This window comes from Cavia porcellus, unplaced genomic scaffold (assembly GCF_034190915.1).
Source record: "Cavia porcellus strain 051 isolate PalLab524CR breed Dunkin Hartley unplaced genomic scaffold, mCavPor4.1 scaffold_5, whole genome shotgun sequence".
Classification (NCBI taxonomy): Eukaryota; Metazoa; Chordata; class Mammalia; order Rodentia; family Caviidae; genus Cavia; species Cavia porcellus.
Genome location: NW_026947488.1, coordinates 66,431,231 through 66,719,588, shown reverse-complemented (window position 1 = coordinate 66,719,588; position 288,358 = coordinate 66,431,231). Strand labels below are relative to the sequence as shown.

The following is a 288,358-nucleotide window of genomic DNA, read 5'->3' as shown; positions in this document are numbered from 1 at the left end:
TCTTTTCTGATTAATGGTACTGCTCTATTCAATATTCTGTTTTGGTAAGTTCTATAGTGTTCTATATTTCATCTCATTTTTATATATGGGATTGAAAGAACAACTATTATAAAGATAACAAAATATACTGTGATACCTATTACTGTTATCCTGGTAACCTGCTGTGAAGTTCTGTACCAATTTCACTGTGCGATCTTAGTTGGCTTTATTCTGACTTGTTCTGTTGTATACTTTCAAAATAAATTAAAAACAAATAAGCATTGAAAGAACTGATGAGTCTTCCTGAGAATTCAGGAATTCCAACCCTAAAGAGGGCTTAGAGGGTCCTTGTTGAGGCTTGATGGGCAAAGAAGCTGGACAATGGCCCCCTACCCCATGTAGGAACCCTGCCCGCTGGAACTCTGCATTCCAGCCTTACCTGCAGTAATCCAGGACAAGAGAATGTAATCCACTGAACTGCAGAGCCTTCCCAAGTCTCCCCAGCGACCATGTATCCATCTTGCAATTTATGATTTCCAGGGTGGTCAATGGGCAGGGAGTGCGTCCTGTCAATTCCAGAAGCCAAGACTACAAGACAAGGTTAAAACCCACTTACCTATCGCTGCCAAATACACTCTAAACTTTCATGTCCTGCTCACAAGGTCTGCCACATTAATTATGTTGACATTTTTGTCTTCAAGATACTTTTCTCATTACTCAACAAAGAGGTGAAAATAAAATCCCTTAAAAACAGAGATTTGCTGGATGTGGTGGTCCAGGCCTCTTATCCCAGTTCACAAGGAGTCTGAGGCAGAGGACTGCAAGCTTGAGGACAGCTTGGTCAATTTAGGGAGACCCTGTCTCAAAATAAAATTAGAAAAAGGCTGGGTGGCTCTTTTTGTAAGTGTTAAGATTACTGTGAGTGTAGGTCAGTAGAAGAGCACTTGCCCAGCCTGCAAAAGGCCTTGGGTTCGATCACCAGCACTGGAACAACAAACACACTTTTAAAAAAGCCCAGATTCTTTGAAGACTGATATGGGCAACCCCAGTCTCTGTGATGAAATAGGATATATTTCAAGATATCATTTTAGATGCTACTGAATGCCCCCCATCCATATGTAACTCTATACAGAGACAGGAGATTTAAAGAGACAAGTTAAAATAAGATCACGGGGGTAGAAGGGGATGGACACAACTCAGTATAACTAGTATCCTTATAAGAAGAGGAAAATGGACACAGATGTCCAGAGCACAGACTATGTGAAAATCCAGGGGGAAAACCAGCCAACAGTAAACCAGAAAAAGAGACCTCCGATGAAACCAACTCTGCCTGCACCTTAATTTCCAGCTCAGCCAACACAGTGTAAGAAAATAACTCTGCTGTTCACACTATCCAGCCTATGATTCTGTGCTGTGACAACCCCTAGCAAACTAAAACAGATGTATCGTCCCATGGTATGTTCTTAGAACAGAGGTGTGGCTAAGGCCAATCTTAACAATGAGAATGATGATAAACTATCTGTCCTCTCCGCCATAAATATCATCAGAGCTGGGAGATATGTACAGGATGGGATTGTGCCGTTTTAGCAATGCTGCATCCCAAGCAGCTGCACTGGGAATGACTTGGGAGTACTGGGGCTCAGGGTTCTGGAGAGAGGTGATTTCTGCAGTAACGAGGGACACTCAGACAGCTCTCCTTGAAAGAAGAGCATTTGGACTTCCGGGAGAACATGGCGGACAGATAACAGCAACTACCGGAGGCTCTCTGAAAGGCTTGGCTCAGAAGTCAGGAATGATGCGGACTAAGGAGACATGAGCCGGTAGAGATATGCTATGCTGACTCAGGAACGAACTGGGCTGAGAGAAACCAACTTGGAATGCAGTCCTGGCGCTAAAATAGGAACAGAAAAGACTCGGTGTGGAGGCTGGACCCCGCGCCATTGGAAACCGCAATTTGGGTCTCCCGCCGCTCGGCGGCTGGCTGCCTCCACAAGCGGCTCGGCAAGGAGAGACGCGCAGAAGCTCTGGGAACGGGAGTCTGCGAATGGAGTCGAAAACAGTACGGACAAGGAGGCGTACACTGACTTGTGGCGAGGTGAATGAGAGAAACTGACACTCTACCACAGTTTGACTCCAGCGGAGGACTTTCTGGGCTCGGGCAGTCCTGTAAGAGCAGGGTGCGGTGGCGACTCCAGCCACACATTCCCCTCTTGGATGGGATTGGTGAAAAGTGCCTGGCCTGCGTGACGCTGCGGGAGGACTTGGTAGGCTGGCCTAACCCAGATCCCAGAGCCTGACGGTGGCCCGGAGGGGCGACTGACTCCTGCGTAGGCTGCCTAGTCCGTAACTCCCTGGTGCGCAGTGGTGGGCGGGAACACCTAGCCAGCGCAATTTGATCAGACTGTGGCTGACAGGCAGGGAAGCCGGGCCTCCTATATAAGCTTGCATATATATAAGGAACAGAGAATATTGGGAAGGGAAGCAACAAGAAAGGCTCCTCGGCCCCCAATTCTGAGAAACAGGCAATAGCGGTCACCACACCAATAGACATTAAGCGCCATATAGAGAGCCTCATAGACCAATTCAGGAATGAAGTTATCAACAACCTGAAGCTAGAAGTATGCAGAATAGTTAGAGAAATGCTAAGCACCACCCAGGAAAAAACAGATGGTGGAATGGAAGAACAGAAAAAGAGGGGAGAATTGTTTGATGGAGAAAACAGAGAAAGCATAGAGTACGTGAAGCAGGTTCAAAGGGACTATCAAGAAATTAAGAAGTCTATCCAAGACTGGCATAACAGCTTGAAAGAAACTAAGGACAGACTATCTGAACTGGAGGGCAGACTTGTAATATGGGAGAATGAAATGAAAAACTTCTTAAAAATAACAAAGAAACAAACAGCAATAATACAAAGACAAGAAGATGATAAGAGGAGCCATAACTTAAGGATTAAGAACATAAAAGAAGAAGTAGGGACACAAACAAGTGAACTACAAAAGCTACTCACAGAAATAATCCAGGAGAATTTTCCTAATTTAGCAAAAAGTAAAGATACTCAGATGTATGAGGCATACAGGACCCCAGCTACCTACAACCCTAACAGAGAAACACCCAGGCATATAATAATAAAAATTCCAGAAATTCAATACAAGAACAGAATATTAAAAGCTGTAAGAGACAAGAAACAGACCACTTACAAGGGAACACCCATCAGAATTACAGCAGATTTCTCTGCACAAACCATCAAATCACGAAGAACATGGGGGGAAATAATTCAAGCTTTGAAAGATAATAATCTCCAGCCAAGATTGAGATATCCTGCACAACTGTCCCTGGAAATTGATGGAAAAACAAGGTGCTTCCAGGATAAAGAGGAACTGGGGGAATTTGCAACCACTAATTCAACCCTACAGAAAGTATTGCAGGATATTCTAAAAAAAGAAAAATACAAAGAACCCAGAAATAGTGGCGGGGAGGCCACAACGAATGGAGCAGAGAACAAAATGAAGAAGACAAACTGACAGCTACTGACAGAAAAAGAGCTCAACAGAAATGAGGCAGAGAAGATTGGATGATAGGAACAGCTATTTTGGAGAAAATGACATCTTAATAGGTAATACTGATTTAGTATCATCTTGTTTTGAAGTCTCATCTAGCTTTTGTTCTTCTGTCTCCAATGGTCTAAACAGGTTGTATCTTATTGGATTTTATTATGTATGATAGTATAAGCAAAAACCTTTTAAAGACAAGGAGATTATACAGAAACCATTGTTCATTTTCTGTTAGTCGATTCTAAATACTCTGTAATGCTGTCATTCTCTTAAATGGTTTTACATTGTTTTGATATACTTAATGCTACAGTATTCGAAGTTGTACTCAAGGATTTCAAGGAGTCAATATGGTAACTACTTTTGGGTCGGACTTATCTGGTGGTGAAACACTATTCTGCTTAAATGGTTATGTTTTGATCTGCGCTGTTTCGCTGTTATGCCCTCTTTTTTCTCAATCTCCACTCCATTATTTACTTTTTTATTTTTATCCGTTTAATTAAAGGGAAAAAATAGCAGGATATAATATAGTAACCCACTTTGACTTTCTATTATCTCGATTTGAAGCCCTGTATTACTCTCACCATCTTGTTTTTGACTGATGTTCCCCTATTCTGTTTTGCTGGATAGTATCAGGTTCGAAAGTTTAGGCATCAGCTGTGAAGATAATGAGATTCATTATAACGCCCATTCTTGTTGACTTTTATCTACTTTTGAAGACCTACAATGTCTCCAATGTTTTGGTTTTGTCGGTTTTGTTCTTTACTGTTTTGTTTAATTGTATTATAACTAATGATATAGGCAATTCTATTAGAGATAGCGGGAGGCATTATGGTAACCATTGTTGATCACCTTGTATTATGTTTTTATATTATCTATTATGTCCACCCTTTTGACTTGACCGATTCTGTTCTGTTATGTCACATTTGGTTTTACTCTCTTCCAAAAAAGTAATAAGAACCGTGGGAGCAATGAAACCCAAAATGTGTAATAGTCATTGTACAAAAGAGAGGAAAAGAAAGTGCTCTAAACTATATAACTGCATGTATATTTAAGTGTATAAGATAGAAAATGATATCACAGAGTTTTATTGGATCATTGAACAGAACTGTTTGCAGTATCATTGTTGGAATGTCCACTCTACAAGCTTTAATTTTGTGACTTGAACAATTATTTCTAAGATGGCAATATGTAATCCATTAACTAATGATTTCCTACTGTTCATTTTTTTCTTCTGTAAGTCTGTATAACTTGTACCCTTTCACTGTTTTTTTTTCTTTTCTCCTTAAATAAAAAAAAAAAAAAAAAGAAAGAAGAGCATTTGGCCCTCCCTCCATGTGTTGGTGTGTACAGAGCTGGCTAGGACATGTTCTTATCTCCTCAATGGGCTCTCAGCCATATAATTAGGTCTAGCTGAGGTGCTGCTGGGTCGTCTTTGATGCAGTGCAACCGGTCAGTGATGCCCTGACGACAGCTCGCAAGTAGTAAGCGTGAGGTACTCTGTCAGCTGAGCTTGAGCTTCAAGAAAGAAGCCATGACATCTCAGGGTGTGACAATTACGCATCAGAACTGAAGCACTGACCCCAGAACACTAGGTGTACCCCAATCTGTGACATGCGGATTATTCTTTCTGCATGCCTTTCTCTCTGCATATTGCAGAGGTGATTTCTGGCCTCCTACCTAACCTAGCTCACAGCACTCACGTACTTCCCGCCTTTCTCACGCAGTCACTCATGCCCGAATCACTCCTCTCTTCATGAATTAATAAAACTGGGATTTGGCCCTGGGTCATGGCCTTTGTTCTGGGTAGCCATCATTCTAGCTGGATTTAAGACCGGTTTGACTCCCCATAAATACAAATTTGCCTTCATGTCTTTATTCTTGCCATGCATTGCCCTGGAAGTGGTAGATTGGAATTAACTCAGTTGATCGCCAGCACCTTTTCCCTGAGATTACAAATGTGGACTCCTCCAGTCTGAGATGAGGTCGGAAGGGCTGTCTACAACCCAGGAGTTAAATCCCTACTGAACTGAAAGAAGAGGGGATTTAAAACTGCAAATTAAGAGCCTGTCATGAAGGCCCCCTGTTAGCTATTAGAACCATCCCTGTCTGAAGATTTTCTCCACTCAGCATTGAAGCCTGCAGGAGAGTTTGGTGGGATTCAGAAAGTTTTCTGGGTAATGGCATGTTGGTCAGATATAGGATTCCAAATAATATGTTGGCCAAGAATGAAAACGCACTTTTAACCAAGTGTACCAGTGCCTGGCCAGTGCCGAGGCCTGGGTGAGGAGAGATGCCCTATTTGCTGCTGGATTGGATTTCTCCAGCTGTGCATCTGCCAAAGAAGCCCAGGCTGCATTTGGGGCCTGAGGTAAGCAGGCCCCGGGGCGCCCAATCAGAGGTTTGTGGGGTTGCTCTCTGGTACCAGCACCGTGGGGCAGGGACAACAGCTCTCCAAGACAGATCCCTCAGTGCCACATCCAGCACAGCTCTTGAAACTGGAGGGAGGATGGTGGAAGGATGAATAACTGAAGACAAGAGTCAAGATGCAGCAAGCTGAGGTCAGGTGGAGCCCCCTCCTGATGGGAGAAAGGCTCGCCCAACAACTGCAGCACGTTTACTTACGCGGTCCGGTCGGCAGAAGAGGATGTTTATGGAGAACTCTAAGAGAGTAAGATCGGAACAGGAAGAACTTCTAATCTTCACCAAAACATCATGCCTTGCTGGGGACAAGAGAGGAGCTGACCATATCATCTCGGGGAAGGCCAAGTCACTTTGTGTGTCAGCTCCCCAAGCTGCGTATGCTTCTCATGGGGTCCTGTGAAATCACCGGAAGCAGTGGCCTTTTCCCCACGTACAGAGAGCTTTGTTCCCAACACTTCAGTAGCCCCGATTCACAAGAGGGCTACATGTTACGGAACAGGGAGAGACCACTTTAAAGGTGCATGAACACCATTCTATTTCTGACTTTGGGGGACTGGGCACCTTGACGATTCTCTGAATAAAAGCAACTAAAGATGCTTGTTGCGCATTTAAATTTTTTTAACTTTATTTTTTTATTTTTTGGTCTTTTTCTTTTTTATTGGTACCGGGGATCGAACTTATGACTGCCTACTTGCAAGGCAGGTGCTTATGCCATTGAGCTAAATCCCCAGCTCCTTAACTTTATTTTTTAACTTTAGCAAAATATACCTAAGTGGGGCTGGGGATTTAGCTCAGCGGCATAAGCGCCTGCCTTGCAAGCAGGCAGTCGTGAGTTCGATCCCCGGTACTGATAAAAACAAAAAAGACCAAAAAAAAAAGATTATATATATACACCTAAGTAACAGTCACAGTTGTAGCCATTTTCAAAGGGACAGTTGGGCTGTGTTAAATACATTCACATTGTTGTGCAGCTGTTATCACCACCACCACCCATCCCTAGGACTATTTTCCTCTGGCAAAACTGAAAGTCTGTGTGGATTAAACAATAACTTACCCTCCCTTTCACACCACTGCCTACCCTGCGGGGCCGCCACTCTACTTCCTATGCATTTGACCACCTGGGTACCTCCCAGAAATGGAATTACACAGTATTTGTACTTTTGTGACTGGCTCGTTTCACGTAGTGTAGTGTCCTTAAGGTTCCTTCCGGGCTGCAGCACCTCAGGACGTCTTTCCTCATTGTGTTTCATTTGTCCATTCACCTGCCAGTGGGCACTCAAAGGCTCCCACCTGCTGACTATTATGAATTATGTGCTATGAACATGGTGTACAAATATCTCTTTGAGACCCATGCTGTTTTCAGTTCTTTGGGGCATGAACTACAAGGTGGAATTTCTGGATCATATGGTATTTGTTTTTAATTTTTTGAGGAATCTCTATGCTGTTTTCCACAGCAGCTGTACTATTTTATATTGCCACTGACAGTACAAAAGACCTCCAATTTTCTCACATCCACAGCAATACTTGCTATTTTCTGCTTTCTGGTTACTAGTCCTTCTAGTGGGTGATATGTCATTGTGGGTTTTTTGCTTGTTTTTGCAGTATGGATGCTCAAAGTCATGGGTGCTCTACTGCTGAGCTGTACCCCCAGGCCTTCTATTCTTAAAAAAAATTTAGGTCCTTTTATCTTTTATTTTGAGGCAGATTTTTGCTACGTTGCCAAGGCAGGCTGTGAACTTGCACATGCACTACTGTACCTGGCTTCATTATAGATCTTCTTTACATTGCCTTAGTGATTAGTAACGTTGAACATCTTTTCATGTGCCATTGACTGATTGGGTATCTTTGAAGAATGTCTGTTCAAGTCCTTTTCTTTTTTGAGACAGGGTCTCTCTGAGTAGCTCATGTCAGCCTTGAACTCATTATAGTTTTGAATTCACAGCAACCCTCCTGGCTCAGCCTCTCAAGTACTGGGATTACAGGTATGAGCCAGGACTCCCAGCGTTGTTCCCATTGTGGCTGAGATGGAGGGATTCTGTACGTACTCTGGCTATTAACCCCTTATTGGATATAAGATTTCCAGTTATTTTCTCCCACTCCATGGATTGCTTTTCCACTCTGCTAGTTGTGTTCTTTGATGCACACAAGTTTTACATTTTAATGTTCCCCAACTTCTTTATTTTGTTTTGTTGCCTGTGCTTTTAGCATCCTATTCAAAAACTTACTGCCGAGATCTGGGGTGCCCTCATCGGCCTCTCTGCGTGTCTGGAGGACTCTGGATATCTCCGCCCAGTCTGTTGGAGTCCTCCCAGGCTTCCAGGTGCAGTGAAGGGGAGAGGTGGGTTTGAGGCTTCCACATCAGCCTCCCCATTCCAGTTACACTTGGAGAACTGCTGAGCTCCCGAAGGGTGGGCGGGCCCACACTATCAGCCTAGCCCAGCCTGTTTTGCTGCCGTGCCTGGCCATCAGTGTGCAGAGGAGGAGCTGGGCAGATCTGGGGTGCCTTCATCGGCCTCTCCATGTGTCTGGAGGACTGTGGATATCTCTGCAAGCAGGGAGGGACCACAGGTTCCTGAGGCACCGCGGCCTGTGGTGAGTACCCTAACCCGGCTGTGATTGAAGAACTGTGTAGCTTCCAAGGGGCAGGTGGGTGCACAGTGTCCCTGAGGCCCAGCTTGTCTGGAACTGCGGAGTTCTGAGCAGGCAGAGGAGGGCCACTGGTTCTGTAGGCCCAATGGCTTGGGGTAGCGCAGTGCCAGAGTCTCAGTAGCTCCAAACATAGAAGGGGATTTTCAACAGATCCTGAGGAAGCTTTCAAATAACACTTGAAACACAGAAATATAGGAAAATGACAAAATGAAAGACCAAATTACAACCTCAAACCTCCAGCCCATCTCAAGAAACCCTAGGAGCGATGTATATAGAAGAAAATATATCCCATCCACCTCATATATCGGACACAATAGCTACTGAAATTGACAAGCAACTCCAGGAAGCTTTAAAGAAATTCAAACTTGAAATAATCTCCCAGATAAAAGAAGAAATGATAAAAGAAATGAAAGAGATTCTAAATATATCTAAAGAAAACACAGATAAAAAATTGGAGGAACTAAACAAAAAGATAGAATCCCTAGATGAGCAATATAAGAAACAAACAGAATACATAATGCAGATGCACAGAGATATACAGGAAATAAAAAACTCCACTGAAAGTTGTAAAAACCGCCTTAATGAAAGTGAAGATAGAATTTCAGACCTTGAAGACAGGATTGCAGCTAGTGAACAGGAAAGGAAAGATCTTTTAAAAATAACAAGGAATCAGGAAACAACAATTCAACAACTGCAAGACGATGCAAAGAAGAATAACATAAGAATGATAGGGATTAATGAAAGAGAGGGAGACAACATGAAGGATGTCAGGAGGATATTTAGAGAAGTAATAGCTGAAAATTTCCCAAGCATGAGATCAGAAACTGACATCAGGATCAGTGAAGCATATAGAACTCCAAATAGTCATAACCAAAATAAAACTATACCCAGACATATAATAATCACCATCCCAGAAATCCAACACAAGAATAGATTATTAAAAGCTGTCAGAGAGAAAAGACAGATCACTTATAAAGGAAAACCTATCAGAATCACAGCAGACTTCTCAGCACAAACGATAAAGTCAAGAAGAGCATGGAGTGAAATATTCCAGATCCTAAAGCAAAATGACTTCCAACCAAGACTGATATATCCTGCAAAACTATCATTCAAAATAGATGGTGAAATACGATACTTCTGTGACAAAGAACAGCTGAAGAACTTCATGAACACCAAACCAACCCTGCAAAAAATATTGAAAGACAGTTTAGATACACAAAGGAAAAAACCACTAAGCAAAGCAAATAATTAAACAGAACAGAAAGATAAAGATGCAACAGCAGAGAGATAACATTCCTATAATTAACCAGCATTTAACAGTAATAACCATTAATGTAAATGGTCTCAATGCACCAATCAAAAGAAACAGACTAGCAGAATGGATCAAGAAACAAAATCCAACCATATGCTGTTTACAGGAAACCCATTTAACCCAGAAGGATACTCACAGACTGAAAGTCAAAGGATGGAAAACAATTCTTCATGCAGCAGGAATCCAAAAAAAGGCAGGAGTAGCCATTCTGTTTGCAGACAACGTGAACTTTAAACCAACAATGACCATAAAGGACAAAAAAAGGTCACTACATACTCGTAAGGGGAAAACTCCAAGAGGAAGAGATAACTATCTTAAATATATACGCACCAAACTCCAGAGCACCCAGTTATATAAAACAATTATTAACAGAAATGAAAACTCAAATTATCAGTAACACAATTGTAACAGGAGACCTTAATACACCACTGACACCAAGGGACAGATCAACCAGACAGAAAATGAGCAAAGAAATAACAGAACTGAATCACACCTGTAAACAAATGGGTTTGATAGACATATACAGAATGTTCCACCCAACAACATCAGAATACACATTCTTCTCAGCAGTACATGGATCATTTTCTAAAATAGACCATATATTAGCTCACAGAACATATTTAAGCAAATGCAAAAGAGTTGAAATCATCCCTTGCATATTATCGGATCATAGCGCTCTGAAATTAGAAATTAATGATAAAAGATACTGCAAAAATTCCGCAAACACATGGAAACTGAATAACACACTCTTGAGCAATCAGTGGGTCACAGAAGAAATTAAAGAAGAAATTAAACAATACCTAAAAGAAAATGAAAATGCAGATACAACTTACTGGAATCTGTGGGATGCAATGAAAGCCGTCCTGAGAGGAAAATTTATTGCACTGAGTTCCCACATCAGGAAAACAGAATGAATACAAATAAATAACTTGATGCTACACCTCAAACAGCTAGAAAAAGAAGAGCAAGTCAAGCCCAAAGCCAAAAGAAGAGAGGAAATTATAAAAATCAGAGCAGAAATCAATGCAATAGAGACTAAGAAAACAATCCAAAGAATCAACGAATCAAAGAGTTGGTTCTTTGAAAGAATAAATAAAATCGATAAGCCCCTAGACAACCTTATTTTAAAAAGGGAAGAAAAAGCTCAAATTCATGCAATAAGAAATGAAAAAGGAGAAATCACTACAGACCCAATAGAAATACAGAGGATCATCAACACCTATTTCGAAAACCTCTACTCTCAAAAGTTTGATAACACAGAAGAAATAGACAGATTCTTAGAAGCATATGAAGTACCAAAGCTAGATCAAGAGGATGTAAAACTGTTGAATAACCCAATCTCTGCTAATGAAATTGAAAATGTAATTAAGTCCTTACCCACCAAGAAGAGCCCAGGCCCAGATGGATTCACTGCAGAATTCTACAAGAAATACAAAGAAGACCTAATGCTGACACTCCTCAAACTATTCAATGAAATTGAAAGGGAAGCAATCCTTCCTAAGTCATTCCTGGAAGCAAATATTACTCTAGTACCAAAACCTGAGAAAGACCCAACTATAAAAGAGAACTATAGACTGATCTCCCTAATGAACACAGATGCAAAAATCCTCAATAAAATATTGGCAAATAGGATCCAGCAAATCATCAAGAAGGTTATACACCATGACCAAGTGGGATTCATCCCAGGAATGCAAGGATGGTTCAACATACGCAAATCAATAAATGTAATCCACCATATCAATAAAGCCAAAAATAAGAATCACATGATCATTTCTATAGATGCAGAAAAAGCCTTCGATAAGGTCCAACACTTATTCATGATAAGAACTTTACAGAAAATTGGAATAAATGGTCTTTACCTCAATATAATAAAGGCCATTTATGACAAACCAACAGCCAGCATCATACTAAATGGCCAAAAATTGAAAGCCTTTACTTTAAAATTGGGCACAAGACAAGGATGTCCTTTATCACCACTCCTATTTAATATAGTACTGGAAGTACTAGCCAGAGCAATTAGGCAAGAAAGAGAAATAAAAGGGGTAAAGATAGGAAAAGAAGAAGTTAAATTATCATTGTTTGCAGATGACATGATACTCTACATAGAAGACCCCCTAAACTCCATTGAAAGACTCTTAGATACAATAAATAAATTCAGTAATGTGGCTGGATACAAAATCAATACTCAGAAATCAATAGCATTCCTATACACGAACAACAAAATCACAGAGAGGGAAATAAGAGAAACTGGACTATTCACATTAGCAAGCAAAAAAATGAAATATTTAGGAATTACTCTTACGAAAGAAGTGAAAGACTTATACAGTGAAAATTATAATACACTGAAAAAGGAAATTGAAGATGATCTCAGAAAATGGAAAGACATCCCTTGCTCATGGATAGGAAGAACAAACATTGTGAAAATGGCCATTCTCCCAAAACTGTTATACAGATTCAATGCAATCCCAATAGAAATACCATCAACATATCTTATAGATCTAGAGAAATCACTCCTAAATTTCATCTGGAACCAGAAGAGACCTAGAATCGCAAAGGCAATCTAAGCAGCAAAGACAAAGCAGGAGGCATCACAATCCCTGACTTGAAGTTATACTACAAAGCAACAGTAGTAAAATCAACATGGTATTGGAATCAAAACAGAACCGAAGATCAATGGAATAGATTAGAAGATACAACCACAACTACAAACACACTCAACCACTTTATCTTTGATAAAGGAGCCAAGCAGGTTCACTGGAAGAACGACAGTCTCTTTAATAAATGGTGCTGGAAAAACTGGCTCTCCATTTGCCAAAAACTAAAGCTAGACCCATGTCTATCACCATGTACTAAATTAAAATCTAAGTGGGTCAAAGATCTGAATATTAAAACAGAAACACTAAATCTATTGGAAGACAAATTAGGTAGAAACCTTGGAGACATAGGAGTAGGTAAAGAATTCATGAACAGGACTCAAACCGCACGGGAAATACTCCCCAGAATCAATAACTGGGACCACTTCTTATTAAAAAGTTTCTGCAGGTCAAAAGAAATCTCCAGCATAGTGAAAAGAAAACCCACAAACTGGGAAAAGATTTTAGTGAACTCTCTCTCAGACAAGGGCCTCTTGTCTAAAACATATAAAGAATTAAAGAAACTCAGACCTCCAAAATTCAAAGATCCAATCCAAAAATGGGCATCTGAGATGAATACGCAATTCTCAGATGAAGAAATGCAAATGGCAAATAAATACATGAAAAAATGCTCATCATCATTGGTCATTAGAGAAATGCAAATTAAAACCACACTGAGATACCATCTCACTCCTGAAAGAATGGCCAGGATCAAGAAAACCAACAAAAAATGCTGGAGAGGCTGTGGGGAAAAAGGAACTCTCCTGCACTGCTGGTGGGAGTGTAGACTGGTACAGCTTTTGTGGAGATCTGTCTGGAGATTTCTCAAAAAGTTGGGATTGGAAATCCCATTTGTTCCAGCTATTCCACTTCTAGGCATATTCCCAGAAGAACTGAAAGCATCATACCACAGTGATATATGTGCACCTATGTTTATAGCAGCACAATTTGTAATCGCCAGATCTTGGAAACAACCCAAGTGTCCATCAACTGAGGAATGGATAAAAAAGTTGTGGTATTTATACAATGGAGTATTATTCAGCTATAAAGAAGGATCACATTGAGATATTTATCAATAAATGGGCGCAGCTTGAGACCATACTCATAAGTGAAATAAATCAATCTCGCATGTGTGAATACCGAATAGTTTCCCTAATGTAAGTAATGATTCAAATATATAAAAATATGTGGTAATCATGATTCCCCATTAGGTGGCCTTGAAGCCTTATAAAGTTTTCACTCATTAATTAGAAAGGCTTTATTCTGGGCTTCTTGATATGGAAATATTTGAAGCTAGAGTATATGAAGTTTTATCCAAATATTTCAAGGAAAAAGACAGACACTATGGTAACTACTATTAAGTCGGGTTATATGGTGGTGAAGTACTAGGTTGCTGAAACAGTCATGCTTTGACCTCTATTGTTATATTGTTATGTCCTGTTTTATCTCAATCTCCCCCTTATTCTTTTAAAAAAATTATTTAGTCATTTCTTATGTTTGTCTTAATTAAAGAAAAAATTTAAAAAATTAGGATATATAAATAGTAACTCTTTTTGATTTTCTATTAACTTGTTTTGAAGTCCTGTAATACTCCCACGATCTTGTTTTGACTGATTAGACTCTGTTCCATTCTGTATGATAGTATCAAGTTTGAGGATCTAGGCAACTACTTTGAAGGCAATAAGATTCACTAAGATGCCCATTCTGGTTTGACTATTGTCTTCTTTGGAAGTCCTGTAATGTTTACAATGCCTAAGTTTTATTGGTCTTGTTCTCTACTGTTTTGTCCAACTTTATAATATCTAATGAGATAGACAATTCTTTTTAAGGAAACAAGAGACAACGTTGATAACCATTGTTGATAACCTTGTACTCTGTTCTACACCATGTGCTATGTCTATCCTTGGTTTTGACTGACAGCTCTGTTTTGCCATATTTGACTGTATTCTCTCCCCCCCCAAAAAGTAATAAGCACTAAGGAGTAATAAAATCCAAAATGTGTAAATTTTGTTGTAAAAAAGAGAGGGAAAAAAAAAAAAGAAAAAGAGCTCTAACGGATATAACAGCAAGTGTGTTTAGGGGTGTTAAATAGCTGACTATATCAATGTTTTTGGATCATTGAACACAGCTGTTTGCAGTCTCCCTGTTTGAATGTCCACCTTGTATTCTTTGATACTGTGATTTGAGCAACTATTTTCAAGATGATAATATGTAATCTATTAACAGGTGATTCCTTACTGTTATGTTTTTTTTTTTGTAGTTCTGTATTATGTGTACCCTTACACCGCTTTGTTTTGTTTTGTGTTTTTCTCTTTTTCCTCTTAAAAAAAAAAAAAAAAAAAAAACTTACTGCCAAGCACTATGGTGCCAAGCACCATGAAACTTTTCCTCTGTTTTTTCCTAAGAATTGAATAAATAATACTTCTTTTTTGGTCTTTTTTTCAGTTTCATTTTTTATTGGTACCGGGGATCGAACTCACGACCGCCTGCTTGCAAAGTAGGTGCTTATGCCACTGAGCTAAATCCCTGGCTCCCATAAATAATACTTTTAAAATGTACCAGTGGCTGGCAGCATAGTGAGGAATCCCCAAAGGTCAGTGAGTGAGAGAAAGGGAAGCCTCCAGTGTATGTGGACGCTGAAGCCAGTTTTCCTCAAGAAAGCTTCCCTAAAGGAGGGATATAAATCACTGGTTTTCCTGGACCAGGATGTCCAGGCAATAGGAAATAAAGCCCCTGATCACTATCCGGGAGTCTGGTAGAAAATACCGTGTGAGGGTGTGGTCCAAAACGAAGTGGCCGCGGCACTCCCAGGCCAGCCCTAACACAGCTTTGCACCTTGATTCACATCACCTCAAAGGTTCAGAGAATCACAGATAAAGAATTTAATGTAGTGTGACCCTGGGAAGGCACCCAGAGTGCAGAGCGAAAAAACAGCAAATCTCTGGAGGAAGCAGTCTGCAAATCAGAGCTCAGGCATCTGCAACTAATTTTCCAGGAAATGAGTGTTTAGAATGAAAAAGAAATCTCCAAAACACACAGAGAAATGTCACCCTAAGTAAGAACCAGCTGAAGCAAAAGAAAGCAATATTAGGTTCCAAAATAATTCAGATTATTGAAATTACTAGACACAGACTATAAAATAATGTTAACATGTTTAAAGAAATGAGATGTTTGCTAGGTTCTTCCTCTAGGCAATATCTGCATTTAAGATTTTCTTTTGTAAAATGCAAGAAACTAGAAAAATAGCCATTAGTGGTTTTTAAAATTAATTAAGTTTGTTAGATATGCACAATGATCACATTCATTATAGGGAATTGTACCTGTACGTGATATGACTTGATTCTTTTTCCCCATTCTCCTATTCTCCCTTCAACCCCTCCTCCCTCCTTATTTACAAAAGCTTTGTTCCTACTTTTCCTTCTTTCCTCTTTTTTTCCTTACCCTTCCTGCCTTCCCCTCCCTCATTCCTTGTTCCCCTTCCCATTTGAATATTTTTTTCCTATTTCACAATATTTTCTTTTTTTGAGACAAGGTCCAGACTGACTTTGAAGTCATTGTCTATGAAACATTTTGGTCCTTAGTTATACTTTTGGTTTCTCACACTAGAAACAATACAGTATTTACATGTGTGTCCAGTTTATTGCACTTAAGAGTATGGTCTCAGTTGGGCAAGGTGGCATACACCTGTAATGCCCAGCCCTTGCGAGGCTGAGGCAAGAGGACTGCTGCAGATCGAGGCCAGACTGGGCTACACGGTGAGTTCCAGTCCAGCCTGAAATGCATAACAAGACCCTGTCTCAGAAAAACAAACAAACAAACAAACAAACAAACAAACAAACGTATGGTCTCAAGGAACATCCGTTTAGCTAGAAATGTCTCATGCTTGTCTCTTTAGTACTCCATTGTATATTTTAAAAAAACACATCTTTATCCATTCATCAGTTGGTGGGCATTTGGGCTGTTTTCAAGATTTAGCTGTTACAAACTGCCATTATAAATATGGGTGCACATATATTGCTGTGTTATAATGCTTATTTATTTATTTAGGTATCAAGGACTCGAACTTAGGACCTCACACTTGTCAGGCAGGTGCTGTACCACTGAGCTATATCAGTTCAGTGTGATGCTTTTAATTCTTTCCAAAAGACACTGAGAATGGGAATAGCTACATTATATAGAACTTCTAGTTTTAGTTTTTAAGGAAACTCCATACTGATTTCCATAGTGGTTGTAACAGTCTACACTCCTACCAACAGTGAAGAAGGACTTCTTTTTTCCCACAGCCTCTCCAGTATTTGTTATTGGTTGATTTTTGATTACAGCCATTCTTTCCGGAGTGAAGTGGAATCTCAGTATTGTTTTAATTTGCATTTCTTGAATGATGAATGATGCTGAACATTTTTTCATATACTTATTTGCTGTTTGTACTTTTTCAATTGAGAAGTGCGTATTCATTTCAGAAGTCCATTTTTGAAGTGGGTCTTTAAATTTGGGGGAGGGCTCTGATTTTTTTTTTGAGTGCTTTATATATTCTTGATAGTAGTCCTTTGAGGAGAAACTGGTAAAATTTTTTACCCATTGTGTGTGTTGTCTCTTCACTCTGTTGATGGTTTATTTTGTTGTATAAAATCTTTTTAATAAAATGAAGTCCCAGGGTACAAGGAGCAGGGGGCGTGCCAGGGAGAGAACAAGTCAGTGTCTCCTGTGAGCCAGCTTATACTGACCTGGGGCCAGAGGTCTGAGCACCTCTTGGGAGGATGACTATGCAATATAGCAAATATGGGGGATTTCCTTCTATCTTATCTTTGAAGGCAAATATTATTTTCACTGTTTTGCTTTGTTCTGATTAATTGTTTTGCTCTATTCAATATTCTGTTTTGACTGGTTTTATAATGTTCTGGTTTTGGTTTGATTTTGCTATACCTGATTGAATGGACAACTATTGTAAAGATTACAAGCTATACTATAGTACCTATAACTGTGCTCTGAAGTTCTGTACCAGTTTCACTGCATTGTCTTGATTGCCTTTGTTCTGTCTTGTTCTGTTGTATTTTACTATGTTCAAAAATAAATAAAGTAAAATGAGATCGCAGTTGCTGATCCTTTGTAATATTTCTTGTGCAACTGACGTTTTGTTTATAAAGTCTTTGCTAAATACCTGTGTCTGGGCTGGGGATTTAGCTCAGCATTGATTAAAGAGGTTATGTTTCTTTCAATGAAGGTGTTTGAGCCATAGATAAGATAGGTGGCTGTGTGTGCTTGAGTTGTTTCTGTGTCTTCTACTCTGTTTCACTTATCCTTGGGTCTTTTTTTTTTTTTAATCACAGTAGCTTTCTTGTATAATTTCAAGTCAGGGATTGTGATACCCTCTGACTTGCCCTCGTTTCCCAGAATTGCTTTTGCTATTCCAGGTATCTTCTGGTTTGATACGAACGTAAGAATTGTAATCTCTAGCTCTATGAGATATGCTATTGGTATTTTGATAGAAACTGCCTTAAATCTGTATATAGTTAAGTACCCAGTTTATACACATTTAGCTGCCGACTTTCACAGAAAAGAATGGACCTCGCATTATGCACATTTATAGATGTAAACAAATCACCGAGGTAGCTCACGTTTACCAGACACTTCACAGTGGTGCTGCTATGCGCTTACTGTACAGTGAGATAGTGCGCAGGAGTACGGTTCAGTCAGAGCTCAGGATGTCAGAAGCAAGAGGAAAAGCAGTGGTGACGTGGAGGGGACTGCTGGGCAGCACAAAGCAATAGCCATGAAGCAAAAGTGAAAAGAATGGAGAGACTGGATCAAGGCGAAAGACGGCAGATGTTGCTCATTCTTATAACACGAAGTGTTCAACCACTGGCACAACTCTAAGGAACAAGGACAAGAGCATGCAACCTGTAAAGTTTTTGTATGCTTTACACAGTATATTTGTGTCAAAGGTGTATGAGACTCGCTTTGTCAGGCCCTTGAATGAATCCAACTTACAAAGGTTCTCCTGGAATAGAACGTGTTAATAAGTCGGGGACTTACTGTAGCAGTTTTGGAAGGATGACGATTTTTAATATGTTGGTTCTGTCTATCTAAGATGGGCTTATGTCCCAGTGAACCCCTTTATGCTAAATCAAAATGCATTTAGTATTCCTCACCCGTAGAGCATCAGTTTAGCTCAGCCTACCTTACACATACTCAGGTCATTTATATTAGCTTGCAGTTGGACAGAATCATCTAACACAGCCTCGTTATAATAAAGTGTCAAATAGTTTTACCACCATGATGTCACAAAGTTGTAAGTTGAACCACCCTAAGCCAGGGGTTCTTTCTACTGTTTTTTTTTTCATTGACCAATGTAGAACTTTTCTGTATATCTTTGATTTTCAGTAGTTTTGCTATGATATTTTAAAATTTTCTTTGCATTTCACTTAATAGCCTTTCTTGAATCTGTTTATGTCTTTCCCTAAAAGTTCTGAAAGGCCTGAGCTGTCCTTTTGTCGAGTGTTGCTGTCATCCCACCCTCAATCCCCTCCCCCAGGATTAAGGTGGTGAGTGCAGCACCCATCGGAGGGCAGGCAGCCAGCACACAGTGTGAAGGATGGAGAGTCTGGTCCCCTCGGCTCATTGCTTTGCTACCTTCTGGCCCCATGAACTACTTCTCCCTTATGACCTTTGCTGTCTTTTGCCTCCATGAATTGCTGCCCCTGTGCAACACATTGGCTGCCTTGGAGTCAGCCAATCATGGACTGAAACCTCTATAGACTGTGAGCTAAATATCCTTTCCTCCTCTCACCTTGGGTGTCAGGTATTTTGTCTCAGCAATGAGAAAAATAACTCAGACACCCACCCTTTCTTTCTTTTCTTTTGCTCTTTTTCTTGAAAATTGAATTCCAGGTGTATATAGTTATGTCTCTAGCCCTTTTTAGAATTTTATTTTGAGACAGGGTCTTGCTAAGTTGCCCAGACTGAACTTGATTCTCTGCCTCAGCCTCCCAAGTAGCTGGGATTATAGGAGTGTGCCTGTAATCCAAATTTTTTGTTTTACTATTTCATGCTTTCCTCCAAACACTGTTTTCTTTTTTTTTTCCTTTTTTTTTAATTTAAAGAAAAGGAAACGAAAAAAAAAAAAAATACATGGAGATAAAAAAAGGGTAGAAATAATACAAAATTACAGACAAACAAAAGGTAAGAAATTGCTGGTTGATAAGTTACAAATTGTCATCTTCGAAATAGCTGTTCAGGTTATAGAATTAAAGTATTTAGAATGACATTCAAAAAAGTGACCCTACAAACCATTCTGCTCTATGATCGAACAAAAGCTCCGTAATATGATTATCAGTCCTACACATTTGTTTTACATCTCAAAGAGGGTAAGGTTAACCATATCAAAACAGAACAGAACATTTAAAAAAAAATAAAAAACAATTTAAAGAAATACAGATTTCAAAGCAAGTCCACTGGAGATCTTCATTATCTAACCGTCTCTAGCTTCTTACCCAAACACTGTTTTCTAGCTTCATCATTTTACTAATCATCTCTCTAAATTTGCCTAAAGTGCTGTTATTTCCCTTTTACTGAGATTTTTTTTATTCAATTACTATACTGACTTATTCAGCTGTAGAATGTCCATTTAGTTTTTTTTTTTTTTTTTTTTTTTTAGTTTCTAGGAGTTTTTCCTCAAAACACAAATTTTCCAGAGTCAGTGCCTTTTTTGGGCTTCGGAGATGAGAACAAGAAGCCAGCCACTATCTGCGAGGTCACAGCCGATAACAATAAGGAGCTACCCACAGAAGAACGGTGTTGGCTGGTCCTAGAAGGAGGAGATGGTTGAGAAGATGGTCCCGAAATTTGTGCCTAGAAGGTGGATGGAAGATGAAAGAGGGAGTCCAGGGTCTCTTCCATCCAACCCCCCACTTGTTTTTGTTTTTTTGAGACAGGGTCTTGCCATGCAGTGCAGGCTGGCCTTGAGCTCACTTTGTACCACAGGCTGGTCTCACACTTGCAATGATCCTCCTGCCTCAGCCTTCCAAGTGCTGGGATTACAGGTGTGAACCACTGGGCCCAGCTTGTAATATTTTCTTCCCTGGGTCTACATCCTCCCTGAGATCCCTTGTTTTTTTTGTTTGTTTGTTTTTTTGTTTTTTGTGTGTGTGTTTGTGTGTGTGTGTTTTGTATTATCTTTAGTGAGAGAATTTGTCTGAATTGTCTAATTTTTCCCTTTCAGAAGTAAAGTCCTTGTCATTAGAAATGATGGAAGTTAAAAAAAAAATGGTAACCCAAAACTGCATTTGTGATATGGGATATGATAAGTCTAATTTAACGAAATTTGAGGAATCCTAACAACACAACATGAATAAAAGTGTAAGTCACAAAGCACAGTACAACTCCATTTTATAGAAATACATGCATACATATGTAATAAAAGTATAAAATATACCTAAATTTGAGACACATCAACTTTTTTAATGCATCAGGAGAAATGATATTTTATTAGCACATGTTTGTAGTACATAACGTCTACATTTATTCTGGGGAGTTGGTACATGGACATAATATATCTCAGTTCTTTTCATTGTCCCTTTCCCTGTCCTCCTTGCCTTCTTCCTCTATCTCTAGATCCCATTCCCACTTACAAAAGACCTATCTTCTTATCTTCAATCATCTGTCTCTTATTTCACTCTTTAATTTATAGTAGGATTTTCATGTAAGAGAATCTATGTGATATTTAAGCTTGTGTGTCTGATTTATTTACCTGACATTATGGTCTCATGGTGCATCTATCTTTCTACAAATGATGCAGATTTGTTCTTCTTTATGGCAGAGTGGTACTTCAATGTATATAAATACCTCATTTTCTTTATTCATCTGCTGATGGGCTATTTCCAAGATTTTAGCTGTTATTAGTTGTGCTGTGATAAACATGGACGTGAGTGAAACACATCAACTTTGGGCTAGTGGTACCTCCAGGAAGTAGATTGGGAAAGAAATGAAAAGCTGTTATTCATGTAAATGTCCGAAATTTTTTCCTTAAAAGCATATATTACATCTGTGTGGTGAGTGCATGGATATCAATTCCACTAAGTTTTGCATTTTTATGTTTTAAATATTTCGTTAAAAATGCAGTATCTATTAGAAAAGAAAGCCTCGCAGCACATCAGTCAGTCACAATTGGACTACATGTTGTATTCAATTTTAAAGTTTGAAGAACTGTTTTAAACCGTCACTCACGAGTCTGGCGATCTCCGGGTTGCTCAGCGCAAGGCCCCAAATGCAGAGCTCCTTCCCCGCGGTGTAATGCTCCTCTCGGATAGTCACGAGCAGAGGTTCCAAGGAAACAGGCGTGTGGCCTGGTGGAGACTCATCAGGCCTTAGGAGTGTGAACTGGAGAGTGAAAAACGACAGATGGACATCATTAACGCCTCAGGCTGTACTGGAAGAACATTTAAAACAGTTACAGACTGTGGATCAGATGAGCCCTGGGGTGGGACCCCAGCCCCAACCTCTGAAGTTCCTGCTATGCACAAACTCATGGGACTTTGGGACTGAGGTTTGTTCAGAAAGTTACTACTTGTGGGCTGGGGATATAGCTCAGTGGCACAGCACCTGTCTGGCAAGTGAGAGGTTGTGAGTTTGATTCCCAGTACAAAGCCAAAAATTACTACTTGCTATTGGGTAAAAAACAAACAACAAAAAACCCCAAACAACTTAGAGTGAAACCAGCCTTTTCTTTTTTCTTCTTTAATGAAATAGAAAAGGGGAGATTCTCTAAGTACATCATATAGAACAAGGATAATAATGCTTTTCTCATGAGACTTTCATTCTAATGATATTCAAACTAAAAGTGGGGATCCCCTCAGATGACTCACCCAACATGAACAGGTCATGTGGTTGTATTGAGACACACTGGCCCTTACATAGTGGGCTGTGGTGTTAATTGCATTTCTGATGGCGATTGTAGTAAAAACAAGTTTGGACTAATTTGAACAAGATTTATGATTCAGCTTTAAGATTAATTAGTGGAGGCTAATTATAAAAACTGACAGAACAATTAATTGATGACTCCCCACTCCCAAGACACATTCAGGAAACATACGGTGGGATGAGAGTGACTCAAAATTCACTTCAGAGCAATGTTTTCCTTCTTTAAAGCACCATCTCTAGTAATTTTGTTTAATTTAGTGTTAGCACTCACATTCAGGAATTCAACTGATATCTGATTATGGGAACACAGACTGCTTTCCTGAGCTGGTGACAAAGAAGTTGTGAGGTTGGTCCATGGTCTTAGGGTTCTAGGCTCCCCCTTCTACTCCTTCATGTGCCCCCTTCCTAAGAGTTGTTTGCTTTGTTTCAGAGCTGGTTCCCCCTTTGTACCCAAACTCTAGATTTAATGTCAGAATAGAGATGACATCAGCAGTTTTTCTGAAAACCAGGGGTTTGGGAGCCAACCCAACTCTCAGGGGTTTGGGAGTGTTTGTTGATCTCTCCCCACATGATGTGGGCTTCATGGTGGGTATGGGGGCACATCAAAGATCAGGGGATAAAGACATTCACTTGGAGGGTGTTATGGTTTGTGTCTGGGTATCCCTCCAAAGTCTCATGCAGCTGAGTCTTGGAGGCAGCTGAGTCAGTGTTTGTGATTGGTTTGTTGTCTAGGACTGAGATTGGCAGTGTGAATGCTGCACCCACCCAAGCGTAAGTAGCTGGGTCACAATACAAGGGAGGAAAGGAGCTGTGTTTTTCCTCCTTTTATCCTGTTCACTCTTGTTGCTTACAGCTGCCATGAATGGTTGCCCCTGTGCCATGTGCCACCCTGCCTTGGAGCCCAGCTGAGTATGGACTGAAACCTCCAAAAACTGTAAGCTAAATAAACCTTTCCAGCCTTCAATGGGTGTCAGGGATTTTGTCTCAGCAGTGAGAAAAGTAACCAAAACAGAGGGTCAGAGCCCAGGTGGTTGGATGCAGTGATGACAGAACTGGTACCTCAGAGCTGGGCCTTCCAGATGTGGGACATAACAGGGCTGGGCCTTCCAGATGAGGACCGGTATGGGAAAGGACAGGCTGACAGAGTTGTGAGTGGGAGGCAGGAGACCTGCTCAGCAGGCCCTAGTGCTCAGTGAGCAGGGCTTTGAGCTTAACTTCACTGGGTCAAGAATGCAGAGGCAGTGACACAGCCAGCTTTGGGGGAGGGGACTGAGGACCTGTGCTCCTGGAAAGCCAGCCAGGTCAGCCGGTATTGAGAAAATTAAGGAAAGATGCCGTCCACTCACCCTCCTGAGACTCTGCTCGCTGGTGATGCTGCTTTTCAGGTCCCTCCAGATGGCTGGACACACGGATGTCCTGGAGTGTGCACAGTGCTTCTCATAGGTTTTCAGGAACTTTTGAAGACTCACAACGACGGGCGGAGGAGTCCCTTTAGCTTTTCCTTTTCCTTCCTTTACTCTTGGCATTGTTTTTGGATGTCAGGTTCTGAAAACAGTGTGACTGGCCCTGAAATCCAACACATGAACGTCTTTTTAAGGCACAGAATTTACTTCTCCCTTCTTTGAAGATTTTTTTTTTATTTAAAGAGAAAGAAACAAAAAAAAACCATGGAGATTAAAAAAGGGTAGAAATAATACAGAATTACAGAAAAATAAATGGTAAGAAATCACTAGTTGATAAGTTACATATTGTCATCTTAGAAATAGATGTTCAGGAAGATCTTAACGTGCTTTGTTTATGTTAAGTGGGACAGAAGTCAGGATGGAGATACGTAACCTGTGCACAGTGCCTGGACTCCCAGCACCTGGGCTGCTGTGGCAAAAAACCCCACACATTCCATCCCAGTCTGGGCAACTTAGCAACTTAGAAAGACCTGTCTCTCCTGTGTCTCAGAATAAAGAGGAAAACATTTATGAAGGGGTGGTGATATATCCCAATGAGAAAGCCCTGGGTTCAATTCCCAGTTTAAAAAAAAAAAAAAAAAACCCAAAAAACCAAAGGACTTGTTCAACTGAATTTCCATGAACCTGAGGGTCCATATGGATTTCGTTAGTCTTTAAAATGGGCTAGTCCCCAGGGACAGTTATAAGAGAATGCAGGGGTTGGGGATTTAGCTCAGCAGCATAAGCGCCTGCCTTGCAAGCAGGCAGTTGTGAGTTCGATCCCTGGTACTGATAAAAAGGAAAAAGACCAAAAAAAAAAAAAAAAAAAAAAAAAAAAGAGAATGCAACTGACATTAAAACTTGATACTGAACATGACCCCTGGGACACATTGATTTAAAATGGCATAAATTCTCTTCACTAATACAATTCTTGCTAGGCAGCATATATTTCATAGGATAGTCATTGTGGGCATCAGACCTGGATTTTAGTCTTGTCTGTATCATTGACTTAGTCGGTTGGTTTTAGGTTAGTTGCAAAGCTATCACTTTGTATAAACACTTTGCAAAAAACACTCTGCACTATTCTCAATAAACTTTACATTGACATTATTATTATTATTGTGTTAGTCATGGAAAGCCACCCAAATAGTACCAATTTTATCTCTCAAAAGAGCCAGTGTTAAAATGGGTGTTAGATAATGGTGTTCTGCCAAAACTGCCTTCACAGAGACCAAGGTTTATGGGAAATTAGTTTTCCCATATAGAAAATTTGCAGCTGGAGTATATTCAAAAATGTTTATTGCCTTCCATCAAAAAGGGCTCTTCTTTTCAAGTTGAGGCCTAATGGAGCACTAGAAGGAGACAGGCCTGTGGAGGAAAGGCTGGCTGGCTGTGGTGGTGTAATTCTAGCACTCAGGAGGCTGAAGCAGCAGAATTGCTGAGTTGAAGCTGGACTTCATAGTAAGATCCTATACAGATAGACAGATAGCAGCCTGGCTTTGTAAACTCACGTCCCCATGCTTCAGCATGCCCTCTTTCCACCCAGCAGAGAGCAATGTTTTTGAACTATGTTAGCTCCTGTGACTCTTCTGATTAAATCTCTTCAATGACTTCTTGTAACATTTACCTTTATTGAATTGTATATGCTCATTCTATCAGTTATCAAGGGATATAAATGAACGTGAACCTGTTACATTTGTTATTCATCCATTTTGCAAATTTTGCTTTATATATTTTGAAACTATGTCATTAGGTGCCTATCATTTACAATTGAAACTTCTCCTGGGAGATTCACCATTTTGTTATTATTTAATACAGTGGACCCTGATTTAGGAACTCAATTCATTTTTGAGGACTAGTTGTAACCCAAGTTGGTTCTAAGTCATGATGGCTTTTTCCCATAAGATATAATGAAAATAACCACAATGCATTCTGAATCTCCTAAAGCACCCCTTAACTAACCTTTCCACCATAAAAAGGACTGCATAATGTATGTGATTTACCAGAAACATCAATAATTTTCCTAGTGTATTCACCAAAAAGTTATAAAAACTGTTTAATTTACCAGAAACAATTTTGTACTATACTCACCATTCAAGTTGACATCTTTGCTTGCAGGAAGGGAAGGTGGATCGGAAGGTGGTTATTTGCAAGAAGAGCCCCCTTCCATAAGAACGTCAGTAGTCTGGGCTGGGATTGATGCTTATGTACACTTACATATGCTTTTCTGGCATTAAGAGTCTTTGTTTACAACCACACAAGCACCGGCACAAGATCTAACTCAAGACTTTGATCATAAGTTGAACCTAAAGTTCCAGTTGAAACCCAAGTTGTTTTTATGTGAGGCTGGTCATAACTCAGAGCCCACTGATCCCTTTTTATCTCTGGCTGTGCTTTGTGACTTACCACCACAGTTCCCCAACTGCCACAAACTTCCACACACTGTGAGAAAGCCGGCAACATCTGTTAGATGCCATGTGAAGTAGAGCCAAAGTGGTTCACAGTTCCAGAGTAGATCACATATGTATTAGCATCAAAATATCTTATCATGAGTGAAAAACACCCTGAAAGGGGAGTGGACCTAACAAAATGTAGAGACACTCAGGAACCAGGGTTAGGGGAAAATCACAGTATTACAGCTCTGGTTAATGAGTTGAAGCTGGACTTCATAGTAAGATCCTATACAGATAGATAGCAGCCTTTGTAAACTTACATCCCCATGCTTCAGCATGGCCTCTTTCCACCCAGCAGAGAGCAATGTTCTGGTTAATGACCGAAGAGTATTGGCCAAACCATGCGGGGAGGGGAGATTTATTCTGCCTCTCCTGCACTCCCACCATCACCCAAGCATAACCTCAGGCTTCTGCGTTTCAGACAGCAGCTACAGAGCCACTAGTCAGGATAGCTACCTGACACCAGTTTTCCATCTCAGGCCTGACAAACCTTTAAAAACAATTAATTAATTAATTAATTAATTAATATTCTTTGAGACATGGTCTTACCACGTCATTTGAGCTGGCCTTGAATTCACTATATAGCACAGGCTTGTCTCAAACTCACAGCAATCCTCTTGCTTCAACAGATGCATGCTATCACATCCAGTTTTAATTTCTATTTTTATTAGTAGATGTTTGCAGTACGTAATGATTACATTCATTGTGGGGAGCTGGTGTGGGTATAGAACATATTGTTTTTGGAGCCTTTCTAAATTTTGTTGACACTGAAATAAAAAATAGGTTGAGCATAAATCTCCCCAAAAGCCATTTTTTAAAAACTTAAGAATATATCAGAAAACATAGCTATAAAATCTAACCTTTCTTCCTAGCCTCCCTGGTGGAGGCTTACTGCCTTACTTAAAGCAATTTAAATTTCTCCACATTTCCAGGTTTTAATTTAGCCAATATTGGGCACAAACGAGTGTCAAGTAGTTCACAGCAATGAGCATAACACTCCCCAAGACTGGGGTGGGGGGCTATGCAGAGAGGCACTGGGCTGGAGCACTGCATTCCATTGGGTAATGAAGTTTGGGGAGAAGGCAAATAGGAACAATAAAACCAAATGCCAGTTACCTTAAGAATGGATTGTATGAGCTATACTGACAGGTAACATTAGTAATTACTGAAAGCTCCTTACATTAAATCTCTGGCAAAATATCCTATTATAACACAGTATATGATTCTCCGGTTATGAGGGTAGTAAGGGACATGAGGCCAGGATAATCCTGCCCCAAGACTGGTATCTTCTGTGTTAGCAAGAAAGGTAGAAATCAGCACTGAGTTAGATATCACTAGAATATTTAATAGTGGTAGAAAGAAAAAGAGCATATACCAGGTGGAAAGGAGAAGGAAGAGGTTACTCCTGGATTGAGGGCAAAGCAAGGGTTGCAAAGGGACCAGGCCAGAATCCCCAGCAGCTCTGTGCTATGTAGGTTGTGGAACCACATAGTTAGTGACAAGACCTAGGTTAGAGGTTTGTGAGACACAGGCCAGGCACCACTTTGGAGAAGAAGGAACTACTGGGCCCCTGAGAGGGTTAAGTAAACTGTAGGATCAGAGGCCTGGCTTCTTTACCATGTGTACTTTCTCCTGTCTACTCCCTAATTGAGCCTACTTGCATCAAGATCTAGGGCTCACCATACTGAGGTCAAGCAGCTGTGAAGCAGGAGCTGTGGCTCAACTAATTCTGAAGGGGTATGTGTCCCAGATTGGTAGGAAAAATACTGACATAAGGTATGAACACTCACTTTGGCAAGAGCTGTATAGGGCTGGCTGAGTTTTGGGTTTTCATTCCTACTGTTCTAGCTGGAGGGAATTTAGGGATTGGAGGGAAGGGGCAGGGGCAGGTCCAGAGAAGAACTAGGGACCTGGAATAATACCACTTCCCAAACAGTTGACTTGACTTAAACTTAGGCTTCCAAAAGACATTGGGGCAGGGTCTTTTACCCATTCTTGTCTGAACGAAAAGGCCAGTGGCCTTGTAGAATGTGAAGCGTCTTGAAGGCACTGTCTTTTGATCCTACTCCAAGGAGAAACGGAATTCCTGAGCTCAGAGAGACATATTAGAACTGAGTTTGTAACAGCCCAGATCTGGGAGGTAGAAACAATAATGACTCTATTTTCTTTATGCTCCAAGCATTAGAAAACTTTAAAAGGAATGGGCTCTGGGAGGCCAAATTCTGGGTCACTTGACCCTATCAGGGCCTGATCTCTGTTTTTAAACTCTGTAATCCAATTCCGAAAAAAAAAAAAAAATCACATGACGCAGAAGAGGAAGGCAATGGTGGACAGGAGAGCAGGGACAGTGTTGACGTACTCTACACTTAACTCTCACTGGGCAACGGTTAAGTGTGGAGGTTTTTGCCAATCACAAGGCAAGTGCATCTGAGCTGCGGAAGTGGTCTATTCTAGCAAACTCGATTAAATGGGTTGGAAAGGGGGAAAGGGGTCTCACTGGCACCACAGTGGGCCATTTTTCTGCCCAAAGAATTGAGCAGGGCTGACGGGCTAGTTTGGTCTCACCGCTGCACTGAATTTTGGCCTGACTGCAGAACTGCTTAGTTAGTGCTCCAGCACACTGTGAGTTAGACAAAGGTATGGGGAGAATGAGGAGGGGGAAGGGAGAGGTCCCTAGATCCCATGATTACGTGGACTCAAACTTGTCAGCGCAGCTTGGTGTTGCCCTGCCAGATCTGAGGCAGGGTGCTGTATTTCTCAGCCCAGTGGTGTATTTTCAGCGACGATCATGTCTCTGCAGTCTTCTTGGTCTCATCACCGGCATCGGTAGCTCCGAAGTGAGGGCCTCAGGTGCTCCTGCCCTCACTCATTCTCTGCCGCAGTGATACGTTCTTCCTCACTGTGGTCCTTGGCCAGAGCATCAGCCTGCAGGTCACTGCTGGCCTCTGCCCCATCCTCATCTTGTTCATCCTGCTCATTCTCTGCAGGCTGTGCCACATGAGGTGTACTCGTGGCCATCTTCAACACAGCACGGGTCTTCTCCAAGTCTTCCTGCACCATCTGTGCCTTCTGTTGTCACCCCACAGCCTCACTCTCCTGTCAGGTCATCTCTAGCTGGGAGAGCCAAGCTGTCAGCTGTGCCATTTCTGAAGCCAGTTGTTCTGGGGTCTTCTGCTGGTCCCGGGAGGCCTGCAGCGAAGCCTCCTTGGCCTTGTCAGCTTCTTGACGCTCCTTGGCCAGCTCTTCAGCCTCACTCTGGGCATGCTTTCATTCCTGCTCAAGTTCCAGGGCCCTGTGTGCCTGTTCTTTGGTTCTTGTTGGACTTTTTCAGTGTGTCCCTCAATTTGCTTCAGCTTCTCCATTTCTTTCTCTCAGCCTTCTTCTTTTCTGACACCTCACACTGCTTCTCATTTTGCAGCAGGGCATGCTCCATCTGCTTCCAGTGCTTCTCCTCCCGGGCCTGGGCCTTCATCTGCTGCACGTCAATGGTGTCAGGCTTACAGCAGCACATGTATAGCTCATGGATCCCCGTGTACAGAGCTAAGATCCGCTTGTTAATCCTCAGCCGAGGAGCATAAAAGACAAAGTCCAGGGCTTTTTGTCAATAGGTTTGATGACAAATTTCTTGTCATTGAAAGGGATGCTCTGATTTCATTCCAGGGGAAGCCAATCTTGGGAGTCAGTTTGTCATTCTCTCATAGATGTTGAGGTCTAGGCACCCACCCCTAGCCACAACTCCGAGTCTTTCTTGTTCTTGATGCTGAAGTAGTTCACACTACCCATCTCCAGGCCTTGAGCAATCTTCAGATATTGCAGGAGAGCATCTTCTCTGGGCATACCTTGGTGTTCTTCATGTCAGACTTGAGCCCACTCCTCCCACTGATACTTGGACTTCAGGACTCCTTGGGGCAGCCACTTGTCTCCAGCCAGATAGCCAGACTTAAGCACCTCCTTGCTGAAGTCACCATACTTGGACTGGACAGCATAAGAGGCCAACAGTGGAGCAGTTTCAAGTGGGCAGTAAATGTCATCATTGAGAATACATTCCTTCACTTGCAGAAAGAACAGGCACTGGGTGATAGCTTGGATTTAGATACATTTTCAGGGTAGAACTTGTCCCAGAATATAAAGAGCAGTGGGCCTTCCTTTCCCACATCCTGTGCAGTCATCTTCTTCCTGAGTTTCAGCCAAATGGAGAAACTCTTGGTGTCATGGTACTGCAGACCAAAGAACCAAACTTTCCTCGAGCCAGTAGTTTTCACCATCTGATCCAACAGCCCTTGCCGGTGGTGTTGGGCTGAGTAGCAGACTCTAGTTCTGCATCCATGGTGGTCACACGCGCAATGATTGTCTTGGGCTTGGTGGCAGCAAAGAAAATGGAACTGACAGAGTTTGGATGGAAGCTATGGAGCAGAGTTGAGAACACAGGATATAGGTTTGAGCTCTAGGGGTTGGGGGTCAGCGTCAGATTGAGTTTCTCTCCAGTATCTGAGCTACTGCTCTGATGCTGTCCACAGCTTCTATATAACATATGCTGACCCCTTTTTTCATCCCCTTCCCCTTCCTCATCCTCCATCTCTTGGTTCTCTTCCCTTGTTTTTTTCTTTGATACTGGGAATTGAACTGAAGACCTCACACTTGACAGGCAGGCGCTGGCTGCTGAGCTGTATCCCCAGCCCTTGGTTCTCTTCCCTTTTGCAAAAGACCTACCTCCCAGTTCCCTCTTGTGTATCTTTTATTTGCTATTTAATGTATTTGTATTTCAGGTTTCTCATGTAAGAGAAACTCATGTGATAAGCTTGTGTGAGGTCCAGAAAGAAAAAGGAGTAGGTCCCAGCTGAGAACAGAACTAGGTCTCCTGACTGCTAAGGCTTTTTTTTTTTTACTGTTGGAGATGGAACCCAGGCTTCACACGTGGCTCTATCACAAGGCTTTGGGTGATATTCCCAGTTGATTCTTAACATTTGACAATTGGCATGGCACTGCAGATGGCAGTACTGTTACAGGCAGCTGAGTCATAGAAATATAGGCAGTCAGTCAAAACTAGGCCCTGGAAGGAGCCGGTGCAGAAGCCCAGATATCTTGCAGCTGTGAGGGATACAGATACCTCAGCTGTGGCGGGACCACAAGACAAAACATAAAACAAATGCATGCATATCCTAAGGATAAACATCAGGAATTGATATGTTAGATAGATCTCTGTCACCCTGAGAAAGTCACTAACCCAATCCCCTACCAGAAGACCCATTGCTCTATAAGCACGCCCACTTGCTACATTTCTCGCTTCCCATTTGTCTACAATTTAATCAATTTGACCTGAGCAATTGATCTTATCAGTTGGCCATAGTTCTGTTCCATCTCATTGTGGTTTTGTTCTATAAAAGCCCCTAGAAAAGACAGTCTTCGGCAACTCCTTCTGTCTCTCTCTCTCTCAGATAGAAGCTTTCTTTCTCTCAATAAACACATCCTGCTCTTAACCTCCATTGTTTGTAAAAATCATTCTTTGATTTTAGAGAACATGAACTAGATTTTAGAAAGCATGAACCAGACTTCCAGTAGGCTGGGAATTTCTTTCCCCTGTATCAGTACATGGTGGAGAGACAGTTGCCTGGGCTTTGGTCAGAAAGGCATGCTTCAATCCTGTGTGCACTGATAGATGACTGGACGTGGACAACCAGCCTCACTTCTCCAATCCCACTTCCTTTATCTATAAAACCAGGAGAAGGGGGCTTCTCCGTGCCCCCTTCCCACCCTAATCCCTGAGAGGAAGTCGCAGAACAAAGCCTAGCTTGCTGGCATCTCAGACTTCCAGCCTCCAGAACTGTGAGAAATACACTTCTGTTTTTTACACTAGCCAGTCTATGACATTGTGTTATGCCAGCCCAACAAAATTAGACCGGATATATATTAGAACTCTATTGCTACCAGGAGTTATTGGAGTTTTCCAGCTGGAAAGTTTCGGTCAGACTGCCCAAAATGTTTATTACCTTACATTAAAACGGGCTTTTTTGGGATCTATCACAAAGAAACTGGGAAGAGACAGGATTGTTGAGAAAAGCAAATATCACAAGGAACCTGACTCTGACAAGTAGAAATAGACAGCCACTGCTTGCATGAAGGAGCATCTCCCACCAGCCTTCTCTATTTACAAATGCACGAACTACACACAGATTCAGTAATGGGGCTATCAAGACAAGGTAATATACTATCAAAGACTTTTATGTCATTTCTGCATAGAGGAAACGCTATGGCCAGGGTTACAAATGCAGGTGCTATAAGGTGGCACTGAAGGTGGGATCCTAAGTGAAAGTTACAGAAGGTAAAGTGGAGGCTGGGCCAGGCTGTACTCATGTCACCCGAAGGTGGTCCCCGGTCCTTCCCCAGAGTCCTAGAGACTGTAGGGGTGCAGGCTGGGGGGTGAGCATGGCCGGGCAGGCCCTGCCCTCTGTCCTAAGGAGAGGTTTAACCTGGCTCTGAGTTCCCTACCTGCCCATCTTGGACAGCTGCTGGCTCCGCCTCGGAGTTGTCAGGGGCTGGTGAAGGCGGCAGGGAAAGAGGCTCCCAAGGCATGCAGTGACTTTAATGCACTTCCCAGAAAATCCCAGCTACCCACCTGCGCTGCGGTGTCCCGTCCCCTGTCCCCTGGAAAGGAGGGAGGTGGTCTCAGGAGGGAGTGGGGACGCGCTGCCTCCAGTTTAGCTTTGCCCTGGACGCTCAGTCCCTAGCCCGGTGCTTCCCGCGTCGTCGGGCGCCATGGAGACGGCAGCCAGGGGCGGTCCGGGGAGGACTAGGACCCGGGTGGCGGGAGAGCGCGTGCAGGAGCCGGGACCGCGCGGAGCAAGTCCTGGTGTACTCCCTGCGGGGCAAGCGCTGCGAGGGGCGCGGCCTGGAGGGAGACCAAGGTCGGGGAAGGAGGCCTGGAGTCCTTGGCCGTGAGTGGGGGTCACGGAAGCCTCAGTCCAGTTCCGTACCGCGCAGCGGCCGCAGCACCGAGCACCAGCGCGCAGCACCGAGCACCAGCGCGCAGCACCGAGCACCAGCGCGCAGCACCCTGCACCAGCGCGCACGGGAACAGAGTTATGAAGGATGCGTGCCCTCAGGTCCCCCTCAGGCCTGGCTCGCCCCTAGCGGGGCTGCAAGGTTCGGCTGCTCTTTCCCTGCCTGCCGTCAGCGCCCTCCGTTACCTCGGCCTCTTCCCTGCTTGGAGGGACCTGCAGCTCTTTTCTCAGGGTTCGCGTATTGAACATCGCTAGTTCAGCCTTGGTGAGACAAGGCCAGAAAAGGCTTGTGAGCGAGGAAAACTGAGGGAAGGGTGACAGGAGCTAGCGGGTGATCCCCGCACCCGGATCACAGGTTCAAGAACAGCCTGGGCAACTTAGTGACTTAGCAAGCTATTTCTCAAAATAGAAAATACAAAGAGACGGAGATGGAGCTTAGTGTGAGGGCTCTGGGCTCAAACAAGGAAACAAAACAAAACAAAAACAAAACTGGGACTCCGAACAGATGTTTAGAGAACAAAGACAAATAGTCTAGAAGTTCAGAGTCCAAGGGACAAAAACAGAATGAAGGTCTTATTCATCAAGTAAGCCAGTTAATTAGAACATCCAAGTTCAGGTTATTTATTTATTTATTTATTTATTTATTTATGGTGATGGGGATCAAACCCAGGACCTCAAGCATAGTAGGCAAGCACTCTACCCCGACCCACACCCCCAGCCTCAAATTCAAATTATTATTTCAAATTAATTAATTTATTTTTGCTTCTCCAGCACCCTTCGTTTTGCTGTTTTCTGAGCCTCTCAATGCCTTTTAAAAAAATTCTCTAAATTAAATTCTCTCTGTTTGAAAAACCTGGAGGGTTCACCATCAGTGTTTCTGAAAGCACTGAGTTTCAATCTAAGGAAACTTAATGCTTACGTTTAATTTTGTCTCTGTTTACACTTGAGATGGGCATTGTGGGTGCACCTCTGATTCCAGCGCTCTGGTAGGCTGAGGCTGTCAGAGCACAAGTTCAAGCCCAGCGGGGGTAGTTTAGTGGCTTCATGAGACCCCTTCTCAACATTGTAGAAAGGTTGAGTTGCAGCTCAGTGTGAAAGCTCTAAGCTCAATCTCTAATACCTTGAACAAACAAACAAATAAATGAATTTGTTAAGATGACTTCCAGTAACAGATCATTTTAACGTCATCCATTTTTCTGTGTTTTGGGTTTTATTAAAAAAAAACAAAAAAACAAAAACAAACAAAAAAAAAAACAACTCCGGGGCCACGCCAAACCTCTAAGGTACCCTGTGGGTGGGAGCACACAGAGCAGAAGCCTAGAGTCTGGCTCAGGCCTTTGGGATCTGTGCTTGAAGGCGGCCCCTGGGTGGGCCTGCGGTGGTCTGAGTGCTCTGGTTACTCCCTCCAGGTTCAGGCCAGCTTCACGCCTTTGTCCTCACACTTCCGGCTTCACCTGAGTGAGTGCCTGACCTCTCCCCTGAAGTCACTGCTGGTTGCCATGTCCTCCGTCCTGGGTGGGATGCCACAGGCCAAGTCCAGCTGCACTCCACCCAAGGCAGAAAAACAAGCACTGAGTGTGAGGCAGTGGAATTTGCCTACAAAAGTAGTAGTGAGTTTTAAAGAATGCTGACACTCAGTGAGGCTGTGTTGTGGAGGCTGGGGTGAGAAGGGGCTCTCACCACGTGTAGGCTGCACTAAATAAACCTTTCCCCCTTCACTGTGGGTGTCAGGTATTTTGTCTCAGCAATGAGAGAAGTAATGAAGACAGTAACTGAAGTGTAATGTTATGGGATATTTCCATATGATAGAACAGACACATGTGTGTATACAGTAGAATATATGTAAAGCATACAAGGCATACAAAATAATAAATACTAATAGTAACGCTAATACAAATGTCTGGGTAACCAACATTTGCAGATATATGAACCTGGGAAGCCGTCTTTTGTGTCCTTCCTTTTGTGACCCCTATTGAGATGATCCTTCTCCCAAATTGGGTATTTGTCACTCCCTGATTCCTTCATATGTTTACAGCTTATGTACAGTCTTATGTATAAAACTTTACATTTTAGAAGAGTTTCTGTTGGGGGCCAAGGATTTAGCTCAGTGACAAATGCCTGCCTGGCAAGCACGAGGTTGTAAGTTTGATCCCTGGTACAAAAAAAAAGTTTCTGTTACTCCCAGTTCTTTAGGGTTTACAATTTTGCCATTGGTGCATGGAAAACAGCCTTTTGTTGTAATTTTAATTTGTACTGTGACACCTGTTTGACTTCTCAACTTCACGATGACAAAAGAGTCTAAGCATAGTTTAATGTGTCATTGTTTTTCAGCAAAAAATCCATTTCTGGGGGCTGGGGATTTAGCTCAGAAGCATAAGCACCTGCCTTGCAAGCACGCAGTCATGAGTTTGATCCCTCGTACAGATAAAAAAAAAAAATCCATTTCTGTCTCTATTCATTTTGTCATAGAGTTTTTGTCTCTCTCTTGATTTGTAACAATTATTTATATTTTTTGGATACAAGTTTTAGTGAGTTATAGGCATTGTGAATATTTGCTCCTAGGTTGTGGCTTATCTTTTTTCTCTTTTCTTCAGGTAAACTCAACTTCCTTTTTTATTTTTATTTTAAAGGGGGTAAAATTAGGGGCTGGGGATTTAGTTCAGTGGCATAAGCACCTGCCTTGCAAGCAGGCAGTCGTGAGTTTGATCCCTGATACCAATAAAAAGGAAAAAGACAAAAAAAAAAAAAAAAAAAAGAGGGGGGGGGTAAAATTAACCCCCTTTAACACAACATAAATAGGACATAAGAAAGCAATGTAAGAGATATAAATTTCAAAGCTACACAACATGAGATCTTCACTATCATATTGTCTCTTGTTTTCTTCCAAATAGTTGTCCATGTCTTCATACACAGAGAATTCATACAAAACAACATAGTATAAAACTGATCCAAACAGAATGAGGAAGGCATTTTAGGTCTTCAAAACCAGACAATAGGGAAGTCACTAATGGTTGTCTCGTTCTCTTCAAAATATCTGACCATACTTTCATGTATATTAAGTTCAACAAAACAAAACAGGCAGAAGGGAAGGGTTGCTTGGTCTCCTGATGCTCCTGATCCCAGTGTGATGAAGGTCCCAGTAAGTGTCAGTGGCTCCTATCCTGGGCTGCCAGAGCCTGCCACGCTCACAACTGCTCACATGGCGGGGGTGGGGGTGGAGGGGTGGGAGGTGCACTTCAAGTTGTTTCTTTCTAATGAACTGACCATTTCACTGCCCAAGTTTTGAAATGGCCAACAGATCATGGAAAGACATCTCTTTAGGCCCCTGCTTGAAACCAACAGCATCAGGAAGCTGCTGGCCTTGATTCAGGGTCAGAACTTCCTAATTTTACTGTGGTTTAATTTATCGGAAATTATCTTTTTATAGGACATTTTTGTGTCTCACTTAGGAAATCCTATTCCCCAAAACAAAGATGGCATGGACATGCAGGGATACTATTGTTAGACAAGAGAAGAAGAAGAAGGGGTATTAGAGAGGGTAATGGGGGAATGAATATTGCCAAGATACATTTTATGCATAGATGAGAGTTTAAGTAACAAAAAGAGTTTAAGAGACAGAAATACTAATTACCCTGAACTTACTACTGCACACTGCATGCGTGTACCACATTATCACACTGAACTACATATATTCACACAATTAAAATAATAATTTGGCAAAGAGATTGTTTTACCCACAGTCTTAAATATATTTCTGTATATATTAAAAGTGTTAACATGTTTCATTTTCACACTGACTGCTTCAGTCTCTCAAGAAAGCAATTGATCTGGGGGCATTGCTCAGTGGTTGAACACTTACCTACTCTGCATGATGCTTGGGTTCCATTTCTAGCATCTAGCATTACACACACACACACACACACACACACACACACACACACACACACACGAAAGCAATCAATAAAGAATGTGAGCACCAATAGTATGGACATGGAAACATCTAAAAGTTCTTGAACATTCACTGCAAAGTCTGTCCTTTCCTTGCTGATCTGATATTCACCTAGGGTTTACATATGGGTCACTTACGTACGTGTGACTCTTTGTCTATGGGCTTCTATTTCTGGTTGTTATGATTTGTATCTAAGTATCCCACCAAAGCCTCATGTGGTCATAGGTCTTTTTCAGAGGTGGCTCAGTCTAGAGTGTGTGATGATTCTAATGCAATGCTGGGATTAAGGGTGGGTGATTGCTGGATCAGTCCACTGGTTGGACTGGTACCACCCTCACCCTGGTAGATTGGTTACTATATAAGGAATAGAAAGAAACTTGTCTTATGCTATTGTTGTTTTTGGTGTCCTCAAGAACTGCTGCCCTTCTGCCACACGCCACCCTGCCTCAGAGCCAGCTGATCATGAACTGAAACCTCTACAAACTGTGAGCTAAATAAACCTCTCCCCCTTTAACTTTGGGCATCAGGTATTTTGTCTCAGCAATGAGAGAAAAGTAATTAAGACACTGGTCTCTTGGTATATTTTTCTTAGGCCCATAGTTCTCTGTTTAAATTATCATGACTTGATAGCAAATCGTATTTCCTGCCAGGACACACTCTTCCCACATTCAGGAGGATTTGACTATCTTGGCCTTTGTTTTTTCACATACATTTTCATATTAGTTGTGCAAATTTCATTGAAAGCTCAGTTAGGATTTTGACTGGCTCTGCACTGAATCTAAATTTCAGTTTGGGAATAATTAATGCTTTTTGACATTGAATCTTCCTGTCAATAAACATCCACTTAGGTCTTAACTCATGTCTGTCTCAGAAGACTGTCTAGTATTCTCCAAGCTTGCTTCCCTTTTCTTCAGCTCAGGGCTGAAGCACATTTCCCAGCTTCCCTAGAAGTGAGGTGCGGCCAAGACGTGAGTTCTGGACAATGGATCTAAACAGAGCCGGTGCTGTGCAGCACTGCTGGCCAGACCAGCATGTGACCCTGCTTGCTCTGTCTTCTCCCCCAAGGACAGACTAACGCAGAGCTTGAGAACAGTATTCTATGATCCTAAGAAATGATGAAGGCACAAAAGAATGACTAGGTCTCCCAGTCACCGTGTGGAAGTCTTCCCATGGGACGCCTGCACAGGAGTGTTGGGCTGGAAGAACAAAAGAAATCACCCGTTGTGCTACACCACGAGAGCCCAGAGTTTGTTAGAAAAGTTTTCTCTAACAAATACAATGCTTTGCATTTTTACTTGGCAATTTTTCCCATAAATAACTCATGCATCTTTTGTGGATTTCTTCCTAGAAACCTTAATAGCTTATCATATATGATTTTTAAGTTTGTTATACCTAGGATCAAATTCATGACCTCTCACTTGCCAGGCAGACACTTATCCCACTGAGCTAAAATCCCCAGCCCCATATATGACATTTTTCTTTCTTTCTTTCTTTTTTTTTTTTTTGCCTTTTTCCTTTTTATCGGTACCAGGGATCAAACTCACGACTGCCTGCTTACAAGGCAGGAGCTTATGCCGCTGAGTTAAATCCCCAGCCCCTATATATGATGACATTTTTAAAGGAAAAAAAATCATGTTTTTTCACTGTTGCTGATATAAAGTAATTTTTTTTATAACTTTATTCCAGCAAACTTAATCAAATCTCTTGTTAATTTTGTTAATTTAGCTGTAGATTCTGTGGAGTTTTTTTTTAAATGTAGATTGTCAGCTGATTTACTGTCAATGTGGTTTTTCCTTTCTAATCTTTATATTTTTCTTCTTATTTGTGCTAGCTAAGACCAAAGACAAGTAATGATGATAGTGATTCTTACATCATTCCATTTTTCAAGATTTCAGTGGTAAGCTTTCAGAACAGCCTTTCATCTACTCTGGGTACCAAGAACATACTAATTTTTAAAAAGGATTTGTACAGAAATGGCTTCTTGGGGACCCCTCTACTCTTCTACCCAGGACAAGGACATGACTGGCAAGTTTCTGCGATACCTCTCTTTATGGAGTGGATGTTTCCCCCAAATTATTCTTTCCTCAAGGATGTCATCTTTAATCCTGCATTATTTGGTTCTGGAATAATCCCCCAAAGGTCCGTATGTTAAAAGCTCGGTCAGCAGCCGATGTCATGGTCAGGAGGAGAAGAACCTTTTGGAAGTGGGGCAGGTGGAGGAAGTCAGGTGCTGGAGGGGAAATCTAGGGCTGACCCCTTCTGTCTCTGTGCTCCCCGCCAGCACGTGGTGAACAGGCTTCCTCTGCTGCATGGTTCTTGCCAGGATGTATGGTGCCATCACAGGCTTGATGGGCAAGCAAGTCTGAAATGAAAGTGTGAGCCAAAATGAGCCCTTCCTCCTTAAGGTGATTTTCTCAAGTATTTTGATACAGTTGCCTAAAGCCGACTATCATAATATCCGGCTTTATTTGGGGCAATGTGTGCCAATTCCCTTCTGATTCAGACTTTAGCTATTGCCTTAGTCACTTTCCCCATCACTGAGACACAATATCAGACACTCACATGTTAAAGGACAAGAGGTTTACTTTGGCTCAGTGTCAGAAGTTTCAGTCCGTGTATGTCAGCCTCCAACAAGATGGCATAGTGGAAGGGCGTGCTGTGCTGAAAGCTGCTCACCTCATGATGACCAGAAGCAGAGAGAAGGGGGAAGCCCAGAGGGAACCCTTCCAGGTCAGCCCCCCGCAAACGTCTCCTCTCACCAGCCCCACTTACAAACAGCACATCAGCTATGGACCATTGGTGGACCACGCCATGATCCAATCACCTTCCAAACACATAAAGTTTAGGGAGCCCTTTTAGATCAAAACCATAACAAAAATTGTTTTTGAATCCCTTTCCTTGGGTCTGGAAAACCAGTGCTCTTCATTTTTAAGATTTTTTGATGCCTTTGTGAGGCAAATTAGGGCATGACCAGCTGATTGGGTCGTTGGGCATGGCCTGTTGATCACAGCGATCCAGGATGCTTGTGCCCAAGCCCTGCACCTGGAATCAATCAGAGATGCTATCTTCAAGTTTTTTGGAGTGGGTTTTGATAGCAGGGCCTGGATTGAGCATTAAGATACAAAAGATTGTCACTATTAACCTTGTGGCTCCTGTAAGTTCTTTCATTGGCCCACTCTCCACTCTGTGGAGTGCACTTCTCTTCCCTTCAATAACTGTAAAACTTCACTCCTTCATTTATTTATTTGTCTTTTTGAGACAGGATCTCGCTGTACAGTTCAGGCTGGCCTTGGGCATACTCGGTAGCCCAGGCTGGTCTCAAACTTGCAGTGAACCTGCCTCACAGCCTCCCAAGTGCTGGAATTACAGGCGTGCACACCATGTCCAGCTACAAAAACCTCACTACCTTTTGTGTGTTTCTTATGTAATTTTTTGTTGAGGGCAACAAAAACCTGGAAAGGATCCCTGGTGAGAGCAGTGCACCCCAGACCCTGGTAACACATGGGCAGTCAATAGTTTTATTGATAATTGACTTGCCTAGATTTATACTTCAATTATTGCTTCTAAGGTTGTCTTTTAATCTATTGTCAGATTAACAGTGAATTTAAAAATGTTTTAGTTTTTGAATGGGGGTTTCAGAAAATCCAATATTGTCCTATGTGAGAGGCTTATGTTCTCTTTAATTTTTAAAAAACTCTTTCTTTTTTGAAGAATAAGTAATATGATTATATATTTTAAAATTCAAAGGTACAGATAAGAACACAGTAAAAATTCAGTTCATCCTTCATCTTTTGTTGCCTCCAACCAATGTTAATTTTTTACATATCTTTTGACAGGTTCTCTGTGCATAAAGGGCAAAATGATAACATACCGAATGCTCTTTTGAGACAGGGTTTTACTATGTAGTTCAGGCTCTACTTGAACTCATTTTGTAGGACAAACTGACCTTGAAATAGTCCTCCTGCTTCAGCCTTCTGAGTACTGGGGTTATAGACATGTGCCATAATGCCTGATTATTTTTAAAAATTTAGTTTTTTAAAACTAAATCTCAGGGTTATTTTCAAATTAGTACAGAAAAATTTTTCTTATTCTTCTATACTCCTATATGAATGTAAGCTCTGTTTTGCCAGTCCTATTATATACAACCTTTTGCCATTTCAAAGAAGATTGTAGAGAATAACTTTGAATATACTATTATTTATACTCACCTATCTTTATATTCATAGGATGAATGTCCACATAGAATTGCTTAATCAATAATATATATTTATAATCTGGTTGGTATTACTGAATTGCCCTCTACACACATTTTTCTAACATTTCTGAAATATTTCTTTATATCCTAGCTAAGTACATGCTCTGCAGTGGGTTACACTCCCAGCTGTCTGTCATAGCTTTTGGTTTTTTTTTTTTTTGTACCAGGGATTGAACTCATGACTCCGTGCTTGTCAGGTAGGCACTTAACGCCGCTGAGCTAAATCCCCAGCACTGCATGTCATAGTTTTAATTGAATTTTTAATTATGTGCAAAATTGAGCATTTCCCCTTGTGCAAAAATTCCTTATCTCGATAAAATTATTCAGCGTGTTCTTTGCTACTTTTTCTTAAGTTTTTATGTGATTTATAGATTTTGAAGTAATTGACAAAAGCCTTGACAGACTGACTCTGCCTCCCCACACAAGTGTGTCCTAAATGAATTTTTAAGAGCAATTTCTGCTGTATCAATTGTATCAAATACTAACGTGTGTGTTACTGTCGTTTGCTAACAAGTGAAGGATGTGATTCGTTTTAGGGACACAGCAGTCAGTCTAATATTTCTGGGTAGTTCATAAAATACATACTTCCTGTGTGCTGAGGAGTGCCTGTAAGGCTGCATGACAATAATGGTTTGTGACTCTTCAGGGAAATTACTGCATCAAACAAAGGACTTTCATGGCATCGCAGCCTAGGTTCTCAAGAAAGGAGCATCAGAACTAGTGAACCCAGAGCAGCGAGAGTGAGGGAAAAGGCTTTGAAGACTAAAAAACAGATTAAAAAATGCTTTTATGTTTGTACCTGCCTGCTCCTCCTGACTCCATCTCTCCCGCTGGTCTATTTAAACCCCTAATGTCAGCTTGTGCCACTTGGCTCTCAGGGCAGTGCCAGGGGAAGCAGAGCTCAGGTCCTGAAGCAGAGGCTGTGGGTGGTGAAAGTGTGGAGCCTCAGCACTGTTAGGACTGTTAGAAGGCCAGAGGCCACTCTGGACAGAGCTGGCCAGGGACAAAGTCTAAATCAAGATGCCAGGGTCTCCACTGAGGATGCAGCCGAGGGACTGGAAGCAGGGGAAAGGCCCGCATGTTGCACAGATTTCATGGCTATATGTGTTAGTGTTTGGCTGTCAGACCTGGGGAAGGATTTAGGCCCTATGGCACTGTTGGCAAAGTTTTGCTACAAGGACCAGATAGTGAATATTTACAGCTTGCAAGCCATATAATATGTGCTGAAACCACTCAACTCTGCCACTGTCGTAAGGACATTATGAAAATGAGCAAATAAAGACATGTTCCTAGAAAACCATTCAACAATTCAACATTGAAATTCAAATACTGTATATCATAAAACATTATTTTTGACTTTTTTTTTTCCATTGTTAAAAAATATATAGGATGGCTACTACAAAAAAAGGATAATGAGCTGATCGGAGTGTAGAAAAATCAGAATATTTATACACTGTTCATGAAATGTAAAATGGTCTAGCCACTATGAAAAACAGTATGATGGTTCACCAAAAAATTAAAAATAAAATTACCATGTGATTCAGCGATTCTATTTCTGGGTGTCTAGTCAAAAGAATTGAAATCAGGATCTTGAAGAGATATTTACACACCACATTCATGGTGACATAATTTTTGATAGGCAAAAGCTGTAAAGAAAATTTCAAGGGTCTGCTGGCAGATACATTGATAAACGTGGTAAACATATACAGTGAAATACTATTTAGCCTTAAAAGGGATGCTCTGACAATGCTACAATGTGGATAGACCTTGAATACATGATACTAAGTGAAAATTTCCAGTCACAAAAATAAAATATACCATTTGATTCCATTTAAATAACACGCCTTAGAGTAGTCAAATTCACACAGACAGAAACCAGGATGCAGATTCTCAGCTTGGGACCAGGAGGAGGGTGGAATGAGAAGTGAGCATGTGTATCTTTATAGTTTTGCAAGATTTGAAAATTGGCTACATGATAATGTGAATAGCAATATATACTTAACGCTGTTGAGCTGTACAGTTAAACTGGTTAAACTCGTAAATGTAACCTGTATTTATCATAATCTTTAAACATGTGAAATATCCATGAGATCCCAGACTATATGAAAGCCTATTTGATTTGACCTTTGAGCCACAGTCTGCTGACCCCCTAACCATTAGGATCCAAGACCCCATTGATATTTAAGCTTCCCTAAAGGCCAAAAAACTTGCCCCAGGGAAGACAGTTGGTGCATAATCTTTGTCATGGTTTATGTCAGGGGCCCCCAAGCCTCATGCAATTATAGAGTCAACCAAATTTAGCATTTGTGATTGGTGCATTATTTAGGGCTTGGATTGGTGGGGTGAGTGCTAACCCACTTAGGGGTGGAGCCAGAATGTGATGTAATGGCAGGAAAAGCGTGTCTCTGTCTTTCCGGTTCCTGCCTTGCTGTTTGCAGCCACCATGAAGGGCTGCCCCGCCATGCCACCCTGCCTTGGAGCTAACTGAGTATGGACTGAAACCTCCAAGAACTGTAAGAAATAAAACTTTCCTTTCCCAATTTTGGGCGTCAGGTGTTTTGTCTCAGCAATGAGTAAAAAGTAACTAAAACACATAGTAAGTGAAAGAAAAACGTGTTGGTTGTGGAAACTAGAAAGAAACTTTGAAAGGGCTCCACAGGTACCACCATTTTGCAAAAGGAGCAGCTCTTGTGAGGAAAGACTGCTCTGTGGGGCTTTTCCCTGCCAGGCTTTGGAGCATGAATAACCCGGGTCTAACCCTCGGGGCGTCTGCCCCCCTGGTAGTTCTCTGTGTTATTTCTGGAAAGGAGTGTAAGTTAGCTGGTGCTTTTCTGGCTCCTTGACAAATGGCTTTGTTTTCTATAAAAAGTCCCGTTTAGACCCACTGTAGGAAAATGGCCAAGCAAGTGACTGTTATACCTGATCTGCATGAAATACTGCATGGTCCTCAAAACAACCAAAGAGACACGGAAAATCCTCAAATGGAAACGTAGAAAATACTTCTCTAGTTGCCTGAAGAGGAGAAAAAACCCCACAGGGAGTCACGGATACAGGGGTTTTGTGGTGTGAAAAGGATGTGGTCGGTTCAAATCCCATTTCCCTCCCTCCTTGGCCATTGTGGGCACATAACGCCCCCCTCGCCCTGAGCCCAGTTTCCCATTCCTAATTTAAGATTAAAATAAGACGTGAAGCAACAGCACTTGGCAGTGTTTTGTTTTTCGTTGAGACAGGGTCTCGCTATGTCATTCAGGATGGCCTTGAACTCTTCCTGCCTGAGCCTCTGGAGTTCTGGGATTAAGGCTTGTGCCACCACATCCAGCCAGCATTTGACAGTCTTAATAAGTAGCATGATTATCTAGAGGGGAGAAAAAAATATAAATTATTGTTGCTAAATGGTTATAATAATTTTAAAAGCAGACAAGGACATTATCTGTCCGAGAATAGAATATGTTCATTGTAGGAATTTCTACACATAAAAATAAAATATAAAATATAAAATAAAATTTAGTGTAATCCCATTAACCAGACATAGTTTCAGTTTAACATCTTTGATGGTAGTGCATCCTGGCCATGTCAAATCCTGGTCTGCCTGCCACTATTTAGGAAGTTACCCAATCTCTTGACTCAGTTTCCCCTTCTGTAAAATGAACCAAATAATATCAACCTGAAGGTTGTGTGAACATGTGATGGTGTTTATAAAATGCTCAGCCTGATGGATACCAGATGCTCCAGCAATGGAGGGAGAAGCCCTTCACTCCTTGCCCCTCACCCTCACAAATGTATGAGCTCTCTGTCCTGAATTCCTTTTCTTTTTCTCTGGGTAGCAGAGTTCACCAAAAAAATCTACATGATTGGGGGCTGGGGATTTAGCTCAGTGGCATAAGTACCTGCCTTGCAAGCAGGCAGTCAGCGGTCATGAGTTCAATCCCTGTTTTTTACCAACAAAAAAAAAAAAACCTACATGATTCCCAATTTGCGGAATGGTGACCAGTTGCTAAACACAATTGGCTAGCTATGTTTTTAAAGTTTTATTGAGATGCTGTTACTGCATGATACCCAGTATACATTTCTGGGTACACTTAACATTTTGATATAGGAGCCACTGGTGAAACCAGAGGGGAGGAAAGTGTCCTTCCATCACCCATCCTAAGCTCCTGGTAGATGGCTATAAACAAAAGGTAGATTAACAAGACAAAGCATACGAATTAAGGCTTTCTATCACAGGGAGCCTTTGTAAGGAGAAGGAGATCCAAAGAAACATTGTGGTTTTAAAGCTAATTTGATGAAGGGTGCACAGTTGAGCAGAAATACCTTGGACTCTTCTCTGTGAGCAGCGTGCAAAGCTGCTCCCCTCTGGATATGGGAGGGCCCCCTCTTACAGGAGGACCTTGTGCTTTGCTTTAGGGGAAAAAGGCAAAGTTAGGGGAAAAGGTTGGTTTGAACTCCAGCTTCTGCTGCTTTCTCAAAGTCCCGTTGTTTAAAATATTCCTATGTCCTGGTCAGTGCCACGCACCCCCACGGTATGCAGGGTAGTGTCCTGAGCCCATCCAGATGTCACCGCCTCTGGACAGTGAGCACATCCATCACTCAGCAAATTTCCTTTGTTCCTTTCCATCACCCATCCCTCTCCCCTAATCCCTACTTTCTGTCACTGTAGGTTAGTTTGCACTTTCTAGAGTTTTGTAAATGCATACCGCCCAGCAGGTGCCCCACTCTGCCCGTTTATTGCCTTCCCCGTCAGGACTGTGAGATGCACCTGCACTGCTGTCATTTACTCCTGCAGGTGGCTGAGTAGCGCTCGCCTTGGAAGTCTTACAGCTTATGCATCTGTTCACCTGATCCTGGATGTTTAAGTTGTTTCCACTTCTCCCCGCCCCGAATAATGTCAACACCTTTTACTATCAGTCACATATTTTATAGAAAAAGGAATGCAGTAAATGGGTTAGGGTTGTATTAAAAAAAAACCCAGGATTGTACCTGGTGTGCTATGTGGGAGCTGCTTGGGAGTGGGGCTCTCATGGGCCAGGAGCTGTGTTTCTGCACAGAGCACATCTGCAGCACCCCAGGAGCAGCTGTGGTCCACTTCACACCAAAGGGAAGTTGGGCTCCATGCACAGCCGAGACAGGGATGAGCTGCTGCAGGCATGCGCTGTCCCTACTTTTGGCTGTTTACAAATAGAGCTGCTAGAAATCTTTGTTTACAAGTGTCTGTGCAGACGTAGGTTTTTTCTTCCATTCCCAACTCTACGAGCTAGAGCTAGAACCCTCTCCAAATGCCAGTCATTCCCAGTGTCTTTCTAAGGATGTAGATTAGGGGGCACAGCCTGCTTGGGGGCCAGCCTTTGCTGATTAGGCTTATGACAGGGCGGTTCTATCACCATTGCACAGGAGCACCCTTGTTTTCTCATGCATTAAGTGCATGAGTTACTCAATGGATATGAGATTTTAGGCATCATGGGCAGCTGGCTCCAGAAAAGCCTGGAGACCTTGGTCCACAGCCACACCTGGCTTCTCAGTTCCTCCGTGTAGGCAGAGACAGAAGGGAAAGTGAGGCACAGGAAAAGCTGTATAATTTGAGATTGTTAGGTCCGGCCCCCTCTTCTGGGGCTGCCTTTCTTCCCTAATGGCCTCTCCTTGCATTTTATTAAGGAGCATGAGGCCCAAAGCGATGCCACTTAAAGATAAGGATTATACAGTCAGGTCTTCTGAAGGGAACATCTACGCTGTTTACCAATTGACTCCTGCTTCTCCTCAGGGGCAGTGTGTTAGCCCTGGGTCTCTATAATCACGTAGGAAATATTTCCACCATCACAATGCTCATTCAAAAATAAATAAATAGCAGCACCCCTGCAGATGTTTCCTTGTTTGTTGAAGGAAAAAGAAGATAAACACAGTTATTGTGATTCATAATATTTGTGTGAAAGGCACCACACTAGAGCCCTCCTAAGTACTCCCAACAATAATATTTGGTAACTTTAATTTTTTAAAAAATTTTGGATGGCTCAAGCTAAATCGATATGGGGTCACATGTCACCCTCCCAATGTTAACACCTGCAGTGTCTCAGAAGAACCTTGGAGGTGGACCTGGTGCTTCCAGGAACAGCCTCCCTCCAGCAGGTGTCAGGTGGATCACTGGTGCAGGCTGCAGCAACTGGCAGCCTTTTCTGATCAGCTCTGAACACCTCCAACAGGGCCTCCATGCCAGTGACAGGGTGCATGCTGTGATCTCAGCACTTGGAAGGCCGAGGCAGGAGGATTCCTCAGAGTTGGAGGCCAGCCTGGAATATACAGAGAGTCTAAGGCCCACCTGATGTACTGACTGCATCCTGTTGGAGGCCATGGTGAACACAGGGCTCAGCACCCCATCCATCCTGACTTGGTGGATCTGGACTAGGGGCTGACTCTACATTTTCATCAGCTCCCAAGGGCTGCTGGGGCTCTTGCTACAGGGCCCTCACTCTGAGAAGTGCTTTCTTTCTTTCTTTCCAAAGTTTCCTAGAAATCTTAACTCACAGCTAGGAAACGTATTTGCAGAAAGCTGGGGAAAGAAACCTGCCCTCTTCCCAGATTTGCCCTTGAACATGGAGTTTAAGTAGGGAGGGGTAAGAAAGGCCACCCCTTTGAGGCCCAGTGGTACTCACTAGCTTGGGGTGGCTCTGGATCCTGCTGCAGCCTGAAGAATTGAACAGTCTGGGCCACGCCCTTCTCCTGGGGACGCCAAGTTACTTCCTCATTGAAACACAAAACTCAATACTCACAATTTAAAGCTGGAGACTTATTATTGTGACTTGCAGTTTATAGAGATTTAAGTCCAAGTTACACTACTCCAAGCCTGAAAGGTAATGGTAGGATTCTCAGAGGAAAGGTGCTCACATCACGGTGGCCACGAAGCAAAGAGTGAAGGGGAGGAGATAAACCCTTCCTGATAGCACCCCACTGGCCTACCTCTTCTGACCAGAACGCATCTCCTAACAGCAAGTCAGTCACCATCCAAACACATAAAGCTCTGGGGGACATTCTAGATCTCAGTCAAAAGAAGTTCACTGGGCGCAAAATCCCCCTGTGTCAGCACAGCTATGAGTAAGATGTAAGACAGCGCCCATTAATTACATGCTATTACTCCCCCTCCCTCGCCTTATCCCCTGTCCTTGCTTCTAGAATTGCGACCTCAGTTTTTAGCTCCAGGACATTGTCTGCGTGCAAAGATACAAAGGAAAAAACGCTTTGCTTTGTAAAGATGAGCACATACAGGAGTACAAGAGTATCCTTTGGACAGGTGGATGTCAATGTGACATGATGTCCTGGAATCACACGGGCCCACATAGAACCTGCCCCCACCCTGCTGGGACGGTCTTCTCACTGTGAACGTCCTTCCAGAGAGCTCTGCTCTTGGAATACGCAGCAAAGGCAGCAAGGTAGTTTTCAGCAGAGTGAGGTTAAGAGACACTGGGATTAAAATGTTCCTGAGGGGCGGAATGGGCAACTGAAGTTCAACCACCAGCAGACTGTAGCTGGTCACAGAGTAAGATACTCATCCTCACAGATGTGGGATTAATGTTTGATTTCTTTGGGGATTGGAGGCCCAGCCCAAAGAGAAAATCATCTCTCTTAGGGGAGGGATTGTGTACTTAGTGGGGGCCAGGAAGGGCTTGAGTCTGGGCTTTCTCCCTCCAGGTCACAAAAGTTTAGATAACATGAGAAAACTGAAAAAAGCTAAATAAAGTTCCCAAAGTGGCCAATCTTGGGATGTGAAAACATTCAAATAGTAGTGATGATTCCTGGAGTAGAAGGAACTGAAGAGGCCATTGTCCTATTCAGGGAAGGAGACTAATGCACCAGCTCTCGGTCCATTATATTTTCAAGTAGGACAAGGCAGATAGCAAGAGCAGGTAGTTTCTTGCATTGACTTAGATTTAGGGCCCAGATACAGGCACAACATTCACCCAACACATGTGCAATTTTTTTTTTTAAGAGCAGGAAAATTTATTGAGGGAAAGGAATGGGGAATAGGAATAGCTCCTGAGGGGCAGGGGGGGTCCCAAATGGGTTGCCCACATGTGTGATTCTTTACCACACATCTTTGACCACACACTTTTGATTGACCAGAACCCCCACAGGGAAATGAGAGGAGTTGAGTGGGGCAACAGGTCCAGGCTAATGTGCTCGCTGCTCCGTCACTGGGGTCAGAAGGTCCAGCAGATCCAGTGGTGCCTGAGCTATCAGTGAGAGGTAGAAATGCTCTTTGGAGCCCCTGGCAGGCCTGTACAGGTGAATTGCAACAGAAGCCTTTAGGATTTTTGAGCAAGATTCTGCCATAGTCTGCAGGCAGCTGTTCTTCCTTTGAAAAACAGCTCTTGGCCTGCTCCTGAGTCTTACTAGCAATAGAATGCTTGATCATAGGACACCAAGTTAGCATGCAAACTGAGCTGCCCATTGTGAGCTGGGTATTGTCCGATCTACCAACTCTAGAGTTGAACGTACACAGCAGCTGTCGATCATTAAATGGAAGTGGTACATACATGACTGAACTGGACTAGGTCAGGAAGACACAAGTAAGGTATATGAAGCTACCAGGTGCCCTCCTGCTGTAATGCCTCTGTCTCCCAGGATGCACCCATGGCTTCCTAGGGTGTACCATGTGATCAGCTGTCAGAGAAAGAGAAGGCTAGGCCCTGGTTTACAGGTGGTTCTCCACATTATGTACCCATGGCTGACAACTGCAACATTACAGGCCCTTTCCAGGACATCTCTGAGTGACAGCAGAACTTTGGGCAGTGATTGCATATTTTGTCCAGAAGGAAAAATGGCCAGATGTATGACTGTATTCAAGGAGTGTAGTCAGTGGTCTTGCTTGAATGGTCAGGGGTTTGGAAAGAACATAATTAGAAACTTGATGGGAAAAAAAATTGGTGACAAAGATATCTGGGGAAGAGGTATGTGGATATACCCATCCATATGAGCAAAGGATGTAAAGATACCTGTATATTATGTAAATTCGCACCAAAAAGTGACCTCAGCAGAAGGCAACTTTAATAATCAAGTGGATAGGATGACCCATCCTGTAGGTAGTGGTCAACTTTTTTCTTCAGTCACCTACCATTGCCCAGTTACACTTATGAACAAAGTGTTGGTGGTGGCAGTGGATGGACGCTATGGATGGGCTCTATAAATGCCCAAACCTCAAGGTTTGGGATTCATATATTGTAAACCCAGGGAAAAGTTATTGGAATTCTTGTGAGTCAATTTCAATGTACTACTTCCAATGCAACCTGTGCTGAGAAAAGAGACAGAGATGTATCTGCAATTGTGGGGAGCCAATGGGTCGTAAGTCCAATTAGAACCAAACCTAGGGCCTAATCCAGGTTTTAATCATTCATGAAGAGAGAAGTGGCTCAGGGTTGAGTGACCAGGAGAATGGTGGGAACCATGTGAATTCTGTGAGCTGGGCTAGGTAGGAGAGCAATGGTACCTCTGCAATACACAGAAAAAGGCATGCAGAAAGAGAGTACCGGGTTCTGGTAACATGTAGCCTCTAAGTCTGGAGGAATTTGCATAACCCAGTTTGAGGAAGTGTCTTGTGCTTTGGGTCAACTGCCTCAGCTCTGATGCTGGCCTTATCTGCCCTGGGATATCATTGTCTCTTTTGCAAAGCTCTATCCCAGCCTACAGCCTGGTGTGCCTTGGCCTATAGGGTTCATGTTTTTTTTTAGTTTATGCTTAGTAGGAGGGAGTGTGAGGCGGGCTGCACACAGACCTGTTGCTTTGCTTCAAAGACCACATCAGCACCTTGACTAGACCCAGTGGACTCCCACTCACCACAGCTGGTCTGGGTACAGCCACTGCTGAATTCCCAATAGGCCAGCAGCAGAAATCAATAGTCAATCTCTGATATGGCACCATTCCCTGGGGTAATCAACCTATGACCTGATGGCAGGTTGATTATATTGAGCTGATTCCATCATGGAAAGGACAGCATTTCGTCCATATTGATATAGACTCTTACTCTGGGTATGGATTGCCTTCCCTGCATATAATGCTTCTGCCAAAACTACCATCCATGGATTTATAGAATACCTTGTCATGGTTTCTACACAGCATTGCCTCTGACCAAGGAACAAAACTATGGCCAAAGAAGTGAGACAAGAAGGCCAAAGAAGGGGTTGTGCTTATGGAACTCATTGGTCTTATCACGTTCCTCACCATCCAGAAACACCTGGATTGATAGAAAGGTGGAATAGCCTTTTGAGGATAAAGTTACAGTGCAGTTACAGTGTCAGTAGGTGGCAATACCTTGCTCGACTGGAGCAAGTTCTTCGAAAGTTGACACATGCTTTGAAACAGCAGCCACTATATGTATTGTGTTACTCATAGCCAGAATTCATGAGTCCAATAATCAAGGGGTGGAAATAAGAATGGTACCACTTGCCATTGCTCCTAGTGACACACTAGCAAAACTTTTGCATCTGCTCTCCATGATCTTATGTTCTGCTGGCCTACAAGTCTCAGTTCCAGAGTAGAGAAAGCTTGTACCAGGAAGCACAACAATGATACCATTGAACTGGAAGCTAAGACTTCCCCCTGGTCATTTTGGTTTCCTCATGCCTCTGAGAAAACAAGCCAAGCAGAGAGTCACAGTATTGTTAGGGGTGGCTGACCCAGACTATCAAGGGGGGAAACTGCACTATTACTACACAATGGAGGAAAGGAAGAATATACAGTACTTGGAGCGTAGGAGATCCCTTCCTAATACCATGCCCTGCTATTAAGGTCAATGGGAAGCAACCCACTCTGGGATGACAAATGGCCCAGAACTTTCAGGAATGAAGGTATGAGTCACCCTACCAGGGAAAGAACCAAGACTAGCCGAGGTGCTTGCTAAAGGCCAGGGGAATACAGAATGGGAAGTAGAAGATAATTATAAATACCACCTCCAACCCCATGATCAGTTACAGAAATGAGGACTATAATTGTTCTCTCCTGCCATGCTTCCTTTGTAGCATAATGTTGATAGACTTAATATTAGTGCTTAGGTATTGTTAAACATATGTTATAATGTTTCAGTTATGAAATGTTTAGAGTAAGCATCAAAGAAAAACTTGCCTTCTGTTCTGGGGAGGAAACTTTTGCTTGGACACAGGATAGTTGTGCCATTTTAGGTATAATTATGAACTTACCTTTTTTCTTTTTTTATAAAGACAAGGTTTCACTATGTGGTCCAGGCTGGCTTTGAACTTGCAGTGATCCTCCTTCCTCAGTCTCTTGAGTACTGGGATTACAAGCATGTGCTACCATGAACAGACATGAACTTGTCTTTGTGTCACAGACTAAGAATGATTGTGTCTGGTTGTCAAGTTGACAATTGCTATAATTAATTGTTTTGTCAACCTGGATACATCTAAGTTCCTTAGCTGGTTAGTGGCACCAGGTCTGTCCCTGAGGCTCGTGCTCTTAACTTCTGTGTAACACAGCTGCCAGTGCTTTGACAGCTCAGGCAGAGAAACATGGGCAGTGTTCACTTCTGGCCTTTCTAAGACAGGGTTTCTAAACTTGGTACTGTTGACAATCTGGACCTACTACTTTTTTGTTGTGCGAGCTGTTCTGTACACTGTGGATGTTTTGGCAGCCTCTCTGATTTCTAGCCCAAGATGTTAGTGGTAATCCCCTACTTGTTACAATCAAAAATTTTTTCCCAAACATTGCCAACGTGCCTGGCAAGGGGCAGGTAAAAATCCCTCCAGTTGAGAACCACTGTTCTAAGGGTCTAGAACATCCTGGGTGTTGCTTTGTTTCAGGACAAGCCAGCCTTGTGCAAAGACTGAGCAGCTGATGACTCTCAAAGTTAAAAGCCCCACAAGCTAAGTTAGCATCAAGGGGCTGAAAGAGGGCCACCAGTATGTGGGGTTCCTCTCATGGTTGAGACGTAGTGTCAGGCCTCTAATAATAAAATTGTTTAGGATTCTTGTGTCTATTAGCTCAGCAGAAGGCACGATACCACTTACCTTATAAATTTTCTATGTGGCCCTTAAAAGGCTCGTGAAGGCCCAAAGGAGGGTGGTAGGGCCTTAAGCATGCTGCAGATCTGGCTTCCAAGAGTTCCTTAGCTACCTAAAGATCTTCCTCCCAATTTTCCAGCCCATTTTGTCATCTCAGGGCAAGTGAAGTATTCTAGGGAGAGGATGCCAAAGGACAAGCTCTTCCTCTCATGCACCACTTTTAAGGGGCTGGTTGAGGTGGAATTACAGAAAATTGTAGGAAAATTTGGTCTAGGTTTGAGAAAACATTCTGAAACTATTGTTAACTTCTTTTTGTGATGATAGCTGGAAAAATGAAGGTTATCTGAATTTTGGCACTTTTGCTGATTGTTGTATAGAACTTAAGAGTGTGCAAATTGTATAGGTTGCTTCTCTATAGCATTTTAGTGCTCTGTAAAAGTTTTCCACCTATTCCTCTGCACATGGGTTCTTCAAATGGAGTAATAACACATTTCAAAAGCATAACTGAACATGAACATTTCCTTAGGCATCTTACATAGAATAAAATGCATTGAAAAAACTGGATACAAGTTAAAAAGGCATTTATCATAAAAATTAGTTTGAGATAGTGATTTACTTCATTTTCATTTATTTGCTTCAATGGTGCAAATGTTTTTAAAATTCAACATTTTCAGTTTTCTTTTAAACTTCTTCCAAAAAGACTTCAATTGAGTCCCCGGATGGCTATTACTTTATTACTGGCCATAGGCTTTTATTTCATCCATACTGCCTGTAAGCAATGGAAATGAAGCCAGCCAGAGAAAGGGCCTCACACAGAGAAGGCTGGGTATCATTCAAAATGTCGTCTTCTGTGACATTAGAATGCAAGCATCAGTCCCATGAGCACCCATTCCAGGCCAGCTCTGAGGTGTCAGGGTGCCTTTTGTTCACATTGCCTTGTATAATAGGTGCTCGCTCTTTTCCTACCACAGGCTGTTTCACCTGTAAGTCAATTAATTCATGAATGACCAGGACTCTATTCTGTCAGTTCCTCAAAGGGGTGATAATGCATTAATCAGAGTCTAACCATGTTAAAGCTGTTAAGGCCCACAGTCATTGAGATTTGGGGGAAGGCCAAAAACATCTTTTTCTTTTTTGGATACTGGTAATTGAACACAGGACCTCATGCTTGCCTGATAGGTGCCATGCCACTAGGCTAAGTCCCCAGCTCCCCAGTATCTTTTTTTTTGTCTTTTTCCTTTTTATCGGTACCAGGGATCGAACTCACGACTGCCTGCTTGCAAGGCAGGCGCTTATGCCGCTGAGCTAAATCCCCAGCCCCAAGAAACCAACTGGAAATGCAATCCCGGTGCTATAACTGGAACAGATAAAATTTCAGCGCTGAAGCTGGAACCTGCGCCTCTGGAAACCACGATTTGAATTTTCTGCCACTGCTGCCGCGTATGAATCAGTACAGCAGGGACAGAGATGCGAAAGCTCTGAGAGTGGGAACTGGCGAACAGAGTTGAGAGCAGGACTGGCGGGGAGCCCTGCATCGACCTGCAATGAGTGAGAGGAACGGTGACCCCTCCATAGATAAGGAGGCTCTAACAGAGGACATTCTGGGACCAGGCAGACTAGCTGGAACAGGATGCTGCAGTGACTTTAGTTGCATGTTCCCCTCTCAAGCAGGATTGGTGGGGAGCACTTGGCCTGGGTGATGCTGTGGACTAAGACCCTGGTTTAGGCTAGCCTAAACCAGGTTCCAGCACCTGGCCATGCAACCTAGCAGAGAAGCCTTCAGTAGGTTGACCTGGAGGGGCGGGCCCAGCAGAGGCTGCCCAGGTCTATGTCTAGCTAGTACACTGCAGTGGGTGCGAACACCTAGCCTGCGGATTCAAACAAACTGTATCTAACAAAGAAAGAAACTGAGCCTCCTATATATGCCTGTATGGAAGGAACAAAAAATATGAGAAAAGGAGGCAACAAGAAAGGGTCCTCAGCCCCCAATCCTGAGAACAGTGATCTAGGAAAGGTAAATGCAAAGGAGAATGAGGACAGAAAATATGCAATATCAGACATGGCACCAATAGACATAAAGCGATTATCTCCAGAACCTCATAGATGAGTTCAAAAGTGAAGTATTTAATGAAGTAAAGCAAGATATAAGTAGAATAGTTAGAGAAATGCTAAGCACCACCCAAGAAAAAACAGATGGTGGAATGGAAGAACAGAAAAAAAGGGGAGAATTGTTTGATGGAGAAAATAGAGAAAACATAGAATATGTGAAGCAGGTTCAAAGAGATTATCAGGAAACTAAAAACTCTATTGAAAGCTGGCATAACAGCTTGAAAGAAACTAAGGATAGATTATCTGAACTGGAGGACAGATTTGTAATGTGGGAGCATGAAATGAAAAACTTCTTAAAAATAACAAGGAAACAAACAGCAATAATACAAAGGCTAGACGATGATAAGAGGATCTATAACTTAAGAATTAAGAACATAAAAGAAGAAGTAGGGACACACACACAAAAATGAACTACAAAGGCTATTCACAGAAATAATCCAGGAGAATTTCCCTAACTTAGCAAAAGGTAAAGATACTCAGATGTATGAGGCATACAGGACCCCAGCCACCTATAACCCAAACAGAACTACACCCAGGCATATAATAATTAAAATTCCAGAAATCCAATATAAGAACAGAATACTGAAAGCCATCAGAGACAAGAAACAGATCACTTACAAGGGAACACCCATCAGAATTACAGCAGACTTCTTGGCACAAACCATCAAATCACGAAGAGCGTGGAGGGAAATAATTCAAGCTTTGAAAGATAATAACCTCCAGCCAAGATTGATATATCCTGCACAACTGTCCCTAGAAATTGATGGAAAAAACAAGGTGTTTCCAGGATAAAGAGAAACTAGGGGAATTTGCAACCATCAATTCAACTCTACAGAGAATACTACAGGACATTCTAAAAAAGAAAAATACCAAGATTCCAGAAACAGTGGCAGAGAGGCCACAATGAATGTAGCAGAAAGTGAAATGAAGAAGACAAACTGACAACTAATGAGAGAAAAAGAGCTTAACGGAAATGAGGCAAAGAAGGTTGGATGGTAGGAATAGCTATTTTGGAGAAAACAAGACATCATAATAGCTAGTGCTGATTTAATATCCTCTTGTTTTGAAGTCCCATCAAGTTTTTGTTCTTCTGTCTCCATCGGTCTTAACTCTTAGTGGATTTTATTATATGTGATAATATAAACAAAAACTTTTATGGACAAGATTACACAGAAGCCATTGTTCATTTTCTGTTAGTTCAGTCTAAATACCCTGTAAAATACTGTCATTCTCTTGAATGGCTTTACATTGTCTTGATATGTTTGATGCTACAGTATATGAAGTTATACTCAAAGATTTCAAGGAAAGAGACACTATGGTAACTACTTTTATGTTGGGATATCTTGTGGTGAAACACTGTTTTGCTTAAATGGTTGTTTTGACCTGTGATGTTTTGTTATGTCCTCTTTTATCTCACTCTCCTTTTTTATTATCTTTTTAATTAAGGGAAAAATTAAAAAATAGCAGGATATATTATAGTAACCCACTTTGATTTCCTATTAACTTGATTTGAAACTCTGTATTGCTCTCACCACCTTGTTTTGACTGATTTTCCTCATTCTGTTCTGCTTGATAGTACCAAGTTCAAGAGTATAGGCAACAACTGTGAAGACAGTAAGATTCATTATGACGCCCATTCTGGTTTGACTATTATCTTCTTTTGAAGTCCAGTAATGTCTCCAATGTTTTGATTTTATTGGTTTTGTTCTTTACTGTTTTGCTCAGTTTTATTATAACTGATGATATAGGCAATTCTTTTTAAGATAGCAAGAGGCATTATGGTAACCATTGTTGATCACCTTGTATTTTGTTTTTACATTATGTATTATGTCCATCCTTTTGATTTGACTGACTCTATTTTGTCACATTTGGCTTTATTCTCTGCAAAAAAAGTAGTAAGAACTGTGGGAGTAATAAAACCCAAAATGTGTAATTGTCATTGTACAAAAGAGAGGAAAAGAAAGTGCTCTAAAGGATATAACTGCATATATATTTAAGTGTATAAGACAGATAACCATATTACTGAGTTTTGTTGGATCACTGAACAGAACTGTTTGCAGTCTCACTGTTTGAATGTCCACTTTATATGCTTTAATTTTGTAACTTGAGAAACTATTTCTAAGATGACAATATGTAATCTATTAACTAGTGCTTTCCTAGTGTTTATTTTTTCTGAAATTCTGTATAACTTGTACCCTTTTTTTCTTTTTCTCCTTAAATAAAATTTAAAAAAAGAGAAATGCACAAAAGGTAGAGAAGTTCGACTTTTATTGAAGGTAGTGAAAGAAATAGGCTCTGCAGTTTGAATGTGGGCCAACTAAAGTAGGAAAAGAAGTATGCTCCACAAAGAGGGCTAAATGAAGAGGGGTGAGCCCTGCAGCCATGAGCTCAGAGGTAGCTATCTTCCGTATTTCCCAGTTTTCAGGCTGATGTCAGATCTAGAGCAGCTTATCAAGAGTGTTTAATTTCTCGTGAGAAGAATCAAGGATACTCATTTTCTGGTTGGTCCTATGTATAGCACTTGGGTGCATGTGTCCTGGGTCTCCATGGCTGACACAGGTCATACATACTTACCCAGCTGCTTTGCTATGCGCTATTTTCCTACCTCAAAAAGGTTCACTATGACCGAGGATTTAGCTCAGCGGCATAAGTGCCTACCTGGCAAACGGGAGGTGGTGAGTGCAATCCCTGGTACCAAAAAAAAAAAAAAGATTCACTGAAGAAATCAAATAATCTACACAAATATTTAAGAAGGGTGGGAGGGAACCTGGGGGTTGTCTAGGTATTGAACTTGTGAAAAATCCTCAGCTCACTCTTCTCACCACAGTGTGACTGTGGCAAGAGTATTACAAGGCCCTAAGGGTTAGCAGGGAGCTTCAGGTTCAGTAAGAGCTTTTCTGTGGAAACATTGGTGTTAAAATATTATGCACATAGGAAACCCAAAACCCAAAGAGGTGATCTGATTAAGACCGTAACAGGGGTTTCCATCTGAGCTATGACTCAGCAAAGGCCCTTGTAGCTTCATCACTGGTTACAGGATGTCCCTCCTTCGTAGACTATTTACTGAGACCTCTTCATTGATGGGCAAAGGTTGTGAGGCATATGAAAGCCCCTTCTTGCCAGCTGTGGAGGTGCATGCCTGTAATCCCAGTAATCAGAAGGCTGAGGCAGGATTGCCAGGGATCTGAGGCCAACTTGGATTAAATAATGAGTTCAAAGCCAGCCTACAGCACACAATGAGACCTTGTCTCAAAACAGAACAAAACAAAACAAACCCCACATTATATTTGCAACATTTATAAACTAGCAAGGAAATCAGGTAATCTAAAAAACTATATAAAATATGTGATAGTACTTAGTGATTTAAAGTGGGGCTGTCTCCCATGAACCACTAAGATGAACATAGGTAAGACAAACCAAACTCACTCCTGAAGCTGTCTGTATCTCAGTAAACAACTCCCTTTACTGGGTTGCCTAGGTTCTTTTCTTTGTCTCACATTTCCTCTATCAAAAATTCTACTGGTTCTACCATCAAACATAACCAGAACCTGACCGCACCTCTTCGCTGTACTAGTCTAGCCCATCCTCACTGGTTTCTTCTTTGATCCTGAAACCTTACAAAGTAGTCAGAGTGATCCAAGAGAGGAAGATGGGCCATGTCACTCAGCAGCTTCTCAGTGTGGTCTCTATCAGTCTTCCACTCCACCGTGCTCTGGCCACACCATTCCCTATGCTCTTTTTAATCATAAAAGACCAAATTTTATCTGGAATCGGCATGAAGAAAGAGGCCTAAAGACCTCTAAACAATCAGTGTATCTTAAAGCATGCCAGGGCTACCAAACAGGGTGTCTTCTGAAAGGCTTGCAGAATTCCAGCGCTAACCACTGGTGTGCTATAGAAGAATGCACATCACCACTGCCAATTTATGTATCATTTCACCTTGTGCAATGCAGGTATTCTGCTCAGTCTCATGTGTTTCTCATTTTGGAGTTATATAATTTGGAATGAGAAACTTAAGCTCCTCTCCCTTCAAAAACTAGCTTGTTTACATCATAAAATAGAACTTTTAAACTAAAGTCAAAATGGATCAAAGATCAAATTTTAAAACAGGAACACTGAATCTACTGGAAGAGAAGTAGGTAGAAACCTTGAAGACATTGGGGTAGGCAGAGTTCACTGACAAAAAACCAAACTGCACAGGAAATAATTCAAAGAATCAATACCTGGGATCTTATTAAAAAGTTTTGGTACCTAAAAAGAAATCACCAACAGATTGAAAAGAAAATCCATGCACTGGGAAAAAGTTTTAGCAACTGTCCCTCAGACAAAAGACCTCTATCTAGAACACAAAGAATTAGAAAAAAAAATCAGCCCCCTCCTTTCTGTCCCCCCAATAGAACCTTAAATTTCATGCTTCTTATAAGTTCAAATCTGTATCTGGGAAAGTAGAGGAATTCTGGTGTTTCAATAAAAATAGTATCATTAGAGATTCAGAACCTTAATCCTTCTTCATTGTTAGCTTTATTAAATATCTCTGGAGTCAAAGGGCTGCTGTATGGGAAGCTAAAAGGGCTGCCAAGGCACTAATAGGAAGAATCCTGGCTTCTCATGTTGGGGGCATGGGTTCTCTAGTAACTTGGTCTCTGGTGCTGTTACTTTGTATCCTTTAGGCAGTCATCTAATGGCACAAGTCAGTCAAATTCTAACATCCAGAAGGCTGATGTATGAAAGGCCATGGAAGGGTGAGGTTATCTGTGCTCCTCAATGCAAGACCTGAAGAATCAGAGGCTTTGATGCTGATTTGAGAACAGAAAGTGGGCTTCTTCAAAAAGCCAAGTATGGGTTCAGGTCTAAATCATTTGCCCAAACTGGAGTGGAATATATTCATGTGTACACTGCTTGGGCTGAAAGGAGTCTGCATGCTACTGGATACTTCCATCCTCAAAGCAAGCATGGTGAATGAACAAGATAGAACGCAGTCCATCAAAACTTAACCTAGTTAGGTACAAGAAAAGATTACTGAGCCTTTCCAGATTGCTTTTTTTTTTTTTTTTGTTATTGGCGACTCTCATGTCCATTATTTTCTTTTAAAGGCAAGATACAGTGATTTTAAGTACGAAATTCTAAATCAGTAAAAGTCTCACAAAGAAAAAACAGGCTTCTTGTAATTTATTTGTTATTTTCAAGCGACAGTTACAAAAGATTTTAATTTTTATAATACTCTTGATAAGAAAATAAAATTTAAATAAAAATACATTCTCAACAATACAACATGGTTACACAAATTCACTATATTAAGTTTGATAACTTACACTTTCAAACTAGACACTTGTAAAAACCAATATTTACTAGCAACATATTAATTTCCAAGTTAAAAATGGAAGCAGATAATATCAATTAAGATTGGTAATTTAACTCTAGAATGAGTCTTGTATTTTTCACATAATGTAAAGGACACCTAAAAGCCTATGCACAACTGTCTTTACAGGAGGTACCGTTAGAGCAAATTAAAGGTGCTTTCGCTTTAAAAAAAAAAAAATGTTTTCAGAACCTGGCATGAAAGAGCTTTTCTAGTAAAGAATGAAACCAGGCTTCAGAAAATAAAACAAAAGCCACATTATTTGTCTTTTTTGGGGGGTTGAGGGATAAAACAAGCCTAGTTTTGACATTACCTGTGATATTAAAAATATACTTCTTTGGCAAATAGTTTGACTTGATAAAAGGTATATTCCTGGGAGTAAAAACCTTTGCTCATTATCTTATCAAGTGACTATTAAAAAAACAAAGCTAAATGAAAACAAAACAAGGTACAAAAATTTGTAATTTCAATTAATGGAAATGGTTAAAATAAGAGTCAGAACTGATGTTTATAGCAAGACTTCTCTCGTATCCTTTTCTGTCTTTCCTGTGGTTTCCAAGTTTTGGGGGGAGAAGTAAGCTGCCATGAACTTTTTAAAAAGCTTTTGGGAAAGGGAGAGAAAGCAGATCAGGTACAGTAATCTCAAAGTACCTGTGGGTAACAGGAGAGGAAAGAAGTAAGGTCTGAGGATGCCTAATGTTTCACTGATATGGTTTCTTACTGGAAAAATTTTCAAAGAAAATGTAATTTCTTATTTTTCTTTTTAGGCTGTGCCGAACTTGTTAATTTCACTCAAACTATTTATTCAAACATGCTCTGAGAAGAAAATGGCCAGATGACCAAAATTTTCCTTCAAATCCCTTGTTATGTATAGGGACAGCTGTGGTTCACTCTGACCATGCTGGGATCTTTAAAAATAACTGTAAGTAGGGATTTGATATTAGGAAGTTTAGAAGCATATTTCTATTATCTTACTCCCCAGGAAACTAAACTCCCCCCGCCAAAATCCAGCAGAAGATCAAGAAGCCACCAACCAGTAATGAGTGATACATGTCAATGTTCATATGTCCTTCTGCTGGCAGACATTTTAGGGAATTTTAAAAGGAGTTTTCATTTGAATGAAATTCATGAGAAGTTTATTAAACAGCTAAATTCTTTCACATATATAAATAAGCATAGTCTGTGGAACCCGTAAGTTCATAAAATTTAAAGGATTCTTCCAAACTTTAGTATGAGCCAGGAGTAATAGATAACGCAAAATAGGATTGATTCTTAAATATAACCAATTGATCTTTACAAGTCATATAGAGAAATACATTGTTCAGTTATGATCACTGTTATGAAAAACTGATTGTGTGCCAATGGTCTTTAAAAATAATGACCTAATAACAATACAATTTAAAAATATCCACCAGTAATATAATTGGCAAACGTACTGTGAAAGATAGCTTATGCTAAGGGATACAAAAAAAAGCACTACTAGCTAGACTTAGTAAGTCACAGTTTTAAACAGGAACATAGTAAATACTCCAAGGTTCAAGGTACCACATTTAGAAAATGTTTTGAATCAAAAAAGACAAAATAAGAGTACCACAATTTTTAATACTGATGAAGCAAAGTATACTCCTCCTCTTCAAGGTGGCAACTTGCTTCGACTGCTTATTTACAGTTACGTTTTTTAGAACAAAAGTAAATTATTAAGGAAAAATAAGATTCAAACCAAATTCCATTTGGCTAGCAGGCAATAAGGAAACAGCAAAGAAATATAAACATTTTCCAGGGAAGCATTATTTCTAAACACTGATCATTCAACTGATCATAAAGATAGATACCATGGAGTATCTAAAGTATAATCTGGTGTAGGCCAGATTATTAAAGTGCGCCGAGTGACTGTTCTTGCGTTAGATCTCAATCTAACACTATGAGGAGAGCATTCTTATGATGCTCTTATTCTAACATGAAGTAGCAGGTGAGATCAAGTGATTTCCCCACCACCTTCTTTCACTGTTTACTTTCTCTTCTTGTTCAGAAGAGAGCTCCTTAGAAGTCATGTTAATCTGAATTCTCAAATTAAAAAAAAATGAGTACCTGATTTTTAAAACAATGAAAAAATTTAGTGGTTTCATTTTATTTCACCTGCCATCACTTATCCCAAATGTAAACATGATGCACACAATAGCACATATTCCCTGATTCCTCCTGAGTTCTGTTTACATCTTTTGATAGGCAAAAGGATCTCCACTTTCAAGGATGCTCTGGCAGTTTTCTTAAGTTTCTGTTACTGTCTCTAATGTAACCTGTAATGATGAATGGACCAAAGGAAAAAAAGAATTTTCTTTTCTTTTATAAAAGAGGGTTGTAGGTGAACTAATGAAAAGCTCTGAATTGACATGGATTGGAATTTTCTAGTAAAATACAAGTTGGCAGTATAGAGCAGGCACTAATGGTAGTGAAAAAAAAGTCCACAGAACAGTGTTACAATAAGAGATGGTTTCTTGCAATGGAGAAGTGCTCCCTTTGTTAAAAAGCTTCTTTAGGAAACTTCTTTAGGAAGATTCTATTAAGAAGTTGCAGAAACACAAATTTGGATATACAAGATATGGAGGAAATCTTGGATTTCAAATTCTTAAGTAATACATTTAAACCAGGATTTCCAAACAGTTAATTTCAATCATTAAATATTAAATATAATGTGAATGCAGGTGACATTGAAGCCAATGTTCACTATTAAATACCATGAACAAAATATACGACGAATTGGGAAACTCCAAGAAAAAAAAAGAATATTTTCCAGTTCTTCTGAATCAATTGGTCAAATTCTTAAGAGGTTTTCCCAATAATTGGATTTTCCCTAGAAAACAGTAAAAGAAAAATTGTTTATAAGTTAAAAAATACAAAATTTAAAAAGTGATATAGATTCCATGTAGATAGAACTTGATAATTTTCCTTTGATGATTTGAGTCCCATGACTTTTTTATTAGTTAGTGCATATCAACTGTTACACTGAATCTTGTTTCATTAATTTAGTATTCACTGAATACTTCATTGAATTTAAGGTACTATTTTAGAAGAAAACAGAATAAATACAATAGTACATGAAAAAAGAAGAGGTCACTATTTTTTAATAAAGCTGGGCAGGGGAATAGTGTGTATGGGTATGATGGGGATACTATATCAGAAGGATGGTCAACTGTTGGCTAGGTCTTCATATGGACACTCTTTAGGGCTCCAAGAAAACTGGATTACTGATGTTGGAAGAGAATCAATTATACTAATATAAAAGAATTAGGATGTTTACAATTAATCCTTTCTAATGTACTAAGCTTTCTATACAGGAAAGCTTTCTATTTAAACCTACCAAACTGATTTTTAATGTTTACAAATAAAAATATTAATGCTCACAATTTTCAAAGAGTATTAAAATTCAGAGTCCTCCTACTAGTCAGCTGTGTGACTTAGGTCAAGGCATTTATTATCCTCGAGTGTCAGTTTCTCTAGCTGTAAAGTGGGAATAAAATCACAGGCTGATGTGAGGACCAATGAGAAGGTGATATACACTGTGGCAAATATTGTTATTTGCTGGTCTAAGAACCAAATCCTACCTACTTTGTTATAAATAAGGCCCTGATTCTGGTTTAATACTGGACAGCCCAATGTTTCAGGGAATGCTTGGGTTAACCTAGACAGGTTGTTCTTTTTTGTAAGAAGGAACACACTTTTCTGCCTCTGGATGCCACCACAGAAAAATGTGGAGCTCTGAACTACCATAGCTAATCTGTGACCATAAGGAAATAAGCTTGAGGAAGATGGAAACCACCTTGATGAGGATGGATGAACAGATTTTTCTTAATGACGGTGATGAATGGCTCACTCAATCATAAATATTAGGACTTAATATGAGACTAAAAAGTTTTTTGCTACTTCTCTTAGGATTTTGCTACTTGTTGCTAAAAGCAATCTAAGTGATATGTTATAAAATACTGTAGGTACAGTGCCCAGGTGAAATAAGCTCATCACAGTTACCTATTGCTGTTATTAGCTACTGTATTCTCTTCTATGAGACGAATTCTCATAATCAACTATAAAACACTTCTAGCACTCTGATAGCCAATTTTAAGTGGTTTAAATATTCAAGTAATAAATTAAAACAATATAACATGTGAAGTGGTGATAAAAGTGCAACTCGAACATAATGAATTGACATCTGAGGTGAAAAAGACCAGGAGTACGCTGAGTGTGAGCTGCAGAGAAGCTGCACGAGATAAAGACTCTGGCCTGGGTCTTGACTGACAGAGGTGGGCAACCAGGAGTCCTGTAGCAGGTGTGAAGGATAGGGAAGGATAGGCAATTTCTAATAGTTTAAAAAGTAAGTTTACAGTAGTTTAAAAAACTTACTTGCTCCCATATTTTGCACTACTTGATCTTTTCTTCTTATATGTTTCATGAGGTTCATCCAGCTTCTCTATGATGCTTTTTATTTGCTGAATTGTCTTAAAGGTCGTTACAGAATCCTCAATTACAAAGTTAGAATAATCATCAAGCTCTTTCTGTGGTCCTTGATAGACAGCTATAGTTCCACAAGCCTCTACAAGAAACAAAGTGAAATCTCTGATCAGAAAGTAAATTCCATAAATGTAACTTGTAGTATAAATAAAAAATGTCAAGCATCTCAAGTTGGGGAGATTTCCCTCAGCAGTGCACAGATGACTAAAATATATACATTACCTGGGATATCAAATTTCAAAAACAGTATTTCACTTCATAAATATCTATTAAAAATGTCCCTTTTGGAGTTTTATGAACTTCATGTAAGTAGTATTTTGGTAAATCTATGAGTCTTTTCAACTTTTTGTTTATAATGTTGAAGCAACAGTTCAGGACTTAGTAATAACAGATCATGTTATTATAAAAATAGATCAGCTGTGTAATTACCTTCCATCTTCTGCAGTTTAAGCGAACTGAGGCTAAAAAGAGAATAAATTCTTTCTGCTTCTCGATCTTCATCAATATCTATTTGGATGTCTGCAGGGACACCTCTGTAAAAACGAAATTAAAGACACTAAAATTAAGAGATGGAGAAAAGGGGAGAATTAAGGTGTATTACGTGGTATATACAACTCCTCATGAAGAATGTAATCAAGTGAATGTACTAAGAGGAAAATTTAAAAAAAAATAAAAACATTGGACAAAAGTAACTTTGTAAACGTCAAAAACTTGGTGGTTTGAGACTAAAACTTGAATAAGTTGGGTGTGGTGGCACACACCTGTACTCCCAACACTTGGGAGGCTAATGCAGAAAGATTGCTGTAAGTTTGAAGCCAGCCTGGGCTACCAAGTGAACTCAAGGCCAGCCTGAATTGCGAGTGAGACCCTGTCTCAAAAAGACAAGGAAAAAAAAAAAAAAAAAAGACAAAATAATGACAACAAAAACCTCAAACAAACACGCTCGAGTAAGAAAGATGTGTTATGTACATGTACCAACTCCTGGGGATTTAGTTCAGTGGCATAAGCGCTTGCCTGGTACCAAAGTCCTCAAAGTGAATGCAATCATCATGTATTGCAAACATGTACTACTAGTAGTAAACAATACTTGAACAAGAATTTTGCAAAAGAAACTTTAGAAATTTAATTTCACTGATAGTTAAAATGAAATGGAGCCAAGAGAGGTTTGGTCACTATGTGACTAATCCTAAGTAGGGGGATTATTATTTTTGGTGGTGCTAGGAATCAAACTTAGGACTTCATAGATGCTAAGGCAAATGTTTTCCCATTGTGCTACATTCTCAGCTGTAGGGAGGGGGATTTTAAAGTAGAATAATTTTTATAACCCATGCTTCATTGTAGAAGAAATACTTTATTACTTTAGTCTGCAGGGCTACACTGGGTGTTCCAAACAATTAGATACAGAATGCTAAGTGCCCTTCCTCCTTGACATTGTATTTTTTAAATTGGTGCTGCATGGGATTGAACCCAGGACCTTGGACATAGTGGACAAGTATTCCACCACTGAGTTCACATCCCTAGCCCCGTAGAGTTGTGTTTGTGATTTTTTTTTTTAAAAAAAGGGTAAACTAGGCATGGTGCTTGTAATCCTAGCATTCGAGAGGCTGAGGCAGGAGGATCACTCAAAGTGTAAGGCCAGCCTCAGCCAGTAAATTCAAGGCCAGCCTGAAACTCCTGTCTCAAAAAAATAAAAAACAATTATGTATCCATTATTCATTTTAGAAAATTTCACTATCCCAAAAGAAATCCTGTGTCCATTAACATACCATATTCTCCATTACTTTGAACTCTTGCCACCACCAATCTGCTTTGTCTCTATACAAATGTCTTTGGATATTTTGTAATATAAAGTTTTCCATGTAGTCTGTGGCCTTTAAGTCTTGCTTCTTTTACTTAGCATTATGTTTTCAAGGTTTAGCCATAGTGTAGCATGTCTATACTTCATTTCTTTTTACAACCAAGTAACACTACCACATCGTGAAACAATGCTTTTTTCATCAGTGAGAAACTTACGCAGTACATGGCTTGCAGCCCGGAGTGTTTTCACTTGTTTCCTGACAGCAGAGCCAGAGTCCATTGAGATACGCGGAAGGATGAAAAGAACTAAGTCTGTTCTGATTGCATCGGCTCACCCTGCAGAGTATGTCTATCCATTCATTAGCTTCCACACAATTATTGGCCTGGACGTAGAGTGGTTTCTCTGTATGTATTACTTGGAACATCTTCACAGACAGTTAAGATAAAAAGTTAGTGAGAGAACCAAAACACAATACACAAAACAGACAATCTAAGTAACAAAGATCTAGTGTGCTTGGCTAGATAATCTATGCTAAGTATTCTAGAATCATTACTTTTTGTTTTTTAGCAAGTTAGTTCTAAAGGTAACTAAAGTTATATGGTATAAAGCAGTCCAACAGAATATAATTTTTAAAAGTCACACATGACCAAAAGGAATGGCCTATCACACCAACAAGAATAAAAGGGAGGCAATTTCAGATGAGGAAAAGCAAAGCAATGGAGAAATCCTGAGGAGCAAGGAGGTGGCCTTGGTTGGTTTCAGTGTAACAAAGGCACTGAGTAGAAGCGGAAGACAAAGTTGAACAGACAGGTTGGGACTATGTTACTTAAGCTTCAATGTCACAGAGAGAAGTCTGAAGGGAAAGTATTTTTAACCTAAATTAAGAAAAGTATTCTTAATAAACTGGACTTTGAGGACTTAATGAACTAGATTTTAATAAATAGACTTTGAGGCATCAACAATAATGGACAATTTTAAAACAATTTCAGCTAGCAATTTGTAAGCTATTAATAATTATGGTAAACACTGGAACAACTTAAAAATATTCAACTAAGTTTTATATATATGTAGTTTAAAATGCTTTAACTATTTACATGACTTACATTTTTCTTGTTGAAAGAGCTCTCTTCTAATTTTTCCACAGCAAGAATGTTTTTTACTGGAATTGTATAAATTGCATCTTTGCCTAAATAGTAAGACAAAATTAAGACAATTTCGTCAGAATTACAAAGAGGTTACTTCTGTAAAGTTCTTTAAGCTCTTCCTTTTGATGACAGGAATATATATAACCTACAGTAATCTTCCAAGTGGAATGTACATAAATATTTTTGTATTGTGAAAACACATGAATTGATTTTTTATAGTGACTTCTTTTTTTCAATGTAAGTTATTTTTTAAAGTGTGAAACTTTATGGCTGTATAGAAAATAAAAATGCTATTAATTTTGCAACGTTAACTATACAAAAACTGAAACTAAAATACTTATCAATAAAGACCCATTCAAAGAGAAGCTGACACATAGAATTTTCTCTCAGGAGAGTTATTGTATTACATACATAGGGAATATGACCACTTAAGTAATTTCTCCAATCTGTTAATTAAGGAATTAAATCTTCAAATGATGTTTTAAATTAAAAAATTGTTTATGACTATCATATATTGGTTGGTCAGATAACTAAATCCAAAGTTATAGTAAGAGAGGCAGGGCATAAATGCAAAAAATGTATCTGGTAGAGTAAATCCTTAACCTAACTTAAGGGTTTGGGAATCAGCCAGGGAAATCTAGTTTGTTAAAGCAGCTCCAAAATAAAAAGGCAAAAGAAAAAACTATTTCTCACATAGTTATGGAAACCAGAGGCACAAATACACTTGTTATTTTTGGTCAATTTACAATGCTATTCTTAGAAATTGAAGCTTTGCTTTTGTTTCCCCTTTAAGCTTTGCTTCAATGACATACAAACACAAGCATTGGAGGTTAAGAACTTTATAATATTTAACAGATTGACGTACACCTCTTTTGGCAAAGAAAATTATTTGGTGAGTAAAGGGTTGTTTTGTCTTGAATAGACAGGTTAATATAGAATATATGCTAAGTCAGTTTCCTGGTATAAAATCTAAAATTTAAGTAATTCAAGCAGATTAAAAAAAAGACATATAATGAATACCTACAATATACCTGACACTGTTCTAACCACTTATGATAAAGCAGTAACTAGAACATATAAGATCCCTAATGGAGTCTTCATTTAGGCCTAAAAGATGATAGAAGACAAGTAAATGTTAACTAAGGGTAAATGCTACAGTAAAAACAAATTGAGGTGATACGATAGAAGTAACTGGTAAATTACTTTAAATTGAGTGGTTATAGAAAAATTTTCTGAGAAAATGATACATTTAATAAATACTTAAATATAAATCATAAGTGCACAGGAAAGAGAAAAGACTATCAGCAAGCTCCTGGAAGCAGGCAAGATAACATTTTAAGGACAAAGGGCGGGGCAGGGAGACAGTAACTGAAGGAAGCCATAGCCCAAGCCACATGTAGGACAAACTGTTTGCAATAATAGGAGAGCTTAGGGGAGACAGACAGCTGGAGTTGGAGGGACTCAGATAGACATCAGCATGATTAACAGGTAAGTTGTACCTGGAACAGTGGGGCCACTCATCCAAAGGCTAGGGTAACAATGATGCACAGTAGGCTGCAGAGCAGTGCAATGTTACAGGAGCTGCTGACCCTCAGCAGCCAAGCACCAGTACTCCTGCCCCTCAAGAACTTATCCTGTCCAACCCTTATTACTGCTGTCAGTAAAGCTACTAAATACTTAACTACGTGAATGTTTAAGTTTGCTCACAAAAATGAGCAAATTGCCAAGATGATCACCAAACAGAAAGGTAAGGCAGCACTCTGAAGGAGACACACACATCCGTGAAATCAGGAGTGTAACAAAGTGGGTCATAGGAGACATGCATCTTTTGGTACTGTCCTACATGGGACATCACAAATATCCTAGCAACGAACTTTAAAATTTTACAGGTACTGTCTATCTTTAAATTTGAATATACAAAGTATGCACATAATATAAGATTGCTGTTTTTATTCATTTCTGGACAAACTGTAACACAGAATCTGTACAAAAAGAACGTATGTCTCAGGAATACATACTGTCATGTTACCATTACGGTTACTTTCCCAGTTAATGATGTTAATAAAGCACAACGTGAATTCATAAAATGGAAGATTTTTACTTAGGATTATCCAAAAATAGTACAAAAGTGCACACATGTGCGTACGCACACATACCCTACAAAATGTAAGGGAAAAGTTCAGGGTCATAGTGAATACATTTAAAAGTTTCAACAGTTAATAAATAATACTTTAAGAAACAAAGTAAGTTGGGCATGGTAGTACATGCCTGTAATCTCAGCTCCAAGGAGGCTAAATGAGGAGGATCACCATGGCCATGACCAGCCTGATTACATAGTCCGAATTTGTCTCAAAAAAATACCAAAAAACAAAAAAAAACAAAACCTATAAAACCTACAGATGAAAATGTCCTCAAGGAAAATGTAAAACTTTTCAGATAGAAAAGATCCATCAAGTGCTGAGCAGGGTACAAGAAGACAAATACCTAAATTTGGGGTAGTAAAACAGCACAATTTACAGGCCAAAGAAAGAACCCCAAGAGTTTCCAGACAGGAACAAAAGGTTGATAATCAGATTAACATCAAATGTCTTATTAATAAAAATGGAAGCTAGCAAACAGTGATGTAGTACCCTCAAAATTCTGAAGGAAAATGATTTTAAACCCAGTTTAACTATCATTTGAAAATAATAGTAAAATAAAAACATTTTTATACATGCAGGACTCAGAAATTTATTAGCCATAAAATCTATCTTAGCAAATACCTTCAGGAAGTATTCCTACAAAATGGTATCAGATGCAGGAAAAAGATAGATGTGATATATAAGAAATAGTGCTGGGCAAAGATATCAGGAAAACTGACAGACAAAGGTAAAAAAATCACTCATGCATTATGCAAAAAGGTAACAGACAGACAGAATATTAACATTTTAAGATGATTTCATTAAGGTGACACTTCAAAAAGAATGACTAAAAGCATGTTAATACTCTTTCAGTTTGAATGGCAATTTGGATTAACTGTAGACATTAAGATAAATACATAAATTTAAATTTGTTATCAGTTCAAAAGAGTATATACAATGTCCTCATGGAGTGGAAGTAGAAGGGCACATAAGCATGTTTAAGTATTCCAATAAACTGAAAAGCCTAATAAGTAGAAAACATAAACACAGTAGTCACAACAATCACAATAAATACGAATGCATTAAACTCTATTAAATGACTCTAGTCCAGTTTCAGTTAAAAATGTCATTACTTTCTTAAGAAAGATGAATAGATTTATCATGTGACACACTGATCCCACTCCAGGTATATAGCAAAGAGAACTGAGGACTTTTGGCTACACAAAAACTTACAAATGAAAGTTTACAGTAGCATTAGTCATAATAGCCCCAAACTGGAAACAACTCAAGTGCCCACCTACTGGGTAAGTAGATATACAAAATGTGGTATCTGTCCATTCACTAGAATTTTTTTAAGGAAAATTTATTGAGGAAAGGAATAGGGAATAGGAATAGCTCCTGAGAGACAGCAGTGGTCCCAAATGCATTGCCCCATTCACTAGAATATTATTCAGCCATAAAAAGAATACTGAGTGATATGAATGAATGTCTGAAATATGCTAAGTGAAAGAAGCTAGTCATAAAAGGCTTTAAATGAGTGAATTTGATGGTATGTCCAAATTCCAGACCCACTGGAGTTTATTATCTATAATATCCAGTATTTACCTTAAAAAAAAAGACATTTAAAAAACCAAGAAAATGTGACTCGAGAAAGTGTGACTCGAGAAAGCAGCCAATTGAAACTGATTCTGAGTAGGCTTTTTAGGTTGAATACAGCAGGGAAAATATTTCTGTACATATGTTCAAGTAAGTCAAGGAAAATACAATAATGACTGAATCACTGTGGGTTCTTAAAAAAAACTATACTTAAGAGTTCTCAAGTTGAAAAGCACAAAAATAAACAAAATGAAAAATTCACAAGAACTGAAGAGCAGATTTGAGATTATAAAAGGACAAGTGAATTTAAGTAGATATAAGTAAAGCCTAAAGAGAAAAAAAGAACGAAGGAAACTGAACTGAGTTTCAGGAAAATTTGTGAGATAGTATCAAGCAAATCAGTATAAATATAATTGGAATAGTAAAAGAAAATGGAGGTACAAAATTACTGGAGTAAGTTAAGCATTTCCCAAATTTGGTATAAAACATTCGCTTACAGTTCAAAAGCAAAAAACCTCTCAACTATTTGAAAAATTATAATAGTCAGAAGAGAAACTATGCCTTCCTGTGAAGTAAGCATCACCATGCTGATTGGAAAAAGTCTCAGTCAAAGAGAAACCGCGCCTTCCTGTGAGCCAGCGCACTAAAAAACTAGTAGAGCACCACCCCTGCCCTGCCGATTTGGAAAACTGAGGATGAGCTGACAGCAACTGAGGGGAAGGGAAGAGCTCAATGCTTGTATTTTCTGGTTGACTCCACAGGCCTGGTGGTCAGGACATCTACCTTGAGGACTGCAGTGTGCATTATGCCTCCTATCTTGTTTTTGAAATCCAATGTTTTGTTCCATTTTTTCCCCCCAACGTCTGGTAACCTGAGCAACTATTTTTAGGATAACAATGTGCAGTACTGTGCTCACTGTTTTATTTGGATTTATTGTTTTATTTTTTCAATGTTATGTTTTCATTGGTTTTATTGTTTTGTTTGATTTTGCAATGTCTGATGCTATAGATATCTACTGCGAAGATAGTAAGATATACTATGATAGCCATTGTTGATTTCCTACTGTCCTGTTTGGAAGTTCTGTACCACCACTTTCACTGCTGTGTTCTGATTGGCTTTATTCAGTTTCATTTTGTTCTTTTTAAAAATTTTGTTCTTTTTAGCTTTCTGCCTACCATACCATGGACTATCTTCTCTGCCATGTTGCCTTGTCTTGGAGCCAACTTGCTATGGACTGAAACCGCTACAACTGTGAACTAAAACAAACCTTTCTTTCTTTAAGCTGTGGGTAGTGAGTATTTTGTCCCACCAATGAGAAAGTAACTAAGGTACAAGTCAATCTAAATGTACTGAGTGTTTACATTTACGGAATTTTCTTTACACTGTCTATAAGCTATAAGAGCTAGGACATTTGGTATCACATGAAGTTGTGTACATGTATCTATGTATAAAAGGTCTCCTTAAAGTAGGCATTATCTAATCAAATTTTACAGAATATAATTTGAAGGATGAATTTATTTTTTGTCTTTTTCATTTTTATCAGTACCAGGGATCGAACTCACGACTGCCTGCTTGCAAGGCAGGCGCTTATGCCGCTGAGCTAAATCCCCAACCCCAAGGATGAATTTCTTAATAATTGTCATTAATATACTTGAAAATTTCAGGAACCTAGAGAAGTAGTTCTTAAAGTAATTCAGATGTCAGCAGAGTTGGAAGGCCTGGTGTTCTTTGAAGAACATTTACTAAACTGTATCTTTATGTCACAAGTAGTAATACTGTTCTCATGACTAAGGCTATTCAAGGCAAGAGGAAGTGATAGACCAAAGTAATGGCTAGTGTGCCAGATTTTACTGCTAAGGTGGCTTAAAAAAATACATTAAGAAAATAGTTAAACTGAGGTAACTGGAGGCTAAAAACGATTTCCACAAAGAGCTGCCACTTGATCTAAGGCTCAATGGACATCAGATTACACAAAAGAAGAAAAGAGATGTCTAGATATAGCACATAAAGAAGTATGAATGTAAAGAAGCACAATTTAAAGGAACTACAAAAGCTACTTTGGTGAAGTAACACTGGAAAATGCTTTAAAAATGAGGTTGGATGAGATACAAAGAGGTTGGAATGTTAGTAACTCAGTTAATTCCAGCATACACCTAGGAGAATTTTTCCTTGAAAACGACACTTCAGAAAATATAAAACCATAATCATCATGCAGATCTATAAAAAGGTATCAAGGGTAACCATACCTGATAGTTGACTGAGTGACAATCATTTGCCACACATTAATTTAATTGTACTGAAGAATAGATGCTTGACAACAATTACTTATATAGATATTTAAAAACTTACAATTTGGAGAAAAACCCTTAAAACTAAAAAATTCTATTAATTTCTTTTCCAGCAAATTGAGAAGAGACTATATTACTGATCCTAAGAGGCAGAAATATTTGATTCAGAATACTACTGTGTAGCAAAAGGACTGAACCAAAGTCTGGTTTAGAGTTTATGTTAGGGGCTGGGGATTTAGCTCAGCGGCATAAGCACCTGCCTTGCAAGCAGGTGGTCATGAGTTCGATCCCTGGTACCGATGAAAAAGACAAAAGACAAAAAAAAAAAAAAAAAAAAAAAAAAGATAAGAGTTTATGTTACAGAAAAGCTGGGAGGCATTCTTTTAGACACCACCAAGATCACTTAGCAAACAGAGCAAAAATTACTTAACAGGCATTCTTGGCTATCTAGAAAACAGCAAGGAAACAGGAGCTAAAACATCTGTGGAGAAAAACCCTCTTTGTGGAGCACAATAAGCACAGCAGTCTAAGGCATTTATTCAGGGAGATAAAGGCAAAGATAATCAGTTGCATACACCTTTAAGCAACCCTAAAACCATCTCTAAATCATAGTTCTATATAATAGTATTATCAATGATAGTATAGTATTATCAATCATCTCAAATCAACTAGAAAAATGTTAACTTGTGTTCAATAAGTTCTTTTTTAGAAGATACGAAAGCATGTAATATATTTTATAAAAATTCATCAAAATAGTTAAAACAAAAGACATAGATGCTTAAAACTACAGGCTTTGAGGAAAAAAAAAAAAAACAAACAAACTGAAAAACCGAAACAAAACAAACTACAGGCTTTGGTAACAATCTCAAAATCTCAGGCTAAATCCTTTAACATGAAAACAACATAGTTTTAGGGGCTGGGGATTTAGCTCAGTGGCATAAGCGCCTGCCTTGCAAGCAGGCAGTCCTGAGTTCGATTGCCGGTACCGATAAAAAGGAAAAAGACAAAACAAAAAACAACATAGTTTTAGTGTGTCTATTTTATATTTACATAGCCTATTCTACAGGATTTTATCCTCTCAAAATCACTACACAGAGATTTAAACTAAAGAATTAGACGCATTTAGTATGAACGCCCTGAAATTATATGGAAAATTCCATGTTTATGTTTGTGTATATAGTTTTCTAGAAGAAAGGGCCCTTAGGTATCACCTAATTCTTAAAGGAGATTAAAATCTGCCCCCCCCCAAAACTTTAAAATACCAGTTTAGATTAGAAAATGTTTCCAGTTTGAAAAAACAACTTTTATTCATACAGAATGACTATTTCTCTAAGATTTTATTTAAATGGACACATAGTTATGCACCTATGCTATAGATGGGTGAGAACATTTATGTAGAATATAAACCACAGTTTCTAATGCGCTCAAATATGCTGAGCTCAACTACTTCTAAGATAACAATATGTAATACATTAACTAGAGATGATTGTTATTTTTTTTGAAATTTGGTATCATTTCTACCCTTTTTTGTTTTGCTTTTTTTTTTTTTAATGTCTGAAAGGGAAAGTACACTGCCTGCTGAACTTTAGTTATTTGAATATTTATATGCTATAACAAATCAGCTGGGTGCTTAAAAACACATCTTTTTGTTTCCTATTGGGCATATGCAGATATTATGGCTAAGATGTTCCTGAAGAATTATGAAACCAAACATCTTTCTTAGACAATGCAGCAATACACAACTGTAAATGGCTGCTACATGGAAGGCTGAGGCAAAAGGATCCCTGGGGCCTAGGTACTGGGACTAGCCTCAGCAACATAAGAAGAACCTCCTTCCTAAAATAAAAATTTCTTTATCATTGTACAATCTGAGAATAGCACTTAACTACTGTCTTGAAAGGACCTTAAGTCTTATGTTTACCACTTTAGTATTTATAACAGACACTGTCTTAACAGATTTTTACCTAAGAGATTTAGTGGGATAACACTCTCCATTTCCTCTGAAAACTGACTGACTCATGCTCATTGGATGCTGAATATTTGTGGATGCTAGGCTAGTCTCAGTTATGCTAGCACCTTTCTGTTTCTATTGGCTAGGCTGTTTTAGCTTAAAAGTCCCAGTTTGTTCTCAAAATTATTTATGCTGGTTTTCCATGATGAAATTATAATTTACCTAAATGTTATATAAAGGGACAAAATAAATAACATCTAGAAGTTTATTATTTATTTAAAAATCATGCAAAGGCTTTGAAAAACATCAGATATACAAGCTCAACTATTACATGGTTTCTTTTATATGAGAAACACAATAAGCATATATATATACATTTAAGGATATATATCCAAATAAAGAGCAAGATAGAAGAGAGATAAATAGGAAGTAGGGAGAAGTTAAAATACTTGTCCAAATTACAAATTCCACTGTTTTAAAAATATTTCAATATATGTGCTGTTTTTATTTATACGACTAGTTTATCTTAGTTCACTTAAAAGAAAGATTTGTGTCACTATTTCTTTTTTGTGAAAATCTTTTTGGTTTATGTCCTGTGCTCTATGTAACTACTACGAAGATAATGATATACAGTGCTATTATTATTTTCTATTTTATGAAATATTCTAATTCTATTTTATGAAATTTTTTCATAAAATAAAAAAGACCAATACCCTTACAAAGTTGACTTATGTATGGATAAGACCACTATAAAAATTCAGAGTGCCTATTCTAAAACTCTAAAAGGATTCTATAATTGGATTACTCTTCAAGAGTCTAAAGTTCTAGATTCACTTTGGAGAAATCACCTTGAAAACTGATGTATTATGATTATACTATACACAAAAAAAGAAAACTCAATATATATTCCTCTAAATTCCAAGAAAAGATCCTAGTTCTCTATTATAAGACTGGTAAACAACCTATACTACAGGGTCTGGATTTGATCACCACTACCACAAATAAAATAAAACAAAACCTCAAATTATAAGCATTTAGGGGTTTATACACATCCTTTGTTTAAATTTAAATTCTTGGTTTAGTTCACCGTTTTGGTTAAATGACTATCTCTGGATTCTGAGCATGTGATAAATGGGATTTGACCATCTGTGATATTAAATTCTACCTGCTAAAAATATAAGAAGCTAAGGGCCTTCTACAGGTCATGATTTAACCCAAAGAAATAAACTTTAAAAAAGATTTCATGCACTATTTTAGTCCACTGAAGGACAAACTGCTTTGCTACAAGCTCTCAAATTGAATACCTTACTCAGCCCGTTTGTGACATGATTTTTTTTTCCAGCGACAAACTTCCACATCTTCTAACTTGGAATTAGCTAGGTTAAATAGTCTAAAACGAATCTTACAACTGTATAGTGATCACAATCTACGGTATGGTTGTGATACATTTTAGCGGCAATTGTCTAATAAAGCACAAAATATTTTCATTTATTGATATTGAGTCTTACTAAATTGGCTCTGAGAATTAAAGAACTTCTAACTTTGAAGGGACTTGGAAGTTGCTCATCATATACTATTACTGCAGAGATTTACCAGAGATTTTAAGGAAGCAGAACATGCTGAATTAATGTCATTTTTAGAAATACAAGAAATTCAATGTATAAGGAAAAGATAATTTACATGGTGTCACTTGTCAAATATCTATTCATTCTTAACATGTATATATCACTGTGAGAAACTATAAACTATTAATATTGTGAAGGATTCACTAGAGTCACATTAAGACACAAAACAAAAATTTTTATTGCGAACCCAGGAAAAAAACAAAACAGAACAACAAAAAACCCTCAGTAAAGCATAAGCACAACTACCTGGCTGTTTGTGGTAGGTGAGCTCTCTGCTTGTTAAGCAGAACCACCGTTTCTTGAAATTCTTCTTTCCAATTCGAGTTCTTCCTTGAGCTCTTTTAAACATTTCACTGCCAAAACAATGAAGGTAAATATTTAGTTACAAAGATTAAAAACAGTTCATTCAAAACAAAGAACTGTCATTTATTTTTAAAAGACATACATAATTGTATAAGACTATTAAACTTAGAAACGTGTTTTTGCCATGTATAACTCTTGTATCTATTTGGGCTAGACTAAGGAAATAAAATTTTCAATTAATATTTTAAATTGTGTTACACAGAATAAGAAAGAGCCATTAAGTGGTTTCCCTTATTCATTTCCAATAATAACCACTCTAAAACTGAACAGTGCTTTAACTTTTTCAAAGTATCCTAATACTTAATTTACTACAATTGCAAACTCTGAGATGGTAAGGACAGGGAGTTATGGCCATCAGACAGTTTGCAAGGTTGTGAGGTGACTTACTTGACTGATATGACTTAGGCAGTTTTAGCACAGAGCAACTACTCAGATTTTTTATTCTGAGATCTATGCTCTTGTACCTAATTAATGTTTATACTAAAACATGATTTTCATGTCTCATTTCATTAAATTACCCTTCTTTCAGGTGCACAGGTTCACTTGTTGCACTGGATTCTTTAGTTTCAGTAGATGAAATCTCATCCAAGAACTAAACAGGAAAATGAGCAAATATTACACTGTGCAATTAAACACATCATAAAAAACTCAATTTATCTTACATGTCACTGATTATATTGGAAGTTCTTTCTTACTAAACAGCACGTAGACCAAAGGTTGAGTACCTTTATCTAAAATAACTAGGACCGGAAATATTTTTGATTTCAGATTTTTTAAGGGGGATTTTTGAATATTTGTTTACATATAAGGAGATTATCATAGGGACAGGATCAAGTTGAAACATGAAATTTGCTTAGGTTTCATATTAGGATACACTAAGGTATAATATAGCCCAAAGACAACCTTATGCAACACTTTTAGTGCCCTGCATTTTTGACTCTAACCTATCATCTGTGGAATTTTCTACTTGTGGCATCATGTCAGCATTCAGAAAGTTTCAGATACTGGAGCATTTCGAATCAGGGATGTTAATTCTGTAGTAATTTAGGAAAAAAACCCAACTATATACAAAGTCCATAATTTACAAATGCCAAGTATTCTAAGAAATTCATTCTTAGATTACTGTACTTAAACCCCGAGTACATTTCCCATAGAAATAATTTAATCTGAAATCCTGATCTATAGAGTTATGAATATAGAAATTTGTCTTTGATTTAATGGTAATTTCATCTGAGGGCATAAGTTTAAGCTGGCATAAAGCTATTTATGGTCTATACTTACCTTCTTAGAGTGAGTATTTGTGTTTACATAAACATTAACATTTGTGATTTATGGGAAGCTTGGTAAGTGAAGAACCAAAAACAGAGTTCTTTTTGTATCGTATGTGAATGTGCAGGTGTAAGTAACCATAGAGAATTAAAAGAAACATCCCATCACATTTTTAGTCCTCACCGATGGGCTATCAATTAATAGAGTATAACAATTATTTACATATTGTGTTTTTTAGTGTTTACTTGAAATGAATGATTTATTTATCAAGTCAGGAAGGTGACTACAGGTAACCAGTCTGCTCAGAACTATACCTACCAGGCCAATACTTATTGCTCCAGAATAATATTTTATTCTAATGACTTTATTGTCAATAATACTTTTTATTGTTAAAAGTATTCTGGTATAGACACCAAATTATATGATCACCCTATATAAAGAACTCTCCAAATTACTTTCCTAAACTCTGTGGGGAATAGTACAGTGAAACCTTGGATTGGGGCTGGGGATTTAGCTCAGCGGCATAAGTGCCTGCCTTGCAAGCAGGCAGTCGTGAGTTCGATCCCTGGTACTGATAAAAAGGAAAAAGACAAAACAAAACAAATAAACAAACAAAAACAACCTTGGATTGCAAGTAACTTGTTTTTCAAGTATTCCACAAGATAAGCAAACATTTCTTATAAATTTTAACTTGATAAACGAATGATGCCTTGCAATAGTAGTAGTACATGATGCCAAATGTCATATGATCACAATTGAGCCAATGGTCCCCCCCCCTCGCCTGTCACTGCAGGACTGTGAGTGATCCTTTCCCAACAGCAATCGGAGAGATCTCAACCACAAAGGAAGATGAGAAAAAGGCAGAGGAATCCTTTACTTCAAATGAAATTAGGGATATGTGTAAAATATGGAAAATGGTGTAGCATTTTGTAGAAAAGCACCACCTGAATAAGACTGTAGCAGTGGGAGCAATGAATCTGTTAAACAACAATGCAATGTCACATTTCCACAAAATCTTCAAAAGCAGGCAAAAGCAATTGTCATTGGATACATAGTGATTTCCTTTGAAAGTTACCTTTTACAATAACCCTTTTCTCACATAGCAGCCACAAAGAATTTTTAAAATGCAAGTTAATTTTTCTTTATATTTTGTATTTTCTTTTTTACTTTTGTATTGTATTACAGTATAAAGGTCATTTTATATGTATGTTTTTGGGTTCAGGAAAGAATCATCTGAGTGTCAATTATTTCTTATAGGTAACTTCGCTTTGATATACCTCAAATATGATATACCTCATATATTGTGATATGCTTCAGATTATAATCATGTTTTTGGAACAAATTATGTACACAATGTAAGGTTTTACTGTCTATTCAGAGAATAACCTATTTTCTTTCTGACAAGTCAATTTAGATTCAGAGTTAAAATCTATTTTCTTTTTGACAAGTGTCAACAGTGAGAGTACCAATATGAAAGGAGAATCTAGGATTCACAGATGTTTGCAATTTCTAGAAATGCAGACTTAATGAGTAAACAATCCAGAAAACTGAAGTATTAGGGTAAATATCCTATGCCAGATTAGGCATATAAAACCAAATCTAAGATAGAAGCATACTATAGTGAGAGTTCATGAGCATGTGAGTGGATGATTTAGGGCAGATGAGAAACAGACCTAACTCCTGGCACTCTTAAATTTTTACTCCACTGACATTAACTCCACATTCTGATTATACGAGGGGAAAAAAAATCAGATGCTATCACAGCCTAAGTCCTAAAACATGGGAAAATAAGACACCACATCATAACCTTGCCAGCAGAAGTCTGTTTACATTATTCCATAAATGTTTCAATAATAAAAGGTAGATTTTTGTGTGTGTGTGTATTCTCTTGAACAACTCTCTCCACAAGAAGACACTGATGATTGTTTTAAAATTTTTTCTGGTTGAAAGCCAGGCATGGTGGTACATGCCTGTAATCTCAGCACTTGGGAAGCTGAGGCAGGAGAATGACCGCAAGTTTGAGACCAGCTTGAGCTACAAAGTGAGCTCAAGGCCAGCCTAAAACTGTATAGAGACACCCTGTCTCAAACACACACACACACACACACACACACACACACACGAGAAAAGAAAAAAATAATGATATACTTTTGGCCATCAACTGCTAATCATGCTATAGAAACAATGTAATATTTAAAATTTGGCCTTGGTACTTACTATTTAGAGTTAAGATTGAGATTAAAAGATACAGCACCTTCTTCACACTTCATTTAAATGTACTTCAAAATAACTTTTCTTCAGAAGTTTTCCAGATTCACAAAAATATTATATTTTGTACTGATGAGTTAATGTTCAGTGATTTTTATACAAGTCTCATGTTAGGGTATTACAAAGTGTAGGCTTCTGGGTTTAGTTTTTGAGACAGGGTCTTGCTCTGTAGTTCAGGTCAGCCTTAAACTCACTAGGTAGCCCAGCTGGCCTCAAACTTACAGCAATCCTCCTGTCTCTGCCTCTGAGTGCTACGATTATAGGCATGTACCACTGCTTCCAGCTCAATGCTCTGGTCTTTTGTACATTTTATTTTACATTGTGTTAGGTACTAAGTAGCTACTGCTAAGACTTGTCTAGAGATATTTTTATAGAGGAAAAACTTAGCTTTGTATGAGAGGAGAAAGAAAAAGAAAGAGCCCTTTTGATGCACAGCTGAGCTATTATTTTTTTAACTGAAAACTAATTCCTAGAATATGAAATATTATTTCCTCCATGCAGTATGACAAGAAATGGTAACACTTTCAGAAACAAAACAAAAAACATACCTTCTTAACTGCTATAATATATCCTTCTTCTTGAAACATTTTGAAAAATTCACACATGAATGTCTCTTTGAAACTTGACTAAGAAAAAACACATAGGATTTATATACATTAAGTAAAGCACTGAGAAAATAATGAAGAGTATTTTTAAACTGAGGATTAAAAGCTGGAAGGATTTAATTATACCAGAGAGCTACATGGTATGAAGATTTCTTTCAAAGCTGTTAGGTGATTATGTCACAGACAAACCAGATGGCTCCTGTTTCTTTTTACTAGATTCCCTTTCACTGTCAAGTGAATTAGGGTACCAGTAAAACTGTCTTCTTTAAAAGGTAACTAAGATAATTCTTTAATAGATAATCACCTAAAAGACAAATTTTGCATAGATAGATGGGGGCACTATAGTTCAACCTCAGTGGTGTTTTTTTTAAAAATTAACATTCCATCACTTTGATTTGTATTACTAGGTTGTCATAATTTTGTTTTTGCTTTGTTTTCTGACCCAGACTCTCAGTCTTAGGAATCCCAAAATCACAGGCTTGCACCACTGTGCCTAGTGGTAGTATTCCTGCTTATCTCTATGAAAATTTACACTGAATAATAAGTTCTGGGTTGCAAAAGAGGCTTTACTTTTTGTACCTGTCCAAAAGTCTTGGCCCACAATTTAGACAAAAACATACATGAGTGCTACTGTTCTTTTTTTTTTTTTAATTAGGAAAGGCATAAGTAAAGAACTAATTATAGGTTATATAATACTATTTAGAAATGTGAAAAGTACACATATCAGTTGTCTGTGATGAATGTAATCATTATATACTGTGAAAATAAAATGAAAAGTAAAAAGAAAGAAAAAAAAAGATGTAAAGACTTACTTTGCTTTTGGACAGGCTACCCCAACTTCCCAAAGTTTGAATGGTTTTTGAGATGAGAGTTAATGTCCTAATTGTCTGTGCATCCTATAAAATGTAAAAAAGGTCAAAATTCTTAAGTTTTCGAGATTCAGAAATTTATAAAAAATAGAGATGGCCCTATACAGTGACTCAAAAATGTTCATTCAAACCACCTTAAATGTAAGCAAAACCTAGGTAAGCCCAGGCACAACTCATTTGTTTAAGGAATTAAGAGACTAAAGAAGCTATGTATAACTGAAAATTCCATATGAGACAGACATACACAAAGGATGCTAGAGGAACAATTAACAGAGGCTATAGGGAAAACTGAAGCCCAAGATAGCTATACTATGGGTCAAACTGGGAGGCAGGAAGGCACGGTTCCAGGAGATATTAAGTCCAAGTCAGCAGAATTCCAACACAGGCCCACCTTGCAGTATCTACACAAATAACTTACATAACACTAAGGTCAACACTGGTGCATAGCCACTATTGTATATTTTGCTATAAATGTCATCTGCTACCAAGACTGGCTGGAGGCCCCAAGAGCAGGTGGGACTATGGCTAAGTAGCTAAGCAGATCAAATGAGCTGAACTGAAAAGCTGAAAAGATATATCAGACATTCCACAGCTCTGTGGCTGTTCTTCATGATGCCTATATGTCAAGTGAATCTTCCCGGTCTAAACTGGGGACCACACAAAGGCATGTAACCAAACTAAGGGGCTAAGATGTCAGCCTCAGCTGGGTCTTAAAAGCATGTATCAATGAAACAAAAGATGTTCCAATCATTTTTTTTCTTTCTCCCTATTATGAGACTTCCGAAGAGTCTGCCACGTCAACGTTAATAAAACCCATGAGTCTTTAAAAAAAAAAAAAAATATATATATATATACATGCATGCATATGTATATGCTTGAATTTGTAAGCTTTTAGCAACAGGGAAAGCTCACTTTTGATATATTCTTATGATACACTAAATTTACCCACCTATTCTGTGATATTCTGCAAAGTGATTTTTTCTCTTTTATTCTATCTTTTCAAAATTTAAATAACTTCTAAAGGTAAACTATAAAAGATTTTTATCAGTTCTCCTCCATAACTACTATATAACCTTCAGTACTGGCCTTGATAATATCATCATTCCCAAGTCACTAAGATCATTTCCAGCTCTCAGTTTCTATGTAAGAGTCTTACTTGGTACTAATAAAGTAGTAATTTTAAATTTACATGCAATTTTGAATTACATATCTTTTACATTTGCCCTATTTACCTAGCTAGCCCAAAAGGTTTTTAAGAAATAAGAATGTGGTTTGAGCCCTGCTGGGGAATGCAAAAAACAAAAACCAACCAACCAACCAACCAAAGAATATATTAGAATAAAATTAGAGATAAAAGGACAGAGTAAAATTATATGACAGTTTTGTAGCAGTCCTTCTGGCATATTGACTGGAAAATACTGCCCTAAATACTGCCCTAAAACCCACGGTTTGTAGAAAGAAATATTGCAATGTCTGTTACAGGAATATGGAATTCTAACTCTAATAAAAGGCACAGTCATAAGTTCAGAGGTAGGAGTTCTGTTTATGTATAAAATGTTGCTAATAAGCTTTCAATTAGCCGGTGCAGTCCACTGTACAGCTTTAGTAACAAAGTGACAGAAAGGATAGCCTAACAAACAAAAGGACACTAGCCAACTCTCCATTATATATACACAAAACATTTGTCCTTTAGCAAAAAGAGTATATTGCTGCCACTGTAACGTGGTTTTACTGAGTTCTCACAAAGTTGAATGAGTGTCCAGTGTTGAGAGTGCCTAGAGAAAACGTGGGCATTTCAAACTCCTTTAACTCAAAAACCTGCACCTCTTCCCTATGTTGTATTATTCAATGGGTCACTCCTCTGGTCTGTGAGTTTCCAAAGGAAGGGAATATATTACTCATCACTGCAATTTCAGTGGTAAAATATAGTGCTTGAGGGGCTGGGGATTTAGCTCAGCAGCATAAGTGCCTGCCTTGCAAGTAGGCAGTCGTGAGTTCGATCCCTGGTACCGATAAAAAAGGAAAAAGACAATAAATAAATAAATAAATAAATAAATAAATAAATAAAAAATATAGTGCTTGATACATCATAGACACTTCAACATCTAACTTGTCTGCTTAAAGAGTTTGGAAGGAAACTCCGAGACTGTGAAGACTGATTTAGAATCTCACTTTAATCCAGTTCAAACTGAGTAAAATCCAACCATAATTTATTAGTTATGTGAGACTGGAGAAGTTAATATATTGTTATTTCCTTATTTTTTGTGTTTTTTTTTTATTTTAAAGAGACTAAAACCAAACAAAGCACAACAGAATAATGCCAATCAAAACAAGACAATGAAAGCAATACAGGATGTCAAAACAATGTAACAGGAAATCAACAATGGTTACTATAATGCTTCTTGTTATCTTCACAACAGTTGCCCATACCACAGGACATAATAAAATCAAACAAAACAAATCAGAGTAAAACCAATCAAAACAAAACAATGAAAGCGATACAGGACTTCAAAATGTGATTTATTTGTACATGAGTGTGATGATAGAATTTATTCTTAGGGTTAGTACAAGGACTAAAGTGCTCAGAAGAACGCCTAACATAAAGTAAGCACTAAATAAATGTTGCCTGTTATTATTTGTTATACAAGTCAGCAACTAAAAGCAGTTAAGTTTATAAAATATTTAGAACATAAAAGACTAAAGAATCAGCAAAAATACACTGACTAAGGAAACATATATAACAAAAATAACAGAATTTTTAAAATATTAAGAAATAAACATGTAAATTTGTGGAGTAGTAAATGAATACCAGTACAGAACACATGCTTTAAAAAAATTTAGCTCAGTGGTACAACACCTGCCTAGCAGGTGTGAGGTTCTGAGTTCAATTCCCAGTAAAAAAAAAAAAAAAAGCAAAGGCATATCACCTTAGGCAAATGAAAAGTAAAAAAATACAGATAAGGAATAAAATATATTCTAATAAAAATTCCTACAATTTTCAGAAATGAACTTCTTCAAATTTTTGTGAGACCATACAATATTCTTAAGGTTAAACTACTGGAAAGCTGGTCTGCTGACAACCATCCCAACCACCTCTACTACTCAAAACTAAATCTAACGCAGTGAGGGGAACCTATATTATGGAAATTTACAAACATATATGACAGTCTAGGTAAAAAAATGAATCCCCTTTGTGCTCATCACCAAATTTCAGTTATTATCAACATTTCCCACTGTTGTGAAATACATCAATAGAATTTTTAGTTTTATCTAAAAGACTAAAAGGGCCAAGAAAAATGCCAAATAATCTTAAGTGTCAGTAATAAAAAAAAAACAGCCAAATGAAATTTGCTTATTCTTTAATTTTACTAAAAATAAATAAAATGGAATAAAGCTTTGAGAAGAACAAACACTTACTGGATGATGAGGTCGCAAATGAAAAGTATGAGGTGATACTACGGCTACAGCAAAGAAACGAAGGAATACAAAGCTGCTCACTGCAGAATACTGAACATGAGGGTCATCTGCAGGAAAAAAATGGTGATATGTCATGCACAAAAACACTGAATTGAAAAACAAAGATGATAAAGTAAAAAATATCAAAAAATGTAAACTAAGCGAGAGACCAATATAACTTGTCTTGTAAGCACTGAATTGATGAAATGATGATTATGACTAAATCAAAAGAAATACTATGATTAAAAAATCTGAAAGAAGTAAGAAATAAAGAAAGTGAAAGGCAAAGTTAACACTTCTTTCCTCATCTACCAGAGGAAACTTGAAATTTCAACAAAGATTAGTATCTAGCTCTACCTAGTGGTAACACTGAATCCTTAGGCTACAAGACAGTTTTCATTTTAGATTATTATTTAATTTCCTCTAAAAATCTTGATGATATCAAATGCTATGCAATAAAAACAATCAGGGAGACTTTTTGTTTTGAGACAGAGTCTCACTATGTATGCTTGAGGTCTTGAACTTTCAAAACTCCGCCTGCCTCAGCTTCCTAAGTCTTGGTATTACAGGATGTGTCACCATGCCTGGCTAGGAGACATCTTTACATTAAAAAACTAATAAAAAATCCATGTAAAAATGCAGATGATCTGAAGATTATTTATGACACTAACCACTCATCTACCAATATTTCTTTCAGACTGGATTCAACACTTGATCCAACAATCAGATGGTAGAGAAGCAGGTGGTGAAGGGGAGGCTCTCTGGGTATTGTTTTTAATATTTGCTTTCCCCTGCTGTTGCCACCCCCATATTCCCAAAGTCCTGAGAACAAGTGGGAGCATGAAAATATTTTATAGTAGTAAAACTATCAATACTGAAGTCTACTTATGGTACATATGAAGACATAACAGTAGTTAAGCCAACAAAAGTCAGCTGAGATGGTTCACATTTTTTTTTTTTGTCTTTTTCCTTTTTATCGGTACGGGGGATCAAACTCACGACTGTCTGCTTGCAAGGCAGGCGCTTATGCCGCTGAGCTAAATCCCCAGTCCTTTTTTTTTTTTTTTGGCGGTACTGGGGTTTGAACTCATGACCTCACGCTTGCCAGGCAGGTGCTTATGCCGCTAAGCTAAATCCCTAGCCCTGGTTCACATTTATTAAAAAAATTATAAGGTATGTTCTGGATGATTTATAGAAATAAGAATAGCACAGCTAAAGCAGATCTGAGGCTAAGATCACCGGGTAGTAAAGCATAGTGATTAGTAGCTGTGCTTTGGAGAAAGCAAGGCCCAGGTTGAGGTACTGCTTGCCTGCTTTGCCTCAGGCCTATTGTGAGCCTTTGTAAAGTTTTTCAACCTTAGTTTTGTTATCTAACTAACTAATGGGAAGCAGTGATTAATTCAAGCAGATGTTGAGAAGAGGAAAGCAGATGATGTAGGCTAGCACTGTGCCCATAGTCAGTGTAGATATCACAGTGTAACTACTCAAAAATATAATTTAACAGGCATGTCTTATTTCCATATATTAATATTTCTACTCCTTTTTTGTTATAAAGCCTAGATTTAGTATACCTACTAGAACTTAAATGTTTATCTTTATTATAATTAGCCAAGATAACTAGATCTGAATTTATTTACAAGTTAGACAACCACATCTCACCACTTTAGTATCAGGTAAATTAAACAGAGGGTAAATGCACACATTAAAAAAAACACAAAATAGCAAAATTTCTTCAAATGGCTACATAGTTTCACATAGTTGCATAGGACTATTTAAATAGCTTTCTTATCCCTCTCTGCCATTATAGATAGATATGAAAAGACAGCTATAGCAAGTTTATTTACATGTTAGATGTATTAGAATAATTCCAGGTACTGACAGAGATAGCAACTCATCAGTCTGAAATGTTTGCAAGTAAAACCTTAATATAGCTACTTCTGCAAAATTAAAGCATTCCCGTTACTGATACATGTACATCAAAATTCTATACTGTAACCAAGATGTTTCTCCTCCCCCACCTTCCCCCTTTTATTGCTATTTTGAGACAATCTTGCTAAGTTGCCCAAGGTGGCCTCAAATTTAGGATTGTCTTACCTCAGCCTCTAGGTATGCAACAGTATCCCCAGCTCAAATGAGTTGTTTCTAAAGTCACTAAGATATTTCTAATGTTGAAAATCACTTCTATAAAAACATCTGATTACCAAAGTGTTAGTATTCTCAATGTGTCAAATCTATTGTATGAAACTAAAGATTATCATTGTTTGAATGTATAAAACTTGAAAGGCCACTTGTTATAAATAACAAAGGTTTTTTGTTTACTATATTGAAAAATCTCCTAAGTATATGTTTACTTATAGTTCTAAATTTTTGTCTTTGTTGAAACTAATAGTGATTTTGATTTTCTTTGGGTAAAATTACCATTATATTGAAATAAAATAGACTATGTTTTAAGATTACAGAAAATAAACCAGATGTCTTATGAAAAATTTATAATCATTTTGAAAAACTAAAGATCATACCATCCAACATTTCACACAAAACAAACACAAAATACCTACAAAAAATACAGAAAAAGAAATAGCACTGGGTTAGTAAACCAAGGCACTTACTCGGAAATCTCTGAGTAGCCATTTGCCTTAAAGAATAAAAGATATCACACATTACAGTGGGACAGCTCATACTTGACTTCACAATCGTACTGAATAACTTGTCCACATAGTAGTGCAGATTTTCCTGTAGGGTTCAAACAGGTAAACATTAAGATTTTTTTTCACATAGCCTTTATTTAAAAAAAAAAAAAAAGCAACAACAATGAAATTAGGTGGTCCCTCTCTAGTATTTCTTGCTTCCCTTCTCCAAACTTGAAGAGCAATTAATAGTCTGACCTAACTTAGTAAGTTAAATTTAGACATAAGGAGAAAATATCTGAATATACATCATAAGAAGCAAAAGAGATTAAAAGGATGAAAAAGGGAAATGAAAAAAGTAATTTAGATAAGCAGGCATCAAGATACTGTAACACCATTATGCAGTGCAATGAAAATTTGTGGCTCTAAAGTAATTATAAATTTCCTGGAAATAATGATGAGTTTGACCTGAAAAACAGAATAGAGGCCTCAACTAGATACAGTCTAAATTTTGTATTGTTACTACAGCCAAAAGACTAGTCAAGAGCCAAAACAAGATGAAACTATGAGGGAATAATATTCTAAAAGTACTAGGAAATACTGTGAATAGTGAAGGCTAGTACAAACAATAAACAGTACCACTTCTCTCCAAATAGCATTATTACAAAGTAAATGGAGATTATAACACTATTAAGACCAATGTTAATGCAGTTATCAATATGAGAACTCTTACCTTATTATTTTCTACATTATCTCCTTCTTTCAATTTAATAGGATCAATTTCACAAGATTTTGAAGATTCACAAATCTGGAAAATAAATGAATTTTCAGTTAATGCTCTTTTCTACATAATTAAACAAAATGAAAATAACACATTTCTGAAAAGTTAACTGTTAATGGCTTGTTTAGATGTATCTTCAAAGCCTAATGCAGTCATAGTTGGGGTTCTTTCAGGAGTAGCTGGATCTAGAGTATGTGACTGACTCATTGAGCAATGCTAGGATTAAGGGTGTAAGGATACTATGTAAGGAACAGAAAGAGGCTTGCTACTAGTCACTTGTAATTGGTCATCTGCTTGCTTTGTGAGCTTCTGCCTGCCATGAACCTTTTCTCCTCTCTGATGCTTGTCTGCCCTGCTCCCTTGTCTTGAAGCCAGTCAATATGGCCTGAAATCTCTAAATTGTGAGCTAAATAAACCTCTCCTTCTTTAACTTTGGGTATCAAGTATTTTGTCTCAGCAATGAGAAAAGTCAGACATTAATTATGAAAGTTAAAACACCAATGAAGTTTAAAATTTTCATTCAAGGATAACATACATAATTTTTCTGAAGAAGTATAATAAAAGTATTTCTCACATGCTTTAAAATTCTAGCTACAGAAATATATGCAGATTACATAATAATGTGCTTTTGGGTAAAAATCCATTGTCAGAAGGGTATGTACTACTGTAGTACTTCTTAATACTACTAGCCTTACTCTTTTCCTAACCCATGAATGGACAGATCTTCCTATCATCGATTACTTGTTGAAAGAGGTGTTATAACAAGGCCATAAACTCTCAGGATTGGGAGCATATTCTGTACCTCATCTAGAATAGATTTTAATGTTACTTTCAGGTAGTGCCCTCCCACTATTTTCATCATCTCATCCAGACATCGGGTAGCCAGGGAATTTCCTCTAAAAATTGTGTTTGCATCTCTGTAACAGAAATATAAACAGATGAAAACAAGTATAGTAAAAACAAGGCTGTGAACACTATAATATGATACACTGACTTGGGTCACATAATTTTTATAATCTATTTTAAAAAACTTTGTTGCCATTAGGTATTTCAACCTTAAAATTATTTTCCAATAATAAAATATGTGAAAAGATCAGTTAACCAAAAAAAAAAAAAAAAAAAGAAAAGAAATAATGTTTATGAACAAAAACTTTTTTCAAGAACATTTATAATTTATACAGGGCCAGGGATTTAGCTCAGCAGCATAAGAGCCCGCCTTGCAAGTGCAAAGTTGTGAGTTTGAACCCCAGTACCCCCCCAAAAGAGAACATTTATACCTTTTTACTTAGATTAATTAGATTAGCTTTTTAATTAGATGAGCTCTACAAGCAACTTGAAAGCTTATCCATAAGGAAACACAGCTTTTCAAATTCTAGGACTGTATAGTCTCTTGAAATTCTTCATCTGCTATTGATCTACATGTTTTTAAATAAAAACAGTATTATGAAGCTTCATCTTTAACCAGGATTAGCATAAACAGGTCATAAATAGTTTTAAATTTTAAGTCTTGCTTTGAACCAAAAAATCTTTCTGCATGTCCTTCTGCATGTATGTATGTACATGCAGAAAATAACAATGTTATCAGACTATAATTGGAACGGAATGTCACTTGATTGCTTTTTATAATGATATACATCAGTGTCACACAGTAAGAAATTTCATCAAGTTAAAAAAAATCTGTCACTAACTGTTATCCTCACTATAAATGAATACTGTTTGATGACTGCCTTTTATTACTTGGTAGGCAGTTCTTTTCAGTTAGGCTAGTCAACACAAAAGAACTCAGGCTACAGAACAATTTGACAAATGAAGGCCTTTTTCAAAAACACATAGTTAACATTTAGTGAAATATAATTCTTACTGGGTATCCTTCAAGTCTAATTCAGCCACTGCAGTGACAAAAGGAACAAGTTTATCATGGTGCAGCAACAGTCGTACAAGGGGCAAAACAGCATCATTTTTATCTCGACATATTTCACCCAAAATGTAAGCAGCTGAGGCAGATATTGGCTAGAATATAGAAAAGTTAAAAAAAAAAAAAAGCACAAAATCAAGGAAACATGATTAAATGTTGAACAGTTAACCTATAAAAAATTCAAATATGTTCATTAAACATAATTGTTATATACAGTGTTATGGCTTATATCTACGTGCCCCCGCTCCATGTAGTCACAGGGCTTTTCAGAAGTGGCTGGATCTACAGTGTGTGATGCTGGGATCAGGGGTGTGTGATCACTAAATTAATCCACTGATTGGTTTGGCATAGTTTTGGGTGTGCATAATGGGAAGGCCTACACTGGGTGGGAGTGCTGCCTCCATAAGGGCATGTAGCTTGGCTAGCATAAAAGGGACAGAAAGAGGGCTGCTGCCCTTGCTGGTTGCTGCTTATTTCCTACTTCAATGCCTTGCTGCCTTCTGCCTGCTACAAACTGTTTCTCCTCTGGAATGTCTATTTGCTATGCCACCTTGCATTGGAGCCAGCCAACTATGGACTGAAACCCCTACAAACTGTAAGCAAAATAAATCTTTCCTTTTTAAACTTTGGTTGTTGGGTATTTTGTCTCAACAAGAGAAGTTTCTAGGACATATAGCAATATTTCATTTTTAAAATTCTTATCAGAGATGAAATTTACGATTCACTACAATCAGTACTCCAGATCATACATTAAATACACATACACATTCTCTTAATTAGAATTAAGTCTTAAATTGTTTCAATTAGTTTATCCTTCATATTAAATTAATTTAATTTAATCAATACTATGTATTGATATTCATATCAAATAAATTAAGATTCATAAAAGTACCTGAACCTCTGGTGATTTTAGCAGCAAAGTTTTCAAAGGACCATAGTACTCTGAAGGAAGCACATAATCTTCTGTATAACATATATTTAATCGAAGAGATCCCAGATCATCAGTTTTAGATGATTTGTTCCCATTGTCTCTTGGTTGTAATAAGTACCTGAAGTAAATATACAATATATTCCGATGATGGTAATAGGTATTTAAGACTGTGTAAGTAAACAAAACAAAACAAAACCCTAAGCTATTAAAACATAAACTGGTGGCCGACGATGTAGCTCAGAGGTAGAGTGTACACTTAGCACACATGAAGTCCTGGGTTCACTCTGTAACATACTGGACAAATGAGTGAATGAATGAACCAACCAACCAACCAACTAAACAATCAATTAAAAAAAAAACTCAACAAGTCACTCAAGTATTTAAAGTTAGGACATTTCATAAGCAGCCGGCTCACTACTGGTTATATACTGGACTAAAAACTTATTAATAGACTTTAGGAAATAAAAACATGTAATACAAAAATTAGTATTTCAAGGATTTAAATAATGGTTTTATTAGCCTGTAGAATTAGAGACAAAATGGTAAAACTTACCAAATTTTTACCAGTGAAATTTACAAAGCATTTGATTGAAACCAGATCAGACAACCTAGAAGATGTTGTGACTTTGCTTTTTGTTGCTGGGCATTGAACCTATGGCTCTGTGCATGCTAAGCATACACCCTACCACTGATTTCACTTCCAACCCTACAACCTCTCAAGTAAATTCTGCATGTAAAAATTTCAACTTACTTCGTAAAAAATTAATGATGCAGTCACAAAGGGAACCCCCGTATATCCATTATGTTTAAGTTGAATAATTATCAAGACTAATATTTCAACAAACTCCCATTTCACTCTTACATTATTTTAAAATGATTTCTAGATAATTAATTTAAAATGATTCAGTTAGTAATTCTTCTAAATTTATTATAAATGGTTATCTATGATTTGTTGAAATCCAAAGAAGTCCATGGGTTATAATTTGATTGATAGTGATCTTGTGTCTTAATCATAGATTTTCCCTAAGAAATCAGGTAATTTGTTCTATAGTATTGTCCACATTTGGGAAAGCATTTACAGAATTTCCCTGATATGATGTATTACAGTCTTTTGTCAGCTCTCCATTTGCTGCATATTGTATTTACTGTATGTTGATAGCTCAAGAAGCTTGGCCGACTCAGATTTGCTGTTCTGGCAAGAAAACTTCATTAATAGTGCTGTGTAGTTCTATTTAGAGGCTCTAATAATATATGATTGCTCTTCTTTTGGTGTACTTAGCAGTCATTGATGATCACTATGTACAGTATTAAGCATCATAATCATAACTTTATATTTCTATCATTCTTTCAGTTATTAGCTAGAATGCTTTTTGTAAAGGAATGTCAGTTGTTTTGATATTTAATTTTTATATTTATTAGCTATGATCTCCTCTAAGAGGCTAACTTGTTTAAAAATAGAAAGACGTTTAATCCAACATTTACTAGATTTGAGAGGAGTATGATAAAAATAGAAAAGAGAACTAGAGAATAAAGCAAAACTAAATTGTGTCACTTCCCTTTAATAGAGGAATTCTTATCTTGGAAGATAAATTGTATTTTCTGATTTGAGAAATACAATTTAAAGATATGGCCAAAGAAATAACTGGAAGCAATCTTGTTAGTAAACATGATTCAGAAGTACCTCTAAACTCTAATGGCTGATGACCAAACATCCTAACAAGAACACTACTTTGGTCAGTCTTCTACAATCCATGACATGTTCTGCAGCCTTGTAAATTCAGATCCCTAATTTTATCAGTACATCTAAAAGTCAACCGGAATTAGAATGACTAAGGAGCTCACTATACTTAAACTAAGCCAATAACTAAATTTATAAAAAGAAATACAATAGCTAAGTGGCATAGGTGTTTGCATTATTTGGCAACTATATAATTTATTATGGAAAAATTCACTTACAAAAGTAAACAGAAGAATGATAAACTGGTGGGTGGTGACCACCTCTAATCCCAAAGCTCTGGGAAGATGAGCACAAAGATCAAAAAGTTCAAGTCTAGCCTGAGCAACTTAGTGAGACCTTGTCTCAAAATAAAAAAATGTTTTAATTAAAACTGTTGTAATTAATTTGTTTGTTTTTTGAGGCAAAGTCTCACAATGCAGTTCAGACTGGTCTTGAATTCACCTGTATACATCAAATTCAGTGATGCTCCTGCATCAGTCACCCAAGTGCTAGGATTATAGATATGCACCAACATGCCTGGCTCTCAAAATAAAAATTTTAAAAGCACTAGGGGTTAGCCCAGCATGAAGGCCCTGGTTTTAACCCACAATCTCAAAAAAAAAAAAAAAAAAAAAAAGATAATTGTCAGTCGCTTGGCAGCATGGCCAGGGCCAGCAGGAAGAGCATGGATGCGTGGCAATGGTGGATCCCACGGCGGCAAGCGAGCCCCTCAGGAAAAGAATATTTGAGGTCCATTTGTAAAGAAATGAAGGGAAGCAAGGATAGCCCACCTAGAGTTGGAGCCAGTTAAATCAAAAATTGGGAAGATCAAGAGAAGATGGTGGATAGATAACAGCAGCTACAGAGGCTCTCTGAGATAGCCAGCTTAGATTCCAGGAATGGTGCAGTGTGGGGAGTCCTAAGCAGAGGGAGATATACCCTGCCGACCCAAAAATGAACTAAGCTGAGAGAAACCAACTGGAAATGCAATCCCGGTGCTATGACTGGAACAGCTAAAGTCTCAGTGCCGCTGCTGGAACCCACGGCTTGAATAACCTGCTGCTGCCGCTCCTGAATTGGCACAACTAGGATAGCCTGCTAGTTTCAACTCACCGGAGACGTGAATGCTTTGAGAGTGGGAATTGGTGAACCGAATTGAGAGCAGAGCTGGCGGGGAACCCTGCATCGACCTGCAGTGATTGAGAGGAACAGGGACCCTTCCATAGAGAGAGGCTCCAACAGAGGACATTCTGGGACTGGTCAGACTGGCCTGAACAGGGTGCTACAGTGACTTCAGTCACATATTCCTCTCTCAAGCAGAGTTGGTGGGGAGCACTGGACCTGGGTGATGCCACAGACTGAGACCCAATAGGCTAGCCCAAACCAGGTCCCTGTGCCTAGTGCACCCTAACTCAGTGAAGCCTTCAGTAGGTTGACCTGGAGGGGCGGCCCAACATAGGCTGCCTGGGTCTGTACCTCTTAGTACACTGCAGTGGGCGGGAACACTAGTCAGTGTGCTTCAGACAAACTGAAACTGACAAAGAAAGAAACTGGGCCTCCTATATACGCCAATATGGAAGGAAAAAAAAAATATGAGAAGAGGAGGCAGCAAGAAAGAGTCCTCAGTCCCCATTCCTGAGAACATTGATCCAGGAAAGGTAAATGCAAAGGAGAATGAGACAGAAAACATGCAATATCAGGCACAGCACCAACGGACATTAAGCGTTATCTTCGGGACCGCATAGACGAATTCAAAAGTGAAGTATTTAACCAAGTAAAGCAAGATATAAGTAGAATAGTTAGAGAAATGCTAAGCACCTCCCAAGAAAAAACAGATGGTAGAATGGAAGAACAAAAAAAAAAGGGGGGGGACTGTTTAATGGAGAAAATAGAGAAAACATAGAATACATGAAGCAGGTTCAAAGAGATTACCAGGAAACTAAAAACTCTATTGAAAGCTGGCATAACAGCTTGAAAGAAACTAAGGATAGATATTTGAACTGGAGGATTTGTAATGTGGGAACATGAAAGGAAAAACTTCTTAAAAATAACAAGGAAACAAGCAGTAACAATACAAAGGCTAGAAGATGACAAGAGGATCTGTAACTTAAGAATAAAGAATGTGAAAGAAGAAGAGGTACAAACAAAGGAACTGCAAAAGCTATTCACAGAAATAATCAAGCAAAACTTCCCAAACATAGGAAAAGGAAAAGATGCTCAGATGTATGATGCATATAGAACTCCAGCCACCTACAATCAAAACAGAACTACTCCCAGGCATATAATAATCAAGATTCCAGAAATCCAATATAAGAACAGAATATTAAAAGCTGTCAGAGACAAGAAACAGATCACTTACAAGGGAATACCCATCAGAATTACAGCAGACTTCTTGGCACAAACTATCAAATTACGAAAAACATGGGGCGAAATAATTCAAGCTTTGAAAGATAATAACTTCCAGCCAAGATTGGTATATCCTGCACAACTGTCCCTACAAATTAATGGAGAAACAAGGTACTTCTAAGATAAAGAGGAACTGGGGGAATTCACAACCACCAATCCAACTCTACAGAGCATACTGCAGGACATTGTGAAGAGAGAGAAAAGTACCAGGATTCCAGAAACAATGGCAGAGAGGCCACAATGAACGGAGCACAAAGCAAAATGAAAAAGACAACTAGTGACAAAAAAAAAAAAAAAAAAAGCACAACAGAAATGAGGCAAAGAAGGTTGGATATAATTTCTAATATAGATGGCCTAAATACACTAACTTACGGGAAAAAAGAGAGAATCGCAGGCAGAATGGATCAAGAGGTAGGGTCCACCGAGAGGCTCTTATTGGAAATATAATTAGCCTCAAGAAGGTTATATAGACCAAAATCAAATATGAGAAAACGGAACTCAATGTGATAGAGAACCAGAGAGTAATAGGGGTAACTGGGCCAGTAATTATGGATAGGTTGAACAGACAGGCTTTCATAAATGAAGAAATGTAACTAGAAATCCAGTCCAGGAATGAGAAAGTTTGGAAACACTTAGGTAAATAGCAGGTTGCCCTGCCAATATAAAACCACGAGTGATGGGGAGACCCAAAAATACAATTCATTCTGGAGGAATAAAGGGGAGGAATAGTCTTCAAAAAAAAAAAGAAAAAGAAAAAGAAAAAACCAGCAGAAGATATAGCTAATAGTGTATAGTATATCAGGAATTAAAAACCTTATTACTCACACCACTCTGCTTGGTTGGAACTTGTTCCATCCTAGTTTGTATACAAGCACTGGATCTGAGGGCACAGACAGCTGTCCCGAAGATATCAGGACATAGCACAGTGGTCATCTTTAATTTCCTGTTAACTCAATCAGGATCCCTGTATGATTTATACTGTTGTATCATGACTGATCTTAGTTAAATCTGACTTGTTTGAATACTGCTTATTATTGACAGATTTTATTCAAAACTGTTAGGTTGCTGGTATCAAGCTGAGGAGTATAGACAACTATACTGAAAATGACAATGACTCACCACGATACCCATTCTGATTTGATTACTACCTGTTTTTGTAGCCCTACACTATCTACAAAGTTGTACTTCTGTGATGTACTGATATGTTCAATTATACTTTATCTGATGATATAGCTAATTCAGTTGATGGTAACAAAAAGCAGCTCAGTGACCATGGTAGAACTCCTTATACAGCAGTTTTATATGTCTTTTTAGTTTTATGTGTCTATAGGAATGTGTTTAGGTCTGTCCTGCTTTGTTCTGTTTCTCCCTCTAATATAGAAAAGATAGAAATACATGTTAAGACTTATACTTGCGTAAAACCTATAAACAGTTTATGAGAACTGATCTCATGACACATGATGAAATGAACAAATACTTTGAAGGAAAGAAAGGGGCACTGCAATACCCAGTGCTGATTCTGGAGTGTTATGATATGAAGTCCAGCAATATTATTGATCTTTGTTCAGAAGCATTTTAATCTAGTAAGTTTTGTTAGGTCTCAACATAAATGAAGATATGGATAAATGCGTACACATCTAAGTGTATAGGATTGATAGCCATATTACTTAGTTTTTGTTGGATAGTAGAACAGAACTGTTTGCAGTCTCCCTGGTTGAATTCCCATTTATATGTTCCACTTGTATTTATTGAACAACTATTTGTGGGGGGACAATATGTATACATCAACTAGTGATTTATTACTGTTTATTTCTTTTCTTTGAAAGTATGTATTATTTCTGCCTGTTTTCTATTTTGTTTTATTTTTCTTTAAATAAAAAAAGATAATAATAACAAACATTCTCATTACCACTCCTAGATACTTACCACTTGGCTTCAACAACCATCACCCTCCCACTGTACTGTGTTTTATATATATCCCTTACTCTGACTAATGTATGTATTTTTGTATCTGTTGGTAAGCTATGTGGAAAAGTACAGAGACAAAAGGAGATCCGAAAAGATTCACTCACCTGGACAACATCTTGCCAAAGAAACTAATCTTCTGGGCCAGAAACTTTCTTTCTAGACTGTGCTTGAATGAGCTTTGCCTCTCTTTGAGATTCTTTTTATTACTCTTGATTAATGTTGACCTTCTATTTTTTAACTAGTGTTTTCCTTACACAGTAGGGTAATGTTACTTGTATTACTGTCTATTTGGTTACAATTGGTTCTACCTCTCTGTCTGGCACTTTACCCATCTTACACAATTTCTCCACATTCGATAGTCAAAACAAACTGTTTTGGTTTACTCTGAGAGCAACTTTATTTTGCTTTCTCCAAATTAATAGGGGAACGTATGACTTACCCCTTTATTACTCTCATAAAACGACCAGGACTATACTCCTAACATAGCACTATTCTATAAAGAGGAATTATGGTGGTGTCAAGTCAATTACTCATCTGACTGCATCTGTTGTTTCAGCATTCTTAGGACATCTAGAAGTGTTCATTCCTCCCACACTCTTAACACTTGTCCTCTTGAGTTTTCTGTGGCAGGTAAGAAATTCCTACAAAGTATCTTACCTGTATCTGCTTGAAAAACAAACATAAAATCTCAAAATGTAATTGTTTTTCCTATTTCTTGAAAAGACCACTGTTTTAAATGAGTAGAAATCTCTCTGATTTGCTTTTAAAATACTTTAGAAGCAAAGACGAGCATTCAATTTTTTGGCTGGAAACAGAACATCTTTGTGTTCCAAACATATGCAAAGTATGCCAAAGTATAAATTTATTATAGAACAGTGATTAAGAGCACAAACTTTGGAGTCATACATTTTGGTTCAAATTCCAGCTGTGTTACCTTGGGCAACTCACTTTTCCTTGTGCTTGTTTCCTTTTCTGTTAGATACATGGTATTAGGAGTACCTTACTCATTTAATCTTTACAAAAGATCTAACACTTATTATACAGGGCACTTGTATTGCGCTGGCACACAGTTAATACTACGTAAATGCTTACACAAAAGCAAAACTGTTAGCACTTAAATTTATGAATAACTATTCACAAATATAGTTACTTGTATACATACATGTGATTACTATTTAAAACATTTACAAAGCCTCGATTTTGTAAATCACTTGACAGATCCTCGTAAATTAGACGACTTTGCATGCATTAGAACTAAAGACAAAATTTCATTCAAGAATTGTCAACTAAGGGATGTCTGAGATGCCTAAGGTTTACCAAAACAAAACAAGCAAGAGGCAAACAACAAAATGATGACTCTCAACTATATTTTTATTTTAGTTTTGAATGTAGCACTTCAGTTTGATCAGAATCAGGAGATAAAGTTAACTCAAAATGGCACTTTGGCCTGCCTTGCAAGCAGGCAGTCGTGTGTTCGATCCCTGGTACCGATAAAAACGAAAACGGAAAAAAAAAAAGGCACTTTGTTGCTCTATACATTTTTTTCATTCATAATTAGAGACATAAACCTAATCTTATGTTATCAAAAGTTGGCAAAGTTAGGTGCTATTTAATGGGAAAAAAATCAGTATTTGAGAGATTTTAACCATAAGTTTATGTAAATAAAACAGAGATCTAGCCAGGTGGAGTAATACATGCCTATAATCCCAACAATCAGGAGGCTAAAGCAGGAGGATCAGTGTGAGTTTGAGATCAGCCTGTGTTACAAAGTAAGCTCACAAGCTGACCGGCATAGTGAGACCCTGTCTCAAAAAAAAGAAAAAAAAAAAAAAAAAAAAGATGTCCATTGGCCAAAACTACTATTATTTCTACATAATGCTACATAACAGAAAACATTCACTGTTCAGAAGCAGCTCAACTAACACTGGAAATGTTATTTTTGGTTCTATAACAGACAAACACTGGATTTTCAATAAAGACAGAAAACTCGTTACGTTTTCCAAATTCAATTAGTAAAAGTATGTTAAAAAATAGCCTGCCCCCCTCCCCAATAGCCTGGCTCCTTAAAAATGAGGAAGAAGTGCTAAAACCAACAAACTGGACAACCAAATAATCTGAAGTAAAATATTATTCCTGTCTTAATACATAACGTGCATATGTTGGAAAAAATCAACTATTTATCTACTACTTGACTCTTTCAAAATTCAAAATTACAAAAGGCAAAGTAAAAACTAGCTAACAGCACCACTAACCAGGTAATCCTATCATCTGAAATAAGCAATGGCATAAAGGATATAGGGTTACTAAAGAACCAAATACTCAAGAAAGAAAGAGGAAGATGATTGGAAAATCATTTGAAAATAAAATTAACTTAGAACCACGAAAACCAGCTGTTAGCAAAAGACTAAAATAGACAAATTACTGGAAATTACTGGGAAAAGGAAAACAAATAGAATTTTCAAACAGAACTGTTCAACTTAAAGTTTCCTAATATCACCATCACAAAGTGTATATACCTCAAATTCTGAAAGTAAACAAAGTTTTGAGTTTTCATGGAGTTACTAAGGATTCCACAAGGGGATGCTATAGCTCTACAACGATGAAGCAGAAAAGGCGTTTTCTTTTTTTACTTGAAAAGGCATTCACATTTTTATACTATTTCCTAACATCTGTGTTAGGATGAACAAATTTGCAGATGTTTTTATCTTATGCTGCATAAATTTTATCAACTATTCTTTTGGCAGGTTACTTTAAAATATTTATACAACAAAAATTCTACAGGAATAAAATTAAATTGTTAATATTCTTTCTTTTTTTTTGTCTTTTATTGGTACCAGGGATCGAACTCATGACTGCCTGCTTGCAAGGCAGGTGTTTATGCCGCTGAGCTAAATTCCCAGCCCCAAATTGTTAATATTCTTATATCCTGCCAATGTAGCCAAATAGTTCTACGTAGGTCTGGAGATAGTTTCATTTAAAATACAGATTATGTGGCATATTTCAAATTCATTTTCAGGGGTTCTGGTAGGCAAAAAAACTCATTTTTCTCTTCTGTTCTCAGTGGTACGGAAAATAATTTTAAAGACCTGACAAATTTTTTTTAAAGCATACTTTTTATTGTACTAAAGAATATCAAGAGAATAGTAAGTAATATTTAAAGACCTGACAAATTGACTTTAGAATTTTTCACTTTAAAATGTATGCTGATGTGAGGGGAGGGTGATGTTCATCAATTTTTAAAAAAAATAATCACACCCTGGAAAAACCTCATTGGCTACAATACTGCCACTATGCAAAGGTTATTAATTTTTCATAGTGACTAAGTTATATTTTTTCCTCACAGTGGATACATTTTAGAAGCCACAACGTACAAAATGCCATCATAAAGACCAATAAATCATATTTCAACTAGAAAAAGGTAAAAATAAAATAAAAAATTAGTCTAAAAATCAGTATAGGAGGTTTATAATAGCAGAGTACAGACTGGTAGTAAAAGTTAGCTACCAGCAGGGACCTGAAATTAAGATACTTGGGAAACAAGTTGGTGAGGAAGAAGTACCCAAACCAGCAAACTAGACAATCAAACAATCTCAAGTAAAATGTTATTCTAGAATTAAGTAATGTACAAAGTGCTTGTGCTGGGGAAAAAAAAATCCATTATTTGTCTATTACTTGACTCTTTCAAAATTAAACATTGACATGAAAAAAATATTTCCTTGCTGTTCATTTTTACATTTTACATGATCAGTGCAGGGAGGGGGATTACTGTATCAATTTATACACAAAGGTTTTGCAAATATTAAGTAAAATAAATAGATCTCTTAGAATTAGGAGGAAGTTGATATGTGAAGTATGAACCAAAGAAAAGCTGGAGAAATGGAGCATAATACAGAGAAAAGAACAAAGCTGTTTGGAAAGCTGAATCTGGCTCCTGGGGAAAAGTACCTGTCTCTGCTAACAGAAGATAAGAATGAAGACGGTTGGCAGCCTCAGGGAGAAACAATACACTGGGCTGCAGCACTAGTCCCAAGCAAAGCTTACCATGGCTGTAAATTAAAAAACAGCATAGGGTTCACTCTGGAAGTGCCTCCTTCCATAGGAATGGGTAGAGTTGGAGAAAAAAATTCATGTAGCCCCTACCACATTTGAGAGTGTTTTAATCAGGAGCCACTTGGCGAAGGGTTAAGAGTGAGCTACAGAGCAATTATACTTCAGTTACTGGTATCACCCAACCACAGTGACTGGGTGGGAGATGGCCATAAGAGACATTTGTAGAGCGGGTATGGCCTAGACACAGCATTTTTTGAGAAATTCAAGCCCAGGACAGGAAAGACATGAGGTCCCTCCCTTATGTGTGGCTTTCCAAGAGGGGTGGGTCTAAAAGTGCTGACATTAAGTCTAGTGGTCTGCTTGAACCCCTGCCCCATTACCTATATTCAGCACAAAACTCAGTGATCTGTTCGCTTTCCCCATTTACCAATATGCTTGGATGAATAGCACAGCCCAGAGTAAACGGACAGAAAAGCTACTAGACTGGGGCAGGCACTGCACAAACTCGCAGGCCATAAACCCAAGCAAAGAAAGGTGTGCCTTGGTATGCACAGAGGAAGACAAAAATCACAGCTGCCAGGGTGACTATGGCCCTTGGATGGAAATCACTGATTGACCATGTCCAGTGGGAAAGACAGGACAAGATCCTACCTTCACACACAAAAATGCAAACAAAGCCATAGCTGTGACACACTAACGTTCCCCCATGCCTTGTGGATTCCAATATTGCAGCTCCTCGAAAGAAACCATTCATTCAGAATCAGAGGAATTTTTGGACTCCATTTTTACTTGTTTTGGTTTTTTTTCCCTCTTTTTCCCCTTTTCATTTCGTTGTTTTTTCCTTTTTTGTTCTTTTCTTTTTTTATGTAGTTCTATTTCCTTTTACTTAATAAGATTGCTATATCTCATTTTTCTCTCATCTTTCTTTGCTTTATTTTTCAAATTTTACTTCTTTCAGTCTACCATTTCCCATTCCGTCATTAACAGCAAATCATTTAATGATCTTTAGCTATTTAGAGAACTCTGTGCTATTATTATTGAATTCTTTGTTATTGTTATTGGTGGTATAGTTGCATTTAGTATTTACTGCATGCCAACCTTGGATTTGTCTTTTATCTGATAATTACAATGGAAGCATCTACTCATTCTTAGGGTATGTCAATATCCAGTTTGTCCTTGACCCTATTATTGTTGCAGATTTTGTTGTTCTTGTCAAGGTGACATGGTTGTGACTATTAGTTTTAACTGCCAGTATCTGGTTTGTCTTTGTGTCATCAATAATACTGTGGTTCGTTTCCGAAGAACTAGGTGCTGAACCAATTACCTTGCACCTTCCCCTCCTAAATTAATGAAGGTGGTTGGATCTTAGCTGGGATGGTTCAACATGTGAAAATCAATAAATGTAATAAACATCACATAAACAGAAATAAGGCCAAAAATCAAATGATCATCTCAACAGACGGACAAAAAGCTTCTAATAAGATCTAACAACCATTCATGGTAAGAACTTTTAAGAAAATAGATATGCAAGGATCTTATCTCACTCTGATAAATGCCATTATGACCAACATCATATTAAATGGAGAAAAGCTGAAAAACTTCCCTCTAAAATCAGGAACAAGACAGGATGTCCACTATTACCACTCCCATTTGAAAGAGTTTTGGCCCAGACAGGACACTGTAGCTGGGGAAGCCTTAGAGGTGGAACCAAGGAGCTCCTATCTCCCCCACCCCTAGGAATTTACTTATGGCTCCATTTACCCCACCCCTAGGAATTTACCTATTGCGCCAAACAAAGACCAATGGGCTACTTGTGCATCCCTAATGCCCCAAACCTAGGCTACTTATATGCCTCCACTCCACGTGTTCCACAGAGAGATGCAGGGCCCCAGGGGATCAGGGGTGTCTCTCCCCGAATTCTCAAAATAAAGATCATTTATATTTCATACTTAACTTTTCAGCTGCTGCCGGTCCCCCACAGTTCTATCACCATTCAATACAGTTGTGGAAGCCAGAGTAATCAGGCAAGAAGAAATAAAAGGGGTATGTATAGGAACTGAAGAAGCCAAATTATCATTATTTGCCAATGACATGATATTTTACATAGAAGACCCAAAAATCCCACCAAAACTCTTACAATTAATAACCAAATTCAACAATGTATCAGAATACAAAAATCAGCATACAAAAATCAATAGCATTCCTGTGTATCTTTCTCAGTAAACTGAGAAAGAAATGAGGATAACAATACCACTCACAACAGTATCAAGAAAAATTAAAATACTGGAGCAGCAGGCGAGTGTGTGTCTCCCAAGTCAGTGTCTCCCAAGATCCAAGCATGCTGGAACTTAGGGAGTTGAGCAAGAAAGCAACACGCCCTCCTCTCTGGTAAGTGGCTGTGGTGTGAGTGAGCAGTGGGCGAGCCAGGAAGAGAACAAGTCAGCCTCTTCGTGAGCCTACTGGTGGGCAGGCTGAGAATCAACATCCCCCACCCCCGTTTAGCAACTGGATGATGTCAAGGACAACCAGAGTTGATAGCAACTAAGGCACATAAAGCAACTAAATGCTTGTATTGTTGGGTTGATTATACTGACGTGGGGCCAGAGGTCTGAGCCCCATCTTGGAAGGATGACCCTATACAATATAGCACATATGGGGGTTCCTTTCTATCTTCTCTTTGAAGACAAATATTGTTTTCACTGTTTTTGCTTTGTTCTGATTAACTGTTTTGCTCTAGTCAATATTCTGTTTTGATAGATTTTATTTTTTTTGATAGGTTTTATAATCTGTTTTTGGTTTGATTTTGCTATACCTGATTGAACGGACAACTATTGTGAAGAAAACAAGATATACTATGGTACCTATTACTGTTATCCTGGTATCCTGCTCTGAAGTTCTGTACTAATTTCACTGAATTGTCTCGATTGGCTTTGTTCTGCCTTATTTTGTTGTATTTTACTATCTTCAAAATAAAAAAAAGAAAAGAAAAAGAAAAATTAAACACTTAGGAATTCATCTAATCAAGGAAGTAAAAAACCTCTACAATGAAAACTACAGTATTCTGAAAAAGTGGACCAAAGAAGACATCAGAAAATGGAAAGCTATCCCTGTTCCTTGACAGACAAACTAATAATGTTAAAATTACCATTCTTCTAAAATTGATATATAGAGTTAATGCAATCTCAAAATCCCACCAGCATTCTTTGGAGAACTAAAGAATGAAAGAGTTTTGCCCTAGAATAAATTACAGGACATTATGGCAGTAGTTCAACATGGTGGAAGGCCAAATCAGGGATGCTTACACTGACAGCCACTTCCTCCTTCTTCCCTGATTACAACTTCCTCCTTCCTTTCCCAGTGAGCACAAAGAAAATTCCAATCTGCTTCTTGTGCATCATCAATGCCCGCCCCAAGCATCACATCCAGTCAATGATCAGATATACACTGTACCCCCATATCCCGTCAGAGGAGAAAGCCACACCATTGCTGGTTGTGGCCTCCTCTCTACATTCTTTAAATAGAAAGGCTACTTTTACTTTTTCTTATATTCTGCTTCTCTATTGTACCAGAAAACTCTAACAGAGAAAACAATCCAAAAATTTATATGGAACGAAAGAAACCCACAATAGCAAAAGCAACCTGGGCAACAAGAACAAAGTAAGAGGCATAATAATCCTGGATTTCAAGTTACTATGTTATTATTATTTTGGTACTGGGAATTGAACTCACAACCTTGTGCTTGCTGGGCAGGTGCTTGTTCTGCTGAGCTAATTCCTTGGCCCCTCAAGTTACTATATTAGAAAGCTAAATGAAAAAAAAAAAAAATCAAAAACAAACCAGCATAGTACTGACACAAAACCAGACATTTAGATCAATGGAATAGAATAGAGGATACAGAAAAAACTCCAGGGACATTCAACTATCTGATCTTTGACAAAGAGGCCGAAACATAAATAGCCTCTTTAATAAAAGTTATTGAGAAAATTGACTATATACATGCAGAAGATTAAATCTAGATCTTTTATCTCTCACTAAGTACTAAATGTAAATCAAAGTGGATCAAAGACATAAGAGTTAAGGACCTGGGGGCTGGGGATTTAGCTCAGCGGCATAAGTGCCTGCCTTGCAAGCAGGCAGTCGTGAGTTTGATCCCTGATACCGATAAAAAGGAAAAAAAGACAAAAAAAAAAAAAAAAAAAAAAAAAAGAGTTAAGGACCTCACCTTGTGACACATTTATACTCATATTTATAGCATTTATAATCATTAAATCTCAGAAGTGGTCTATATGGACATCAACAGATGAATGGATAAAGAAATGTACTTATACACAATATAGTACTACTGTCATAAAGAATAAATTAGAATCATGTAGGAAAATGGATGCATTTTGAGACCATAATGTTAAGTGAAATAAATCAGACATACAAGCTTAAATATTACAAGGTTTCTCTTACATGAGAAATTCAAAGTACAAATAAATTCAAGAGCAAAACAAAACAGAGCTAATAGGAAACAGGGAGAAGTTTTACAAAAAGGAATTAAGATGTATTATGTACATGTACTCATTTCCCACGATGAATATAATCACTATGTACTGCAAAGATGTACTAATTAAAAAAAAAAAAAAAAAGCCAGTTTGCTGGAGATAACTGCTTATAGGACTTAAGAGTCCAAAATGAAGAGCCTTTAAAAATGAGGAAGAGAGGGTCTTTAAGAACAACTGACACCCAAAAGAAATATTTAAACATTTAATGTCAACTACTTCTCTTTAGGCAGCAGAAATTAAGTTCTAAAAAGTGATTCTTATAGTGAAACAATATGTCATAAATAAAGTATCTATAAAATTCACTCACCCATAAATGGAAATTATGCTATAAAAAGGATGCAATCTTGCCATTTACAACATGATGAAACTGGAGGACAATGTATTAAGTGAATTGATGTACAAAAGACAACATACCATATGTTCTTACTCATTTGTGTAAACTAAAAAAGTTTATCATAAATAGAAAGTAGACCGCCGGTCACTAGAGTTCAGAAAGGGAGGGAAGAGGGTATACAAAAAAGAGGGTAGACAATGAGTACCAAAATGTAGCAGGTAGTCAGGGGTCGCAGTTCTAATGCTATACAGAACAACAGAGTAACTCTAGTGTACCACAATAAATTATACATTTCACCGTAACCAAGAAAATATTTCAAGTGTCCCAAAACAATAGAAATCATATTTGAGGAGACAGAAATGCTAACTACCCTTCAATATACATACCTGTTTTTAAGTAAACTATTGTATCTCACAGAAAATATTATATTACAAATCAGCTGAAACAGAGGGTCTTTACAAGGCAAATAAGATATTCATGTTTAATTACATTCAGTTGAAACTCAAGTCTAGCAAGAGGGCTGTTGGGAAACCTACTGGAAGGAAGGGAATACATGTGCTTTTAAATGCCATAAATAGAAAAAACAACAGCTCCACAATGATTCTGCTAAGAAAATAAGCATCAATTTATTATTTGAATATTATTTAATTTAAAATCACTAAAATGCCACTATTAGAGTCATGAAAAGGTAAAATAATACTGTAGGTATTACTGAGACCCAGATCTCCTGAAACATATTGACTTACTCAATTCAATAACATCGAGACTCTAGACATTCAGATAACAAGAACAGGACAATCTGAAGTAAACATCAATGGAGCATTGTGAGGGAAACCACTGGTTAGTTCCCATAAACAACTGAGTTCCCTGAATAAGCACTCTGTTTTATCTCCGTAGTTCTTATGACCAACAATAAAATTTCTGAACTGCAAATACTGACCAAATATATTTCCACTTGGGCAACTCAAGTAATGTTTTAAATGTTTTTCATTTCCTTAGTGTTAAGATTTCATTCTTAAGCAGAAAAATACTTCTAGAAGAAGGTGATTCCCGCCTGGAAACGAGTACCATGCTCAGGCTTTTGCCGTAGTGGGGACAGCCACACCCCCGTCTTTCTCCCACTTCTCTCCATGAGTCAGCGCCATTCGCAGACTGCAGGGAAAGAGAGAATCAGGCCTCACAAGGAGGTAATATATCCCTGGAAACCGTATCATTTTCAATAGGTTTCAATGGGTTTTTTTCTCTTTTGTTTTGTTTGATTATGTTAAAACTGATGGCATGCGCAACTATTTAAAGAGATAGCAAGACATATTATAGTAGCCATTTTGTATTTACTATTAGCTTATTTTGAAGTCTTTTACTACATTCATTGTTTTGTTTTTATGGTTTCTATTCTAGTCTGTTCTGTTTCATTTTTACTATGTCTGAAGGTATCTCCAGCTATTCTGAAGACAACAAAAGGCATTATGGTACTTACTGCTGATTTTGTAAGGCTTTTAAGTTCTGAATCACTTACACTAGTTTATTTTGATTGGTTTTATTCTGTTTTTTTTTCCTTTGGTTCTATCCTTTTAAAAAAAAAAAAAAGAAACTACTTCATGAGGCAATGAAAGACTTCCGGGAGAATATGGCAGACAAATAACAGCAGCCACAGAGGCTCCCTGAGATTACCAGTTTAGAATCCAGGAGTGGTGCCGTGTGAGGAGTCCTACGCGAAGGGAGATGTACCCTGCAGTCCCAGGAATGAACTAAGCTGAGAGAAACCAACTGGAAATGCAATCCTGATGCTATAACAGGAACAGATAAAAGCTCAGTGCGGAAGCTGGATCCCGTGCCATTGGAAGCCACGATTTGAATTTCCTGCTGACGATACTGCGTCCCAATCCGCACGGCGGGGAGAGAGACACGCGAAAGCTCTGAGAACTAGAATCGGCGAACCGAACGGCATTGAGAGCGGGACTGGCAGGGAGCCCTGAATCGACCTGCATTGAGTGAGAGAAACAGGGACTCTTTCATTGACTAGGAGGCTCCAACAGAGGACATTCTGGGAATGAGCAGACTAGCCGGACCAGGGCCCTGCAGTGACTTTAGTCGCATATTCCCCTCTCAAGTGGGAGTGGTGGGGAGCGCTTGGCCTGGTGATGACGCGGACTAAGATCCAGTAGGCTAGCCCAAATCAGGTCTCTGCACCTGGTGGTGCACCCTAGCAGTGAAGCATTCAGGAGGTTGACCTGGAGAGGCGGGCCCAGCAGAGGCTGCCCAGGTCTGTGTCTCCCTAGTACACTGCAGTGGGTGGGAACACCTAGCAGGCGGATTCAAACAAACTGTAATAGACAAAGAGAAAAAACAAAAAACAAACAAACAAAAAAAAACTGGGCCTCCTACACACACTTGTATGGAAGGAACAAAAAGTATGGGAAAAGGGAGCAATAAGAAAGGGTCCTCAGTCCTCAATCCTGAGAACACTGATCCAGGAAAGGTAAATGCAAAAGAGAATGAAGACAGAAAACATGCAATATCAGACACGGCATCTAAAGACATAAAGCGGTATCTTTAGAGCCTCATAGACGAGTTCAAAAATGAAGTATTTAATGAAATAAAGCAAGAAATAAGTAGAATAGTTAGAGAAATGCTAAGCACCGCCCAAGAAAAAACAGATGATGGAATGGAAGAACAGAAAAAAAGGGGAGAATTGTTTGATGGAGAAAATAGAGAAAACAGAATACGTGAAGCAGGTTCAAAGAGATTATCAGGAAACTAAAAACTCTATTGAAAGCTGGCATAACAGCTTGAAAGAAACTAAGGATAGATTATCTGAACTGGAGGACAGATTTGTAATGTGGGAGCATGAAATGAAAAACTTCTTAAAAATAACAAGGAAACAAAAAGCAATAATACAAAGACTAGAAGATGATAAGAGGATCTATAACTTAACAATTAAGAACATAAAAGAAGAAGTAGGGACTCAAACAAATGAACTACAAAAGCTATTCACAGAAATAGTCCAAAAGAATTTCCCTAATTTAGCAAAAGGTAAAGATACTCAGATGTATGAGGCATACAGGACCCCAGCCACCTACAACCCAAACAGAGCTACACCCAGGTATATAATAATCAAAATTCCAGAAATCCAATATAAGAACAGAATATTAAAAGCTGTCAAAGACAAGAAACAGATCACTTACAAGGGAACACCCATCAGAATTACAGCAGACTTCTTGGCACAAACCATCAAATCACGAAGAGCGTGGAGGGAAATAATTCAAGCTTTGAAAGATAATAACCTCCAGCCAAGATTGAGATATATTGCACAACTGTCCTAGAAATTGATGGAAAAACAAGGTGCTTCTAGGATAAAGAGGAACTAGGGGAATTTGCAACCACCAATTCAACTCTACAGAGATTACTGCAGGATATTCTAAAAATGAAAAATACTAAGATTCCAGAAACAGTGGCAGAGAGGCCACAATGAATGGAGCAGAAAGCGAAAGGAAGAGGACAAACTGACAACTAATGACAGAAAAAGAGCTCAACAGAAATGAAGCAGAAAAGGTTGGATGATAGAAACAGCCATCTTGGAGAAAACAAGACATCATAATACGTAGTGCTGATTTAATATCCTCTTGTTTTGAAGTCCCATCAAGCTTTTGTTCTTCTGTCTCCATTGGTTTTAATGTGTTGTATCTTATTGGATCTTATTATATGTGATAATATAAACAAAAACTTCTATAGACAAGGAGATTATACAGAAACCATTGTTCATTTTCTGTTAGTTGATTCTAAATACCCTGTAATACTGTCATTCTCTTGAACTGTTTTACATTGTCTTGATATGTTTGATGCTACAGTATACGAAGTTATACCCCAAGATTTTAAGGGAAGAGACACTATGGTAACTACCATTATGTAGAGATTATCTTGTGGTGAAACACTATTTTGCTTAAATGGCTATGTTTTGACCTGCGCTGTTCTGTTGTTATGCCTCTTTTTTATCTCAATCTCCTTTTTATTATCTACTTTTTCATTTTTATCCTTTTAATTAAGGGAAAAATAAATAAAAAATAGCAGGATATATTATAGTAACCCACTTTGATTTCCTATTAACTTGATTTGAAACTCTGTATTGCTCTCACCATCTTGTTTTGACTGATTTTCCTCTATTCTGTTATGCTTGATAATACCAAGTTTGCAAGTATAGGCAACAACTATGAAGACAATAAGATTCATTGTGACGCCCATTCTGGTTGACTATTATCTTCTTTTGAAGTCCTCTAATGTCTCCAATGTTTTGGTTTTATTCTTTACTGTTTTGTTCAATTTTATTATAACTGATGATATAGGCAATTCTTTTTAAGATAACAAGAGGCATTATGGTAACCATTGTTGATCACCTTGTATTTTGTTTTTACGTTATGTATTATGTCCATCCTTTTGATTTGACTGACTCTGTCCTGGTATGTCATATTTGGTTTTACTTTCTTCAAAAAAACAAAAAAGTAATGAGGCAATGAAAGAAGCTAGATCAGAAGTAATATCAGAGGTAAAAGAAGAAATGACGAACATAATAAAAGGGTTGCTGAGCATATCTAATGAAGACATAGAAAAAAAAGAAGAGCATAGGAGAATGTGGGATAACTTGAATGAAATGTAGAGAAGAACTAGAATATATAAAACAGACTCAAAGAGATAGCCAGGAAATTAAAAACTCCATTGAAAGCTGGCAAAATTGTTTGAAAGAAACTGAAGATAAGACTTTCAGATCTTGAAGACCGGATGGTAGTCAGCAATCATGAAAGTAAATATCTCTTAAAAATAACAAGGAACCAGGAAATAATAATTCAATGGCTGCAAGACAAAGCAAAAAAAAAAAATCATTTAAGAATGATAGGTGTCAATGAAAAAGCAGGAGTCAACACAAATGACATAAAGAGACTATTTACAGAAGTAATAGTTGTATACAGAATTCCAACTAGCCATAACTAAAATAAACCTACACCCAGACATATAATAATCAAGATCCAAAAAATTCAGCATAAGAATAGAATATTAAATGCTGTCAGAGAAAAGAAACAGATCATCTATAAAAGAAAATCAATCAGAATCATAGCAGACTTATTAACACAAACCATCAAGTCAAGAAGAGTTTGGAGCAAAGTGTTTCAAATCCTAAAAGAAAACCACTTCCAACCAAGATTGATGTACCCTGAAAAACCATCTTTCCAAATTGATGAAAAAATAAGATACTTCCATGATAAAGAACAACTGAAGGAATTCATGACCACCAAACCAACCCTACAGAGAGTGCTAAACGGTATGTTAGAGAGAGAGAAAGCGGACCGTGGTTCTAGGAACAGCAGCAGAGGAGGATCGCCAAACAGGACAGGCAATTGAATGAAGGGGAAAGTGGAGGGCCAACAGCAGGAGGATAGCAGGGCAGAGACAAATCATACATTGATGGTTGTAACCATCAATGTAGATGGCCTCAATTCAGCAATAAAAAGAAACACAAGAGAGAGCATCAAGAAAAATGATCCATCAATATGCTGTATATAAGAAACACATTTAACTTGAAAGAAAATTCATGAACTGAAAATCAAAGGAGAGAAAACAACTTTTCCATGTGACAGGAGACCAGAAAAAGCAAGGATAACTTGCCCATTGACCACAGAATAGATAATAAGGATATAGTATTTTTATACAGTGGAAAGCTACCCAGCTATAAAGTATAATTTCAAGGCTCTTTTAGGTAAATGAATTCAACTGGAGATCATGTTCATGGGCAAAATGGTTCGAACTCATATGAGTGCACTAGAGCATAAAAAACAGAAGGAGTTAGTGGGATTAAAAAAAATAGGTATCACCAAGGAGGGGAAGGTGGTAATCACTGTTAATTTCTTATTGTCTTGTCTTGAACTCCTCTTATTGTTTTCACAATTTTGTTAGGTTTGGCTTTGTTCTGTCTTGTTTTGTTAGATTTTACTGTGTCTGATAGTATGAACAGCTATTTTGAACATAATGGGATGAATTATAGTAGTCATGGTTGATTTCCTAGTATCTTGTTTTGAAGTCCTATAATGTTTTCATTCTTTTAATTGGTTTTACTGTTTTGTTTGATTTTATTATGTATGATAGTATGAACAGCTATTTTGAAGAAAATGAGACATTATGGTAGTCATTGTTGATTTCCTATCATCTTGTTTTGAAGTCCTATGATGCTTTTATTCTTTTGTTTTGATTGGTTTTATTCTGTTGTGTTTTATTTGATTTTATTATGTGTAATAGTATGGACAACTGTTTTGAAGAAAATGAGACATTATAGTAACTACTGTTCATTTCCTTTTATCTAGCTTTGAAGTCTAATGCTTTCATTCTTTTGATTGGTTTTAGTCTGTTTTCTACTATCTGATTTCATTATGTGTGAAGGTATGGACAGCTATTTTGAAGAAAACAAGAGACATTATGGTAGCCATTGTGGATTTCCTATTATCTTGTTTTGAAATTCTGTATCACTTGCACTGCTTTGTTTTGATTGGCTTTATTCTGTTTTAGTTTGTTTGGTATTATTCTCTTAAAAATAAATATACACAAATAAAAATATATCTAGACTATTCAGTTATTTTATGTCCGTTGTGTAAGTCTTAATGTTATCAAAGCATTTTTTTTTTTTTTTTGGTCTTTTTCCTTTTTACCGGTACCAGGGATCGAACTCACGACTGCCTGCTTGCAAGGCAGGTGCTTATGCCACTGAGCTAAATCCCCAGCCCCCTATCAAAGCATTTCTATTTCTATAATAATGAATTCATAACCAAATTAATTGTTATTGTTGGTTCATTCTGTAGCAAACTTAAAATATGTTCTGACTAGCATTTATTTGCATGTACATTGTATAAAGAGGATTAATCTATAAAGTTCACTAGAATGTTATTTTTTACCAGGCTTGATGAGAGGAGTCATTTCTTAACACATTCACAGGAACCTTAATCTCACCCAGGAAAACATCTTGAACCAGGTTTCCATTATTCCACAAGTCGATCCTAAAAATCGAAAACTGGCTTTATTGATGCAAGCAATGTTTGAGAATACAGATGAAATTACTATCTTTATATTATAGCATTAATTTTACATGCTTTAAAGTAAAAGATGTTAGCACTATCACATACTTCACTATATATATATAGATAGACGAGGGAAGCAAAACATTACAATGGCTTTTATTTTAAAACACACACATAAAATTAATTCTAGGGCCAAGGATGTAGCTCAGTGGCACAAGTGCCTGCCTGGCAAGCGCAAGGTCCTGAGTTTGATTCCTAGTACCCCTCCCCCCAAAATTAATTCTAAACAGTCCAAAAGAAAGCATTTGGTTTCTTAGTCTGAAAAGTCTAGGCTTTTATTTTAAACCATAGCAATAAGGACAGCAGAATTACTCTGTTGAATCTGAGAAAAGAAACCAACACAAGACTATAGTTTCTCTCTTATTACCAAACCATAAAAACAGGTGATTCAGAAATATTTACTACCTGATCACTCCAAACACATGATTAATATATCCTTTAGATGACACACTGTCAACACCACATCTACACATGCATTTGCAAAACTTTCCTTTCTAAATAAGACCTAGGAAATATCACAAACTTCAAACACATGCACCTGATGAATTATCTTCTTACCTCACTGAAATTTCTGATAGTCAGCAGATATGTTAAGAAGAATAGAACAATTATTTCTAAATTGGCTTAAATGTAAATTGTTTTTCCATTCATTATGCTATGATCCAGATATTTAAGGAATTAAATTAAGAAAAAATAAAAAATACATTGAAAGTGAAAATTAGGTCATCTTTGCTTATAAAATATACTTTATTTCTGCAAATACATCAGATTATAAAAAAAATTTCTATTTAAACTAGATGCATGTTCAACTTGCTACAAAAGGTTCTATAAAGGATATTTCACTTTTCTTAGTTAAACATCAGATTTTCTCTTGGCACAGGAAAATGCAATCTGTAAAGCCCCAACGTACATACCTAATTTCTAGCTTTTCAATGTCCTCCTCTTCTACCTGGAACTGGGATTTTTTGGTGTAACTACTGGATCTGGTTACCTACAGACAAAATATTTCAGTAAAAAATGTTTTTTAAAGTATCTTTTTCCCCACTAAAACATGAACTTAAAATGACCAATCCCGAAAAAAATTAAATTATGGCTACAGAGGAAAATGCTGAAGTAATATTTTGCCCAGAAGTTTGGAAAGTATGCTATGGAAGTAGCAGAATTTAAGAATGAGGTTGAGGGTGAAAAAAACCCTACAAAAACTCTTATTTCCTACCAACTTAACATACAGCAAACATTAGGGGGCTATCTGCTAGTTACAGTAAAAATGTCCTAAGTCAATGAAGTTTATAAATTGTTTAAAGACTTTCTCATATTTCTCAAATAAAATATCGATCCTACTCATGTTTCCTTCTTGTATTTTTCATGAAAAAAATCAAGACTACTGGTGAGAACTTCCTCACTACTATCCACCTGAACATATTCACCCTACACAGGCCTCCCTATTTGATTTTTTAAATTCACTTCTCAACAAGAGAATAAGATGATTCTCCTCTTTTTAAAGAATACTCTACCCATATAGAGTATGTAATAAGCATGAAGAAGGCATCCAGTCTATTTTAATTATTGTTTTCTTTACTAACTTGTTCATGTCACTCAAGTCAGGAAACTTCTCCCCTTAAATTATGGTCTTTCTGTATCTTTCTTTTCTCAGACAAATATCTAAAAACTAATTCATCCCACAGCCTGTACTTCACCTCCCACTCATGACAGTAACTCTTTATATCTGGCTTCCTCACAGATTATCCTCCTAAAATCTCTATCTGCAACACCTAATCTGATGATCAATGTTTACTTTCACTGTCCTTGGCCTTGTTCTCTAACACAGTGATAGATACAATCCACAATTTTTTCCCCTGAAATACTTTATGCTTCAAGTTTATCCCCAGAACAGTAAATATAAGTATTCTCCAAGGTTTGATCCTTTATTTTGCTCTAAAAACAACTCAGAGCTGCACAGGCCTATACAGTTTACACAGTTACTTTCACATCCATTATCTCTTTTGTTCATCAGAACATTGCTCTAAGGCAGGCATGGCTAGATTTACTATCCTCTTCTTAAAAATGAGGAAGCTGAAGGGTAGAAATGAGTGACATGCTCCAAGTTAGATCCTTAGTAAGTGGCAGAACTTCACTTTTCTCCTTTATTGTATATGTCTACTCCTTTAGTCTTCCTGATTCTCTGTAAATAAATCCTGCATCTTAATCTACAACCATCATTCCATCTTATGTATTAGTCATGAAGAGCCTCTTATAGCATTTTACACGACAGATCTCAAGCTTGGTATGCCCCAAACTAAACCACTAATCATTCTCCTAATTTTTGTATTTTTCCAGATTTAAAATCATGGGGACAAAATTGACTTCTCTCTCTTTTCTTCAATTGCTATTTTGTTTTCTTTCCCTTTTCAGTCTTTCTTATCTGCCTTTTCCTCTCTATTTCTGTATTTTCTCTTTAAGCAGATCTGTCCTTTTGTTACAAATACACTATACCAGTCTGTTGAGCTTTGTAGTCTCTCCCTAAGCCACCTAACACATAGATTTAGGTTAACTCTTTCCAAAAATACTACTTTCTTATCAATTCCAGGACGAAAAACATTCAACCGTTAAAGTACCTCAGTCAGACACTGTACAGTTTTTCATCAGCTGGTCCTATCTTATCTTTCTAAACTTACTTCCCATTATTTCCTTAAAGAAACCTAGTTAAGCCACCATTTGCTCTTCTTTGAACATAATTTTGTGTTTCTGTCTTTATGTCCAAAATGTTCCTTCTAATAATTTTTCCTCTCAGTTAAGAAAATACAGTCTCTCGTCACATCTTCAGTCTTTTTGCATGTCAGCTCAAATAGTGTCTGCTGTACTTTATTCCTGGTTATATGTATACATATGTGTGCTTCCTATCTTTTGCTTTAGTTAGAGGACAGAGAGTGCAACTCATCTATTTTCACAACCTATTCAACAAAGTCCACTAAATACTGCAAACAGGTCAGGATCTGACTTTCAAAAAGCCATCTGCTTGCTTCAAGGCCCTATGAAGCACAACTTCAAAGCATCTCAACTGAGATATTATCTCAGTTGAGGTTTAAGATACATGGATAAATGGCAGTGTAAGTGCTCTTGGTCAGTAGACCTTTACCTACTTTTTTTTTTTTTTTAATACTGGAGATTGAACTCATAACCTCATGCTTGGCAAGCAGGCACTTATGCTGCTGAGCTAAATTCTCAGCAACTGGTCAGTAGACCTTTACCTTGCCTTCTTTGTTTTCTTCAGGTTAGAGGTACTAGTTGTTAACAAATGTAGAACATCTGTACCAAGTCCTTTGCCACAAAATGGAAAAGTCTCACATTAGTACATTTTCTTTTGTTTTCTTCCTCCCCTGCTTCCACCCACACAGTTTCCAATTTCACTTCTGGTATTTTTTCTAGCCTGTGCTCTTTTATTAAAGTATAGTAATCAGGCATGATACGATCCCCTAGTACTCTTTCCACTTTACAGCAAAAATGCATACAAAAGAAGAAAAAACACAAAAATGTTAATTCCTTTTTCAAACCTTTCTTATGCCAGTATTGACTGCAAAATGTTCCACATAGAGTCTTTTAGAAAGTCTGGTTTTGAATTTTTTTCCTTTAGTCTTCAAGTAATATGAAAAAGATTTCCTTAACAAACACTGCAAAGAACTCCAAAGCAATGAAATGGAGACAATTTCAAAGCAGATGAAGATCTCCATGAAAATAAATACATGTCCACAGAGTGAATCAGATTAACAAGAACATAATAAGGCTCTAACTATATAACATTTTATATTTTTAAAGACTTTTCCATGCTTTGGATTATTATTATAAGAAAAAACTTTTGAGCTGGCCTGGAATGCCACTGTTTTCCCTTATAATAGTACCTTCTCACAAGGTAAGACACTGAAACTTCACAAAGTATGACTTTTTCAGATCTACCAACTCTTAGTATATTAATCATGTTTATTTTATTAAGGGTTTTAAAACAGTATGCTGTAGAAGAGTCCTGTGGCCACTATGTGGCAGGTGGGGGCCTGAATAGGGAAAGGAGAATTTGAGGGATCATATGACAGTGAATAGTGGGAGTGGGTGTTTGCGACCCTAGTCTTTTCCACTCCTAGATCAACAAAAGCTCTACATTTATCCATTTTATGTGCATTACATCAAGGTTCTACTGCTGTCTGGATAGAAATCCCTAGCTGCATTAGTTGTTAAAATGATTACCATGTCCATGATTTGAAAAACCTAATCAATTAAAATTTAATACTGAATAGTCAATGTCAACATTTATATAAAACAAGAAATTACCTCAAAGTAAAAGATTTCATTAAACTGAGGATTGCTTGTTTTCTTCTTTACTTTTGTCTTCTTCTGGTCATTCCTGTTCCAATGTGGTAGAGTTTTACCTTGTAGAACTTAATAGTACACAATTATAAAACATGCTATTTCCAACCAGGGAGCCTGATCTCTGTTTAAATGTTAAGATGACCCCGGGAAGACTATAATTTTAAATATTACTTGAGGAAAAAAAAAAAGTGTTCCCACAAATTCAAATGAATGAATATCCTGTATATGACAAGATTTTTATTATTTTCTCTGATTACAGTAGCTCTCATAAGGGTTTTAAAACACCCTGTATTATATAGGCAACTCAGAACAAATGGTGAGAAGGAAAACAATGAGATTTACAGTGCCTTTTTCTATGGTGAGAAATATCCAAAAATCATCTGAGAAACTTAACTCCAGTTGCCTGCTTGGGCTTTAGCTACAATGGTGACTTTATAAAGAAAACAAACAAACAAAAAAACCACCTTTTTGTTTGGAAATAATTATATACACAGAGGAATTTACAGGTAGATGTACAGTCCTGTGGCTTTATCCAGCCACCCCCATATGAACAACTTAAACTGTAGTACAACAGCAAAACCAAAAGTGACTTTCAAAAACAAATTTATATGCTAGTTTCTAACAGCATATTACTAAACAAAGAATCTGTCACATACAGATCATTAAACATAAAAAGCTCTACTTTGGACACTTTTAAAACACAAAAATAAACCTAAGATATTTAATGTTATATAATTGAGTATTTGCTTTTAAATTTAAAACTATTGATAATAATAGCATACTATTTTTTGAGTACCCATAGTACTTGTTTTTGTTTTGCTGGTACTGGGACTCAAACTCATGACCTCACACCTGCCAGGCAGTTGCTGTGCCACTGAGCTATATTCTTGACCCAGTATCCATATTAATCAAGGTATGGTACAAGGTACTTTATATACATACATAACACATTTTGGAAGTGACTTATTAGTGGTTTTGTTTTAAAATAAGTAGAGCTCTTAAGGATGGGTGAAGAGATGTGACTGTGTGTGTATGTTTCTATGTTCAGAGGAAATCGTGCTTTTGCTTACCAATTCTAAACCTTCAAAATATAAACTAGACAAATCTTAAGACTAGTCAGTCTCTTAAACAAGCCATAACGAAAAGTTATAAAATACATAAAGTGCTATATTTTTTCATAATTTATAAATCCTTTAAAATCAATGATACATTGGTTTTAACCATGCTCTATTACTTTAGCAGCTTGTCTATAGGTTGGAATTCTCTCTGCAGAGCTCACTGACAGATCTCATAAGTACAAAAGCCAAGTTTTAGACCTGACCTGCTTTCCAGATAACAATACTGAAAATGCCTCATAATTGTGAGTTGGCATTTATTAAAAGAGGATTTCACTAGTTCAAAGTTTAGGACATTTAAAAGCAGGAATGCTGGTGAATGGAGAAGGTGAAATTAAAAATAAATGTACTTTAAAAATAAAAAATGTACTTTAAAAATAAAAGTACATTTTAATGGTATAAAACTGGTAGTCTTGGTACTTGTTATGGCATTTCTGTTAGTCTTATTTTGAAACTATAGTATAATGTATACATATATATTTTGGGGGTTGGTGGTATATACACAGTCATTGTAGAAAAAACAATTTTGAGCCTTTTGAATACATTATGTTTAAAATGTTGAGGAAATGAAGTTTTTCTCTATCCTAAAGAGTTTGGCATTCAATTTTTATAAAAACAGGACTTGTTTATTTATATGTGCATAAGAGAGCTCACTAAAAATTCTTCTTTCAAAGCATTCATTATTTACTACCACAGCTACTTAGTTTTTGCTTTAAGAACCTTAATTTTTCAGGCTGGGAATTTAGCTCAGCAGTGTAAAGCACCTTCCTGTCAAGCAGTGAGTTCAATCCCCAGTACCACAAAATAAACAAACAAACAAATAAACAAAGAAATACCTTAATTTTCCAATTCTTAAATCCAACTTTAAGCTTCAAAAGCTAGGAACAATTCAATAAACATTACCTGGAAGGACCCACTAGAGAAACTGTTGCATAAGGATCACAGCTTTGTCCATTTATGAGAGGTAATCCATGGCATGCCTTGATGCTAAAGTAAAATAAAAGAGATTTAAAATGTCAGAGTTATATTAAACAATATAAACATCCTCCAGGTATGTGCTGCTAGGGATTAAATTCAGGGCCTCATGTACGTATACATCCTGAGCAACACTATAAACCCTAAAACATTCTTTAAGCATAAATTAATGTATTCAAAAGGCTCAAAATTGTTTTTTCTACAATGACTGTGTATATACCACCAACTCCGAAAATGCTTATGTATACATTTATGCTATATTTTAAAAATAAGACTAATAGAAATGCCACAAGTACTGAGACTAACAAATAATACTAACACATTTCCTCCTGCTAAATACTCAACAAGGTACATTTTGTGGTTTGATAATACATCAAAACTGTTGTGGCTTCTAAAAAGGAAAAGAAAATGGTGCAACCTTAAATGAGAAACTACAAGCCAAGCCAGCTCTGTGGTATCATATCCTCTGCTAATGCATGAATGACATACAAGGAAATAATTGTGGTTCTCACTTAAACTCTGATTCATAAATATACAGCAAGCCTCACATAATTCTATAGCTTTTTATTCTGATTCGCAGTAAGAGTTACTGCACCATTCTGTAAAAAATGTTTTAAATGATAAAAAAAAAAAAACCCACAAGGTAATCTAATCTATTCCTTGGATTGTAGTTTTTGTTATTTACATGGAACACAGAATGTGACTTAATGATTTGTTCCTCAAATTTTCTTACTATTTCTTGAGTTACTTAGCTTAATAGCTAAGAGTCTTCATTTCCTAATACTTAACAGAAACTCATGCATATTGCTGAAATGTATTCTAAAGATGAAAGCTGTTGAGCAACATCTTTATTATTCTTGATAACCTTAGATCACATATGTAGTTTAAGAGCAAAAGGTATACTGCTAAATAAACAGAGAAATAATGATGACTTGTTTCTGTTAAATTGGGTATCAAATCTCAAATTCAAGAATTTCTAACACTAATCAAAGAAACTCAGGCCAAGATAACAATTCTGTTTTTTTTTTTACAGGTACAGTCAAATTTGTTCCAGTGTACGGAACTATTTAAAATTTACACTTCTCAGGCTAAATCTGAAAATATCTGATTACTTTATAAAGTATTTGTAGTTTACTATGCACTTTACAAAATGCACTTAATTCTCACAATTACCTCTGAGAATATTATAAATCCATTTTTATAACGCACAGAGATTATGTGAGAAAGTAATAAAGATATAAAGTAGTAATATTAATTAAAAGCTAGTCAATGTTCAATATTTTTTTTGGATACAGGGTCTTACTATGTAGTGCAGTCTGGCTTTGAACTTGCTTATCTAACCAAAGCTGGCTTTGACCTCAGAGAGATCCTCCTGTTTCAACCTCCCATGTGCTGGAAATGCAGGCGTCTGCCACCATGCCTTTATTAACTGTCACTGAACTCCAGCATTCTGCATTTCTCTTTACAATATCAAATTTATCTCATATAGACATGAATTATTTGCTACATATATTCTGAAACATTATTTTCCTAATTATTAGGATAGCATTGCTCTTTTAATTTGTAAGTCAAGCAATTTCACATCATAAACATGAATGGACAAAAAACAGGCACTGAAAATAACCTTGGTGCCCTAAAATAATATTTTTACAGGTGACATGTAAACATTTACATTAACACTATTTAGCAAGTATATGGAATATAAATTTAGTCCAACATGTTTATAATATAGATTAATCTGAATCTTTTCTTGGAATTTTTAAAAAATTAGAAGATAAATGTTTAACTCTATATCCAGCTGAGATGGAGTAACAGGGATTTATCCTCCATCTAAAACAACTTTAAAAATAGACAAAATCAGTAGCAATGGACAGTGAGAAATACAGGTGGAAATACAGAAGATGGTGAACCTTCCACCCCAGTGTATTGCCAGTCTCCCTGAGAAGAGAAGACAGTTGTGGCAGGTCAAAGTGACTGAATTCTTAGGATAGAGTACTGGAAAAGAAAGCAGCACAAAGAATAACCTCAAGGGAGTTACAGAAATCCTCACTGAGTCTTCTGCTAATAAGCATGTATGTGTGAGGAAACTACATGAGGCTAGGAAAAGGCCCATTTGAAAAGAGTGGAAGGAACAATTTGCACAGCCCGCACATAGTAAGCAAAAGATCCCACCACTCACAGTAAAAGACACAGTAATTCATGGGTGCTAACGTGGTATTGCAAAAAATACAAGCCCTAAAATATAGGTTACTCTCATCTGTCTTAAATGCAAACTATAAACAGATCAAACTGTCTCCAAGTGACTTAACTGAAACCTAAACAAAACTCAGGTATAATCAACAATATAAAATATAAAATATTCAGCAACTTCACATGGTCTGCCATGTAACCAGAAATGCAAAGAATCAAGAAAATATGACCCACAATGAAAACAAAAACCAATCAAAACAGACCTAGAAATGACAAAGAAAACAATTGGTAACTATATTTTACATATTCCATAAGAGACAGAAAACATTAAAAACTGAAAGGTCAAGAATAAAAAAATACAAAGTCTGATATGAAAACCAATTTGGCTGGAATCAAACATTTGCCAATACTGTCAAAAGAGCTGGACAGACACAAGAGTCAAAACCTTAGTTAAAATATTTTAAGTTTGCAATGTGAGATACTGAAGTGGACATGTAAGCCTAAAACTCAGAAGACGCTCTTGAGTTGAATGCACTTATTGGCAATTTTAAAAAACTTTTCATTTCAAAACAATTGCAGACTTTAAGTAAAAAAGCTAAAAAAGAAAATAATAGTTTCGGTATAGTTACATCTCAAGTAACCACAGTGAAATTACTAAAATCAGGACATTTAACATTGATACGATGTGAATACTATTAACTAATCTTAAACTATAGACTTAACTCAAATTCCACCAGTATCTTTCTCTGGCCCAGGATGTAATATGGGACCCCGCATTTAGTTGTCAGTTTTTAGTTAGACTCCTCATCCTGAGACAGTTCCTTAGTTTTCCTTTTGGTCTTATTATCTTGCCAGTATTGGACCTTCACAATAATCTACACCTCCATTCCTTTTTAATTAGTTTTTATTTTGAGCTATCTCACATAAGTCACTAAATTGTCTAGGTTGGGCTCAAATTTGTAAGCCCTCCTATTTCAGCCTCTCAGAACACAGGTATTATAGGTGTGTGCCACCATCCCTGATGTCTGCTCATGGTTAGATTTGGATTATGAATCTTGATATCCTCCTCAATGCATTATATCAAAAGGTACTGCATATCTCATTGGTGATAATAACTTTGGTAACTCAGGGAGATTCTTTTAGATTATTCGAGTATGCTATTTGTCATCATACTTATACTCATTTAGTACCCACAAATGCTTTATCCCTATAACCAATTCTTCTTTAATGTACATTTTGAGACAGGGTCTCATGATGTAGTCCAGGTGGGTCTGAACTTACTAGGTAGTGTCAGCTAGCCTTCAACTTGTAGCAATCCCTCTGCTTTAGCCTCCCAAGTGCTGGGATCACAGGCATGTGCCACCACACCTAGCCAAAACACTTTAATTTTTAATCAACAAATAATAATTGTGAAATTTATGAGTACAATATAACAGTTCAATACATGTATATAATGTATAGTAATTAGATCATGTTAATCATAAATCTATCACCTCAGATATATATGATGATTTAAGTTGGAACATTCAATTTCTACTATTTATGTTGAAAAATTCAATTAATCAGTATCAGTTGATATCCTACTATGGTATATAACATCAGATGTTATTTTTCCTACTCAACTACATCCTATACTTCTGTAGTCATTAACCATCTTCCTTCTACCTATACCTTCCTAACACCTCCCCTAGGCTCTCATAACCACTAGTCTACTTCCTACTTTTCTGTGATAAATGTTTTGGCTTCTACATATAAGTGAAAACATGTGGTATCCATTTTTCTACCTGTACCCAATTATTAATTGTGGAGTTTGCCAATACTAATTTTTAATTTCCATCATTCCTCATCCATTCATAAAACAGAATTCTACTTTAAGGAAAGCAATCTTTTCTTTCCTATGTGTTTAATTATTTGTATCAGTACTAGCTCATGCATATTTATTTTCCCCTGCAGATTTTAATCATTACTATCATTATTTATTTTTGAAGCTTAAATTGTCCCAGAGTTGGTCATTTGGAGATTCTTCAGACTTTAGTATTTCTTCTACATACTATTATTATTTGACCACTTCATTTGTGACTCCACAAACCATTCCACACTCATATTTTCCCTACCCCAACTCTGAAATCAGTCACTGCTAAAAACTACAGATTTTTGATACAGGAGCAAAGATGGCAGAGAGATAACAGCTGGCTACAGAGGCTCCCTGAGATAGTCAACTTAGAATTTAATATAACACAGCATGGGGAGCCCCAAACAGAGGGAGATGAATTCTCTTGTCCCAAGAAAAAATTAAGGTGAAAACAACCAACCAAACCTACAGTCCCAGTGCTATTATTGGAATAGCTAAAGGTTCGGTGTTCCTGCTGCAGTGCGCGACTTGCCACGCTGTCAGAGGTCCTGCTGCTTTGACTCACTGGAGGCACAGTCACATTGAAGTCAGGGGTTGGCCAGTGGAATGGACAGCTGAGTTGGCAGGGAGCCTGCATTGACCTGTGACAAGTGACAGGAGTGGAGCCATTCCACAGAAAGGGAGGCTCCAGCGGATGACATTCTGGGACCGGGCAGGACTGGCAAGTACAAAGAGCAGCAGTGACTTCAGTCAGTTGTTCCCTTCCCGAACGGGATTGGTGGAGTGAGCTAGGCCTGGGTCACATGGCCTGGCTGAGACCTAATAGGTTATCCGAAATTAATTCCCTATGCGGCAGCACGCACTTAACCACACTAACGCAGTGAAGCCTCAGAAGTTTTACTGACCCAGAGGGAGGCGGCACATGGTAATACAGTGCAGGCCTCAGCAGCTTGACTGATCCGAAGGGAAGCGGCCAGCATAAGCTACCCCTGTCTGCAACTCACTTAGCACACTCAGTGGTGCTTCAGAAGAATTGTAACCAACAAAGAAAGAAAGTGGGGCCTCCTGGAAGAAATGAAAAAGATGGGAAGAGGAAGCAACAATAAAATTCCCCAGGTCCCAACCCTGAGAACACTGACCCAGGACAGGAAAATACAAAGGAGAATGAGAACAGTGAACATGCAATATCAGACACGGCACCAGTGGACATAAAGAGATATGTTCAGGACCTCATAGATGAGTTCAAAAGTGAAATATTTAGCCAAGTAAAGCAAGACATAAGAAGATTAATAAAAGAGACGCTAAGCACCCCTCAAGAAGACACAGACCGAAGAAGGGAGGAACTGAAACAAAGGAGAGAACCATTTGATGAAGAATATAAACAAAATATAGAATACATGAAGCAGATTCAAAGAGACTACCAGGAAATTACAAACTATGGAAAATCTGCTTGAAAGAAACTAAGGATAGATTATTTAAACTGGGGGACAGTTTTGCAATGTGGGATTGTGAAAGGAAAAACTTTTTAAAAGTAACAAGGAAACAAGCAGAAACAATACAAAGGCTAGAAGATGACAAAAGGATCTACAACTTGAGAATAAAGAATGTGAAAGAAGAAGCTGGGGTACAAACAAAGGAACTACAAAGGCTATTCACAGAAATAATTAAGGAAAACTTCCCAAACATAGGAAAAGGTAACAATATTCTGATGTATGAGGCATACAGAACTCCAGCCACCTACAACCAAAACAGAGCTACACCCAGGCATATAATAATCAAGATCTCAGAAATTGAATATAAGAACAGAATATTAAAAGCTGTTAAGAGACAAGAAACAGATAACCTATAAAGGAAGGCCCATCAGAATAACGGCAGTCTTCTCAACACAAACCATCAAGTCAAGAAGAGCTTGGAGCGAAATACTCCAAGCCCTGAAAGAAAATAAACTCCAACCCAGATTGATATACCCTGCTAAACGGTCTCTAGAAATTAATGGAGAAACAAGATGCTTCCAGGACAAAGAGGAACTTGGGAAATTCGCAACCACCAATCCAACTCTTCAGAGAATACTGCAGGGCATTCTCGAGAGAGAGAAAAGTACTAGGATTCCAGGAACAGTGGCAGAGATGCCTCAATGAATGGAGCAGAAAACAGAATGAAGAAGATAAGCAGACAACTGATGGCAAAAAAAGAGCATAACAGAAATGAGGCGGAGACTGCAGCCCTTCCAGGGGGAGAACTAGCAGTGTCTCCTGAGATCCACGCCATGTTGGAACTTAGGACTCTGGGAAGCCAGGCCAGCACCTCCCCTCCCTGGTAAGCGGAGGCAGGGTGGCAGACTGCAGCCCTTCCAGGGGGAGAACTAGCAGTGTCTCCTGAAATTCACGCCACGTTGGAACTGAGGACGCTGTGAAAACAAATGACCATTCTGCTTCCCTGCTTAGCAATAGTCAACCTACTGCTATATGGCCTAGAGTCAAATATCCCACTTCCCCTATCCTCCTTCTCCTCCCCCTCCCCGCCCATTAGCAAGTGGGAACCAGAAATCTGAGCATCTCCTGGGAGGTTGACCATAGCAAATAAGGGGGACTTCCTTCTACCATTTCTTTGAAGGCAAATATTTTTATTACTGTTTTGCTCTTTTCTGATTAATGGTACTGCTCTATTCAATATTCTGTTTTGATAAGTTCTATAGTGTTCTATATTTCATCTCATTTTGATATACGGGATTGAAAGAACAACTATTATAAAGATAACAAAATATACTGTGATAACTATTACTGTTATCCTGGTAACCTGCTGTGAAGTTCTGTACCAATTTCACTGTACCATCTTAGTTGGCTTTATTCTGACTTGTTCTGTTGTATAACTTTCAAAATAAAAATTAAAAAAAAAAAGAAATGAGGCAGAGAACATTGGTTATAATCTCTAATATACATGGCCTTGATATGCTAAATTAAAAAAAGAACCACATGTGGAGCAGATCAGGAGACAGGGTCCACGGAGATGCTATTTATAGGAAATATAATTAACGTGAAAAAGAGTACATGGACTAAAAATCAAATATGAGAAAACAATGCTCTATGTGACAAAGAACCAGAGAGAAATAGAGGCAACTAGACCAGTATTTGTGGGTAGGTTGGAAAGACAGGCTTTAATAGGTAAAGGAACACAATTAGAGATCAAGTCCAGGAGAGAGAAGGTTCAGAAACACTTAGGTAAATAGCAGGTTGCCCCCACTGCCCATTTAAAACCAAGGGTCTTGGTCAGACCCAAAAATGCACAGTGTACCCTGGGGAAGTGAAAGTCTTAAAAAAGATGGCAGAAGATATTGTTAATAGAGTATCAGGATTTAAAACCCACATTACTTGCACCACTCTGCTCAGATTTTATTCTGTCCCAATTGTCTACTTGCATTAGATTTGAGGGCATAGACAGCTATTCCATTAAACATCAGGATATAGCACAGTAATCATTTTTAATTTCATATTATCTTAATCTAGAGCCCTGTATCACTTACACTGTTTTATCATGACTGATCTTAGTTAAATCTTGTTTGATTGCTGTTTGGTATTGACAGATTTTATTCAAAACTGATATGATTGATAGTATCAAGTCTGAGAGTACAGGCAACTACACTGAAGATGACAAGACTCTACGATACACATCCTGGTTTGATAACTGCCTGTTTTTGAAGTTTTATACTATTTACAAAGTTGTGTTTTTATTAATACTGTTATGTACTGATATAGTCAATAATACTATGTCTGATGATATAGCCAATTCCATTGAAGATAACAAGAGACAACACAGGAACAATGGTAGGACTCCTTGTAAAACAACCTTATATGTCTTTTTCGTTTCATGTGTTTATAGGAACATGTTTTGTCTTGCTTAGTTTTGTTTCTCCCTCTACTATAGAAAAGATAGAAATACATGTTAAGACTCATGCATGTGTTGAATCTATAAACAGTTTATGAGAACTGATCTTATGACACATGATGAAATGAACAGATACTTTGAAGAAAAAGAGACACTAACCCAGTGCTGATCCTGGAGTGTCATAATGTGAAACCCAGCAACAGTACTATTCTTTGTTCAGAGTGATATTAGACTGCTTGGGTTTGTTCATTCTTAACATAATTGAAGATATGGATAATGCATGTATGTTTAAGTGTATAGGATTGATAACCATATTTCTAAGTTTTTGATGGATAATTGAACAGAACTGATTGCAGGCTCACTGTTTGAATCACTACTTTATATGCTCTACTTTAGTATCTTCAATAACTATTTGTAAAAGGACAATCTGTAATCATCAACTAGTGATTTCTTACTGTGTATTTTTTTCTTTGAAAGTATGTATTATTTCTACCCATTTTCTGTTTTGTTTAGTCTTTAAGTAAAATTTTTTTAAAAAGCAGAAAAAAAACTACTGATTTTTTCGTGGGAGCTACATTAATAATGCAGTCACTGACAATACATTGCTATTTATATTTAAGTCAATTAAGCAAAATTTTAAAATCTGGAATTTTTTAAGTTTTTGCTTTTTGGCAGTATGAGGGATTGAGCATGGGGCATTTTACCAAAGCTACATCCCCAGTTCTTTTGATTTTTGGGACAAGGTCTTGCTCAGTTGCAAAGGCAGGACTCAAACTTGGGGTTCCTCTGCCATAGTCACTTTAGGTTCTGGGATTACAAGAGTGTACCATTGCAAAAAAAAAAAATCAGTTTTTTAGTCATACTAGCTGTATTTCATGTTTTCAACAGTCACATGTAGCTAGCATGCATTACACTGTACAATGAAGATATAAAACATTTTCTTCATCATGGAAATATCTACTGGTCAGTACTGACTGGAGAACAGTATTTAAAACCAAGTCACAGGTGCCAAGTATATTCACTGTAATGGAGTGACACTTCTAAGCTCCTTGGTGATCAGAGATACAGTAATACACCCAACACCCACACCCTGTATGTATTAGACAATTTTTCTTTGAGAAGTCTGCCTTCAAAGGAGAGTAGAAAAATGGGGGTGGAAGATCTGGGGGCAGGATGTGGTAAGAAGAGATGAAGTCTGGGGAGACAAACCTTTTAGTGTATTGTAGTAGATACTGGAACATGTTCATAAATTAGTGAGAACCATTTAGGGAGGGAGCAAAGCTAATGGAACAGGAGAAAGAAGGCATAACTCAAAGAGCAATGCCCTTGTAGGGGAACTGGATGAAATCTAGAGCTCATATGGAAGAATTTACTCTCAAGAAGAGAAGGGGTATTTTCTGTAATATAACACAAGGTCAAAAAGGCACATGAAAATATTGGTTCATTCATTTATTTTTGGTACCAGGGATCAAACTCACAACTGTGCGCTTGCAAGGCAGGCGCTTATGCTGCTAAGCTAAATCCCCAGCCCTGGTTCGTATATTTAAATTCAAGAAAGTAAGACCGGCCTTTGTCCACATGTCCTCACAGGAGATGGACTTGGGTTTGCTGCCCTTAACTTGGAATATGTCTTGGTGTCTTTACTCTCGCCGTCAGTTGCGTTGGTGGTGGTAGATTGGAATTGACCAGCTAGAATTCCAATAACGTCTCAATGGGATTACAAATATAACCTTTTGGATTGAGAGGAAGACTAAAAAGAGGATTACAATACTCGGATGACTGAACTCGATTTTTGGGTTTACAATAGTAAAGTCTACAGGAATGTGTACAATATGCTACCATTTTGGTTAAGTAACGAGGAGTGAATGGCATGAGAAGCCGCTGGGTGGTTTCGAGGTCAGCCAGAGCTGATAGCAACCAAGTGTGAGGAGACTTGAACATGGAAAAATAATTTCGGACTCCGGGAGAACATGGCGGACAGACAACAGCAACTACCGAAGGCTCTCTGAAAGGCTCGGCTCAGAGGCCAGGAATGATGCGGACTAAGGAGACACGAACCAGTAGAGATATGCTCTGCTGACTCAGGAACGAACTGGGCTGAGAGAAACCAACTTAGAATACAGTCCTGGCGCTAAAATAGAAACAGAAAAGACTCGGTGTGGAGGCTCGACCCCGCGCCATTGGAAACCGCGATTTGGGTTTCCCGCCGCCCGGCGGCTGGCTGCCTCCACAGCGGCTCGGCAAGGAGAGACGCGCCGAGCTCTGGGAACGGGAGTCTGCGAACAGAGTCGAAAACAGGACGGACAAGGAGGCGTACACGAAAACTGACTGGTGGCGAGGTGAGTGAGAAACTGACCCCCTACCACAGTTTGACTCCAGCGGAGGTCTTTCTGGGCTCAGGCAGTCCTGTAAGAGCAGGGCGCGGTGGCAACTCCAGCCACACATTCCCCTCTCGGACGGGATTGGTGAAAAGTGCCTGGCCTGAGTGACGCTGCTGGCGGACTCCCTAGGCTGGCCTAACCCAGATCCCAGAGCCTGACGGTGGCCCGGAGGAGCGACTGACTCCCGCGTAGGCTGCCTCCTCCGCAACTCCCTGGTGCGCAGCGGTGGGCGGGAACAACTAGCCAGCGCAATTTGATCAGGCTGCGGCTGACAGGCAGGGAAGCCGGGCCTCCTATGTAAGCTTGCATTTTATAAGGAACAGAAAATATGGGGAAGGGAAGCAACAAAAAAGGCTCCTCGGCCCCCAGTCCTGAGAAACAGGCAATAGTGGACACCGCACCAATATACATTAAGCGCCATATAGAGAGCCTCATAGACCAATTCAGGAATGAAGTTATCAATGACCTGAAGCTAGAAGTATGCAGAATAGTTAGAGAAATGCTAAGCACCACCCAGGAAAAAACAGATGGTGGAATGGAAGAACAGAAAAAGAGGGGAGAATTGCTTGATGGAGAAAACAGAGAAAGCATTGAGTATGTGAAGCAGGTTCAAAGGGACTATCAAGAAATTAAGAAGTCTATCCAAGACTGGCATAACAGCTTGAAAGAAACTAAGGACAGACTATCTGAACTGGAGGGCAGACTTGAAATATGGGAGAATGAAATGAAAAACTTCTTAAAAACAACAAAGAAACAAACAGCAATAATACAAAGACAAGAAGATGATAAGAGGAGCCATAACTTAAAGATTAAGAACATAAAAGAAGAAGTAGGGACACAAACAAGTGAACTACAAAAGCTACTCACAGAAATAATCCAGGAGAATTTTCCTAATTTAGCAAAAGGTAAAGATACTCAGATGTATGAGGCATACAGGACCCCAGCTACCTACAACCCTAACAGAGAAACACCCAGGCATATAATAATAAAAATTCCAGAAATTCAATACAAGAACAGAATATTAAAAGCTGTAAGAGACAAGAAACAGATCACTTACAAGGGAACACCCATCAGAATTACAGCAGATTTCTCTTGACAAACCATCAAATCACGAAGAGCATGGGGGGAATAATTCAAGCTTTGAAAGATAATAATCTCCAGCCAAGATTGAGATATCCTGCACAACTGTCCCTGGAAATTGATGGAAAAACGAGGTGCTTCCAGGATAAAGAGGAACTGGGGGAATTTGCAACCACCAATTCAACCCTACAGAAAGTATTGCAGGATATTCTAAAAAAAGAAAAATACAAAGAACCCAGAAATAGTGGCAGGGAGACCACAACGAATGGAGCAGAGAACAAAATGAAGAAGACAAACTGACAGCTACTGACAGAAAAAGAGCTCAACAGAAATGAGACAGAGAAGATTGGATGATAGGAACAGCTATTTTGGAGAAAATGACATCTTAATAGGTAATGCTGATTTAGTACCATCTTGTTTTGAAGTCTCAACTAGCTTTTGTTCTTCTGTCTCCAATGGTCTAAACAGGTTGTATCTTATTGGATTTTGTTATGTATGATAGTATAAGCAAAAACCTTTTAAAGACAAGGAGATTATACAGAGACCATTGTTCATTTTCTGTTAGTCGATTCTAAATACTCTATAATGCTGTCATTCTCTTAAATGGTTTTACATTGTTTTGATATACTTAATGCTACAGTATATGAAGTTGTACTCAAGGACTTCAGGGAGGGAGTCAATATGGTAACTATTTTTGGGTCGGAAATATCTGGTGGTGAAACACTATTCTGCTTAAATGGTTATGTTTTGATCTGCCCTGTTTCGCTGTTATGCCCTCTTTTTTCTCAATCTCCACTCCATTATTTACTTTTTTATTTTTATCCATTTAATTAAAGGGAAAAATATAGCAGGATATAATATAGTAACCCACTTTGACTTTCTATTATCTCGATTTGAAGCCCTGTATTACTCTCACCATCTTGTTTTTGACTGAGGTTCCTCTATTCTGTTTTGCTGGATAGTATCAGGTTCGAAAGTTTAGGCATCAGCTGAGAAGATAATGAGATTCATTATAACGCCCATTCTCGTTGACTTTTATCTACTTTTGAAGACCTACAATATCTCCAATGTTTTGGTTTTGTCGGTTTTATTCTTTACGGTTTTGTTCAATTGTATTACAACTAACGATATAGGCAATTCTATTAGAAATAGCAGGAGGCACTATGGTAACCATTGTTGATCACCTTGTATTATGTTTTTATATTATCTATTATATCCACCGTTTTGACTTGACCGATTCTGTTCTGTTATGTCACATTTGGTTTTACTCTCTTCCAAAAAAGCAGTAAGATCCGTGGGAGCAATGAAACCCAAAATGTGTAATAGTCACTGTACAAAAGAGAGGAAAAGAAAGTGCTCTAAACTATATAACTGCATGTATATTTAAATGTATAAGATAGAAAATGATATCACAGAGTTTTATTGGATCATTGAACAGAACTGTTTGCAGTATCATTGTTGGAATGTCCACTTTACAAGCTTTAATTTTGTGACTTGAACAATTATTTCTAAGATGGCAATATGTAATCCATTAACTAGTGATTTCCTACTGCGCATTTTTTTCTTCTGTAAATCTGTATAACTTGTACCCCTTCACTGTTTTTTTTCTTTCTTTTCTTTTCTCCTTAAATAAAAATTAAAAAAAAAAAAAAAAAAGAAAGTAAGACCAATTTCAAGAGTGTGATGATGAAGAATCTTATAAATGTATTAAAGAAGCAAAGTAAAAGTCCAGGACAATTCTAAGTGCCCATGTGATGCTGAATTTAAAGTAAAACCAGTGTCTATAATGTTCCCCAGAACATCTGGGTATTGATTACACATTTATATTAGAATTTTTCCACATTAACAGGAATCATAAAGACAAGAGAGAACCTGAAAAAAATTACAGTGACAGATCACAGAAAAACATGGAGAGGGAAGTGAAAACAGGAGTGGGTAAGAACACTGTGAACAACAATGGATATTTGTGGGGGTTTTAGAAGTTAAAAAAATATTGCAAGGGGATGTTGCAGCAACTACTAAGATATGAATCTTCACACACATTATTCCCCCAAATCAAAAGTTCAGCAAGAAGCACAAAGAAAACCATGCATAAAACCATACTTTCAGCATTAATAAAGAAAACTTTAAAATATATGTGTAAAAAATTTATCTGTAAAGTTGAGAAATCAACGATAAATTCTGTTAAGTCAGAAGCCAGTACTCTCTGGAGTTTCCAGTGTTCTGGCTTCTAATTATATATATAAAATAGAAAAGAGAAGCTGGAGATTGACAGATGATACAAGGTGAGGGAGCTCCTTTTCCCATGGTTCCACTGAAGACTAGCAGAGCATGGGAATCTAGCCTCCCAGCAAAAACAAGGCACTCTTTCCTCTTAGTGCCAAGACAGTGACAAAAAAAGCTGAATGAGTGGAAAGCCAGACTTGCCTACCTTACAAGGGTAACCAGGCGTCCAAGTCATGGTGTCAGAGGAGGCCACATGGGGAACAATGATGAAACATCCCTCCCCATTTCAGCCAATACAGTCCAAGTGAGGGCTAACAAAGAGCCTGAACTCCCATTTTCCAATAATGAGGAACCCCTACACCCTTCTGTTATAGATGACAACACAGGGTGAGTCAGGTACCTAGACTTCTATCTCTACTTGACAATAAATGAGCAACAATTTCCCATTTTTCTTCCTCCAGCATAAGTCAGAGGAAGCTGATTAAAACAGGAGATTTAAGTAAGATCCAGAGCCTTACAACATAAAAATAAAAATTTCCAGAATACACTCCAGTTTATATAAGGTTACAGACCAATAAATCTAATACAAACTGAAAATAAATTGCAAATGCATGTGAAGCTGCGTGTGGTGGTGTGTTTCTGTAATCCCAGCGATTGGGAAGCTGAGGCAGGAGGATTGATGCGAGTTTGAGGCCAGTTTGGGCTACAAAGTAAGTTCAAAGCCAGCCTGAACTGCATGGTGAAATCCTGTCTATAAAATAAAATAAAATAAAATAAAATAAAATAAAATAAAATAAAATAAAATAAAATAAAGCATGTGGTACTCCTAACCTACTAAACAGCATAGCATGGCAACACTAAGTATCAGTTGTTTACCCTGTGGTAATGTGACTGACATCAAAGTATCACACTGTGTATCATTAGCCCAAGGAAAGATCAAAATTCAAACTATAATTTTTAATCAATGTGTATCACTTTGGTACCATTATTAGGGTACAAAATTATTAATCAAATCATTACATAGGAATTATTTATAATTGAAAAAGCACTCATCATAGCAATAACCAAAATATCCTCAATCTAAATGAGAAGACAAGAGACAGGGATGCCAAGATGATAAGGATGTTGGAATTATCTAAAAAGGATTGGAATGTAGCCAACCTAACAATACTCAATAAACAATTATAAACAAATGAAAAATTAGTTTCATCAAAATAACAGTCTCAACAAGGAAACAACAGATACAAAATTGAATCAAATGTAAATTTTAGAATTTCAGAATACAACAAAAATAAAAACTTCAACATATGGGTTCAATAGAAAAATAGAACAGAAGCAATGCAATAGTTAGGGAACTTCAAAACAGAACAATAGAAATTACATGATAAAAACTCCAAACACAGAAAGGCTACTTGAAGAAGAAGCCCAACAGATGAACTCCAGTATCAGCAGATGTACCATCTTGGAAAAAGAACTTACTATGGTGAAGCAGTAGCAGCAGGATGGCTGTGTTCCGCACCTAGTCTAGTAGCTACTGCTTAGCGTCCACTTGTCTGATCTCTGTTTCCATAGGGAGACAGCTGGGTGAGGGAAGATATTTATAGGAGATGGCCTCCTCAGATTAGAGCACTAAGGAAGGAACAGGCCAAGGAAATGCTCAGTGGTAGATTACCCTCTGAGTGAGGCTGAGGGACAGAAGGAACAAAGGCACAGTCTAAATATACAGTGACTAGAACCAGGCTCTGGACGATCCATGGGACAATGAATCTCAAGAGCCAACAGGAGTTGTGACTGGTGGGATCAGGAAGTAGAGAAGAGACACTGGAGCTATGCCAGAATGGATACTTTCCGACTGCTCTCCAAAATGCTACCAACCTCTGCATCCAGATGGTATCCTGCCTGCTGTCTGTCTTCCAAAGGCTACAGAAGGCTTGGCACCTATGCTGGATCCATTTCACTGCCTACCAAAAGCAGCTGGGTTCAGGTGTTCATGTGAGGTCCCTTTCATTGGCTTCTGAACAACTGAATTCCACAGAGAGGGGCCTATTTCCACAGACCCCTGTGCCTTCCCCAGCAAAAATAAGGTACTCTTCCCTCTTAGCACCAGAACAGTGTCAAAGAAGACTAAATGACTGAGAAGCCTCTGATATAACTGATCATAAAACAAAACAAAAACCTCAGGCTAGTCAGGTCCACAGGAGCACAGGTAAAATATAAAGAGCCCTGCCAGAGAGAATAAGAAGCAGCCTCAGAAGAATCTTAGAGTAAGTTAAATGCAAAGTAGCAGGATACAACATCAACACACAAAAAATCAATAGCATTCCTGTATACCAACAATGAACCTACCAAGAAAGAAATAAGGAAAATAATCCCATTGTATATAGCTTCAAAAAAATTAACTACCTAGCAATTAACCTAACCAAGGAAGTGAAAGACCTATATAATGAAAACTGTAAAAACAGATTAAAGAGGACATCAGAAAATGGAAAGACAGCCCCTGCTCATAGATAAGCAGAACCTATACTGTCAAAATGGCTGTACTGTCAAAAATGATACTCAGAAAAAAATGATACAGACTTAAAACAAATTTCACTAAAAATACTAACAGAATTTTTTACAGAACTGGAAAAACAATTCTAAAATTCATATGAAACCAGAAAAGAACTAAAATAGCTAAAGCAATCCTGAGAGGAAAAAAGAGCAAAGCGGAAGGCATTATGATCCCAGATTTCAATTACACTTCAAAGCTATAGTAATAAAAACAGCATAGTGTTGGTACAAAAATAAATATGTTGACACTGGAATAGAACTGCACATACAAGGAACAACTTCATGTACCTTCAGTCATCTGTTTTTTGGGGCCAAAAAACATAGGTGGAGAAAAGATAGCCTTTTTAACAAATGGTGCTGGGAAAACTAGTTATCTATATGCAGAGGAACAAACCTGGACTCACATTTCTCACCCTGCACTAAAATCAAATCAAAATATTTTAAGAGGTTTAGATATCAAAACAGAGTAACTGAATCTGCTAGAAAACAAACTAGATAAAACTTGAAGGACAAAGGCTTAAGGAAGAATTTTCTGACACTCAATTGCATGAGAATAATACAAAGAATCAACACAAGGGATTTTATTACATTTAAAAGTTTATGCACAGTAAGTCAAAACAACAGAATGAAGAAATAACCTACAGAATGGAAAAACATTTTTGCCAGTACTCCTCAGACAGAGATATAAGCAATTGAAATGGATAGACACTTCTCAAAAAAAGTACAAACATCAAAAGTGCATGAAAAACTTTCCGCATCTTTGGCTATCAGAGAAATGCAAATCGAAACAACACTGAGATTCTCTTATGCCAATAGCAATAACTATCATCCAGGACTCAAAAACAACAAATGCTGACAAAGTTTTAGGGAAAAAAGAACACTTTTACATTGTTGGTGGTAATCAATACAGAGATTCCTTAGGAAACTAAAAATAGAAATTTCAATAACCCAGCTCATCTTTTCTGGGTATCCTCCCAAAAGAGTTAAAGTCATCATATTACAGTGATACATGTATACCCATGCTTATAGCAGCACAATTCATAATAGCTAAATTATAAAAGCAGACTATATGCTTATCAACAGATGACTGGATAAAGAAAATGTAATACATATATACAATGGAATACTACTCAGCCATAAATGATAAATTTGAGTCATCTGTAGGAAAATGAATACTTCTTGATACTATAATGCTAAGTGAAACAAACTGACACAGAAGGATAAATATCTAATGGTTTCCTTTACATGAAAAATCCCAAATAAAAATAAAGAATAAAACAAAGGATAGCAGGAAACAGGAAGACAGACCTTGTGGAGATGGGAAGGGGATGAAAGTTGGAGAGGGAATGTTAGAGAGGGAAGAAAAAATAATGGAAGTTGCAATATATAGATAGATAGATAGATAGATAGATATGGATTCATTCTCCAAGAGGAATTAATTAGTATCTATGGCAAAGATATACTAACAATAAAAATAAAAAATAAGTTATGCATGTATAATATCTAAAGCAACCACTAAAAAAATCTACACAAAAAGATACACTATATACTACATATACTATAAATAGAATGGGATTCTAAAACGATGTTCAAATAACCTGCTGGAAAAAAGAAAATAGGAAATACCCAGAAAACAGTAACAATAGCAGATTTAACCTTCACAACTCAATAATTACATTAAAAGTAAATGTAAGATGTCACCAAACAGAAGATAGAGATGGACAAAGTTATTTTTAGAAAGTGACAACTATACTGTCTGCAAGAAATTACACACAACTGAAAAAAAAGCAATCTGAAAAGTATTTTAAGATTCCATTATATAACATTGTTGAAATGACAAAATTATAGATATGGGGGAACATGAGAGGTTGCCACAGATGCTACAGAGTGGAGAGAGGAGTATGACTATAAAAGGGTAGTAGGTGGAAGACCTTTATTGAGACAGAATAAGTTTGTACACTGTAGTACAGGTTAAGTGGTATATAACTATATTCAAACAATGTACTAAAGTAAATTTATTGGTTTTGACTTTGTGCTGTAGGCATGTAACTATTGAGGGAAACTGACTAAAGGGTTCACAAGACCTCAATGTACTATATTTACAACTTTCCTATCATCTAAAATTAATTTAAAAATTAAAAAGTTTAAAAACAAACTACTAAAGTTCAAATATAGGGTAAAAAAACTTCTAATTTAACCAACTTGTAAATCAATTTTGTCATCTATAAAATGACAATAACAGTATCTACCAAGTTACGGTCAAAACCAAAACAAAACAAAATAAAAATGTAAGGAAGAGAATGTAACTACTGATATATGCAACAATATGGATGAGTCTAAAAAGCATTATACTACTAAGAAGACAGACATAAAAAACTGCATATTACATGATTCTATTGAAATGACATTTTGGAAAAGGCAAAAACTACAAGTATACAAATCAGACTGGTTGCCTACTGATCGATGTGGGAAGAGGCAACTGAACCACACCTTTGATTAATGCATTTTGGTATAATTTCAAATTTGAAATCATACTACTATTCTATTTTTGAATATATATTTAAAAATAAAATTAAACCAATAACAACAACAACAAAAAACCTTTCTTTGCTGGGGATTTAGCTTAGTGGTATAAGTGCCTGCCTTGCAAGCGCAAGGTTGTGAGTTCAATCCCTGGTACGAAACAAAACAAAACCAATAACAATGACAAAGACCTAAAATGGAATGTAAACAAAACAAACCAAGGTAACTGACTATTTTAAGTGACTATCATAATTGGGCCAGGTATACAGCTCAGTGGCACAGTGCATGCCTGTCAAGTGCAAGGCCTTGAGTTCCAGTTGTAGTGTGTACACACCACACACACACACACACACACACACACCACACACACCACACACACACACACACACACACACACACACACACAAACACACACACACACTACCATAACCAAGAAAAGCAAGGGAAGGAATACTGGAAAGAAGGTCAAATCCAAATACATTTTTTCTAAGCTTTCAGTCTAGATGGGGCAAAAGGAGCTGCAAACAAATCTTGAATTATTGGAGGTAAAATCAAATTGAAAAACACTCAAAACAGCAACTCATGCATATTATTTAAAACATGCCAATCCTATGAAAGACAAAGGCTAAAAATGATTTCAGATTAAGGAGATGAGGGGCTGGGGATTTACCTCAGTGGCATAAGCACCTGCCTTGCAAGCAGGTGGTTGTGAGTTTGATCCCCAGTACTGATTAAAAAAAAAAAGATTAAGATTAAATTTTCTGAATTTGGTAACTAAACCTGAGTTTAAAAAACATCCTTATTCTTTAAGGAAAGATGTCTATAATGTTTATAACTTCTTTCAAAGTTTTCACAAAAATTAAATAATATTAGCTATCTATATGTTAATTGTTGTGAGCTTAAAGACCTACAATGTGCTGTAAGATCCACCACAATGTGCGATACTTGTTACTCAATGTCCCTTTATGATTTATTCTATTCCTGTAAAACTAAGTAAACTCTTTCTGCAAACTCATGTAAGTGCCAGCAAAGTTACAATTTTATGGAGACAAATTGATCCTAAGACTCTAGCCCCTTCTAACTCCTCCCTTTGCGGTTTATTGCTTTATAGCTCCCTGCAGCCCCTGGCTCGGGGCACTTTCCTGACTGCCTTCCTCAGCTAATAAAGTGCTTCTTTTTAATTTTTTTGGAGTGTGTCATTTTTCTGATCACTACATTTTGGGGGCTCATCCGGGATAACACTTTTCACGGAATATACCCTCCCGGGGGCTCCTAACCACCTCCCCTACTCCTTCTTTTTGGAGGACATCAGGATCTTTTTGAATACAGCTTTCTTCTATTAGCAGGTACTTACTGCTTTCATTTTTACTCTGTGATTCTCTCCTCTTCTGTATCTCAGGTCAAGTTTTCAGGCTTGTCCCCACTTGGGCGAGACATCGCAGAAATTAGGGCAGGTTACCGCTCTTTGAGAGAGGAACTGAACTCCACTGAGGGCACTACACTTGGGGAGTCAAGTTTTCAAGCTTGGTCTCATTTGGGTGATATGTCACCAAAGTCTTGTCTTAGCTCTAATACACTGTCATCTTGTTCTATTCCTGATTCATCTGTTACAGAGAATTCTTGCAAATTTTAACTGCCTCCTAGTTTTTTTTTTTTTTTGTATCAGCTGATTAACTCTAGTTAACTAAATTAGATAATTTTTGTGGGTTTATTTGGATTACTGAATTGAAAAGGTTAAAACCTCTGGGTGCAGGTCTGTGACCAACAAACAGGAGAATGGCCACCTGGTGATTTTAACCAGCTCCTGTTTGCAAAAACGAGGACCTGTTCCAGTCTCTCTAGCCCTTCTGGGTGATTTTTTGGGTGATTCTTTGTCTCTGGGGTGGGCTTCTGCCATCTTGTCTTTGTCTTGTGGTGACTTCTGCCATCTTGTCTTTGTCTTCTTAACTGTACCCTTGTCTCCTGTGTCTACCTTTATGGGTCAGATGGCTTCCTCCACTTTTTCACCCTTGCAACTTGTTCTTAATCATTTTAAGGATTTTAGGGATTGAGCTGCCGGATATGGAGATCCTGTATACCCTAAGACGCTAAAGACATTTTGTGAACTTGAATGGCCTTCCTTTGGTGTTGGGTGGCCTTCACAGGGGACTTTTAACTTACAAGTCTCTCAACGGGTCCATCAAGTCACTTTTCGACACCACTCATAAGCCGGCCACACACCCTGATCAGGTGGTTTATATCAAAGTTTGGATTGATTTGATCCAGGATCCACCCTCATGCATAAGAAAACTCCTATGAGAAGGACCTGGGGGGTGGTTCAACCTCCTCTTGCGGCAATGATGAAAACTAAGGTGTCATCTCCTCCTGCTGTTCTACCTTCTCCTGATGATTCCCCACCTTTCCCAGCCCCCTCCTTACCACCCTGATTCCCCAAGCTCATCAGAACCCTCTCCACAGGCCCCTTCCTCTACCAGTCTACCTCGTACCCACCACCTTCCTTTGCACCCAGCCCTGACTCCACTGACTTATCCTCCACTCTACTCCTTCAAGAAGTCCCTCCATCGGACTCCTCCCAGGGATCTTTCTTACCAATGTCCCCTTCTCTACCAGTGATTTGTACAACTAGAAATTACAGAATCTGCCTTTCTCTACGGACTCTCAGGCTCAATATCTCTCCTTGAGACCATTTGTTTCACCCATCAGCTGACCTGGGATGACTGTCAACAGCTTTTGTGGACTCTCTTCACATCTGAGGAACTCGAACAAATCCACACTTTGGCATGCTGATCTGTTCTTGACACTGACAGGGAACCCACTTCAGATCTAATGAGGCTCGATGCTGTTTTTCCTTTGACTCGCCCCAACTGGGACCCCAACACAGATGAAGTAAGGAGGCTCTTGATCGGTATTGCCAGACTCTTCTTATGGTACTCTGAGCTGCTGCACAGAAGCCAACTAATCTATCAAAGGTAACTGAGGTAAGACAGTTGGCTTCCGAGTCTCTGTCAGCTTTCCTTGAGCACCTCCTAGAGGCCTATCCTATATATACACCTATAGACCCAGAGGCACTAGAAAACAGATAAGCTATTAATAAAGCTTTTGTCTCTCGGTCCCTAATATTAAATAAAACTGTAAAACTTAGAGCGTTTTGAAGGAATGATGATAGGTCAGTTGACAGAGATAGCCCAATAGGTTTTTGACAACAGGGAAGACCCACAAGAGAAGAAATTAACCAAGATCTTGGCTGTCCTAGTAGAAGAGCATACTCAAGTCAAAGGGAAGAGATCAACAAAGACTCTGCTAGACAAGAATCAATGTGCATATGTGAAGAATTGGGCCATTGGAAAAAGGACTGTCCAAAGTTAAAGGCCAAATTGGAAAAAGGGGAAAACACTCCTCATGCCCTACTGGAAAAAGACTGACAATTTCAGGAGCCCCCCGAGCCCCTTAGAACCTTAACTGTGGGGAGGGCAACTCATAAATTTCCTGGTTGATACCAGAGCCAGTTACTCAGTACTGCAGCACCCTCTTGGGGGAGATATCCAAGAATACCCTAGCCACTCAAGAGGCCACAGGTAACATCCAGCATACCCATGAATGAGAACTAAGATTACCAGCTTGGGAAATCAGACTTTAACTCACTCACTTTTTCCTTGTGGTGTCTGAATGCCCTGAGCCCCTGCTTGGTCAGGACCTATTTTGTAAACTCAAGGTGAACATTAGTTTTTCTGGGGGAAATTCCCTTGTTAACTTTGAGGGTGTAGCCCCTACTGAAGATGCACCCATAAGTCTCCTGATAACTCGCCCCATTGCTGAGGGACACCTATTGGTGGCTGAGCCACCAAAAGTGCCTTCAGAGCTTCAGGCCAAATTTCTGGATCTCTTCATGCATGAGATCCCTATTGTTTGGGCTGAGACTAACCCTCCAGGGCTGGCTATTAACCATGCATCCTTAGTCACAGAACTTTTGCCTCATATGACTCCCATCAGGATGCACCAGGACCTGCTCAGTCTCCAAGCTTGACTGGAAGATCTCAAAACACACAAAGGTTAAAAGAAACAAATATTCTAATACCTTGTACTTCAGCCTGGAATACCCCACTGCTCCCTGTCCAAAAGCCTGGAACTACATACAGACTATTGTCCAGTCCAAGATCTAAGAGAGGTGAACAAGCATGTTGTTGCTCTTCACCTCACTGTCCCAAATCCTTATATGCTCTTAAGTCTTTTGCCTCCAGACCAGACTTGGTATTCAGTTTTAGATCTTAAGGATGCCTTCTTCACTCTTCCAGTTGTGCTGGTAAGTCAACCTATTTTCACCTTAGAGTGGACAGACTCAGACATGGGGGTGGGGGTGGGGGTGGTCGCCTTACCAACTGATCTGGACTATGTTCCCAAGAGGTTCAAAAATGCTCCTACCTTGTTTGATGAGGCCTTAAGCAAGGACCTCCAAGAATATCGTAGTGAACATCCTGGAGTCACAGTGTTGCAATATATTGACATGTTGCTGGCAGTCCCTAAATATGAAGGTTGCCTACAGGCCACCTGAGATTTGCTATATATGCTTGGATGCCTAGGCTATTGTGTTTCAGCTACAAAGGTCCAACTATACACACAGGAGATGACTTACCTAGGTTATACGCTTGTTAAAGGAAATCGTTCACTTTCAAACAAAAGAGTTCAGGCCATCCTCCAAATTCCTGAACCTCAGACTAAAAGGCAGATTCAGGAGTTTTTAGGATCTATAGGCTATTGCTGCCTCTAGATCCTGAACTTTGCTGAGCTGGTACAATCCCTCCACACTGCCACTGGGGGAACCCCTTCTGATCCACTCCCCTGTACCGAGAGGGAAAGCCAAGCGTTCCAAAACTGAAATTGGCCCTTGCCCAAGATCCCGCATTGGCCTTGCCAGATTTGACCAAACCCTTCCTGCTATTCAGAGCAGAGCAGAGCAGCATGGGACCACAAAGGGAGTACTGACTCAGATGTTGGGGCCATGGCGCTGACCAGTTGCTTATCTCTCAAAAAGACCGGACTCAGTCTCCTCGGGCTGGCTGAATTGCCTTTGAGCCATTGCAGTCACTGCCTTGATAATACAAGAGGCCAATAAATTAACCTTTGGGCAGAAACTCCAAATTGTGGAACCACATGCAACCGAAACCCTCCTCAGAGCCTCACCCAACAGATGGCTCTCAAATATGAGGATTGTACAATATCAGGCCCTTTTGCTTAACTGTGACCTTAATGAATTCAAGGAGACTACTGTCTTAAACCCAGCAATCCTGTTGCCAGATGATGACCCAAAGGTACCCATCTATGACTGATGGACTTGCTCTCTACCACTGCCAGTCTTCGTCAAGTCCTTATTGATCTTCCATTAGAGAATCCAAATGCTGAATATTTCACTGACAGTAGCAGCTTACTCTTCGAAGCTAAATGGGTGGTAGGGGCAGCTATAACCACTCAAACACAAGTAATTTGGGCCCAATCCCTGGATCAATCCTCCGCTCAAAGGGCTGAGCGCTCATTGCCCTCGTGGAGGCCCTAAAGTTGGCTAAGAATCTAAGGGCAACTATCTACACAGATAGCTGTTACGCTTTTGCTACCATTCATGTACATGGGGCAATCTACCAAGAGAAGGGGCTCCTAACCTCTACTGGTTCAAAGATTAAGAACCCTCCTTTTATCCTAGACTTGTTAGCCGCAATCTGGCTCCCCAAATCTATAGTAGTGTTACATTGCAGGAGCCATCAAATTGGAAAAAGATCCAATCTTGATGGGAAATGCACTCGCTGACAGGAGTGCTTGAGAGGCAGCTCTCAAGTCATCTGTACAGCCTATGGCCTATTTGCTGCCAATTCTGCCACCTGCTTGTTTGCCCCAGTTGATATATTCCAAGGCAGATCAATAACTAACTAGACAACTTAGAGTAAAACAAGAGCCCCCGAGAATTGGTTCCAACTGACAGACAGATGAATTTTAATACCCACTCCCCTGGGAAGACTTGATTCTTCAAATCCACCAGGCCTCACACCTAGGAGGCTCAAAACCTTAGTTGCTTTGAATCAGGTACTTCATTCCTAACCTGACTCAACTGGCAAAGGAAGTCAATCAAAGATGCCCACAATACCTGCAAGTAAATGCCAAAGCCACTGCTATCTCAGAAGGAACTAGATATGAGGGACTTTTCCTGAAGAACACTAGGAAACTGACTTCACAGAAATGGGGAAACCAGGACTACATGGACATAAGTATTTACTGGTCCTGGTATACAGCTTCACTGGCTGGACTGAGGTATGCCTGACAAAGACTGAATCAGCCATGATTGTTGTCAAAAAACTTTTATATGAGATAATTCCTAGATTCGGCCTTCCCTTATTCATGGGGTCCAACAATGGCCCAGCTTTCATAGCTTCTATCACTAATAAAGTTGCTCAGTTATTACAGATTGACTGGAAATTTCATTGTGCCTACCATCCCCAAAGTTCAGGTCAAGTTGAAAGGATGAACCAAACTATGAAAGAAATGCTTAGCAAATTAATCTTAAAGTCTGGCAAAAACTGGGTGAGTCTCCTTCCTTTTGCCCCCCTACATGCATGCTGTACTCCATATGTAGATGGAATAACCCCTTTTGAGGCAGTCTATGGGAGACTGCCACCCCTCGTCCCTCACCTTGATAGTACTCATTTGGCAGAGACTACTAACAACAGTTTAATTAAGTCCCTGCAACCCTTCAACCTGTGCTGACTTCCATTCACCAACTCTTCCGATACTACCAAGCCAAGCTACACACCAGGCACCCTTTTGGCTGCTAGCCCCAGAAATCAAATGCTACTCAAACGCCATTCCTACAACTCCTCCCTTGAACCACATTGGACTGGACCATACACCGTTGTTCTCAACACTCCCATGGCTATCAAGGTGGCCTGAAAACCTGCCTAATACATCACTTGCATATCAAGGTCCTTCCTGCAGATACACAGGATACAGACAAGTGGACTGTCACTCAGATTGAACATCCTTTGAAGCTCAAACTGTCAAAATATTCCTGATAATGTTAGTTTCTCTCACCTGTTGGGAAGTGGTTATTGTCCTTTGACCATAACCTGTCTTATTATACCTGGACTTTAAAAAAACACCTTGACTAGTGAGCTTCTAGCTAAAACCACTAGCTCACATGGTAATCTTTCTCTGGATCTATGCAAGTTCTTCCCCAGAAAGACCCATGACCGAGGTATGGTCACTTTCCACATGGGAACCCAAGGTTGTATCAATACTGGCCACTATCCAAATTCAGAGTTCTATGGTGACTTGGAATCAGAAAAAGAACTGCAAAAAATACAGTTCTATGTTTGCCCCCAAGAACAGTCTTCTGGAAACCCTGTCGATGAGGAGGTTTGTAGCGGTGGGTATAGACAATATTATTGTGCCTATTGGGGATGCGAATCTATTCCCTATGGAGAAGCAATGATCCATTTTTAGATCTTAAAAAAATCCCCAAGAATTACCAGCTGTATGGTCTCAAACTGTAACCCTCTCATATTTATTTTTAAACAAGTCCACCACCACTCTTGGTTTGGGGGAAAAACCTGGGGCATCCGACTCTATGTATCTGGATATGACCCTCGGACAAGCTTCCATATCTACGGGGAACAAGCCAGGAGCCACCCTACTGGGCCAGCTACTGGGGCACTGGTTCCGCCTACTGCCCCCACTAAAAAACCTCCTGAACCAACTACTGCCACTTCTCTTGCTATTGCTCCTACAACCAACCTAAGTACCCTCTTACTGCAGCCTTATCAGCCAGTCTCTGACTTATACGGTCCCCTAGACATAATGTTCCAATACCTCAATTGCAGTAATCCCAATCTTACTCAGGACTGCTGGCTATGCTTAGACCCACAACCACCCTTTTACGTAGGGATGATACTACGAGTATCCATAGGCTCGAATACCTCTTTGCAGATCCAAAACTCCTCCAACCTGGATACTAATTCCCCTTGTTGGTGGGGACAAAATCCTAACTCTAGGAAATGTTCAAGGAAATGGAACTTGTGTTCAGTCCGTTGTCTATGACCTCAACTCCAGCTCCTATCATGATCTATGCCTTAGTCAAATTGTAATACCCAATATTACATACCCACCAAGTCAACATTTAGAAGCCCCAAAAGGGTCGTGGTTCGCCTGTAGTTTGGGGTTAACTCCTTGTGTCATGTTAGATATTTTCACTATGAAAGCTGAATTATGCATTTTAGTCTATGTGTTTCCCCAAGTTTATTGGTACTCAAGTATGAGTGGACAAGAGCACCTAAATCTTGAATCAGACTTCCCTTGGTTGCTTCGAGCAGCCCCTGTTTTAGTCCCCATCCTTATGTGATTGGGACTATCCAGAGCTACAGCTTTAGGGGCTGCAAGTTTAATAACTGGCGACAAAAACTGCCACGGGTTGAGCGGTAAAAGAGATAAAAGACCTGGAGGCCTTAGAATATTCAATGCCTAAGTTAGAAGAGTCACTAGGCTCTTTAGCTGAAATGATGCTCCAAAATAGCAGAGGCCTAACTTTGTTATTTATGAAAGAAGGTGGTCTATGCATGGCCTTAGGAGAGGCTTCCTGTTTCTACGCCAATCATTCTGGATTCATACAAGATAGCATGAACAAGTTTAGAAAAACACTCTATGAGTGAAAGCAACAATGACAAATTGACCAGAATTGGTTTCAAAACCTGTTCTTGCTATCCTCTTGGCTGGCCACCCTGCTCTCTGCTCTAATAGGACCAATTATCCTCTTCCTACTTGGCTTAACCATTGGGCCATGCATTTTAAAATGCCCCTTAAATCACATCCAAGACTGACTTCAAGCTGTTAAAATGATTGTACTTTGGGGCTGGGGATTTAGCTCAGCGGCATAAGCGCCTGCCTTGCAAGCAGGCAGTTGTGAGTTCGATCCCTGGTACCGATAAAAAGGAAAAAGACAAAAAAAAAAAAAAAAAAAAAAAGATTGTACTTAGACAAGAGAGATACAAACAGTTACCTATATATGACAATGGCAATGTACCAGCAACAAAGATTTGACTTAATAATCAAAAGCAATGGGAAAAGGGCTGGGGATTTAGCTCAGTGGCATAAGCGCCTGCCTCGCAAGCAGGCAGTCATGAGTTCGATCCCCGGTATCAATAAAAAAGAAAAAGAAGGGGCTGGGGATTTAGCTCAGCAGCATAAGCGCCTGCCTTGCAAGCAGGCAGTTGTGAGTTCGATCCCCGATACCGATAAAAAGGAAAAAGACCAAAGAAAAATAAAACAAAAACAAAAACAAAAAAAGCAATGGGGGGAAAAAAAAAACCAATGGGGAATGTTGTGAGCTTAAAGATCCACAATGTGGTGTAAGATCCACCACAATGTGCGGTACTAGTTACTCGATGTGCCTTTATGACTTATTCTATTCCTGTAAAACTAAATTACCTCTTTCTGCAAACTCGTGTAAATGCCAATAAAGTTACAATTTTATGGAGACAAATTGCTCCCAAGACCCTAGCCCCTTCTAACTGCTCCCCTTGTGGTTTATTGCATTATAGCTTCCTAGAACCCCTGGCTAGGGGCATACTTTCCTGACTGCCTTCCTCAGCTAATAAAGTGCTTCTTTTTAATTTTCTGGAGTCCGTCACTTTCTGACCACTACATTAATATACAGAGAAACTGCCTCAAAAGAGCTGGTGTTTTTACAAGTAGGAGAATGAGTCTGGAGCAACAGTAGGAGAACAATATTCATTCTTCCTAGTCTTGAGGTATATGGGTATGATAGAACATAGCCTCAACCGAGAGAGCTGTAAATACTTCAAAATCTCAGAAAATACTCAATTATCAAACATAGAGAAAGTATCCAAGATCAAAGTTATCTGTTCATTTGTTGATAACTCAAAGTAAGGATTTGGAGGGGAGAGAGACACTAGGAGACTGGGCTTGAACAAGAGACTTTCAGAAATCAGAAGACTAGCATCCAAGTAATAAAAAATGAACCTAGGGTAAAAAAGGTAAAAAGAACCCAAAATATACAGGAATCAATACAGGTAATTTCAAAGCAGGCATTTAGTTTTAGCTCTACAACTTCTAAAGCTTTGTTTGGCAGTAAGAGTGTTCCTAGTGAATCTTCTTTAGAAAGCCTTTCCACACGCAGGGCTGGGAAAAGAACCAAGAAGCCAATTCACCTTTCCGGTGATTCAGTTGGTGTGTGGGCTGGGAGACCAGAAGGCCCCCCCCCACACACACACACACAACCCCAAGCAACCAGCTGACTCGGAAAATCACAGAGAGAGTCAATAGCAACTGAGGTTCAAAAACAACTGAATACTTGTATTGTTTCATTAACTTTGCAGGTCTAAAGCTGGTAGTCTGAGCATCTACTTAGAGAATAATAATATTACAGCAACTAATGGGGTTTTCCTTCTTTTTGAAATTGAATATTATTCTCACTGTTTTGTTCATTTTATTGCTTTGTTTTCTTCAGTGTTCTGTTTTCATTGTTTTTATTTTATCTTGTCTGATGGAATGGGCAGCAATTCTGACAATAACAAGAGGCATTATGGTAACCATTGTTAACTTCCTATCATTCTGTTTTTAAAGTCCTGTTTCTCTTTCACTGTTTTGTTTTGACTGGCTTTATTCTGTTTGGTTTTATTTTCTTTAAAATAAAATTTTTTTAAAAAAGAAAATCAAAAAAAGGAAGAGCCTTTCCAAGCCTCTACTGCCAGGTAGATACCTACACAGTATATCATGTAGCCCACATTCAATAAAATTGGTTTAACGAGTTAATCACTCACCATAACCTGTTTAGATTAGATATGAGCAAAATAAACTGGATATCAACTTTTGGTTTGTTTTCTTTCTTTGTATATTTTTGTGGTACTAAAGATTGAATCCAGGGCCTCACACAAACATGCTTGGTAAGCATTCTATCACAGAGCTACATCTCTAGCCCAGAGTTTCATTTCTAGAATTAGTTTCTCAAGTATTTAAAAATAAGGAATTTATTTACAAATACAAAATGAAACTTATTCCTAGTAATTTTGGTAAAAGAAATATGCTTACTGTACAACGAGTTGCTGGCATACAGTTCCATTCTCAGTTATCAGTTCATTCAGTTTTAATTCAAGGTGAACTTTACCCTATAACAACAACAACACAAAATTACAATCTGAGTAGTCTATTTTGCTGAGAAAATATGAATTAAATGTATTTTTTCAAATAGTACCATATTTAATTATCCACTGATGAGCTGCACATGGCTTTGCCCATAAGTACTTGTTAAATGAGTAGTAATAATTAGATCAAAGTTCTGAAAGATCAGAAAACAGTCAAATTCCTGTATCAAACATGGTATTTAAATTGAATTTTATGCTTGGCTCAAAAAATTTATATACCACAATTATAAGCTAAAAAGAAAAGATTAACTTATGTTTAAGAAATTTTAAATAAAAATTTAATTACAGAATATAAGATTTTTTCAGAAAAGATAAACCAGCAATAAGGACAGAGGCAGTAACACTGAAAAATAAAAGAATCATAAAATTAAACAATAAAATTAAGTTAAACCCTTTAAAACTCAATTTGTCAATATTTTTATCAACTAATCAAAATTTATGTTATTTAGTATGTTTTAAGAGGCACTGAGGAATTGATAGAAATCTACAGATGTCTAAGTCAGTTATTACTTATCAGAAGCATATAATCTAGTAAGGAAAGATGATAAAAAATAATATGGGGTCAAGAATATTAATAGAAAGAGGGGAATAAAATAAAGGAGTACTTTGTTAAGCTGCCATTAATAGGTAGATTTCAAAAATAAAGTTTATGCCGGGGATTTAGTATAAGTGTCTGCCTGGCAAGTATACATGCCTTCTTGGCAAGAGCAAGATTGTGAGTTCAATACCCGGTACCAAAATAAATGAATAAAGAAATAAATAAAGTTTAAAGCAATTCAAGTTGTCAATTTCTCCAGAAACAGAAACTTTCTCCAGAAAGTGTTAAGAACAATGTAATCTAGACCTTGCTATCTCTTCCTTTCTACTGGTGAACAATTCTAAACTCATTAAAAATTCATGCTAGATTACCTCCACACAGCGGACAAGACAAATTCTTACAGGGTCTAGGATCTATTGGATACTTCAGGGGTACAATGCCTAAGCACTGATGATATGAGTGATTTCATCTGAAGTAGAAAGTTATTTTAGTCACTATTCTCTTTAGAACAATTTCATCAGCCATTCTTTCAGAAATGCTAACCTGAATCACCCTTGCTATTTTATCAAAGTTTAAGGTCCATCTGTTACAAAATTCAGGATTACATAGCCAGTAAGTGATGAACAGTAAATACCTAATGGATCTTAAATATAGAAGTCTGTATGTGAAAGTTAAGTTTATTATCAGTGGTAGTAAAATTAGCAATAGGTGGAAATGAAACTAAATTTAAGTAAATCTTCCACTAAAAATCTAGTATCAATATTCTTATAATTATAATTTACAAAATAGATCTTTTATTATTCCTACATTTAATATTCACAAACTCTACTGTCCCACAGTGACTTTGAAGGTTCGTGACATGCAGTAATTTGTAAAATTATTCAATTATGATTTTAAACCATGTTTTCTGTCATTCCAGCATGTGTACATTACTTGGCTAGCAAAGGAGCTAAGCCAACTGCACAAGTATTTGCATCTCAAAGCAGTTTTACTATTTCTAAATGCATTTATAGTAGAAATTGTATGCTAACAAAGCACTCTCAACTGTATGAGAAAATGTCCAGGATCTATTTCTAAAACAACAAAACCCATTAAGATAGAGTAGAAAAGAGAAAAGTATCATCACTTTATTCACAATTACAGTGCTGTCGAGTCTCAAGGGGAAAAAAAGTTATCTAATGGGATTCTACCAGGAATCATTATCAGAGCCTACCTAATATGTTCATATTCCAACGGACTGTAAACCAAACATTCCTTTGGTAGTAAGTCAATAATAACATAAATGTGCATTAACTCGGCCAAGAAAAGAGGGTGCACAACAGACACACACAAAACACATACTACTAGGGTAAACACAAAATTAAAGGGCTTGTGGGTTAAAGACATTACAATGTCTAAACTATAAAACACTACTTTGTTGCATACTTTAATATGGAAGTATGATATTTAGTAAATAAACAAGTTACAAAATAGGATACATAATGTCAATTTGTAAAACAAAATACACATGCACACAGTACAAGATCATCTACACAAATAATGGTAGAATTTGAGAAGACATCCCTTTTTGTTTTGGAATTTCAAAGCTTCACTACCAAAATTTATTATTTTCAGTGTCTACTACTGTACTATTGTATTGCTTTTAAAAAGGAAAAATGAATGAAAGTTTACAATTATTTGGAGCTGTTTTCTACTATCTCACAAGCAAACCTGTGAATATTTTAGAAAAATTTAGTCTTCTTATTTTCACACAAAATTTCAGTTCTCCTTATTCTGTCATCATTTTATAGATGTGAGTTGTAGCGAAAGAAGTCCTTTTTCCCTCCTTTGGAAGGGAAAAAAGTTTTCTTGTTTTTTGTTCTTTTGGTACCAGGGATTGAACTCATGACCTTGCACTCACCAGATTTATGCACTAAGCTAAATCCCCAACCCCCTAAAAGTTTTAAGTTCAGCAAAATGTAACATTTCCTAGCTTCCCTGTAGGTTAGAATAGTGGCTAAATAAAACTATATGATACAGTTCTGATGGATAAGAACACAATAGAAGCTACTGGTGGGGTATCATAAATCTTTTCTGAAGGAAAAATATAAATCACCTATGCTTCCAATATGTTAATTTCTAACATGTTGTATATTTCAATGTCCACTATTAAACATGTTCAAAGGCAAGACCAAAAACCACAAAAGGGAAAAAAAAGGCAAAAGCAGATTTGTAAAGGGTTAAGCCAAAGTTTAAAGTACTAGCATTTTTAAAAAGTAGAAAACAAAATTTAAAAATAAGTAGATAACTGAGAACCATAAAATAATTCAAATGAAAATTTAGATCTAAGTTAAATAAAAAAAAAAAATCCAATGGGGCTGGGGATTTAGCTCAGTGGCTTAAGCACCTGCCTGGCAAGCATGAGGTCATCTTGGTTCAAAAAAAAAAAAAAAAAAAAAAAAAAAAAAAACCCACAAAGATGTATTTAGACTGATCACAGCAAAAAAGAAGACTGGGGAAATGAGAGATCAGTCAGAAAATATTCACAAAGAGTAATGAAGAGCACAAGAGGCATATAAGACAGAGCGAAATAGTCTATTATTCATGTGACTGGACTCCCAGTGGACAAAGCCTAGGGCAGAGAAAAAAATAGATGGAGAGATAACTGCTTGGAATTTCCCAAAACTGATAAAAGATACCAAATCACAGATTTTAAGAATTTCTAGGAACATACAAGTAGAATATAAAGAAAATTTTTCCTCAGCACAGCATAGTAATACTGCTGAAAACACAGGATTAAAGGAATCCTAAAAGTAACTACAGAAAACAGACATATGACCTACAAAGACAACTGATGTGGAACTACAGTATGTGTGATACACATGAAATGTGATTTGGTCCACAACCACTTTCTTATCAATCTCCTAAATGAACTTGAGCAATAGTAAGCTTCATATATATGAGATATATACCAGATGTTGAAAGAGTTAATATGTGGTAGTGTTGTATACTTTTGATTTAAAATACTTTAAACCAAATTCTTTTCTTTTTCACTTTTTGGTCTTTTTGAGACAGGGTTTCACTGTGCAGTTCAGGTTGACTTTGAACTCACTATGTAGACCAGGCTGGCCTCAAACTCTCAGCTATCATCCTGCCTTCAACCTCTTCAGTGCTGGGATTATACGTGCGTGCCACCATGCCTGGCAGCCAAATTGTTAAAGATATTTTTCGGTGTGAATTTCATAGCATTGATTATGTTAGGTTGGTATTATATACAATTATAATATCACATTAGCTTTGTACTACGGAGCATTTTAGGGAACTCGCTCTGACAGTTCCTGAAAGTTTAATACATGTGTATGCTGATTTTATTTCACTTAATTTTACAAATATTTCAGAAAGAACCAGGTATAGATCCCAGCTATTTGGGAAGCTGAAGCAGGAAAGTTCAAGTGAGGACAACTTTGCAAGATCCTGTATCAAAATAAAACCTAAAACTGGAAAAGTTACTCAATCATAGAGTGCCTGCCTAGCAGGTATTAGAGTCTGGGTTTGATCCATTATATGGAGGTTCAGGGAAAAACAGGAATATTTATGGTTACTTAAATTTCACATTACGTACATTTTTGGTATTATACAAAATACATGTAAATTTTGGCAATGTGGGAAAGTTGGATGAATAGAAGTATTTGGGCAAAATTCAATGCAGGTACTTAAAATCAATACTTTATGGTTAAAATTTTTAAAACTTGTATTTCTGAACCAAATATTTTGTTTTTTTTTTTAAGATGGGGTCTTGTTATTTTGCTCAGACCAATCTTGAACTCTTTGGCTCAAGAGATCTTCCTGCCCCAGCCTCCCAAGCAGCTGGGATTACAAGTGTATGCACCATGCCCAGCTGATAGATGTTTTTATAAATAGAAAATATCTCTATAAAACATTTTGAGTACAACAGCAATGAAAAATAAAATAAAGATTTTATTTAGTATCTCTATGAATGGTAATTCATTATGGAGAAGGGTGTTTTTCTCTTTCATCAATTTAATATGACTTAGACTCTCACCACTTTGTTATTGTACATAGTTTTAGTTGTTGTTTTTTGGAGCAGTACTGGGCCTTCACACTAAACTGCATTCCCAGCCCTTTTTTATTTTTGAGACTGTCTCACTAAATTGCCCAGGCTTGCCTCAAATTTATTAGCCTAGTGCCTCAGCCTTCCAAGTAGCTGGTATTACAGGCATGTGCTACTGTGCTTAACTACAAATGCAAATTTATAAATGAATTTTTTTTTTTTTGTACCAGGGATCAAACTCAGAATCTCAGTCTCGCCACGCAGGCACTTACACCGCTGAGCTAAATCCCCGGCTATCAATGAAATTTTCTTTAAAAAACCAACTTGTAAGCCACAAGTGGTGGTGCACACCTATAATCCCAGCATCTGGGAGGTTGAGGAAAGAGAATTAAGGTCAGCCTGGGCTACAAAGTGAGTTCTAGGCCAGCCTAAACTGTACAGTGAAACCCTGTCTCAGCAAGACAAAAAAACAAAACACTGAAATAATGAATTATGCTTTTATACTTATCAAGTCTTAGTTGAGCACTTAATAAATGATGGTGTTATTAGCTATAATCACTGTATTTCTTTTTATTTTTTGTCTTTTTCATTTTTATCGGTACCGGCGATCAAACTCAAAACCGCCTGCTTGCAAGGCAGGTGCTTATGCCGCTGAGCTAAATCGCCAGCCCCTGTATTTCTTTTTAAATGATTGCTTAACTAGATAAAGCAGAGCCCATATTTAAAAAACTATAAAATAATCAATAACTTAGGCATGATCCAGAAATTCAAGATAAGCTTGTTGGCAAAGTAATTGCATTAAATTGCATTAACTGCATTAAAAGGATATGACTGACATTACATCTGGATTTACTGCTTGAACAAGTTGGATTAGATAAACACCCTTCACTATTGAAAACAACTACTTCACATGGGAGATCTGGTTTAATTGGTCTATATAAAGCATGTTCCTTATCACAGAAATAAAGAAAAACACTTAAAATTTTTTGTTAGTTTTGGGACCTAATAGCTCCAATCTCTGAAGCCAAAAGAAGACTTATAGGAGAGGTATGGGCACAGTCTCTACTAACATCACCTGTGTGACAAAAAATACAAAAAAATGAATATATGTGGAACAGAGTGACAACCAGAACTAGAAACTAAAGAATGCTTCAAAATAGAAGCAGTGGTCACCCCAAATCTAAGTTTGCTAAAAGGTTAAGAGGAAGACTGAAAAATATTCCCTAGGCTTTGTGACACAATGTCACAGGCAACAGAACCATTTATACTTTCCCTCTGATCCAATATTATAGTCTCACAGCAGATTCAAGTGGCTGAGAATGGTTCACAGGAAGGAAAAATTGCAAAAGGTGTAATTAAGCCAAAGAAAGTATTTTAAGGTAGAAAAGTAACTCATAAACTCATTAATATTTTGAACTTTTCAACAACAACAACAAATTGTTAACTAATAGCACCTCAGTAACAATTCATGGTAAGAATTTAAACTTTTAATTTTTCAAATGTTTGGTATAAATATAACTTACTATTTTTGGGCTATTACATTTGGGGCTAAATTACATTTCTGCATGTTACTTCCCTAGAACTCAAAACCAAAAGGAATCCTTCATACTGAGGTTCTCATTTCACAAATGATCTTCAGGCAACAATAGTTTAGTGACTATTTTGAGTAAAAATGCCAATTAATGATAAAGTTAAACAATAAAGCATCTCTCTCATCCTAGGGAAGGATACTGATCATTTCTTTCACCCAAGCCTTTTCTTAGAAAAGATGCATTAAGTCCCAAATGTAAAGCACTATACACTATACATATTTTCCCTCTAAACATATCAAATTAGATTTCAGTGGACATCTGACCCAAATTCAGCCAAATTCTCTAAATTGTGAGTCCAGTTTTAAATGGTGAGGGGTTGGTACGGTCATACAAACTCAAAGACCAGTGCAGCACATTTTTTAGCTGCCAAAAAGAGTGAATTCACATGCACTTCCCCTCCTCCCAAAAAAAAGAAAAGAAAAAGAAAAAAACAGTGGGTTCACAGAGCCAAGGAGAAAAAGAGATATGTAGTCTTTCATGAGACATACAAAAAGAGGGTTTCTTTAAACGTTCCTTTCCCCTTCATATTGCAAGTGAATAGTTATTAAAATGAGAAAGATAAAGAGAAAACATTAACTATTCACTCTGTAAAATGAAGGGAAAAGAAAAAAACTACTAACCAGTAAACACTTGTACTCAATGAACATGCTGAGCATACATGAATCAGTGGTTTCCACGTGCCTCTTGCACATCTATTACGATTCTGAATGCAAGTCTAAAAGTTTAACAATATGATATGTATTCATTCACCATGGCCCCTGATGTAAACAAATTGTTTATGTACTGGTCAGCCAAAACCACTTTAATGTGAAATTATCTTTTATGAGAAATTATCTTAAAAAATAATTGTGAATTGTTGTTGTCAGAATCTATCCTCCACTACTGATGCAGCCCCTCTACAAATGTCTTGTAACTTTCTTTTGCTCACAGTGGTCATAGCAAAGTAACTGCAATTAAATTCTAAAAAGATTTCCAGGAATTTCCTAAGCTCCCTCCCTTTTGAGTAGACTTCTGTTCCTTAAATTTACCTTTTACTGTACTTAAGTGATCCTCCTAATCTATAGAAGACTGTTTATAACTAACAAAACAGTGGTGAAAGGTAGTAAAGCACTTCAGTTAAAAGACTTTGAATCAGACAGATCTCTGCTGGAATCTTGGCCTCTATCACTTAGTAGTTCCATGACTCTGGAAAGTCTTCTTAGCCTCTGTGAATCCCATTTACCTTATCTCTAAATTGGAGGTAACACAAACTTCCTCAAAATGCTACTATCTAGATTAAATAAGATAACATACATTAAGCACTTAGTACTATGCTTGATATATACTGTTAAAATTACTAAAGTAACTACTACTAGATTGAGTTTGATCTGACTTATGGCTTTCCCCATTGCCTCCATCAATTGGTCTTATTTGTTCATGGAAATTCTATAAATATTTGCAAATGAACAAAAATTTTAAAAATAGGACCTGTATTAAATCTACTTTTTCCTTTTCTATATTCACAAAATTAATTTAGTATTCTAGATTAGATTTGGGGCAAAACAACAACATTCCCAATACTACTATATTAATTATCCTGAAAAATACTATTCTCGCCCCCTGAAGTACTCTTCCTTCTAAAACCTATTTTAAATAACGGGCAAATCTTACTAATTATCACTTAAGACAAAAGAACTTTAAAGGTTGATAACTCATAGTCAAGAAAATAACCGACAGCAAATATTCCATCTAATAAATGAGAGCTGCTTCCAAAATTTTCACATTTCAGGGATCAGATTTTTATATGTACCATCAAATAAAACTCTGTGTCCCAATATTAATCCCTAATACTATCGCTATGAATTATATATAAAATATTCTATATAGATTTCTACAAGGGATGATCAAAATATACAGTGAATATTTAAATTTTTAAAAATTCATTATAGCAAGATAGTGCTATTACTTCTCAAAATACTGCTTGCTTTGAACATACATCCTATAACTCTTACCACTTTCTGAAGCAGTTCTAGATGTCTACTTTTGTGTCTTTTACAAGGTATGATAAAAAATATAGTGAGTGTTACCCAATGGAAAGGCAGGCTCATAAAAATGTCAGTGCTGCCTCATTTACCTTATTCACCAGATCCAGCACTGTGCAACTTCTTGATCCCCCAAGAGTCAAAATGACCATGAAAGGTAAATGTTTTCAATCAAATCAGGACACTGAGGCAACCACAATAGACAAGTAAAGACATGAAAGACTTGGACTTCCACAGCTGTTCCAGCAAGTGCCAGTAATGATGGGGTGTGTTCAAAAGTAAGAATTACTTTGAGAGGGACCAATGGCAATGTGCCTTTTACTATAATACATAAAAAAATTTTTTAATAGTCACAGTATTTGTTGATCATAGCTCACGCTTTTAGCACTGGAGCCCTTAAATCCTTTAGCAAATTTATGAGTCATAAAAGAAAAAGGTTAAAATAATACTCAAATTTCATTTTAAACCATATTTTCAAAGCCTTTTCTTTAACAAAAGCCTTTTCTTTAACAAAAGATCGCTTTTGTTAAAACTATTAGATTAACAAAATTTTCAAGGTAGACTATCCATGGGAAGGCTATTAAATACTGTATGAAAAATGAACAAAAGACAAAATTTTTAAAAAGAAAACAAAAAACTAGGAATTTAAAACTTTCACATCAGTCTTTTTAGTAAAGTCATATAAGGTTAACAGCTACTACCTTCACCACTGGTAAAGCATATTTTACATTTGTACAACAATGAACAGCTTTTAGTATCCTCCAGTATGTTCTATTTAATACTTACAACAATATGAGCCAAACATGGCAACTTTTATTTTCATTTTGTAGAAATGAAATGTAAGACCATTACAGTAACCACATATAAACACTAAGGACCTAAATTTTCTGACTTCTACTTTAAGCCCTTTCCACTTCTGCATTATTTTTTACCTGGATCATTAATGATGCTGTGTAACTGGGATTTAAATGATGACTATGGTCAAATAGAAAGAAAAGAGTATTAAACTGGGAAAGAGTGGATGAAACAGGAGAAGAATCAGTTATATTTTACATTTAAAAGGGGGTTTTAGTTCACAAATACTTAGTATTTTGAGAATTTAATCAAAGAGAATGTTTAAGAGGTTTTGAGGAAATGACACAAGCACGTTATTTGCAAATTATCTGTGGGTGCGCATATGGCACTTTTTTCTTGTCTTAAACTTCTGTTTGAATCACAGTGGCAATTATAACTTCTTTAGAGAGGAAGAATCCTGCTTGTAGTTACGTCCTCGGGAAATGGTTTCACAATCCTTACCATATGTTATAAATAGGGTTACAAAAAAAGATTCCCTTTAGATAGAAATAACAATTTTCAAAACAGCAATTCAAAACTTTTCATAAACAATAGAAACTTCAGCTACATAGTTAAACATATATATCTTTACTCACATATATAATTTATAAAAGATCTATTTTGTCAAGAGGAAAGAAGAGACTAAAAGGAGTAAAGATATCCTTATAAATACAAAGAAGCATAAACAGGAAAGATGAGAATGGAAATGAAGGATCTAAATAGTAGATTCAGGCATGGTTTGAATAACATTTTCCTGTGTCTAACCTGTTAGACTGGACGAAGTATACTCATGAAAAACAATAAAAGTATACACTTTTGAGGATTCTCCTCAGAGTTAATAAAATATAATCTTTCCATTAAAATTTTTCCTCCCTTTTGAAAAAATAAAACAAAAACCTAATATTTTACTATTGTGACTTGAACAACAGAACTAAGGCAGGAGAAAAAAATGTCCTCCCTAATCTCCACAAACTCAAATTTGTATTATTCTTGAATTCATACTGAGAGCCACTTCTTTTCAGCTCTGTTGCCTAAAGATATACAATATGTAATGCTAAAATTTAGAATAATGTATAACAAGAATTTAAGGTTCAACTACATGAAACAATAATTTGTTCTTCATTTTCTGTGTGATAATCTCAATTACTTAAGCCTTAATAATTACCTGAACCTCTGAATTGCAGTCAATAGGCTGTAGTGAAAACCAAGTTTCTTTGCCATTATGGTTACACAAGTCTTCTTTTTTGATGGCTACTTTTCCTATAGAATGTAAGTAAAACAATATGAGAAAACATATTTTGCATAATCTTAAGGCTCAGTAACATTGTTATATGTATAATACTTTGTAAAAATATAGTAATTTGTGCCTATTGATACAAAAGATCCATTTTATAAAGTTTTTCCCTATAATCTAAAGAATGAAGAAATGTCTCATTTCCCCTTACCTCTTGGATCATTTTGAATCAGGTGATTACAAAAAACTCAGTTGTATTTATTTACATGCAACTTCATTTTTTACTGCTTACTAGGAATCACATTTTTACCCTCAGTACATTCAGTTTAAAAGCAGTGTATAACAGTAGCAAATCAGTCTTTTCAGTTCTTTAAAATTGTGAATGAACCATAAGTTCTGGTTAATTTTTAGCAAATGTATCTTCATGTAGTAAGAGGCTATAAATTCCAATTAAGTGAAAAGGAGAAGTATATTATGCATCACTAACAAAAGTGAAAATTGACTTGAAAAATTTTATTATTAAAAATTCATTTTATCAAAATACTACAGTGGCTGGGGATTTAGCTCAGTGGCATAAGTGCCTGCCTTGCAAGCAGGTAGTCGTGAGGTCGACCCCTGGTACCAATAAAAATGAAAAAGCCAAAAAAAAAAAAAATACTACAAACACTGATTATATTGTTTTAAGGTATTAAAAAAAAAAATCAAAAGAATTCCCTAAAAAGCTTTTACCTCTCAGGGAAAAATACAATACAATGAACAATAAGCAGTATGAAAGAAAGAAACAAAAAGATGTTCATATTATAAAGACATATTTGCCATGTTGGTACAAAGCATTTCTTTCAACTCTAATTTTAAAAGAAGATACAATTTTGCATATGACTAACAATTTATTGAAGATTCCATGCAAATGTTTCAACGAAGGATATACAGTAAAGTTAAAGCCATTCACTTTCATTTTTTCAAGTAAGACTTTTCATTTTAAGTGCCTAAATTATATTTCATATCTTTTAACTTATGGCATACCCTGGCCTTTTAGTTCAACATTTAAAAATTTTAAGAAAACTATAAAGAAATTTTTGTGTCAAGATAGATCAAAGGCAAGAAAATAAATACAGAAAAGCTATATCAAAAATGTTTTCCAGAAGTAGACAAAGGTGATTGCACAACTCTATTAATATGTTAAAAACCACTATATCATAAGCTTTTATGCCCATTTGACAAAATATTTTATTCTGAAATAATTTCAAATTTAGAGAAGTTATAAGAACAGTACACAAACTTTCATATTCTTCACTCATATTCCTTAAACATTAACATTTTATGACACACTCCTCATTCTGAATATGATTCTTTTTCTGAACCACTAAGTTAGAACAAACTAAGTTAGAAATATGATACATACTTTAACAAAGTAAACTTTTTGGTATGTAAATTGCATTTTAATAAAGCTATTTTTAAAAATTTTAGCAGTATTACTTTTGGTAACTTTTTTACCACTTTGAATATACCAGGAAGACCACCTGCATTTGTATAATTCTAAGAAAAAAAAATAAATCAACTAGAATTTTATTACAGAGTGGCAACTGCATTAGTACTATAACCTGAAGCAGACTTATTGAAAATTCAATTATATGTATTAACATATAAAATTTGAAGCATGAACAACTTTAAATTAATAAACTATCCCTCACAACAAATGTGAATGTTTCCAACTTTAAAACTATATTCTGGATATAATCTAGTATGAAGATTAAAATCGTCACATGAATATACAGCACTTATAATTCATTCATATCTTATAGGAAATGACACAATTTTTTTGGGTGAAATTTAAGGTAAAAATGAAGACACAAATTCTTCCACTATTGAATACGCAACTTAAAAACAGAGTTCAGGCACTGACTGAACACTCAATATTTGAAACAAACTAGGTTAATTCCCAAATCATACAAATGTTTTGACGTGTTTTATTCATGAACTGTACAAAATTTCTAGCAATTCAACGTAGTACCAAGAATGATATAGGATACAAAATTATGACAAAGTATTCAATATTATAAATGATTATGATCATCATAGTTACAAGTACCATTAAGTCTACCTAAGATAAAAATACATTTTAAAGACAGGGAGGCAGTACACATCTGTAATTCCAGCTCCTCAGGAATGGAGCAGGAACATGGCAAGTTTGAGACTGCCTGCACAACTTAGCAAGACCTGTCTCAAAATTTTAAAAACGAAATAGCTCAGTGGCAGAGAATGTGCATAGCATAGGTGAAGCCCTGGGTTCAATCTTCATTACTAATAAATAAGATTATTTATTTAAGGTAACTCATAATAGGTTGCTATTTTAAAAATATACATACACAGAACCCTATTTATATATTCTATAGCTGAAGTACTCAGATTTGAAGTACCAGTCCCCATCTTTTTAGCACCTTGCTAATTGGGTGTCTTTGTGTCCTACTCCCAGAAAAAGGCACAGATAACTGGCATATAGCTTTGTGGGGTGTTTTGCTTTTGATTAAGTATCTTTGGTATTCTGAAGCAGCGCAGAGAAAATGAGAGATAAAAAGGAGACAAAGAAGGAGGTCTTTAACATGGATAGGGGAGAGCTTCACAGGGTAGGGTATACAGAGGCTCTCAAGAACAAAGAAGTAGAACTACTTTTATCAATTTTGACTGGGGGAGAGTTTGGGAGGTGGGCAAAATGACATTACCTGCTGATTTGAAGGAGCATCTGTCTGTGTAAAACTGGAGACAGAAAGATTTACTGGGGGCTGGAGGTAGAGGCTTGGGTGGTTGTGAAGTCTTGGGATTGGAAAGGGCTCAGCACATGTGCAAAAAGGGAGCGAGAGATATATCTCAGGAATGAGAAAGAAAACATAGAAGTTATTCTTGGAGAGATAAGTTGTTTCTGTTAGTCTAGTACCAAGTTGGGAAGATGTAGCTAAACCCCAGGCTAGTAGAATCTATCAGTTTTGTTTTTCCCTGTGCTGAGGACTTTTTTTTGTTTTAATAATGGAAAACGGTTACATCTATTGAAGGTAGGAAAAGAAACATGCTCTGCAGAGTGAGTTTGGGCCAAATAAAAGGGAGAAAAGTACATCAGTGTGGGCTACTGTAAAGGGATATAACAATCCTGTGATGAGTACTGAACCCAGCCAGAGTTGTGCAGGTCAGGCAGGCATTCTATCACTGAACTACATCCCCAGGCCTGGTGTACAATTTTTAAAAAGTTTACTTGCTACGCTTTGGTAGACTGTTGATAAGAATGTTTATTCTACAATTTCCATAACTTTTGTTTTATACATAATCTATACATATGATATAACTCCTCAACTTCAAAGTTTTTAAACTTTCATTTAAAGATTCATTTTATTCCCTGAATTATCAAACTGGCATGGTGTTGGAAATGGTGATCTGATTTTCATATTCTTTTAAATAATTTCTAATTAACCAATAATTCTTCTAAAAACCACCACAGGAATCCATCTGCCCTATTTATGATTTGTGACTCACAACTCAAATTACTGGAAATGTATCTACCCTGTCACAGGCGTCAAGAGAGAATCTTCTCAGTGCCTCACAGGTACATTCCAGGAGCAGATACCTTCTTCCCTTTATTCCATATTTCATATACCATTAATATCTGTCAAAAAAGAATCGAAAAGAAACTTTTCTCACTAGCTACATAAATAAGTTACTCGAGCTGTTGAAGAGAACTTGCATTTTATTGTCAGCTCTTATTCTTTCATTCTTTTTTTCTTTTAAAGGAAGGTCTTACTATATAGTTTAGTCAGAACTTAAAACTCACTATGTGTTCTCAAACTCTAGCAATCCTCTTGCCTCAGCCTCTTGAGTACTGGGATTACAGGCATGTGCCACCACCCCTGGCCCTTCTCAGCTTTTATTTATTTATTTGTTTATTTTTGGTGCTGGGGATTGAACTCACAATCTTGCATGTAGGCGCTTATACCGCTGAGTTAAATCCCCAATCCTGCAGCTCCTATTCTTAAATTCCTTTTTAAAATGAAGTTTCTTATAAGTAGAGATTTAGTTACATGAAGGTAGCTGGCCTGAAGAAGCAGAGAATAAATAATACATGATCTTAAGAAGTCAGAAATTGTTACGTAAAAATGACAGGAAAATAAAAAAATACCTGGAGCTATCAGACAGTAGAATAACAACACATTCAGCACTTTATTAGGTAATCAACACATGGAAAAGAAATATATATCATCAACGTTAGGAGATAAAATAAGATGAGGAGTAAGAAAGAGAGACAGAATAGAGAAAAAATGTGGGAGGACAAATGAGACAGGAGTATGGAGAAAGGAAAAGAGGGACAGAGAAGGACAGGATACATTTTAAAATGCAAATAAGACAAAAGAAAAAACTTCATGATTCTGATTTGTTATTCTGAGGTATTATTGTCAAACTGGCAGATACTAACTGTAAAAAGTAGGCAGCCCAGGGCTGGGCATAAGCTCAGCAGCGTAGCAGAGTCGTAAGTTCGATCCCCCGTACCGATAAAAAGGAAAAAGACAAAAAAAAAAAAAAAAAGTAGGCAGCCCAATACAGTACAAAGAGCACTAAAATGACAGAAAAGCCAGCACTTATTAAATATCTACGAAGGGGCAGACATTCTTACATGTTTTGTTTAATCTTCATAACAGTCTTGGAAGTAGAGAGTATAATCATCATCTTAAAAATGAGAAAATAATGAACATTTAAAAATCTGTCCACTAACAAGTGCTAAAGAGAGATTTTGAAACTCATGCATACTTGTTCGTGTTCCTTCTGTAAAAGACACTGATTCTACAAATTTGCACCAATTTTGTTGCTTAGGGGTATGTCATTGTGGGGTGAATTATTGCCTTAAACATTATTCTGTGCCTCTGTTCCCAAGATTGTTTTAGTTTAATGTTTATTTCAAACAAAGTTAAACCATTATTTCACTAGCCATGAAATCACCAAGCACAAAAAAGAAAACACTCACACAAGGCAAACTTTTCAACAAACCAGAAGCAAACATACACAGCCACCTACACATGCACACATCCAAATACTGCATTAATTCCTTTAAATCAGACAAGGAAAAGCAAACAAGAATAAAGGAACTGTGTGACAAATGAACCACCTTTGTTTGTCTCTAAGTAAAAAAGTATTAGTTTTCTAATACAACTTCTAAGAAGCACTTTCCTACGATCACTAAATTCTGTGTCAGTGGGTCCCATATTTAGATAAAATGTATTCTTAGATAGTCCAATCTTTTACAGATTTTGCTCCTGCTTAGACACTAGTTAACAGCTAAAAGAATACATGAAAATAATGACAAATAGGATTGCCTATTCAAATAAAGTGGACCAGAGGACTGAACAAATAATAGTAGACAACTCAGAGCCAGTGGCCATACTTAAAAGCCTTAAGTGGATGAGGTTTTAGTCTGTGACAGACTGGTATAGAAATGGCCTCAGTAAATGATGCTTCCTATTGTTTCAGGGATAGTCCACTGCACTGACACTGAGACTGGCTATGAGACTTGCTTTACCTGCCTATGGGACAACAGCAAATGCAATGGTAGCACACACTTTAATAAATATCTGTGCATTTTAGAACCCAGAACCCAGAACCAGAAATATCTGGTTCTTTTAGAACCCAGAGACCATGTGGAAAATATGAACCAGCTAAGAGTCAGCACCAAAGCCAGACTATCCAGCACTGGTCAGCTTCCCACGTAACTCATTAGTGAATGCAGGCATCACTTAATACTGATGGCTTTCAAATCCCCATCTCCATCTCTTCTTTTCTCTAACATGAGATCTGTCTTTGTAGCTATCAACTAATACATCTACTGGATATATCCCAGTAACAGAATTTTAACTTTGTAATCAAAATCTCTCTTACTCTTTTTACCTCCCATAAAAGTGAATGATCCCCATGCTCCCTTTCTAAGTTGATGACACACACAGAAACAACACTGCTTCTTGTTTTGCCTTAAAGGGGATTAGAACCAGGTATGATGCATGCTAAAGGCAAGTTCTATACCACTGAGCTACATCCTCCTATATGTGTAATTTTTCTTTTTATTTCCTTTTTTTTTTGAGGCAGGGTCTCACTAAATGGACCAGGATTGTCCTGAACTTTAGTTCTTCCTGCCTCAGTCTCCCAAATGGCTGAGTTAAAGAGTCGATGCCACTGCATCCAGCTAACATTTGTATCTTTTTCCCTTCTCACATCTCCTTTAATCTCTTGGTCCCTAAATCCTAGTTGAAAACCTCCAAGGTAAATTTACTCATCTTCATTTCCACTGCCATGGTCCTATTCATCTCATGTATTACTAGCCTCCTTACTGTTCTTCATGCTTTAATTGCTCCAAATCAACAACTTGCTATTGCCTTCAAATTCTTCTTTTTTTTTTTTTTTTTTTTTGTCCTTTTCCTTTTTATCGGTACCGGGGATCGAACCCACGACTGCCTGCTTGCAAGGCAGGTGCTTATGCCGCTGAGCTAAATCTCCAGCCCTATTGCTTCAAATTCCAATTACCAGTATTCAATATATACCGATTACAGTAAGTATAATATAGAACATACATATACACACTATATATATATATATATAAATAAAATGCAGTGACATATACTTAAAACTTCTTTAGCTTTTGAAATCTGCTATGTTTTTAAGGGTCTACTACAGGTTGGCCCCAATTTATATTCTGAGTTTCACCTTCTACCACCTCTTCCTAAGTAGTTTATATATTCCATAAAAATACACCACAAACAAGATTCACTTTTTCACCTGCTTCTGCTAATCCCTATCACTCTATAACTCTTTGTCCTTTTCCAGTGTAGGCAGTCTCTCTTAATCTTCCAGTAAAGTTACTTTTCCCTTTATGCTCCCCAAGTTTTCTGTGTATGCCTCTAGCACAGACTCTATTACAAAAAAGTTGAGCCAAAAATCTGAAATGCCCAGAAATATGAAACTTTTTCAGCACTAGCATGACATTCAAAAAATTTCCTATTTTGGATTTTCAGATTAGGGATGCTCATCCAGGAAAAAATATTCAAATATTTCAAAGCTGAAATTTGAAATACTCTGGTCCCAAGAATTTCAGAAAGTGAGGCTCAACTTACATATTACAGTATAAGCTTGCCCTTCTGACATCCTGGAAATAGTTTGAATCTTATTCATCTTTTTTTTTGTCTTTTTCTTTTTTATCAGTACTGGGGATCGAACTCATGACCACACACTTGCAAGGCAGGTGCTTATGCCACTGAGCTAAATTCCCAGCCCCTAATCTTATTCATCTTAAAAGTCTAATTCTTTGTGTATCCCCCTAAAGTTATCTCATAATGTTTAATAGAACTGAGGATGGTGCCTTAAGGGTGATCCATAAGTAAAGGATTTCTAGAAACAAAAAGTCTGCATATAAATCCAGAAATAGTCAGGAGAATGACATTTAAAAAGATACAATATGGTGAAAATTTCTTTTCCTTGGCTTTCAACGAGTTGAATAAGCAAGAAAATCAAAAGTGATCCTCTAGATGAGAACGAAAGCTAAGAAAATGCCTTCTGTAAGATAGAAGTAGTATTTGGTAGGCATATATCTCATAAAAGCTAAGATGTCTAACAAACAGGAATGCTTAAGAATAAAAGAAAACCAACCAAAAGTAAAATGGGAAAAATAACCATCAATGAAGAAAAAAATGTAAAAACAAAAAATTTGAAAAGCTTCTATTTCCTGAAAAATCAGAAAGACACAAATTAAAATATTATTTTTCATCTATCATATTGGCAAATTTTTCCAATAATAATAGCCAAAACTGAGCAGTGTGTGGCAAAACAGTTATTGATGCCATGCTCAGGGAACTGTAAATCAGTACAATATTTCTAGAGATTAATGTAGAAATATATAGATGAAATCTAAAAAACATGTATAGTCTTTGATCCAGTTTCATTTTTAGGCATTTATCCTAATAAAAAGGAGACATGCAAAAATTTGTGCAGAAAGATATTTGTTCATAGCAGGACCATTTAAAGTATCCAAAAACATAAGCACTTACTGATAATATATTTTAATACAAAGGATTTTATACAACAAATATTTCTGTCAAATATTAATGACACACAAGAAAGATCAGTGTATGACATTAAGTTAAAAAGACAAAAACTTCAGGGCTGGGGATTTAGCTCAGTGGCATTAAGCGCCTGCCTTGCAAGTGTACAGTCATGAGTTCGGTCCCTGGTACTGATAAAAACGAAAAAGACAAAAACTTCCTTGAATAGTAATATAATAATATAAATGTAATGGTATGAATCTGTGAAATAAATAATAGGAAGAAATATCCCAAATAATTAGATGCAGTTAATTCTTTGGCAGTCACAAAAGCTGTTAAGAACATGTTAACAAAAGAAATTGGCCAGACACATAGTTTTTCTCTCTTTTTCTTTTTCCTGGTACAGGAGATTGAGCATAGAGTCTTTAGTCTGAGCTATGTGCCTACTCATTTTCATTGTTTATTTTGAGAGAACGTTTCATTGAATTGCTTAATTGCTCAGCATGGGCTTGAATTTGGTATCCCTCTGCCTCAGTCTCTTATAGTGCTGGGATTATGGGTGTGAGCTACTATGCTAAGGTGGTCATACAGCTTATAACTTTGGTCAGGCTGCCAACCTGATTTCCCTACAAATTTGTTATATGAGAAACATTTTTTATTTTCAAGATAGCCTATTAAAATTTATCTTTATTCTTAAAAAAAAATGTTAACAGTTTTAAAATAAACATTTTTCTTGAAGAGGGAAATCAAACTCAGGGCCTCATACATGCCAGGTAGACATTGCTGCTGAGCTACATCCCGAGCCCCCAAAAAAACAGTTTTTAAAGGTTACCTGATTTGGCTTAAAATGAGTTTTGGAAATTGCAAAAAGTTTTTCTATAAGCAGACTATAGAAATCTAAAAAAAAAAAAAGTAAGCACACAATGGATACAAGACTATCTGTTGAGTTAAACAGCAAACACAGATGCTAGAAGTTAGTAAGAGAATAAAGTCAGATACACCTTAATTTTTTAAACTGTAGAAGATCTGAGCATGTTTCAAATCAATACAGAGAGACAAAGATGATGAAATTCAACACACTGAAAAGAGGATAATAGCCAGGTGTGGTGGTGCATGCCTGAAACCCTAGTACTTGGAAGACTGAAGTTGGAGGATCACTGCAAGTTTGAGACCACCCTGCGTTACAAAGTAAGCTTAAGGCCAGCCTGAACTGCATAGTGTGCATAGTGTCTCAAAAAGATAGAATGGATAAATAGATAAATAGGATAATACATGTGAATTAGACCTCTACCATGAAGCAACTACCATGAATGTGATACATGATGCAGCAAGTTTCACTCCATGCCCAGTCTCAAGATAATTCTTTAAGAAATACATTAGTCACTAATACAACTAGGAAGAAAACATATAAGCTAATTATTACTGTTATAAATCTCAAAAACAGAAATTCTTTAGATCAATCAATTATAAAAAATTATTTAAGACTTTAAGAAGTACTTTCTGAACATTTGCTAAATGTTCACTCTGAGATACCGGTAGTTCCTACTCATTAATACGTTTTGTTGTGGTGTGGACCTAAAAATGACCCCCAAAAGTCTCATGTGTTCGAAGGGAGAATTTCTGGAAGGTGATTGACTAGATCATGACGGATGCTTTTTTCACTGGACTGATCCATCGATGAGTTTCTATCTCAATGTGCTGTTAGGAGGAGGTAGATCACTGGGGTCCTACTTTGAAAGGCATCTTTTACCCTAGTTCATGCTTTCTGCCTGCCATGAAGTAAGCAGTTTTGCTCTGTCACACCCTTCCGCCATGCTATTTCTGCCTTAGTGCCAGTCAACCATGGACTAAAAACCCTGAAACCATGAGCCAAATAAATCTCTGATCCTTTAAATTGCCACTCTCAGGCATTCTGGCCTGATGCCCGACAAAGAGTAATATAAAATCTACCCGGAAAATCCAGATACTCGGTGATGAACTAAGAAATGAACATAATGAGTACTAAGAAAAAGGAACCATCAAGTAATATGGAAACCTGTGTTACGTAGGTAACCAGCAAAGGCCTCCCTGAGGAAGTGTGACATAAGCCAAACATAATACTATAAAATCAAATTTACAAATGAACACAAAGTTCACTGATAAGAAAAGGGTTAGAAATGCTGTGTATATACTATTTTACAGTTTTCAACACTTTTAACTTAGAGAAAGAATGCTTCAATTAAAAATAATTATGACTAGTACCTACCTATACGAAGGTCTCTTTGTAAAACATTCTTATCATAAACATAGAAAGACAAATACTGGAAAGTTCTTGGAATTTCAAAGTAAAATTCTTCACTAAAAAAGGGGCTAGAGAGAAAACAGGAGAGAGTTTATTATTCCAAATAATATCAAATAATCAAATAATCAATTACTATAACTAATAATAATAAAACTATATTAATATTAAATATCACCTCCAAATTTCACTGTAAGTAAAAGTCAATATAATAGTAAGTTAAAACTTCATAGAAAGAACTTCAAGAACCCCAAAATAAATCTCAATACTAAGTTTCAGCTAAATCCCATATAAACCAGACTGAACTCAATTTCAATATAGAACACTGTACCTCTCCAAAAAGCTCCCTTATGTCTCTCTGCAGTTACTGCACCACACCTGCCACAGGAAAACATTAATCTAATTTTTATTGCTACAAATCTACTCTACAATTTCACATAAACGAAATCATATATGTAATCTTATGTCCTTCTTTTACTTAACTACAGTGAGGCTTTTCATGTTACTGCATATATAGTAGTTCATTTGTTTTAACTGCTGTGAAATATCCCATTATATTCCACAACTCATTCTTCTAGTGATGTTGTCCCAACTGTTTTTAGTTTAGGCTATTAAAAATAAAGTTGTTGGCTGGGCATGGTGGTGCACACCTGTAAACCCAGCACTCAGAAAGTCAAGGCAGGAGGATCTCCGTGAGTTCAAGACTTGGTGAGTTCAAGGCCAGCCTGAACTACACAGCAGGACCCTGTCTCAAAAGTAAATAAATACATAAAAAATAAAGCTGCTGTGAACATTTTTAATAAAACTCCTGTTTCAGATATATGCTTTCAATTAAACTGACAAAATTCCTGAATTAAATAGAAGATAAATGCTTAACTTATTAAAAAAAACTCAAATTGTTCTGCAAAATGTCAAGAGTAGAGAGTATTAATTTAAATAACACAACATTCTTTATCACCACGAAGTATATTAGGCTGTCAAAACTAAATAAACGAGAAGCTGACATAGTTGGATCAGCTTTTTAGTTGTGATAAAGGTTAGCAAACTGTTGTATTCATTTTGTCACTTCAAATGCAACTAAAATAAACATTTAAAAGCTAATCTGTCAAAATAACTAGAGTTCTCTAACTAGTGTTAACACAGAAACCAATGCACAAATAACTATTAGGCAAAGGTGACGTGGAGGCATTTTTCTCTTTCGTATTATTTTTATATACAATTATAACATGGAGAATGACCTTTACATATCAGGTATTCACATGTAAAAATTATTTAAAAAGCACATTCTAAAGTCAAATAACAACCTGAGATGTATTGCTTTATTCCCATAGCATCATGACTTCCACATCTGACTCTCACATTGGTATACAACCATGACTACACAATTTTTTTAAGGCAATATCACACTGCTATCATTGGCATGTGATCATGCTACTCATTAAAGAGGAGCACCAAGTATGTGTAGGGTTGCTGTTGTTGTTTGTTTATATAACACCTACTTCCCAAAAGGACTTCAAGAAGAGATTTAGAAGCTAAACTTCTTACTTCATATCTACTTGGGCAACTTAAGTATCTTTAGTTTTATATAGTTCCTTTCCTATGAAGAATTCAATAGATGTTCAAATCATAAAACCTGAAAATAAAGACATAAAAGAAAACTTCACAGAGAAAAAAGACAAGTATAAAGAAAAAAGATATGACAAAAAGCCTCATAAATCTTACTTCTACATGGAAGCTATAATACCTAGGAACACAATCCATAAATGATCTAAATGGTATCGACTGATTTTTGGCTTAACAACTTATCACAATATCCATAAGCTCTGTGAACACTAAAATGAAAATAAAAATAAGGAAAGATGTGTAAAGAAAACTGAATTCATCATTTTCCCTTAATAAATATTCCGAAAGGCAAAGGTAGAGAGAGAAAGGAAAAAAAAGTGGGCTAGTTTTATTTACTCATTTATAACACTATGTATTAGAAACTACCACAAAAATCCAACTTATGGACATACTACTTTTTTATATTATTAACTACCACGTGATATGAGATCAACATACGTGAAAGTAACAAATGAAGCTTAAATAGTTTCAGGTCCCTAATCTCAGTTTTGCTTCTAACATCCTTTATTACATGATGAATTACTCAGCCTCTGGTGACTCAAATTTCATGTTTTATAAACACAAAAATTCGTAAATAGAATAACAACAAAATTCTAATATAACAGGGAGAGCTGATTTACAACTAAAGATTTGAAGTACATTACTCAAATCTTTTGGGGTTCAAGTATTTTTGGAGTGCAATAGATACATAAAATTAGAAAATCTGAAAATAAAAGCATAAAGGGAAACTTCAGAAGAAAACAAAAGAAAAAAGATATGAGAAAACTATTAAAATCATATCCCTGAAATACAACTGGTCTGAAAAATGATTCACATTAAGTCATGGCACATAATACTTTATTCATTACATGCTTATGTTAACCACTCCCTATACCCTTGCTTTGACCCTTGTCTCTTACTGAAACTGTCCTGAAACTATCCTGGCACAGTTCTGCACCAGAATTACGACCACAAACTCTGCTCCAGGACACACGAGGCACATTCTAAGAATTTACTATGCTACTATCAAAGCACAATTACACTTTCAAAGATCAGAAATCTACTTAAGAGTTAACCTCCTGATGCACTACCCTAAATTAAGTAACTTGCACAAACTATTAAGAATTTACTCTCAGAGAACTAAAGTAATGATACATTTTTTGAGGAAAGTTCAAACTATAGGCAAAATTTAGCTGAGAGGACAGACTGAGACAATGATTGCTGTTTTCAAAAATCTGAAAGAGTGTCATATGAAACATGGATTAATTTTCTCTCCCAGAAATCCAATTAAAAGACATACATTATGAGGAAATGAAAAGTCACATGAAAGCAAGCACTGTATCCATCTTGTTCTCAAGAATATATGAATAAGCAGAAACCAGTAAGTTCTTGGCATATAGTAGTTTCTCACTTTTAACAACTGTTAACCATCTATATACAAAAGCTTTCGAAGAGTTAGGATAGTTCAAAGACTAAACAGGCTGCTAAGGAAGGAAGGAGTGAATTCTTTGATCACTGGAACATTATTAAGCAAATGATATGATCACTTATTAAAGCTACAGTTATGAAGAAGCCAAGCATAAGGTGCTCCAAGTCCAGTTCAATGAACATTCAGGCTCCTTAAAAGTCTAAAGCTTCTGTAATTCTAAAAATAAATTCGTTCTATTGCAGAAAACTTTCAAGTGCAAATATAAAAGTTTCAAATGAAGAAAGTCTTGATGGTAACATCTTGGAAAGTACATGAAATTGATTAATGTATGACATAAACGATAATCCAATTTTTCTACTAACCTTAAAGATTTTTCAACAACTTGGGTGCGATAAACTTCTTCCTGGTCCAAATTTATAGTACAGAAACAATCTCTCATTTTGTTGGGTCCAAGATATGGCAGTAAATTTTTCGCTTCACCTGTTAACACAAAAATTAAAATTGGTGTTAAATATATCAACAGTTTTAGGTTAAGCCTTACACACAATTCAATCTGAGAAAACATATTACACACAACACATACACACACAAAAAAAACAAATAGTAATAAGGAAATATGAACTTAATGTAAAGGGGACCTGTAAAGATGGAGGGAGAAACTGTGTTGTAAAGGGATATGTGAGGTCATACTGCATCACTGCAACACCTCAGCTATGAAAGGGCAATCCCCCTACTTGTGCTCCCCATCTCATCCCAACAGCACCACCTGAAGGACTTTATTCCATAATTAATCCCTCTATCCTGAATCAGTATTAATTTTCTTTTCTTCTCAATTGGTCCTATCAACACATACACAAGTATGGATGTTTCCCAATTTAAAAAGAGCAAACAAAAAGAAAAATATTTCCTTGACTCTACCACTTACTTCTCTCTTGATGCCCCCTCCATTTCTAGACTCCCTCCTCAAACCTTCTCAAAACCATCATTTCTAGTTACTACCTCCACTTTCTCAATTTCCATTCATTTTTTTGACCCTCATCCCTCAGCTTCAGATCCCAACATATAGAACTCAATCAACCACCATCTTCCTTAGTTCCACCATCCTTCTATCTCCATACTCAGTCTATGAACAAATCCAGCAGATAAATTCCAAATCCATCCACTTCTTTTAATCACTGATATCTCTCAAATCCAAGCCACTGTAATGTCTCATTTGGACAAATATGATGGTTTCCTAACTGGTATTCCTCCTCCCACTGTTGCCTTTCCCAGAACCTAGTCTTCAGCAAAGAGTATAATCTTCTAAACATATTTTAAACTAAAATCAGTTGATTCCTTGCTTTAATATCATACCATTTCACTTAGAATAAAATTCTACTTCTACATTTCTAGATCTCCACAGCCCTAGTAACTATCCTTTCTGATCCAGCCTCTAACTCTTCCCTGTGTTCACTTTCTTCCCACTCATCAGCCTTGTCAAAATTATTCAAGCTCAGGACCACTCCTGGAATGGTCCTAGCACTTGGTATTTTCTTATCAGTCAGGTCTCTGCTCAAATGTCACCTCCTCAGAAAAATCTTCCCTGACTATTCTAACTGAAGTAGATAATCTTGTTACCATAGGCTATCTCTGTTTTGTCTCCTTGATAATATTCATAACTAAGACTCTGTTTTTACTTGAGTATATTCATTTATTTTTTTAAAGTTTTTTATTTTGTCTATTTTTAGGGCCTGAGACCCTGATCTTTGAACTCTAAAACATACAATAAGTGATCACATACAATAAGCACTTGATTATGTAAGGAATGAATATCAAAAATCAGTGATAGCTAGTTTTAGAGTTCTTATGTGACACTTATGAGCCACAAGGGCAAACAAACCAGTGTACTCATCAGAGAAACCGAAGTAGGTGATGAAATAAAAGGGCATTATACTAAGAATCATGAAACCAATGTTTCTGTCTTCTCTCCTACTAAGCATCTGTACAATTTCAGAAAATCACTGAATTATAGTTTTCCTAGAGAAAGTATGAGCTAGATATTCTAATCTGTTCCTGTTCATCAGTTTTAAAACTAAAGGCCAATGGGCTGGGGATTTAGCTCAGTAGCATAAGCACCTGCCTTGTAAGGACTAGGTCGTGAGTTCAATCCCCGGTATTAAAAACAAAACAAAACTAAAGGCCATTAAAACTAATATATTTTAAAATTTATTAGAAACTTAAGCATTTAACAGGTAATTTTTTAAAATTAAGAACCACAATGGAAAAGCACCAGTAAGATACTAGTTGTTCTTAAGCTTGTCTTTGAGAAATTAGAAAATCAAATTACCACAAGACTAGAATAAACAAATGAATGCTCATCTCAAATCAGAGTCAAGGACTTTAACCTTATAAATCACTCAAAATTGCCTAAAATGGGCTTAGTCCTTACAAATAAACCAGTCTCCTAATGGAAAAAATAATTATATCTGTATTTGTATCTACTTATCCACCTCTCAAAAGATAAGCAACCTCCCCTCTTCTTATCCAAAGCTCATCCTTCCTCTCTGCTCTCTACCCGTGTCTCTCACTCTCTTCAGGATCCTGTCCACTCCTTTCACAGCACTTAAACAACTCCTTCCATCACACACTTGCTGTCTCCCTGCTGCGTAACTGATGTGCTTTTTTTTCTTTTAAACCAACAGTCCATCTAGGCCATCTAATGGGCCCAAGAATACATATGAATTTGGAATTCAATTCTGATAAATATGATTTATATATAATGAGAGAACCTAAACACTAAATCACTGGTCCCTGAAAATGTCAGTATTTCAACCATAAACTAGTTTGAAATAAAAAAATACAAATAGGAAAAAAGAGAAAAATATTATTGTAATTCAGCACAGATAGTGTATCCAAAAGTCTAATTTAATATAACTGTATTAAGTGCTGCCAGTTTGTATTTATACTTGGTAAAATAGATTAATCTGATGCTAACAAAAAATTTTTAAAAAGGGGAAGAGGGGAAGGAGAAAAAAGAATTGGAAAAGAAAACTTTATATTATACCTTCAAACTATGAGTGATTAGCACTTTATAAACAATCTAATTAAGAGTAAAGTAACTAAAGATTAGATATATAATTAAAATAATGTTGTACCTTTAAGCAGAAAATGAGTGTGTTATGAATATATACTCCAAGTTACACAAACAAATGAAAATGAAGAATTCCAAAGACTGTACTTGTCTATGTGTGGCTTGGACAATTCTGGTATATAAGCATGTGCACTAGACAAAGTCTACTGTCTTTGAAACCACAGCCCTCTTTCAATTTATTTTCTGTCTCCAATCCTTCTCTCCTACTCACAGGCTAAATCTGCAATTTAGTTTCTGATCCTAACTGCTTGTATAGAACATTCCAGAATACTGATAATATTAAGTAGAATCAAGTGATTTTCTGTTCCCACTTTGACTACTCACAGTATTTGATAATATTAACTTTCTTCAGTTTAACACATTCGAATGATCTTTCTTTTACTTTCTCTTTCATACTTTTTATCCAGTAAGTACATCTCAAATGTGAGGAAACTTCTGAGTACAGAGCACTGACTTTATAATAGAGGTAGAAGCCTAACTTTCTTTCACTACTCTGCAAAACATGCTATTATAAAGAATAAAAACATACTAAAAAGTAGCAGTTTCCCAACACTGTGCAGTTTTAGTATTATTTGCAATTTTCCTCAATTTATCTACATCCCACTTACTGATAGCCAACCTTAATGAGACGCATGTTCTGTGTTCAACATTTTTTTTTTTTTTTTGTCTTTTTCATTTTTATCGGTGTCAGGGATCAAACTCACGACCGCCTGCTTGCAAGGCAGGTACTTATGCCGGTGAGCTAAATCCTCAGCCCCTCAACATCCATTTTTACCTCCTTCATTACATACCTCCCTATACTGCAGAAACTAGACAGCTTAAATACTGTATTTCCCAGACTCTCTTGCAGCTAGAATTGTGGATGTGACTAAAGTTTCACCAATCAGATTTACTCAATAGAAAAATGAAGGGCAGAAGAGAAGAGAGGCTGAGGTTAGACTGCTTCTACTAGCAAGCACTGTCATGGAGATGTCCATATTATGCAGCAGCAATTTGCAAAAGTCCTGGGATTCAGCCACAGGTCTTGCATGTATTAAAAGGAGAGTACAAAGCATCCATTCTGAGGTATGGGTTGTAGCATGTTAGGGCGAATTCTAGAGCCAGTAGCAATGACAACCCTTTACTGATGAAGGTAGCTGCCTGCCTATACTAGCACATTCCAAATCATAGTAAGGACACAAGGTTCCAAAACAAAAGCTACTAAAAGCTATGGCTTATCAATTCTATAGGAGCTTTTCTAAACTTAAAAGATGTGATTTTCTTGGTAGTTCAGCTACAACGTGGCTTTTGAATGTCATTCCTAAGCTTTCTGTTATGGTTTATGTCTTTTTTTTTTATAACCAAATAAGGGTTTATTCCAGAAGTACAGTGCAATGTTGGTTTAATCTTTTTTTTTCTTTTGTTGGTTAATCTTAAAAATGATCAATGTAATTTTCCTTTTTAACAAAAAACTATCAATAGATGCAAACAAACAAACAAACAAAAAGAACTTAAAAAATCCAGGTTAGGGGGTCAGGGATTTAGATCAGTGGCATAAGCGTCTAACTGGCAAATGCAAAGTCATGAGTTTGATCCCCAGTACCAAAACCCCCCCAAAAAAACAAGTTAAAAAACTTTTAATAAATTAAAAATAGAAGGGAATGCCCTCAACATGATTGAGAACATCTGCAAAAACCACTAGCATCATACTTAAGGTTAAAGACTCTGAATGCTGTCTTTAAGAGTATTGAAAAATGAAAATGATTCAGCTGTAGCATATTAGCCATTTGTATGTCACCTTTTTTTTAATCCTGCTATTTTTTATTTTTCCCTTAATTAAAAGGATAAAAATGAAAAAGTAGATAATTAAAAGGAGATTGAGATAAAAAAAAAAGAGGGCATAACAACGAAACAGCGCAGGTCAAAACATAGCCATTTAAGCAAAACAGTGTTTCACCACAAGATAATCTCGACATAATAGTAGTTACTATAGTGTCTCTTCCCTTAAAATCTTTGGGTATAACTTCGTATACTGTAGCATCAAACCTATCAAGACAATGTAAAACCAACCGTTCAAGAGAATGACAGTATTACAGGGTATTTAGAATCAACAAACAGAAAATGAACAATGGTTTCTGTATAATCTTCTTGTCTATAGAAGTTTTTGTTTATATTATTACATATAATAAAATCCAATAAGATACAACACGTTAAAACCAATGGAGACAGAAGAACAAAAGCTTGATGGGACTTCAAAACAAGAGGATATTAAATCAGCACTACCTATTATGATGTCTTGTTTTCTCCAAAATGGCTGTTCCTACCATCCAACCTTCTCTGCCTCATTTCTGTTGAGCTCTTTTTCTGTCATTGGTTGTCAGTTTGTCCTCTTCATTTCACTTTCTGCTCCATTCATTGTGGCCGCTCTGCTACTGTTTCTGGAATCTTGGTATTTTTCATTTTTAGAATATCCTGCAGTAATCTCTGTAGAGTTGAATTGGTGGTTGCAAATTCCCCTAGTTCCTCTTTATCCTGGAAGCACCTTGTTTTTCCATCAATTTCTAGGACAGTTGTGTAGGATATATCAATCTTGGCTGGAGGTTATTATCTTTCAAAGCTTGAATTATTTTCCCCCACGCTCTTCATGATTTGATGGTTTGTGCCAAGAAGTCTGTAATTCTGATGGGTGTTCCCTTGTAAGTGATCTGTTTCTTGTCTTGGACGGCTTTTAATATTCTGTTCTTATATTGGATTTCTGGAATTTTGATCATTATATGCTTGGATGTAGCTCTGTTTGGGTTGCAGGTGACTGGGGTCTTGTATGCCTCATACATCTGAGTATCTTTATCTTTCGCTAAATTAGGGAAATTCTCCTGGATTATTTCTGTGAATAACTTTTGTAGTTCATTTGTTTGAGTCCCTACTTCTTCTTTTATGTTATTAATTCTTAAGTTATAGATGCTCTTATCATCTTCTAGTCTTTATATTATTGCTGTTTGTTTTCTTGTTATTTTTAAGAAGTTTTTCATTTCATGCTCCCACATTACTAATCTGTCCTCCAGTTCTGATAATCTATCCTTAGATTCTTTCAAGCTGTTATGCCAGCTTTCAACAGTTTTTAGTTTCCTGGTAATGTCTTTGAACCTGCTTCACGTATTCTATGTTTTCTCTATTTTCTCCATCAAACAATTCTCCCCTTTTTTTCTGTTCTTCCATTCCACCATCTATTTTTTCTTGGGCAGTGCTTAGCATTTCTCTAACTATTCTACTTATTTCTTGCTTTATTTCATTAAATACTTCATTTTTGAACTCATCTATGAGGCTCTGGAGATACCGCTTTATGTCTATAGGTGCCGTGTCTGATACTGCATGTTTTCTGTCTTCATTCTCTTTTGCATTTACCTCTCCTGGATCAGTGTTCTCAGGATTGGGGACTGAGGACCCTTTCTTGTTGCTCCCTTTTCCCATACTTTTTGTTCCTTCCATACAAGTGTGTATAGGAGGCCCAGGGTTTTTTTTGTTTTGTTTTGTTTTTCCTCTTTTCTGTTACAGTTTGTTTGAATCCACCTGCTAGGTGTTCCTGCCCACTGCAGTGTACTAGGGAGACACAGACCTGGGCAGCCTCTGCTGGACCCACCTCTCCAGGTCAACCTCCTGAATGCTTCACTGCTAGGGTACACCACCAGGCGCAGGCACCTGATCTGGGCTAGCTTACTGGATCTTAGTCCGTGGCGTCACCAGGCCAAGTGCCCCCCACCACTCCCGCTTGAGAGGGGAATATGCGACTAAAGTCACTGCAGGGCCCTGTTCCAGCTAGTCTGCTCGTTCCCAGAATGTCTTCTGTTGGAGCCTCCTAGTCATGAAAGGGTCCCTATTTCTCTCACTCACCGCAGGTCGATGCAGGGCTCCCGACCAGTCCCGCTCTCAACGCCATTTGGTTCGCTGATTCCAGCTCTCAGAGCTTTTGCGCGTCTCTCTCCCTGCGGTGCAGATTGGGACACAGTATCGGCAGCAGAAAATTCAAATCGCGGCTTCCAATGGCACGGGATCCAGCTTCCGTGCTGAGATTTTATCTGTTCCTTTTATAGCATCAGGATTGCACTTTCAGTTGGTTTCTCTCAGCTTAGATCGTTCCTGGGTCAGCAGGGTACATCTCCCCTCATGTAGGACTCCTCACACAGCACCGCTCCTGGATTCTAAACTGGTAATCTCAGAGAGCCTCCGTGGCTGCTGTTATTTGTCCGCCATGTTCTCCCGGAAGTCTGTCTATAGTTTTGTGTCTTGATGTTACCCCTTAAAGCCTCAGAGAGTCATGGGTGGGGCTTTTTCAGAGGTGGCTGAATCTAGAGGGTAAGACGGATTCATGGCAACTATTTTAAAATGACAATACGTAAACATCAACTAGTGATTTCTTACTGTTTATTTTTTTCTCTGAATGTATGTATTATTTCTATCTATTTTCTGTTTTGTTTAGTCTTTCTTTAAATAAAATTTTTTAAAAAAGATTGATTCATGGTACAATGCTAGGATTACCGGTGCTTTCAGGGTGGGTGATTACTAAATCAGTCCATATTGGACTGGCACTGCCCTAATCCCAATATACTGGATACACTATAAAGCACAGAAAGAGGCTTGTCTTCCCCTAGCTTCTCTGTTCCAGTCTGCCCACCATGAATTATTTTTCCACTGCTATGGCACCCTGCCTTGGAATTCCTTTCTTTAACTTTGGGTGTTAAGTATTTTGTCTCAGCAGCAAGAAAAGTAACTAAGAAAAGAATCTGGTACCACAAGTGGGGTCACTGCTGTGACTGTATCTGACTGTGTGGCTCAGGAACTTTTGGAAGGGGCTACCAGAAAGGGCAAAGAGTTAGGCAATCTTTTAAGAGATGCTGCCTGAACAAGCAAGAGCTGAAATGCTTGAGGCTGTACTTGATGGGAGATTTTGGTCAGAGCTCAGAAGACCAGAAGGCTGATAGAATGGTGCTGGTAAAGAACAGGTTCCAGAGGTTCCTGCTGGGAAGGAAATAATGCACTGGCTATTAGACTCTAGATGATATATGTTATGGTTCGGCAGAAAGTTTGTCTGCATTATGCTCATGTTCAGAGACTTTGCCAAAGACTAAGGGTAGCACACTAACTAATCTGGCAAAAGAAATTTCAAAACAGTCAAATGTTGAGGCAACGGCATAGCTACCATTGGATGCTTTTAGTCAGATTTATATTGAAAATCAAGAGCAAAGAGCCCAGCAGAATGATTTTGTGTTTTGAGCTTGGCCAGAAAGGAAGATCCAATAAGCCTGTGGACTGCAAAGAACAGGGAAGAGATCTTGATTATTGAGAAAGAACACAAAAATAGAAAAGATGGCCTGAAGTTATCACAAGAAACTGTTGGACTCCATCCTTGCAGCCTCAAAATTGCAAAAGTAAAAGACTTTGCTTTGAGAAGACAGTCCCAGAGCACCATGTTCCAGAATAACAGCAGCCTAGGGAAGCTGTTCCTCAGGATTTGATTCATAAGCACTCAAGCCCTACAGCCAAGAGAGAAGGAAGCTGATAGCAGACCTTGTCATCATCCATATGGTACTGGTTTAAGGTGAATGCAGAATGCAAGGCTTGTGGGGTCAGGAAGGCTTCTGCTCATATTTTGAAAGATCTTGGAGGCCAGGTGGTGTTCCCGGGAATGCAGTGTCTGAAGCTATGAATGTGAAGCCAAAGATGCAGTGGAGACCCTAGAAGTTTGGAGAAGCCAGGAATGTGGATCATCCAAGGAAAACTGTAAGGAAGGAGCAGAGCTGGCCCAAGACAGAAGCCATGGGCACTACCACCACCAGAAATACTTTAGGGGCAAAGCTGGTGTTGACAACTTGCCACAGATGGCCAGGGATCCCAGAAGTGGATGTGTGGGATTTAATGTTTGCCCTGCTGGAATCTGGTCTTGCTTTGTTTCTGTTCCTTGCTGACTCTCTCTTTATAACTTTTGGAATGGAAATGTCTATCTTGTGCCACTTTATGTTGGAAGTGTTTAATGTGCTTTTCATTTATACAAGTATACACAGCTAAGAGTCTGCTTTAAGTCTCAGAAGAGATTTGGGAGTTGGACTTTTCAGCAATACTAAAACTGTTAGGATTTTGGCAACTACTGAAGATGGACTAAATGCCTTTCATATAAAGAATGTCTTTATGGGGCCAGGGGCAGAATGTTATGGTTTATGTCTGGATGTTCCTCCTCAAAGCCACATGCAGTCATAAGTAGGGCTTTTTCAGAGATGGCTAAATCTAGAGGGTGTGACTGATTCATGGTGCAATGCTAGGATTAAGGGTGCTAAGATTAAGAGTGGGTGATTACTAAATAGGTCCACTATTAGACTGGCACTGCTTTAATTCCAGTAGACTGGATACAATATAAGGGACAGAAAGAGGCCTTGTTGCTTTGTTCCAGTCTGCCCATCATGAACTGTTTTCCTCTGCCAGGGCACCCTGCCTTCAAATCAGCCAATTATAGACTGAAACCTCTACAAACTGTGAGCCAAAAAAAAAAACCCCTCCTTCCTTAATTTTGAGTGTCAGGTATTTTGTCTCAGTAGCAAGAAAAGTAATAACTAAGACAACTTTCACCTAGAATTTGTCATTTGTTTTGTTCTTCCCAACAACTCTACAAAACTTAAAATACTTTATAAATCTCTTTCTGCTTGAACTAGCTAATCTCACACTTTTCTAGTTTACATTATAACTTAAAATGTAACTGCTAATATATTTCTCTTTCTTTCATTCTTTTGGTTTTTTTGAGGCAGGCACTCACTATATAGTTCAAGGTGATCTTGAACTCACTGTGTACCCCAGACTGGTCTCAAAATCAAGTCAATCCTTCAACTTCAGCCTTCTAAGTCCTGGAATTACAGGTGTGTGCTACCAGGCCCCACCTAAATTTCCTTTTACAAGTACCCTTCCCTAAGGCATGTATTTTCAAAGATGAGCCAAACAATTCTCTATAAGTGACTTTTTCTCAGTCACACACATATTGAAAGGTTTGTCAAGAATACATTCATTTTATATATCAATAGTTTTGTCCAACCATAAAATGAAATATCCTCTGGCTCACATATGATAGTATTTTATTATTTGTAACCTATAACATAATTAATATCCTAAATGAGATGCTGCTTGTTTGCTACTCATTTTTCATTCTGCTGCTACCTATGTTAAACATACCTCTCACAAAAATATGAATATTATATATACACACATGTATATGTATCATCTCTTGAGCAGCAATGGTTCCACATTACCTACTACTGCCTACTTTGCAGAACAAAATCTATAATTCTGTACCTGACATGAAAATCCTCTACAATCAAGCAGACTGGTCTCATCCATTTAACCTTTACTCCTAAAAGTTATGTTCCATTAATAGTATACATTGGTTCCTTGAACACACTGTGTTACCTCATGCCTCTGTACATCCACAGTAAGTGTTGGAGGGGGTTAAAATGGGGGGGGGGGTGTCTCGCTATTTTTCCCTGGTGAGACTCAAACTCCAATAATACTCCTGCCTCAGTCAGCCTCCTAAGTAGCTGGGACAATATACACAAGCCACTGTGCAGTTTCCTTCATCTGTTTGTTTCTTCTAAAAGGCTCTGATGAAGGCAACTTTTTTTTTTTTTAATTTTATTTAAGGAGAAAAGAAATAAAAAGCAGAGAAAGGGTACAAGTTATACAGATTTACAGAAAAAAAATGAACAGTAGGAAATCACTAGTTAATGGATTACATATTGTCATCCTAGAAATAATTGTTCAAGTCACAAAATTAAAGCTTGTAAAGTGGACATTCCATCAATGATATTGCAAACAGTTCTGTTCAATGATCCAATAAAACTCTGTGATATCATTTTCTATCTTATACACTTAAATATACATGCAGTTATATAGTTTAGAGCACTTTCTTTTCCTCTCTTTTGTACCATGACTATTACACATTTTGGGTTTCATTGCTCCCACGGTTCTTATTTACTTTTTTGGAAGGGATTAAAACCAAATGTGACATAACAGAACAGAATCGGTCAAGTCAAAAGGGTGGACATAATAGATAATGTAAAAACATGATACAAGGTGATCAACAATGGTTACCATAATGCCTCCCGCTATCTCTAATAGAATTTGATGAAGGCAACTTTGTAAAGAAGCTTTCCCTCAACTCCTAGGTAATCATGTCACTTTTTCCCCTTTGTTCCTACTGTATCTTATATATACTTTTACTATTGTAATCATATTGTGCTGCACTGTTCTACTTCACTCAACAAATTATTTATTAAGTGTCCACAATACATTGTTCTAATGTCAGGATTAACACTGAATGAAAAGAGGTTCTATTCCCACAGAACTCCTGTACAACCTAGACAGGGGAGATAAATGCCACAAATCCTTATTTATTACCATGGAAAAAAAGAGTTATTGCCATGGAAAAACACAAAGCAAAACAAGAGAGTTAAGGAGTTGCAGAACTAGAGGATAAGGGAAGGAAAACAATGCTGCTTTACACCAGGAAAGGTCTGTTAGGCCCCTTAAGCAGTAACCTGAAGGAAGGAATAAGCCTGGAGAAAGAGATGGACAGGCAAAAAGCCCTGAGACAGAACAGTTTGGTACTCTACAGGACTATCAAGGTCAGAATGGCTGTAAAGCAACAAGCAAAGTGTAAGAGGAAGAAAATGACATGATAAGGTAGGAATGGGGGAAGAGGCAAATTAAACAGGGTCAGGTCCCACAGCCACCGGAAAGTTTCAGGCTTTTCTGTGTGAGATGGTAAGCTATGGAAGGATTTTGAGCCTAAGAATAGCATGATCTAATTTTTGTTTTAGAATAATCACTGCAGAAGGGACTATAATAATTTGGATTAAAGATAATTTGAATTGGGGGAAGGTCACTGGCATAAACAATGGCTGTATATTTTGAAGACAGGCCAATAGGATTATTATTTTGCACATAGGATAATAAAGAGGGCAAGAATAACTTCTAAGAGTTCTGACCTAAGCAATTGAGTGAATAAAGATGACATTTCCAGAAGCAGGAGCTTCTTGAAGACAGCAACCAGGCACAGTGATCCACACCCATAATCCCAGGTACTCAGATGGCTGAGACATGAGGATGCCAAGTTTGAGGTCAGCCTGGGCAATCAGTAAGATCCTGTCTCAAACTAAAATGTAAAAAGAGCCTTGAATATACAGCTCAATGGTAAAAATGATGATAACAATATTAATAATAATAATAGTGATAGAGAATAAAGTTTGAGATGCCTATTACACATCCAAATGCAGATGTCAAGAGGACAAAGGTTACTGACTGGAGAGGAAACTTGAAAATTGTTAGCTAGGATAAAATATTTACAAAAAAAAAACCTGATAAGACTATAAAAGACAACAAAGTAAATATGGACAGAAAAGAAATATGAAGACTGAGCCTTAGGGTTAACATTTTGAGGCAACAAAACAGAGATGACACCAAACAAGGAAGGCTTGGTTGCCTCTTCACTGAATTATACACTTCTTGAGGGAAGGGATCAATCTTTAGCACCATTCTTAGTATTTAATATATAATGAAGTATTTATTGAAAAAGTATGAATATATATGTATATACTAGGGCATGGACAAAAAGAGGTTCTAATATATATGTCAAAATATAAAACTACATGTAAACTTACACTTAGGTTGATCTGCATTAAATGCTCCAAAGGTTAAATATGAAGCTACTGCAAACACTAAATTTAAGAATCTATGCTAGGGGCCAGGCATTTAGCTCAGTGGCATAAGTGCTTGCCTGGCAAATGTGAGGTCCTAAGTTCAATCTCTGGTACAACCCCCCCCCCAAATCTATGCTAATACACAATATTGCAAATAACCAATCCAATGCCAAAATTCACATATTTTAGTATTTTTTGAGTACCAGCTAAGATGCTAAGGATAAAACATAAGCAAAATAGTAAAAAGTCTGTGTCCTCACTAGGCTACTATAGTTGAACAGGCTGGCAATAAATAGATACATAAGTTTTGTACTTGAGTGACTAAAGATAATGATGTGTAATTTATCAACAATTGTTACTTTTTCATTATTTTGTTGTGAAAATTTGTTTTACCTTTTCTTCTTAATATTAACAAATAAAGTAAAAAAAATAGATACATAAGTAAAACTTTACACATACTAGTAATAAACAGTAAGCAGGAATGGCCACTTTATAAAATGGCAGAAAGTAGGACAGTCAAGGGATACTTCATTGAGAAAATATTTTCTGCACAAATATCTGAAGGAGAGGAGAAACATAACTAGAAAAGAGTAGTTTTTTGCAACACTGTCAAAAAGTAAACAACTAAACACACACACAAAAACACTGGAACCAAACAGATAAGATAAATTAATGGAAATAGAGAAAGATAGCCAATTCTCTGTGTACAAGATCGATGATTTATGCAGAGATTTTCAGACAGTGAAACATACCTCCTACCACACAAATTTTATCTAGCACTCGTCCCAAATATCAGGCTACTAAATAGAGATTTTGGTGTATGTCTTTGTACACATATATGGAAGTATGCACATGTGCACTTATGTGCATGTTTGGGGCACTGTGCATTTATATCTTTAGTCTTTATGTGTGTTTCTGTGTGTCCTCAGGGAGGATACTACAGGGATAAGAAAAGAAGACATTTGTTAAGTACAAGACTATAAATAGTTTCTAAAACATCTCATTTGATTTGTGCAACAACCCTGTAAGGTAAGCACTATTTTCCCATTTATAGTGGTACTTTGGTTCACTAATTTAATTTATTCCACAATTTTGGAAAAGATGGTTACAGTTGTGTTTGTCACCAACGCAGAATTAAGAACTAAACAAAATTCTGCCAAATGCTTCTGTCTGCAAACCAAATTGCTAACGGAAGTGTTCATGAACCAAGGTACCACTGCATAATTTTTTCTAAAAATCACAATCACATAGCTGGTAAGGTACCCTGATATAAGTTGAACTCCAGAGCTTATAGTCTCCATTTTTCTGTTAAGGTGTGTCTGAATACAGCAGTATTAAGAACCCATTCTAGTCCGACAGAGATCTGGTAAACCCAGGCCTCTTCAAAGGGTAGCATTAAGCAGGGTATGGTGATACATGCCTGTAATCCCAACACTTGAGAAGCTGAGGCAGGAGGATCACTGTTCAAGATCAGCCTGGGCTACAAAATGAGCTCAAGGCCAGCCAGAACTACATAGTGAGACCCTGTCTCAAAAAAAGACCAAAAAAAAAAAAAAAAAAAGGATTATCATTGAATATAAGAGCAGAGGTCAACATAGATCCCAAAAACATTAACCTTAAGGGAAACTGCAAAGGGCCAAGGTGCTGGACAAGATGATCCTAAAATAAACAAAAAGCCAATCCATAGTAATCACTACTATTTACAGAATGAATTAATGCATGTATTAAACATAACACATTTTTAGGAATTTCATATACATTATTTCTCTTAACTTTGACCATAATTCTTCCAAGTGATACATGCATTTCCAAAATACAGATATTAGGAACGGAAGGATAATGCTGGAAGAGGAAAACAATGTTAGGAAAGTTCTGGAGGTGGGAATAAGAGAATCACCTTCAAAGAGACAGTGAACAGTCCAAGCAGGCCAAGGCAGAAAGAACAATAAAAGGAGAAACAAAAGGGGTAAATTATACAGTAAGGCTGGAAATGAACAAAAAGTCAAAAACAGTAGCCAGCAAGGGTCACTAGATTCTGCATGGTCAGAACTACATTTCAGGAAGATTATCCTGACAGTTACAAAGACTACACTGAGACAATGAAAGGGCAATAGGAGGAAAGCAAAAATGAAAGAGATACACAGAGACAGAATTTACAGAATTTGGCATTACTGGCTTTAGTGACTTAGGACATGATGTCCTAATAACAGAAATATCAACTCATGTGGAATAGAACTTTAGGCGGCATAAAGATATGACAATAAGGAAATGTCATCATATATTCCCTCCACAAAAGAAACAGAATGAGGAAAAAAATGAAACAAACATATTTAAAAAAATAACAAGGGGCCAAGGATTTAGCTCAGTGGTGTAAGTGGCTGCCTAGCAAGCACAAGGTCATGAGTTCAATCCCCGGTACCAAAAATATAAATAAATAAATAAATAATTAAAAAAATATACATAATATGGTCTCTGGTGTTCACAAGTTTATACTAAAAGGATAATTAAAATACTACTGTGCCATGCAAGTATAAAGAAAACAAACCTATCTAATGGTAACATATCATAAGGTCTTTAATTTTTTTCTCAAGTTTAATTTCAATTTTTTCAAGAAAATAAATTCTTAAAAATACATGCAGTATTGGTATATTACAGGAAGTTAAATTAATGTATTCTGGAGGCAGACATGAATTTCTGCACAAGCTTTGCATTTAAGTTCTATGGCCTCAAAGGACATACGGACCTCATAAATCTGTGCCTCAAACTCATATGTAACAAGAACTAACTAACTACAGTGTACTTTAGCACTTCTGGGGAACACTCAAGAAAGGTACGTGGCACAATGCCTAAAACAGAATAAGCAGTTAGTAAATCATAACTATTAGTGACTTTCCTAGGCTAAATACTCTTTAAAATCAGAATATGTATATAATTGCCTTGACTCAAGTCATTAGGCCCTAACCAAAGATAATCTGTAATTTAATAATTGAATAAATCAGAAGACATTACTTTTAAAAATTTTTTTTGTGGTTCTAGGGACTAAACCCAGGACCTGATGGGTACTAGGTCAACTGTTCTATCCCTTAGCTCCATTCCCAGCCCTTTTAATTTTTGTTTGCTTGTTTTTGCAGTGCTAGGGATTTAATTTTAGTTTGAGACAAGCTCTACCAAGTCTGGCTTCGATTCTGCAATCCTTCTGCCTGAGTATCCTATGCAACTGGAATCACAGGCGTGTACTTCCACATCTGGCTTAGAAAAAGCTTTGCAGCTATATTTCTCTCCTTAGTTGTTCCCCTGAAAACATCACTTGAAATCACACATTTGTGATATTATTTGGAAAAGAATAAGATATGATACCAGTAGATTCACATGGACTATCACAAATCTACTAGAAGGTAGTGTTTTCTGGTGATAAATTAACATAGATTACTGGCCTGTCAAGCAATTTTTCTCACTCTCTGTAAATGACATGTAGCTGTAAAATCATGATCTAAAATTCTGTTAGCCTATCTTAGTTACTTTTCTCATTGCTAAGATAAAACACCCAACAACCAAAGTTAAAGGAGGAAGTTTATGTAGCTCACAGTTGGAAGTTTCAGTCCATAATCAGCTGGCTTCAAGGCAGAGTGGCAACAGTTCATGGTGGCAGAAAACAGCAAAAGTGATAAATGAGAGAGAAAAGACAAGCCTCTTTCTGTCCCTTATATTGTATGCAAGTGAATCCCAGCATTACACTACAAATCAATCACACTAGATTCAGTCTCTGAAAAAGTCATATGACCCCATATGAAGCTTTGGGGGACACCTAGACACAAACCATAACAATCTCAATCAATAGGTAATCTTTTTTAAAAAAATCAACACAATAAATAGTATCAGAAACCTGGTTATGCTTAAGAACAAAGCATTATGATAAAACAAGGTAGCATCTGGCCAAGCACTCAAAACAGACACCACACTCTAGGAATCCAGTACAGTTTAGGTGGTAAACCTAGACTCAATGAGCAAAGACTCTTTGCAGCTATAAAACACAAACTATATTAAGTTACAGTTAGATAGGAAAAAAAATTCTGGTGTTATATTGTCTGGTGGGTAAATATAAATAATGATCATATACATTTTTTTTAAACTGTAAAGAAAATTTTGAACATTTTCATCACAAAGGAAGAAATGAGATATATGTTCTTACTCTGATTTGAACATTATACATGTATCAAAACATTTTGTACTCCATAATTATATGCAACTGCTGTATGTCAATCAAAAATCTTTTTTAAAAGATGTTTTTTTTTAAACAAAAAAACAGGGATATGGCTCAGCAGCATGTCATCTGCCTGGCAAGCACAAGATAGTGAGTTCAATCCCTGGTACCAAAAAAAAGTGAAAAAACTTTTTAAAATACAAATTAAAAATAACAACAAAACAGTAACAATGAAATGGAAAAGGGGATTTGAAGGAGGGGAGTTGGGGAAGGAGGGAAAGAGGAATCAAAATGCGTTATATGTATATATGTACATATTTCCTAACGTCAATATAAACTTCATGTATTGTAAATATGTATGGATTAAACTGAAAAAAAATTTAACCCCAAACTATATATCATCTTTGACAAAGCATAAAGTTGAGATTAAGGCATCAATTCTACTACAACTCTTCAAAATGTCCCAATGGGCAAGCTGCAATTTCTCATTAGGGAAAACAAAAGAACATAATTAGCAACTACTTGCTGCATACATGTCATACACATAATAGCCCACATACACTTATCTATAGTGCCATCATATTAACCAGTACTGACTGCAGCTTAGTCTAGAACAAGAAGATAGAAAGCTATTATACATGAAAAGGCAAATTTCACAAAGTTTTACCAGGAAGTGTCCATGGCTCTAGATGTACCTCAAGTGGAAGCATGATCTTCCCATAGTTTGCCTTGCTTACTTCTTGTGTCAGTTTTGAACGGGCTATTTTCTAAAACCCCTGTAAGTTTTAAAGCACATATAGTGGGAATCTCTCCTGGGCTACAATATGGTTCCTACACCTACATGAAACTGAGCAAGGCTCATAAGAAAACCAAGAGAACCTGACATAGCAAACATAAGTTAGACCCAAAGCCAGATGTTGGCAGTGTTCAGGGCCATGTGCCTGGGCCACATATAAGAGATGATTTCTGTTTCTGGTAATGGCACATAGGAAGCCAAAATAGGACTTAGCCTGACCTAGTGCTTTAAAAAAAAAAAAAAAAAAAAAAGTGGCACCGAGACATAAAGGCAGGTATACATGTGTTTGTATGTGTTTTCTAGGAGAACCATTTAAAAGCACTGAGGATCCCATGCAAGTCAAGAAAACAGAGAACGACCTTTCTTTTTTGTTACTCTCCAAAACAGTGATTAATAGTGGATTTGAATATTCTAATTATTGACTATAATAGGCCACAATCAATGTATAAGAAATATACCTGCAACCCTATCACTCAGGATTGTCAAGAGTTCAAGGTAGTTCGATCCCTGGTACCGATAAAAACAAAAAAGACAAAAACAAAACAAAACAAAACAAAACAAAAAAAGAGTTCAAGGCGCACCTAGGGTCCATAGCAAGACCTTGGGGCTGGGGATTTAGCTCAGCGGCATAAGCACCTGCCTTGCAAGCAGGCAGTCATGAGTTCGATCCCTGGTACCGGTAAAAATACAAAACAAAAACATAGCAAGACCTTGTTTCCAAAGAAGGGGAGAAAAAAAAAAAAGCAATTAGGAACACTCCTGTACCAGCCAGTACTAGGGACTGAACTCAGAGCTTTTGCACTAGGCTAATTTGTCCTTTTATTTCTTGAAACAAGGTCTCACTAACTTGCTAAACTGCCCAGGCTAGGCTTGAAATCCTAATCCTCTTGCTTCAGCTTCCCAGAATTATTAACTTCTTGACAACAAAAATGTACTTACTGATTTCTCCTAATACGCTAATGGACAGGCAAACTGGTAGAGATAGGGACACGGATTTTGGTAACATAGAGACCTTATGAAAACCTGGCTTTGTACTCTTAGATCTTGAGTAAATAAGCTTTCTACCTCCCTCTGTAAAGTAACAATTTTTTCATAAAAATACATTAAGTGAAGAATTTGTAAAGGATTTCAATGTAACAGTTGGAAACCAGTAAATATTCAATAAACATTAATTCACCCCCCTTGTATCTATTAATGAAATGTTATTGTTTGAATGACAGGGTCTTACTATGTATGTGTCACTCTGGCCTCAAACTGACTGTGTAGCCCAGACTGACCTCATATTCATAATCCTCCTGCTTCAGCCTCCCAGAGTGCTGGGATTACAGGCATGAGCCATACCTGTTGTTCTGATACAATGCGATATAAATAAAAGTTGGTAAAAGTAGCCAAATTAACAATTAAAAGGTCTCCACCACACACACAAATGCTACATTTTAAAGGATCAAAATTAATCAAGATTGGTTTACCACCTTCCTTTAAGACAAAGGATTCACTTTTTGAAAAATCAGTTTTTTAAACATATACAACTGATCAAACAGGCAAAGCATATGGGCATTCACTGTATTTTTCTTACAAATTTTAAGTCTGAAGTTATAGCAAAACAAAAAGTTACCAAAAAACAGAAAGTTGATGTTATTTCTGTAGGCACCCAAAATATTACTAAACCTAATATCTGATTATCTTCCCTTTTGGCTGACAGGATAGTCTTCAAAATTACAGTAAGAGCAACTCATAACTTAAAACTTATCCTGTATCAATCAAATTCACTGACACAGCCAAGTATGGTGTCACATCTGTATTCCCAGCACATCAGGAGGCTGACACAGGAGGATCACAAGTTTGAGCTCAGCCTGGGCAACTTAATCACTGAATGAGAGCCTATTTCAAAACCTTTATTTTAAAGGGGTAAGAATTTAGTTCAGTGTGAAGGCCATGGGCTCAATACCTAATATCACACATATACACACACAAAGAAAACAATCATTTATATAGTCATTTTAAATAACATAACCAATACACAAACATACCCTCTGCAGAAAACTAAAACATTACAAGAAAGCTAATTCCCTTTGTCCACCATTGAGGAAGCTTCACAAAGCTCTTAAGAAGGAACAGATGAGCATGGGTAGAAAGCACAGTAACAATCTTATTACCACCCAGTAGATCACTAGGTAAGTACTAAGTGATCTTCATATATTAAATATAGAACATTTGCAACACTTATAGTAATAGTAATCCCATGCAGCATTCTAGAAAGAACTCTGATAGCAGTGAACAAGTGCCTAACAGGCAACTAACTGTGTGACACCAGGATCTCCGCGTGTCCGAATCTTCAGGTATAAAATGAGGAACAAGGTATGTTCCTTACCTTCCAGCTCTACATGCTTGTGATTCTCTAAAAATATAAAGAATTAAACAACTATCATTTAGTATAGCCTACAGTACAAAACAGTAAGACCTTTTTTCATCCCACTCACAGTTTAGAGCTACTTCACTGTCGGGGGTGCCTTAACAGGTATGGATTATGTAGTGGTGACACAATAAATAATGTCAAAAGTATTGTCTTAAAGCAAATGATCCATGTTACAAAGCAATAATCAAAATGCTAGAAGGTATATTTAAAGACCACGTCTAAAGCACTCTTTTACAAGGAAGAATTTGCTGGAAGTCATTAACAGCGCTTAGAATCAAGCTCACAAATTTACCAACTATAGACCACCGGTGTTTGTACATCTATTGATACAATCTTGAAAGATGTGACTATTTTAGCTAGGAATTTTTGATGACTAAAATGACATATGGATCAAGATGTCATACGTATCTGTACCAATTCCCCAAGATGAATGCAATTATGTATCAAAAAGATATATTAAAAAACTTAAAAATAAAAAAGTATACAAAGCTAAAGATACATCATAAATAATTTTCTATATATACTACACAATGAAACTTTGTAGCTCTCAAAAAAGCATAAAACTTCATTAGCAGATAAAACACAAAATCTGACAGTACTGTCAAATCATTTCATTAAGCACATTAACAAGAAAATAGGATTGGCATCTATGGTTAACGGATAAAATAATAGTTTTATTCCAGTTACATTAGTCCCTAAGTCAATTGAGAGTTCTTAGTTAAAAATAACCAAACAAACAAACTATGAACTCATTGAGGTTTACCTCCTGCCTTCTGCAGAGCAAGTGATTACTAGACTGTTCTATGAACTTTTACAAAGAACCCTTTTCTCTCCAGTTTCTATCTCAAAGATGGACTCTTCTTCCATTCTTAATAACTCATCATCTCATTTCAAGTTTCTGACAATAATGAATTAGTAGAATGAACAAACCCTTCTTGATCTCTCCCTCTATTAATTTAAAACTGTTCATCTCATTTCAAACATCTGACAATAATGGATTCCAAGCATGAATAAGCCCTTTTTAATCTCTTCCTCTCAGCTCCACTGGGTAGTCAATACAATGTTTTATATTTTATTATCAAAATAAGTCAAACCTGCCATGCCAAATAGAAACACTTAATGGGTAAAGATGATTACATTTTGTTTTCCAGGTTTCAGGACTAATTATTAACAATATTTATGAATACAGTCAGGTAACAATATTCAAATACCATAAGTCATTAGAGCATTTTTAAAAATTTAATCCTTCTCTTAATGAAGGAACACTGGCATCAGTTCAAATCTAAACTTAGTAGGCACTATGATTTTGAAAGAGATCAACTTCCTGAGAGACTCATGTAGTTTCTCTTAGTAATTCTAACATCTTTTAGTTTGTTCTGCTATATAATTTACTCTGAAACTATCCTAGGATAACTCTGTAAGGTAGGGCATTTTCTAAAAGTCTATTCTGTTCTAATCAATTAAAAAAATAAGTAACAAGAATGATTCCTACTCTGGAAGAGCTCACAATATTACTGGGGAAATAAACAAATGATTTCTATGAAATGTGTTATAATAAGGAAATAAGCAAGGAATTGTGATTCCCCAGCAGCAGGAAAATCTAACACTCTCTGGCCAGAGATGGGGGTGGGGGCACTAAAGCAAGTTTTGAGCACAGGATCACATGAAGCAAGTTTCTGAAAGATGAGTGGAAATTCCTTGATAAAAATATGGGGGAGGGAATGGGGAAAGACAATCTCTGGCAGAGGAAACAATATATACAAATGGTTAGTGCTGAGGTATTATTGCCATTCTAAAGATAAAAGGAGATAAGCTCAAAGGTAAATGGGCCTAAAGTCATGTGATTATTAATTAACAATGTATAAACAGAATACTGGTCTTTTCATTTTAATCAGCTTTGTACATCAGGAAATGCAAGAACATGTCAAACAATATCAGATAATGAGTTTTTATCTCCTACTTTACTCCTTAAGAGATGATTCACAACGGACCCATTTGGGGCATGGGGGTAATGTGATTCTCAGCAATACCATGAGATACATATTTTCACTATCCCCATTTTATACATGAGAATATGAAGGAACATAGAGATTAACAAAACTGGAAATTAAGTGACAATTCAGTCCCATGTAAATAACTTCACCAGACTTCTATCCTCAGCCATACCCACACAGATCCCTGCTACTTTGTCAAACACCTTAGAGTCCTCCTTTGTCTGAAAGTATCAGGGATATTATGTAAGTTCTAAAACATAACATAATTCTACAGATATCACACAGTACCATACATCTAAAAGTTCACACTAACCTTCATAGCTTATCTCTGTTATGAATCTGGTATCCCTTAAATAGTTAAGTCCATTACTAAGTGGTATGGACCTTTCAGCAATATCTGTACAATTTGAATTAACTGCGCAAGTGTAAACTCAACAAAAAATAGCAACCAAAAAGGTTACAAAATAAAGAGTATGAAGCCTTAAGATGTATGAAGAATGTCAAATTCCCCCCTTTTTTTCCTAACGAGTATGGGTTATTTTGGAAGGAAGGGCATGTAAATGTGTTCAGGTATGTAAATGTGTTCAGGTATGTCAACACTCCTGCTACTTTGCACAGCAGTTCACACCAAAGGATGGAATTTGGAGTACACCCCTAACCTCCTCTATCAAGGGTTCAAATGACAACCTTAGGATAACTGACAACAAAGCTTGCTTCTGGAATACACTTAGAGAAGTAGACCATTCAGAACTACCATGTTTTCTTAGGGCACTAGAAAGAGCTCCAGAAATTGGAGATCAGTCTGTAAGACAAAATACTGTCAGCAACACTGAATTTACTAACATCAGTTGACTGTTTCAACTGTACCCTAAAGAAAAACTTTGAGCACATACGGTTTGGCTATAAAATTATTTTTGATTTGTCAATTTAGTATGTCACAAATTAACAAAACAAGCATGTAGCCTCTTATTTCTCCAGTACATTAAAGGTATGTATATCAATCCATCCTCACTTTTTACTAGCATAATTCAGAGTTGAGGGGTCCTATCTATGTCCAGGAGTAAGAACATTTCTTTCTGGCTCATTTTCAACCCTGTGGATCTCTAACTCCAGATTAGAGGCACCCAATAAATAGTTTCAAATCTGCCAGTACATCTCCAGGCCAGTAGGCACTGTAAGGCTTTCTTCCAAAGCTTCTCAGTGTGAAAAGGAAATGTGACATAGACACCTGATTCTCCAAATTGCTAAATATCTTAATAAATGGAATCACTATCATCCATCCATTTCTGTGACTTTAGTATCTTTTAATGACTCTTTCACTCCTCAGGCCCCACCCTACAAAACCTACATCATCAGCTTCAGGGAAACAGAAAAGGGCAAACTCGATCACTTGTAGTACACTAGTTAAAAGGAGGGCAAAGAAATAAAAGAAAGGTATATAAATGCAGTGAGATATATTTCCTATGAAACACTCTCACCATGCCCTAAGGAAGAAGCTGAGCAATGCAAAAACCAAGAAACTAAGATAACTGATGTATTACTTTGACCATGGTTAAAGCAGTAACATTCCTAGCGAATGGATGAGCATTTGGATTCTGAGCAGTGGGACTGCTCTAAACCACAGAAACAAAAGTTATGTTTTTTTTTAAAATTTCAAAGCCACGCAGGATGCAGTAATGTCGCTTTCAAAACTGTTCTCAGTGCTCTTTACCATGAAGTAAATGAATATATAAGGATACTATATTCCTCTAGAAACAGCCCAACCTTAAATATATCTCAAATTTCAAGATATACATATGCTGTTCTATGGAACAACCCAGTCTCAAAGGGGCATTTTGGTCCACTTAGTTTTTCTATTATTAAATTAGATATAAGCAAATATTACACATAAGACCATCTAAAATCTGAAATAATTTTATACCTTAGAAAATTAATCTTGGAAACTTAGGTGTGGAAAAGATCTACATCTGTTCCATGTTTCAAGAATTGTAACCACTTATAGGGCCCCAGAACTATTTCAGGAAATTAAAACGTGAGAAAATGTAGTATGCATGCACTTAGGGTTTAATAAAATTCTAAGTAACTGAAAGAGGGAGTAACCCGAAAAGAAAATGGAAATTTAAAATCAATTAATAACATAATTAGGGAAAAAATCTTTATATCCTGCTCAAGAAAGGGCATTGTTAGCCATTTTAATGCAATTTTATACAAGAAATAGCCCTCACAACTGAGGGTTGTTTACATGTGTCATGAAGTATATCTTCAATCCAATGATAAAGAATAAAGAAAGCAATGTTACTTTTTGACAACAGCAAAGTTTTATTAGTTTATCTTACAAATAGGAAAAAAGAAAACATTTCATTTCGTTTAAATAAATTTCTGTGGAAAAAACGGCAATCGAAGGCCAAAGGATTGCTTTTAAAAGTACATGTCCAAATAGCAAATTAAACGAGCTTGTTTGTCTACGGTAAGGCTTAGAGCCTCTGAGCAAAATTTTCTATTTAGTTAACCAGTGTGGGTCGCTCCCCAACGTAACAATTAAATTCATGAGAAGGGAAGGAATTAAGTGTGCTAAGCGCGCATTGGATGACTGTGTTTTGAGACCTGCTCACAGGAAGCCACTACATCCTGTCCCAAGTCCCTGTCAGTCACGCCGTCTCTCGATTCGAGTCCCCGACACGGCGAGGAGGGGCGAGCACAGGTGTCCCGTCCCGGGCCTCCGCGCGCGCTCGCCCGCCCGCCCGCCACGCGCCGAGCGGCACCCACCGCGTCCCAGGGCGGCCTCTTCCCCAGCTCGGGGAGCCGGTTTCACCTTCTCCCCGGAGCTCGGCAGCCCCCTCCCCTAGGCCAGCCACCCCACTCCAGCCGCGCCTCCACCTAATTACGGCCCGGCCCCCACCTCGCGGCGGCTCCCGGCGCTGCGGCCGCCCAGAGGCCTGCGTCTGAGGGCGGCCGGAAGCTCCTCGCGCCCCCGACCCGCGCCCAGCGTTCCGGCGTCCGAGTCTTCCCGGCGGCCGGGCCCCTTCCCCGGCCAATCCCCCGCTCCCACTGGCTCAGAGGGCAGCCCCGGCCCACGCCGGCCGTCGAGGCGACACCGCCCCCAACACACCCCCTCCAGCCTCGCCCGTCGGCGGCCCGGCGCTCTCTCAGGCCGCCACCCCCGCGCGCGATGCCCCTCAGCCGCCGCCAGCAGCCCCTCAGCCCGGCCCCCGCTTACAGATCTTGCCCCGCAGGCTCTGCAGCACGCGGACCTCGCAACTATCCTCATCCCCAGCCTCAAGCTCTGCCGTCGCAGCTGCCCCTGGCGCCTGGGAAGAAGCCGCAGCAGCAGGCGTCGCCGCCGCCGCCATGGTGCCGCCCGGCCCGTGCCGCAGCCCCTCCGCCTGCGTAGCCGGGCGAGGCGGAGCCCAGCGGCGGCCTAGGCCCGGGCAAGCGGCGCGCCTGGCCCCGCCCCCGCACCCGGCCGCGCTGGCCCCGCCCCGCGCGGCCCCGCCCCCGCCCCACCCGGGCTCCTCAGTCACCGCCCCGCCCCCGCCGCGCTCCTCAAACCGACCCCTGGCTGTAGCGCTGACCAATCGTGCACGTTGATCGTGGCTCGGAGCAGTCGTGAACCCCCCTTTACAGGGAGAAAACCCTCGTCCTCCTGTGATCCCCAAATCCAGTGGGAATTGGGCTTCCCCCACGAACCAATCCCCGAGTCTCCTAAAGCTCCGGGAAAATGCGACTCCTTTTCCAATTAGGGAAACTCCCCTGGAAAGAAAACAGAATTGGGCACAAGGTAATGGACATCAAAACTACCTAATGCAAAAGAAAGAGCCAAGAGATATATGAGACTCCCCAACAGTACCCTCATGCTCCTTCCACAGAAACGCCACATGTACAAACCCTTATTCTTGAGGAAGAACCCTTACTTTGCAAAAGTCCTTAGGAAGTGGGCCCCAGATTCCCTTTGCAGCATGAATGCAGTCCCCAGGGACCCTCCCAAAAATTCTGAAGCATTTACTACCCAGTGTGTATTTCGGAATTACAAAGGGTTAACCTCTGTACACCCCTGTAAATCGGCTTGTTAAAATGTTGATTGGCTCTTGAAATTCGTAAATCTTCAACTAATTGTTAGCTTTATCTCAAGGGGACTCTTTACAGTGAGTAAACTGCATGAATAATACCCTGGTATGTGATGAGGAAGATGATTTCCTGGTCTTGAGGTTGTTAACTGTGCTGCCCTAAGAAGGAAGAAAGTGTGACTTCATAGGGCAGGGTGGTTCTTTACCAAGCCAACAACAGGAATCGGTCAGTCACAGTCAACAAATACTGTTTTGAGGATCAGATACAGAATAGCACGAGGGCCAAGGTGAAGAGACCTAGCCCTCTAGCAGCTCAGTCCGTGGGAGAGAGAGGGAAGAGCAGAGGTCCTGGGAGATAAGAAGGAAGATGGGGAGAAGCAAAGAGATCTTTTGGGGGAAACGCACTCTTCCGGGAAAGGGTAAACTGGAGACAAGTGGGAAGAAGCAGAAGTGTACCAGGGAGGAGAAACCACTTGCACAAAGACAGCAGCCGGGAGAGTGGCCTGTGTTTGCTATGTGCCTGGTGCTGAGGGGCAACTATTCTAGTTCTGCGTGTGTATGGTTTGCCCCCGTTCCCCTCTATGATCTTTATGAATCTGGGACAAAGGGAACATCCCTCCACTTATATGCATGGTTTGCTGTCATTTCAAACAAGTCCAAAACCTCCTTCCTTTCCAAATTGAAGTGCATAAGCTGTTACTGGAGCTAGAATGATTCTTTCTTATTCCTTGCCCCCACACTCTCTTTTCGTTGCCACATCCTTCTCACTCTACTGAAATCGCTTTTCTCTCTCCCCACTCCTTTCCATTCACTGTCATTGTCCTTGTTAAATCATCCTCACTTGTTGATCACAAGGATCAACTTGTCATAGTTCTGTTTTTGCTGTTTTTAAGGGCATGCCTTTTTACATTTAAGCATAGAGCCTGATTTTATCTTTTTACACGTGTGACATTTGGGTAAATTATTCAACTTTTCTGAATGTGTTTCTTTAGCAATAAACCAGCAATGCTATATTGGTTTGTTTCTTTGAAGGGTGGTCCTTAACATTCATTAGTGAAGGAATGTGTGTATAACCCTGGTGTGGTGGCACACCTTTGTAATCCCAGCACTCTAGAAAACTGAGGCAGGAGAATTACATGTTGAAGCCACCCTGGGCAATTTGGAACTCAGCAACACTCTGTCCCAAAATTAAAAAAAAAAAAAAAAGAAAAAAAAAGAAAAAGAAAAAAAGGCTGCATATGTAGCTCAGTGTGAAGGCCCTATGTTCAATTCCCAGTGTGTGTGAAGGGGTGGGGGGAGCATGTGTGAAGCATCTAATTGGATTAACTCAGTAAATGGTAAAGGTTGCTTTATGCTCTCATCAGAGCTTTTGTAACTGATCTACCCTGCTAGGTATGGTGGCCCATGCCTATGATCCCAGCACATGGGAAGGCTGAGGCAATAGAATCACCACAAATTTGAGACCAGCCTGGGCTACAGCAATGAATTCAATGCCAGGTTGTACTACTAACCAAGACTCTGTCTCAAAAAAATATAAAAATAAAACAGGAAAAAAATAGATTCCTCATCCCCTTCATCTAGCTACCACTTCATCTTCTTAAAGCAAAAATAGGAGCTTTTTATTTGCATGCTCAAAAAATAAGTCAATAGGGGCTGGAGATTTAGCTCAGCGGCATAAGCGCCTGCCTTGCAAGCAGACAGTCATGAGTTCGATCCCTGGTACCAATAAAAACGAAAAAGAAAAAAAAAAGTCAATAGCTTTATTCGTTTGTCAGCAAGCCATTGCTACCGGTCATTAACAGTGCTAGAAATGACTAAAGAATAAAGTTCAGATTTCTCAGGGTTGGCACTGGACCCAGCCTACCTGAGCAATGAACTGAGTCAGTTTTCCCATCAGCCTACCTGTTAAGTGGCCTCCCTCCTGCCTGGCCAAGTAGTGCCTCCTCTTTCTATCAAAGACAGGTTCTTTTCTGAACTTTGTGTGGCAATGATAATTTTCTACTCAGTATTATATGAATTCATGTCTTCATTTTATTTCTTCTTCTACATTCAATTTTCTACCTCCAATATTTCAACTCCTTCAGTGTACTAAATGAATGGGTAGAAACCATATTAGCTCACTTAACTTTGCTTATTCTGTAGACTCAAAATTTTCCTGTTTTAAAAATTCTGCTTTGTGTTTATTTTTTCATTATCATTCTGGTTTTAGCATATGTGCTTTCCAAGTGAGCATGTATTTTCTTTATTATCATATTCATCCAAAAAACTAAAATGAAGGTATAAAAGTTTAATAACATCTAAATCCATAATTGGACATTAAAAACTAGTTTTTAAAGGCTTGCTCCTGTACCAGAGTCTTCCGATTTCCCTTATTTTAGCTGCACCCTATGTATATAACTCTATTATTGAATTATTAAAAGTATGAAAAAAATTTACATAAAGTGGCACTCTACCTTTTTTTCCTTCTAGGCGATCTTCCTATGGAGGATTTCAGAATTATCACACTGTTTCACTAAAAACCCCACATTCCATTTCTTATTCATCTGAACTCACTTCTCATTACTCTATTTCTCAATAAACATTTCAGGACATAAATATGTTAGCTGATGCTGATTTACTCTGATGAAACCTTTAGTAGGATCAATGTTTACTTCATGTAAAATATTTGGCTAGTAGTTTTGTAGATTAATAAGGTCTATACATTTTTACAATTATAAGATGCTTTTATATCTCATTCTCTTTATTGCCTTTGTATTGTATTTTAAGCTCATTTAAAGTTCCTCTCATTTCTTCATGATGTTTAGTAACTGGAACAATATTGCATCACACACAAACTTGCACTTCACTTCCTTCCTCAAATTATTAATGAATGTGTTTAGAAGCTATCACTCCTATCTTTGCCCTTCTCCATTCTGAAGAGCAACCATTCACTACTTTGTTTTTTCCTCTTTCTTCACCAGTTTTTAACCCATTCACTTATTTTCACCCATGCATTAGCTTACTTTGTGGTAGACGATGTAGGAAAATTAGATTGCTTCTTGAGAATGTATCTTCCAGCTGAAACTAAAGGTATAGTTGTGGTGTAGTTTTGAAGCATCCAGCAGCCTATAACATGGCATGATAAGGGGGTATCTCCTAGCCTCAAGTTATTTATTATCCTTTTTTTCTGGTGAGTCTCAGAAAGAGAAATGTGTTGGCTTTTTAATATTTAAATGTGAGTCATTTTCATAAGTCTGTGCACTTATGAGACAGAACTATGTATGGTACACTGTGGGCAGGAAGACAAATTTCGTTGATCTCTGACTTGATTTCCTCATTCATCTCATCTGAGTGCTTTTTAATATTTTAAAATATGTTCAACTCCTAAAAGACAACATTTAAGGCCTGAATGTTGGAGCACGAACATTGATGCCCTTAAGCCAGTAGGACTTCAGTTGTTCCAAAGTTCCCTTCCTTTTGAACTATGTTAGTATATCCACTGCACCCCCAGGGCACGCGTCTTGTCATTTTAGACTGATAAGACAATGGCTGTAGAAAGAGAACTGGAAAAGTTGGGCAATTGTGCACTTTCATCTTTCATTCATTTCTGTATTTGTCTGGGCAAGACTGATTGTTTGTCACGAACCCAGAAGACATGTTCCATTTAGTCAGGACACCCCCAGTAGAGGACCTTAGACCATGGCCCCAATGATTTCCAGGCTGCAAGGATATAGCTAAAGTCTCTTGAGGCCAGAATCCCATTACTCAGCCTGGCTATCACACATTTGAGCTGACATTTCCAGTTGTCAAGGGGGAGTATGGAGCTGGAAATTCATCTAGCTGTATTTGTGGCAGGTTGGAGATCCAGGTGTCATTTCCCAGTCTACTCCTGGGATGATTAATCGGAGATTACTAACGTGACCTTATATCTGGTCCCTGGCTTTCTCCCCACTGGTTGTTCCCCTTTTCTTTGCTTCCTGAATCCCATAAATTGAGTAGTTTTCTTCTGCCCTGCCCTTCCACCATTATGCTTCTGCCTTGAACCCAGCATGGACTGAAACCTCTGAAATCATGAGCCAAAATAAACCTATCCCTCTTTAAATTCTGGATATCAGGTATTTTGTTACAGCAATAGAAAGCTGACAATACATCTACCCAGTGCCCTAGGAGAATAATTCAATGGTTGTAGGATAAAGAATGCCCCTGAGTACACAAAAGAGAAAGGAGACTTGGGCAGAGCCAGAAAAGAGCTGATTATAGAGCTGACCAAAAGTTCCCCCCCTTGAAACAACACTCAGCGTGGAGGAAATATCAATCAAGAATGAGGACTGAGAGTCGAGAATTCAGGTCCAAGGGAATCACTTCAAAACATAGGAACTAATAACAGTACTGTGGTTACTCCATACTAGACTCTTCATGTAGGCCCATACATTTTGATATTGTTACTTTTATCTCACAGGTGATGTCTCAGAGCACAGGAAGATTAAAGAATGTCATAAATAGGTCAGAAGTTCACAAATAAAATATCTGGGATTTGAGCTGACACAGTCTGACCGCAGTTTCCATTCCTAATCACTTTACCCCATTGTCATCTTGGGAAAATCCATTTCCCACTGGGCAGTTTTCCCAGTGATTAGAATCTGAGGGAGACCAGCTCTGGGAGGCAGCCAATCCTGGTGATTAGGACAATTTCTGAGCAGCTTCTATGATGTTTTTTCTGTGAAAAGCTGATTAGGAATTTATCCCCAAATCAACAGAAAACTGTCTCCAAAAGAGAAGCTCAGGAGAATTTTATTTGCACAGAGAAAGACACAAGCAGATCCTCGGGACCAAAAAGCACTCCAGGACAGTGGCTCCAAGTTAGAAGGGCAGGGCAGCTCCTTGGAGGAAGAAGCAGCCATTCTGTCAGCAACCAGTTTATTACATAAATAGGACTCAATAAGCTATCAGACAATATTATTTCCTCCTCCAACACTGCTTCTACCTTTGTTTCCAATTGTATATATGTTAAACCACTTTTTCAGACACTCTCAGATGCCAAAATTGTCATTTCAATAATATGAGTATCTAGTTTAGAATAATAAACCATCACTTTTCAAAGTTAAAGCTCTCGTCTGATTCAGACCCGCCCCAGGCTGGAAGGTCAACAACAGGAGCAAAGGTAGAAAGAATGTGACTCCTTGCCTTTTCTGTGGGCTCATTCCTTCTCCCCTGACAGAGATTGCTGACTCCTGGGGGGGGGGGGGGACCAGGCCCAGCAGAAGAAGCGACATTGGCCCATCTTAGGGGTCTGCTGCTGCTTGGGGTCTCCTGATGAGGTCCACTAGCATCTCCCTCTTTGGATGGAGCTCTTTAAATGACATCTCCAAGTCATGGAAGCTTCTTCCCGAGGCCTGTCCTGCACTCTCATCCTTACTCTCCCTTTCCTCTGCCTCAGGCAGCAGCCCCTATCTCTTTCCTTTAGATTTCTTAGAAGTGTCACATCCTAAGTGCTGTGAGGGGTCTCTTGTGGGGGCACTTTCACTTGTCTTGAGAAGAAAGGAATGCCTTTGTCTTTGCCTATGAGAAGGGCACAGAGAGATGTTCCCCATTTTTGGTGGGGGTACTGCATAAGAAATGCCGAGTTCCTCTGAGTGCATCTTATCAGGGAGCATGTGGTAAACATTTTTGCCATTGCTAGTGATGTTACTTTGATTCCTTGATTAAGGCAATGCATACCAAATTTGTCCTCTGTAATGTTGATAGGTCTCCAGGTAATAAGTATCTTGTGGATTAGGACTATAAAGCTTTGTAAAAGTAGACATTTCTCCCCAAACATTGGATGAATTTTACCTTTGGTTAACCAAATACCCATGCCAGAAACTAGGAAATTTTCACTTTGTCCTTCTTTCTTCCCTTTTGTGTTTAATAAACAAATCTGCTTAGTGTTATTCAAATCCATCTTCCTTTTCCCACTCACACTGCTTGATTCAGCTTCTTGTCATCTCTCTCTTAAGATATTGGGACACCATTTATGTAGCCTCTCAACTTCCTATGTATTCCTTTCCCCACATTGCTACTACTGTCTTTCAAAAACTGAAAATCTGATTATATCACTTTTCTGCTTAAAATCTTTAATGGAGATGTTGCAAACTGGAAGTTCTCATGCAGTGAAGGGAATCTTATGATCCATGTACTGCAAGTCTGCATCAGTCATTTGCAGCTGATGTGACAAATACCCCAAGCTGGATGGCTCAAACAATACACATTTATTTCTCACAGTTCTGGAAGCTGAAAGGCCAAGATCGTGGTGCTGGCTCATTTAGTGTCTGGTGAGACTCTTTTCCTGGCTTGCGGATGGCTGCCTTCTCACTGTGTCCTCAAATGGCCTTTCCTGGGCGTGTACATGCACAGGGAGTGGGAGCTCTCTGCGTCTCTTCTCATAAAAACACTAATTCTATCCATCTGGGCTCCCCATCTTATACCTTCAGTTAAACTTGGCTCCTTCACCACACTATCTAGAAATGCAACCATGTGACAGGTTAAGGTTTCAACATAAGAATTTGAGGAAGACATAAACACTCCCTTTGTCACACACTCCTCCTCTACTATCTCCCTTTCTCATACCCATGGCAGACATTGCCAACCAATCATTGTATTTTTTCTTACCAAATTTGCTTGAACCTTAAGTCATTGAGTCCAGCTTTCTCAAGATCCAATTCTACCTTCTAGCTGGGATGTATACACAGGACTCAGTTTCTCCTAGGATTTCAAAGACACGGGAGGCCTTAGTGTACAGAACCGTGAGGAAGAAGACGTTGCTGCTGAAAGTAGGATGGCTCAGCAATAGAGGCGGAGGCCTGGACACTGTGCCCTGTGCCCACCACAGTGCTGTGCATATTGACCAGGTGTGGGATCCAGGTAGTTTTCCTGGTTGAAAATCTTTCTGACTTGACTGTGACTCCCAAAGGGATTCTTGGTGACTCAGTATGTTTAAAGCATTCACCTTGTGCTTCAACTAAACCAGGGGGTCTGTTGTTTCAACCAAGAAGTCCGATTTACTGCTACAATCCTGTATTTTCTGTGCCCACCTGCAGAGCTGTCTGTGGTTCTGTACATGTGCCAGGTGTCTGCTTGCTGATGTTGACATGCTCCTTCTGCTGCCTAAACAAGATTCTCACCCCAGTCTCTCTTAGCAGCTAGGAGACTTTGGGCTGCAAGCAATAGAAAACTTCCAGGAAGTGGTTTAAATAAGTATACTCTATTGTCTTCATAAAATAGAAATCTTACTGTTACCAAAAAAAAAAAAATTAAGCATAGAATTATCATATAAGGGCCGAGGATTTAGCTCAGTGGCATAAGTGTCTGCCTGGCAAGTGTGAGGTGCTGAGTTTGATCCCCGGTATCGCAAAAAAAAAAAAAAAAAAAAAAGGAATTATCATATGATCCAACAATTCCACTTCTGGGAATTTATTGAAAAGCAAGGTCTTAAAGAGACATTGGTACATTCATCTTCATAGCATTAGTCACAGTAGCCAAAAAGGTGGGAATGACCAAATGTCCATTAAGAGAAGAACCAGGTATTTTTTTATGTCTTACAATCATTGTGAATATAACTGTTTTGATCTAACTAACAGTAATACTCTTGGCCTGAGAATGGACATTCTTTACTTAGGTAACCATAAGTAACCCTCATGGTTACCTGAGATCTGAGGTCTGAAGGAAATCTATGTTCTTTCATGAAAAAGAAAAAGAGTCAGTATCCATGGAGTAGGGGAACTCTGCCTATCATGCCAACATACATACTCTCTTTCAATAATATTGCCAAATTCAGCTGAAAATATATCAACACATTTAATGGCCAAGTTCACCTCATATATATCTGCAATTTACTGATGTGCTCATAATGTAATTACTATTGCTATTTGTTTACTTGTGTGTGATATTCCCAAAAGCCAGACTGGGGTACTAGGGATCAAATGACCTTGTGCTTGCCAGGCAGACACTTGTGCTGCTGAGCTATATACCCAGCCCATGCAGCTAACGTTTTTATCTTTGCTTTACCAGTGTATAGGAAACATGAAAGACAAAGAAGGCACCTACTATTTGATAAATGAATGAATGAACAAATGGATGAGGTAGCCTGTTCAGAGAAACTGATAACAAATGAGCCAAAATTCTGAATTCAAATATCACAAGGGAAACCAGAGAAAAACCACACGAATAGCTTGGCTGAGGCTTGTTTGGTGAACAGCTTTGGTGAAAGCTTATGTGCAGAGAAGAGGCAATGTCTCCGAAGTCAGGTGAGGAAGAAGAAAGGGACAGAGGTAAAGTCTGGGATTTGCAATCCTTAACCCAAGCTAGGTCATATCTGTTACAAACAACTCGTCTTTAGCAGAGAGATTCAAGAGCAGAAGCTTATAGATTGTGTGCTGTTGTCTAGTAGTAGCTTAAATCTAAGTATGTCCAATATTTTTGTGGGTTGTAGAACCTGGGCAAACTGATTTCAAAATTGCAAGATGTTGCAGTGTTTGTTATTATGACCAAATCTCCAAATTCACATATTAGCTTGTGGCTGTAAATGAACTCCTGTTAATATCATTAGTCCAAACTTCTTGATCTTGTTTCCCCAACTGTGAAATCTTGTCTTTTTGTTATGAAAGAGAAGTGAAAGGCCTGTTTGTTTCACACCACCATTTGTCAGTAACTGAAGCCAATGGCCTGCTCTTCTTTGTTACAAGTTTGACTTTCGCACATTATGTGCTATCATTAACCTTTTATAAGCCAATGGATGATAGTCTTGAATCATCACGTGATAGCCCACTCTGCCATTTGCTGCTACTAAAAAGCAGATCTCCACAAAAGGAAGATGAAGGCCTCTGAAGACATTTATTTTTGGTGGCATCAGTGCTAGGACCAAACCCATTGGCAGTCTTCCTCTGGCATGTGACGTCCAAGTCATTGGTATGTCCCAACAGAGATATATAGAGGTTCGGAATAAGCCTGCCCAATCCCTTGGCTCTCACAGTTGAGGGCCAACAGGAGGGAAGTTTTGTGACCTGACCTCCCCAAGCCAGAGCTGTGGGTCACTCTGTTCCACAGGTGCCTCTTGCCTTTAGTCTAAAAAAGAGATCATGAGTGTAAAGAAAGAATGAAGTCTTCATCCCTCATAGCATGTATAAGGATACTATTTTCATAAGTTGTATGATATCAGTGCTAAAGACTTTGGTATTTACTTCATATAAATAGACTAAATTTCAGAGAAAAGACACAGATAGCCACAATAAGAAATAGGAGTTTTGGTAAGCTGTTTGTCTATTTGAAATAACTGAATCAAAAAGGCCACAGAAAATGTAAAAATTCTAGCTTATTGTGTGTGTGTGTGTGTGTGTGTGTGTGTGTGTGTGTGTGTGTGTGTGTTGAGAATCAAACTCATGACCTCATGCTTGCCAGGCAGGCACTTATGCCTGTTGAGCTAAATCCCCAAGCCTATTGTGCTTTTTAAAAAAAAAATTTTTTTATTTTGAAAGCAGTAAAATACCACAGAACAAGAAAGAATAAAGCCAACTGAGACCATGTAGTGGGGCTGGGGATTTAGCTCAGCGGCATAAGCGCCTGCATTGCAAGCAGGCAGTCGTGAGTTCGATCCCTGGTATGGATGAAAAGGAAAGGAAAAAGGAAAGAGACCATGTAGTGAAATTGGTACAGAACTTCACAGCAGGTTACCGGGATAACAATAATAGGTATCATAGTATATTTCGTGATCTTTACAATAGTTTTTCTTTCAATCACATATATCAAAATAAAATGAAATACAGAATATTATAGAACTTACCAAACCAGAATATTGAATAGAGCAGTACCCTTAATCAGAATAAAACAAGACAGTAATAAAAATATTTGCTTTCAAAGAGATGGTAGAAGGAAATCCCCCTTATTTGCTATGGTCAGCCTCCCAAGAGATGCTCAGATTTCTGGTTCCCATTTGCTAATGGGGAGACAAGGGAATGGAGGGTAGGAGAAATGGGATGTTTGACTCTAGGCTGTGCACTGGTAGGTTCACTACTGCTTAGGAGGGAGGCAGGCTGGTTGCTTGATTTCCAAGGGTCCTAAGTTCCAACATGGTGCGGATCTCAGGAGACACTGGTGGTTCTCCCCTGGGAAGGGCCACAGTCAGCCACACCGCCACCTGTGCTTTTGTTTTAAACTATGCAAGGTAGAACCTCAGTATTGAACCTTGGGCCTGACCATGTAGATTGGTAGAAACGGGATCTGAGCAGGGTTGGTTGAAGCTGAGGCCAGGGAAATTGGAATCAAATTCTCAAAGGCACTGAATATAGTACTAGGATGGAGGATCAAATAAACCACCTTTCTGCAGCACTTTTATCCCAAATCGGGGGTCCCCACCCTACCCATCTCCACCCACAGACATGTGGCACCATTCTATGACCTGTTAGGAACAGGATCACACAGCAGGAAGTGAGCATCAGGTAAAAAAGCCAAGCTAAACCCAGTAGCATAAGCACCTGCTTGGTAAGCATGAGGTCCTGAGTTCAATTCCTGGTACCAAATAAATAAATAAAAAGCCAAGCTTCATTTATAGTATTTACAGCTACTTTTTTTTTTCTTCTAAGATCTCAGTATTGAACAGCTACTTTTCACTTTGCTGGCATCATCACTACCTATCAGCTTAGCAACAGCACAAAACCTACTGCGAACTGTGCATGTGAAGGACTTAAGTTGGATGCTTTGATGAAAATCTAATCCAGGGGCTGGGGATTTAGCTCAGCGGCATAAGCACCTGCCTTGCAAGCAGGCAGTCGTGAGTTCGATTCCTGGTACCGATAAAAAAAAAAAAAGAAAATCTAATCCAGAACCCACAAATCTAGCCTGTAGTGCCAAAAAGATGGGGAATCACTGCCTCAGGTAATCCTTCATAGTGAATGTTTAATCTGCATCAAAGTGGAATAGAATTACTAGCATTGTACTTCTGTGAAAGTGTGTGAGGAGTGAGATGGAAAGAGAGATTCAGAGGACTTTTCTAATAACAAGCAAAAGGTAGAGAGTGGCCATGACTGCTCATTGTGACCATGTCATAAATATGACCATTGTTTTATGTGAAGTGTAGTTATACATTTCCATACTAAGAATAAAAACAGTAATAAGGTCTTTTTATGAAATTTCTAGAAACTTCTAGATTCAATTCTTTCTTTTCCATAGAGTCTAGACTTCCACAAGAATTCTCCTACCTGTAAGGCTTTTTAGGAAACTGATTTTTATGGGTTTCCTGAGATTACTACTTGTGTGGGGTACTGTTTAAGATTTAATGTTACCAATATGGAAACAAGTTTAAAATAAAAAACACCGCTTCTGTCTTGTTACTGGCAAGAGATGTTGCAAGGAAGTTGTCCCTTTTCCCATTTTTCAGTCTCCAGGTTTCTTGATGATGGATGGCACTGTTGACACGTTGGCTAGGATCTTTCCTTATGGGTGGGGCCATGCTGTGCATGGCAGGGACCCTACTCACTAGATACTCCAACATCTGATCGTGATGGTGGAAATATTCTGTACATATTGCCAAATGTCCTCTGGGAGATAAGGTCACCACCAGTTGAGGATCCCTGGTCTATTTTAACATATTTCTTGGATAAAGGCAGGATCTTGGTTGTTTGTGAGCCTGACAAAGCAGACACCTCTGTTGTTCAGTGCCCAGTGGGTTCAAAGAAGCAGTCTTGATAGGAATTCTACTCAAGTCTCAGAGACTATAAATGAGATCCAAGTATGTAATGCAGAGCAGTTCTTATCAAAATATTTTCTTTCTTGTTTTTTTTTCTAATATCCAACAGTACCAGGACCTCCTGTTTCCTTTTTTCAGAATCACATGCTCTTTTATGCTCTGTCCTTCTTCCTCTGGACCCATGTGTAGTCCCTGCTCACCACAGTCCCTTGCAGGAGAAGCTTGTCTTTTATTCTTTTCTCCTTAAAATCTTCCTATGTAGCTTTTGCCATTGCTATCCACTTCCTGTTCCCTTGATTTTGCATCCAAATTCCCAGAGATCTGATCTGGACCCTCCAAGCTCTTCTGTGCAGTTGTGTGTGGGTGGAGGGGAAGAACCAAGCAGCCCAAGCAGTACCCAATTTAGCAGTGGGGAGGAGGCTGGGAAAGGCTGCCAACACTCATCATGTGTGGAGGGCTGCAGATTTTTTTCACCCTGCTCATAGATGTGCAAGGATATAGCCTCTTCATTTCTCTAAAATTGTTTTTCTTTTCCTTCTTGAGCCTTTAACCATTGAATAGAGAGGAAATATTCTGATGAAACAATTTAAATGGATGTGTCATATCCATTTGTTTAAGTTTTTAAAAAACCTAATCTCATATATATTTAATCTCTCTCTCTCTCTCTCTCTCTCTCTCTCTCTCTCTCTCTCTCTCTCTCATCTTTTCAAGATCATATCTGGGTCTGTGATGGACTTGTGGCTAATGGGCTCTGTAGAGACAGGAAGAAGATGGGAATCCCAGATCCTTGCAGTGTCATCTGCCTTCTTGCTGATTTTTGTTGTGGGTGGCTAGCCTGGATCTGCTCTGTGTTGCATCTTTGAGAGTGACAGTGATCCCTGGGAATTTTGTGTGCATGTATTGTTGAGGTTGTATCTAAGGTACCTGTGGTCCGATCTGCCCTAGCTTAGAAAGGCCTGTTTGTGTTCCACGATGAGTCAACCCCTGTTCTGGCTGCCGCTCCAGACCTCACATCTTCCATCTGGCTATTTCGTAGAATGCCCACCCCCAGCTTTGCTGCTGACAAGGACAGAGGTTTTCTGCTCTCAGGTTGCCTACTTTCTAGGGCTCTTCTTTAGTGCAGGTGGGAATTCCTCGGTCCAGTGTTTTCCATACTGATCCTGAGGGCAGCTCAAAAAATCATATGCTGCTCTTCTCCCTATATAACCATGCTGTCAGCCACTCCTAAAATGGTGCCAGTAACCTGCAAGATGAGGTCTTAAGAAGCCCTCACCCTTTCCCCCCTTTGTAACAAACCTCCTTGCTTTGGGCAGAATCAGGAAAAGGAGATGAGTTTCATCTCCAGTGCTGGCCTCCTTTATCTCTTTCTCTTCTTTCTAACATAGTCCACTAGGACTGCCAAGGAAGGCTTTTCTCTCTGTCTCTGTCTCGCTCTCTTTCTGTCTACTCAGGACTTCCTAGGGCAAAATTCCAAAATCAAGTTGGCTCTGGATATACCAGCAAGAGACATAAAGAAATCTAGAATATCTTTTCTCTCTCTTACTAAGCCTAGGTTTTTAAATTACCTGGAAAGTCCTAAAATCCTATTTAGAAACTGAGAATTAACTTTTTCCTCTTTTTTTTCTTTGCATTCTTTCCTTAAAAATCTTAAACTTCCCTGAGGCAACTGGAAACCCCCGGAAGTATGCAGGTCATTATCAGAAACAAAGGAGGCAGCATTTTCTTATATTTCAAAATGATATTATCATCATGACATACGTGATACTTTACCTACCATATGTCACATTCTAATGTGGTTGTTCCACTGGGGCATGCAGTCTGAGATCACAATCCTGTGGCTAGACCACATCTGTCCAGTCAATGGCTGGAAGAGTACAGGAAACCAGACAGGAAACCAGAACTCCAAGGGCAAGTCTTAACACACACACAAGAAAGGATGATTTATCATCTTTAAGGATTGGAGCCTTGGAACTAGGACAGTCTCTTACCTATAGGATATTTTCCTCTCCCAAATAGAGTCAAGCCAGGCTCTCTGAAGAAGATCTCTATATGAGGCCATGCTTTCCTGACTGCAGAGTTTGGAAGATTAGCATAGCTGAGTGCGGTGGCACAGATCTACAGTTGTGGCTACTTGGGAGCCTGAGGAAGGAGAATTGCAAGTTTGAGCCCAACCTGGGCTACTTACCAAGAGAGTTGTCTGAAAATAAAATTTTATAAAGGGCTGTTGATGTAGCTCAGTGTTCCAATGGTTCAATGCCCAGTACTTAGAAAAAAGTTTTTTTTTTTTTTTTTGTCTTTTTCATTTTTACCGGTACCAGGGATCGAACTCACGTCCACCTGCTTACAAGGCAGGTGCTTATGCCGCTGAGCTAAATCCCCAGCCCCGAAAAAAGTCTTTTTTTTTTTTTTTTTTTTTTTGTCTTTATCGGTACCAGGGATCGAACTCACAACTGCCTGCTTGCAAGGCAGGTGTTTATGCCGCTGAGCTAAATCCCCAGCCCCCGAAAAAAATCTTTTTAATGGGAAGACTAACATAGGGTAGCAACCTTTTATTTTTTCTGTAAAGATATAACCACTATTTTCATAGTCAATGTTTCTTTTTTTAGAGGTGATTTTGGTTTTTGTTTGTTTGTTTGTTTGTTTTTTGAAACAGTGTCTCACCACATAATTCAGGCTGGCTTTGAATACAATTACCCTGCCTCACCCTCCTGAATGCTGGGGCTACTGATATGCATCTCCGTGCCAGGCAAAATTTCTTTCCACTATATGTTTTCTTAAAAAGGACTTTCAACACCTAAAATCAGATGATTTCATCTTAAGGAACTCATCACTTAGAGACAAGAGAAAGCCACCTGGGATGGCTTGAGAAGGTACGGAGCACAGGCATGGAACAGAGGCAGGGAAGGGAGAGGGGTGATGTTCACTCAGGGATACTTCTTGCTTACTGGACCTACGGGAGGCTTGGCTGCAAGAAGATGGAGCATGTCCTACACATCTTTGAGCATCAGGACGGGGAGCTAGAAAGTCAGCTTGGAGAGAGTCAGAGCTTCTGGTTGTTTCTTGAGAATAGAACAGACACAGAGAAAACCATGCTTGGGAAACTGGAGTCATTGATCTGTGCAGCTACCGATGGGACTGGTGCATTTGGAGGGAGGGCAGGTGGGTGGGAGGACCCATGCCGGCCTTGAGCTGAATGAACTGCAATGTGCAGTGAGAGAGGACAGTGTCACTCCTCCCGGCCTGTTCCTCAGTGTATCTACTGCTTACTGTGAGGGAAGGGGCGATGGTAAGAGGGCTCCAAACACTCCTAGTAAATGAAAAGATTTTTTAACATTTTAGACAATTTCTCTTTTATCTGCATATAACAGTCTATGTGTATGCAGGCCTTCTGCTTTTATTTATTGTATCATCATATTTGTACTACTATTTGGCTTGTAATTTTCCTTTGAAATATTTATAACAAACTGTAATTATTTCATTAACGTGAGCAATGTCTCTCAGAAATATCTGTTTTTCCACTAAACCATAATGTGCGTAAGAAGGTCCATTATTGGGGCTGGGGGTTTAGCTCAGCGGCATGGGCGCCTGCCTTGCAAGCAGGCAGTCGTGAGTTCGACCCCTGGTACCAATAAAAAACGAAAAAGACAAAAAAAAAAAAAAAAAAAAAAAGAAGGTCCATTATTTTCATCAGGATTATTTCTCTAGCACTAAAACTGGGCCCAGCATTTCATAGATATTCAATAAGTATTTGTTGACTGAATAAATCAGTGAATGACTGCATGGATGTACCTCCAGGAAGAGTGCTTGGCATCAAGAAGCCTTTGATAAATGCCTTTCTGGATGGGATCCACTTATTTATTCATTAATTCTAAAAAGCAGAGCAGACAGCTTAAATGTCACGGTCAAACAGACAAACAGATGCCCTAGACAGCTACAGGAAGTGGTCTTGGTGTCTTTCCTTCCCCTGAGGCCTGGTGCTAGCATGGTGCCACCTATTGGCTCAGTCAGAAAACCCAGCTTTTTGCACAATTACAGTACTTCCCTTTACAAATAAATGCATTGTAGTATTGCTTAAGTTTTCCCTAGCACTTAAAACATTTTACATTTGGCTTCATTTAATTTGCTAACCTGATTGTTTTCTTATGCTTTATTAAATAGTGTTGTTTCACTGCATTGCTCACATTTTGGATAAAGGGGTCTGATATATTTAAACTGCAAAGTTTCTCTTACATGAAAGTAGTCAGGTAGTAGAAATATTAATAGAATTAATTGACAGGCTATGCATGGATCACTCAAAGAAACAGATATTTGGGACAGAAATACTCTCCAGTGATGGTATGACAATCTCTCCCTGCCTCTCACTCTCCCTCCTTCCCTCTATCCATTCCTTTATTTATTTATCCTGTACTGGGGACCAAATCCAGGGCCTCTGCCTTGAGATATTTCTCCTGCCATCTCCCTCCTTTATTTCAGAAATAGCATCTTACAAGGTCAGTAAATTTCCCAGCCTGGGCTCAAACTCATGATCCTCCTGCCTCAACCTTCCATAATGCTGGGATTACAGGCATGTACCAGCACACCCACCCTGATGATTTTATTGGTTTAAAAAATTTTTTAAAGAAGACTGGGCATGGTGGAGCATGCCTGTAATGTCAGAACTTGAAAGGCTGAGGCAGGAGGATCACAGTGATTTCAGGGTCAGCCTGAACTACATAGTGAGTTCAAGGCCAGTCTGAACTACATAGCGACACCTTGTCTCAAAAAAACAGAAACTTCAAGAATATGCAGTCTCCTGTCATTATTGTAAAAATTTATTACAATGGGAAATCCTGAAATTAAGGGTTAATATATCATGTTTAAACATGTTACTAATTATGTTTTACAGGGGGATATATATTTTAAAATATCGTCTTTCAAGCACATATACACTGCGACTTATTGTCTATTTAGGAGAATCGTTGCAAATGATGTTGAATTCCCATTTTCTCTTGCTATGTATTTTATCACTTCAGTGTTGAAGGGGAATTGCTTCTCTCCATTTCTGAAGAGTCTAGCAAACTGTTTATATTATAGTCTTGTGTTTTGATATTTGATATTCTATTTTTTCTTTTCTTTCCTGCTTCCATATAAGCAATGGAATCTCTTTATGATTCCTTTATTGGGGGGGGGGGAATCTCTTGTATGTCTATGTGATATACTGCTTTTTTTTTTTGTCTTTTTGAGACAGGTTTTGCCACACAGTTCAGGCTAGCTTGAATTAACTTTGTAGACCACGCGGGCCTTGAACTAGCAGCAATCTTCCTGCCTTAGCCTCCGGAGTGCTGGAATTATAGGTGTGCATCATATGCTGCTATTGTCTCCTAGTTTGCTTGTGTGTGTATTTGTGTGGCCCTCTTTGTAGTATTTTAAATAGATAAATATTGTCACCCTTTAAGAAACCATACTTTGTCTTTTCTTTTATAGCAATTTTTATGATTGTTTTTGTATGTAGAACATCTCTTCTATCACGATATCAGGTATATGCACATTGGTTTCTATTATTTTTCTGATTGTATTTTTTTATTGTACTCTAATTCCTTTGAAATTTACTTTTGTGTAGTATTTGAACTAAGCAACACATATTTCCTCCAAATGGGCAGTAATCTCAACACTATTTGCTTAATAGATCATTTGGTTTTTTTGGCTTTTTTTTTTTTTGTACTAGGGATAGAACACATGACCTCATGCTTGCCAGGCAGGCACTTACACCACTGAGTTAAATCCCAGGCCCCGAACTTTGCTTTTCATTAATTTGTGTCCCTTCATTATAAACTAAATAATCTTAAACATGAATTATAAATTGTATAACTTTCATTTTTGTTCCTTTAAGCAGTCTGCCAATACTATATATTTTAAATCATAATAACTAACCAACTGCTTAATAGGTTTTTATATATAAATGACAATAATTAATCAATGCCCTTTTCTTCATTACTATTCCATTTGCAAAGCTTTACTTACTCTCTCTTGCTTTTCTTTCAGGGGAAGCATTTTCCCAAACTCTAACTATTAAAAATTGGGGGGCCAGGTGAGGTGGTGCATACCTATAATCTCAGTACTTCAAAGGCTGAGACAGGAGGATTGTGGCAAGTTCAAGTCCAGTCTGAACTACAGAGTGAATTCAAGACCAGCCTGAATTACATAGCAAGACTCTGTTTCAAAATTGTTTTTTGATTTACCCATCAATATTCTGTTCGGTAATTTTTTTCAAGACGGGGCCTTGTTATGCAGGCTAGGCTGGCCTTAAACTCACAGTCCTCTTACTTCAGCCTTCAGAGTGTTGAGATTCAAAAGAATGCATCACCAACATTGTATTCAATAAATATTTTAAGACAATTGATACAAAGGAGCATTAGCGACATTTGTGTGTCATTTCTTATATTTGAAAAGCATTTTAAAGGTTTAAAAGGGCATCTCCTTTCATACTGTCCATCACGGAGTTTCATAATACTGGGACATAAGACAGCTGAGGCAGGTAGGTGCAAAGCACAGGACAAGTCGGGTTTCTTCAATATAAACCCGGATGGGGATCAGACAGAATGAGTGCAGGCAAGGATCAACTCATTAACTCAAATCAGAAGGTTAAAAATTGTATTAAATTTTAAGGCATAAATTGGGAACAGGAATACAGAAGATTTAAAAATAAAAGCCCAGACATGGGACTCAGCGTATTAATAGGCACCAGTCCAGCATCTGAGCAAAGTACATCCTGGTACTTGCTCCCTGGGTCTGAGAACCGCTGTGGACTGCATAACTACTTCTGCAGCACTAGGAAGGCCGACACAAGGAAGAAATCAACCCAGGCCATTGCACACTGGGTTAAATACATACTTCATAATCGTAGTCATTGATGACTATTATTTATGTAATTAGAAAATTTAAGATTTTAATCTTAAAATACTAAAATCATTTAACTAAAGTTTGTATACAGAGTTTGTTAGGTGAACTCAATTTGTTACATCTACAAGTTGTATTTAATATACTTATTATTTCTTAAAGAACTTGGGCTGGGGATTTAGCTCAGCGGCATAAGCGTCTGCCTTACAAGCAGGCAGTCGTGAGTTTGATCCCCCGTACCGATAAAAAGGAAAAAGACAAAAAAAAAAAAAAAAGAAGAATTTAGTAAGATTTTGTTAATTTTCTAACTGTGCTGAGAAGCAACAGAAATGTTTGAGAGGATCTAACATCAAATTTGTAAATGCGTAAGGTGGTTAGGGTTGGGGATGTAGCTCAGTGGTGGAGTGTTTGCCCGTTATGATCAAAATCTATTATGCTCAGTTCCCAGTGCCACAAAAATCTTACTAAATAAATAAATATCCAGCCAAGTATGGTGGCACATGCTTGTAATCTGAGCACTTAGGAGGCTAAGGAAAATTGGTGTGAGTTCAAGGCTAGCCTAAACTACATAGTGAGACATTGTCTCAAAAAAAATGTTAATGCTTATTTGATTTTTATTTATTTATCTTTTTTGTACCAGGGATCAAACTCACGACCTCGAGCTTGCCAGGCAGGCACTTGTGCTGCTGGGCTAAGTCCCTGATGCTTATTTGATTTTTAATGCCCATTAATATTTGTTTTATTAAGTTGGGTCCACTAGTATGTTGCTGCATATATATTTATGATTGCTATGTCTTCCTCTTGGGTTATTTCCTTTATAGGGATGTAGTGATCTTCTTTGTCTCTCTTAATCAGTCTTATCTTTTTCTTTTTTTATCAGTCTTATCTTGAAATCCACTTTGAGAAATTTTTTCTAATTTGACTTTTTCTTTTTCTTTTTTTTGAGATGGGGTCTCGCTATGCAGTTCAAGCTGGCCTTGAACTCACTTTGTAGCCCAGGCTGGTCTCGAACTTGCAACAGTCCTTCTGCCTTAGCCTCCCAAGTGCTGGGATTACAGGCCTGAGCCAACATGCTCGGCATAATTTGACTTTTTCTAGAGCCTCATTTACTTGGGTTTTTTTTTTTGTTACCACTACAGAGAAGCCAGGTAGTAATGGGAATTCCATGAAATCAATTTGTATAGTTATTTTACTCAGGGGAAAGTGATCTTTTAAATTTACAAGTAAACAACATTAATTCAAGGATGGGATAAAATAATTGTTCTTATGTTTTTACATTTAATACACTTTCATATACAAAAGTACGTAGATAAAATAACCATATTCAATGGTTAATATTAAAAACTTAAGGGGCTGGGGATTTAGCTCAGCGGCATAAGATTAAAAAAAAACTTTTTTTTTGAGATAGGGTCTCACTATGCAGTGCAGGCTAGTTTTAAACTCCCAAGACAGGCTAGGCTGGCCTCGAAGTCTCAGTGATCCTCCTGCCTCAGCATCTCATGTGCTGGAACTATGGTGTGGAACCATCATACCTGGCGAGCTTAAAATTTTTAAACTAGAATTTAAATAAATTGAATATGAATGTGTGCTTCTTTCCGTGCTCCGAGGTCTATGATGAACGTTAAAAACTCATTTTTTAAGGAAGATCAACAACTCATCTAGATTTTTTTCAACATTGTTTTGGTTTTAAAAGTGAAAACCCTGAATCCCGGGATTTTGGTGAACTAGGATGGTTGGTCACCCTTTGTCAGAAGGTTACATTCTCTTTGCTGGAACAAAATATCCAATACCTACAAGTTGAAGGAGAAAAGGTTTATTTTAGCTCATAGTTTGTAGAGGTTTCAGTCCATAGTCAGCTGGCTCCAAGGCAGGGTGGCATGGTAGAGGGGCACTGCAGAGGAGAAAGTCCTCAGGGCCATCGAGGCAGGAAGCAGTAGCAATCAAGGAAGTGGGAGGAATGCATGTATATATACACCCTTCAAGGTCACACCCACAGTGACCCACCTCTGCCAACAAGGCTTCACCACCCTACGCTGCACACAGCTATCAGACCATCAGTGGACTCATCCAGTATCACACATCTGTGGTCTAGGCACTTCCCAAAGCCCCACCTATGAGCACATGAGGTTTTGGGAGACATCTAGATAAAAACCCTAACATCTCATTTGCCCATCACAATCTCCTTGTGGGAATTAGCCCTATGAAGTGCACAGGATTGTCACCCTCATTAACAGAAGCAGCAAAGGGTCTCCAAAGTTAACATAGCCTGTCCAGTGTCACCAGTTTGTTTACAGTATCCTCTTCCCTAGTGTTCTTTCTCCACTTAATTTGGTTGCTTGACTTCTGAGATTTCCCTTTCACATCCCAGTGGAGATCTTTTTTTCTTCTTCTTAAGAATGAATAATGAAATCATTTCTTTTTCACCTGGAGGATCCTTGAATTAGAATTAACTGCAGCAATGATTCTCTTCAAGCCCTTTTGGGGGGACATTCAAGATTCAGACTGGTTGTCTCAGCCTTTGCAGCACAATAGAAATGGAGGATGCTCAAGAAGTGGGTTTCTGTGCATTCTTACAACATTGCTGATTACTTAAAATATTTCCTTTGTAACTTCACTTTTTATAACAGATTTATTGTGGTATTCACATACTACATGATTCACAATTTAAAGTGTATAATTCAATGATTTTTATACTGTGCCTTCATGGAGTTGTACGTCATCACCACAATCAATTTTATAATATTTTCCTCACCCACAGTAGAAACTTTATGCCTATAAGAAGTCACTTCCCATTTCCCTCCATTTCCTTTTCTCTCTTTCTACCTCATCTTCACCTTAAAGCAACTAACAATATGTTTTCCATCCCAATAGATGTGCATGTTCTTACAGTTGAATGATGTTGTATTATATGTGTATACCACACTTTACATTTTTATCAGATTGAGTTACATACTTGGGCCATTATGAATAGTGCTATGAAGACTTGTCTTCAGGTTTGAGTATAGACATGTTGTCTTTTTCTTATTTTAAAGATAATAAAATAAAGCAAAACAGAATGTCATTTGTCTTTGGCACTCTATATATCTAAAAGGAAATGCAGTTTGTCTACTTCTTTCCTTATATGGCATTAGTGTTGCATTTAAGATGAAATTCACTTTTTTTTTTTCAGATTGAATTCAGGGGCTCGCCCCCTAGGTGAACACTCTAACCTGAGCTACTTGGCCACTTCCATAATTCATTTTCAAAAGGTATCCTGATATAAAAATAGTATTATTTTATAGTAGAAATGAATGTACATTTCTATGTACATGTAAAGTAATTTAAGTACCACGTATATAGACATGTAGAGAGACACAGATATATAGTAACTATTCAGAAAACAAAGTGTGATCCTTGAATCAACCCCATAGAACAATAGTGGCATTTTCTGTTTTCTGTTTAGGATAATTACTTTAAAAGTTGCAGGAAGGTGGGGTGGTGGCGGTGAGGGATGGACTTTATCCATGTGAATCACAAAACAGTTGCAAAACGACATCACTAAATGTGACTTCTGTGATATGGAAAAACTTTTCACCAAGGAAAAGGCTAAGCCCAGAAAACATCATGAAGAGATTTTCTAGGACTGGAGATGGGGGAAGACTGTATAGATTTACTCAGAGGCACCATAGAAGGCATTCTGTGAATTCTTAAATCCGCAGTCAATGGAAAGTAGTTTTTCTTAGAATTGGACACTAGATGTCTCAGTTACATTGAATCTGCAATGAGAAGCTCAGGAACTGTGAAAAAGTTGACACAGAAACATGAGCTGTGTAATCTTGCATATGACACAGATTTGCTTTTGTTAGAATTTAATTTGAAAAAAAAAAGAATTTAATTTGAACCTTCTTTGAAATCAGGCTATTACCTTCTTAACTAAAACTCATTGGAACATCAGTAATGACCTGTAATTCCCTGGGTGAGGAATAGCAAAAACATATTTAGAATCTTTTTTTTTTGAAGTCACAGATGAAAACAGCAGTTAAAAAAAAGTCAGTTAGAATTTTAAAATGACCAGTTCCTTAGATTGTCTTCTAAAAAGCAACCATTTCCATTCAGTAATTCATAAGAAAAATTTTGTTAATGTAAAAATAGTGCTCGGTCTGAAATAAATATTCTTAACAGAAGTATGGTATAGAGAGAAAAACATAGGAGTAGCAGCTCAAAGAGGATTAATCCTGAAATCCCGGCTTTTATGTCTAGCAGTACGTTTTTTTTGTCTTTTTCCTTTTTTATCAGTACAGGGGATCAAACTCACGACTGTCTGCTTGCAAGGCAGGCGCTTATGCCACTGAGCTAAATCCCCAGCCCCGACAATACTGTTTTAAGTGCCTCTCACCTGGGCCTCGGTCTCCTCCATCCTTTAGAGGGAGTTCGATATTTTATTCTCGGAGGAAGATCTAGACAACCAATGGGATTCTGATGGCCACCAACACCTTGCATTTCCTTTTGTAATGAAAAATAAAATGAATGCATATTTATCAAACATGAAATGTCAATGTGCTGGGGCTGGGGATTTAGCTCAGCGGCATAAGTGCCTGCCTTGGAAGCAGGCAGTTGTGAGTTCAATCCCTGGTACCGATAAAAATGAAAAAGGCCAAAAAAAAAGTCAATGTGCCTCTGAAATTATTTTGGGCACTTATAGTTATGCACATATCCTGGCCTTGGTGCAGATAGGGTCCTAACTACTACAGCTAGATGCAGAGACCAAGAGAAAGGATGCAAGTAGAAGTAGAACAGGCAAGAAGGGGGAAGCCTAGGACAACATGCAGGTGATCCCATGGGCTCCTCTTGGTCTGAGAGGAAGGGAGAAGGATCTATGATGATCCCTCTCTCCCTGCACCCAGGGTAGTACTGGTCTTGGGTTAATTAACTACAGAGAAATGGTAGGAACAAAAGACCAGTTGTTAGACCAGCTGCCTCTTAGATGACATTTTGGTACTTCCTGGGAAATCACCCTGTGCCCTCACCTCTGCCCCATCCAGAATCATTGCGTACCCCCACACCACTCCTCACAGGTCAATTTATCCAGCCTCATGTGGGTGTGAGCTTGCGGCAGAGCTAACAAGGGAAGTCAGAGGGTACTCAGTTCTGTTCCCAGACTGCCGAGTTTCATTGAGAAGGAACAAATAATGACTGTTCTGCAAAGTCAGACAATGAGCTGCTTTCTCCTAGGCCCATGACCTTTAACCAGGAAGAGACCAAGCACACTTTTCAAGTCTGCATTTGCTGGAGAGGATCTGTGGTAAATGAAGCGAGAAGGCTTATGTTGTCATGAAGGGCGTCTAGAAGCCGCTGGAGCCTCTCACACAGGCCCCTTGGTTGCCTGGTCAGTGGCTGTAACCCACTACAGAACACTTAAAAGATAATTTATATAGCTGGTTTGGATTGGCCTAGATGATTGCCAGTAACTCCTGATGCACTGATTCCATGGTAATATGCTGCTCACCCATAATTTATGTCTCCTTTCATGCTCATAGAGCCCTGATTTTGTGCAGCTATTTAGTGACCTTTTTGGCTATTCCTTTCCTTTTTGTAGGGATTGGTCTATTGTGGACTGGGGAAGGCCTCTGGGGAAGGCAGAAAGTCCTGCTGTACTGCCCTTTTTTTTGATCTCATGTGAAGGCCTGGTCCTTACAAAGGCCTTGGCCATCTTCTGGCTGGGAAGGCAGATGTGAAGGGCAGAGCTGACAGGTATAAACTTGTTGGTGCAACTGAGATTCAGAATCACTTACTTTGAGATTTTTTATTAAATTGATTTTTACTATGGATATACAGATACTGTTTTCCTGGCAGATCTGACAGTATCTTGCATAAAACAAACGTCAGCAAACAGTTTATAAATGCTTTAGGTTTGTTATGGCTTCAAGCAACATATTGGACTCCAGAGGGTTTCTGAGGTGTTGGATTGTGCTCTTATAATACAGAGGAACTGGGACTCATTTGAACAATAAGAATTGGGCCAGGGGCCCAGGAAATGCCTTTTCTTGGAGAGACAATAGCCTTACTTCGGAATTGGCTTCATATTTTGTTTAGTTACATGTCCCTTCAGGATTTGAAACTGAGATCCATTAACCCACCCACCCGTCCCTCCAGTAAATATCTGTTTGACCTGCTACATGTGAGCATCAGCCAGTGTGGCAGCATTCAGGTTCCACGATCCCCTCAGTTGGGTGCCATGGGCACAGTGATGACTGTCCACAGCCATGGCATCACAGCAGCATACACAACAGTTGTTCATGGCCAGCTCTTGGCCCTCAAGGGGCTCATGGATATTTCTCCTCTGCAGATGGTCCACAGGCACTCTGCTTTTGTGTTTCTCCCTGGACTGTTCCATTCTCCATGGCACATCGTGGCATTCATTCCTCCCCTGAGGAGTCTTTGCCTCTTACCTCAGGCTACCTGTTATGTGTATGTGTATGTGAGTCTCTCTCTACTAATCTCAGGCAAGACGTAGTAGTCACTGCTAGGTCTGAGAAAGAGGAGGAAGAGGAAGGGGTGGAAGGAAGGAGTGGAAAGGGAAAGAGGGCTGTGAAAGGAGTGGTGGAAAGGAGTATAAAATATAAGTAACCTTTATTTCGGGAATGCGGAGAGAGACCCCCCCTCTGGCCCCGGGGCGCAGCATCTCCACCCCGGGGCCGGCGGTCTCTCTCTGGAACACACTCTCCCTTTCTTCTTCTCTCGAACACGTGGAGTGAGGCCCATAAGTAGCCTCTGTCTGGGGCGGACCCCAAGGGGCATTAGGGATGCACAGGTATTTCATTGGCACACGTTTGGCGCCAGGGACAGGTTCTTAGGGATGGGGGTATAGGGTTACAGGTAAATCTATAGGGACGGGGGAGGCAGGAGCCCCCTAACTTGGCTGAGGCTTTTCCTGGTTAAAGTGTCTGGTCTGGGCCAGCAACTCTTTCAGTCACTAGTATTCCGAATGAGCTAAAGTTGGTAAGGTACAACCCAAGAATGAATCAGTATCTGATATTCTGCCTCTAGTTTGTCTTATTCTGACTTAATGTAAAAGTAAGCACTCTTTGGTTGGGAATATCAAGGAGTAGGTAAGACATAGAAAAACCACTGAAAGCATGAACACACACTACAATACCAACATTGATTTCCTTCAAAAAATGAAGCAGAAACCAGGTATACTGGGAGGCTGAGGCAGGAGAAGCACAAGTTGAGCCCATCCAACGCAACTGAGCAGTACAGAGAGATTCTGTCTTTACAAAGACTGTATGTGGCTCACTGCGATAGATTTTGGGTTCCATCCCCAGCACTGGGTGGGTCGGTGGGGGTGGGGGTAAAAAAGTAAGTCAGGGAACAAGAAAAGAGAGGCAAAGAGAGAAGTAAGCATAACCCTCCTGGGTCAGGCCCTTGATCCTAGGCGGCTGCAGGCTCCCAGCTAGTGTGTCAGCGACCCCTGCTGGCAGGTTTCCGTCTCTGCTCTGTGTCGCGCGGGTCAGGTTCTTCTCGGGCTGGGCCAGCTGGGCTCTCAGTAAGGGCGGCACAGCTGTCAGGAGGCTTAGGAAGGATCCTTACCCCAGGCCCCCACAAGCTTCTTCTCACATCCAGACACTTTTCAGAGCTAAACATATTTCATTTTATAACTTTTTTTTTCTTGAAAAGAACATATTCAAACACGTTTCACCCAAACAAGTGTATGAAATTTCTAAACAATCTGTTTACAATTTGAGAAAGCAAACTAAGCATGCTTTTTAAAAATAAGTTCCCTTTTTTGATGGGAGGGTGCAGAAGTTTAGGCACCCTTTACACAAACTAGACACCTCCCATGGCCACATTAAGCCACAAATGAATGTGAAATCCTGCTGTTGGAGAAGGCCTGAGTCTGCTTCTAAGTCAGGCAGAACTTTTTAGTAACTGTCTGGGCACATCTGTCAGGGGAGCCCCAGGCTAGAAAGCTGGCTGGTCAAGCTGAAGTCATTGTGACAGACCTTGGGGCTCCTGCCAGTGTAGTTACCTGGAAGACTGTTGTGTCCACAAAACTCTTGTCCCTGTGGGACCACGTGGTGGCACTTGAGAGCTGCTCCAGCAATGCATTCGCAGTCTGGTTCTTCTTAGAGCTCTGTCCCTTTAGCCAAAGCTCATTGGACCCAGAGCAGGCTCCTGACCAAGCGGAAACCAATCCCCTCCGGGGGTGGGGAGGGTGCGAAACAGATTCCTTTGCCCGTGATGTCCTGAAGGGCTGGCTTCTTTCACCCACAGGCAGGGAGAGGCAGAGAAGATTCATCTACACACAGAGACCAAACAAAGGTGGGAGGGGGATTAAAGAACACAGATGACAAGGGGGTGGGGCATCAGATTCCTGCTTGTTGGTTCCAACTTTTGCCCATCCTCCTTTAGGGTCCATCTTATTGTCTTACTCCAACAAGCCAGTTGGTTTAAGAAACAAAAGATTGCTAAAGCACTAACTTCTGTTTAGTTTTCATTTAACACAGAGCAGAATTCTGAAAAGTTTTACTTGAGCGCTCAGAATTTGAATTATGTATACATGAACTACCAGAATCCTTCAGAATAGAATAGGGTCTCTGTTAGCAGGATTTTCTGTTTAAGTGAGAACTAAGCAGAAATCTTCTCTGTTTGATTCCCCTCTTTGTTATAAAAATCTGTCTAAAATGCATACACAAAAGCAAAAGAGTGGAAATAAATGCCTATCGTTAGGAGACTGCCTAAACATTCATACAAAAGAACACTATGCAGCCACTGAAAGAACAAGACAGATCTGTATAAGTCCCAGCACGGAAGGATTTTCACTGTTGATTGTTAAATAAAGAAAACATGCTACTGAGAGGAATGTGGGAGAGTGCTTTCATTTATATTAGAAAAAAAGGAAAAAATATGCAAGTTCATTCATACACACACACACACACACACACGCACACACACACACGAGTCAGATTTGTTTGATACCCCTGGGAAGATATCCAAGATCAGGTAACAGAGCATGTCTTCAGGGAGAAGCCTGGGGCAGAGTTGAAGGGAAACGTGTTTTTCTCTGCATACTCTTCCGCACTGTATGAAAAAGTGTTTTTCCATGTACACGTATTAGCTGTGAGGTGTGTGTGTGTGTGTGTGTGTGTGTGTGTTTGTGGAGCGCTAAGGCCTTGCTCACTTTGGACAAGCTACATCTCCAGCCCTGTTAGCTGTTTAAGTACACCAGAATACAGAACTACACACAAATGCATTAGCCCACTTTCCACTTTTACTAAACACAGGCGGGTCATTTCTCTTAACCATAACAGTTCATGGGAAGTGGGCTAGATCTTCATAAATGTCCACACTGTTTGATCATCTACTCTAACGTGCTTGCTTTTGTCTGTAAGAGCTGCTGTGCAGTCAGGTAAAGGCAACGAAGGGGGCAGCGAAGGCTTACTGTTTCTTGCACTGCACAAAATGAGGCAGAAGAGAAACTTCTGGTGGCATGGGGCACCAGTAAGTTGACATCTGAGGTTGAGGAACTTCCAGGAAGTAGGTGGGGTTCTTGTTTCCTAAGCACATTCTTATCATGTGGAGCAGTAAAGTCCTCAGACCCGGGCCGTTAGTTTCTGCATCTATCAGATGGCGAATGCAGTACATTCTTTCCAGGCTCTTCTGAATGAAGATCAAAGTGTCTGGCACAGGGGTTGGCTCAGTTAGTCTTAGCTGTATGCAGTGTTTGGTGTCATTTTGATGGACTCGTCTTCAATATGTTCCAAAAGGAGGTATACAACCTATAGCTGTAGGGACTATGGATGTCAACCATGAAGCTGGAGGTCCTGAATTTGAATTCAGATGACTGTTAGAGGAGACTGTTGCTAGAAATATCTCTCTGAAGACTTGTTTTGAAAAGGGCATCCTCTCTTGGTCTCAAGAACTTCATTTCACTCAGCATGGGCATCCTTGCCATCAGCTAGGAGAACAGTCTGAGACTGACAATGCAGAGGAAAGGAAGCAGAGGGAAAGGAAGAGGGAGAAAGAAAGATTGAGAGGAGAGTATGTCGTTTTGCTTGAGCCCTCAGACATAGCTTTGCTCTAAGCTCCCTAAAGGCTGTATGTTACTTAACAGTGGAGCAGGAGCTGAGATGCATGGAGTGCACTCGGATAAATCTAGATGGCATAGGCCAGTGGTGGCAAACCTATGGCACAGGCGTTTTCTTTTAAGATAAAAGATGTTCATATAGAGGTCTTTTAAGATAAAAGATGTTTCATATAGAGGTGTTCTCCCTAAATTAAAACTTCAGTATTCGGGTTAATTCTAGTGTTGGCATTTTGCATTAAATAAGTGACTTTTGGGTCACAGTCTGGGCACTCAGTCTCCAAAAGGCCTGCCTTGACTGGTGGAGGCTGATTGCTGACCTGGTCCTTTGATTCAAGAAACAGATACAGTATGTATGACACGCACGAGACTGCTGGCAGTCTGACAGGGCACATTGTTTTATAGTACATTTTTCTATATGTAAGGTAGGAATACATGCTAGAATAATGATGAAAAATATAGTATAATGAAAACATGAACTCATAACAGTCATCCATGATCATTATCAAGTATTAAGTATACATAATTCATTGCTATACCTTCACAGGGGCTGGCAATGCCATGGTTTTATTTACAATGGCATCGACAGACTTGTGAGTAATACATTGTGCTATGGTGTTGTGATGGCTATAACATTACTGGCTGATAAAAAATTTTTCAGCGCCACTATAATTTTTTTTAAATACTGGAGAATGAGCAATATGCCTGGTCCTATATGTATGTATGTGTGTGTGTGTGTGTGTGTGTGTGTGTGTGTGTTTATATTTTAAGACAGAGTCTTTCTCAATTGCCCAGGCTGGGCTAGAATTTTCAGTCCTCCTGCCTCTGCCTCCTGAAATGCTGGGATTACAAGAATGTGCCACCACACCTGGCTACACTGTTTTATGGGCCCTTGAGACATATGCAGCACATGCCTGAGAAGCCATCTCACAACCCATGAGTGGATGCCCTTACCATATGGTAATTAGTTGGGTTTTGGACTGTTGATTGGAAAAGTGCTGACTCGGTCTCTCTGTTCTGTTGTTGAGACACAGAAACACACTGTACTACAAACCAGATCATGTGCTGTCCACTCACTTGATCCTGATTTCAGATATGTTCTGAATCTTCTCCATAAAAATAGGACAGGACCCATCAGGAAAAACCATAGCTGTTCCCCAACTGAGTGGGGTGCCACGGAAGGTTTGGACAGGACAGCAGTCTTCCTTAGTGTGAACTCTTCAAATTCCGGGGCAAATGCCCCATGTGGGCAGCTGGAAGCTGCGTGATAAGCTGGGCTGCCTAGGAGGTACTTCAGAGAAGTGAGTGGGGGTGTCTCTGAGAACTCATTGAAGGGCTGTCATAGGGCTCCCATGGTTTTGCCCTCTATCTTCCCTGCCAGACTTGCAGAACCTGGGTGTACTGCTCAGAAAGGTCACAGTCTCATTAGTTGTTTAAGATCTAAGTGGACACATTAGTTCTTTTTCTGTGTGGTCCTGGTCCCATTCCCTACCTTTTCTGAAAAGACTCTTCCCTTTATCTGTGTCAGTTTTAGCTCTCAAAAGGCTGCATCTAGTGAGAAACTTCAGTCCCCAACAAACCAGGACAATCAGTCACCCAAGATGACAGAATCAGCACAATCAGCAATGAGTCACATCTGATAGCTCGACCCCGATGCTGGGAGCACGGCGCTAAAGGAGCCGCGCTGGGCTTGGTGTGGCAGAGGTTCTGTCTGACAGCAGAGGTAGCCTTGAACATGGATTTTCCGAGAGTAGTAGTGGGGGCTGGAGGCAAACAGAGATCTGAGGGACTGTTTGTTGCACAGCACTGAAGAGGAGACTTTTGAAGGGGTTTTTGAATTAGCTATTGAGAAATTATCTGCGCACAGACAAAGTTGGAGTGGAAGTGGATGTTTCAGTGTGATCAAGAGCTTGTATGCCACCATAATGTGCTAAAATGCCCAGCGTTTGAGAGAGTGGTGACAGTCACCCCTGCCTCACTTCTAACATTTTCAGGGCTGGGGCATGTGCTCAGATGGAGGCGTGCATAAATATTTATAAATTATAAATTATATATCAGGCTAAAAGCTCCTAATTAAATGTTTTATTTTCCTCCTAAACTATCCATTGGCCCAGGTTGTCAGAGTTCAAGAGAGAAAGCAGCCACTCTGGAGATGAGTCAGCTTCTCTCTGGCAACATCCCTCTGCTCCTATGAAGGGTCTAGCCCTTTCGAAGTGGATGTGTCATTTCCTCAGGCTTCCTGCAGAGAGGCCAGGAAGTATAAAGTAGTTGGTGACCTAGACACTCAGATTGTGATGTTAGACAGCAGGGTCCTCTGAAAGAACCTGAAGATCCTTTTGAGGCTGGAGGACATCTCCAACTCTAATTCTCTGGTCCAAACCATCAGCTTCCTCACATCTGACCCTTCTGAGTGTCTGAAACTTTCAGATTTTAATTATTTATAAGGAAAACAACACAAACACATATACACACCTGTATTTCCATTCCTTCCTGATTGGCGAGAGAGAAGCAAAAGTAGGAAGTCTTCCATCTGCCCACAGGAGCTCATATTTTCACCCCTAACATAAAAAAGAGCCTTATACCAAGAGTTCTTGAAATTTCTTTCCATCTGTATGTGTTTAGAATTTTCCCCTTCCTCTCAAACACTTGAGAGATAACGTCCTATGAATATGCTGTGATCTTAACCACAGTAGCTTTGCTCTGAGGAGCTGTGCTATGCTGTGGGGCACCAGTCCCCTTTGCCTCTCCCAGCAGGCCTGGAACCCAGCTGCTTGGGATTAACTGTTTCTCTACATGTCAGCCGTACTGCCTGGGATACATTATTTAACTTCTCTGTGTTATGGTTTACCCCTTGCAGTAGCTTTTCTCTAAGATGTTGTGATTAATTCCTTCCTTCCCTGCCTCTGTCCCATTAAGAAGTATTGCCCTTCTGCTCCCTAGAATCCGGGCTAGCTTTGGACTACTTTGATGGCAGCCCAGTCAAGCCTTTAGAGGACTCTGGCCTCACTGCCATCTGGTGGTAACCATGCTGGAGGCCCTGTCCAGGTGATCCTGGTCAAACTGCAGAACCATGAGAAAGCATCTAAATTATTATTTTAGGTCATTAAATCTTATGACACAGTGAAAGAAAACAGCAAATTATGACAATGACCATGATGTCTCTCTTGTATGGTTGATACGTGGATTAAAAGAGTTAATATTTGTTGGATCTAGCTTAGCATGGTGACTGCGTTATGGAATATATTAAATGAAGAAAAGAATGACATAGTCTCAAGCCAGTAAACATACATTTTGAGGAAAGGCCAGTATTTGTCACTGTCCTGGTCCTGGGTCTTCCAAAATATGCCTTAATCAATGAGGAATCCGTTGGTGCAGGTGAAACAGCATCCTGGAGACTAACAGGCTCAGGGGTTGTCTTATCTTTCTGAGCCAGCCAAACTCTTAACTTCTCTATGCCTCAGTGCCTGCAGTTTCCAATGACGACAACAATCATTGCCACCATGGCAGGGCCGTGGCATGTAATGGGGACAAACAGGAAAATAACTGTGAAGAGCTTTGAAGATCATAGATTCTTTTTCTTTATTTCAGTGCTGGAGATCAAGCCCAGGGCCCTGCATATGTGAGGTCAGTGATCTAGCACTGAGCTACACCCAGCCCTGGATCACAGATTCATTAGTCTTACCGAGACATCCATTCCTACCTCTCCATTTGTGTCAGTCTAGCAGGCACAAGGTTCTGTATGTCTTTGAATTAAACCCAACCTCCGCAGACCTTGTCACTATCAGTCCCTCATCAGTATCCTCAACTCCCTTGCTTCATCTATTGTTCCATGCCTTGGGGCTCTTAGATCTTGGGTTCCACATGCAGGCCCCTTCTTTGTCTTTCTTCTGCCCTTTCTATGGTAGCTGTGCTTCTTGAAACAGCTCTTTGCTGATTCCACCATCATCCCTCTACCTGTATCATCTCATGAAAATTGCCTTGTCAAGATCATCATGGCAGTGACTTCAGCAGGCTCATGCCGGCTCTCATGAGCTAGTTGGATTCATCTCTTCTCATCTCGAAGTTCACTGTTCTATGTTGGTGGCTCAAAATTGTCCATGGTGGGAGTATTTACATGACAGAAATTGGCACATACTATAAATGGGGATTTCTTCCTTTCTTAAGAACTGGGTGTTAAGTACTACCATCACACTACTGCCAGTGACTTGCTGGTTGCTGAGTGTAAAGGGCATTTTTCGACTTTCCTTCCATGGCTTCATCTTTTTTTTTTTTTTTTTTTTTTTTTGTCTTTTTCATTTTTATCAGTACCGGGGATCGAACTCACGACCGCCTGCTTGCAAGGCAGGTGTTTATGCTGCTGAGCTAAATCCCCAGCCCCTCATGGCTTCATCTTTACTCGACACAAAGCTCATTCTTTCTGAGTGGTTCTCTATCCCTGGATTTCTAGGTGCCACTGCCCCACTTTTCTTCCTACTTCTCTGTCTTCTCTCTTCAGTCTCATGTACAGGCAATTAACTCATCTGTCAAATCTTTGTGTTCTCTGGGATTTCCACTTCTTCGTCATCTATGTTTCACGGGAACATCTTGCATTTCTATTGTTCCAATAATCATAGAACTGAAAGATGACCTTGTATCTCTCCCTAGCCTTCGTATCCCATATCCGATCTGACATCAAGTCCTGGTGATTTTATATCCTCAGTGTCCCTCAAACCCTCTCCCCGATCTCCATCTTCACTGTCACTGTATAATCCAAGCCACTATTGTTTGCAGCCTGGATCACTGTGGCAGCTAGTTCTAAGTGCTCTCCTTCTGCAGCTCTCCAAGGCCTTCTCTACATTTCAATCACAGTGACTACTTTAATAATACAAAACTGGTTAAAATACCTCTTCTTGTCTCAGCCTACTTGAAATCTTTTTTTCCTCTTCTTTTCCCTCTTTCTTTTTTTCCTTCCTTCCTTCTCTCCTACCTTCCCTCCATTTTTCTTCCTGTCTTCCTCTATCCCATGCTAGGCAAGGCTGCATGATTGAGCCTAGTCTGGGCAACTTAGTTACTTAGTGAGACTGACACAAACAGAAAAGTAAAGAGTTAGGGATGGAAGGATTTGATATTTTATAATTTTTTTTCCTGGTGATTTAGAATTCAAGGTAAGAAAAAGAGGATTCCAGGATGACTTCAAGTTGATCTTGAACAATCTTGGCCTCAGTGGCTTTCTATTGCTGTTAACATAAGACCTCTTTGTGTGACCTGGAAGGTCATGCACATTATGGCTCCTATCCACCAATCCATTTCCCTGCGTTCTGGTCACCACTGGCCTCCAATGTAGTGTGCTCCCCCTAGAGGCCAACCTTGGTGTACGCCATTCTATCTAACTAGAAACCCTTTCCTCTTCCAATTCTTACTCATCTTTCAAATCTAAGCTCACAAATAGCTTTTTCAAAGATGACTTTCCTTGAGCTTCCAGACTGTCATATTCCCTTCTATATGTCCTCATTGCACCATACAACGCTTCTTCATAGCACTTATGGTGGCTACAGTTACTCAGCCCTTTGTGTTCCTCAAGATAACAGCTCCAGAGACTGTTCATTTTGCCCTTTTGTATTCCCAGTACGACACAAGTGTTTTGTGTGGATGCAATATACTTTCCAATCCATTTCTTGAGTCAGTACCCTCTTTTGAAATTCAGTCCATGTATTTAGGCTGCTGGTAACATCATCCTTCCAGTTGTTAGGGCTCACCTTGGAGTCATCCGGACTCCTCTCCTTTACCACTTTCTGGTACCTAAGTCACTCTCAAAAGTGTCAAGTATAAAGGGACTTGCTAAGGAACTGAGTTGCCCAGGCTGGGCTCTAACTTGTAATCTTTCTGTCTTCAGTCTCCCAGAGTGCTGGGGTTACAGGTGTGTGCCACTGTGTGGCAGAAAACCTCTCAACTCTATTTTCAAAATATGGCCAGGGATTTAATTTAGCTCAGTGGCATAAGTGCCTGCCTAGCAAGCACAAAGTCGTGGGTTCAAGCCCTGGTACAAAAAAAAAAAAAGCAATATTTTCAAAATACAACCAATATCTTAGCCAGACATTGTAGTTTTCCTAATGGGAGACACAACCCAACCTACGAAGTTGTCTTGCTACTTTCTACACTGTGAACTGGATTTAAAACTAAATTGCAAAGAGAAAAACAATAAAGGGGGGATTTATAGATTAAAAGACAGGTATTATAGTGAGGGGAAATGGGCCAGGGTATAGTTAAAGCAGGACTGGACCAGGAGCAGTGGCACATGGCTGTAATCCTAGACTCGGAGAGGCAGAGCCCTACCTGAGCAGCTCAGCCCTGGGTTCAATCCCCAATAATGAAAAAAAAAAAAAAATTGGTCACATATTGTTGACTGTTGACGTGGATGATGGGTACACTGGGGTATGTCTGAAATTTTCCACGTTAAACAATCTAAAATTAATGTACCCAAAATGTGACTTGTCTGCTTTTCATTACTTCCACCGTTATGCAAGCCCTTGCCGCCTCTCATCTGTCTAATCTGCTTCTACCTCTGCTCTGCCTGTGGTCTCACCACTATGCAGCAGTAGCAGTGACCGCACCCACATCACACCCTTTCATTCTCTGCCCAAGCCCTCCAGGGCTGTCACCTTGCTTGGACCTTTTGAAACCTATGACCTTATCTCCTACCACTCAGCCTCTCATCAGCTCCCCCAGTACCACTGTGCCATCAGAATTTTAAACTCCCTGACAAGGTCTGCAGGGCTCTGACTGCTTCTCAAGTTCACTAACCCAAACTCAAACTTTCAGGACAGTCCACATCCACCTGGGGCTCCTCTACTCACTCCAACGTGAGCCTCTGCACTCTGATGAGAATCAGCCTCATCCTGCTTCTCTGCTCCGATTCTCGGCCCCTAGAGCTCAGGGCTCAGTTTCATGTTTCTCATCAATCTCTTTCACTTGAACTCAAGATTGCCTTGTATCTCCATGGCTCTAGTCTTGCTGAACACTCAAGCATATTATATAAATTAGCAGTTTTACATCTAAGATCTATATGACAAATTTTATTGTAACAATATTTACCCCTTACTCAGAAATCATAAAATTTTGATTTTCCACAAAAATATTCTAAATGAATGAAACTGGTGTCTAAACGTATCGCTAATGAGATAAATATAACCACATGTGTTACCAGTTCTTCCATCAGTTAAAGCGAATACTAAGTTAAATACTCAGTTAAATTTAAAGTGAATACTCTACTGTACATCAACATATGTGCCTGCTCACTGATCATCTTGTTTGAAGAGCTGGGGAGGAACCAAAGGGGACTGCTCTCTCCAGAAGGGAAACTGATTGGTGACCAGGATTTGGAGAGCATAAATGTAGAGTTAACTGATGGAGACAGAGTAGAACCAAATCAACAAATAGGTGATAAGCAATAGAAATGAAAGGACCTGAACTAAAATAAAAAATAATAAAAAAAGACCTGAACTAATTAAAAAATAGGGTCAAACAGAATTACCTTGCATGATTTATTTTTATGCTTTAAATTCAGGTACTTTTTTAGATATTACAAGTTCTTTAAATATTAACTCCATTGTTTTTGTAGATAATGAAGTTAGTTTTAGCAGCTAACAATTTTTGGTGACTCCGGTTTAGACAGTTCTTGAAATATACAATTAATTCTCTTCCAGCTATCATAAGCTTGGAAATCTGAACTATTTTCTCTGTGTTGGTAACACCCTTTTCCATACTATCCTTTGTGGCTAACTGCATATATTTTTAGAATGATTAGCTAAGGGTAGGATAATTTGTGATAACAGAACAGATTTTTTCCATCATTTGGAAAATTGTTAGCTTGTAATTGCATTAAAATTTTACTTCATATTCTTTAAAAAAAGAAAAAATGGGATTAAAAACTCTTTAAAATTGATTTTATAGGGCAACATTCACAGATATGAGAGAAGCCCCAGTCAGCGAAGCTGAGCCTAACAGAGCCTCCTTTCAGCCCTTTACCAGCAGTCACTATAACAAGTATTGTCCTAAGGCTGCGTTACTTTGTCCTGTCTCTCCCCTCCGCTCTTCCTTTAGTTTGCTGAGAAGGAACAAACGCACAGGCAATGGTAGGGCAGGCAGACCTACGTTGGAATCCTGGCTCTGCTGGGGGTGAGAACTTCTCAGAGTCACCATATGATGCCGATATTGATGTGTACTTCAGGATTGCTACTCAACAGTGCAACTTGCTTCCTGTGGGAGAGTAGAGCACTTCCAAGCGAGCATTCACTCTCTGGTGTATAAAACGCTTAACTAGCAGAAGACTTCAGTCTCTCTTACTCCACTTCTTCCTTAATGTCATAATCCACTTGAGTCCTAAGCATGTAAGTAGGTACTGTGAAATGTAAACAAGGAAACCAATATACTGAATGAATAATATGTGTGATGAAGCTGTGACTCACACAGAAGAAAAAGCTGCACAAAGGAATATTAAAACATTTAAAAAGAGACTTAACGTAGAAACAAGCTATTTTAATCAAGCAAAACCAAGTTTATATTCATTATTTCTAAAAATAAAATAAGACTTTTTGACCCTTAACATCTGCATTTAATAATATCTTCTAACCAAAATACAGATGCTAAAACAGCAAGTTACAATATATCTTGTACAGCATACAGTATGTTCACTGTTTACACTTACTTTAATTCTAGTTGGTCATTATGTACTCAATGCATACTTAAACATCACTCATAATAAAATTTTCACAATTAACCAAAAACGGGACAAGGTTGTCTTAAAACAGCTCTGCTATAAATTGTATAGAATATACAGAATTACAAAGTCAAGTATTTTTTATCAAAATATACACCCCTCCCTGAAACTAACACAAGCTATCAACATTTTAAATGAATAATACAATTATAGAAAATATTTGCAAAATTACTTTTTCATGTATAAATATTCTGCCATATTTACTTTGGTCTAGAATTATCAGCATACAAGTCCACTTTAAAAATATCCACATGTAAGGGCTGGGAGACATCACTACATATAATAATTTTATATTTGTAGTTAAATCAAAGTAACTAAACTATGTAATTGATTGGTTCACAATCCTAACAGAAAACAAATGAATGGATCATAAGAATTGCTTATCAATATTCTAATTACCAATTCAAGGTGATTTTCATAAGCCCTTTGTGACTATCTCCTTAACAAAACCCAAAAAGATGGTGCAGGTGTATGTATATACAATATATAAAATAAAGTTGAATTTGCTTGTGTTTTCCCATTCTTCTCTATCCTATAATACTGTATGGAAGTTAATGTTGATAAACAAAAGATAAAGGCAGATATAATATTGGGGTTACTTAATAGCAAAGTACTATGGTATAAGGTCAACTTGAATTGTGTCCTTTTCTGGGTGTGTAAATGTTTTCTGGCCCACCCCAAACCATACTAAGTTTTCTTCATGGAGACATCACAGCACATGGTGAGAGAATCTGGAGTCCTCTGCACTACTTCTTCATCACGATAACCTTCCAACTTTGGATGACCTCGCGATTCCATCTATCAGGTCCATGAACCTGCATCGCTGCTGGTCAGCCTTGAGCTGAGTTCAGAATTCTGCTCAGAGCAGTGACCAAAGAATCGGAATGTATTCTTTCTGCCTCTTATTCTGGCAGTTTTAAAAGAATTACGAGTTCCAGCTTTCCAGGAACCTAGTCCACAGGACAGAATATCTTGTAGGGCAATTGGATTTTTGAGTGCAATGTTGATATTTTGGGTCAGTTAACACTAAGAAACTTAAGTTTGTTGTAAGGGAACTAGATGTCTACAAATATGAGGACAAAGCACTTGGCTTTGTGTATTTGTTTCTGAGCAATATAAGTAAAGGACAGTGCCTTGCCACTCCATAGTCTACCTCCCTAAATCCCAAAATCAAAGCTAGTGCTTGAAGCAAGGAAGGTCATCACTTGCTCTTACCGACTTAAGTCAGTTGTGTGTGTGTTTCTGTTGTCCTTTTGCTTTACATCAGTATGCATCTGTGAGCTGCGTAAACTCCAGGAAGGCTAGTAACTGGAGGGATCAGGCTTTCTGTCACTTTCAAGTGCCTGGAAATTTACCACCCTTGAGATAAATCTCCCAGACATTCCTTCAGTGGAATGGGATTTGCCAGGTTTCTTTGAACCCTTAAATCTGTCTAAACCTCCATATTCATGGCCTTGAGATGGCTGGAAGACTGCAGAGTTTCAGAAGAATCTGACCCTTCTTCATTGCAAAGTATTATACAGCATAGGTAAATTCTGGGAAGCTTTTGTTCACAGATAAGGCGTGACTCATGTTTTCTGTGACTGGAGGCCAGTTCTAAGAACAGCTTGCCGTATTTCAAGAGAACAGCACAGCATTCCATCTAAAAGCATACACATGCTCTTAAATCACATTCAAAATGCTTTCTACTGATTTTTACACCAGTTTTCACTATTTGTAGATCTATTGCTTATAATTCTCTATAGGGGATATGAACAGTTAAAAGTTATAGTGATTTATATACGTATTTTACAAGGTTTATGTTGCAGAAAAGTAGTTATAGATAATGTATGAATGTCCTACTTTAGGGTTACTCATTACACACATATTTTCAGTTACATTGTTAAGTATTTCATATGTATCCATTAATTTAAACATTTTAATAGTACAGAAGCCAGATGGAAATAAATACTGTCATAGCTCATTTACCACTTCACACATTTCGAAGATGCCTTCTTTGTATCTGACCTTTATTTTCTCCAGTGACTAAAGACAGTTCAGCAGCCAACTATCAGCATTTACTAGAAAGTTTTAAATTAGGCTAAAATTAAACTCCTCTTTTGCACTGGTAGAAATACCACAGCTAAGAACTTTCACAAGATATTCACAAGATATTTGGGATGCTGGAGGATTTAGCTATATTGTTTTTACTTTGCATGAAGTTAGTGCTAAAACCCAAAGTAGGTATTAGGATCCTTTTTCTGGAGTTTTCACACTAGAAATTTTTAAAAAACATTTCACTCCTTCATGACTGTTAAGTGAATAAAACAAACCTGAAACAACACAAAAAGAAAAAAAAAAACCCACCAACTTATGTTTTGAAGATTTTTTTCTAACTACTGCCACTCAAATGACGCTTTCAACAATGGTTTGTACATTATCCTTTTGGTCATTGTCTTCTGAATCAACAAAATGTTGATTCTCCGGAGGATCAGAGTTTTCTTGGCACACGTCACTGGTTTTCTCCTGCTGACTTGGATTTTTGAATAAGTGTTTCTTTTGGTGCATCCCAAGGGCAGCAGCTGTTTTGCAAATTTTAGGGCACTGGAAGCAAGCGAAGCCTTTCCCATTATGCTCCCGAATATGCCTCTGCTCATGATTCCTTTTTGTGGACAGATACAAAAAACTCTGAAAACAGAACTGACAGTGGTAACGCTTCTCACCAGTGTGGATTCGTTCATGGATTTTGAGGGTCTCATTCAATGTGAATGCCTTATTGCAATACTGGCAGATGAACTCCTTCACGCCCAGATGGATGCGTTCATGTTTCTGTAAATTTCCTTGCACTGAAAAGCACCGCCCACAGGTCTTGCACTGGTACGGCTTCTCTCCAGTGTGACACCTCATGTGCATTTTGAGTGTGGAAGGGCTCTGGAACTGCTTGGCACAGAGCTCACACACATACGGTTTGGAAGTGAGATGCCGGTGGGGCCTGCCCAGGTTTCCAGCTCCTGACACTTTGTCTCCATCACAGAGTTCACACTGCAGCTTGGGCATCTCTTTATTTTCTTCTTCTTCAAAGGCCTTGTCTGGAGGTGGCTTCCCCACGGCACAGTCCAGCTCTGCTGGGTATTTACACTTATTGCTTGGGCTCTTACTCCCATGTTCTTTCCTCCAGTTGCCTTTCCTCATTTTTCTCAACTGTCTGGATTTCTTTTTGGGCTTGTAGTTGTAGTAAGGGCGCCACGGCTTATCAGTGGAATCCTGATCACTTGCATCATCAAATACTTCACTCATCTCCACACACTCAGATTGGCACAGATCAAGCGGGCTGTCTCTGTGGGTTTCTGGGTCATTCACCTGGGGCGCTGTCTCTTCCTGTGTTTGATACTTAGGTCTTCTTCCCCTTTTGTAAAACAGTTTAGATCCCAGAATATGCCTTTTCACAATGGCTTCGTTCCCAATTTTCACTGTTATTTGGCAAAGGGGTGCAACGTTGCTGTTTGTGGAAGTTCCAGGAAGAGCAGGTTTTGCAATGTAAGTTTCAATTTTACTGGTTTCTTCAGCTGTATTTGTGGCTTTGCTTAATGACCCTCCAGGATCAGCAACGTATTTTGATTCCTCTGCAATTTCTGTCTTGTTACATGGAACAGTTTTCTTTTTCTCCTTACTGCTTTTGGGTCTGCTTGTAAATCTGCCCACTTTGTCTGTCTCAGGCTTACTGTCATCTTTCAGGAACTGACTGACAGCTGGCTCTGAAGGGGCTCTGTGGCTGCTGCTGGCCATGGCAGCAACAGCATTGCTGTGCATTATCACTGATGAGAACTGGCTACTATGCACAATGACTGAGGGTGCAGAGCCACTATAGCTGATCACGGAGGCTGAGTTCTCACTGCCATTACTCAGGGATGAAACAGGTCCATCTCCTGCCTGGAGATCAGAGCTGACAGCATTTTCAGTGGAAGATACTGATACCTCGGTTGAGTAAAAGTTACTGTCTAGGTCAATCTTCACTGCTTCCTCTCTCCATTTGGCACCCTCTGCATTTTGCGCACTGGCAGAAGTGGGTATGTCCTGACATGCCGATGCCTCTAATGGGATGGCTGGGCTATTGGTCAAGGCATTTACACTATCTTGGAAATTCAGTGCAGATAATTCGGAACTGCACGGATTCTGAACAACATAGGTACCAGGTGTAGACTCATTTATTTGCGTGTTTTCTTGAGCATTTTCATAGGAAGAATTTCGGTAACTCTTATAAGGAGCTCTCTTGCATTTCATAGGCAGTAGCCGATAAAGTTTATATGGATAGACAGTAGGTTTCAAGCCTCCATTTGCTGTCTTTTTACTAATGGAAAGCCTATGGTCTATGGCATGGAAAGACTTCTGATGGTTTTTTAGTATATAGTAGGTCATGAAAGTTTCAAGACAAAAAATGCACTGATACCGCCTTTCACCAGTATGCCAAATTTCATGCCTTGTCCTGTACTCAGCCAATGCAAACACTTTGTTGCAGTAGTGGCAAGGATATGTTCTTCTCCAAGAGTGGACATTTGCATGTCTCCGGAGGCTGGATAAAGTCACATAGCTGCGTTTGCACACAACGCAACTGTAGAGCATTTGCCCATTAACAAATTTAACCATGTGGTCCGCATCTGGCAAAGTACTTCCAGTACTGGAAAATTCACCAATCCGATTTTCAGAGAGTAAAGGTTCTGGGCCTGTGATGGAACCACCATTTTGCCCAATGGTGGGGTAATTTTCTAAAAAGCATTGGTTTCCTCCAGGAAGGGGCAACTGGCTTGACCTCATACAGATCTGTTCATGCCGATCCAAACGGTTTAGGGTGGTGAACTGTTTGTTGCAGTACTTGCACACTAAGGGCTCCTGGGTTGGCTTGTGAAGCTGCATGTGGGCACTGAGCAGAGCACTACTGTCGAAGGATTTGGAACAACAGCTACAATTATAAACGAGAGGTGGGACCTCTGCTGCTGGTGGCCCAGGATTACTGGAAGATTGGTTTTCATCTTCCCTGGAAAAATGGACATCTTCCTCATTGTTGGGAGATTTTGAATGAGGGAGAACAGCAGCTGGCTGTGGGCTTCTTTCTTGATTAGTCTCTGGGTTGGTTACTGGAGGGGGTGGTATGTTTTCTGTGGCTGAATCAGAATCCTGGGGGAGGGAATAGGTCTTTGGCTTTCGGCATGTTTTCGGTTTTGTGGCAAGAGCTTCCCCATTTTCTTTACCTGTTTTCCCGGGGGAACTGCTATCGTGTTCCCGGGCAGGCTGGCTTCGGTAGGCTTCAGTGATGGATGAAACAGCATATGAGTGCTCGGCAAGCGTGCGGACGGGCTCTGCCTCGTGGCAGATGTCAGTCCTCTCCAGGCAAAGGCTAGTTGTTCTCATGGAATCAGAGACTTTTTTGAAACTTGCCCTCAAGTCCAGTGGAGAAAACATGTTATTACTGTTCTCTGTTTCAATGATGGAAAATGCATTTGTGATCCTTGGCCCATTAGTGATGGCTGGCTCTTCGTGTCTTTTTTCATTTTTTTCTTCTTTAACCACTCCCTTTTCAGTAATGCAGAATACATAGGGACCTGGAGAATTTGAGAAGTTACGGTCGGTGAGGTCTTCCAAAAACGATATTCCCAGCTTTTTCCCTGCAGCTGCAAGATCAGTGACTGTTTCCTGTCTCTTGACGACGACTGTGGAGCTGTAGATATAATTAAGTATTTCCGTAAACACTTCAGCTTTGAGATCATCCAGCTCCAGGACATGGCTGGAAATACAGATTGTATGGCTCCAGAAGATGTTTTTGAAATAAAGGCTGGAAGCAGCCAGCACATTGCTGTGGGCTTTAAATTTGGTGTCTTCCACAATGATAGTAACATCACATAAAATGCCTCGAATACGCTGCTCATTTAAGATGGAGAGCACAGTGTCACTGTGGAAGTCATCCTTGAGGTCCCTAGAAAGGGACATGACTGTCATCTGAAATAAGAGGAGAGAAATGATCAGAGCCCCATTCACAGTGTCTTCTTTATTTCTAGACCATATGCAACTTCTGAGAAAAAAAATTGTCACAAAAATTCAGGTCTTTAATTTTGTTGGTGTTTTAATTCCATTGTTGTTCCCAAGATTTGGAGTCAACATTAGAAGCTAAATCTTTTTCTTACCAGCCTATTCCTCATGCCATCCTAATAGCTGTAGTTGGAAATCTTCCCAGAATACTTTCCCCACTTAAAAAAAAAATAAGTGTAACTATAAACACATGTCCAAGCTGGGGAGAGGTCCTAAATGTTAAGGGGCCTCAATGTCACTGAAGGGTGTTGCGTTTAACCTTGGAATTGGGCAATTCCGTGGTCCTGCCACAAGCTTCTTAACTCTTTTCAAAGATAACACTGATGAACTGATCCAAATATAATCATGAAACAAGAAAAAAATTTTAGGACAGTTTCCCCACTTAGTGGCCCCTATGTGATGATATTACCTGCTCAGAGAAATGGCAAGGATGGAAGAAGCCATTCTCTGTGGCTACAGCTGCTGTCTGTGTGATTGAGTCTGACCACCAGGGGCACCCTGCCTCTCTACTCTAGTGGTCCTGGTGGGGGGGAACTGTCCCAGTCCTTTTCTGATTTCCCCTTTGCTATTGCCAAAATACACTAGGGTTTCAAAAAGGACTCTGTGAGGTCCTGAAGGCAAACAAGAAGGAGACAAAGCACAATACCAGGAAAGTATAATTCTAAGTCTACAATAATGTGTCTCATGACAGATTCCTAAATTAGAACACTTTAAAGAAACAGCGGTTCTTGGTCTGGTCTGAGGATCCCATCTTTGTTCTTCTCTACATACTTTACCCTTGCATATCACATACACGTGTGTGCATACACGCACATAGTGAAGGAAAATGTCACTGTTCTCCATAAACTCTGAGCGTGGGATAAAACTAACATAGCTAAAACTTACTATTTTCACTTCCTACTAGTAGGTCATTCTTGCATTTAAGAACAAAGCATGTCTCTCTGGGCTAGTCTACAAGCACTGGCTCCAGAGAGCCGTATAGCTTGAGGATATGTCTTTAACTGCGTATGGCAAGGACCTTCTAGCGCTGGAGAGTAGCAGTTAGCCCATGGCACTTAGTTGGAAAAACCACATGGCCACACAAAGAGCTCTCTTTACCTTTTTGAAAAGCTGCCAATATAATCTGAGCTAATTATAATATTTAACATTCTTTATGCAATCATCCATTTGATAAATGCTTTTATCAAATTCATCAATAGGAAAAAGTACCTTTCTGTTAACAAATACTTCAACTCAGGTAACAAGAACCATATAATCACCATATTTCTCTTTTAATTCTTGAGACAAAGATGCTTAGAACTAACTTTTGTCAGGTTGCAGCCATTCTTAGTCTGGGTTTTAAATGCTGACAAGCTTTTAACTTTTTTGTTAAGATTTTTGAATATGTTAAGTTTTTGTTCTGTTTTGAGACAGGGTCTTCTCAGGCTGAACTTGTGGTGATCCTCCTGCCTCAGCCTCCCAAGTACTGGGAGCACGTGTCGCTATATCTGGCTGAATATGGTAAATATTTCTAGACAAAACTGACACACAAAAACCCTCTGGGCCTTTAATCATCTGTGTAAGTATAAGCAGGTTCTGAAACTAAAGAGCTACAGAACTACCACATTACAGTAGCTACAGAACTACTATATTAACCAAGAAAAAAATTTCTGCCTCCAAGAAATTATTTTACTACAGTATTATATAAGTATGTACATATGCATGTATGTGGTGCTGGGGATCAAACAGAGTTTCATGCATGTTAGGCAAGTGCTCTCCCACTGAACTAGGTCCCGGCCCTTTTTATTTTGAGACAGGAGCTTGTTAAATGATCCAGGCTGGCCTCAGACTTTCCATCCTCCCGTCTCAGTCTCCTGAGTAGCTGAGATTACAGGTGAATGCCAGTTCATGCCTATCTCAAAAATTATTTTAGTGAATAAAGAAAATTACATGTAAGCATAAAAAAAAGTAAGCATAAAAATAAAAGGACTAAAGACAAAGTGAATAAAATTTGGTAAAACACAAAGCAGAAAATCCCAGGGTACAGATGGGGAACTCAAGGGATGCATAAACACAGGCAGACTCATTCACAGCCACATATATACTTTTTACACCTGTCATTATTTTTCCAGGCTTAGGGTGGTGACTTGGATTTGAGCATGGCTGAAAAACCAGGTAGATCAATATGTTCATCTACAGGAAGGTGAAACTTGTTCCTTTGAAGAGCTGCTGTCATATTCTACTTAATCTACTGCTGCTTGGACCCTTGCTCTCCAGGCATGGCCACAGTAATCTACTCAAATAATTCTATTCATTAAAAATTAGCTCCTCCCCCTTCCAACTATGACACTGCTTTCAGGCCTTGTTTCCAGTCACTGTGGGTCTGAATTTGAAAATAAAGGAAACAATTCAAGTATTTCCAGAATAATTAAATCTGCTGCCCATCCAATCAGTTAAGGCAATTTTACTGAAATATACAGAAGTAAAAAACCCTACAAAAAACCAAACAACTTAAAATGATAATTCTCATATAAACTCTCATGAGTTAACAACAGACATCTTGAAAAACCTCTTTATATTGTTAACTAATATATCTATCACAAGACTTTTACAGCCTTTTATATAAGCCCTATAATAAAATTCAGTGTATTTGCCTCACTAAATCTTTTAAGACATGACAGAGAGGAGAGAGAAGTAACTTTCCCAGTGTAGGTTAATGCGGAATTTACTTCAGGCTACTCTCCAGAGTAGAATTGAACCCCGTTTTTCTAAATCTTCTGATCAGAGGTCAAGACCAACAGCCTCTTGCCAGCATTTTGGCCACTCAATTCCTAAGATAATAAAAAATAAAACCAAATCAACAGAGCCACTTCCTCCTCTCTACTGCACGTTGTCTTCTATAAAAAGAAACTCAGAAGTAAACCCTAACTAAAAAAAGAACACACTGTATTAGGATACGTACTGACCTGGAATCCTGCAAAAGTCACACTTGCAGTCCATACTAGGCCAGCCCGTGTGGATGCGGGATCTATTGTGCAGGTCTGCCAGTCCCTGCGGGAAGGGTTCTGACAAAAGACATTTTGCTGCAGGGAGCGGGCTCCGCCATCCCACGCAAATCTCCTGCACACAGTCATGCTAGGTATCTACGTCAGACCTCACGTGATGGGGTGTTAGAAACAAACGCATCAGATCTCCAAAACAGATTACAAAACAGAAGCTCTTTATAGAGTTGGGCTGAGTCTAGGAAAAGGAAAATCCTCTTGATTTCATCTTTTAAATGTGGCCAAAAAGAGGAACAGAAGAGCTACCTTATCAGGCTTTAATGCACTTAAAGCTATGGGATTCAAGAAGGCACGGTGGGACAAGGGTGTTTTTTTTTTTTTTTTTAACTAACTCTAAGCAGCCATTAGGGTGTTGCTAGTGTGTACCCCAGAGGGAGGAAGGGAGGCTGAGAAAACCTCACCCATTATCTTGAGAATCTAAACAATGGGCTCCAGACTTGTAGTTGCGTGCAATAGGTTGTGAGAACAAGTACTGTCAGATTCATGAACATGTAAAAGGCCTAAACATTTTAGGTTCCCTGCTTGGGAAGATGAAAGGAGGGTTTCTTTCTTTCTTTTTGAAATGCAGCAGTGTTTCAGGGTAGCCTGAGTTATTTGAGCTTCACCTTGGGATCAAGCTTGTTGGGACATCTGCCGGCTTATTAGAGAATTCCTTTCTGAAGGCCTCCAGTGCTATGTCCTTGTTAGCTTTACCTACATGCAGGAGTCCTGAATTTATAAGGCACTTTAAACGAGATGAGGACCAAGGGAGGGTACCCAAGGATAGGGTTTCTTTCCCCTGAAAACTATCATTGTAGGGGTGAGCTACCATTAAGAGCTGGTTTCAGATCAGGTGGGGTAAGGCACACCTGTAATCCAAGTACTCTGGGAGACAGAGGCAGGAGGATTACAAGTTCTAGCCCAGTCTGGGCAATTTAGTGATTTACTGAGACCCTGTCTCAAGATAAAAAATGAAAAGGGCCAGGATATAATTCAGTGTGAAGGTCCAGTGTTCAGTCCCCAGTACTGGGTGTGTGTGTGTGGGGGGAGTATGGGGGGAGCTGGTTTCAAAGGCCAAATACATTTTGTTGTGAACCTAAAGGGCCCCCTGGTTTAACGGAAGTGACTGCAATCTCGAGGGTGTGGAGGAAGTGCTACTCATTCTGGACTCTAAAAGAATGACCCACTAACTAGTGACTAGTGGCAAGGATAGGTCTTGTTCTTTTTTCCTTCTGGTACTGGGGATTGAACTCATGACCTCACAGTTGCCAGGCAGACGCTTGTGCTACTGAGCTGTACCACCGCCCCTAGAATGGATCTTCTAACATGGACAGAGCACCAGCTCCTGCTTGCTCTTCTAGCCCTGAGGTATAGTGAAAGGTGAACAGGACGCTAAGATTCTGGCCCTCTGCCCTCCTCACTGTTCACTGCTCCATCTCCACCACTCAGTAATTTTTTGTTGAATAAATAAGTGGAGTATCTATTCATATAAAATAAAAATGGCTTACCCTGACTAAAAAGCAACCTTCCCCTTTATCCTTCATGCCCACCTGCCTTCTTCCTGATCTGCTTTTTGGCATTTCCACAGCAGACATAATATTCCACTATATAGGGTACTTATTTATATAGATTATCCATTTCCTTGCTATAATTTAAGTCCCACAAGTTTAGCAATCTGATTTTCTTTACTGATGCATCATCAAAAAACAAGGACATGATCTAATACATAGAAGGCCATCAGTAAATACTCATTTAAAAATAATCTGTATTATAAATAGACATATACTTGAAGTCAATACTATGCAAAGATAGTTGCCATACATATTGCTGATTATAATTTTCATTTATCTGAACTCAACCAATTTTAAATGAAATTATTTTACCTGATACATTTCAAGTTGCAAAGCACTTTGCAAATTAATTTCTTCACCTCCACAATTCTAGGAAGTGAGCACGCAAAATGGAAATATTACGATGTGCTCACAGCATTAAATCAATTAAGGGAATCCATGCTCAAGATACGGAAGCCGATATTATTATCACGCCACAGTGTGGATGTAGAAAGTAAGCCCAGAGAAGTGACCTGCTTACAGAGGACCATGTGATTTCTGCTGGCAGAACATGTTCAGCCTGCTGTACTCTGCAGCTTTGTGCGCATGTGCGTGCATAGCAGTAAATAAGCCAAAGCAGGTGACTTGCTCTATACAGCACAAAAGGGCACGGCTGGGTCCCTATGTGTATCATACAAGACCACTTCGAAAGAAGCTTCACACTGGGATCTAAGAGGAAGACTTCGAGGGGACAGCAAGCCTGAATCACATGCTAGGAAATCACTGAAAGATACCACAGAATGTACCAAAAGGCCCCTGAAGAAGGGGACCAGAGGGCTGGAGTTAGGCAAGCAGTTCCCTGACTTGGTGGCAGGTGTGTTCCCAGGATAATCTAAGCAGTGTTGAGCAAGTGGCCTTAGACCAGCTCTTTCACAGCTTGCCAGGTAAACAGCAGCTGGGCAGTAGGCATTTTCCAAGGGGCGCCTGGCAATCAGTCAGTCAGACTATTTGCCCCACAACCCAGGATATGATGATTGAAGTAAGTTTTCCTGTGTCTCTTTCTCTCTCATTACAGGCCTGGGGTTGGGGGACCCAGAGATTATGAAGCTCCTGCTGGGAACGTGCTGCAGGAGACCAGTAGGTGAGAGGCCCCCGAGGAGCACTAGGGGAAGAGACTCTCCAGGGCAGAGCCAGCTTTGGAGACAGGGAGGAGTCCCCTGACCAATATGAGCCAGGTCATGATTGGTGAGGCGCATCAGAAACCTACATGCAAATCCCATGATCCCTACAAAGCTTATAAAGCTCCCTGTGATCTGACTCCATTTCCGGCCGCCCTACCTACTCCACACAAAGCTTCTCTCCGTTCCTTGAATGTGCTAGGTCCTTCCCATCTCAGGACCTGCAGCTGCTTCTGCAGTTTGGAGGATCTTCTAGCCACGGCAGCAGGCTTCCCTGGTCTCCATCCAAAACCCACCCCCCAAATCAGCTTTCCTTGCTACACACTCAAAGGATACTTTTCTTTCTCTTATTATATTTGAAATATGTGTGTCTTAACATAGAGCACAAATTCTGTGAGGACTGAAACTGCTTACTAGTGTCTCTAGCCTTTGGAGCCCTACCTACCCCATAATAAGTGCTAATAAACCTTAATAAATAAATGGGAAAGCAAAAACATCTCAACACTAAGCTTTATGGAGCTACCGCTTCTGATTGTTACCATGTTTTCAGGCCTGCTATTTTCCATCTACACTACTGGGAGAAAAGACCCTTGATGAGTATTAAAACAAAAAGAGTTAAGAAGATATTCTGACACAGAAAAGGAAAAACAAAAACACTACATACAAAACAAATCAACATTGCTGGCCTAGAGTTGCTTAAGACAAACCCCGGCCATCCATTGTCCAGGAAGATACTACTGTCCAAACAAGTTAAAACACCAAAACACAGCTCCAAACTGCTTACTCTTGCTGTTCGATCCTCGGTACCGATAAAAAAAAGAAAGAAAGAAAGAAAGGGGCTACTGTGATCCCTGCATATGCTGGAACCCTGCCATGAGGACTTTCCAAGGGTGAACTTTAGCCACCCACACCCCCTCCAAATGCATTGATGTCCTTGTGGAAAACTTACTCATCTGGTGGTAGGAAGTTCATGCAAATGTGCCGTCCACGTGCGGCTAACAAGCTGTCTGTATGCCCAGCACGCCTGTACACCCTACTCACACATTATCCCCCTGACTCCTTGCAGTATGTATTTGGAAATGATAAAATTGAGACTCAGAAAGGCAGTGGCATTGGCCTGGATCATTCAGGTGGCAGAGTGGCAGAGCTGGGATCCAAACCCAGACACTGTGGGTTACCACTCTGTTTCAAGACCAGGAGGATCAAGTACTAAAACACTTTGCTTCTCCATGCCCTTCTTGATGCACTTAGTGAAACACGCATGTACTGGAAGCCAAACTGTCAAGGTGCATAACGCATCACTTCAGGCTACCCTCTGGTGCGTGTCTGGCAAACGATAGCCTGGACTTGTTTCGAAGGCTGTTCGGAGCAGGGGTCCAAGTTGTACCCAGTCTCAGCCTGGAGCCACCCCGTGGGGCTTGGCCAGCTACATTCCCCAAGTACAGGCCTGCTCTCTGCCAGAAGGCTGCAATTTCTTTAATGTGCTCAGAGATAAAGGTATCCTAGGGTGGATATTTAAGGGAAACTCAGTATTTTCCATGAAATTCTACTTTTAATTACTTTTCTTTAAAAATGAAAATTATTTATTTATTCATTCAGTCATTCATTCACTTAATATTTTGAGATAAGGTCTTGCTATGTAGTTCAGGCTGGCCAGGACTCACTATGTAGCTCAGGCTGGTCTCAAACTCTTGGAAGTCCTCCTGCCTTAGACTCCCAAGTGCTGAGATTACAGGCATGTACCACCATGCCTGGCAAAAAATGTAAACTTTAGGCCAGGGGTTTAGCTCAGTGGCATAAGTGCCTGTTTGGCAAACTCAAGGTCGTGAGTTCAATCCCCGGCACCAAAAAAAAAAAGTACACTTTAAGTATGTTGCACTCAAATATTAATTAGGTTTTCTTTTTATTTATTTTTGTTCCAAGAGAGTACTTATGAATGCTTGCCACTTACCATTTGAGTATAGATCAAACTTCACCACAAAGGGGACACAGAAAGGCAATGGTAAGGAAAATAAAACGTGAGAGGACAGAGATTCCCTAAAGCACTGTACTAGTCCATTCATAAAATAGGGCTTTACTCAAGAATAATTTAGGGTAAGGCAGAGTGTGTCTTATCTCAGACAGTGGCACAGAGCCTGTGTCTTGATGTCAAGTGGTCCTGGTGCTGTCATGACTTTGGGCAAGTTTCTTACATTTGTGCCTCAGTTTCTTCATCTGTCAAGTGGAACTAATATCAGACTCTACTGGGGTTAACATGAGGATTGAAGGATAACAGCCCACTGTGTTTGCTGAAGGATTTGCTGTAGTGTAGCACAGACTCAAGCTCCATGAACAGTAGCTACTATCACTATCATCAAATTACTGTATCATCAGCTGCAAATGTCAGCAGGAGCAAGTAGTAGCTAAAGCTTGGCCCTAGGCCCAAAGTTAGGGAATGTGAAATCCTTCCATGGTCCAGAGCCCCCAGCCCTTCACACTGCTTGACACCCCAGAAAGGCTCCAGCCATCTTTTGAGTTTCTCCCAAACCTTAGCTATAATACACATGGGCATTTTGTTACAAGTACCATGGAAATGGTTTTCTTTTCTTTATTTAGTGGCATTGTTAGCATTTCTTTGAAGGCTGGGGTTAGGGGAAGTATAGTAATAATTTAAATAAAAATCTTTCAAGTTAGCTATTTATTAGCTGTTCTGGTAAAAAGCCTGGTATGAAGGGGACCAAAATAATCTTTTTAAGATAAATACTTACACCGTCAATACATTTCCCTTATGCATTCTTTCCTTCTTATCCAAAAGGTCACTCAAACTTGGCTATAAATTTACAAATAAAAATCAAACTAGGGTAGAATCTGTTGGTTGCCTTGCATGCCTGTTTTGGACAGGGACGCTGTTTTCCCATCCCCAGCTTTCTGCCTCATTTCCTCTTCAGTCTGTTTACAGACTCTGGGCAGATTGCATCTGCTCCCTTTCCTCATGCAAAGGGGATTTTTGTAGAGCAGTCTTGGGGCCACTGAGTCCTTACTTTATTCTAGAAACCTTAAGAGAATTATTGGTCTGGTTTAGAGAATGTTTTCATGTTTCAGTTTTTGATTTGAGAAATTTTAAGTCTCAAATGAATGGATTCAATAGCTTGTGTTTTGCTCAGTAATAATACTGGGATTCTGTTTTGAGTTTAGTGAATTTATGTGCTTTATTCTAAATTATAGTTCCAGCTTCTATCAAAGTACTTGACTAAAATTACAACTGTTGGATGTAGTAGAAAATTTCAAGCTTTTCTTTTCCTGTTTCACCAGGTCATCCTTTCTTTTCCTATATAGTTATTTTTTAAAAATTTTTAATGGGGTCTCACTATTAGTTCAGGCTGGTTTTGAACTCAGTATATAGCCTGGACTGGTCTCAAACTCGTGGTGAGTGCTGGCATTACAGGCATGTGTCACTGTGCCTGACTTATTTCGATAGGATCTTCCTACGTAGTCCAGGCCCAGGCTAGCACCAAACTCACTGTAATCCTCCTGTCTCAGCATCCCAAGTGCCAGGACTACAGGTATGCAGCACCATGCCTGAGTCTTCTTGTAAAGTTACCTTTCCCCTTTGAGAGTAAAGTAGGACTTCTGCTTATAAGCATTTGGACTCAAATTGCAGTTTTGCCAGCTTACTAGCTATCTGAACTTGGAAAAGTTCATTAACATTCTAAACCTTTTTCTAAAAAAGTTATAAAGTGGCTATAACAGTGCAACTTCATTCTTCAAAAGGTTGGAGATATGGGTGAATGGCAGAGTACTTGGCTAGCACATAGGAGGTCATTGGCTTAATCCCAGTACCGGGGGAAAAATTACATGAAATAATACAGATAAAATGTCATACCTCAATCTAAAGCTCCGTTTTTGTTTTTGTTTTTTTGTCTTTTTCATTTTTATCAGTACCAGGGATCGAACTCACGACTGCCTGCTTACAAGGCAGGCGCTTATGCCGCTGAGCTAAATCCCCAGCCCCTTAAAGCTCCTTTCTAATAAAATTTTGATAATTTCTGGTAAAGTTTTCCAATAATTTTCTATTAAGATTCTAGAAAAGAAACAAAACAATAGCTACAACTCCTTCCTCCAACCCACTTTACTATGATGCTGGCAACTACTGTAATGCCTGAGGGCTGGAAGAATCCTGGAAGCATGGTCAGGGTGTAAGTGGGGTCTTCCTGAGGCTGAAGTGAAGAGGGGCTGGAGATGCTCAGCTTTGAGAGTTTCCATAAAGCTAGGTGGATGAACTCTGATGGGTTGAATGATCAGGCAGGAGCTAGGGACTCAGGCCAGGTTGACGCCAAAACATGGGAAGGCAGCCAAAAAGAGCTTGAAGATGGTTAAGTGCAAAAACAAATATTTAGCAAGGGACTGGAAGTAACATAGTAAGAGTGTCTACACTCAAACATTGGAGAATATGCTATTTTTGGTATAGTGATGTATTTAGAAGAACACTTTCAAAAAATAGCCTCATGCATCACGATATACTGTTATGATGGACGAATTTAATAACTACATGTTGATATAAAATTTGTGACTCCATCATTTTGGGTAACCCAGAACATGGCCATGAAATATACCATCTTCAGATCCCTGATGGTGACAAACCAGAGAGGACAGGATCTGAACAGCCAAAGGGGTGCTTCTAGCCCGAGGAATTTCTGCAGTTCCATTCCCACTGCCCTGTCCCACCTGGGTGAAGGGAGTAAATATGGCTGCCCTAAGGCCATTCTTCTTGGAGTATTACCAGTTTCTGTACACACAAACATCAAGGCAGCCAGTTTTTTTTTTTTTTTTTTTTTTTTTATCAGTACCGGGGATCGAACCTGCTTGCAAGGCAGGTGCTTATGCCATTGAGCTAAATCCCCAGCCCCAAGGCAGCCAGTTTTGCCAGAATGTTAGGAAATCAGCTGGGAAAGTCAAAACATTTTACAACAGGAGCACTGGTTCTTTTCATACCTGCATTCTGTTCCGTCCTCATCTTGGTGAGGAGAGGGCTTTTACACACAGTTAGGCGAGTTATGCTCTGCATGGCAGCGTAACAGCAAGGGGAGGAGGCAGGTTAGAGGGGTTTCTTGGACCAGGGAGGTCCAAGGGTTGCACACAGGAGGTGGTTGTCCCACCCCAGAAAGCCTCTGTACCAGTCCTGTCCTGGTAATTAGCACCCGTGAGCTGCACAACTCAGAGCAAGACCCTTCTCTTTCTGTGCTGTCCCTTCAGTCTTCCAAGTGTCCTAGTCTTAACAGGGGTACAGGTGTTATTGTAAGTTCCCCATGAAGTTCCTGCCCTGAGAGCAGGCAGTCTCTCGTAGACACCTGATCCCTTGGGCCAAGCCTTTCAGTTCCTTTATGGCAGGTGACCACAGCCCTTTCACAGCTCAAAGCGTAGCATCCAAGAAGACAGGTTGCATCCACACAAAGTAATGCTCTTGGGTCCCAAGCAGATGGCAAACCCAGTCCCCAAAACTTTTCTCAAAATGAGTAGGGTAGATGAGTAAGCACTGCTTCAACATAAGCTGAGCTTGGGATGTCTTATACAACCAAGCGCAAAGAGTGCATGACTTCCAGTGGAGCATGCCCCCTAATTATTTCCCACAAACGGATTTCTGAAATTGTTGGGATAAGGGCTTGGCACTTCTCTTCCAGTGTGGGAGTCTCTCCTCAGAGAAGTCTCAGCCTGGGGAAGGCATTCCAGGGCCTCCACACCACTCTCAGCCACGCACAGCCCTTCCTCACCTGTGCATCCCCCCCTTCCTGGGGGCCACATGCCCATTACCTTCAGATACTCTCCTATAAAGAGAATTTTATAGGGAAGCTGAAGGTCTCATGGGTGACCAAAATAGGAATCTAGGCTTCCTGTTTCACAGGTCTTATTATATACCATGCTCCTCAAATGGTACCACACTTAACTGTGGATCTTGCAAAACATCCGACCTCCCTAAGCCTCAGTATCCTCTTCTATAAAAGGGAAACTTAAAACACTTATTCCCATTGAACTGTGCTCATTTGCTGCATCCTGATGAAATATCGTATTTAAGAACAACAATTCTATCTTAAAAACATCTACTGGGCTGGGAGTGCAGCTCAGCAGCACAGTGCCTGCTTGGTAAATGCAAAGTCCTGAGTTTGATTCCTGGTAAAACAAACACACAAACAAACAAAAAACTACTTATTGCTTAAACATGCTTCACTGATTCCTGTTCCAGTTTAGGATGATGGATGGGGTCAGTGACTGAGACTGAAAGTCATTGTTGTCACCCACTAGAATCTTGCATAGAAGGCAGCACTGCTTACTGGTGACTACTTAGGAAATGTGTTTACATCTATTAGAATAAAAAATAAAGTGTTGTGTTCCTCTTCAAGGAGGATAGTGAACATACAGTACCCTGTCTGCATAAGACTCAGTGAAAAGCAGCTCTGGATAGGTTCGAGTAACATCATGTTTAGATCCGAGACACTGAGAGCACAGAGTAAAGTAAGTGAGCTCCTTGATTCAGATTCAGAAGGCTTAAGAGTTGCTAGGAACAAAATTGTTGGGAACAAACTAAAAGAACAAGATTTCAGGCTCCCTGGGACTTATCTAATAGTTTCTGGATTGGTCTTGAGTCATAATTGACTCAGTGCAAAATCATAACCATTTACCTTCTCTCCACTCTTATTTCAAAAAAACACAGCTAGACTCTTTTTTTCTATTCTTCTCCATTCCCTTAGTCTCCCAAGGAGCTCAGTCCACTTGTTTTTCTTGGGCCTGCGTCCCAGCATCCTGGTGTCCCACCCTGCCATGGAATTCAGACGCCTGCCATTGTTTCAGGCCCACATCCGCTTACCCAGCAGAACGCCACCTTCCCCATCCCGGCTCCTCCCAAAGGCCAACTTTCTGGACCCAAACACAGAACAAAGACAAGAATACCCAGCCTTGTCCCTGTTTAGTCCTGTACCACTTCTAAGTCACTTTCATACACACTAGCTGATTTTCCTTCTCATAATACCCTTGCGATAATGAGATAATATTTCCATTCCAAAGAGGAGACAGTGATCAGAAATGTTAAACCAAAATCCTCTACACATATATAGCTTGCAATTGGCAGGTCTAGCTTTGTAACCCTGATCTTGTGACTTTGGGTTTCAAACTAACTGCTGACACAGGTAAAAAGACTACATTTGTGTGACCTAACCCTTGTTTTATAAAAGCCACCATTCCTTTCTTTTTTTTAAAGATAGCATCTTGCTATGTAATCCAGGCTAGCCTTAAATTCACTATACAGCCCAGGCTGGCCTTGAACTCAGGGCAATCCTGCCTCAGCCTCACAAGTCCTGGGACTATAGGCATGTGCCACCCTGGCTTGCCTCATCTTATCTTTTGATAGGTATGTTCAGTATCTGTCTTTTTTATGCTGAGATCTAAGTCAAAGATATATTTGTCACACATGTATATCACTAACTATATTTACTAATTGACCAGTTTTTCCTGGTCAGTTGATACATCATTATCACACTGCTAACTGGTGAGGACACTGGCTCCTATATGATGATCAAAGTGCCATGTGAGGGTATGTCTAGGACTGTAGAGGTGGCACCCTGAAACTGAGTTTGGGGAAAGAAAGGTCAGGTAAAGAGTTTGGGGCTAAGTCTTGAAGGATAGAGGCATCTCCTTAAAATCTAAGCAAATGCAAGGAGGCCTAAGAAGGACCCATTTGGGGAAGAACAAAGAGGTGAGGTAGAGCTTTGCTGGTATAGAGTGGGTGGAGACGAGGAAGAGGACTGGCAGACCCCAGTCAGGAAGTTTCAAATATCATGATGAGTTGGAATTTTATCCTTCAACTTCACAGTCTCTGCCCCTAACTTCATAGTAGAATCACTGTGAAACTTGGAACTACTGTACATGAATACTCAGGCCCTACCCCAAGATTCTGATTTATCTGGTCTTGGGTGAGGTCTTGGTATTGGTATTTTTCAAAAAGTTCTCTAGGCAATCCTAAAGGACCACCTGGACAGTGGAAAGTCAGTGACAAAACTTTGTTTTCTGAAAAAACTTTAAACAGGAATGATTTCATGAACTTGCAGATAGTTCAATGAGATGTCTGTAGAGTGTCCAGAAAGCAAGCAAGCAGACGGTGGGGTAAGAGGAAAAAGCACTATTTAGAGGAAGAATCTAATTGGAAATTAGGGAAGAGTGGCTGGCAAGCTGTAGGCCTTTTACAGGTAGGGGACTCAAGTCACAAAGGTGGTTTGTGGAAAGGGTAATGAAGTCTGTCCTCCCTGGAGGAGCCTGGGAAGTACAGGTGGCTCTCTGATCTACAGGTGGCTGCTGGGACTTGCCGAAAAGGAAGCTGTATGTATAGTGCACTAACCTAGAGGAGCAGATGCAAACAATAGCATGGGTTTGTCTGAGTAAACTGGGCCAAGGATGGAGCTTGAGGTATGGGAGTACATATGTCAGAATCACTGGGAAACTCTTAGCAACAACCCCATTTTTCTGTGTCACCCCAGACTACCACGGTGCCACCCCAGACTAACTTGAACCAGGGTACCCAGGAACAAGGCTCCAGAATGTTATTTTATTTTTTTCTTCCTTTTTTCACTCCTTCCATCTCTTTCTTTCATGGTACTAAGGATTAAACCCAGAGTTTATGCATGTGAAGTAAACATTCTACCCTGAGCTGTATCCTGTGGCCATTTAAAATTTTTCCTGGAAGACAGAATTTCACTAAATTGCCCTGGATGGCCTCAAATTCATAATCTTCTGGCCTTTGCCTCCCAAGTAGCTGGGATTACAAGAGCATATCACCACACTGAGATTACCAGAATCTGCTTTTAACAAGCTCCGGGCTTCTGGACCAGAGTTGGGTTTGGTTGGACATTGCAGGAATTTACTATGGCTGCTGCCACAAATTACCACAAATTTGGTGACTTAAAACAACAGTAATTTATCCTTTCACAATAGCAGAGACTAGAAGTCTAAATTCAAGGAATTGGGAGGGCCATATTCCCTTTCAAGATGTGTGTGTGTGTGTGTGCGTGCGCATGGGTCCTTCCTTGCTTGCTTCTGGCTTTTGAAGGTTTTAATCTATCATCAGCTTATGGTTCTATAACTCCAACCTCTGCCTTCATCCTCAGTTGTCTTTGCTTTACATCTTTCTCTCTCCTCCCCTACTTCTCCTCCCTGCTTCTTGCCTCCCTCCCCTGGGATTAAGCCCAGGGCATTCACACTGTGCTATGTTCTCAGTTCTTTTATGCACATATATTTAATTTTGAGAAACAGTCTTGCTAACTTGCTCAGCTGGGCTCAGCATACTGGGATTATTGGTATATGCCATAAGACCCAATCTGAGTGTCTCTTACAAGGACACTTGTCATTGGACTTAGGCTTTCCTGATAATCCAGGATGATTTCACCTCAAGAACCTTAATCATATCTGCAAAGACCTTTTACTAATAAGGTCATACTCACAGGTTCCAAGTCCTAGGATGTGTCTTCTAAGGGGAGGGACACCATTCAGCCCATTACAGACATTAATGGCAGAAGCAGGAGAGATGAATTTCAAGCTCTTCTTCAGCAAGAGCAAGAAGAGGGAGGCACAGAGAGAGGAAGGGACCTCCTCTATTTCAAGATTTTAGGGAGTCTCAAGATTTATTCTGTCAAGGGACTTCAGATCACTAAGTGTTCAGGGCAAAAACCACCAGAGAAGTAAGTACTACATAGAATGGGAAAAATAAAACCCTAAACCAACAAAAATCTAATTATATTATGTAGACAAAAATTTAAAATGTAGACAAAAATTTTGCAGGGCTGAAAGATTTAGTTCATTTTCTAAATTGGATTTATTTGATATGATGAAGCTAGAATTTCCAAGGATACTACAGACCTTTTGTCCTCACCAACAGTAGTTTCTAGTCCGGATAACAGGTCACTATGGAAAAATAGGATTTGTTTTTTTGCCTTTCAACATGCCTCCTTGGGGCTGGGGATTTAGCTCAGTGGCCTAAGCGTTTGCCTGACAAGTGCGAGGTCGTGAGTTCAATCCTTGGTATAAAAAAAAAAAAAAAAAAAAATTAAGTCCCAGTCAAAATACTTCCTTAGAAGCAGACCACGTGGACAGTTACTAACACTGAGGAAATCTTTTACACCTCCAATATCATGTGTCCCACTAGGGTCACACATATCTTCACTGAGAGTGGATCACCTCTCAATTAAAATCCATGCATGTAGGGGCTGGGGATTTAGCTTAGCGGCATAAGCGCCTGCCTTGCAAGCAGGCAGTAGTGAGTTTGATCCCTGGTACCAATAAAAAGGAAAAAGGCAAAAAAAAAAAAAAAAAAATCCATACATGTTCTCCCATTAAAGTCTTATAATTTAATTACTTTTATTATACCCGACACACAAAGGTTTTCTTTCTCCCAAAGGCAGGAATTTCCCTTCTTTGAAACCCAGTTGTAATAGTCTTTCAAAATCAGATTCTTATGGCGGTTAAAGTCACTGCATCATACATCTGTGTCAGAACTTTCAAAATCTACTACCCCATCCATGTCTCTTAAGATTATCCCAAAACACGTCCTAGCCAGCAAGTTAGCAATCTTAGCTGGGTCAATTTGTATATGCCTGTTTCTGTGCATCAAGACAGTGTCTAGAGCAGTGCTCTAGAAATGGTAATATGTGTGAGTCTGGGGGATCTTAGTACATTCCTGGACACAGCAGTCTGGGGTAGGGCTTGAGGCTCAGCATCCACAACACACTTTCAATTATGCCCTTACTGCCAGTCCAAGGACCATGTTTTGAGCAGCAAACATCAGGACATCCCTGAAGCATTGACTGATGGTTTTCCATTGATCAAGTTACCTTGGAACAAAGTCGTAGAATTACTTTACATCCTGGACACCCACCCAGAGGCCATCCCATATAGCCGAAGCTCACAACCTCACTTACAATGGTAGAACCTTGTTCCTCTTTATCGCTAGAACACCAAAGAATTCCTAACTCATAATAAAAGTGAATGAAGTAAACAGGACACAGTCTAGCAAAAGATGTCATATGTGTAGTCCAACCTCACTTTTGTCAGGATAGAGACAGCTGAGGCCTCAGTGGAGTTTAAAGAAACTAAGTTCTCTTGCCTCTGGTGCAATGATCAGTTATAATGGAGATGATGAAGCCAATGATCATAAAAGCTAACATTCACTGAGCATTTTCTACATGTCTAGCGCTGTGCTAAGTGCTTTACAGACATTATGACTCATTTAGCTCCACGAGGGAAATGGGAGTGGTTAAAAAGATGCTGAACAAAAGGGGAAGGTATTGTCAATTCAAGGGAATGCAGAAGGTCAATGAAATGTCAGTGGAGGGGGAGAGGACACTTCTCACACTGCTCCAGTCTGGGGCTGTTATTTCAGAACCATCCTTGGACCAAGTGAATCAACACCATAACTTCAACACCTCCCATCAGGATGTGCCTGCTGTCACCCATCCCCTGATGTCATCCACGTTAACCTCCACAGGCTTGGTTTCACTTGGCTGTTGGTGTGACATGCTCAGATGAGGAGTTTCCTTTGATGGGTTCCTCCTGCCCTATTCTGGGATTGGTAAACCAAACATGCTACACCTGATGTTTCTCTCTCTCTGATGCTGAACCCACACTGCATACTTTGCTCACATGAGATGGATACGGTTTATATCTGAAGTGGCTGATTTATATGCTGTGACATGAATAAGGTTCAATTGCTATTACTCTTCCTTGGGCTGGGCCCTCAAGACATCTTTACGCCCAATACTTTTCAAGTGAAGACCATACAGGATGCCACTGTGGGAATCCTGACTAGTGGATTGAGTCCAGTGGTGTTACAGCCTACAGATGAATGCAGCCTGCATTCATTAATGTCTCATGGTACTTAAAAATTTCAATGCCCTCTGGTTTGTACCAACCTAATCATTCTTCATCTTCTTAGACACAGCTCACATGTAATGTTCACATTACTTTCCTGCTTTTATAAGTTTTAGGTCCTAATCTATAAAATGTAAGTATAAATCACTTATTAATTTTGTGTTTTACCTCTCAATCTCTGTACAGCAATTCACTGTCCTAAAATTTAAATGATCAACTGTCATTAAACTCTCAAAACTGGATCTTTTTGAAGGACAGGTGATAAGAAGGCTTAATATGGACTGTAGATGACATACCATTACGTCTAGATCCCTCCAGTATGTTCATTCCCATTAGGAAAATTCCTCTGTACTGGAATCCTGAGACCCAAAGACAGCAAGCAAACTCTTTATTTTGCTCCAGTCACTTTAATAATGGGCTCTGCTCAGCTTCAAAAACTCTATTGAGCACTTCATGAAATCAGATTATCACCCAGCCCTCCCCCTCAAAACAGTCTCAATTTAGGTGTAGGGGGCATGCCCATAATCCTAGCACTTGGTAGGCTGAGGCAGAAATATCATCCTGAGTTTGAGTCCACCCTGAGCTACACAGTGAGTTCAAGACCAGCCTGAACTATATTGTGAGATTGTCTCAAAAAACAAACAAAAAAGACAGACAAACAAAACACTGAGAACCACAGTCAACTTTAGCAGGTGTTAAGGGGGAAGCAATTATTGCTGAGCAATGCAATGGCCTTTTCTGGTAGCTCCTTACTGGGTCAGAATATTCTGAAGATATCACTATGCTCCATCTTTTATATATAAATATAACAATGGCAAAATATCATAGGAATGGAGCCTGGACTACCTGGCCTTCAGGGTTTCAAAACAATGTGATCAAGCGCCCCCCCCCCCCAAAAAAAAAAACCAAGCAAACAAAAAACCAATGTGGTCAACCCAATAAGGCATATTTACCAAGGCTCAAATACCCTCAAGGAATGCCCCAAAGCTGCTCCATGGAAGACTGGTGGTCAATCACAGCTAACACAGCTAACACAGCTCTACGCCACAGAACTCAGGGGACCGGAAAGCTGATCACTGCAACCTGGTGAACAGTCTATCTCTGGAGTGGGAATGAGGCTGCTGGTGCTATAGACCTGCCCCAACCTCACCTCCTCCTCCGCTTCCCCTCCACATATAGCCAGTTTGGTTGGCTTCCCACCTGGTTTCAGAATAAAACGCCAACGCGCAGAGGCTATGGGTAATGGGCCTGGGCTCCTGTTACTTAACCAGGTACATAGTCTCATGTTGCTCACACACCCTTCTCTCCATTTCTTGCAAGCTGACCTCCGCGTTTCCAGTTTGAAGCCACTGCTGCCAGCGCCCCGGTATTTGGAGCAAGGCCAGGCATGGCGGCACAGGCCCCTGCGACAGCCTGGAGTTGCGAAAACCACCTCTGCCCTGGATTCAGGAGGCATAGCGCTTGGCAGAGGTGTGGAACAAACCAAAGCGAGGTGTGAGGCGGAGGAGAGGCACCGGGGCTCTGCGCCCAAGAGAGGCTGCAAAGCCCAAGGCAGGTCTGGTCGTGGACCAACGCACGCTGGGTCAGACAGGAGAAACTAAACCAGGGAAAACAGTTGCGGAGCGGGCAAAATATACTAAAGAACCAAATTTCAGTTCGTTTTGCCAGTTTCACCCCCAAATAAATTGAATTAAACAGATTGAGGGTTTCTGGCAGTAACCCGTACCTCGAATTTGCCCACTCACCTGTTTCTGAGCGGACTTACGCGAATTGCCTATAACGTAACAAACCTCGATCCCACTGCAGATAAAAACCTACAACATGCTGCTTACAAAAAGTATGCTTTAAATGTATTTTTAAAAACAACAAGAAGTAAGGCGCAGGCCGCGCTGGAACAGCGCAGTTTCCGCTGGCGCTTTCATTTTAGAGCTCAGCCGCACGGGGCTGCGCGGGGGGCGGGGCCTCGCGGCCGCGCTCGCAGAAAATGGCCACCGCCAGGGGAGCCGGCAGCCGCGGGCCGGGCCGCCGCGCACAGGCGCTGGCCTCTCCCCGGCCCTCCGCCGCAGACGCACAGGCCCGTGTTTCTCAGCCACGACATAACACAGAGCATGCCTCCAAAGCACTGTGTTTATTTGCTGAACAGCCCAATGACTAATCACCACAATGTTTAATATCTCCCTGCGCAAGGGAAACTTGTGGAGCGAAAAAAGATAGGTTGTTTTTTTAATTGTCTGGGAGATGGGGGACTGAAGTGAGACTATTAAAATTTAAAAAGAAAGAAAAAGAAAGACCTTGACAAGTATTTCTTAAAATAAACCGCAAATCTTCAGAAACTCGTTATAAGTAGAAAAAAGTATCGAAACAGAACATTCAAATGTGGCAGAAAGCTCTTAATTAGTTTCTGGAAATATCAAAAACACAAACAAACAGTGAGAAATTAAATATATAACAAAACAGGGTATGACAGTCACTTAGAAGCGTTTCGGTTTAGGAAAATATGTCTCCCAGGCAATTTACAGTGCTTTTGTGCAAAAAAAAAAAAAAAAATCAACTTCGGGTGTGTAGCAGCTAGAAAACACTCCTGAATTGCTAGATCTTCACAGGAAAAAATTCAAAGGTCAAGGTTTTGGTTTATTAAATCCTAGTTAGCACAACAGCATTGAGTCAGCTACATCACCAAGGGTCCTCATAACCCTGGGCTTCGTTTCAGCCCTACATCAATGCTTCTGCACGCTATCCTAGAGCCTCTGCTTTCTCAAAATCATCCGCTGTCTCTAACACTCAAACGTAACTCAGATTAATCCAAGGGAAGGCCTCAACACAGCACAGATGTGACTCAGCAAGCAGAGCCCAGGCACAGGGTCAAATCACCATCTAGGAGAGCTAAACAGCAATCCCCACTCACACCAAAATGTGTGTAGACCTGTGTAGATCAATTCTGAATGTGCATAGTCTTTCTCTGGGTAAAGAATTCAGCTTTGCTTTTATGGAATCGGTGGTCTTATTATCTAAGTGTAATGAATTCTACAAATAGAAATTGTTCTAACACACGGGCAGAAAAAAGAATACAAATAAAACAGGGCCTTAAAAACATATTCAATTTATGAAGCAGAAAATGACAGTCCACTTTTCACCCATCACAAAGCCTGCTTTCGTGGGCTGCTGAAAAATCCCAGGATGCCTTTCTGGGTTGCTTCACCCAGCCACCACACATTGCATGAAAATGCACTCTGGGATGAATGTACCAGTGGTATCAGCAAAAAGTGGGTGTGAATATGGGGTCTTTTTCTCCATTCTCCTTGAGAAAATGTTTAGTTCCTCTCCAAATTGACTTACAGCATAGCTTAGTTATTTTCATAACGTAAGAGAAGAAAAATGCTTCTTATTTTGTGGTGTACATGATAGCCAAGTGTTCTACCACTGAACTGTACCTCAAACCCACAGAAACATGCTTTGAAAAAACGGGAACAGCCTTCTGCTCTCTCAGTTTAAAGTGAAATTTTAACTATTTTAATTGGCAAGAATCTATGTGCTTTCACTGGCCCAACCGTGCTGCATCTGGTGCCACACTGCGCACCTGCTGGAAGCCCAGGAAACACTTCAGAGCCCCTTTAAGTTTTGCTGCTGGCTGCCATTGTCTGCCCATGATCCAATAGTCTTGTTTGTATCTGGCACATTGGACAAGAGATTATGGGTTCTGTTCCTACTTTCGCTGTGTGACCTTGAGCAAGTCCTGTGACTTTTCTGTTGGGCTTATTTCCAAAGTATGTTTTATCCATAAAGTTTCAAAACCATGTTTCCCTTCAACCTTCTCCCATTTTGTTTTCATTTGTTTGATTCCTAGCCAGTCCCAATGTTTTTGTAAGATTCATTTTCCCCAATGCAGACAATGTTCCACCTTTTAATTCAAAGCATATAGGGTAAAGGCTAGTATTAGTTTATCTGTGAGAGCAGCTGGAGGGAGTTATGAAACTGGGACTCCTGGAAGATCACAGACTAGGCCCCTGCCCCCACTTTTTTCTCTCCCCTCTTCCCCGTTTTTCCCCAGCAACTCTACTTTTCTGCTGAAACAGAAATGAAATCATTGCACCTTACAGCAGAAAGGAAACTGAGCCACTATTGAACCAAATCTCTGGTTAAAGGTGAGGAAACCAAACCTGCAAAGTTACAATTTTCTTTCCGGAGTTTGCACTAAAAAAGCTTTTTACCTCTTCCAACACACCTCGGCAAGGGTTCAGGGCTCTTCTCCAGTGTCCTGTAAGCTCCTCAGGCCTTAGAGGGTAGCCAACAAGCACACATTGAGTACCTCTTAGCAATCCCATAAGAAGCTATTTCAAATTTTCAACTGGTATACATAGTAACATTTTGCTGGGAACATTTAGCCTAGCATAGCAATGTGACAGCAAAGACACCAATTGATTAATCTTATCAGTACTGAAACCCACAAGTGTTTTTGTTTAAAAGAAAAGCTTGCAGCAGCACACTGATAGTAGATATAACAGCTGGCTAGAGACAGGGAGCCCCTCTTGCCAGGGTCTTGTTACACAGTAAATATTTGTTAACAAATAAAAGATCACACTTTATCTCTGCTCCATTTGCATCTTGTCAAAAATTTTGAGGTTGTAATAACATCAAGAATGAGGGTCTCCGGCTGGGGATTTACCTCAGCCAAAAAAGCACCTGCCCAGCAATCCTGAGGTTGTGAGTTGGATCCCAGATCCAAAAAAAAAAAAAAAAAGAATGAGGGTCTCTATGTCTCTGACATAAAATGAGGAACAAATACCTATGATGTACTCTCACTTCATGGTTGGGGAGGCAGCCAGGGTGTGACGAGAAGAGACTGGCCTTTGCAGTCAGACTCCAGAGCAGGAAACACGCATCTCCACCACTCTGGCTGCACCTGTAGGGCGTCTCTTTGTGGCCAGGCCATCTAAGGTTCTAATAAGATGACACAGAGGATGCAGTTCAGGAATATTAGTTCCATTCTCTTTCTTGAGGGTTATCGGTACAGAAAGGGAAATCTAGAACCTAATTTCTAGGAAAGGCTCTGGGTCTTTGGCCTCCTCCAAAAGAAGTAAATCATCAAGATGCTGACGCACTTTAAAATGACTCAATATGTTTTTTCCCCCAGCAACGAGGACTGAATCCAAAGCCTTTGCAGTGAGCTATGTCCTTAGCCCTTTTCATTTTTTATTTTGAGACAGAATCTCACTAAGTCACTAAATTTGACTGCACTCAAACTTGTGATCCTTCCGCCTCAGCCTCTCAGAGTACTGGAATTATAGGTTTCAATATAATTTAACTGTATCCATTATCAAACATAATTTGATATACATGAACAAAAAATTTTATGTTCTCCACACCTCACTTACACATCAAACATGTCTCAAAGCTTTTAGTGAGTAACTAGAAAGCTTGGACTAGGAAAAAATATATATAAATTATTTTTTTCTAAAATGAGGTTGGGATAGGTAACAATGAACTTAGTGGAAAAATTATGAGATTGTAAGATGCAGAGAATGAAGGAAGTAACATAATGACATGTTTATCCAGCAGAAGACAGAATCAGATAAATGCATCAAAATATTTCAATGGCATGACTGAGTGGTGTTATCATCATTAAATATACTGTATTATTGCTAACAAATACAGTTGCACTGATTTTACAAACTCTGGACATAGGAGTAAGGTATCACCACTTATTCCACACCAAAAGAAGCTGGTCTGGGGGCTGACACTTCCTACTTCTGTGGGTATACTGCAGACAGCAATGGAGGTAAACAAAAATACCACTACCACTGACTGTCTGAAATCTGTTTGCTTTTAATCTGACTACAAATATAATTCACAAACATGAATAATACAAATATAAAACTGTTGGGCACAGACATGTTTCTAAACAAAACAGGACATGAAATCACTTTATCAAGTCTTAGATTTATCCCCTTCTCTGCATCCCAGAAATTGTCATTTATTAATCCTCATCATCAGCCATGGCCATAGTTACTTAAAATTCAGATTCCCTGGCCCCATCCCAAATCCACGGAATTAAATCCCAGGACCTGGAAATCTGTATTTTGGTAAGTTCTCCAGCTATATTCCTATCCATACTTTCATTACATTCCTACCCATAAATTTCTGGTACTTGAAGTAACACAGGATAGAACAGCTATAACTGGAAGGATGTACTGTACTTTCCATGGTAAGATTAACATATTAAAATCAGTCATAAAGATAAAAGTTTTGTGTGTAGATGTAGAGTATCTATAAATTTACATATCTATACAAGGCTGTGAGGGGAAGGGAATCAATATTTATAAATTGCCAAAAACTAACAACTATCTTTCCTGACCAAATAATGTATTCTCAGTCATCAAAACAAACCTGAAGGGCTGGGGATTTAGCTCAGTGGCATAAGCGCCTGCCTTGCAAGCAGGCAGTCGTGAGTTCGATCCCTGGTACCAATAAAAACGAAAAAGACAAAAAAAAAAAAAACAAAAACCCAAACCTGACGGAGCTGTGGTGGAAAAAGTTAGGACTAAAGAGTAACTTCTACAGTTACAGCCTGGAAAAAGGGCCCCCTCAGGTTGTGAAACCAGATTTATCTGACTTCTGTCTCCTCATTCCATTGTACTAACTTCAATAAAAACAGACACGCATCAAACAAAAGTCATATGGTAAAAGGGTTCTTTTAGGAATTTTTTTGTACCACAGAACCATACTGGCTTTTGTTTTTTGTAGTACTAGGTATTGAACCAGGGCCTCTGCGCTGAGCCTTTCCCAGTCCCCAGTTCTTTTAAAATTGTTTTCTTTTTAGATAGGGTCTGTAAGTAACTAAATCGCCCAGAGTGGGCTTGAGTTTACAGCCCTTCTGCCTCACTCTTCAAGAGTGCTAAGATCACAAATACGCATTATGGTGCCTATCAAGAAATGTTTTAAACCACTCATTTTTATCAAGGGATGTTCTTGCCTGTCTGCAGTATAAGACTACTATAAAAACCACATTTTTTTTCTCTTTTTTTATTGGTACCGGGGATCGAACTCACGACTGCCTGCTTGCAAGGCAGGGGCTTATGCCGCTGAGCTAAATCCCCAGCCCCAAAAACCACATTTAATAGCTGGATTGTTGTAATCAAGTGTGTTCTGGGGCATGCTAGGGTCAAATTGAACAGTGAGCCTTGCTTTGAGCAAGCAACAAACTTAAGCAACTAAAACTACTTCATATCTATTTTGCATGTCAAATTACCTTTCAAAGGAAAACAAGAAATGTTTCATTTAGCACAGTGGTGGTGAACCTATTGCATGCATGCCACAGGTGGTGGGCTATTTGTTACCACTGAAAGTTCTAAAAGGGTCCCCTTCACTGAGTTAGCACTTGTTCAGGGCAAGCTTCTTGGACCCATCCCTCCCACGCTAGGGCCTGGGGTGCCAGGCTCTTTCCACTGGGACCCTTTCCTCTGGGCTCTAGACTCATGCTCCTCTGGGATCCTTCCTGGCTTTCCTGTCAATTTTTCTCCGCTTCCCTAAACGCTTCCTTCTCAAAAAGCTCCAGCCTCAGTCTTTTTTTCCCTATACTCTCTACTGGAAAATCACTCTCTGTTCTCTTAAATTTTCCATCTATACCAGTGACTTCCAAAGTAGCCCTGGCCCTCCTGTGGAGCCCAAGGCCCCATCTGTCTAGGAGATAGCCAGATTCAACAATCCAATCCAGCCCCTACCCCCATGGCACTGAGGCTCTGGAAAGCTCTGTGTCAGCAGCACAGGCTGCTCCTCTTCCACAGAGACATCGAATTCTGTCAGCTCTCCCCTTGGCTCTGCCCCTTCCCATTTCATTATCCATTATCCTGGATGGCTTGTCATTCACTCTGGGTCTTCCCTTTCCGCCCTGCTTTCTTTGGTGGACGGTGGTAGCTTTCTAACCGGTATCCCTGCCTCTCCTCCCAAGCTTCACAACTACCTTTGCACAAGAGCATTATTTTAGGGTACAGTCAAGGCATAAAAAATTTCCTAGTTGGCACTCAAAAGCATTATTGTTCAGCACTGAATGTTCTTCAGCTTTACTGTCCCCCATACAGACCAGTTCTAACTCAACTGGACTTGATACTTTTCTGTGAATACAACCCATTCTTTCTCAGTCTACCTCTATGCCTATTTGTAATGTTTCCTCAGATTATCAGAATATCTTCTTTTTGTATTTACCACACAGTTATTTCTCTATCTTTTTAACAGGGTCCAAAGGGAGTGGAGCAGCATTTTTTTGCTGCCAGATCTTTTTCACTAGCACAGTGTCATACTTATGATAGGTACTTAATGAATATTTGCTGCACAGCATTTATAAAACTCTTATTTACAAAGCAAGCTCAAAATCAACATCTCATTTGCTTTTATTTGGGGCTTAAGTTACTACCATCTGATTTCTGTTGCTTAATGTACTTCCTAGAGCTCTCATTTACCTCCTATCTTACAAATCAAACAAAATATTTACTATATTTAATTGCTTTACTTTTGAATACCCAAAGATCTCTGGCCTACAAGGTATAAGAAGAGAATATTGCAAATTAAAGAAATCCTGTTGCCAAACTGCTTTTTCTTCTGCCTGTGGATAAAGGATACAAATAAATAGCCCTCCATAAGCAAGTAACTGTAATAAAAAAATGAAGAATTAAAAGAGACGAGAAATTCTTTTCTGAAAATTTTAAAATTCTAGAAAAGTATGTGTAACCTGAAATGTGAGTCAATCTCTAGTCTCCTTGGAACTGACATGCCAGCATATTAATAATAAAAAATTACTAACAACTGCATAAATAATTCTTTAAGCGACTGAATGACTAATATCATAGTTAAAAACATAATCTGTCTGAATACCCAAATGCCTTGTAGCTCAATAAACATTTGCTGAGTAAAAATAAATTGAGACAGCATTACTACTGTTTATAAATTGGAAGTATAAGTTTAATAAATAGATGAAGTATATGTTAAAAGTAGAATAAAATAAAAAATTGAAATTGAGGAGCAAGAACTTTGCTATGTTCATTACTCTGGTCTGTTCCTCTGACAGATGCCACTCCATGACTGCTAGAGAACCAGGCAAAGGAGATCTGGTAAACAGCAGGCACAGTACAGTGGTCTATACCTCTCCAGTTTAGGCTGCAAGCTGCTCAGGGGCAGGTGCATTGCCTTGAATTTTGTGATCCTAGCATAGTGCTTTGCAAATAGAACGACTATATGAGATACAAAGCCATCTATAACCAGCTTCCAGTGTGAAAACAATTTGATCCCTTGATACCTATTCTTCCTTACCTCTTAGGAGTGTTGTGAGGAATAGATGAAAATCATGCCCTGAAAACCTTTGGCACACCAGCAGGCACACGAACATATATAAGTGCTTGACAAACGACAACTGTTATTGTCACCATCTGGGAAGAGTTTATTGTGCTGGGCTATCGTACTTGTCTGTGAGACCCTCAAGCGTCTCAGGGTGAGTTTTTAGGTTTGTGGCACAGTGTTCACCCCTCAGCAAGTGGGGAAGCGGTCTGCATGACTGAGCAACAGAGACCGATGCTTCCGTCCTGTCTAGAAGGATCATTCAAAGTCTCTGGGCCTCAGTCATGTCTGTGGGCCCTTCCAGCCTGGAAAAGTCACAGAACCATGAAGAGATACATAAAAGTTCTGCCTGCAGAACTGGAATGAGAAATCAGTTGTCCTGAAGCCCTACTGCCTAGTTTCCCTTCACAAGAGGGCCACACACCGTGTCTCCCGATAAACAGATCATTTGAGAGTCATGGAAACTCTAATTCCCAAACCTGGTGGATCACACTCATGAGTCATAGATCCTCTGGGAGTCCCCTGGTCGCTCAAAAACAACCATTTCCTATTTCATGTAGACTAAAGAAAGATTAAGGGAGAACATTTAAATACCTCAGTTAGAACAGACCAGCCTTAACCAAGTTAGTTTCCCGTGCTTTGGAAGAAATCACTTGGAAATCCTTGGTTCAGAGTTGTCCATCTCTTCTACACCAAGATCTGGAGATAAAAAAAAAAAAGTGCAATGTCCCATGACTAGTTGCCAGGATTGGATGTTTCAGCAACAACAGTAATTGCAATTATTAGCACACGTTGAACACCTACTGAAAGTAAGAACTGCGCGGAGTGATTGAGTATGTGGCCTTGGGTAATCTTCATGACACCTCTCAGGTACCCAGGTTCAACTGGCGGCAAAGCCTAGACTACTAACATACTTCTTTTGACAGTGAACCACTGTTTTGAAAATTTACGTTATAGAAAGTAAAACCCCAAATTTTCATTAAACTATGCTTACCCTTACTATGTGCAATGCATGCTATTTTTTTTGTTATATTTTTTGTACTGTATTATATCTCCTAAATCTGTTTTAAAAAAAAAAAATCCCCTCCCCCAAAGCGGGACGTGGTGGCGCATGCATGCAATCCCAACACTCTGAAGCTGAAGCATGAAGCTCACAAATTTGAGTCTAGCCTTGGGCAATTTACTGCCTGTCTCACAAATAAATAAATAATGCTGTAAATTCCAGTAATAGTCCGCCCACTACTCAGATTCTATAATCTTTTAATGGGTCTCCGTCTTGGAAAAACACTGCACTTAAAAAGTTTCTCTGAAACTACTCCATTCTTTTCAGGCATGAGAATTTAAGCATCTCAATTAGAAGATAAGTCTTTGGCCTTTAAAATATGTATAAGGCATCATACCACCTATCTTGTATAATGGATCCTTACAAGAGATACTCAATTATGGCCAAAGTCCGGAATGGAATAAGGCACTTACCTACAGCAGAAGGGAGTTACAAAGAGGAACCGTGGGAAGACTAAACTCTGAGGTGTTTAGATACCCTGCGAAGTATATAACATCGGGCAGTCCTGTTGTACCAATACAGCAGACCTAACTACTGCAGGAGTAGGAGGCTGAGATTGCAACCCCCTGGGGGCAGGGCCCTGCCTTTGCACCGTCCTGCTCAATTCCGGGGACTTGGTGTTGCACCAGGAAACCATCAAGTTCCGGTAGGGTCAGGGCCGGGGTCCTGTTCCCGATGCGGGCGAAGAGAGGTGCGCCAGTCCACGCAGTTCCCGAGCCGGCTGGACCCGCGTTCTCCTTAACTCCAGCCCCCTGACCTCCGGCACAGCCGCGCAGCTGGGCCCCGAGCTGCGGCGCCTCCGGCCTCACTCTGCAGTCGGACCCCGCACTCCGGGTCGGGGCCGGGGCCGGCACCTGCAGGCGCCCCCTCCGTGCAGGAGCTCGGCTGCCCAGCGTTGGCGGGGCGCGCAGTCCCGCGCGCTCTTCCCCGGCCGGGCTCCCAAGCTCGCTCTGGGGTACAAGCGCTGGCCACAGGCCGCGCCCGGCCCTGCACACCACCGCCCAAGGGCACTTACAGGGCTCTGCTCCTCTGCAGCCGGCGCGCTTCCCCCGGGGGTCCATGGCGCTTCCGGACCCGCGAGTCCAGCAGCTGCGCCGCACAGCGCCGCCCAGAAAATGGACGCCGGCGGCTCGGCTCCCGCGGCCCGGCCCACCCCCGACGCGGGGCCCAGGACGCAGCTGTCCGGGAAGAGGTCGGCCCGACGCTCAGCTCCACGCGCCGGAGCTGGGGGTCCGCCGCCCGGAGGACCAGGCCTCGGGAGGGTAGCGGTCAGAGCCGCGCGGGCGACCCCCGCAGGCCCCGCGAGCCTCCCAGGGGCAGCGGCCTCAACCTCCTCCCGGGAGGACACTCCAGTTAGTGCTTTGTGGCCCTAGGGTCTCGACACTGCTAGAACCAGGCCGAGGTTCGCAGGATCGCGCTGGTCACTGGATCCAGACCCTGAATTCCGAGAAAGTGCAGCGCAGTCTTAATTGCATCAAATTCCTCAAAATAAGGTTCACCTGTGTCATACCAAGGCAGTCAGAAGAGGCTTAGATTGCTTTTCCCAACGAGGTACAAGAATTGCTTCATGCAAAAGAGCCAGTCCTCTTCCTTAAACGAAGGGCACTTGACTGCCTGCTGAGCTCCTTCCGCCATCCAGGGGCTGCGCACTGAAAAAGTTCTTACTGAAGGCCTGCCACAAACTTGCGCAGCAAACAGCCTAATGCGCTCCTGTGCAGGTGTTTGCTTGTTTGTTTTTAAATGATCCTTGTTTGCTGTGTTCTGAGGCTTATTTTCAAATATTGGTTAGAAAAGATTCACATCCATCGTGAGAGGATTTAAAAGGCCATTCTTTGCACAATGTGTGTGTGGCCTGCTTTTAGTCTGGAATATAGTGTGTTGATGGCAGTTGTGCACCCCAGTTCCTGAGTTTTAGATTTTTTTTAAATCGGTACCAGGGATTGAACTCACGACTGCGCCTTGCAAGGCACTTATGCCGCTGAGCTAAATCCCCAGCCCTTCCTAACTGAGTTGTAAGAATGTGATTTTGATGAGCTAAGGAGATTCCAATGTTAAATGCAAAGCCAGTTAAACATTTTAAGTAATGAAGAAAAAATACGTTGACTCCAAGACAAATGAAAGAATCGCATCACTTAAAAAGAAAAGCAGAATTTTGAAGGCTGGCAGGCTGATGTAGCAAGCAAGCCAGAGAGGATCTCTGGGAGGCCCAAACAAAGCCGAGATAATTGTGTTACAAATCACACATTTTATTTTACAAGTCTTAATCTCACAACTGGGGCAAGGTCGGGGGTGGATCTACAGAGAACTATAAACTTGCAGCAGATCACTCTGGGTGCAGCTAGTTGGTCCAATGAAAAGCCACCAAAAGGGAGTCAAACTTCTTTAGGTCCTGAGACAACATCTCAGGAAGCATCTCGATGTCTCCGTGGCCTTGGCTTTCCAGCTCCAGCTTTCAGAGGGGCAGCATCCCCTGAGCAGCAGGCTGCATCAGGCACAGCGCAGAATGCAAGGACTTCTACAAGTGTGGGCCCTGACAATCAGCGGCATCCATAGCCAGGGCGCCTCAAGCGCTGGCCTAGAAAGACACTGCGAGGGGAAATGTGTCTGCTTTTATAGGTTGGTATCAAGCAAAGCTCTGGGAACATGTGTGGGGTTTTTTTTTTTTTTTTTTTTGAACGGCACATGTGCAGAATGAGTGTGTTTGCGCCATCCTGATTTCGCTTGAAGTCGGTTTTAGAATTGTTTACTGTTTATTCAGCAGGTAAATGGAGTCAGTTATGTCAAGAACAGTCGGACAACATGCATTCACATGCACGTCAGCAGTTCCCAACCTCCTCAAGGCCAAACACCCTTTTGTCTCTCGATATAGCCCACATATTTCAAAAGATATACTCCACTAAACAGTTTGGTAGTTAAGAATTCATCTTCCAATTAAAAAACAGTACAATATTTTTATATGTATAACCATCAGTCAGTTTCCACAAAACCTGAGCTAACCCGTTGGCAATAGTGGACTCCAACCTAAACATCTCAGAGTCTAATTGTAGTCTTTTGGAAACTCTGAAAACTATTCAAAAACCTCCAAGAAAACTGAGGCACACAGATTAAGAACCATGGCTGAGAGGTCCCAGCCTGCCATATTGCTCTCTGCTTCCCAGGGACTGGAAGGTGGGAGGTGGGAGAGAAGACAATTTTCCCTCTTGATTCAGCCCACCTCGATTCAATGCTCAGGTTTTTGTTTTTGTTTTTGTTTTTTTGTCTTTTTCCTTTTTTTTTATCGGTACCGGAGATCGAACTCACAACTGCCTGCTTGCAAGGCAGGTGCTTATGCTGCTGAGCTAAATCCCCAGCCCCAGTGCTCAGTTTTGTTGCTTACAAGGTCACTTCAGGCAAGTTACTTAACCTCCCTATGCCTTAGCTTCCTGCTTTTAATTATTATTATTATTACTATTAGCTTCCTTCTTTAAAAATGGGACTAACTTTACTATTGGTGCCAGCCTCTTAGGGCTTTTTGAGAACTGAATAGGATAATGTTATAGACAGCTAAATTAGACAGAAATACTATAGGTGGTCAGACAGGGCTGGGCCTTCAAAGGAGCCAGTGTAGAAGACAAGATACCTCTGCAACTGTGGAGGAGCCTGGCACCTCTGCTGAGGGGCATATCTGAAGATAAAAGAGAAAACGAATGTACCCACATACTTCCTAAAGCTAAGCAGGGATTGATTTTTTTTTTTTTTTTTTTTTTTTTTTTTAACTAGGGACCTCACACTTGCTAGGTAGGGGCTCTACTGCTGAGCTACATCCCTGGCCCTAGGATTGATATTCTAAATAGGTTTTTCATCACTTTAAGGAATCCAGGAAAAGTGACCGACCCACCTCCTGCAGGAAAAGCCCGTTCTATTTCATGCCTGCTTGCTACATAACTTGCTTCCCCATATGATCCCAATTTAATAAATTTTACTTGAGCAATTATGCCCATAACCTTCTCGGTAGAACATAGTTAGGTCCTATCCCTTGCCCACCTTGCAGCTTGCCATTTTTCCCACCTTGGCCCCACCTCACCTGGTGATTTTGCTCTATAAAAATCCCTATGAAAGGCAGGGTACTTGGTAACCTGCTTGAGACCTCTTCTGTCTCTCTCTCAGACAGCAGCTTTCTTTCTCCAGTAAATATATTCTGCTTTTAGCTTCCATTGTTTCTAAAATTCATCCTTCGATTTTAGAGGACACAAACTTATAGTGAACATCTAGCAGGTTAGAAGTTTCTTTCCCCTTTATCAGATACATGCAAAGCATATCTAGTAATAATAGGTACATAGTAATTGTAATTGTACTTTAATTGCAAGCGTATGCGGCTACTGTTAGTACTGAGGGTTAACTGTTGAGATTTTTGTTTTGTTTTTGGTACTGGGGATTGAACCTAGGGCCTGCACATGCTAAGCATAGGATTTGCCACTGAGCCAGACACCCCTCAAACCACGTATTCCAAGTTTTATGTTCCTACCATCCAAGCAGTGAGAATCATTACCCAGAGGTTGTCTTTATGCTCTAGAAATTTCCCATGAGTAATCTGCTAGGGTCACACAGTTGCAAAGTACCTCTAAAGTATTTGTACACAGGTCTGACTTCATGGTCCACTTTTTGCTTTGCTACTGTGTTCCAGGTGGTACCTTGATTAGCCCATCAACAGCTTGTTACTGGTGAAATCGGCTCTGGCTTCCTAAGAAGCTTAGCAAGTGAACGGCTCCTTACATCCACTTGGAATTCACAAACAGTGGCATTTTTTTCTCCTTGGAGCCAAATGTTTCTCCAGAAGCAAGCAAATTTCCCCAAATTGTTATTAATAACGAAATTAGCACAGTAACAATTTGAAACACCACAGCCTAAAACTTACATAATTAGCTAATTTTTTAAAATTTTCCATCCTTCCTCATAACCAGTCACAGAATCTTTCTCTCAACTGTTGTTTTCAGTATGGTTGAGGAGCTAGTTGGAAATTTCCAGGAACGCCCCACCTTGTTATAGTCTTTCTGTAAAGATTTATTCCTTGTAAAATAATTAAGCATGAAAGCTGGGCACGATGTCACATAAAAGGCTGAGACAGGAGCATTGTCACAAATCTGAGGCCAGCCTGGGCTATATAGTGAGTTCAAGGCCAGCCTAAATTACACAGCAAGGCCTTGTCTCAGAAAACTATATATATATATATATAGATACATATATATGTGTGATATACTTTATAATAATTTTCAATACATTGCAAAGCAAAAAAATCCCCCCAAAACAAAACAAAAACAACTTGGCATGGTCTTATACCCCAAGCAGCTTGGGAGATTGAGGCAAAAGGATGGCAAATTCTAGCCCAGCCTGGGTGGTTGTCTCAAAAGAGGAAAAAGAAAGAAAGAAAGAAAATTAAAAAGGTTGAGGATGTAGCTCAGCGTGAAAGCCCAGGATTCATCCCTAGTACCATTTCCAGTCTGTCTTTGGACATTATCTCCACAGCATGGCTCCTGATCCTTGTCCAGGGGCCTTTCTGAGGAAGCTGTCCTTGTTTTCTAACTCATTTCATTTAATTCCCACAGAATTTTGATATACTATCACTGCCTTGTCTAGGACTACTGTCCAATTTAGTAATGACTGCCCTCTTCTCTTTCTTTTCCGGGCTTTAGTTTCATGATAATACTATCTAAAAAGACTACAGTGTTGTCTCTGTGAAACCCACGTGGTTTCTTTGTTTCCCACCACGGATTAGGAACCTGTAATAGTTCACATCCTGTACTTGCTGTATTGTTAATTTATGGGTTTTGCTTTTTCCTCCATCACCTATCCTAGACTCTCACCCCCAAACCCTTCACCTGGCCTCCCTCCCACAGCCACTTAGCTCTGTCCAGTCAGCCATTTTAAGTCGCTCCCCTATGCTTTTCGCTTGTCACCATGACATTCACTAAAGGCCCTGGTGTGGACACTGCGTCCCCACCCACCGCAGCGTCTGTAGCACGGTGTTCAGAGGGAGCCTGGCAGGTAAATGTATGAAGCCACTCATCACTGAGGCACAACCTGCTGCTCCTGGGAGAATTCCTGTCCCACTGGAGTAGTGCTGAGAAGTGGGGAGTGGGGTGCTCTCTATTCAGTGCCAGATTATCATTGCCAGGTAGGGAAATCAGATCTGCAGAATATTCCAACCAAGTCAAGAATCAGGACGTTTATATAACAGGTTTTTTTATTTTTGGAGACAGGGTCTCACTATGTAGTTCAGGCTAGCCTGAGCTCACTATGTAGCCTAGGCTGGCCTCGAACCTGTGGCAATCTTCCTACATCAACCTTCCAAGTGCTAGGTTTATAGGAGTGTACCGCCACACCTAGCTATAAACATTGACTATTTACAAAGCAAAACAACGAAACGAAACAAAACAAAACAAAACCAGTCCTGAGACCAATCTAGCCTCCAAATGTAACTACAAAATTTATAGAAAATTTGTGAAAAAGGAACTTGTAAAAAGCCTTAAGTGAGCAATCGCCCAGTTTCTCATTGGGGAAAACTTCCAGTCAAACAGAATGTCTCTCCAATATTTAATTATTATTATTATTATGATTTTCAGTACTGAGGATTGAACCCAGGGCCTTTGCACTGAGCTATATCCCCAGTCCTTTTATTTTGTCTTTTTGAGATAGGGTCTCACTATGTAATCCAGGCTAGACTTAAACTCACTTTGTAGCCCAGGCTGGTCTCAAACTTGCAGTGATCCTCATGCCTCAGTCTCCCAAGTACTGGGACCACAGAAGTGCACCATGATACCTGGTCCTCAGCCCTTCTTATATTTTAAAATTTTGAGTCTTACTAGGGCACTAAATTTATCAGGCTGGCTTGAACTTTTTGATTCTTCTATTTTAGCCTCCCTGAGTGCTGGGATTCCAGGCATGCATCACCACACCTGATTTAACACACACACACACACACACACACACACACACACACTTAAATAGCAATAGCAAGGACAAAAAAAGGACGGAGAAACCTGTGAATTAAATGAGATATAAGACAAATCATCAGCTGTATAGTATTGACCCAATTTGGAATTGTGCTTTGAACTAACAAATTGTTACTTTTTTTTTTTTCTTTTTTGTCAGTACCGGGGATTGAACTCATGACCACCTGCTTGCAAGGCAGGTACTTATGCCGCTGAGCTAAATCCCCAACCCCCAACAAATTGTTATTTTTAATGACTTGATGAAACAAATTCAAATGCTGACTATGATATGTGACATTATTAAGAAACTGTTATTTGTTGGTGTGGTATGGTACTGTGGTTGTTTTTCTTTATTAGTATTCGATTTTTAAAATTAATTAATTTATTTATTTGAGACAGAATCTCACTATGTAGTTGAGGCTGGCCTCAAACTCATGGTGATCCTTGTACCTCAGCCTTCTGAGGGCTAGGATTATTGGTATGTGTGATCACACCCAGAAATATTTCTTTCTTTTCTTTTCTTTTTTCTTTTCTTGTTGTTGGTGTGATCTTTTTGAGACAGGGTTTCACTATGCAGAGTCCAGGCCGGCCTTGAACTCACTTTGTAGCCCAGGCTGGCTTCAAACTCACAGAGATCCTCCTCCCTCAGCCTCCTATGTGCTTGGTTTATAGATGTATGAGACTATGCCTGGTTAATATTTCATTTTTTAAAATGTATTTTTCAGTAATTCACTTTAAAAATTTTCTTATTTAGAAGTATTTCAAATTTATCGAAGAGTTCTATTCAGATATTCTTTCTTTCTGTCTTTCTTTCTTATTTTTGGTTTTGAGACATGGTCTCCCTATATAGTTTAGGCTAGATTTGAACTCAGTATGTAACCCAAACTGGCCTTGAACTCATGATGATCCTCCTGCCTCAGCTTCCCAAGTGCTGGGATTGTAGGCATGCACCATCATACCTAGTTTGTTCAAGATTTTCATTGTAAAGTTTTAAAAGATTATGTTTATGAATGACTTGAATGACATGTTTATGATATAATGTAAATTGATAGCAATATACACAATTATTTTAAAATTTAATTAACTAATTAATTAATTAACTTTAGAGATATTGGGAATTGAACCCAGAGCCTTTGTGCTAAGCAACATCTCCAGCCCTTTTTAATTTTTTTGTTTTGAGGGTCTTACTAAGTCATGAAATTTCCCAGGCTGGCTAGAATTTATAATTCTGCCTCAACTTCCCGGGGTACTTGTATTATAGGCATATTACCATGCCAAGATGTAAAACCCCAGTTTTTTTACAAAATATTATCTCAGCTATTAAAAATTACCATGCATAGATAAAATATTGAAAAGATACATGCCAAAATGGTAACATTCCAACTTTTCACAATAAAAATATATTAATTTTATAATGAGAAGAGAGGTCTATGAAACTAAAAAATTGGAAAACAAAAACACTGATGACTAATTAAATACAAAATATTGTTAGGAGTCAAACAAAACACACATATGGGCTGGATCTACCCCAGTGGGTCCCTAGAACAGCACATTTTGATTTAAAAGAGGGTCTTGAAACTATAAGCTTCAGGCTAAATTCAACTTATTACCTCTATTGTATGACTCTTAAGATAAGAATGGTTGGGACTGGGGATTTAGCTCAGTGGCATAAGCACCTGCCATGCAAACAGGCGGTTGTGAGTTCAATCCCTGGTACTGTCGTGAGTTTGATCCCTGGTACTGATAAAAAGTTAAAAAAAGAAAAAGTAAGAATGGTTTTCATGTTTTTAAATGGTTTCTTTCTTCTTTTTTTTTTTTTTTTGTCTTTTTCCTTTTTATCGGTACCGGGGATCGAACTCATGACTGCCTACTTGCAAGGCAGGCTCTTATACCGCTGAACTAAATCTCCAGCCATAGTTTCATATTTTTAAATGGTAAAGAAGAATATTGCATGATGTGAAATTTATATAAAGTTAAATTTCAGAATCCATAAGCACTCATATCTATCATTATATTTAATATTATGTGTTATTGTATTTATTTCTTCAATATATGCTTGTGGAAATTTGTATTTTCCTATGTTACATAAATACCTGTAAAATATTTTCAGTTTTGCTCAACCACTATTAGATAAAATTTATGGAAGGCTGTTGGCTTGGAATGTACTCCTGCCCTAGGCCCCCGGAGACCACACCAAAATGGAGTTATTCTTGCTAAAGTCTCACATCACTAAACTAGACATCAGTTGGTTGTCAGACATAAGAAATCAGAAGCAAGGTAATAGCCAGATCCCCAAACAGACCAGTCTTTTTTTTTTTTTTAGCAGCATGGTAAGACAGTCCCTTGTGCTTTAACCCTTATGAGGAAAGTAACACAAAGTAACCCAGTGTGAACCAATGGGGTTTTGTTGTTGTTGTTGTTGTTGTTGTTGTATGCTGTTTCCTTATTCCTGCTCGACCTACCCATAACCTGACTGTTGTGCCAGACCCAGCCAAATGTCTTTGTATTTTTTCTAGATGGAGTGCTGCCTGATGCAAAAATTGCTAGTAAAAGCCAGTTAGATCTTTGAACTCAGTGTGTTGAAATTTTGTCCTTGAATACCAAAAAACAGTCTAAAATCTTCACTATCCGATGTGTTCCAGCCCCAGGTTAGACACTATGCTTCCACTGTGACCTGAGAGCAGCCTGGCCCAGCAGCGAGAACTCTGCACTAGAAGTGAAGCACTGTTTTGCCACTCCACTCTGCAAAAGACTTAGAGCCATGACTGCCACTCTGGTCGCAGTCCCTTCAGTGAGAGAATTAAAAAAAAAAAAAAGCCCAACAGCCAGATGGCAACAAAAGCCTCTGGTTCAAATTCCCAGATGACCTCAGCAAGAAGAACAGGGACAGTAGCAGCGTGAAGTGCTGCCTGCCACCCAGGTGACGTTCTCCTGGAAAGCAAGGAATCCATAGTCAGAATATCCTCTGGGGAGTCTCTCCGAGTGGAGAGCACGGGAGAATGGGGAGTCCCTCTGAGTGGAGAGCATGGGAGAGAAGGAAGGATGGAGGCTTCGGGGGCTTCTAAAGCAGAGCAGCATGCTTGCCACAGGCCACGTTTCCTTAGGAAAACTTTTCTCAAATCTCAACGTACAGCAAATATTTTGGGTAGATTTCCAGCCTGTGTTCTGCCTAAAGAACAAAAGCCAGGTGACCTCAGCACATGGTCACAGCACATGTAAATGGTCTGCTTCATTTATTTAAAGTTTAATTCAGCTTGAATAGAGCAACTACTGGATGGGCACAGGCAGGGAGGGCATTTGGGCATTCTCAGCATGTAGACCAGCATATTAATATGGAACTGGAAATTTTCTAAGACGCTGGGTAAATTACCTTTAGGGACATCTATCAGTAGGTTCTGTACGCTAAGCAAAGTGGGACAGTTAAGCAACGAGGCCAGCATTCGGACTGAAGTCAGACAACGTCACACATAGCACCCAGTCTTTCTCAGCTGGCCTGCAGCCTGCACGTCGGGGCTCTCCTGAGCCTTCTTTCCCTAAGTGCACCCCTTTCCACCTTCTCCCTTGCACCTTCCACCTCTGGCTACATGGCCCAGCAAAACAGCATCTCCTTTTGTTCACCCCAACTGCCTGCAGACTGCCCCTTTGTTCCCTCTTTCCTATCTTGTGCCCCCCCACTGCCCCCTTGCTGCAGAACTTCCCATTTTACTTCCCAAATGACACCCCATTTTCTTCCACATGGTTTCCCCAATACCCAGTGCCTACTTAGAGAATTTTTCAGGGGGGTAGTAATTCCTGCCTTTGCCTCTTTTTCTCAGCTCAAGAAACAAGAAAATAAAGGAGGGGGGTGGGAATTAAAAGGGCCCTGCCCTTCTGAGATTTAACCACATTCTCAGCTGGTGGCTTTTGTTTTCTGTCTCACTGGCTTGTAAGGCCCTCGGGGCAGGCACTCTGCGTCACATCACCACATCGTGCTCTGCACTGAGGAAGAGGGCAGGACCACTAGGCCTTAATTAGACCAAGGCCTCAGCCAGGGTAGGAGATTTTAGTATGCAAAAGGAAATTTCAAAATATCCAGTTGTAGCAATGACTATGGGGTAAGGAAAAGGATTATTTTATTGTGTAAAGCAAATAATGAAAGCCTCCACTCGCTTTCATGAATACCGAAGGAATATTCAGACCGTCATTTTAAAAACAAAACTGAAACAGAAAAACAAACTCCCTCAGTAGGCTAACAATGAGTGTAGACACAAGTGCTGGTCTCAGAGTAGAAATAGCTGTAGAAGCAAGGAAGCCATTAAAGAAAAAATGTGAAATCAGTTGTAAGATCAAAAGAGCAATTTTCTGGTCAATGGCATGCTGGGATCACCTAATAAAGGCAAGTGATTTGGCAACTGGTCTCTGATTTACCTGCTACCCAGAAAGCTTTCCACAGAGCTGTCAGCCAGGAGACCCCCATTGTCAGTCAGGGAAGATAAAAAAGCAGAAGCATCTTGCTGGCATCACAAATTCAAATTTTTGTATTCAAGGGCTTCTCAACTTAACATCTGCTCATGAATGCAAAAGTGGCAGCCGTTACTGAGGTCACCTGGCAGTGCAGGCCGACCAGCTTGGAGAAGGGCAGCCAGACATACGGTGGCTTATTAGGAGCCAAGACATTTTGAGAAGGTGATAAGAGCAAGAGACAAAGTCCGAATGAAGCGTGGTCCTTGCCATCAGCTGAGTTGTCCCCAAACTGGACGTTAGATTCCAGGGAACAGGAACAAAGGCCACTTAGAGGACAGCATGCCATTCATTTCTTTCTGCACCAGAGAAGATCCATGACTGTGTCCAGATCACGCTCTGGCTTCATAGGGAACCTGGACAGAGTCCCTACGGGATTAAGTCATGTTCACAGTGTATAGCTGTGTCTGTTATATAGTAGATGCTCAACAAATGCTTCAAGAAATGAACTGAATTGTTGAAGTCCCCTCCACCACAATGAGCAATATTCTATTGTAAAGGACCTGAAGAAGTCTGATTTCATGCAGTGGGATATGGCTCAAAAACCCAAATAAAGTATAAGGAGCCAGCCAGGCCATCTTCACTGTGCTAAGTAAAGTCTGCTAAATTATGAATCAGTTTGAGGAAATGATTCTGGAATGTTCAGAGGTTCTGAAAACACTTATAGTTTCTAACTTGTATGGCAAACCCATTCTTCATTCTCTGGCTTTCATCAGCAGACTAACTTGAAAGGCTCTAAAGAATCTTCTTAGCACTATTTGCTATGATAGAGAAAAGTCACTCTAAACAATAAAACTTTAAAACTTCACTGGTTGTCTATGATAAACACTTGCTGGCTCGATGTAGTGGCATACAGCTGTAATGCCAGCACTCTGAGACAGAGACAGGAGGACTGCAAGGTAAAGCCCACCCAGCAACTTAGTGACTTAACAGGATCATGTCTCAAAATAAATTATGGAAAGGCTAGGGATGAAGGTCAGTGCAAAGACCATGGGCTTAACCCCAAACCACCACACACACAAACACACACACACACACACACACACACACACACACACACACACACGGCACCCTTTCGGTAAGATAAGACAGATCCTTCTGCCATTTTGCCTTTGAAAACATTTAACAGCTACCTTAGTATTTTGCTATGAATTTAAATTCTGGAATTCTTAGGAAAAACAAAGGAAGAGGTTTCCCAGAAATTTCTTTGCTCTGCAAGGCATTTCTTGGGTTGATGCTGAATCTGTGCCAGGATTTCTCTACCACCTGTGAGTGCAGTGTCCCAAATTTTACTGCAACTTCTGAGGTAGTTGAAAGAGTTTTGGCCCAGGCTGGACACTGTAGCTGGAAAAGCCTCAGCCGGAATCAAGGAGCTCCTATCTCCCCCACCCCTAGGAATCTACCTATGGCTCTATCTTCCCCACCCCTAGGAGTTTACCTATGGCGCCAAAAGAATACCAATGGGCTACTGGTGCATCCCTAATGCCCATCAGGCACCACCCCTAACCTAAGCTACATGTATGCCCCCACTCCACGTGTTCCACGGAGAGATCGCTGACCCCAGGGGGAGATGCCGCACCCCAGGGGATCGGGGGTGTCTCTCCCCGCATTCTCAAAATAAAGGTCATTTATATTTCATACTTATCTTTTCAGCCACCACCGGTCCCCCACAGTTCTATCAGTAGTGTCAAGGTGGTGAGTGGATCAAAAACAATGACCCCACTGGTACCAAACTGCAGGAACCTGCGCCGCGCTATCACTGCTGGGGACTCAACTGAGAAGTTAGCAGCCCTGGCTCTGACAGTGACATGTACTCCAAGAAGGGGAAGTTTTTAGCTGAGCCTAAGTGCACCTCCACCTGGTGAGGCCTTTGTCAGGTCTTCACCTGGCTGGATCCTTTTTGTCACGCAGATCTGTACTTAAGTACCACCGACCCAGGAAGGCTTTTTCCAACCAACAATCCTAAAGTGGCTCTCTTCCTCACAATCCATCACCCTTGCTTATTAAGTTTTTATTTTTCTTTTTTTGCAACTGTATTCTTTAGTTATTTGTTTACATATTTATTTTTAATCTCCTTTCCCCATCTCCAGCCCTGCCATACTGCAGTCAGGTCCATGAGAAGCGTGCTGTGATGTTTTGTTCATTATTAAATATCTAGCTTTTGGAATATCACTGTAGATAGTAGGTGCTTAGTAAATGGGCCGAGTGTTTAATTATCAGGGAAGCTGTTAAGAAGAGCATTTTGGCTGAAACTGTAAAAATGAGCCACATGGAACTCAAACACAGCGTGATTTAGTATTAGAGAGAAAGGTGGGACCCTTTTCTAGATATTTCTCATATATCACGCAGTAAAGAGCTTCTAAGTCAACATCTGACAGGGGAATCCACTGAAATCGCTGAAGTAGATCACATCACTATAGAAGCAAGAGATGCAATCTTATATTCTCACTGAATTAAGGATAGGAATTTATATTCTCACTGAATTTGAGGATAGGAAAAATATTTCCTATCCTTAAAAGGAAAAAACAAGTGTTGAGAATTTTAGACTGTAAATCATTCAGGCACAAAACCATACATTTGCCCATTTCATTTTGGTGAAAACAAAGCAGTTGTTGGCACTTTATTCCTGTCGCACCTGCTCTAGCTTGCCCAGTATAAACACCTTAGCCAAGAAGTGCAAATCATAATCTTTTAAACAATAAGAGAGATAAGTGCCATCTTCAACTGGCAGGAAACATTTTCAGTTAATCTAGGAAATCCAATAATAATTGTAAATGGGTAAGTTTAGTAAAGCTTTGTGCCTTGTAAACATTACTGTGAAATAGGAAGGCAAACATTAAGTGAAACATAATAAAGTAATAAATAATAATTATTTTTCCATTCACTGATCTATTTATTAGAATGACAACAACACAATATACTTCCTAACAATCTTATTTGGTTTTCTGGTACCTTCAATCATATTTAAAATTCTTTTAGGCACAACCAAGAACAACATAAATAAATAATGCCATTAAAAAAATCATTATGTATGAAAATTTATAAGATGACGCAACTGTGCTTGAGTTAAAAACCGAAGTGTTGGCATCTATAAATGTTGAAATGTGTCAGATATTCATGTTAGAGAAGAACAATTGCATTGTATTGTTCCAATCTTATAACTAAGATTCAAATGGGTTAAAAATGATTAATTTGCCCTGGCCTATTAAAATAGAAGACACTATAGTAGTAATCTTTCTGAATAGCAATAGTGTTTTAATTATAAATGCAGAGCTCACTATTTGCTCAAGAGTGAATGACAATTAGCCCGATCCTATTGCAACTGTTAATATTATAGGTACTAAAACAAATTGCAATACTAAAACAGGCTTCCAATATTTCCCTTTAGTTTATGATCTCATGGATACTGTATTCAAAATATATTTAGTCATTTTAAGTCCTAAGAAAGAAGGAAAATGGCTCCTGAACAGTCAAAATAATTAAATAAAGGTGTTGCAGGATGAATATTTCACGGCATGCCCCAAGCACGAAATCACTAGGAGATGAATCATGTTCTAATATAATTGAGCCAGAGAAAGATTCCAAGCAAAATACTTTAGTTGGCCTCAAAACAATACAACAACAACAATGACAACAACAACAATGACAACAACAACCACCCTCTCAGCACTGAAAAGGTTTGACTGTGCAGACAATACTGTACAACATTAGAAAAACTGCTGGAATAAAGCAACTATTTACACAGATGGGTCTGAATCTCAAGGTTCTTCATATCGGAGCAAAGCTCTGGGAGATTTTAGGTTTTGCAATATCTTCCTCTAACACACCTGCAAAGATCCTACCATACAAACTCAATGTGCACTTGTCATTGTGGGTCGGC

General features: G+C 39.0%; 3 protein-coding genes, 2 non-coding genes and 1 pseudogene across 7 annotated transcripts in view; all 6 read right to left on the bottom strand.

Annotated features, from left to right (window-relative positions):
• LOC134476106 (uncharacterized) overlaps positions 1 to 33,152 on the bottom strand; it is a 56,550-nt gene extending 23,398 nt beyond the window's left edge. Inside the window, exons 1-4 of the mRNA XM_063249094.1 lie at positions 32,969 to 33,152; positions 23,807 to 24,026; positions 21,768 to 21,920; positions 419 to 567 (exon numbers count right to left, since the gene is read on the bottom strand). Of these exons, the coding sequence (XP_063105164.1) occupies positions 419 to 567; positions 21,768 to 21,920; positions 23,807 to 23,986 (482 nt within the window). The 5' untranslated portion in view covers positions 23,987 to 24,026; positions 32,969 to 33,152. The remainder of the gene's footprint in view (positions 1 to 418; positions 568 to 21,767; positions 21,921 to 23,806; positions 24,027 to 32,968) is intronic.
• Positions 29,061 to 30,706, bottom strand: LOC100731047 (moesin-like; annotated as a pseudogene).
• Positions 33,153 to 36,592: 3,440 nt separating the features above from the next.
• Positions 36,593 to 36,729, bottom strand: LOC111753456 (small nucleolar RNA SNORA2/SNORA34 family). The gene has a single exon (XR_002788247.1). It is a non-coding gene; the product is annotated as a small nucleolar RNA SNORA2/SNORA34 family (small nucleolar RNA).
• A 24,082-nt stretch (positions 36,730 to 60,811) lies between these two features.
• Positions 60,812 to 200,919, bottom strand: Rasa2 (RAS p21 protein activator 2). 3 transcript variants are annotated; one of them, XM_005006716.4, is made up of 24 exons: positions 200,697 to 200,919; positions 175,595 to 175,712; positions 172,169 to 172,272; positions 161,795 to 161,889; positions 151,481 to 151,557; positions 121,643 to 121,726; positions 119,586 to 119,658; positions 116,180 to 116,256; positions 115,083 to 115,184; positions 93,090 to 93,246; positions 92,144 to 92,292; positions 91,085 to 91,199; positions 90,235 to 90,309; positions 89,484 to 89,607; positions 86,836 to 86,942; positions 83,362 to 83,445; positions 82,493 to 82,570; positions 78,926 to 78,999; positions 78,288 to 78,397; positions 68,423 to 68,505; positions 67,535 to 67,743; positions 65,951 to 66,054; positions 65,414 to 65,603; positions 60,812 to 63,869 (listed from the first exon to the last, which is right to left on the bottom strand). In XM_005006716.4, the coding sequence occupies exons 1-24, from the start codon at positions 200,827 to 200,829 to the stop codon at positions 63,839 to 63,841; spliced, it is 2,553 nt and encodes an 850-aa protein (XP_005006773.1). In that variant the 5' UTR covers positions 200,830 to 200,919; the 3' UTR covers positions 60,812 to 63,838. The 3 variants fall into 3 exon arrangements, with proteins under 3 accessions (XP_005006773.1, XP_003476570.1, XP_063105163.1); XM_003476522.5 differs by having other exon boundaries at positions 78,291 to 78,397; XM_063249093.1 differs by lacking the exon at positions 200,697 to 200,919 and adding an exon at positions 182,230 to 183,413.
• Positions 83,051 to 83,178, bottom strand: LOC111753488 (small nucleolar RNA SNORA40). The gene has a single exon (XR_002788277.1). It is a non-coding gene; the product is annotated as a small nucleolar RNA SNORA40 (small nucleolar RNA).
• A 37,751-nt stretch (positions 200,920 to 238,670) lies between the features above and the next one.
• Positions 238,671 to 249,049, bottom strand: Zbtb38 (zinc finger and BTB domain containing 38). The gene is made up of 2 exons (XM_063249092.1): positions 247,938 to 249,049; positions 238,671 to 244,902 (listed from the first exon to the last, which is right to left on the bottom strand). The coding sequence occupies exons 1-2, from the start codon at positions 248,103 to 248,105 to the stop codon at positions 241,318 to 241,320; spliced, it is 3,753 nt and encodes a 1,250-aa protein (XP_063105162.1). The 5' UTR covers positions 248,106 to 249,049; the 3' UTR covers positions 238,671 to 241,317.
• Positions 249,050 to 288,358: the final 39,309 nt, after the last annotated feature.

Excerpts from the sequence above, each read along its gene's own strand:
- Zbtb38 (XM_063249092.1), bottom strand. The coding sequence starts at position 248,105 with ATGACTGTGTGCAGGAGATTTGCGTGGGATGGCGGAGCCCGCTCCCTG. Across the intron at positions 244,903-247,937 it reads TGACTTTTGCAGGATTCCAG|ATGACAGTCATGTCCCTTTC; the intron begins GTCAGTACGTAT and ends CTCTTATTTCAG.
- Rasa2 (XM_005006716.4), bottom strand. The coding sequence starts at position 200,829 with ATGGCGGCGGCGGCGACGCCTGCTGCTGCGGCTTCTTCCCAGGCGCCA. Across the intron at positions 78,398-78,925 it reads CCTGTGCACCTGAAAGAAGG|TGAAATGTTTAAAAGAGCTC; the intron begins GTAATTTAATGA and ends TTGTTTTGGCAG. Across the intron at positions 63,870-65,413 it reads AGTGCAAAATATGGGAGCAA|GGAAAATCCAATTATTGGGA; the intron begins GTAAGTTTTTTA and ends ACTGTTTTCTAG.